The 254301-nt window shown below is 40.7% G+C and overlaps 1 protein-coding gene across 5 annotated transcripts; it reads left to right on the forward strand.

The window, feature by feature from the left end:
• Positions 1 to 6617: 6617 nt before the first annotated feature.
• On the forward strand, positions 6618 to 216366 carry osbpl3b (oxysterol binding protein-like 3b). 5 transcript variants are annotated; one of them, XM_072575110.1, is made up of 24 exons: positions 6618 to 6843; positions 22672 to 22724; positions 52593 to 52808; positions 82503 to 82619; positions 89604 to 89657; positions 90384 to 90497; positions 90587 to 90757; positions 102616 to 102748; positions 104841 to 104944; positions 105106 to 105198; positions 106348 to 106504; positions 109630 to 109763; positions 124211 to 124318; positions 156644 to 156781; positions 158539 to 158632; positions 159718 to 159965; positions 163956 to 164093; positions 165492 to 165555; positions 168621 to 168699; positions 175959 to 176103; positions 179421 to 179565; positions 192556 to 192682; positions 205809 to 205931; positions 212705 to 216366. In XM_072575110.1, exons 3-24 carry the CDS (start codon positions 52710 to 52712, stop codon positions 212808 to 212810), a joined length of 2691 nt encoding a protein of 896 aa, XP_072431211.1. In that variant the 5' UTR covers positions 6618 to 6843; positions 22672 to 22724; positions 52593 to 52709; the 3' UTR covers positions 212811 to 216366. The 5 variants fall into 5 exon arrangements, with proteins under 5 accessions (XP_072431211.1, XP_072431209.1, XP_072431210.1 ...); XM_072575108.1 differs by having other exon boundaries at positions 6618 to 6823; XM_072575109.1 differs by lacking the exon at positions 22672 to 22724.
• The last annotated feature ends 37935 nt before the right edge of the window (positions 216367 to 254301 follow it).

The following is a 254301-nucleotide window of genomic DNA, read 5'->3' on the forward strand; positions in this document are numbered from 1 at the left end:
ATAACACTAAATCCAGTATTGCCTGTTGGCTCATGGGCTACACCACAAGCTGCTCCCAAAAGCCATCTCATAGACACTCCTCAAATTCCATTTCTTGCAATCCACCACCAACCTGATTTTCCAGTCTACCTGCACATTGAAATCCCCTATGATCACTGTAACTTTGCCTTTCTCCTCACACCCTTTCTATTTCCTGGTGTATCTTGCGCCCCAGCTCCTGATTACTGTTGGAGGCCTGTACATAATGCCAACTGTGCTTTTTTTTTAACCTTTGCAATTCCTAAATTCTACCCACACAGATTCTAAACAATCTGACCCAACTTCACTTCTTATTTAATTTCATTTCTTACTAATAAGATAACCCCACCGTCTCTGCCCACCTGCCTATCTTTTCGATAGGATGGATATCCTTGGATATTCAGCTCTCAATCCTGATCCCTATGCTCACCATGTCCTACCTGCCAATTTTGATCTGTGCCACAAACTCATTTTCCTTATTTCTTATACTATCTATGTTCAGATATAACACCTTCAGTCCTGTATTAGCTGTCCCTCTTCTCATTGTCATTTGTTTGTCTGGTGTGCTTGAAGTTTGATTGTTAACCCTTTCAAACACTCTGTCCTATTTGCATCTATGCTCAAGACTTTACTAACCTCTCTTGAGTTCTCCTTCCCAGTCATTTCTTTCATATTTTTCCACTCAGTTGAATCCCTCTCTACATATGTTAACCTGCTGCTTTGTTTCCCACTGGGGTAAGTTTTACCCTTCTCTCCGCCAGTTTTCTAGTTTAAAGTCCTGCTAACCAGCCTGTTTACCCTTTTCACTAGAACATTGGTCCCAGCTCTGTTTAGGTAGCGACCGTCGCAGCAATACAGACCCCTCTGTTCCAATACTGATGCCAGTGCCCCAGGAAAGGGAACCCCTCTTTCCCACACCACTCTTTTAGCCATGTGTGTACTTCTCATGTCCCAGTGCCGATTTGCACCTGGCTTGGGCAGTAATCTGGAGATTATAACCCTTGAATACCTGTTCTTTAATTTGGTTCCTAGCTCCAGATTATCCCCGAGCAGATCCTCTTTCCTGGTCTTGCCTCCGTTGTTTGTTCCCAAATGGACCACAACAATTGAATCTCCCCATCCCTCTTCAATATCCTTTCAAGCCAGTCAGAGATATCCCTTATGCTGGCACCAGGCAGGCAACACAATGCGGGACTCTCAATCCTGCTTACAAAGGATACTATCTATCTTCCTCATGATAGAATTACCTACAACCACTACTAGTCTGTTTTGCTCCCCCTTCTTGAATGGCCTCCCACACCACGGTGCAGTGGTCAGTTGCCTCATCCTCCCTGCAGCCTTTTTCCTCATCTACAAAGGGAGCCAGTACCTTGTACCTGTTGGACAGGGTCAAGAGCTGAGTGCGCTCTGTTCCTGACTGCAGGATCCCTCTATCTGCCTTGCCCGCAGTCACATCCTGCTGTTCCCGGCCACTGATCAAACCTGAGGTTCTTAATCTACCATGTGTCACTGCCTCCTGAAACAAAGCGTCCAGGTAACTCTCCCCCTCCTGGATGTGCCGCAGTGTTTGAAGCTCAGATGCCAGATCATCAACTCTGAGCCGGAGTTCTTCCAGCAACCAACACTTGCTGCAGATGTGGTCACTGCCATTCACAATAGGATCAGCCAGCTCCCACATCATACAGCTACAGCACATCACCTGTCCAGCCATCTCTACTCAAGTTAATTTGGTACTTTTATCTGTACTTTTACATGAAAAATACAATGAAATGTTTTATACATCCACTTCCTCCCTTTGTTTGGTTTCACTCTTACCTAGCCAATCATAGACTTTACCTTAGACTGCTTGTGCATTATCAGTCAGGGGGAAAATTGCTTCCAGCTCAACATCAGGAAGATCATCAATTTTTGCTTATGCTACAAACTGCATTCCTTTGTCACTAACATTGGCCCTCTCTAAAGCTAAAGAAAATCATTCATAAACCTGAGACTCTATTTTACCCTGGGATGGAGTTTAAACCTCAGATCCTATTTTACTCAGGGACAATACCTTTCACTTTCACCTTCACAAAATTGCACACTGTTAGTCCTACCTCGGTCTTGTGCTACCACTTTTCCATTCCTCCGTGTCATCCAGATTTGTTTCTTGTCATGTTGTCAGCTTATTCACATCCAATCCTGCACTATTGGGAGCTAAAGACCAATAAATCCCCAGGACTTGACGGCATAAATCCTAGGGTTTTGAAGGAAGTAGCTATAGAGATAGTTGATGCAATAGTGATAATCTTCCAGGACTCCTTAGATTCAGGAAATCTCCCAGAGGATTAGAAAACTGCAAATGTAACATTTTATTTAAAAAGGAAAGGAGAATATAGAGGTAACTACAAGCCAGTTAACTTAAAATCTGTTTTTTCAAAAATGATAGAGTCTATTATAAAACATGTAATAGCAGGGCATTTAAAGATATATACGATTAAGTACAGTCAGCATGTCTTCTTGCCCATGATGAGATTTTCATTACTTTTTTTTTACACTTTTGGTTTGGAGCTGTGAATTGTGGGCTGAGAACTGAAAATGACATTTGGGCTGTGAACAACAGGTTGCCTTTTTTTAAAACCAACAAATAAACTGATCATTGTGCATGAGGCTGGGCTTGAAAGTTAACTATAGGTTGAACCTTGTTAAAACTGTTCAATAGGTGTTTTGACTCTGAAGAGGCATTATGCTGAGACAGATGGCAGATGTTTGAATGGTAACAGGCGTCTCATAGAGAGACAACCAGTCTAACAAAGCAAAGCCAGAGTTTGAATTGGTTTTTAAACTCTGTTTAAGTCAGAAGGATTATGACTACCACAGCTACAGAATGGAGGTTTGATTGCTCCCCAGTTGTCCTCTCAATATCAATCTTATTGTAAGTTGAGAGGGTACAATCTCAATTATAAGATTTAAATAAATATTGCTTGAAGCCTAATGGAAGCTATCTGCATGCATCAGTGTCTTCAGTAACATAGCAAGATACAATACAATGTGCCTATGATGTAGTAACTGCTTAAGTCAACTGGCCAGTGATATCTCATTTATTTTTTCACTGTTTTATCCCTTAACTGTGCCTGTTTGTCTGTCTGTCTTTGAGTGATGTTGGCTAGAATCAAAGGAGATTGAGTTTAAATCGTATACACTAATTAGATTAACTTGTGGTTTAACTTTGCTCTGCTAAAGCTACTGTATTATTAATACATTTGAGTCTTCCGTTTAAACTATAAACTGGGTGTTTGATATTGATTATTTAAATTATTCAAGCATTTTGTATTATTTAATTATTTGAGTCTGGTACTGGTTATTCAAAAGGTCTGGTTAGGAACCACTGGGGTCAATTTTGAGGGTTGTCGAATATCTTATTTTTACTGTGTTATAAATACAGAGATAAGGAGGCTGATTTGATTTAGAGATGTCTCCGTTTTATAACTTGGCAAATTTACAAGAATTCTCTGATGAGGTAACAAGCAGAACAGATAAAGGGGAACAGTGGATATAAATATATTTAAATTTTCAGAGGTGTTTGATAAGATATGATGCATTAGGCTGCTCCCTAAGTGCCCATGGCTTTGGAGGTAGTACATTAACAGGGATAGAGGATTTCTTAACTAATAGAAAATAGAATTAGGACAAGGGAGACATTTTCAGGATGGTGTGCCACAAGGGTCAGCACTGAGGCCATGATTATTTTCAATATATATATATTGTGAAGATGCTGCTCCTTTAACAAGGTTATGCTGTCCTTGGTTTTTTTCAAAAAGGGGTTGTAAAAGACAGAGGTTCTGATTTGTCTGCGATTCAGCCACTTTGGTTATGACTAACAGATACTGCCTAAGGCAATAATCAGGGAAAAGAGCTTTTAGATTTTTTTTTTAAAAACACTTGTACAATGAAAGGCAAGTGGCCAGTTCTCCCAGTTCAGGGATTTTTCTGGTTTAGTCTAGTTTTAGGTAGAGACCCAAGAAGCTGCTGAGAAAAAGAGGTTCCATGTTTCAGCCTATGATCCCTTTCTGCAATGTCTCTCTCCTGTAAGAACCTGTGTTCAAATTTACCTTTTTGCCAAGCAATGTGTTTATGGGCTGTTGCAGGAAATCGGAACAGCTCTTTATTAAGTTGCAGGGGATAAATGTGTAAGTCAGATTTTCAAATATTTGTTATTCCAAATTCTGTTTTCTTTTGCTTGTGTTTCATTTGGTAGTCTGTAAATAAAGTCTGTTTTGTTTCAACTTGAGTAGTTTGACCAGCTGCATCACTTCTGGAATATCCATCTTACACCTGCTTAAAACAACTAGAAAAGTTAGGGTCTGGGCTATCTCCTTGAAATGTTTAGAGGGGGTCTGGCCTGGTCCATAGCAATATTAATGACTTGGATCAGGAAAATGACATAAAAATAAGTGGGGAGGCAGTTGGTGAAGATGACACAATCAGTCAGCACGAGGATTTAAACAGGTTAAGCAAGTGGGCCAGATTTGGGCAGATGGAATATAATGTGGGAAACAGTGAGGTTATGCACATTGGCAGGAAGAATAAAGGAGTTCAATATTATTTAAACAGAAAATGCCGCAGAAAGCTTCAGAACAGAAGGATTTATTATCCTTTATCCATGAATCACAAATAGCTAGCATCCTAGTTCAGCGGGTATTAGGGAAGGGAAATAGAATATTGGTCTTTATTTCAAACATAAAAGTAGGAAGGTTTTGCTAAAACTATACAAGAAGCTAGTCAGATCACAGCTCAAATTCCATGAACAATTTTGAGCTCCTTATTGAAGGAAAAGAATATATTGATACTGGACACAGTCCATAGGAAGTTCACAAGGCTATTACCAAATATGGAGGTCGTATGAGAAGAGATTGAATCGCTTCGGCTTGTACTTGTTCGAATTTAGAAAAATTAGACCTTATTGAAACAAACAAGATAATAAGGAGGCTTGACGCAGTGAATGCATTTGTGGAGATATCCAGGGCCAGAGGGCAAATCTCAGAATAAAAGGTCATACATTTAAGACAGAAATGGAGAGGAATTTCGTCCTTTGGGAGGTAATGAATGTGTTGAACTCTTTATCACAGAAGGCTGTCGCTGTGGGGTCATTAAGTATATTCAAGGTTGAGACAGGCAGATAGTTAAAGGAATCAAAAGTTATGAAGAAAGTGGAGTTGAGGGTTATCAGATCAGTCATGATATCAACAGGCCGAATAGTCTACTTTTGTTCCTATGCCCTATGTCCTATTACTGTTGTTTGAACTGATCTACACTGGCTCCTGTCTCAATGTTTTAAATTCTGTTATTGTTCTATCTACAAATTCGTGTAAACGTCAGCTTTCAGGTCTTCGTCCCATTATTAATCTTCGTGAACTCCCTGCATCGCTCTCTCCACGTTTAAAAATCATCTCAACATCAATCTACTCAACCTCTTCCATTTCAATATTTATTGTGTGATTTTGTTTCGAATTTCCTTGGAATTTTTTTTACGAGAAACTACATTAGTGCAACTTGTTGTTACGCTGACAACAAACATCATTCACGCCACTTAGCGTGGCTTAGCTCCATCTCTGGTCGAGTAAACTACTTATTGTGAGTGATAAGATTAAATTCCCTAAGATTAACCAGAGGAGCACTATTTTCTGATTTGAATTGAATCAAATGATTTATTGACACGTGTATTCTATATAAAATGCAGTGAAAAGTTTATACCGTCGCCATACATCATCTGCATCCTTGCTATTATGTCCATATTTCTCTTGGTATGGTAATTCAGGCTGAACCAGATTGAGTGTTCCAACGCTCGAAGCTAAGTGCAAATTAACTATCAGCAACTTTGCTTACAACTCCCTCTCCAATAGCGCTCGACAACAATCACACCCTTATCGATGTCTTTGTTACTTACAGGTTAGATACATATTCTCATTTCTAACCCCCTAAGCCCCCTCAGCACCAATTTATCCAAATTTCTATGACCTGCCACAAAAGCCCCATTTGCCCATCACTTTACATTGCTCACAACTCCGTGAGGGAGACTCTGTTCCATTCACTGACAGTAGGAAGCGCTATTTCTAAACGTTTAAGTAAACACTTGCATTTACGTAGCACCCTTCGACTGCAGGATGTCCCAAAGTCATTGAAATACATTCTGCACATTAGCAAGAAGAAAATAGATTGGAAAACATTTGTGTCGCACTTTTAAATATATATATAAAAACTGTGAAGATTAAGTCTGCACTGTTGGCAAAGTACTAATGTCTGATTAAGTTACCTCTTGACTGATTCGGTTTTTTTTGTAATTCCGTGTTTGTTCGTTATGCAAGAAAACGGCATGAATCGAAATGTAGAGGGCAATTTCTCCAATCTAGACAGACAGCATGAACCCAAAGGCAATAAGTGGTATTCTTGCATACATGTTCCCATTGCGTAAAAAAAAATCTTCAGGGGAGCATCTCCAAGCACTCAAGTCACCAGCGCCTCCTCTACCTCTCAAGAAGCTGCCATCAATAAGCAACTTGAAAGGACCGTGTTGATTGACAAGATCGCGTCATGGAAATGCTGTGGGAGAGGGCGGGTTTGGAACTCCTGCTGCAGCCGCTTCCGTCTCATTCGTGGATGCTGGGCGTCTTTGGGTCTGGTTAAAATTTGAATGAGTTTCTGTCTCGACTCTTTGGATTTTTCTTTTTGTGTTCCCTCTCGCGTGCGTTGCAAACAGGCGGGGAGCGGAATCGACCTAATTTCTTCTCCAGAGAAACAGTGATATCTCGGGAGCTGAGCCCTTCACTGGGTAAGTTGCAGAGCTGTGAGGTGAGTGGTGAAGTCAAGGCAGAGAGAGGGAGAGAGGGTGGGGGAGCGAGTGAAGGTGGCCTCTGCAGGTGAGGGGATAGGGTTGTGATGAGCCAGCCTGTTTCTAGATTTCCTGCATCCTCTGGAGTCAGTCAGAACCTGTGTCTCCCACACGAAACCTGGTGAAGGCAGGAGAACTTTTCTTTCAAAACGTCAACGCCAGATTATGTTACACTCCGCGCACCGAGAGAGAGAATCCAACCAAAACATATATCGTCCATTAACTGCTTAATGTCAATTACTTTCAAGCCCCTATTTGAAAAAGTATTTCCTGAAGTAATTTTTTAACACGCTCAGCGGCGATGAAGTGTCCCTTTTTTTAAAAAAAAGGAATTGACTTTTATTCATATAATGGTTTTGTATAGGAAATGTGTGTTTGCGAATTGCTGAGGAAATCGCTTCGTTTATTTTCCCGCCGGAGAGACCTGAGTTTGTGTTTTTTTTCCCCCAAATTGAACACGCTGCGGGACCAGTTGGAGATTTTTTTTAAAAAAATGACGAGCTGTTTGTGAAACGAGTCATGTTTCACTTCGGGATCGTAGCGTTTAAAGTCATTCAGGGCTGCAGGAAATGGCTGTGGGCAGTAGGGATTGCAACACAATGCCACAAAGATTAAAGCCAAATATTTTTTTTTAGCGAGCAGATGTGCTTTCTGCTTCTAGGTGTGCTTTGCCCGCAAACTGTGGCTATTCCTTTCCGATCGTGATCGACAAGATCTGAGCAAGGATTTCCGTTGTTGAGTAGGAGTCTAGTTTGCACGAATCCGGCTTTGTGACCAGTGATACTGAGTTAAAAATCACACAACACCAGGTCCAAATCATTGATACTGAGCATTCCTTGAATAGTGTCATGCATGACCTCAGTATCGAGAAAACGGATGGAACACCAGCCACTATTATTTGTCATCTGAACTAATTGCGGAAAGAAACTGCTTTAACTTAATGTAACTTTCAACACAACTGTAGTTCAGTTTTAGGAGGGCTGAATCCTTGGACATGCTCATTTTCCCCGAGATTCACTGCTTGAGGCAGGTATTTGCTTCCAGCTGTGGAAGAGGATATTAAGGGAAGAAGGTTTGTCCTGGTGTGAACAGCACCTTGCTTTTTATAGTTTAAAGAAATCTCACAACAGCAAGTTGATTTGGAAGTACAAATTTGTACTTCCAGTCCAACACCAGCACCTCCACATCGTTGCTTATTACAGGAATGCCTCTCACATCCCTGAATGCTTCAGATAACAGAGTGGAAAACAGCTGTTAAGGCAGGTTTGTAGAGTTGAATAGATTACCAAGCACTTGGTCCAAGATATATCTATATGGAGGAAGAGAGTTGTGGAAAACCATGCAGGCAGGTTATTCTGGAAAGTGGAACTGAGAAAGCTGAAAGCTTTGCTGCTAATGATAAAAAATCCTTTATTTCCTTCAGTCTCCCCGGAACTTTACAAGATAGATTGCACATAAAAGTTATTCAAATATGTAATACTAAGGCTTACAAAGACGATGTATAACATACTAACAAAAACAGAAATTGCAGGAGAAACCTAGCTGTTCTGGCAGCATTGGTGGGGGGAAAACAAAATCTATGTTTTGAATCCGGTGATTCTTCAGAACGGGTTCCCTTCTTCATTCTGTTCTCTCCCACAAACACTGCCAGAACTATTGAGTTTCTCCAGCAGTTTTAGTTTTGTTTTGGGGGAGAGAGGCAATGTTCAAGTGGTATTATTGTTGGATTGTTAATGGAATTTGAATTTTTAAAAAGGCTGGCAAGGTGGCTAATTTGGTGGCTGCACAATGTATTTCAATGTGGAATGACCTCTGCCAGCTTCCTCTGAGTTGTAACTTTACATGCATGCTGTAGAGGAAAATGAACAATTATGTGCCGCCATAGCTGTGAAGAAAGATTGAATTGATGCAGGTATCTTATTACAAAGGAGGTAGTATGATTACATTGTTGGTTAGAGCAGTGTGGAATGACATGAGAGACTGATCTTGTGTAAATGTGTGAGTGGATTTGAAATGGGTGTGCAGCATAAAGAATCCTAGCTTTTTGTTTTGGAATGCAGGCAACTTATCTTGCAATTGAGAGAATTATAAGGATCTGACATCATAATTTTTTGAAAGGAAGAAAATGCACTAACAAAAGTTTGATAGGTGAGAATTGATGCAAAAATATTAACTGAAGTATGGTGTATATGAAGTTGGTTGAAGTTTAAGTGGTCAAGGTCCACAATCAGACTTCAGTAGGGATTTCTAAACTGTTGTAGGCATATTGAGTGAGGAAGGCGATGAGGGTAAAAACCTATCAACTGCTGATAAGATCTAACCCAAGCAATCCATTTCATTTCCACCATTTCTTAATCTTTGTGCATATGTGAACAAATAAGTCAATTCCAATAAATCATTTGTCAGTTTGACTAACTGTCCCAAAGACAAGGGCATACAGCTTAAACCAGGGGCAGCTGCAGAGTTTGTCCTAGGGAAACAGGCTTTAGTGCTATTTGATCACTACTTGAGTTTCCTCGAGCAAGTCAAAGGTCTCTGTGGCTTACTCTTTCAAGTACGGAGTCAGCAGGGACATTTGGCGAACAGGAGACTATCATTTGCATTACCTGATTTTTTTTCACCTTCCCCTTTTACAAGGAGAAGCAACAAGCTGGCGGTTTCCCAGAGGTATGTGGGACGTAGCATTGGACTTGGAGAAGTTGAATGCTTCAGACTGTTGAATTCAGTTTCTGTCGCAGGTTCTGGAAGACTTCTAACCTCTAGGTTTACATCCCTGGGGAAAGTGAAATATAAATGTCGGGGGCCTGGTTCCTCTAAGCACTGATCAGAGAGGCTAGAAGGAATAGGATAAGATAGATGAAGAGCACCTTGTCTTTTCACCCTGTTCTCTATAGTCCTCTGGCCACGACATTAAGTTATAGTCATTGAGTCATAGTCATAGAGATGTACAGCATGGAAACAGACCCTTCGGTCCAACCCGTCCATGCCGACCAGACCCAATCCAATCTAGTCCCACCTGCCAGCACCTGGCCCATGTCCCTCCAAACCCTTCCTATTCATATACTCATCCAAATGTCTTTTTAAATGTTGCAATTGTATCAGCCTACATGTGGAAAAAGTTGCCCCTTGGGTCTCTTCTATATCTATCCCCTCTCACCCTAAACCTATGTTCTGGACTCCCCGACCCTAGGGAAAAGACTTTGTCTATTTACCCTGTCTATGCCCCTCATGATTTTGTAAACCTCTATAAGGTCACCCCTCAACCTCCGACGCTCCAGGGAAAACAACCCCCCTGTCAAATCCTCCAACCATAGCTCAAATCGTCCAACCCTGGCAACATCCTTGTAAGGAGGAGAAAGTGAGGACTGCAGGTGCTGGAGACCAGAGCTGAAAATGTGTTGCTGAAAAAGTGCAGCAGGTCAGGCAGCATCCAAGGAGCAGGAGAATCGACGTTTCGGGCATAAGCCCTTCTTCAGGAATTGTAAATCAACTTTAGATCATAATTTTTGTCTGCTCTACCTTATGTTATTTTGTATACTTCATTGTTTCTTTTTGTTTTTCCCTTGTGTTTATAGTTTGATCTTAATTTGGTTCTTTTTTATCCCTTCATGATACATGCAAATAGTTTCCACGTAGCAGTTCACTTTAGATCCAACCTTTTGTTTCTTCACTATACCCAATACTATTGTTTTTGGCTACTGCATGATGACGTTTGTCATTTTTTAATCTCTCCTAGTTGATGTTCTATCACAGATTTTACCACAGCATCGCCTCCCCTAAAAAACACTTGCTTAACTAAACAGATTTATGATAAAGGACATTGACTTGAAGTCTTAATTCCTTTTCTCCACAGATACGGCCACACCTGCTGAGTTCTTCCAGCCTCTCTATTGTTATTTCAGATTTTCAGCAATGTTTCACTGATACGTTCACAAATGAAAGCTTGTAGACGTGTGGGCCATCGAAGAAGAGATTAGTAAGAGATGACCAAGCATGCAGGTTTGAGACAATTTAAAGGTGCATAGATTGGTGAACAGAGAGAGAGAGAGAGTGAGCCCATTATATTGAAAACTGGTTCCTGTCTCTTCAAATGTAATTTATGTAAATTCAATCAAACGAAGATGTTGTGAAACTTGGAAGGGTTCAGAAAATATTTCCAAGGATGTTGCCAGGGTTGGAGGATTTGAGCTACAGGGAGAGGCTGAACAGGCTGGGGCTGTTTTCCCTGGCGTGTCGGAGGCTGGGGGGTGACCTTATAGAGGTTTATAAAATCATGAGGGGCATGGAGAGGGTAAATAGGCAAAGTCTTTTCCCTGGGGTGGGGGAGACCAGAACTAGAGGGCATAGCTTTAGGGTGAGAGGGGAAAGATATAAAAGAGACCTAAGGGGCAACTTTTTCACGCAGAGGGTGGTATGTGTATGGAATGAGTTGCCAGAGGATGTGGTGGAGGCTGGTACATTTGCAACAATTAAGAGGCATTTGGATGGATATATGAATTGGAGGGATATGGGCCGGGTACTGGCAGGTGGGACTAGATTGGGTTGGGATATCTGGTCGGCATGGACGGGTTGGACCGAAGGGTCTGTTTCCATGCTGTACATCTCTATGACTCTATGGCCTCATCTATCACCTGAATAGTGAGTAGTGTTGTTAAGAGATTGTTATATATACATTATAATTAGTGTAGTTGGTATAAAGCTTGTGCATTGAAGGAGTAAAAATATTAAGCCAGTATGCTCATTGGGGTATGTTGGCAGGTGATAGTTCTGGAAGAGATCCACAATGCGTCAAGCTTGATATCCTCTGCACCAAGAGGTTGAGTTGCTTACATGAGTGCCAGTAAGGGATGCACAGTCTAACCTCGTGGGAAATAAGAGAAATATTAAATTGTTACTTTGGCATAGTATTTGCTAGGGAAGGTGATAAGGTTTGGACCGGACCCAGTTTATAAACTGGATTAGGTATGATAGGGAGAATAAGTTGAATCAATAAAAAAATCTGATAATTTTACATTATCTATAAGTTTTGACAGATAAGGTGAGTACTGGAAGAAATTCAATTAACAATAGAGTTAGCTTAATGTTTTTCAGCTTGGTAGTGGAATTCTTAGTCAGAAATCACACACCAGGTTATAGACTTAACAGGTTTATTGGAAATCACAAACTTTCAGAGCACTGCTCCTTCATCAGTTGAAGTGATTTCTAACTTTGTTCGCCCCAGTCCAACACATCATGGAATTCTTATTTTGAATTGTAACCAAAAATGCCTGGTAGCCAAGCACATAACTTCTGTGGCATGGTGGTAGTGTCCCTGTCTCTGACCAGAAGCTCCAGGTTCAAGTGCTATCTGTCCTAGACGTGACCTTGCTCCAAGCACCTCTGCATTCTTGTCCATACTTGAATTTGTTTTTCATGTACTTGCAATTTCCTGTGCATCTCATTTTCTTCTATTTCATTATTTAGAGCAGAGCTTCAGCTGCCTAAGTAGATCCATCTGGCATGCTGAACTCTTTTACCATTTTTGTGGTCCTTCTTTAGAAGCTTAAATCATTTTTATACAAATGTTCAATCACCCTAAATACTTTCTATTGACTTTTTATTTCCCATTACTCTAGTAACTCTCTGTAAAGCACATCAGGAAGTAATGCATGAATAAAATTTCTTGCTGCATTAGGTGGAGTTGATTATCGGTAATTTGACTGCTGTTCTGAAATTTTAATGCATTCTAAAATGTTTGATGTTGGTGATCAGTGACTCCAATTTGGATTTGCAATATTTGCGCAATCTTTGTTAAACTCAATTTGTTGCATCCCCCAAACTCAGATTTGGGCTTCAGTGTTGAGATTGCTGTGATTTGCAAAAATCTGGCAGATGGCCTATTTGGGGAAATTGGGGCTGGATAAAGTATGTGATGATTTTTCATATTCACTTTTGTATTCTGCCTCTAGCTTCTCCTGCTTTCCATTGTTGACTTGTAGAGTCATAGAGATGTACAGCACATAAACAGACCCTTTGGTCCAACACGTCCATGCTGACCAGATATCCCAACCCAATCTAGTCCCACCTGCCAGTACCCGGCCCATATCCCTCCAAACCCTTCCTATTCATATACCCATCCAAATGCCTCTTAAATGCTGCAATTGTACCAGCCTCCACCACTTCCTCTGGCAGCTCATTCCACACAAGTACCACCCTCTGTGTGAAAAAGTTGCCCCTGAGGTCTCTTTTATATCTTTCCCCTCTCACCTTAAACCTATGCCCTCTAGTTCTGGTCTCCTCGACCCCAGGGAAAAGACTTTGCCTATTTATCCTATCCATGCCCCTCATAATTTTGTAAACCTCTATAAGGTCACCCCTCAGCCTTCGATGCTCCAGGGAAAACAGCTCCAGCTTGTTCAGCCTCTCCCTATAGCTCAAATCCTCCAACCCTGGCAACATCCTTGTAAATCTTTTCTGAACCCTTCAAATTTCAAAACATCTTTCCGATAAGAAGGAGACCAGAATTGCATGCAATATTCCAACAGTGGCCTAACCAATGTCCTGTACAGCCGCAACATGACCTCCCAACTCCTGTACTCAATACTCTGACTGATAAACAAAAGCATACCAAAGGCCGCCTTCACTATTCTGTCTACTTGCGACTCCACTTTCAAGGAGCTATGAACCTGCACTACCAAGGTCTCTTTGTTCAGCCACACTCCCTGGGACCTTACCATTAAGTGTGTAAGTCCTGCTAAGACTTTTATTAAAATTATTAAGTTTAGTCAATGTAGCTAATTAAGTTGTGATTTGCTAAATTTGCTCCATGGTCCTCAACAGCAATGATTCTAATAAAAAGATGACTGTTATGGTTTTGTTTTTGCACTGTTGCCTGACGTCCGTGTCTGCAGAAGTGGTTGAACATTTTTTGATCAGTGACTGAAGGAAACATTGACGTTTGTAATCCTGTTGAGATTGGTGTTTCTTGATATTTTTGTGGGAAGGTTATTGGCACTACTATTTTCACTTTTAAGTAGTGCATCAGTAGAGTCAAAACCCCATTTGACAGTTTTAAAAATAGTGCATGTGTAGGATTTTTGATACAGTAACACCAATAATAACCTATTAGAGATTAGTGGGCTTTTGTGTAAATGCAGTGGCCTTTGATTTTGTACAGAAAATTACACTAAATAAAGATAGCTTGCTGTTGATGGGGGCGGAGGGAGGACTTAATTCCTGTAGCTATTATCAAGTTCAGTAAAGGGATGTATGTTGCCTTTCTGTTTCTTAGGATGTTTATATTCCACAGCTGTTTTCGGAAATAGTTCTGCCACACAGAGTAAGGCTCCTGGCGCTGTTACAGTTAGCACATTAATGCTACATGACTGATTGATTACTCACTGTCCACTATTCAAACAGTCTAAAAATAATTGCAAATATCCTGTTGCTTTTAAGCCTATATTCAAAAACTGTATTTGGCGAATGTGACTGAGGAAAGTTGAGCAGGTCACTGGCGTACATTTGACTTGTCGTCAGTGTACTTGCCTCTTTAGACAGACATTGTGGTTATTTCTGAGAATAACTATGGTCAGCACTGAAGTTGTCTTTGGGTCAATAAAGTGACACCAGATAAGGATCTGTGTTGGTAGTATGCATAGCTTAACGAGTTAAAATTACAAAAATCTCAGATTTATATAACGGAGTTTGATGTCATGTGACTTTTATCCAATCCCTTTTTCTTTTAAACAAATGGCCTGTTTGAAGACTCGAGCAAGAGTGTAAAACGTGAGCTGTTGTTCAAAAACTTTACATTGTAACGTTGTAGGAGATCAAGGCCATAGTGCTCACAGTGAGACATATATAATGAATGAAAATGACAGATGATGAGAAGGTTGAGGTCTGAAGGAAGGTCTTCTGAAAGTTATTACCTGCTCCACTTTTGGCCTTATCTGTGTAGCGGACACAACAGAAGTTTGTTGATAACAGTGCCCCCTGGGTATTCCTTTCCTCCGACTCCATTTTTTTCATCCCATCTCATTCGTTGCTGTATTGTCACTGTGTTTTGACTTATTGCTTTCTTTGATATGAAAGGATTAATCCTCACCAAAAATCTCAGACTCAACAAGACTACCTCCTCTTAATGAGTTTTGAGCGTGGTTTGATACTGAACCTTACTTTCATCATCACTGCCCTGTTACAGTTAGCACGTTAACACTACATGACTGATTACTCCACTGACCACTATCCAAACAATCTAAAAATAATTGCAAATCACCAGGAAGCTTCTCGTCACCCACTTCTTTCTCATCGCTACTGAATCCTCATTTCACTATGACCATTTCTCTGGCATCCTTTCAGTGAGAACTGCTGGTGTGGTATCACATCTGTGAGCTGAATCTTAGCAGAAATTGACTAAGTGTCAGTTTTAGTGAGTTTCATGGACAGTTGCTCTCTGCACACCATTGTGTGGTTTTTCCATTACCTTCCCATAGAAGCCTCATTACCTATGCAGTATACCCCTATGGCACCCTTGCATGCTATACTCACCTACTTTCCACCGGTGGAAGCTCTAGCCACTGCTTAGATCTCTTGGGACTCAAATACCAGCGCCATCTTTAAAGCCTAGCTGTGCAACTGGACAAGCACTGGCATACCACAGCTGACCTGCACCGTTCATTTTATTTGCCCCAGACATGTCAGATGGAGGTTAATTCGCACTTGGGTGGGTTAGGGGAGTGCTACATATGGTTGTTGGTTGTGGAGTGTGATTTGGGATGATGGAGATCCACAGGAACAATCGCCGAGCATGTGAAACTACGTATCAATGAGATGTGATGACATTACAATAACGATGCCAGCACATGCATATAAAGCCACTTGTTGCTCACTGGTGTGAATATAGTTGCACCGCTACAGCGCATGGTTGTACAATGGGACTGCTTGCTCTTTGAGGCCGAAACCTTCTCACTTCCTATCTCAAGCAATTCTCCCAAATTGTGACCAGTGCCCGTGACATTCAGTGACTAGCAAGAGTCCAGTTTCTCTGTTCCCCTACTTTGACAAACCCATCTGTCTTTGAATTTGCTGCACACCATCATCTCCAATACATCCCTAATATTATTGTCAAACCACCTGACAAGGGTGGTTCTCTTGTTTGGGCAGCCACTCCCTTCCTGGCTGAGATTGAATACCAACTCTTAATTCTTTATCTGCGCTGGACCACGATCACCACATCAAACCATCTTTTTCTTTCAGATGCTCCTTGACCTGCCCTCCTTTGGAGATCAATCCCTCATATACTCCAAATGTGTAGTACCACCAATTCTGAATAATTCACTTATCCTTAAATTGGACTGCTTGGTTGATTCATTGGTTCAGCCTTTTCTTCACTTCCTGCACCTGACTGATTCCTTTTCACCATAAACGTCCAATCTCTCTGCAACTCCAACCCTGCAGGGATGACGTAAGGGCTCTTTCTCCTCCTGATTGGAGTCCAACAAATTTCCAGCACCACCACCTTGTGTCTGGATGAACTAGTTCTTGCTGTAAACAGCTTCTCCTTTCCTAACACTCATGCTTCCAAATAAAAGATGTGGATTTTGCAATGCAAATTCATCCGCGTGTGCTTCCGTAGTCATAATAGTGGATATTGCAAGGACATAATAGCAGGCTTTTCCAGGTGGAAATCTGTAATGTACAAGACTTTGAAGAGATTTAGAGTTAGAATCTATTGTCATGTGCATGTTTACAAGAAAAATACAATGAAAAGTGTTATAAATCTCCCTACCATGGTGCCTATACTAATGACAGAAGTCATAAGTAAATTCATAACTGACAATACAAGCAAATTCAAGACAAAAGAGGAGAGTAGATTATGTCCATGGAAAAGTTGTAGCAAAATGTTCATAGATAGGGATGGCAGAATGGAAGGTAAGAGGAAATATTAGTCTTAGGCTTGATCTCTGTTAAGTTGAGATTAGTTTGCTAGATGACATTGTCAGCAGGTTTGAACATTTTAGGGTTGGACCTGAGGGAATGGAAGTGCTGCAGATTAGGAGATGGGTTAGAGTTAATAAGGAGAGTCGAGGAACTGAGATGACAGATGTCATCCTGGAAGTTTTTCATGCAAGCATCCAGCTAGGGTAAAAGGCCCCAGGGAAATGCAGAAACGAAAATGCAGGCCAGGAGATGGGATCAAACGTATGAGGTAGGGGAGGTGACAGAAAGATTCCTGGCTAAATAAGTGGTGGCAAAAGTAATGGACACATAGCTCAGAATTGTGCTAACCACTAGTCTTTTGAGCTATCAACTGATGGTGATTTAGTTTTTTTTTTGGTTTTACAAAATTTCACATTTCCACCATACGTAGTATTTTGCATTATTATGAAGTTTAAATGTATTTTGTGTTGTATTGCAAGACAAAAAGCTATTTAGCGTCTTTTCTGAAAAATCAGAACTGCCCCTTATTTTTTTGGCAAAATTCCCCATGTCTTAGCTGCTGTGACGCTCCATTTAACATGCTGCTGCTTTTGTTCTAAACCTTACCGTTTTGACCTTCAGGTGAGAATAGCCTGGAAGGAGACCATTTACATAGATTTGACTTGGGAGGAGAAGTAATGTACCTGGTGAAAAATGAATTCTGGGTAGAATGTCTGATAATGTATCTGAACATTCACTTTCAGACTAAAAGGCAGGGGAGGAATGTGGTCAACATTGTTCTCAATTTTGCTGCATTCCTAATGGAGGTCAGATGTCGCGTATCAGCAACTAAAGTGGAACAATTGCCTGAACAAGAATTGCCTATGCACCATTCAAGAATTGCATTTATTTCTTTGTTAGATCATACGTTTTCCCAGTTCTGACTGAGCATGAGTCCAGATCGAAAAATGTCGGGAAAGTTCAGATTGTTCATCTCTTGGCTAGAGCTGCAATTTTTCTCTCCTTATTTATTGTGATCATTTGCCTGTTTTTAGAAGCCATGGGTCAGTCCTTTGCACAAGTCGTTGAAATTTATTTCTATAACTGTGTATCTCTTCGCTTGCTCTCACTATTTGTTGGTACTGTCACTGAAATCTAAATTGTAAGTACCCTTTGTATTATAAGGGACTGTCTGTGGTTGTTACTTAAATAGTGGAATTTGAATTTAATTTTAAAAATTGACATTGTGTCTAACAATGACTGTGAAACCATTGTCAATTGTTGGAAAAACTGTTCTGGTTCATAATGTCCTTTAGGAAGAAAACAACTGTCCTTACCTGGCATGGTCTATACGTGACTCCAGACCCACAGCAACAAATTGTTTAACAATTTATTGCTTACTGATGCCTAGTTTGGATTCTGCCAGGGCCACTCGGTGCCTCACCCTATTTACAGTCTTGGTCCAAACACTGACGAATTCCAGAGGTGAGAGTGATTACGCTTGGCAGCAAGACCGCAGTTAACCGAGTGTGGGTTCAAGGAGCCCAAGCAAAACTGTAATCAATGGGAATTAGGGAAAACTCACTGCTGGTTAGAGTCATACCTGACTAGTGTCTAGGTTTCATCAATGACCTTCGCTCCATCATAAGCTGAGAAGAGAATGGTTGCTGATTGTAAATTTGCAATTCTTCACATTATTGAAGCAATCCATGTCCAAATGCAGCAATGACGTGGAGCTATTGGTTGGACTGGGATGAACAAGGTCAATAATCACCTGATAGGTTTTAGTCCAACAGGTTTATTTGAAATCACAAGCTTTTGAAGCACTGCCCCTTTATCAGGTAAAAACTTGTCAAGTCCGAAGCTAGAAATCCTGCAAAGATTAACTTGCCCTTCTTGCCTCACTTTTTGACTTTCCAAAGCCTGTCCACCACCTACAAGGCACATTTTCAGTAGTGTGATGGAATACTTCACATTTACCTGGATTGGTGAACCTCCAGTATCTATCGAGAAGCTTGACACTATCAGCAAAAGAGCTGGCTTGATTGCCCCATCTACAAACATCCACTCTCTCCACCATGAACGATCAGTAGCAGTAATGTACTAATTGTAGGATGCACTACAGAAATACACCGACCCTCCTTTAAATAGCATCTTTCAAACATGTGACCACTTCTATCTAGAAGGACAAGGGCAACCATTGCCTGCAAGTTCCCTCCATGGCAGTAACTATCTGATTTGTGTATATATTACCATTGTGTTGCTGTGGTCAAAATCCTGTAAATCCCTCCCTAACAGCATTGCATGTCTACATATAGCACGATAAACTATAGCTGTTTGAGAAACTAGCACATCCACTTTATTAAGCACACCGAGGGATAAGCAATAAACACTGGCTCATCAAGTGCCCATGTTCCATGGAATTATTTCTATACTTCTTATATAGAACAATAGAAAACTCAGTTCCTTTTATTTAATATTTCTCTATTGTTTGTTCTTTGGTTTTGGAGTGTGCTGACTTTTGCATTTGTCTCCAATCCCAAGTGAAAAAGTGTCTCCTTTGTAAGAACACACTTAATGTTTGTAGCATATGCGATTGATGAAGGTAGTCTTTGCTTAATTCAGCAAAATGTAGATTACGGAAAATGTTAAATTAGTAAGTTATCCTAAAATAACTTTGAAATAAATAGAAATATTTCAGAATGCATCATCTGTCTATACCAAGTCAACATAAACATGAGTGTCTTTTATTTTTAGAGAACCTGGAGTGAATAAAACCAGTGAAAGTTCAAAAGATCCCACCCAGATCTGAAGATAGAGTCAGGGGCTGGATTTATGACCTGTGGCAATTTGTTTGGGTTGTGTGATTTCTGATTTTGACATGGAAGAGCTGAGTTGCTGTTTGCTGGTAATGTTCTTCAAACTGTTGAAGATAGTGACACACCCCTTTCTCCTGCTCCAACCATTACATACTGCCTGGACCAAACTGAAGACCTTTTGCATCTGTTTAAACAATTCACACGATGAGATGCATGTAGCTTCAATTGCATTCTGGTGTTGTATGCGCTTGTAAAGGTTCTCAGTATGAAATGTGCAGGGAGGGCAAAGTATGCCAGTATGAATGAAGTAAAGTGATAGAAGTATACTTGTGTGGAGCAAGTTGTAAGGAAGAGACTTCCATTTGAAAAGAAGGTGCCAAATAAGGAAGAGTATGAATTGTAATTGGTGAAGGAGGAGAGTGTCTGTTTGAGTGGAAAAATTACATGTGGAACATTATCCATTGAGGAAATACTTGGGAAAGTGATATTCAAGGTGGTTCTGTAAAGAATCTAAATGCTACCTTTTTCCCCCATTTCTTTAACAAAAAAAAGTGTAAAGTTGAAAATGCTTAAAGTTAATCAGAATGCAACATTTTTAATTGAGTCTTTGCTTTTCTCACATCTCTTTCTTTTCCCCAAATTGCAGCACCAACTTTGGGTGTTTGACTTTTGTATTTCCCTCTTCAGACTTCCATGGTGAAATTTTGGAATTATGTCACACAACCTATAATATAACTTATTTTCACATGTTGTTGATTTGCAATTTGGGTTTTTCTTGAGTTCAATTTTTCAGTTTAGCATTTTTATACCTCCATTAACGCAATCTGGAGTTGACAGCTGACTTCTTTTGGCTATGTTAGAAGAAAGTAGATGTAGCATTACAGAGATCATACCAAGTCTTAATGTGCTGATCAAGTTGAGTGTCACTTTGGGCCCTCTGCTCAAAAGAGGCCATCTAAAAGCAGAGCATGGCAGACAGCAGTCTGAAGGAAATAATGAACATTGTATAAAAGATTGTTTGTTTTTTGAAATTAACATAAAATTTAAAGAAAATAGTTTCAAAAGCAGGTACGAGACATGTAAACAAAGTGGGCAGTAACATTAGTGACATTTTACAAAGATAATCAAGTTTAACTGAAAAGGATAAATCTTAGAGTCATAGCACTTAAATGAAACCTCCATCCTTCCTCATTTTTTGAATTTCCATTACATAATCTATTGTGATTTGGCATGTGGGTTACCTCCTCCTATACCATTGTGGTATTGTTATGAAAATCAATTGCCGAATGATGCATGCCAATTTCATGGTGACTTTGTGAGAGAATATTTACCTTAGAAATATTAAATAATGTATAAGAGGAAATTGCAATCCAAAGCTTAGCTTCCTGTTGCTTTAATGGTAGTGAGTTAGTAGACTTGGCACTAAATGCTCTTAATACACCTTGTGGGGCTGCAGCCATTCTCGATTTAAAATTTTCTTGAAACAGAAATCTTCACAGTAACCTTGTAATAAAATTGCTCATTTTTCTTTAACTGATGAGTAGTCCAAAATGGCGCATTAGGGCGTGTCAAAATGACACACAACTCGTGCACTATTCTTTCCTCCACAAACAAGCTCTGTTTTTAAAATGTAATTTTAAACTAAACTCAACTTTGATGTTTGTAGCAATAATTGTATACAACTATTGCACAGGGTTAATGTCATTGAAGACATTAGTGTCATAATTGTGCTTTAGTCAGCCAGTTTTTCCTGATTTTTCAAAGCAGAACCATGATCCTACAGCCATACAGCTCAGGAATGAAATGTTCCAATCAATTTGAAATCCATTTAAAGTTGGAAAGTAGGGAAATGTGTGATTTCTTAGATCTATAAAATGGATGTATTAGTTGATGCTTGAGTGTTGAGAGCCGTCGAAGACCAACCAGGCCTTAGTTGTACTAATAAGCTTGGCATTGCCCTTTGAAAGTGAAAGGTAAGTTCTGTTTAAGGTTTTGACAGTAATCCAGATTCTCATGAGCAATTAAACTATGAAAGCATTGGAGCGATTACAGTTAAATTTAAAATAAGTAACTAGTGTTTCCTTTTATGTTTGGTAATGAACTATGCTGGTTAATGTATCTAGATGAGCTGCTTTTATTATTTAGTACTGAAGGTTTACATTTTAATAAATCACTGCATGGTTTAGTTTTTGAATAGGAAGACTACAACTTTATCCACTTCTGTATTCTCTTTGAAACATTCATATTTGATGTTAATTCTATAGAAAATCAGTCATCATAAGTCACTGGGGACTCTAAGGGGAAAGGAAGGAAAAAAAACCTTTAAATGTAATAAAAGTTATGAAAGAGTGTCCCTGGACTTGAAGTTAAAGTCTGCTTTCTTCCCACAGATGCTGCCAGGCCTGCTGTATTTCTCCAGCAATTTCTGTTCTTATTCCATTAAATGCAAGATTAGATAATTAAAGGAGGGGGCGTTTCTTTCTTTGAGGTTTATGCAGAGATCTATGCATTCTAAACACTGCATGGATTTGTAATGCTAGCTATGATAGAGTCTTCAAATGATCAGTTACCATTTTAATGGCTGATGCAAAATAAAGTTTAACTTCCTTAACTGTGCTGGCAAATTCATTTTTTTTCAGTGCTGTAGATCTGAATCAATTTTTGTGTTGATTTAATTATTGTAAATTCTGATTACAGCAGTCTAATTTGGTCAAAATGTTCTATTTATAAGATCCCTAATGACTAATCATTCTGTAATATTTAGTGAAAAAATTCTTGTCTTTCATTGAATTTGACTATTTCACTGTCTTAATCCAAATTATAACAATGTCTTTATAAAATAATACTTTGAAATGCATATGATGCTATTTTTGTACTAATGAATAAATGAAACTCAAATATTAACCAGCTTCGAGGCAGAAAACGTGATCATTCTGTCGTTGGCAGTAAGCTAAGTGACATAGTTTTGTTAAGGTGAACAGTTGTTTTTAAATAGCTTCCATTCTATCCGACTGGATTAATTGTAACCAGATTCTTCTGTAACTTTTGAATTGAGTTTATTTTATCTGACAGGAGGCAGTAGGAGTCTTCACACGTGGAAGCAGATTGGCAACAGAGTTCAAAGGGTGACTTTTCTCTTCGGTTCATTCATCATCATATATACTCCAGACTACTGCACTTGAGTATCTAATTATAATATTTTCTCTTCATACTGTGAGCTGAATTTAGAATTCATGTATAGAAATTCCTGCTGATGAAAGTAATGCGAGTTTGACTAAAACTCTGTGTGCAGCAGCCATTAATGCTTTTACTGCTGAGTTGCAGCTTCACATTCTAGCAGATTAGAAGCTGACATGCAAAAACATTATTCATGGATAAATGAAGTGTACATTTAAAAAATATATGATTAACAATGCTCTGGTGGCTGTATGAAATGGAAGAATGTTTCCCCTCTGACTCACTGCACATACAGATGGTGCAGCAATGTAGTAACCATAGTACTGCATTGGTACTAGAGTTTAATGCCAACATGATGGAATGAGTTTGCATTCAATAAATCTGGTAACATCATGAACTCCCTTTAGGGAAGGCAATTTGCTATCCTGTCTTTATACTTGGATCTAGTTTACAATATGATAAATTTTTAATGCTTTTAATGACCTAGCACATCCCTTTGCAACAATGTGCAATAATATTGTCGCTAAGATTGTAGTGAATCAAGAAGTGAACATTTTGATGCAAACCAAGGACTGCAACAGTTTAAGAAGGCAGTTCACCACCACCTTCTCCAGTGCAGTTATGGATAGGTAATAGACTCTGGCCTACACAGCGTCACCCACATCCTGTGAATTGTCTTCATTTTTAAAAAAAATCTGGGCATCAAAGACACCATTGTTGGTGTTGCACATGTCCTGACAAACGTGCCTCCTTATCAAACAAAGCTGAGGTTTTAACAGAAAACCAGATCTGGAAGAATCTGTTAAGAAAGAAACAGAACTAATATTTCCAGTTGATGACCTTTATTCATAATTGGGAAATGTCAGAGGTATGTCAGAACTTGAGTTAAGTGTTGAGCAGGGGAAAATGGGGAAGTGCAGTTAGAGTAAGGTGAACAATCTGTGATTGGCAGATTGAGTTATTTTTTTTAAAAACCCAGTAAAAAGTGTGATCGAAGCTAATTCTTATTTTTCTATAATTTTGTGGTGGTCGAAATAGTTAATCGCCTCAAAACCAGCCTGTGCCTGAATGAGAGGGAATGATAAACAGAGGAATAAATTGATGGAAAAGGCAACAAGTGACCAAGATGTGAAGCATTTTGCAGAGGAGCACAGCTGGAATGTGCAAGATCCATAAACTGTTGTTAACATTCCATAAATAGAATCATCTGTCGGTGGTGGTATAAACCACTTTAGCAAAGATTTGAATTTCTGTGTTAGAGATATTGGATGTTTTAATTAATGCTGTATTACATCTGTAAGTGTTACTGTGAGTTCAGTTTATGATTGTGATACTCAATATTATCAAAGGGGGTTTTGCTTCAAAACCCATCAGCTGTGACATGGAATATCTTTTTTTGCATATCATCGAGAACATAGGCAGGTGCACTCGGCAGCTGTGAAACTGGCAAGTCAGCTGTTACAGTGCCAGTTAATCTTGCCAGCAGAAACAGTAAATCCACAATTTGTTGTCTGTTTGAAGACAGGAGATTATTTTGGATAATTTTGTGCCACTTTTGTTTTCTTGAAGCAAAATCAAAATGCCAGTCGGAAGCATTGCATCCTGTGTCAGTCCTATCTTTTGTTTGTGTATTATTAATCAGAAATGCACAACTAGAGTTGGTTTATATTCATAAGGAGAACAAACTGTGTGTACTGGTGATTGTAAATTGGCAGATTAATAATCAATACTTAATTACAGATTTAATAAAATCCCTGACTGAGTTTTAAATTATAGTTTAGTTTACCTGACAGTAGAGTTTCAATGCAATTGCAGTAGTAAAAAATTTCTGTAAATTGTTTTACATCATGTATGTGACTTTTGGAGAGGGCATTCCACACAAGTATTTCGGCTCTCTTAATATTCTAAGCATAAACCATCAATTATTCTTCTTTCACCCCACTTCTGAGCCATAGCTATACCTTTTGGTAAAATAGGCAGAATCATTAAGCAATGTGAACATTGTACAAAGCCATCTGAAAATGGATAAAGAGAATGTAAGACAATTACGCAATTGCAGTGTGATGATGTGTAAGCACATTTTAAACAAAACTAAGGGATTCTTTTCTCTCCATACTCTCCTTGCACTAGGCAACAGCTGTTTTAACATAGTTGAGCCAAAACAAATGATGGATTTAAATCAAAAGATTGGATGACTATTTGATAATGTAACAAGATGGAAAGTGTGAAGGTAGTTGCAGGCATGGATAATTGTATATCAAGAATGTAATGATGCCAGAAATGCTTCAAACATGAAACTGTCATGCCAAATAAAACACAATAATCAAAGGTATGGAGAGTTGCAGATAATGTTCGTTATATACCTAATTTGTATAGGCTTCTCTGTTCAAGCTTCCGGTTTGGCTTGTTGTGCAGCCGTAACATTGTGCATCTCTAGCATTTCCTTTTGAACAATTCCCTTCTGTCTGTGTAAGCTCTTAATTTTCCTCCTTGAACCTCTCAACCTCTGCACGTTTAGTGATTGGGAGCAGCTGAAAATAATCTCCGTGACCTGGCTTTTGGCCATCTATCCTCCTATCTCCTGGGATTATCTCTTTAAGTTTTATTTGATAATTGGTCCTGATAAATACCTCAGGGTGTTGGCACCACATAAATGCAAGTTGTTGTTAGCTACTTATTGGATTTGCTTTCATTTTAGGCATTGTGGTCAAAGAGAACCTCTTTGTGGAGTGGAACTGCAAAATACAACCAATATTTGTTGTACAGGATTTGTAGAAACATTGGGGCAGAAGCATCAAATGTCTTGCTTGTTTTATGATACTGCCAAATTGGTGTTTATTGTGATATGACAAAAAAAACAGTGTTAAGTGATTACTAAAGCATTTTTCTCCAGTCATCAAGACCAATTTACCGATATCTTTTTTTTGAAAGAGTAGAATTTCATCCCCTTATGCAGATATAAGTAAATGCTGAAATTGTGGTCAGTTCATAAACACAAAATAATGGAAATATGCATCATGTCTGGAACCGTCTGTGGAGAGAGAAACAGTGTCAGTGTTTTATATCAGAAAGATTGTCATGTCTTTGTCAGAAAAATATGCTTGCTTCATTAAATGTGGTCAATTTGACATGAACCTCTAGGTACCATTAAACTGTAAGATATAGAAGCAGAATTAGGCCATTTTGATATGGCTGATGCATTTCTCTAACCCCATTGTCCTGCCTTCCCTTCACAACCTTTGATCCTCTTACCAATTAAGAACCTATCTGTTAAATGCACTCAATGACTTGGCCTCCACAGACCTTCTGTAGCAATGAGTTCCACATATTAGCTACTCTCTGGCTGAAGAAATTCCTGCTCATATCATTTCTAAAGGGTCCTCCCTTCATTCTGAGGCTGTGCCTTTGGGTCTAAGTCTCTCCAGGCCTCTCCATTATTCTGTAAGTTTCAATCCAAACTTCTCTTATCCTTCTAAATTCCATCGAGTCCAACCTCAACTGCCCTCATATGACAAGTCTTTTGTCCTCACGATCATTCTTGTAAACCACCTCTGGATGCCTGCCAGTACCACACCCTCCTTAGATATGGGGTGCAAAACTGTGTACAATCCTCCAACTGCAGTGTGTCCAGTGCCTCATGCAGTTTAGAATACAAAGAACATATCTCTGTTCTTTGTATTCTAGCCCTCTTGAAATAAATGTTAACACTGCATTTGCCTTCCTAACTGACAACTGAACTTGCATAAAATGAAGGGAATAAACCACAGATGCTGGATATGAAAAACAAAAACAGCAATTGCTGTGAAAACTACGCTGGTCTGGCAGCAGCTGTGGCAAGAAAGCAGGCTTAACTGACTTTGTGATGATGAATTTCTCAGATCAGTTACAAACCTGTTTATTTTTAAAAGTTGACACTAGTTAAAAGTAACTTATTCTATAGAATGGCTTTTACTGCAATAAAACATCCCACTAGTGTGCCTTTTGAGGTCATATCCTCAATGATAATACTAAAACATCAGCAAGCTCCTGGTGTGCTCCAGTGCTGAGAGCATGACAGGAGTGTTGTGAAAGTTCAAGCTGATTTGGAGATGGACTAAGGTGTACAAAGTTAAAAATCACAACACCAGGTTATAGTCCAACAGGTTTATTTGGAAATACTACATTGGTTTTGCTCATGTTGGGTATTGGGTCCTTCGTTCTGGTGAGTTGTTGTCTGAGGACTAGCCACAGGACAAAGGACTAACCACACTACCATACATCAGGAGCATTTCCGAACTGACAGCCAGACTACTGCGACCACTAGGACTCATAACAGCACACAAACCAACAGCCACTCTCAGACAACAACTCACCAGAATGAAGGACCCGATACCCAACATGAGCAAAACCAATGTAGTGTACAAAATCCCATGCAAGGACTGCACAAAACACTACATAGGACAAACAGGAAGACAGCTAACGATCCGTATCCATGAACACCAACTAGCCACGAAATGACACGACCAGCTATCCTTAGTAGCCACACACACAGATGACAAGCTACATGAATTTGACTGGGACAACACTACCATTATAGGGCAAGCCAAACAGAGAACAGCCAGGGAATTCCTAGAGTCTGTGGATGAGTACCATGCCTCTATCAACAAACACATTGACCTGGACCCAATATACTGGCCACTACAGTGGACAGCTGGAACTGACAACCGGAAGCAGCAGAGACAGGCAACTATAAATGCCGGAGGAAACAGCACAGAAGCGCTTCACAGGAGGCTCCCACGCACTGAGGAGGTCACCTAGACAGGGGACGAAACGTTTGCAAGACCAATTCCCAGCTCGGCGAACAGAACCACAACAACGAGCACCCGAGCTACAAATCTTCTCCCAAACTTTGGAATACTGTTTACATTTTAGTCCCCTTATTGCGGAAGGATGCATATGCATTGGAGGTAATTCACTAAATTAATTCCTTAGACAAAAGGCTTCTCTTTTTGAAGAGAGACAAGCCAGGGAACTATAGACTGGTGAGCCTGACCTACGTGGTGGGCAAATTGTTGGAGGGAATCCTGAGGGACAGGATGTACATGTATTTGGAAAGGCAAGGACTGATTAGGAATAGTCAACATGGGTTTGTGGGTGGGAAATCATGTCTCACAAACTTGATTGAGTTTTTGAAAAAGTAACAAAGACGATTAATGAGGGCAGAGCAGTAGGTGTGATCTATATGGACTTCAGTAAGGCGTTCGACAAGGTTCCCCATGGGAGTCTGATGAGCAAGGTTAGATCTTATGGAATACAGGGAGAACTAGCCATTTGGATACAGAAGTGGCTCAAAGGTAGAAGACAGAGGGTGATGGTGGAGGGTTCTTTTTCAGACTGGAGACCTGTGACTAGTGGAGTGCCACAAAGGTCAGTGCTGGGTCCTTTACTTCTTTGTCATTTACATAAATGATTTGGATGCGAGCATAAGAGGTACAGTTAGTAAGTTTGCAGAAGACACCAAAATTGGAGGTGTAGTGGACAATGAAGAGGGTTACCTCAGATTACAACAGGATCTGGACCAGATGGGCCAATGGGCTGAGAAGTGGCAGATGGAGTTTGAGATAAATGCGAGGTGCTGCATTTTGGGAAAGCAAATCTTAGCAGGACTTACACACTTAATGGTCAGGTCCTAGGGAGTGTTGCTGAACAAAGAGACCTTGGAGTGCAGGTTCATAGCTTCTTGAAAGTGGAGTCACAGGTAGATAGGGTAGTGAAGAAGGTGTTTGGTATGCTTTCCTTTATTGGTCAGAGTATTGAGTACAGAGTTGGGAGGTCATGTTGCGGCTGTACAGGACATTGGTTAGGCCACTGTTGGAATATTGTGTGCAATTCTGGTCTCCTTCCTATCGGAAGGATGTTGTGAAACTTGAAAGGGTTCAGAAAAGATTTACAAGAATGTTGCCAGGGTTGAAGGATTTGAGCTATAGGGAGAGGCTGAACAGGCTGGGGCTGTTTTCCCTGGAGCGTCGGATGCTGAGGAGTGACGTTAGAGAGGTTTACAAAATTATGAGGGGCATGGATAGGGTAAATAGGCAAAGTCTTCTCCCTGGAGTCAGGGAGTCCAGGACTAGAGGGCATAGGTTTAAGGTGAGAGGGGAAAGATATAAAAGAGACCTATGTGGCAACTTTTTCACGCAGAGGGTGGTACATGTATGGAATGAGCTGCCAGAGGATGTGATGGAGGCTGGTACAATTGCAGTATTTAAGAGGCATTTGGATGGGTATTTGAAAAGGAAGGGTTTGGAGGGATATGGGCTGGGTGCTGGCAGGTGGGACTAGATTGGGTTGGGATATCTGGTCGGCATGGACAAGTTGGACTGAAGAGTCTGTTTCTGTGCTGTACATCTCTATGACTCTTTGAGCAGTTAAGGTCGATAATCAAGATAAAAGAATGAGAGAAGTTCTAATTGAGAGATACAAGATGCTAAAGGAAATTGACAAAATAGATGTAGAGCAGATGTTTTCCCTTTTGGGGCAATCTAGTATGAGCGATCATAGTTTCAGTCTAATGGGTGGTGGATTTAAAGCAGAAGAGAACAGTTACATCTGAGTGTCATGAATCTGTGGAATTCACTACACAAAGTGTGGCGGATGCTGAGACACTGAACAAATTTAAGGAAGAGAGAGATACTTTTAATTTATAACGGGTTCGGGGATTTTGGGGAGTGGACAGCAAGGTGGAGTTGAGGCTGAGATGAGATCAGCTGTGATCGTATTAAGTGGAGAAGTTGGTGCAAAGGGCTGAATTGCCTACTCGTAGTTTTTATGCTCCTGTGTCCACTCGGTGGCTTTTATTCCCCTCGTCATCTAAGTTATTCCTACTTTCTTGCCTTTGCAAGTGCACGGAAACAAAGTAGTTGCTGCTCATTAGTAAAATTCTAATTTCACTGTTTAAACGTTAAAATAAAACCAGAGATTTTTTTTCTCTTAGGCTGACAATCTTAATTTTGTTTTTTTTTCTTTTTGCGATATTTTCCCAATTGTGTCACCGTTGCTCACTTGTTTTAAGGGGGTGGAAAATTTCCACTTTAGGTTTTGTTTTTGCATGATTGCTGAAATGTTTCAGTACAGCCAGACTAATAAAGCGGCTTGCAATAATTTATCAGGGAAGTGATTAATCTGAATAAGTGCTGTTTTTGCAACCAATAAATAATCTTTCTCTTTAATGATTAATAGAGTATTGTTGATCAAATTCTAATCTATTCTCGACACCATCTATAAATTTGACTGGTTGATTTCAAACGAGATGTTGTAAAGGCATCTTTTAAATCAAAATGTCTTGTACGTATGCTATTCATAATTCCATTTGCATAACTTGCATTGTATTTCTCCTGAATCATGAATTAATTTAATGAAAGCAAAATACTGTGGATGCTAAAGATCTGAAGTAAAAATAAGTCAATGTGGAGGAACTCAGCAGATCTGGCAGCATCTGTGGAGGCATTCTGAAGAAGAACTGTATTGGACTTGAAGGGTTAACTGTTCCGCTCTCCACAGATGCTGCCAGACCTGCTGAGTTCTTGCATCTATTAATTTGCTTGCCAATCCATCAGTGCTGAATTATTTGTAGCTGTTAGGCTGCATCCTGATGACTCAAATCTCATCATAATGTTTCCATGTTGCTAATGGTATTTTATTTGATCAGAAATTGCAGATTGTCTGTCATTTTGGGTCAATAAGGGATTTGTACTACTTAACTCTTTTTGTACTGGATTCAAAAGTGGCTTGTTTCTGCTGCTGCTATTGTGCACCTGTATAACACTGATGCATCATCAATGATCTATGTTAAAAGAAATGAATGTAAAATTTTTATCTCGCGATCGAATACTCGACCACCCCTGGTGTAGAAACTTGGGTGTGTAATCAGTACCTGGCCTTAAATAATGCCATTTTGATCCAACTTCCAGAAGGTGCAAAGGAATGGACTGGGATCAAAAGCTAATGTTTTAATTCGTTATTGGAAACACATTCACTTCACTATTCACAATTAAATAGTTTGGTTTCATGTTTGCCTTCATTTTTGCTTTTAGGTTCATATTTCTGGCATTACATCAGGTAGCTTACTGTTCAGAATGTTCTCCTGATTCTGCAATAACATCCTGACTAGAATCACATTACATGGTCAAATTAAACATTGAAAATCTTTTTTGAGGTATTTGGTTAGATTCATAGTTAATATGGAATTAATTACATTAGTTGTAGCAGAAGTAATATTGTAAATGGTGTAGCTAAGGGAGGGGGCAATTTCTGTTGGAATTCTCATCGCCAATTATAACCTTAGGAGGGATGTGATAGCACTAGATCTGATGCAGAGCAGATTTACCAGGAGGTTGACTAGGCTGGAGACTTTCAGCTATGAAGAAAGATTGAACACTCTGTGGTTGTTTTCCTTAGAGTAGTGGCAATTGAGATGTATAAAATTGAAGGGCCTAAATAAGGTAAACAGGAAGAAGCTTTCTCCCTTGATAGATCAATATCCAGGGAGAATACATTTAAGGTAAGGAGATGAGGAAATATTGTTTTTTCACCCAGAGGGTGGCGGGAATCTGAAAATCTCTTCCTGTAATGGTTGTGTAAACTGGAATCCTCATGACATTTAAGAAATATTTAGATAGATGCTTCTGATGCCAAGGCATTCAAAACTATGGGCCATGTGCTGGAAAAATGGGATTAAAATGGTCATTTTTGCCAATCATGAATGTGATGGGCCGAAGGGCCTTATTCTGTGCTGTAGTGGACATGATGGTCCAGTAGTATTATCACTGGACCCAGATAACCACCTGGGGACCCAGACTGAAATCCCACCATGGTAAATGGTGAAATTTGAATTCAAGAAAAATCTGGGAAGCAGAGTCTAATGATGACTGTTGCTGATTGTAAGGGAAAAACTCATCTAGTTCATTAATGCCGTTTAGAGGCGGAAATCAGATATCCGTGTGTGTTCTGGCCTACATCCTCACTCCAGACCCACAGCAGTTTGGTTGACTCTCAAATGCCTTCTGAGTAATTCGGGTGGCCAGTGATTCCACATTCTGTGACTTAATTTTAAAAAAACTCTGAATCTGTTGACCAGTGCTGCAGACCATTGCTTCAAAATGCACATGGGTAAATTGATTTGAATAAGTGACCACACTTGTTTTTGTTGTAAGTGATTGTGTTGGCTACATTAAATATTTGTTATTAACAACAGTCAGTGCTGCACAGTTCGTTTCAAGGGGTTATGAAGTACTGGATGCCTGTACTTTTCGTTGATGACCTATTTCTCTCCACTGCCAAAGGAAGTTCAAACTAAAACTTGCTCCATGCTATAAACTTGAACCTAAGTGGACAACTGTATAATGTGTGAATTTTGAATATAAAATTGTGATTGTGTTTTCCAATTCTAAATTTGGACTGAGAAATGCAAGTTTATATTTGCATTTAAGGATGCTTAGTGCTTAATGTTGGAAGCTAGCCACGCTGTACTCTGCTCCAACCAAGTCCCTCAGCCTTAAAGCAGAAAAGCATCTCCGACAGTGGCCATGCTCCATTTTACCATGTGACTTTGATATGAAGATTACTCATATGGGGCAATATGTACTGTGGATCAATACTCAACAGGAACTGGAAACACTATAGAGCAAGTAATACCTATTAATGATATCTATCTTTGTTTCAAGAATTTTTGCTGTTGAAAAATGCCAAATTTTTATAGTGTTTTTAATTTCTTGGCAAAGTACCACATGGGCACATCCCATTCCTTTTGTAGTTCTAATCTGAGTGTTCTGTGCTTCCTGAGTGGTGAGGTTTCTGGCAGAATCTTTCAAGGCTCTGAGCATTAGCAGGAAAGTTTGGGAAAATAGACTGAGCTGACCAAAGAATTTCTCAAAATCAAGAGCAGAAAATCCCATTTTACAACAAACTGTTGAACAGGAAGAGGAGATTCCTACTTGTGGGTAGTTAGAGGGGTATTTGCATGTATTAGCATCTCATTATCTAATTTCATTATGAATATGCGGTTTCCCATGTTCCTGCATCATAGGTGGAAATTAGATGTCAACATTTCCCAACATGAAAGTCAGTAAATACTTGACAACTGCTGCTTGCTCCTCTGGCCCTCTATCTTAGACAAAAATCAGCACTATCTCAGGGCACTTTCCATGTATAGCAATCCCCTGCACACTCCTGCCCATGGACATCAGCATTGGATCAGCCTCACTGCACTGTCATGATAAATCATAGATCTGTTTAGGGGGAGGAGAGGAGAACCCCCAACCCACAAATGCTGGACGTCATGAGGAACCTGGTGAAACTCAATCTCCAGCTATCCGAGCCAAGGGAAACCTAATGCCACATGGTCCCAGGCAACCAGGAGCAGTGACGCTCTGCCTAAGGAGCAGAGAATGACATCCCCTTTGTTGGACTCTGAACCGGATCTTCTTGGCTTAGGGTTCCTCCGGCCTGGGTATTCTGTTACAAGGCGGTAACTTCAAGGAGATGGTGGACAGATGCCTCCTTGTAGCAGGCATTACATACCAAACCCTCTCCTGAGATTAGTGAATGTGAAAGCCCCAGTGACAAACCGTGAATGGATGGCCATTCTGGCCACAGACTTCAACTGCATCATCAATGCGGATGGACAATCCGGAGTGGCTGACAGCAAACTGGATGCCACGTCTGGATTCCAGATAGAAATGGTTAAAGTTGTCAAGCTGCACAACATCTTCACCCTTGCAGATGGAGTGCAGTGTAGATACACCTGCTCATGGCCGCATAAGGATAGATTTCCAGTTTGGGTTCCAAATGTTCTTTGTCTGATCCACCGACCTCAAACTGGTGTGGTCTCCTGTTAACAAACTCTTACCTACAGGATGACCAGTCGGCAGGCAAAGGAACATGGAAGTTAAATGTGAAACTGTTGACCTAGACCATATTGAGGATCTCAAAAGGGATTATACTGGTTGGAGAACTGTGAAGCCCCTCTTTGAATCTCCAGTGGACTGGCGGGAAATAGTCAAGGGGAACATTTAGATGTTCTTTACCCTTAAAGGTGTTCAAAAGGTGAAAGAGAGAGACAGGGCAAACTGCCCAAACTCCAGAAGAACATGCAGATCCTACTGCTACAGATAATGGGGGTCGATGTCAAGGAGGATCTCCAGGAATTAGAGCCAGCAAACCTTGCTGTTTTCCTCAGAGGCCTCCTAAGATATCTTCAGTTCTAGGGTCCACACCATAGAGCAAGATGAGATGTGCTCGTGTTTCATCTGCCAGAAGGTGCACAGGGAAAGCTCTGTGCTCAGCAGCATGATGGGAGAAGATGACTCTGTAATGTCATCTCAGTCTGACATCCTGAGGATCAGCAAATCTTTTCGTGCCTGACTGTATGACACACACAGCCTTCAGAGCGAGGTCTTGGGCAATAGCCTATGGGAGTGGCTGGACCCACGTTATCTTTGGATGAGCTAACCAAGGCCCTTGAGTCCTTAGAAAAGAATAAAACTACCAGAAGTGACTGCTTACTGGCCGAGTTGTAGTTCAGCTCTGTGGGTCTTGATTGGCCAGGACCTGCTGGAGGTGTACGATGGAATGCTGACAGGTTACGTATGTGAATCCGTGAGGAAAGATATCATCATCCACATCTACAAGCAGAAGCGGGAGAGGGTAGAAATTAGTAATCGATGACCAATTTCCCTACTGAATGCAGACTACAGAATCCTGTCAAAGGTCATCACTGTCCAGGGCAGGCCTTCTCTGGGATCGGTGATTCACCCTAATCAACCCTCTGCTCTACCGGCAGGATGATGTCCAAGAGTCTCGCGCGACAATTGCCTACATGCAGAACAGTAGGATGGATGCCTCTCTCATCAGCCTGGACTAGAAGAAGCCTGATAAACAGGGGTATTGCATACCTACATGTGGGATTTGCTCTCCAAAATGGGCTTTGGGGAGGAAATCTGAAATTGGATCCGACTGCTCCATACCAACATCATTACTGCAGTTTCAATCAATGGGTGGGAATCAGGATGTTTCCTGATCAGATCCAGAGTCAGTTAGGGCTGTGTTGTTTACTGAGTCCATCAGAAAGGATGCAATCCTGAGGGGAGGCCTCTAGGTCAAAGCCATTTGCTGCTCTAATCCATTGCCAGTGCACAGACCCATGAGCATCTGTGACCAGTTTGAACTGGTCTCAGGCCAGTAAATTAAGGCAAGAATGAGTGTGTGTTCTATGAGTACTGGGCTGACCAATCCTTTTATTGCCTTCAAAGTCAGGACAGATTACTGATGTTGCTGGGAATATGGTTCAGAGGGGCTAGGACTTGCTGAAAAACCTGGGAGGACTATATGCCAAAGTAAGGCAGAGACTAAGCTTTTGGGAGCACTACTCCCTCTCCATTTGTGGGTAAAAACCTGGACATCAGGTATGAGGCACGCTCTCCATTGTACGTGACACAAGTTTGGCTCATATTCCGAACCTGTGCTGTTGCCATCTTCCACCTCAGGTCCAAGATGGACCATGTCTGCTGGGTCTGCATGTACAAAACTCGGGATAAACAGGGTGAGGAATATCGCCAATGCCAGCCTCATTTCAGATGGCTTCCTTTTGTATGCGGCTGCATCAGGCTGTGTGTGGACCCTCGGTACACAAACACCAAGTATCATTACGTATTGAAGTTCTATTTGTCCCTGGTGTTGCGAAGGATGGGACTGGCCTCGTTGCCATGGAAAGCTTCAAGTAGTTGGACCATACTCTATCACCTGTCCTTCATAGAGAAGTTTGCAAAGAAAAACACCTTTTGACCACAAGTCCATCAGGCAGTGGTTAGCATGTAGCAGATTGTACACAGTTGAACCACTCTAGTGACTGTTCAAAAAGAAATCTGAATGGATGTAGGTTTGCTCGCCGAGTTGAAAGGTTTGTTTTCAGATATTTCATCACCATACTAGGTAATATCTTCAGTGAGCCTCTGGATGAAGCACTGGTGGTGTCGTTCGCTCATTGAAGATGTTACCTAGTATGGTGATGAGACGTGTGAAAATGAACCTTCCAGCTCAGCGAGCAAACCTCAACCTGAGCTACAAATCTTCTCAGAAATCTTGATATACATCAGGTATGTTTTTGAAATAAAATAAATCCCAGATCTGCTGACAATATGGTTCTACAGTTCAGTGTTGCACTCTGGAACCCGCTGGTGCTTTTCATTGTAGTACTGCTGCCAGGACACTTGCAGGGCAAGCACTTGTTTCATGGATTAGATTGAAATGCTTCTTAAGACTCTGTGCTCATCTTTACCTTTGCTCATAGCGTGCCTTGCCTTTTTGCACTCTGCTCCTTCAGCCAGAGCCTAAATACTGACAGTACTTTGGTTATACTTTACCTTGCAGCGCAGGCAGAGAGGCAAGAAGCTTATCATAGCTGCCAGCAGTGAGTAGTCAAGGTGTGGGGCATGTTTCTGTACAGCACACTGTCAATCTCTCCATGTGGCATGTTCCAGCAACTTTATATGAAAAACACATTGCATGTGCTTCAACCAAATTGCCAAGCCTCAAAGTCTAAGGGAGCTATCATCAATTATAGGTGCCAGCACAGGAAGACAATGGTGTTGCCTGCTGTCAGTCCAGAGGTTAGGACATAATCAATTGGCCAGTCAGGAATTCCGTATCTTTATAGTCTGAGGAGGGGGCCATCACCAGTCCTTTAGATCCAGAGCAACTAGGCGGGTTTAGTGTGCAGAGCTCAGTCAGGGATCTGATCATTCATCAGTCTGAGCTGTCCATTTATGTCAGTCAGTGATGTGGGCCACTTTGAGTTCTGGATAATGAGAGGATGTTATGCGATGTTGAGTGTTGGAGAAAGACTAGCCCTACCTTTTAGGCGTGGTGTGGGTTAAGGGCAGATAATCAATGTAGCAAGGACCACACAGCTGATAATTAGCAATACATTTGCCAAAGTGAGCGTCTATTTCCAATGGTGTCACCTGTTCCATCGATGTGGTCTCAAGCTTTTCTTTTCATTTCCTTCACTGCCTGTGTGGTTGGCAGTGTTTGACCTGGTGCGCAGCTGAACTTTAAATCTGGTGCTACCGGTGGAAATTTTGGAAGGTCCTAGCGGCAATAAATACTTAAGTGTGGCACCTTGGATGCATGGAATATACATAATAAGGTAAGAAGCAGAGAATTGTGAGAGATTACTTGCTAGAAATCACACAGAGAATCCCTCCCTGCAGCTCTCCAAAATTGCCACTTAGTTGATATTTGGTAGAATTTAGCTATTTTCTCTATTGTGCAATTGAATGCTTTGACATCTTGCATCATCTTTGTAATTCATTCAAAAAATGCAAAGCAAGTATTTTGTTACCTTGAATATTTTTAATGAGCGTAATTTTTAATGGGAAGGTTTTTTGAAATTGAATTTTGATGATAAATACTCTCCATTCAGCTTGTCTATGTTTTAAAAGTAGAATAAGATTCTGCTTAAACTAATGAACTAATTTGAAAAGTCATCTGGGGGTGAGGAAGGGAAGCTGAATGTGTAATTACAATGCAAAGCAATTAGTCTATTACTTATTAAATAAAGATTGCTCATGAAATTACTATAGTGTCATTTCAAGGCTTAATTTAAATTAAAGTACATTAATCAAAAAGATGGCAAATAAAATCTTTCTGAACTAGATTTAAACAAGAGATTTTCATTTATTTGGCACCTTTTGCGACATCAGAATGTCCCGAAGAATTCACACTCTATGTACTTTTGAAATAAATTCTAGGAAGTGCAGCAAGCTCCCACAAACAGCAGAATAATAAAGCGCAGGTAATCTGTTGTTGTAATGTTGATTGAGGAATAACCATTGTCAAGAACACTGGAGTAACTTGCCAGACCCTTTTGAAATAGTGGATACTTTCATGCCTATCTATGAAAGCATACGGGCCTTAGTTCAATATTTCTTTGGAAATTCAGCCCTCTAGCATTCCTCCTGTATTACACTGGAATGTCAGTCTACGTGTTTGTGCTCCAGTCTTTTCAAACTGATTTGAGTCCATTCTCCTTGTACAGTGCCTCTGGATTGAAGCTCACTTGCTTTCTCTTCTGTTTGGGTGTGTCAGTCACCCCAGAATCCTTGTGTGTGACCTGAAGTTTGCTGCTTGAAGGGTCATTTCGGTGTGGTGTTTGGAGGCTTGATTTTGACGTTGTGTGCTTGATTACATCTCTTGTGCGTTTGACTCTTTCATGAATGAACCTCCTTTTAGTCTGGTCACAGGCAGTGAATCCCAGGTATGTGTAACCTGTTCAGGGATGTTCAAGAACATTTCTGTAGTACTTGTACTGGATTCCTGGGAATCAAAGTTGCTTCCAACTTCTGCAGGTTTACTGGTGACATATCTCTCCTGGTTTTAAGTGACTTTTTAAAAAGAAAATCCATTCATGAGATGTGGGTGTCACTGACCAGGCCGGCATTTATTACCCATTCCTAAATTGCCCAGAGGGCAGTTGAGAGTCAATTACATTGCTATGGGCCTAGAGTCACATGTATGTCAGATCAGATAAGGATATCTGCTTTCTTATCTAAAGGACATTAGTGAACCAGGTGGGCATTTCCTGACAGTTGACAATGTTTCATGGTCGCCATTAGACTCCTGGTTACAGATATTTATTGAATTCATATCCCACTGTCTGCCGGATACTACCGGGTCTCCAGGATACTACCAGAGTCTCTGGATTCAACATCTAGAGATACTGTCACTAGGCCACTACTGGCTTGCTAAGCACCTGGGCTAAGACAAAGCAAAGATCTGTGGGTGTTGGAAATCCGAAACCAAAACAGAAATTTCTGGAGAAACTCAGTAGGTCCTATAGCATTTGTGGAGAGAAAGCAGAGACAATTTTTCAGGTCCAGTCTTCAGAACTGACAATGGCTAGGAAAAGGTGGTATATATGCGGAAGACAAGGGGTGGGAGGGAAAGAATTAGACAATAGGTGGAGATGGAGCCTGGAGAGGGAGAACAGCAGTTGGGGAGACAAAGGAGTAGATAATGGTGCACTGGGGAGAAAGAACGAAGCTGACAATAGGCACCACCAATAGGTGAGAATGGGTTGGCTGTGATTAAAGCAGCTCATGACATGGGGGTGAGTAAAGGACATGGAAGAAAGTGTGAAATGATTGAACTGGATCTTGAGTCGTGAAAGCTGGGGGGGTCCCAAGTAGAAAATGAGATGCAGTGATTCCACCAAGTTTGTTTTAATGCTGGGCAAGTTGGCTTGGGAAAGGGTCCTGTCACTGACTCCTTTCCTTGCTTCTGGCTTTGAAGAATCTTGTGCTCCATGGAGCTGGTAGTAAACATTTGAGAAATCATAATGCTTTGGAAAAGGAGTCTTACTTGAATTCTGTAGGCATGCTTTGATGAGGGAGGTTACTGAATAGCCCTCAGTGTGTAGAAATGCTCTATCTTTTTGCCCCATTCCGTAAATGTTAGAGATAATGTATTTGAGCTCACCTGACTTCACACCTGCTGCATGTGGATTGTGTAGGTTCTGCATGATTCGATCATCCACCTGATATTGTGCAGCCATTGGAGGAACAAATGGTGTATGTTACACTTAAAATTCCCAGGTTTGATGGGTACATCTGGATGAGTTAATTGTGCGCTGCAAAATCGGTGCATTTACATATAATTTTTTTTTGTCAGTTTGTGGCATGTGGGATATCTAGTGTAAGTTGGGAATCACCTCAAATTTGTGCACTTGCCTATTGGCCTTGTTTAACAAAATAAAACCTCACTGTCCATCTCTACGTGAAATTCAAAAATTGCTGCATTTATACTGTATATAAATCTTTATTGCAGGAAATGAGAGCTGGTGCTTCACTGATTAAGAACCCTGTCAATGCTGTGATTTTATGGCATTGCATTCTGCTTAATGTCTGAAACGCAGAAAGGAAAGAATTGAAGCTGGAGAGTCTTTTCTAGAAGTAGTAGAAATCTGCTCTATTTCTTTGGTCATTGCTTTGTTAGTTCCTTGTCTGTAATTTTCTTGCTTAAGGTGATGATAAACTGTTGGCCCCATTATTCAGATGTCTTCTCAGTGCCTGATCAGCACACAGTTCTGGCAATTTGTGGTTCAAATGTTTTTCAGCTGAAAGGTGAGGAAAGGAATCTGACACACTGTCATGTTATAAGATGCCCTGCTGCAACAAATTCTCGCCTGACAACCTCTAAATTTGCTGTTGCATAACTACCAATGTAGAACTTTTTTGCATCAAATTTCAAACCACAATTCGTAGAATTGGACTTAATTCCCTACGGCGTTTGACCACAGCATCGTGTTTAATTTATTTTCAGTTTTATCATTAGGAAATAGTTCGTTTGTCTCTAATTCTTTGTTAATGTATTTTATTTGCATATCAAAGCCTCAATTAATAAGTGCTGAGCTCTGGGCACGCTTGACCATAATTGGCAGTGTACATGCATGCAAGTACTGCCATAGAATGACCTCTTGCAGCAATTATGAGAAAGTCATTGTTGACACTTTGTTGTAGTATGATCTGATGGCTGGGTATCGACCACAAGGAGTTAGTGGCTAGGATAGAGTACAGCCAGCCATCCATTGGCCTCCTTGTCGCCTCTGGTAAAGACTGGACCACAACTCAGTCTGAGCAGAATATACTCATGTCTTAGCTAACTGGGTATGATTTATTACACCTCTGATGCATGTGACATATGATGTAACTTCTCCCTTGTTAATCTTCCCTGGGACAGGAAGACCGTGAGTGTGCAACACAAAGAAATGGCAGTAAACAGGGACAAAGTGGGGGGAAATGGTAATGAATGTATGTAGTACACTGGCAATCAAGCCCCACCATTCTCAGAATTACCATATATGTTGCAAGTTACTGAAATGATTGAAAATCCCAATTGCCTCTATCGCTTATCCAGGATAAAATCAAGCCACAGCAGGATTTCTTCATTTAAAATGTAAATAAATGCCTGTTTATTGTAACACTATTCTTATTAAAGTTAAGAGTAAAAGAATGGGATTTATAATTTATGGAACTTTAAATTTATTCCTTTTTAAAATTGCTCCTCATTTCATCATTCCATTCAGACAGACTAAGGAAAGCAGACAGAACACAAAAATGAGTGGAGGGAAAAGAGTTGTGTTCCTTTGACTATTCTGCATTCCCAATACAAAATCATGATACAAAATGGGTTGGCTTCGCTATACTCAATGTTTTTTTGTGATGCCTTAAGTTATATGAAGAGCATTGATCAGTCTTTAGCTTCCCATTCCTTGACTGTATCCCAGGTCATGTGATTGTCTTCTGAAACTATTTCTTTCAGCATTTCTGAATTTATTTATTTTTCCTGCTCTTGCAGCAGAAGGTAGGAGAGAGTAATTTTACAAAGAATACTCATAGAGCTCATAGAACCCCTACAGTGTGGAAACAACCACTTGGTCCAATAAGTCCCCACTGACCCATTCCCCTACCCTATTGTGGTGCATTTCTCCTGACTAATACACCTAACCAACACAACCCTGAACACTATGGGCACTTTGGCCTGGTCAGTTCACCTGACCTGCACATCTTTGGACTGTGGGAGGAAACCGGAGCACCCGGAGGAAACTCGTGCAGACACTGGGAGAATGTGCAAATTCCACACACACAGTCGCCCAAGGCTGGAATCGAACCTGGGTCCCTAGTGCGATGCAGCAGCAGTGCGAACCAATGAGCCACCGTGCTGCATTGAGAGAGAGAGGTTGTTGTCCCTAGCTTCTTGAAGTTTTCTTGTTCTCTTCCCCCTTATAGAATCTGCAATCTGACCGATCAGGTTTATTATGGTGAGCTCTCCTGAACCCACAACAATTGGAGCGATTAGAAAGCTGATCAAAAACTGTCTTTGGCCAGAATTACCATGAACACACCCACCTGGTGCCAATTTGTCTCTAGAATTAACATTGTTTTGTATGACCAGTTACCTTCACTTGTTACAAGTAACTCCTTTCATATTCTTCTATTTTCAAAAGTAACAATCATTTTTCTCATTTTATAGTAAAGAAAAATAAAAAGATGGGATTTCTTCCACCATGACATTTTGTTAATTTGGGTGCACTTTAATTGTAAAGAAGTAACCTTTTTTTTTGACCCTGTACCTTTTGGAAATACGAAGGAAACACCTCTGATAGCAGCAATTCAACAATCCCTAAGCAAGAGGTAAAACACAAAACTCAATAAAACCTTGTGTGATCACATTAAGTATGTGCCAAACCCTGGGTGTGCCTGACATAATTGAGTGTGCAGTCATGCAAGTAGTAACATGGGTTAATCTCTTTTAAGATTCCATTCTCTGACAACATGCAGCTTGTCCTCCCCAGGATAGCACTCAACCCTGTCATGTTGCTAAGTCTTCAGACTGTTTGTCTGACATCTATTGTTGAATGAACAGAAATTTCCTAAGGTTTAACATTGGGAAGTTGAAGCAATTGTTTTTGGTCCCTGCTTGAAATGGTCTTCCAGCTGCTGACTCCACCCTTGTCTGTAAGATTATCAGTGTATAGACAGTCTTGAGGTCGTATTTGATCCTGAGATAAACTGCTGACATGTCTGTGCTAACACACAGACTGCCTAATTTCTCAGTCATATCTTTGCACCTGTCATAGGCTCAGAGGAAACAGACCCCTCAGTCCAACTCATCTATGCTGACCAGATGAGTCCCATTTGCCAGTATTTGACCTATATCCCACTAAAACCTTCCTATTCATACACCCATCCAGATGCCTTTTAAATGTTATAATTGTACCAGCCTCCACCACTTCCTCTGGCAGCTCATTCCATACACGTACCACCCGCCACGTGAAAACATTGCTCCATAGATCCCTTTTTAAATTTTTTCCCCTCACCCTAAACCTATGCCCTCTCTAGTTTTGGACTCCCCTACCCTGGGGAAAGGACTGTGGCTATTTACCATATCTATGTCCCTCATGATTTCATAAACCTCTATAAGGTCACCCTCCGCCTCTGACATTCCAAGGAAAATATCTCCAGCTATTTCAGCCCCTCCCTCAAACCCCCCAAACCTGGCGACATCCTTGTAAATCTTTCCTGCACCCTCTTCAAGTTTCACAATATCTTTCCTATACCAGATAGACCAGAATTGCATGTAGTATTCCAAAAGTGGTCTAACCAGTGTCCTCAAAGTGACCTCCCAACTCCTATACTTAATGCACTGACCAAGCATACCAGACACTTTCTTCACAATCTCCCATTCCCTACCCCCCCCCCCCCCCCCCCCAACCATTCCTGACGAAGGGCTTATGCCTGAAATGTTGATTCTCCTGTTCCTTGGATGCTGCCTGACCTGCTGTGCTTTTCCAACACCACACTTACTGACTCACTATCTCATCTACCTGCGACAGCACTTTCAAGGAAATGTGAACCTGCACTCCAAGGTCTTTGTTCAACAACACTCCCCAGGACCTTACCATTAAGTGTGTAAGTCCCATCCTGACTGGCCTTCCAAAATGCAGCAGGCACCTTTTGTCTAAATTAAATTAAATTCCATCTGTCCATTGGCCCATCTGATCAAGGTTCCACTGTACTCTGAGGTAACCTTCTTTGCTGTCCACTGCACTTCTATTTTTGGTGTCATCTGCAGACTTACTAACCATGACTCCTATGTTCATATCCAAATTATTTATACAAATAACAAAAAGCAGTGGATCCAGCACATATCATTGTGGCACCCCACTAGTCACAGGTCTCCAGTCTGAAAAGTGACCCTCCACCATCCACTTTGTTTCCTACCTTCGAATCAGTTCTGTAACCAAATGGCTAGTGATTCTTGTATTCCATGTGATCTAACCTTGCTTACCAGTCTACTATGTAGCACCTTGTCAAAAGCCTTACTGAAGTCAATATAGATCACGTCCAACTGCTCTGCCTTCAATCCTCTTTGTTACTTCTTCAAAAAACTCAATTAAGTTCTCAGGACATTGGCTGAACCCCCCCTTTGATGCCTTTCACCTTTCTAGATATGGCTATGGCAGTGCACTCCTGGCTGACCTCCCACATTCTGCTTCCCTTAAACCCACAGCCAGCTGAAACTCTGCCCTAGCTCCAGTGTACAAGCTGACAAACATCAATTTCCAGTCAAGCTGAAGTCTTGATGAGTAAATTCTCAAATTTGTTTTTAAATCCTTCACAAATTCTGTAAGCACTTTCAGCCCATTGAGATATTTACACTCACCTAATTTTTGACTGGATCATTCCCAATTTGAATTGCTTCCTCATTGGTGGTTGTGTTTTCATCCTGTTTCTGCCCTCCTGTCATAGTTAAGATGCCTGTTAATATGCAAGTATCAATTTGAAACTAATACTCACTTAGTAATATGGGATTGAAGGGCCCAGGTCACTTTTAGCTACTGATCATTTTGAGGAAAATTGAGTTTTCCAACTGTTAGAAGAAATACAGCTCACTGATTAAATTTTAATGATGGAGAAATTGAGAAAGTGTATGAGCAGGTAGGGCAAGAGTTAAGTTCAGGGTTGCTTGACAAAGGCACAGCTAACATGACTTTGACTTGATAAGAACTTGCAGTAAACACTGAGGTGCTGGAGGCAAGGGTAGTGGTTTAACGAGGTAAAGAACACCCATTGTGTAATGCCAGTTAACGAGGGGAGGAACATCTATTGTGTAATACCAGGTGGCTTAATGTTTACTATTGCAGTTTGCTAATTGCAACAGGCACCCAATCAGTATAGACGTTGCCTTATTTGAATGTTGCTCCCGGTCAGTCACTAAGAATTCTTAAGAATCTGCTGATCGAGAGAAGCCCAAGAACTCATGTCTTTGTATAAGTGGGCGATCACACTCTCTCTCTCTCTGGGGCTCGGAATAAAGATGAAGAAAGTAGAGCCATATAGTGTCTCTGAGTGTTTGCTTCGACTGATGTGGAAACAGGCCAACCAAATGACAGAGCTCCAAAGTGTCCTTTTAAAATGACATTTGAAGGTTTTCTCTCAATTAGATGCAATTGTATTTCAGTTGGTATGAACTTGAAGCTTGGTATCATGACCTCCTTGAGATGACAGTGTTTCTGAATCAGGTTTAGCCCAGCCTGCACTAGGATGATGTCATTGTTTTGCATAACTAGCTCACTCTGCATGTTTGTAGTCAACAAAGAAGGACGACAGCGAACCTGTATATTACACTATTAATCTTGTAAAAAGGAAAGAATGTAATTTTGTTAAATAGAGCCTTTCAGAAATTTTTTTTTTCTGATGTTAATGCTACAATTGAAAGGTACAAACTAATCTTTCTCAACCTTGAAAAAAGGAATTTTCTTTCTTTTAATGTATAGGAATTTCTTAGCGCTTATATTCTCTGGTGTTTAGAAGAATGAAACATTGTGTCAATGAAATGCATAAAGTATTTTTAAAGGGCCTGACAGGTTAGGTATTGAGAGGAGGTATTGTTTCTCCTGACAGGAAACTGTTAAGTTCAGGGCCACAGTTTTGTGCTTAAGGGTCAGTTCTTTAATACTGACAGGGAAAGAAATTATGTCACCTGAAGAATTGTGAATCTTTTGCGCTATTCCCCAGCAGTCTGTGGACCTTGCTGAGTATATTCAAGACTCCAACTGATAATCTTTGAGTATAAGAGGTTTAAGGGCATTTGACATAGCTTATGCAAGTGCGGTTGACATAGAAGATTGTATTTCTTTGTTTTTATTCTCGTGGGGTGTGAGTGTTACTGTCTGGCTAGCATTTATTGCCTGTCCCTAGTTGCCATTGAGGAGGTGGTAGTCAGCTGCCTTCCTGCACTGTAGGTGCTGTCCATGTGCTGCAGGTAGACCCACAATGCTTTAGGCAGGGAGTTGTGAATGTATTGAATGGCACTCTAATTGCCAAGGCCCACTATGGCTTACTCCTGCTCTGATTTCTTATGTAAAAGCAAAATGCTGTGAATACAGGAAATCTGAATGAACTGATTGAAAAACAGAAAGTGGCAGCATGTGTGAAGTGTGAAGCAATTGATGCCCTTTGAGCACAAAGGCCAGCCTATGTGTTAGTGATAAGTGCATAGTTTCCGCAAACATTAAATTGATGATATTTTTCAGCCTTAGTGGCAAACAAGGAGGCTGTTGCCCATTACTTCCATACCATCTAGATCCATCCGGTTGGTTCCATTTGCTATTTCTATCGCCATAGCCATTCAAATTTTGTACATCCAATTTCCTTTTGAAATCATTGACATCCTTTGCTTCCATTGCCCTCATAGGCAGCAAATTCCATTTGTGGGAACAGCTACTCTTTCCAGTTCATCCCATGAGTCAATCTTCAATTCATCTAGAGTTTGATTTAGATAAATGCAAGGTGCTGCATTTTGGGAAAGCTAATCTTAGCAAGACATATACACTGGTAAGGTCTTCAGGAGTGTCGCTGAACAAAGAGACCTTTTGAGTGCAGGTTCATAGCTTCCTGAAAGTAGAGTCGCAGATATCAGTTGAGATAGCATGGTACATAGTCAGGCAGCATCCAAGAGCAGGAGAGTCGACTAGTATCTAGTATGTGCCTGACCTGTTTGCTTTAAAATGTTTTTGGTAAGTCTTTGGTTGCATTGTATCCTGTCCAGATCTCTCCTCATCTCATTGAAAGTTGCCCTGTTGCGGTTTAGAAGTTCTGCTCAGGATTTTCCTTGCTTTTCTCCATTACTAATCAAAATCTTATGATACCATGATCATTCTCCCCCAGATGTTGCTGAACAGATATTTGATTCCCTTGGCCTAACTGATGCCTCAGCGCTATATTTGGCAATGCCTCTTTCCAAACTCTCAGTTGCCAAGGGAAGTTCTCCTGAACTTTAAAAAATTCCACCCCTCCTTTGCACTTTTAATCTAATGCTCTTCCAGTTAACATTTGTGGAGCTAAAGCCCTCCAATATCGTCAATCTATAGTTCATGAACATTTCTTTAATTCCCTGAAAGTTTACTCTTGTTTTGTACTTACTATTTTGAACATTGAGAGCGGTAGTGGCATAGTGCTAATGAATTAGTAATCCAGAGATTAATGCTCTGAGACATGGGTTCAGATCTCACCCATTGGTTGTTCTCAGAGCTTAATAAAGTTATTCTCAGTAATGATGAGCATGAACCTATCAATGCCTGTTATAAAATGCATCACTAATGTTCTTACCAAGCCTGGTCTACATGAGACTCCAGAGACACAGCCATGTGGTTGACTCTTGCTAAACCATTTCACAGGGTAGTTAAGTTACATATTTCAAGGTCAAGTAAGATCAAGGTCAAACAACAGTTGCTATAGTTGCCAGTGGTGTCCATGCCCCACGAAAGAATAAAACAAAATTGCTATTTGAACAACTATAGAAACCTCCAGAACATGATCACCCTTTTTTTTCACTTCTCACCACTAAGCAACGGATCCTCTTGTGCTCCTTCAGGAATGTCTTTCCAATGTCTCATTTGTCTTCCCTAATCAACACTGCTACTCCAGCTTCTTTCATTCTCTATCCTCAATACTTTGCATCCTTGAATATTGAGCTTCAAGCTCTCACGATTTGTAGGCAGTGTTTCTCTTGTTGTCGCTACCTCATGTTCTCACATGGCTATACTTAGCACACCAGCCTTATTCACTGTGATTTGTGTAAGTGATACCTCGTGTACAGCTTTAAACAGGGTGCACTCTGGAGTTGCTTATAGTTGTCTTATTGGTTACTGTATACAAATGGCTTGGGAGTTGGTAAATTATCTGACCTGGAAGCACGGTGGTTTGAGGTGTTGGGAAAACTAAAACAAATCAAGTAAATACAGTATGCATTCTTTTCATATACCTATGTGTTGAAGGTATTGGATATCATACACTGAGTTTAAATTTTTTTACCATTTTAAAAGGGCCATGTTTTCATGGAAATACTTGTGTGAATGAGGGGAAAATGGTTTGCACATGATTGCAATTCACTTTTCAATGGGTTTGAGATCTAAACAAGTAAAAGCTATAAAAGGAGAGAAAATTCATGGAAATCCTACTTGAGAATAGACATAACTATTGATTTTAGGGATATCTATGCTTTTTAATGCTGAAGCATGTCATTATTACTTGTTCAAAAACATTAGAGTATGGATGTTCTGAATGTTTGGTTCTCTCTCTTGCGCGCGCTCTTTCTCTCAACCACTCTCTCGAACAATCAGTAAATCTGTGTCACGCTACTTGATAACATTTTTCAAGTCATGCTTTTAAAGGCTGCCACAAACCAAAGTGAAAGCAAATTCAGCAGAATTAGAGGTCACCTAATTACTGCAAGGTGGCCAGTACAGAATGTATAAATGCATTCCTTCCAGTGACTGAAGTTGCTTCCATTGACTTTGACTTTCTCCCCACCATTCACCCAACCCCCAATCACACCAGAGAGGAAATTGCTCAAACTAACTTTGGTTGTTTTTATCACTAACCTTATTCACATTTTACCTGAATGAGTTCATTGATGTGAAAAGATGTACTACAGCTGGAAAATAACCTGATGAAATTCAAACTGAGGATCCTTTGTCATTTACATAGCTTGAAATGTTCAGAAAATATACCGTTTTGTCAAATGTGTCACAATCTTTCATTGTTTATGACATTAAAGATTTCATATTGAGATTCAGTTCAGATATAATGGAATTTTGAAATACCGTCATCAAAAAATGGCAAAATATCCCTTTCAGTTTAGAGGAATATGGCATATCAAGTGTGCAAGTAGGTTTCTTTCAGCTTTTGTTGAGCTGACAAAAGACTTTTCCAGATGAGTTGAAGACAGATAATTTGAAAATAGAATTAATCTAACATGCTTGAACTTGAATTCTTTAAGAATAAATCTGGAATTCTAACATTGGAGAATACTGATGAAGATTTTTCTTTCAAAAGAAAGTCACTTTATTAAATTAATGGCTTATAAGGTTTCCATAAAGTAATGTTTACTCTTTGTTAATCTCAGTTCAGTGTTAGTCAACTTTACTTAAGTGTGTTCAATGGAATGTATATTTTCAGGGGTGAATTCTGTGTTTATCATCTGTATGTCCTGCTTTGTCATAGAGTCTCTACAGTATGGACACAGGTCCTTCAAGTCCATACCTACCCTCCGAACAGTAACTCACCCAGACCCATTCCCCTACCATATTATCCTTTATTTACCCCTAACCTACACATCCCTGAACACTATGGGCAATTTAGCATGGTCAGTTCACCTAACCTGCATGTCTTTGGATTATGGGAGGAAACCAGAGCACCCGGAGGAAACCCACGCAGACACGGGGAGAATGTGCAAACTCCACACAGACAGTTGCATGAGGCAGGAATCAAACCCAAGTCTCTGGCACTATGAGGCAGCAGTGCTAACCACTGAGCCACCACGTCACCGTGGATAGTGAATTGCTGTTAGGCACTTGGTCTCACTTAAGGTGTTGCTTTCAGAGCACCTCTAAGTAAAAATAACTTAGAATTTCTTCATGTTAAAAATACAAATAAAACATGAGAGAGTCATAGAATTGTACAGCACGGAAACAGACCCTTCGGTCCAACTCATTTCAGGCTGACCAGATGTCTGAACCTAATCTAGTCCCATTTGCCAGCACTCGGCCCATATCCCTCTAAACCTTTCCTATTCATAAACCCATCCAGATGCCTATTAAATGTTGTAATTGTACTAGCCTCTACCACTATCTCTGGCAGCTTGTTCCATACGTGCACCATCCTCTGCATAAAAAAGTTGCCCCTTATGTCCCTTTTAAATCTTTCCCCTCTCACCCTAAACCTATGCCCTCTAGTTTTGGATTCCCCCAACCAGGGAAAAGACCTTGTCTGTTTACCCTCTCCATGCCCCTCATGATTTTATAAATCTCTATAAGGTCACCCCATAGCCTCCGACACCCCAGGGAAAACAGCCCTAGCCTGTTCAGCCTCTCCCTATAGCTCAAATCCTCCAACCTTGGCAACATCTTTATAAATCATTTTTGAACCCTTTCAAGTTTCACAACATATTTCTGATAGGAAGGAGACCAGAATTGCACGCAATATTCCAACAGTGGCCTAACCAATGTCCTGTACAGCCGCAACATGACCTCCCAACTCCATTACCCAATACTCTGACTAATGAAGGAAAACATATCAAATGCCACCTTCACTGTCCTGTCTGCCTAGGACTCCACTTTCAAGGAGCTATGAACCTGCACTCCAAGGTGTTCAGTAACGCTCCCCAGGACCTTACCATTAAGTGTATAAGTCCTGCTCTGATTTGCTTTTCCAAAATGCAGCACCTCCCATTTATCTAAATTAAATCCATCTGCTACTCCTTGGCCCATTAGCCCATCTGATCAAGACCCCGGTGCATCTGCGGTAACCTTCACTATCCACTAGACCTCCAATTCTGATGTCATCTGCAAACTTACTATCTGTGACTCCTATGTTCACATCCCAATCATTTATATACATGATGATCGCCAGTGGATCCTGCACCGATCCTTGTGGCACAATGCTGGTCACAAACCTCCAGTCTGAAAAGCAGCTCTCCACCACCACCACCCCCCTGTCTTCTTCTTCAAGCCAATTCTGTATCCAAATGACTGGTTCTCCCTGTATTCCATGTGATCTAACCTTGCTAACCAGTCTACCATGAGAAATCTTGTTGAATGCCTTACTGAAGTCCATATAAATCACGTCCACTGTTCTGCCCTCATCAGTCCTCTTTGTTACTACTTCAAAAAGCTCAAATCATGTTAGTGTGACACAATTTCTCCCACACAAACCTATGTTGACGATCAGCAGTCTTTGCCTCTCCAAATACATATAAATCCGGTCCCTCGGGATCCCCTCCAACAAGCCACTAATGATATCAGGCTCACTGGTCTGTAGTTCCCAAGATGTTCCTTTTTGTAGCCTTTCTTAAATAATGGCACCATGTTAGCCAACTTCCAGGCTTCTGGCACCTCACCTGTGGCTATTGATGATACATATGTCTCAGCAAGAGGCTCAGCAATCACTTCCCTAGCTTCCCACAGAATTCTAGGATGCACCGTATGAGGTTCTGGGGATTTATCCATCTTTATGCATTTTAAGACTTCTTAGAGAAAGGAAAAACAGACTTCAACTTGAAGTGACGATTAGTTTGCTTCTGTTGCTGTACAACAGGATCATTTTCAATGAAATAGTTTATTGTGAGTGACATTCAGCTCTCCGTCCTCAGTAATGTCTGTGTCAATGTGTATCAATGCTCTCTTACTCTGCAGTTGTTGCTTAACTTTACCAATGTTCAGGATTCAAGTTTTCTTTGCTACTTGCATTTAGCTCCAAGATTCAATTTCATTCATACAAATTTGTGGCTGATGTATTCAAATGTATCTCCCACATAATTCAGTTCTCTGACATTAGTCCATTTTTGCTGAGTTTATTACTGCTTCTTGAATATCTGTGATCTTCCAAAAGGAAATTATATCATCATCTTAAAAGGAAAAAGTTGCAGGGCCACTGGAAAAAGTGGGTAGTGACCCTAGGTAAATTACCACTTTAAACACTGCAGGCTGAATGGCCTCCTGCTGTGCTGTAAATGTCATATCATTCTGTGACTCAGTGCTGGGAATTGAACACCGTGCATGAGGTGTAGCCTGACCTGAACACAAGATATCTTCAATATTACAACTTCATGCTTGAGCTGTGTTGCCAAAGGGTAGGTTTTTTTGCCAGTTTGTGGGAAAGTGGTCTAATGGGTTTTTGAATAAGGCAGCATCTGGTGAGCAAAGTTGATGTTTCATGTCTGTGATTATTCGGTGAGACTGGAAATATGAATGAATTTTCCTGTGGATTTTATTATTTTACTTGTTGTTTACCAGAAGTTGGGATTGGCACTGAGTACGTTTCATGACCTTGGGACATTACAAAGCTTTTTCCAACCAATGAAGCATTTCCAGAATTAGGAAATATTGCCAGCAATGTACCCAGTGCAAGGTCTGTCACATAGCTGGCAATAACTGATCAGGTGGTATACTGTGGAGGTGAAGGAGCAATAATTCAGTGTGTTTAGCTTGAGACTTTAATCAACTTTTCATGTCCACTTCAAATGAGTCTAGATAGTTAGAAAAAAGCTATTGAATATATAACTTCTTTATTTCAAATATAAGAACAATTTTGAGAACCCGTTATTCCAATAAAAATTGTTACCAGGTAAGCAAGAATGTCTGTTGACAATCTGACCAAAAGAATATTTTGTGTTCTACAGCAACATATCTTGATGATTTAACATAGAAAAAATCAATCTTAGTGCAGTATATGCACCTTTTTGGAATCTCAGGAAAGAAAATCTATTTTCAGATAAAAATTTGATGTTCATTTTGATGTTGTAAAAATGGTACTTTATCTGTTCTAGCTGATTTAAATGACTTGCAACCCCAGCATAACGTGAGGTTTTACTGTTTATGGGGATTTGGGCCTTTAGTATGTCTTCTGCAAAACACTGCAATTCCTTCATGCTCAATGTAACTGTGTGAAAGGACAGGGTTACTCATGCTCTTGGGAATGTAGATATGGGGGTGGTTTGATCTTCTATCTGAATTTGCATTACCAGTTAGCCTGATCTCATTAATTCTGTAATATCAGCTACAGCGGCTGAAAAAATTGTAAAATTTATTTGAAATATCCGTTACTGCAGTGTCTACATTCTACTGACTAGCATTTTAGAAAGGTAACTTACTAATTGTTTGTGTATTTTGACACTTTTGAAGATAATATGAATATATGTAATCTGTTCATTGTTTTTTTTAGGATAAAATGATGATAAACGTCACAAACAGAGCCCCTGTGGGATGAAAGGAACTGCGAGTATTTCAAGTTGAGCTGCTTAGACCTAAGTTGGTTCCAGAGGACATCCAAACAAATATCATGATGAACAGCACTGAGCAAAGCATTGCCACAGCGCCACAGAAGTTATTAAGTCCAAGTCGGAGTTCCAACAGCTCTCTGAGACCAGATATTCGCCAGGTACAGAACATTCTCTTTACTCATTTTTAACAGATGTTTATTTAAATGTCATATCTGCAACCCATATCCTCAAGGAAAAATAAAAGATGACGTCCGACCATTACCACACTTTTAATTCACATGGTAATGTTTGCTTATTAGTTTTTTTTTGACCCTTTTTTTTCTAAATTGCATTAAGAGCTTTACTGCCATATCGCTAACTGCAGAATATTTGCGAGTGACTGTGCAATAGAATGTAGTAGTCTGTATATTATTAACTAAAAACCTGTAAATATGCAAAATTATAACACACAATGGTGTAAATATTTAGGAAGTCTGGCAGCATTTATGGATAGAGCAACAATATTTTACAGTCATAGAGATGTACAGCACAGAAACAGGCCCTTCCGTCCAACTCGTCCATGCAGACCAGACATCCCACCTCAATCTAGTCCCACTTGCCTCTATCCCTCCAAACCCTTCCTATTCATGTACCCATCCAGATGCCTTTTAAATGTTGCAATTATCCCAGCCTCCAGTACTTCATCTGGCAGTTAATTCCATACACGCACTACTCTCTGCGTGAAAAAGTTGCCCCTTAGTTCTCTTTTATATCTTTTCCCCTCTCACCCTAAACCTATGCCCTCTACTTCTGGACACCCGCACAACAGTGAAAAGACCTTGTCTATTTATCTTATCTGCCTTCATAGGTCACCCCATAGCCTTCAATGCTCCAGGGAAAACAGTCCCAAATTCAACCTCTCCCTGCAGCTCAAATTCTCCAGCCCTGGCAACATCCTTGCAAATATTTTCTGAATGCTTTCAAGTTTTACAACATCCTTTTGATAGGAAGGAGACTAGAATTGCATACAATATTCCAAAAGTGGCCTAACCAATGTCCTGTACAGCCACAACATGACCTGCCAATTCTTTTACTAATACTCTGACCAATAAAGGAAAGCATACCAAATGCCGCCTTCACTATCCTATCTAACTGCAACTCTACTTTCAAGGAGCTATGAACCTGAAATCCAAGGTCTCTTTGTTTAGCAACACTCCCTAGGACCTTACCATTAAGTGTATAAGACCTGCTAAGACTGGCTTTCCCAAAATGCAGCACCTTGCATTTATCTGAATTAAAGTCTTTTCCCCACTTCTCAGCCCATTGGCCCATCTAAATCAAGATCCCGCTGTAATCTGAGGTAACCTATTTCACTGTGCACTACACCTCCAATTTTAGTGTCTTCTGCAAACTTACAACTATACCTCATATGCTCACATCCAAATCATTTATGTAAATGATGAAAAGTAGAGGACCCAGCACTGATCCTTGTTGCACTCCACTGGTCACAGACCTCCAGTCTGAAAAGCAACCCTCCACCACCACCCTCTGTCTTGTACCTTTGAGTCAGTTCTGTATCTAAATGGCTAGTTCTCCCTGTATTCCATGGCTGTAACCTTCCTAACCAGTCTTCCATGGGGAACCTTATTGAATGCCTTACTGCAGTCCATATAGATTACGTCCACAGCTCTGCCCTCATCAATCCTCTTTGTTACTTCTTTAAAAAAAACCTGTGTTGTGAATTTTTCTTCAGAAGTTTTCTTGTGTATTCTAATGTTCCTTACTACACTAGTCTAGATTGAATGCAGAATAACTACTGAAAAAAAATGTAATTTGTACATTCAACCAAAACAAAACATTTTGAGTAAAATGTTATTAGCTAAAAACCTGTAAATATGCAAAATTATAACACACAATGGTGTAAATATTTAGGAAGTCTGGCAGCATTTATGGATAGAGCAACAATATTTTACAGTCATAGAGATGTACAGCACAGAAACAGGCCCTTCCGTCCAACTCGACCATGCAGACCAGACATCCCAACTCAATCTAGTCCCACTTGCCCATATCCCTCCAAACCCTTCCTATTCATGTACCCATCCAGATGCCTTTTAAATGTTGCAATTATGCAGTCTGCTTTTTAATTGTTCTATGTTCTTTAAGTTTGAAAACATAGTTGTTACTTCTGTGGTCTTTGAGAGAACTAAGACACTGTACTCAATATTTTAGTCTGTTCTTTGATATAGTTTAATAAGGAATATCTTTACAAACAGACATTTCATGACTGCATTTTCCTTTTAAATTTATACCTCTAAATAACAATCATAGAACAGTAGTAGTGGTATCTGTTAGTCTCGCAAGACCATGGATCTGCACCTGGGAAGTCTTGCTTCAGTCTTTGTGGGTAGAGCAGCGTCTGTTGTGGCTGTAGAGGCCCATGTTGGAGTGGCAGTCTCAGCTGCAGCGACTGCCCTTGAAAGTGCTGTCATAGCTCAGTACACGTCAGGAACTGGTCCTTTGGCCCACCATGTCTGTGCTGACTGTGATGATATTCTGTACTAACTCAATGTAGCTCATATCCCTCTATCCTTTGTCTGTTCATGTGTCTGTCTAAATGCCTCTTAAACATTGCTATAATATTTGCTTCTACCACCTCCCCTGGCAATGCATTCCCGGCTCCTACGACCCCCTCTGATACTTGGAAGAGTATGGTAAAGAAGGGCAAAGCCAGCATGGTTTCATCAAGGGGAAGTCATGCCTGACAAATCTGCTGGAATTCTTTTGAGTAAGTAACGAGCAGGTTAGACCAAGGAGAGCCATTGGATGTTATCCATGTGGACTTCAGGAATGTCTTTGACAAGGTGCCACATAGGAGAAAGTGAGGACTGCAGATGCTGGAGATCAGAGCTTAAAAATGTATTGCTGGAAAAGCGCAGCAGGTCAGGCAGCATCCAAGGAACAGGAGAATCGATGTTTCGGGCATAAGCCCTTCTTCAGGAATGAGGAGGGTGTGCCAAGCAGGCTAAGATAAAAGGTAGGGAGGAGGGACTTAGGGGAGGGGCGTTGGGAATGCGATAGGTGGAAGGAGGTTAAGGTGAGGGTGATAGGCCGGAGAGGGGGTGGAGGCGGAGAGGTTGGGAAGAAGATTGCAGGTCAAGAAGGCGGTGCTGAGTCTGAGGGTTGGGACTAAGATAAGGTGGGGGGAGGGGAAATAAGGAAGCTGGAGAAATCCGCATTCATCCCCTGTGGCTGGAGGGTTCCTAGGCAGAAGATGAGTTTCTCTTCCTCCAGGCGTCGTGTTGCCATGGTCTGGCGATGGAGGAGGTCAAGGACCTGCATGTCCTTGGCGGAGTGGGAGGGGGAGTTAAAGTGTTCAGCCATGGGGCGGTAGGGTTGGTTGGTCCGGGTGTCCCAGAGGTGTTCTCTGAAACATTCCGCAAGTAGGCGGCCTGTCTCCCCAATGTATAGGAGGCCACATCGGGTGCAGCGGATGCAGTAAATGATGTGTGTGGAGGTGCAGGTGAATTTCTGATGGATATTGAAGGATCCCTTGGGGCCTTGGAGGGAAGTGAGGGGGGAGGTGTGGGCGCAAGTTTTGCATTTTTTTGCAGTTGCAAGGGAAGGTGCCGGGAGTGGAGGTTGGGCTGGTGGGGGGTGTGAATCTGACAAGGGAGTCGCGGAGGGAGTGGTATTTCTGGAACGCTGATAGGTGTGGGGAGGGAAATATATCCTTGGTGGTGGGGTCTGTTTGAAGGTGGCGGAAATGATGAAGGATGATCTGATGTATCTGGAGGTTGGTGGGGTGATAGGTGAGGACTAGTGGGGTTCTGTCCTGGTGGCGATTAGAGGGGCGGGGTTCAAGGGCGGAGGAACGTGAACTGGAGGAGATGCGGTGGAGAGCATCGTCAACCACATCTGAGGGGAAATTGCGGTCTTTGAAGAAGGAGGCCACTGAGTAAGAGAAGGTCCCATGGTATCAGAGGCAAGATGCTTGCATGGATACTGTCGGTCAGAAAGCAGAGAGTGGGGATAAAAAGGGTCTTTCTCCGGATGGCAGCCAGCGATACGTGGTGTTCTGTAAGGCTCAGTTTTGGGGCCACAACTTCTCACTTTATGAATTAATGCTTTAGATGAAGGAACTGAGGGCATTCTGGCTAAGTTTGCAGATGCTGCAAAGATGGGTAGAGGGACAGGTAGCATTGAGGAGGCAGGGAGGCTGCAGTCGGATTTAGACCGGTTAGGAGAGTGGGCAAAGAACTGGCAGATGGAAGACAGTGTTGAAAAGTGTGAGGTCATGTACTGTGCAAGGAAGAATAGAGGCATGGACTATATTCTAAATGGGGAGAAAATTCAGAAGCTAAGGGACTTGGGAGTTCACGTCCTGCATTCTCTCAAGGTAAACATACAGGTTGAATCCATAGTTAGGAAGGAAAATGCAATGTACTTCTGAGGCTCTATCAGGCGTTGATCAGACCACATTTGGAGTATTGTGTGCAGTTTTGCGCTCCATATCTCAGGAAGGATGTTCTGTCCCTGGAGTGTGTTCAGAGAACGTTCAGGAGAATGGTCCCAGGAATGTAAAGCTTAATGTATGAGAGGAATGTTTGAGGACTGGACAGAGTAGATGTTTGAAAGATGTTTCCGTTGGTAGGAGAGACTAGTACTCGTGGGCACAACCTTAAAGGGAAGAGGTTTTAGAACAGAGATAAGGAGAAACTTCTTCAGCCAAAGAGTGGTGAATCTGTGGAATTTACTGCTACAGCAGGCTATGGAGGCCAGGTCATTGATTGTATTTAAGATAGATCGATCGGTTCTTGAGTGTCAAAGGTTATGGGAAGAAAGCAGGAGAATGGGTTTGAGAAATCTATCAGCCATGATTCAATGGCAGTGCAGACTCAATGGGCTGAATGGCCTAATTTCTGCTCCTGTGTCTTATGGTCTAACCTGCCTCTCGCATCTCCTTTTAAAATGTTCCCGCCTCACCTTAAAGCAATGCCGCATTGTATTTGACATTTCTATCCCGGGAAACCTACTCCCAACTATCCACCCAATACGTGCCTCTCATAATTTTATATACTTCTAGCAAGTTGTCCCTCTGCCTCTGATGCTTTAGCGAAAACAGTCAAGTTTTTCCAGTCTCTCTTTAATAGCTATTTCACTCCAAGCCGCACCAAGCTCCTAATGTGGCCTAACTAAAATTTTACACAATTGCAGCATTGCTAAATTTTCTACTCAACATCACGAACGATGAAGGCAAACATGCAGTGTTTGTCCTTTAATACGTTATCCACTTGTTTTGCTACTTTCAGGGAGTTTGCGCCCCAAGGTCCCTATGCTTAAGTGTCCAGATGTTTGCAATGTACTTTGCTCTTGCATTTGACCTCCCAAGATGCATCACCTCTCATTTGTCTGGATTAAACTCCAACTGTCACTTTTCCATCCAATGTTCCAGCTGATCTGTATCCTGCTGCATCCTTTGATATCCTTTCTCACTATCCACAATTCCATCAATTTTTGTCATCAACAATTTACTAATCAACTCTCTGACATTTTCATCTAAGTTATTTATATATTACAAACATCCCAGGTCTTAACACTGATTGTTCTGGAACACCACTGGTCACAGGCCTCCAGTCAGAAGCATATCCCTCTGACATCTATGGCCAAACCAATTTTGTATCCAAGTTACTAACTCCTCATGGATTTCATGCAATTTGATCTGCTGGATCAGCCTATCATGAGGGACCTTGTCAAATGTTTTAGTAATGTCCATTTGACACCATCCACTGCCCTATCATCTTTGAACTTCTTTTGAGGAAGAGACAATAATGTTTGAGCCAAGAAACTTGAGTGCAAGTTTCTTGCACAATTTCCCTATCACTGATGTAAGACTTCCCAGCCTATAATTTCCACCAAAGGATTGTATTCAATGGTTATACCCCATGCTTTAATTTTGGGTACTGTCTTTACAGTTTTCTTCTTCATTAAAAAGGGGTGGGTTTTTTTTTATTGTTCCTCAATTGTACTGAACCATTAAGGCATGTATAACAAAAAATGTTTGTTTTTTTCCAGCTCCTCTACTTAAATTAGCTTCACTTGACAAATGTGATTTTATGTTGAGCTGGAGTAGGCTACCTGTTCTGATCAGTATTAGCAGGTGGCGTTAGGATGGAATTTTCTGAATGCAGTGCTTTTTGCTAATTTAGCAAGCTACTTGCAAATAGAAGCTTACTACAGAATATAGCTTGTGTGTTTGCAGGAAGTGTTGTTTCTTACTCCTTTCAATCTACTACTATCACCCTCTCCTCAAAAACAACGCGGACTCCATTATTTTTGAAAGCTACAATATGCTGCAATATGTCCAAACTTCTTTTCCTGTGCAGAGTCTTTGAGCATGTTGGCATATCATCTCTTCCGAAACTCTTTGTTTGAATTCCTCAAATCAGATGTTCGTGTCTGCCACAGTACAGCTTTAATCAAAGACACAAATGCTTCCAGCCTGGTTGTGACAGCAGTAAACTATTCCTCTTCATCCTCTTGACCTGCCTGAAGCCTTTGATAGAAATAAGCAAATGATTCTCCTCTACTGTCATTCAACTGAATGAGAATGCTGTCTAATCACATTCAGAATATAACTTGCAATGATTTCTCTTCCTGCTTCTGTACCATTCACTACCTGTCGTATCCCAAAAGAATCTAACCATGGCCAGCTCTAATTTCTCATCTATATTACTTCTCTTCTTCTCAGTAGCATCAGCTGAAAGCATAGAGATAAGTTTTCAAATGAGCATTTGATGGTGACCAGCTTTGCCTCACAACTGTTTCTGTTGAATTCTCCTTGTTGAAACATTTTCAGAATGCCTATCAGTGTCCATTACTGAATGATCTGAAATTTCTTCCAGTTAAACATTGGAAAGACTGAAGCTTTTGTTTTCAATCTCTGCTCCAAACTCCGCTCCTTCGCTACTGACTCAATACCTCTCAGGGTAAATAAAAATAAACTGGCTGGAGATTCTAGAAGGAGGGAGTATAGTCTGAGAATTAGGGCTAGATCCTTCAGGAGCGATGTTAGGAAGCACTTCTACACATGCAAGTTGGTAAATGTTTGGAACTTCTTTTCCACAAATGACAGTGGATCAGTAGTTAGTTTTCGGTCAGAGATAGATAATTTTTTCTTGTTAAGCACAGATATTAAGGGATATGGTCCAAAGAGATATGGAGTTCGGCCACAGATCAGCCATGTTCCCACTGAATGGTGGTATAGGCTGAGGCTGAATGGCCTGCTCCTGTTCCTATGTTTCTCTGCCAAGCAACAGTGTGAGATGAACCTAGATAATTTGTAAATTTGATGTTATATTTGAACCCAAGGAGATCTTCTGACTGTATTTGCATCATCTTTAAGACTGCATACTTCCTTCTCACATGCTGCTGAAGTTCACCCTTACCAACTCATCTGCTTGGAATCTTCTTCCAAGCCTTATGTTACCATTTGTCTCAAATATTCCAGTGTGCCTTTGGCTGGTCTCTATGCTCTGAGGTAGCCTAAAGCTGTATCTTTGTCTTTATTCATACCAGATTCTGTTCCCTTTGTCATCCACATAGTCACCGTCCTATGTTTGGCTCCAGGTTAATCAAAATCTAACTTTTAAAATTCTCATCTTTGTTTTCACACCTCCTCTGTGGTTTCCTCTCTCGACCTGTGTAATCTTCTCCAGCTGCACAACCAGTCAGATCTTTTATGACATTCTTAATATCCTTAATCTTTAATCTTATCCATTTGCAGTGAGTCAGAGGTGCCTATTACCTTTGTGGTATGCAGGAGATGATTCAACCTCTTCTTGCATACATCTGCTTGGCCAGTCTAGATTAGAGTGTCGCACCTTTTTTTTGTGGTGACATATTTGTTCAAAATCCGCTTCACTATTAGTGTGCCACTGTTTTATTTGCTTTTCCCCAGTGCACAACTTTCACTCTAGGTCTATCTATATCTTTTCTTGTAACTATACTAAATATAACTGTCACTAAAATATTTTTTTCTCCTGATAACACCTTCCATCTGACTAGTTTTATGTCCTAAAATGAAGCCCAGAGCACTGCCCCATCTTTTTTTCATATTCAATTTATTCTAGTTAACGTGAGGATAGTTGAAATTCCCTACCAATACAATCCTTTATGTTCCTTCCCTTCTCAGCAATTTGCTTACTAATTTGCTCTTCCACCTCTCTCTGACTAATTTGGGATTTGTTGTATCACATCAGTCTGATGATTGCTTATTTTTGTTACTCAGTTCAACTCGTGTAGTTTAATTTGATGCTCCTCTACTTATACCTGAGAAGGGATGATATGCTTTGTTTCTTTGACCAAGCTTGCAATCATCCCCTCTTTTTCTACTCTCACTGTCTATTCTCCCTGAAAATCCTGTAACTAATAGTGTTGAGATTTCATTGCATCCCTCTTTAAGCTACCTTTCAATAATAACTCTAACCTCCTATTTCCAAGTACAATGACACCTAGCACGACCATACTACTGCCTTTCATGACCCCTGTGCTGTCTGTACACTGTCACACTGTTTGTTTGATGTCCATTACAGAGTAAAACAAAGTTCCCTGCAAAATTGACTATTGGAAAACTGAAACCATTTATTTTGACCCTGCTGAATGCTATGTTGCTTAGCCAACAACCACAACCCCTCTCTGGTAAATATCTGATGCTGAACCAGACTATACATAACTTATGGTGTTGTATTTGATGCCAAGATAAACTTCCAATGTGACCTGCACTGGAAAATGTTGTCTGACGCTGCCTGTTCAGAGCCTTATCTGCTGTTGGAACACTGATCCTTCGCTATCTCTAGACATGACTGTTTTAACACATTGCTGATCAACTTCCCACGTTCAGTCCTCTATAAACTTGAGGTCACCTAAAACTCTATTGTTTGAATTCTAACCTGCAGCAGTCTCCGTCCACGAGTTATGCCTGCATGCACTGATTTAAATTGGCTCCTAGTTCGGCAATGTCTCCATTTTAAAATCTTCGGAGTCAGTTTTAACTCCTTATGCTCATTTTTCAATCCCTCCATTGTCATGATCCTCCCAAATTCTGCAATCTCATCCAGCTTTAGAGGCCTCCAAGATAACTGTGGTCCCCTAATTCTGGTCTTTTAAATGTCACCCATCTTAATATATCTTAATGATACTTTTGGAAAAGAATCCCTTTCCTAACCACTATCACTGTAGTTTCAGTACTCCGTTGATGTGTGTGCGTGGGTAATGTTGGTAAGATGTGGTAAATGGTGTTTCCCAGCGATTTGTACTTTATCCTTAGCTTTTCACTGATATTTAACCTTCGAATGCTTTCTCCAAGTTTTTGCTATAGGCAGATTTTACTGCGGAGCAGCATATTGTGTAAGTAGGGAGGAAGCTCAAAGGGCAGTGGCCAGATTTACTCCGTTAACAGAACCATGGCAGATGGTGTTCAGTGTGGAGAAGAGTGAGGTCACGCACTTTGAATTTGAGATAAATGAATCAGAATTTTCAAATGATGAAAAAATGGACACAGTGACTAAGTACACAAATTAGAAATAGCTGATGAGTAAGTGATTGGTACAAAATGTGGCACAGTGGTTAGCACTGCTGCCTCACAGCCCAGAGACCTGGGTTCACTTCCAGCCTCAGGCGACTGACTGACTGACTGACTGTGTGGAGTTTGCACATTCTCCCCGGGTTTGTGTGGGTTTTCTCCCACAGTCCAAAAATGTGCAGGTGAGGTGAATTGGCCATGCTAAATTGCCTGTAGTGTTAGGTGAAGGGGTAATGTAGGGGAATGGGTCTGGGTGGGTTGCGCTTCAGCGGGTCGGTGTAAACTTGTTGGGGGGAAGGGTCTGTTTTCACACTGTAAGTAATCTAAGTAAAAAGCCTACTGGAATGTTGACCCTTATCTCAAGTATTGAAATACGAAGAGAAGGTTATGCCTCAGTTGTACAGAACTTTTGGACAAATTCATCTTGTGTTCTGTTCTGGACACAGTGCCTGAGTAAAGATAGGTTTCTCTAGCTATGGAGTAGTACAGAGTAATACCAGAGATAAAAGGTGGTGAGAATGAATTTCATGAATGGTCTTATATTCCCTAGTCTTTAGATGGCTGAAGGGGTTAAAATTATAAACAGAGAAGATGCAGAGAAGAGACAGACTTGCAAGAACTTGTCAGCTTACAGCTAGGTCATTCAGGAGTAAAATTGAGCAACATGTTTTAACTTGATGCTGGAAACATTTTTACTTGCTCATTGAAGGACTTTGAATGTTGGGGGGAGATCAAGTGAAACTTTAATAGCAGACTGCTTTTTTTTATTGAGTAAGGTTATCTGTGACTAGATTGGAAGCACAAATAATATGATGGGCAGCACGGTGGCTCAGTGGTAAGCACTACTGCCTCACAGTGCCAGGGTCCCAGGTTCAATTCCAGCCTTGGGGGACTGTCTGTGTGGAGTTTGCACGTTCTCCCCGTGTCTGCGTGGGTTTCCTCCAGGTGCTCTGGTTTCCTCCCGCAGTCCAAAGGTGTGCAGGTCAGGTGAATTGGCCAGGCTAAGTTGCCGGTAGTGTTAGGTGCCTTAGTCAGGGGTGAATGTAGGGTAATGGGTCTGGGTGGGTTGCTCTCCAGAGGGTCGGTGTGGACTTATTGGGCTGAAGGGCTTGTTTCCACACTGTAGGGAATCTAATCTAATCTAAATATACAGCATAGCCAGGATACCAGGATACCACCATAGAGGTGGCGCTCAATCACTTGTCGCTGTTTGTATTCCTGTTAGGAATGTTGTTTATGGCAAGTTGAAACATTTGTTAGAGTTATTTCGGTAACAATTGTAACGACATAAAAAAAGTTATTAAGTGGTTATAAAACATCTGTACAGGTAGTTCTCAGATAACATGCGTTCCAGCAGAGTAATTTTCTTATAATGTCGCCGAGGAATTAAGGAACAGTACTTTCGACCTCGCTTACCTCTGTCCAAAATAGTGTGATTCCTGTGGTGATCGTTTCACGAGCTTTGTTCGGCATATGCTCCGATGTCCGCGCCAAAGTCTCTGCGCCATTCTACGCATATGCTGATGTCAGTGCATTCTGTACATGTGCCAGTGTCAGCTGTCGACAGTGCAGCTTTCTGTGGGAGCTCCTGTACAGAGAGCAGCTTTCTGAAAGAGATACATTAAGCAGCTTCCTGTGAAAGGTACACCAGGATTCTGGGTGATCCATGATGGAGGACAGGAAAAATGTCTGGCTGTAACAGGCTGCTCCTTTTTTTTTGAGGTGTTTTAGGTGTTGGAAGTGATTTCCTCGAATTCCAGGAGCAGCCATTACTGTTTTATGTGCTGTTGCATTGTTTTGGAACTTTGGAGAAAAAAAAAAGAGTCAAAATAACGGCACTTTTAAAAGGGAGAGGAGCAGACAAGAGCAGCACATGGTGAGGTCAGTGCAGGGGAGAGAGGGAGAGCGAGAGGTGAGAGAAAGACCCACACTGCTAACTGACACAGCAGTGAACCTACGCAGTAACTGCCTTTGCTGTTGAATTCATGTATCGCTGGACATCAGAGTACATCCAGGAATATTAACAAACAGTGAAATTCGCAACTGATCTTGGAGGAACCTGTTTGGGAGTGGTCACAGCACAGAAACAGGTAAGTGAATAGTTTTAAGCATGACCTTGCTGTAAATCTACAATAGTGAGCAGAGTTCTTCCTTGATTGTATGTTTTATTGAGATATGTCTCTTAATTAAACTTAAAAATATAAGCTATAAGTATTAAGTTAGTCTGGAGCAGTCCTTTGCAGCGGAATAAGATGATGCTATTTTCTGGGTCTGCAGATTGGAAGGAGTAAAAATGGCCCTGAGTAGAGTGATATGCTCCTCTTGTTGGATGTGGGAGTTCAGGGAGAGTTTGTGTTACTGAGGATTATATCTGCAATAAATGCCATTGGTTGCGAATGCTATCAGATTGAATGAATCAGTCAGAGCGACAGAAGCAGTAAGGAGTTTACAAGAGCAAGAGGGTGTGATGGATGGCACTTAAAGGAAGGGAGAAATGTTACGATACAGCCACATAGATGGGTTAACTCCAGGAAAGGTAAGCGGGTGAAGGCAGATAGTGCAGGAGTCTTCTGTGGCTATCCCCATTTCAAACAAGTATGTTGTTTTGGAAAATGTAGGAGATGATGGACTCTCAGGGCAATGTAGCACAAACAGCCAAGTTTCTGGTATTGAGACTGGCTCTACTGCAATGAGGGGTACGTTGGGGTCCAAGAGATCAATTGTGTTAGGGGACTCTCTAGTCCGATGTACAGACAGACATTTCTGTGGCCAACACGAAAAATCAGAATGGTGTTTTGCTTCCCTGTTTCCAGGATCAAGGATGTCTCGGAGAGGGTGCAGAATGTTCTCAAGGGCAGAGGGCCCAGCAGGAGGTCATTGTAGACACTGGAACCAACGATTTAGGAAGGGAAAAGGATGAGATTTTGAAGATAGAATATAAGAGAGTTAGGCAGGAATTTAAAAAAGGTCCTCAAGAGTAGTAATATCTGGATTACATCCGGTGTTATGAGTTAGTGAGGGCAGGAATAGGAGGATAGAGCTGATGAATGCATGGCTGAGGAGCTGGTGTATGGGTGTACAATTCACATTTTTGGATCATTGGAATATCTTCTGGGATAGAAGTGACCTATACAAGAAGAACGGATTGCACCTGAATTGAAGGGGACAAATATATTGGCAGGGAGATTTGCTAGAGCTGCTCGGGAGGCTTTAAACCAGTAAGGGAGATAATGAGGAGAGAGATCAATCTGAGACAGGGTACAGTTGAGAAAAGAAGTGAATCGAACAGTAAGGGCAGGCAGGGACAAAGCAGAGAATAAGGTAGGACTGATGAAATTAAACTGCTTTTATTTCAATGCAAGGGGGCTAACTGGGAAGGCAGATGAACTCAGGGCACGATTAGGAACATGGGACTGGGATATCATAGCAATTACAGAAACATGGCTCAAGGATGGGCAGGACTGGCAGCTTAATGTTCCAGGATACAAATGCAACAGGAAGGATAGAAAGGGAGGCACGAGAGGAGGGGGAGTGGCATTTTTGATAAGGGATAGCATTACAGCTGTACTGAGGGAGGATATTCCCAGAAATAGACCCAGGGAAGTTACTTGGATGGAACTGAGAAATGAGAAAGGGATGATCGCCTTATTGGAATTGTATTATAGACCCCTAATAGTCAGAGGGAAATTGAGAAACAAACTTGTAAGGAGATCTCAGCTATCTGTAGGAATAATAGGGTGGTTATGGTAGGGGATTTTAACTTTCCAAGCATAGGCTGGGATTGCCAGAGTGTTAAGGGTTTAGATGGAGAGGAATTTGTTAAGTGTGTGCAAGAAATTTTTCTAATTCAGAATGTGGATGTACCTACTGGAGAAGGTGTAAAACTTGACCTACTCTTCGGAAATAAGGCAGGGCAGGTGACTGATGTGTTAGTGGGGGAGCACTTTGGGGCCAGCGACCATAATTCTATTAGATTTAAAATAGTGATGGAAAAGGACAGACCAGATCTAAAAGTTGATGTTCTAAATTGGAGGAATGCTAATTTTGATGGTATTAGGCAAGAACTTTCAAAATTCTGGATTTTTGGTGCTGGAAGAGCACAGCAGTTCAGGCAGCATCCAACGAGCAGCGAAATCAACGTTTCGGGCAAAAGCCCTTCATCAGGAATAAAGGCAGTGAGCCTGAAGCGTGGAGAGATAAGCTAGAGGAGGGTGGGGGTGGGGAGAGAGTAGCATAGAGTACAATGAGTGAGTGTTTGGGGGCAGATGTTCACAGGTAAAGGGATGGCTGGAAAATGGGAAGCCTTCAGAAATGAGATAATAGCCCAGAGACTCTATATTCCTGTTAAGGTGAAAGGAAAGGCTGGTAGGTGTAGAAAATACTGGATGACTAAAGAAATTGAGGGTTTGGTTAAGAAAAAGAAGGAAGCATATGTCAGGTAGAGACAGGATAGATCGAGTGAAGCCTTAGAGTATAAAGGCAGGAGGAGTGTACTTAAGGGAGAAATCAGGAGGGCAAAAAGGGGACATGAGATAGCTTTGGCAAATAGAGTTAAGGAGAATCCAAAGGGTTTTTACAAACACATTAAGGACAAAAAGGTAACTAGGGAGCGAATAGAGCCCCTCAAAGATCAGCAAGGCAGCCTTTGTGTTGAGCAGCAAGAAATGGGGTAGAAATGTAATGAGTATTTCACATCAATGTTTACTGTGGAGAAGGACATGGAAGATATACAATGTAGGGAAATAGATGGTGAAATTTTGAAAAATGTCTATTTGCAGAGGAGGAAGTGCTGGAGATCTTGAGGAATCCTGTGGGACAGAATATACATGTCTTTGGAAAGGCAAGGGCTAGTCAACGTGGCTTTGTGCGTAGGAAATCATGTCTCAGAAACTTGATTGAGATTTTTGAAGAGTAACAGAGGATTGATGAGGGCAGAGTGGTGGACATGATCTATATGGACTTAAGTAAGGCATTCGACAAGGTTCCCCATGGGAGACTGGTGAACAAGGTTCTCATGGAATATAGTGAGAACTAGCCATTTGGGTGCAGAACTGACTTGAAGGTAGAAGAGAGAGGGTGGTGGTGGAGGGTTGTTTTTCAGACTGGAGACCAGTGACCAGTGGAGTGCAACAAGGATCGTTGCTGGGTCCACTATTTTTCATCATTTATATAAATGTTTTGGATGTGAGCATAAGAGGGACAGTTAGTAAGTTTGTAGATGACACCAAAATTGGAGGTGTAGTTAACAGTGAAGAAGGTTATCTAAGATTAGAACGGGATCTGGACCAGATTGGCCAATGGGCTGAGGAGTGGCAGATGGAGTTTAATTCAGATAAATGTGAGCCACTGCATTTTGGGAAAGCAAATCTTAGCGGGACTTATACACTTAGTTGTAAGGTCATAGGGAGTGTTGCTGAACAAAGAGACCTTGGAGTGCAGGTTCATAGCTCCTTGAAAGTGGAGTCACAGGTAAGTAGGATAGTGAAGGCAGCATTTGCTATACTTTCCTTTATTGGTCAGAATATTGAGCATGGGAGTTGGGAGGTCATGTTGTGCCTGTACAGGACATTGGTTAGGCCACTTTTGGAATATTGTGTGCAATTCTAGTCTCCTTCCTATCAGAACGATGTTGTGAAACTTGAAAGGGTTCAGAAATGATTTGCAGGATTGGAGGATTTGAGCTATAGGGAGAGGTTAATTAGGCTATGGCTGTTTTCCCTGGAGCATCGGAGGGGTGTCTTTATAGAGGTTTAAAGAATCATGAGGGGTGTAGATGGAATAGATAGACACATTTGTCACATCAAATGGCAGTTATTTCTGAAGTAAACTTGGAGGAAGTATTTATTCATGTCGAAGAAATGTATCCCATCAGTTTAATTGATATTAAGTTATGTCCATCTTCAATTTATTTGTTAATTCTTTACACAACTTCATTGTATGTTGAGTTTGGGAATATTGTTTATATATTTCACAAATGCTAGTGATGTCAGCTTGTAATTTGATTGTACGTTATGTGATTATGGAATCATGAATTTGGATATAAATTGAAAAATATGTTATGAAGTGTGTAAGTTGCATCTCTCTAATCTTTTTTGTGTATTTTCTAGTTTTGTTTAAATAGTTGGTTGTTTGGTAGGAAAATACTTGAGTATTGTGGAAAAAGACATTTTTATTTCAGTTTTTTACCTTGCACTTCATATGGACAATTTAAAAGAATGTGAAATGAAGGGGAAAGTCAATATTTATACTGATTGGTTGTCTTGTGGACTTTGTTTGTTGTGGGGAATGTATGTATCGTATGGTATTGAAAACTACTATGTTGTCTCTGCAAGAACACGGCCCGTTGTATTAATTTACATAGTTTCCATTGCACATCTAATTGCAAGCCTGATTGACAATCCTAACTTGATTGACGGTGTATTTCTTTGCATGCTGAGGATTAGCCAGTCAATGTTCTTAAATTAAAGAATCTCCTCTAATGTTGGACAGGAGCATGGGCTGGTTCAGTGTGATCACTACTTTGTTTGCTGCAAAAAGCCAAGGGATGTTCTATTTGATATGAGTCGTACAGCTTTCATACAGTCATACAGAAGTGATCTTATCATTGAAGTCATCATCATGCAGAATGGCTTCAATGCACCTTATCTCAACATCAGATTTGCACAGTGAACAAGTGGCAGGGGCCTTATTTACAAGGTTTCTGATGAAACCAATCTTGTAGCACATTGCACTGTACGAATTCCAGGATGTATAATGACCACAGAAGGGAGGTTTGCAGTACCTGAATGTCCCAACGCATGCCTGACCAACTCCCCACCTTTGGGTACTTTTTAAACCTGAGGTGCCATAAACCTCAAACCTGCCATCAGTTTCATTTCACCCATCGTGCCTGTCATCACTCGCTCACAGTGGCTCCCAGTTAAGCATGTGTTTCCACTTTTTAATCTTTCTACCATGCTGCCCATGCCTTCAACTGTCAAGGCTCCAAGCTTTGGAATTCCTTCCCTTAACCTTCCCACATCGTATTGTTTTCCTTTTTTTTTAAATTCTCTGAAAAATAATTGAACATTTGTTCTTTGTTCCTTGTTTAATTTGCATTTGGTTTTATTTGAAAATCCTCCTGTAGCAGGTTAGCTGCTGGCCAATTTCTCAACCATGTTAACTCTGTGCAATATTGCTGATTGGCCACATGTACTTGCCAGGGCCCATAATGGTAGCTTCTCAACCCCCAATTAAAGGTAGAACTTGAATTGCTTAAAGCTGGCCAACACCTATGAAAGGGCTGGTGCATTGTGGTTGAATGAGATCTTCGTAATTATGCAGGAAGTGAATCCGCGTCCTCTGCAAAACTTAAACATTTGCCTTCTGGTAATCTCGTATTTGTGCCATCTTTACACTCTGCTTTGATTGGCTTTGTAGCTTGCTAGTGTTGATCCTCCCTCTATGCTACTCTCTAAGATAATTACAGTGTATCTAAGCTGGTGGCTGCAAATACCTAGTGACAATGTGCTTTCATCACCACGGTCACCTTGGTTTTCCTCCAGCTGGAACAGTGTAGATTTTGGGGTAAAAGGCACAAGGCTATGTTGCGGCAGAGGAGGATGCAGCTGTAAGAATAAGAGATGTAGATTGGGGGTGAGGAGGATGTTGAAAAGTGAAAAGAAGAATTAAGTATGAGAATCCTGCCTGTCATCTTCAATGGATGACTTAAGACCCTTTGCTGGCACAGTCTCAACAGTGGTCAATCCAGGAATGGTCAGAACAATTTCTGCCGTGTGGATTAGGAGATGTAGCCTTGGTCCCCCTCCACGTAGCTCCTCCTGCCTCTGATTGTGGGTGACAGTGCCTCCAAGAGAGGAAACTGCGGGGAAATCTTTTTGAGTCACATGTTTGTACGAGCAGTGGTTGCAAACTCAGGAATGAGCTTGTGGAGTTGCTGAAAGTCTCACTAAGAATATGAAGGTGCAGCAGAATCTATGGATGTCAGGTATGATTCCTAATTGATCAAAACTGACAGAAAATTAGTGATGAGTGGTGTGATGAATTATAGTGTACCTGAGATTTAGGATTTATGAGACGATGTGTTTACGGACCTTTACAATTCACATGAAATTATTAAACATTCTGCAGTATGGCAACATACTGTAAAACTACTGACTATAACCCCTATAACAATTTGTCCACTGCCTTGAGCTCATGTCTGGAGAGCCTACTGACCTCTGCAGGTACAGGTCCATGGAATCCCTACCATGTGGAAGCAGGCCATTCAACCCAATGAATCCACACCGACCTTCTAAACAGCATTCCATCAGACTCATTCCACATGCCCCCACCAATCCCTGCAACACTGCATTTCCGATGGCTCACCCATCACTGTTGCACCTCTTTGGACAATATGGGCAATTTAGCACGGTCAATCCATGCACGGTGGCTCAGTGGTTAGCACTGCTGCCTCACAGCGCCAGGGACCCAGGTTCGATTCCAGTCTTGGGCAACTGTGCAAACTCCACACAGACATTCTCCCTGTGTCTGCGTGGGTTTCCTCCGGGTGCTCTGGTTTCCTCCCACAATTCAAACATTTACAGGCCAGGTGAATTGGCCATGCTTATAGTTCATAGTGTTAGGTGCATTAATCAGAGGGAAACAGGTCTGGGTGCGTTACCACCGAAGTTGCACATTTTTGCAATGTGGAAGGAAACTGGAGCACCCAGTGGAAACCTGTGCAGAGAGAGGGATATCATCCAATCTCCACATGGACTGTCACCTGAGGATAGAATCGAACCTGGATCCCTGGCGCTGTGAGGCTGCAGTGCTAATCATTGAGGCACCATGCCAACCCTGACTGAAAACTGAACCTGGGCTACAGTGGTGCAAATGCTGAATTCTAACCACTAGATGACCAGGGAAGGTTTCTCCTCTGTTCTCCATCCTCCAGCACAGCATCCATTGGCAGTTTCAAAAACCTTGAGGGCCATTTTCTCCCAAGCTGTACCATTCTTCAATGTTTCTTGAGTCAGATTCACTTCCTGCATAATTACGAAGATCTCGTTCAACCACAATGCACCAGCCCTTTCATAGGTGTTGGCCAGCTTTAAGCAATACAAGTTCTACCTTTAATTGGGGGTTGAGAAGCAATCAATATGGGCCCTGACAAATACATGTGGCCAATCAGCAATGTTGCACAGAGTTAACATGGTTGAGAAATTGGCCAGTAGCTAACCTGCTACAGGAGGATTTTCAAATAAAACCAAGCGTAAATGAAACAAGGAACAAAGAACAAATGTTCAATTATTTTTCAGAGAATTTAAAAAAAAAGGAAAACAATACGATGTGGGAAGGTTAAGGGAAGGAATGCTCAGAAGGTTGCTGATGATGCCACACGATGACATTGTGCTGTCTGCTTGGAAATGTCTGCAAGCCAGCATTGTGTCGAGGAGCATGGAGTAGATGATAACAATTTGGCATGCGTCATTACTTTTACTCATCCTCTGCAGCACAAAAATGGTACCAACTTGTGAGCATTCTTGTGGCTCCACCCCATCATGCCGCATCCGATTGATCCATCAGCTTCTATGGCAATGCAGGTAGGTTCAACCAAAAATCTGTTTGCTACAGTGGACGCTCAGACCAAAGTCCATTGAGTTAACTCCCACACCAGAAATTTCCATGCTCTGGAATGTTAAGCTGTTAGTCCTATCCCTCCTTCAACCATGTCTCAGTGATTGCAACAACAACATATTCTACATGCTGATTAATGCTATAAAGTTCATCCATCTTACCCGCTTTCTGGACCTCCTATGTGCCTTACGCTGCCCATGACTTCTCTGCCGAGTGGACTGTGCTGGCATTTAGAGTCATTAGAGATGTACAGCATGGACACAGACCCTTCAATCCAACTCATCTGTACCGATCAGATTTCCTAACCTAATATAGTCCCATCTGCCAGCACTTGGCACATATCTCTCTAAACCCTTCCTATTCATATACCCAGCCTTTTAAATGTTGTAATTGTATCAGCCTCCACCACATCCTCTGACAGCTCATTCCATACATGCACCACCTTTTGTGAAAATGTTGCCCCCTAGGTCTCTTTTAAATTTTTCCTCTCTCACCCTAAACCTATGCCCTCTAGTTCTGGACTTTGATCCCAGGGAAAAGACCTTGTTTATTTATCTTATCCATGTCCCTCATGATTTTATAAATCTCTGTAAGGTCACCCCTCCACCTGCGATGCTCCAGGGAAAACAGCCCCAGCCTATTCAGCCTCTCCCTGTAGCTCAAATCCTCTGACCCTGGCAACATCCTTTTAAATCTTTTGTAAAGCCTTTCAGGATTCACAACATTCTTCCGATAGGAGGGAGACCAGAATTGCACACAACATTCGAAAAGTGGCCTAACCAATGTCCTGTACAACCGCAACATGACCTTCCAACTTCTGTACTCAATACTCTGACCAGTAAGGCATATCAAACACCGCCTTCACTATCCTATCTACGTTCGACTCCACTTTCAATGAGCTATGACCCTGCACTCCAAGGTCTCTTTGTTCAGCAACACTCCCCAGGACCTTCCCATTAAGTGTATAAGTCCTGCTCTGATTTGTCTTTCCAAAATGCAGCATCTCGCATTTATCTAAATTAAACTCAATCTGCCAGTACTCAGCCCACCTGATCAAGATGCAGTTGTAATCTAAGTTAACATTCTTAGCTGTCTACTACACCTCCAATTTTGGTGTCATCTGTAAACTTACTTTCTTCTAGGATTTTATCTGATTGATTGAATCTTGCTTCTAACTTGATATTTACTCCGTGCCTCATCCCACTGCCAAATTAGTTTAAATCTCCCTGACAGCACAAAGAAACCTCCTAGCAAAGATAGTGGACGCATTCCAGTTCGGGTGCAACTGGTTCAGCTTGAACATGTCCCACTTCAGAAGGTGACCCAGTGATCCAAGCATCATTCAAAGTTCCTTTAAGACATTTTGTTTGAGAGAGATTTCCAGGAGTGTAATGGATGTTTTGTTTACAATGGGATAAGTTTGCAAGCAAAGTAAGCAATTGAGAATTAGGCACCAGTTTAGAGGGCCAGCGATTGATTTATTTTGTTTTCTTTTAATTGGGGGAAGCTTAGGGTAAAAGTAACTTTTTCTTTGTGTCATTTTGGTCAGTTCTGCAGGGTACTTACCCGAAACTGGATGTATAAAGTAGTTGCTCCTGAGAAAGGGAGATGATAGTTCAGAATTGTTAAAAGTAGGTTATCTCAGTGTAAGGCGTTTAGTAACATTTGCAGACTGGAAAAGTTTGATTAAAATCCTGATGTCTGTATTTAAAGCTGAGAAACTTTAAGCTCAGTTGTTTCAATGTTCTTGAGTAAGAATGTCAGATTCTGAAGCTTGGGAATTGAAGTCGCAGTTAAATTAAGTCCTGCAGTGATGACATAGAAGGGAAGTATCTCTGATGTAAGTCCTGTTAAGGGCTGTTTTTGGGATTGATGGGATCATGTGTTAACACTCTGTTTTGAAATCTTTAAATTTGTATTGAATGCAAGCTACTTTATTTTATCAATCACAAAATTTCTCCGAAGACTTTAACATCCAGGGGAATCAATAGTAATTCATCACCTTGGTTCTTAAGGTCAAAAATACAAAAGAGATGTGAGAAAGCAATGCCATGAGTCGGACAGGTACCAGGTACCTTGTGTATTGGAGCAAGGAAACTTCACAGATATTAGCAGGAACCACCAGAAAAATGCTTTATCTGTAACATAATAGGTCATTTTCAGGAATGCATCAAAGAAAGTTCGAGTCAAAAAAGGAAGAAATCAAATAATTGCCCTCAGAGATTAATGATGTAGAACAGTCTATAGTAGAAGGAAAACCTAATCTGTTCCAGTGAGATATGGGTGATTTAGATCTCTGCCTTTTGGCAAGAAGATGGTTATGTCGATATTTATCTCACTAATTTCAATCTTGATATTGGAGCTGGGTGAGCATGGCTATATTATCAGAATGTATTTTCAACCATGATTCTGCAACTGTGGACAGCTGTGTGTGTGCAGTATCAGCTCAAGGATGTATAGCACTGAAGATTGCACTAATGCTTCCAGCCATTCTCCATCAGAAGGGCAGCAGATAGTTGACACATATTTTGTAGTAAAGAATTCTCACTCTTGAATGAATGCTTGTCTTGCTCTCCATTTTTCTTTAAATGACTAAAGGGGTCAAGAATAACAGTTCCAGAAGCAACTCATCATGGATTAACAGACCAAGGAATGGCCAGTCAAGGAACAACCATTCAACCATTACGGGAGTTCATTGGTTCCCTTAGACTCATGACAGAACCCAACTGAAGAGAGCATCTATTGAGATTGGCTATGTTGGCATAGTAAATTTGTTTTGTCCTACAACAAAAGATGATGACTAGCAAGCCACAATTAGCTCAATTCGATATCACAGAGACTGGAGAGAGACCAAGAACATCTTACCATTCATTGGTATTGTCAAAGGTTGGCCAGACCAAAGGCTCAGCAGGTTGGGTTTAGAAACATACTTTGAGCACTGACAGTTGTTCACAATCCTGGACAAATTACTGGCATACTATCGGAGTTTAGTTATCCAGGTTCCCTTCAGGAAGACATTCCGCAGATGATAGGGATTCTTGGGGATCACCAGGCTCATAGCTAGAGCTTGGTCAGCCATATACTGCTCTCTGATCTCCTAAGACAATGAAGAAAGCATAACCCATTGTGAAACTATACAGAGTTGACAGAAATGTTTTCCATTGTTGGGTTAGCACTGCTGCCTCACAGCACCAGGGTCCCAAGTTCAATTCTAGCCTCTGGTAACTGTGTGGAGTTTGCACATTCTCCTCATGTCTGCGTGGGTTTCCTCCGGGTGCTCCGGTTTCCTCCCACAGTCCAAAGATGTGCAGGTCAGGTGAATTGGCCATGTTAAATTTCCCATATTGTTAGGTACATTAATCAGAGGGAAATGGGTCTGGGTGGGTTACTCTTCAGAGGGTCAGTGTGGACTGGTTGAGCCAAATGGCCTGTTTCCACACTGTAGGGAATCTAACCTAATCTAATCAATGTTTTCAAGCAAATATTAATGACTAGAAAGCGAATGAACAGAATTTCCCACTTAAACAGATTGAAACAACTTCAGCTGACGTAACTGAGTGCAATGCAGCTTGGTAAACAAACTGTAATACCAGATTCAAGTCTGATATTGGATTCCGAGATGACTATGAAGCAAAGGTTGGGACAGAGAATTTTTCATCTTCGCACGAAGAGCCCTCTGTATCAGTGTCACAGATCATAGTAAGCAAGAAGCAATCCTCAAATTGCAGAACAGAGAAAGTGAACATGTTGGTGATACCAATAAGGCAATCACTGCTGTTGCTGATGCTTCAGCTCATCATCACCTCTGTGAAGGTAATTCATGAGATTCATGGGACTTTTGGATACAGATGGTCAGGAAAGGGTCAAAGTCAACAGTCTTCAACCCAGCCACCTAACAGTGTTCCAAGTCTGAAAGGAATATGTTCTGTAGTCGCAGGTGGATAGGATAGTGAAGAAGGCATTTGGTATGCTTTCCTTTTATTGGTCAGAGTATTGAGTACAGGAGTTGGGAGGAGAAAGTGAGGACTGCAGATGCTGGAGATCAGAGCTGAAAAATGTGTTGCTGGAAAAGCGCAGCAGGTCAGGCAGCATCCAAGGAGCAGGAGAATCGACGTTTCGGGCATAAGCCCTTCTTCAGGAATGAGGGGGGTGTGCCAAGCAGGCTAAGATAAAAGGTAGGGAGGAAGCACTTGGGGGAGGGGCATTGGGAATGCGATAGGTGGAAGGAGGTTAAAGTAAGGGTGATAGCCGGAGATGGGGTGGGGGCGGAGAGGTCGGGAGAAGATTGCAGGTAAATGTTTTCAAGCAAATATTAATGACTAGAAAGCCTATCACCCTCACCTTAACCTCCTTCCACCTATCGCATTCCCAACGCCCCTCCCCCAAGTCCTTCCTCCCCACCTTTTATCTTAGCCTGCTTGGCACACCCTCCTCATTCCTGAAGAAGGGTTTATGCCCGAAACGTCGATTCTCCTGCTCCTTGGATGCTGTCTGACCTGCTGCGCTTTTCCAGCAACACATTTTTCAGTACAGGAGTTGGGAGGTCATGTTGCGGCTGTGCAGGACATTGATTAGGCCACTGTTTGAATATTGTGTGCAATTCTGATCTCCTTCCTATCAGAAAGATGTTGTGAAACTTGAAAGGGTTCAGAAAAGATTTACAAGGATGTTGCCAGGGTTGGAGGATTTGAGCTATAGGGAGAGGCTGAACAGGCTGGGGCTGTTTTCCCTGGAGCGTCGGAGGCTGAGGGGTGACCTTTATAGAGGTTTACAAAATTATGAGGGGCATGGATAGGATAAATAGACAAAGTCTTTTCCCTGGGGTCAGGGAGTCCAGAACTAGAGGGCATAAGTTTAGGGTGAGAGGGGAAAGATGTAAAAGAGATCTAAGGGGCAACTTTTTCACGCAGAGGGTGGTATGTGTATGGAATGAGTTGCCAGAGGATGTGGTGGAGGCTGATACAATTGCAACATTTAAGAGACATTTGGATGGGTATATGAATAGGAAGGGTTTGGAGGGATATGGGCTGGGTGCTGTCAGGTGGGATTAGATTGGGTTGGGATATCTGGTCGACGTGGACAGGTTGGACCGAAGGATCTGTTTCTGTGCTGAACATTTCTATGACTCTATAATAGTGAAATCTCCAGACGATGTGAATTTGTGAAATGCAAGACTGAGTGGGGAGATGAGAGAGTGCTAAGATTTATCCGAAAAACAAATCTATAATCTAAATAATTGGGAAAAGGTTGGGAAGCAGTTATATAAGCATGTCGCACTTGAAAAGGTTATTGCTGAGGAATGTTTAAGTACCCATTATGATGATAATCATATGAACTTTTGAGATTCGCTTGGTGCTAGTAAACCCGTGTCATGGTGAGTGGTAGTGCAGGTGGTCTCAGTCAACGAAGCAGTCTGTTGTGGGAATTGCAACTCATGACAGGTCCATGTGGAGCACAAATTTGGCTTGGATCACTTGGGGGAAATGGCTGCTTTTGTGCTGTAAATTTAGTTATTGAAAAAGTATTTTTCATAAATTGTGAAGTAGAATATATCCAGTTAACGTGTGACAGACAGTTAACGTGTTATTTATGATTTGGAGATGCCGGTGTTGGACTGGGCTGTACAAAGTTAAAAATCACACAACAGCAGGTATAGTCCAACAGTTTTAATTGGAAGCACTAGCTTTCGGAGCGACGCTCCTTGACAACCACCTGATGAAGGCGCAGCTCTCCGAAAGCTAGTGCTTCCAAATAAACCTGGTGTTGTGTGATTTTTAACTTAATGTTATTTATGTGCTATATCAAGTTAACAAATCACCTCTTGCTTGGACCTGTGGGATTGAAATGAGCAGAGAACAATCTATAGAATGGATAGGATTGTATCTTTTTTTTCAGTTTAAGGTAGCAAATAAGGAACTGAGCTTCTGTACTGTGTTGAAATTAAGTGTTCTTGAAATATAGTTTGAAATTGGAAAATAAGTAAAATGATCTTTGATTTAATGCTGCTGGTTTGAGCAAAAATTTATTTTAGAATATTAAATTGGAATCTGTTTTATTTTTGTCTTTTTTGTACCATTATTCTCAAACCTATTAATATTTTAGCCAATTTTGGATTATTAGCTTTACTATGAATTTGTGGATTTAATTAAGTGAAAAAAGTTAATTTAAATGCCTGATTCCTGTTGTCTTTCTCATAGTTTCAATAACAAAGCAACATTAAAATTTAAACAATCAGCAAATAATTGTGGCAGCATAACTGTCATAATTGTTTTTAACAAAATAGATCAAACTAATCTGAAATGATAATTAACAACTCTGCAATATGCTGTTAAACTATTTATCAACTAGATTGTGTTGAACACGTTTCTGAATTGCAATAACAAGTGCTAATCCCTAAGTAATAATTGGGAAGCATCTGCTATGACTTTGAAATAATTGTTTAGCAGGAGCTAAGCAGTAATAGAGAACAGTGTACTTATGGCAATAATCAGGAACGAACAGTCCCAAATTGTGATTTATTAAACTGAGTACAAATTTTAATTAATCTTTTTTGCTTAAGCATCAGCAGCTTACGTTTTTAGTATTGAATTTCAGTTTTTCTGTTTGCACATATCTATTATATTTTTGGTACATGTGCATTCGTAAGAGCCATTGATCCAGTTTTCTTTAGAAATGAGCCACCCTCCCTTCCAGTTTATTAGCAGTACATCAGGTTTTTGTGTATTGAGTCTGAGAGGCGACAGGGTTTCCTTGTCCCCTCATCAGCAGAGTGCATAGAACTAGTTGGTTTTATTGTGCAAGGAGCCTAATGATATCCTGGAGCTGATTGTGCTGTAACAACCATCCCAGATGTGTTATAGTTCTGATGTAAATGAATCAGTAAATGTAATTCTTGGCCATGGCACTGGGAGAACAACCTATTCTTGGAATGAAACAATGAGGTTTTTGTTAGTTGAAGAACAGATAGGGTCTTGATTTGTTTTATAACTTCAAAATGTGGAAAACAGCTAAACGGAATGTTTTCTGCTTATCAAGGAGGCTATAGTTGTAGAACTTTGTGCTACAGCATAACGTGGCAATAGAGCAAAGAGAGAAGAGGGTCGATTAAAGATTTTGATCAACTCCGATCTTAAGAGTGTACTGCTCTGTCCACTTTGGGCCCAAGCAGCATCTGTGGTGGCTACACTTGGACTCTGCCACTTCCCCAGTATGGTAAAGATGGGGATGACCATGATTATTAATGTCACTCTAGTCCTCAATTGCTGTTCCAGAGAATCCTTCTCAGCTGGAACCAGTGACATCGCCAAAATGTTTTAATTTGCCATTTGTTGTGTCTGGGAGGTCACCATTGATCATGAAACTATACTTCATTGTCTTCTCTCCAAGCTGGAGCACGGCCAAGTGGCTTTACCATCAGTTATGCACGTTACTCTGTGGGGCACTACAGATATGGTGCAAATAGCATGGACTGTTTTGTCCGAGATCGAAGTTTTTGAATGGTTTGAGCAGCACTCGTCCAGACGTACAACTGATTCTGTGTTGGATCTGCTTTCCAAAAGGTGATCCTTGAGATAGGTAGCTACTGGTATATTGAAAATGTTCATCAAATTCTAAAGTCTCCCAGCAAAGCGATACCTGGACATGTAGGTGTTTGAACTGAGGATGACTGGTGGATGACTTTGGTTTTGCTGATGTAAGTTACTCATAAGCAGATGAAGAAGACTGACAGAGGAAGATTATGATTGAAAATGCTAAATTGTATTTCTGCTGCTAAAGAGTGTTCGACTTCTACCTTTGTTCAAAAACTATGGATGTTTCTTTTTTTTTGACAGCAATTCTCAAGAGTGATAATGATTTGCATGTCCATTTTACACTACTTAATTTTAAATTTCCATTGAGGTCAATAGGCAGCGTTCAAAGGGCTGCCAAACAGCTATCGGCAATTATTGCCTGAGACAAATTTTGCCCTCTAACTTTCTGATAAACTTCTCCATACTCATTTTCCTTTGTTGCCATTGACTTGTTTCAAAGCTAGCTCAGTACTTCTCAGCACTGAAGCAACTGCATAAAGCCTATTTTTTTGAAGGAATAGAAAGCTTGTGCAGGCAGCATATATGTTCAATGTCTGTAAATGCAGTAACTGGGAGAGCATTGATTTTTATGTTCCTGTAAATTGAACTTTCTATGTCTGTTCATAGTGTCAGCTTCGATTAACAAAATGTCTTTTGCAGCTTAAACAAAGCTGTGATACTTGCAGTTGTCACCCTTGTTTGCGTACTCTCTATGGTCTCAACCCTATTTATCTCTTCAACCTCCTCGAGCACTTTTGATATTTCTGTGCTGTTCATCCCTGATTTGAATTGCTCCACCATTGTTGGTCGTGTCTTTGGCTATTTAGACTTTGGAATTCCTTCATTCAACTTTTCCACCTCATTTTTCTCCTTTTAAGGTAAACCTTCAAACCTATCACTTTGACCAAGTGATTGGTCATTTGACCTAATAACTCATGTGATTTTACATCAAACTTTGTAGTATTTCTGAGAAGCACCTTGTGTGGTGTTGCGTACACATTATAAATGCAAATTGCTTTAAGTGCTGGAAGTGTTTACTGTATAAAATTGGAACTAAGAACAGTGCAGCACAGGTATGAGGTCAAGATTGGAGTTGTGTTGGAAAAGTACAGCAGGGCTGACAGCATCAGAGGGGCAGGAAAAATGATGTTTCAGGCAAAAGCCCTTCATCAGGAATGTTTCCTGATGAAGGGCTTTTGTCCGAAACGTTGTATTCCTCGGATGCTTCCATGACCTGCTTTGCTTTTCCAGCAGCACACTAATCTTAACTCTGATCTCCAGCAATTGCAATACTCACTTTCACCTCACACAGGTACAGGCCCCTCGGCCCATGATGTTGTACCAAACATGGTGCCAAATTAAACTAATCCCTTCTGCCTGGTATAGATCATAGAGCTAACATTCTGTTCGTGGGAATTATGCTCCAGATTCCACATGACCAGTACCTAGATTGAGATCATAGTGAACCAGTAACATTTGTGCTGTTACACGCAGGCTAAAAGCATAGCATTGTTTATGTGTTCTGTTGCCTAATAACCAAAAGCCAGCAGGACAGTTAATTGTTCAATGTGAAGGCTTACAAAATCTCAAGTTATTCTCCTCAGTGGTTTGTTTAGCCTTTTTGCATTGCAGTTAGAAGTCAACCATTCTGTTAGACTGGAGTCACATGGCCCAAACTGGGTAAGGATGGCAATTTTTATTCCCAAAAAGTATGCGCAGACTAGTTGGCTGATCAGGACAATATCTCCGTCATTTCTACCATATTCTATAATTTATTAATCCTGCAGCTGCTGCTTGTAGCTTCTCCTGTCAGGATATATGTCACTTATGTATCTTGTACCATCCTCTCTCATCCACTGTAAGTGCGGTCAGTCATCCAACTAATCCTACATCAATCCCTGTTTCTGCTGCCTCTATTTGCTTTTTTAGAAGCAATCTCTGTAGAATTTTAGCTTAAATCAAACGGCAGAAGTACTGCTTTTCTTTTCTCGGATCACTTCATAGCATTCTCTTTGTTCTTGATACAATACCAAAGTCTTGTGTTTAATCTGACATCTTCTGTTGTAACTTCTCCTAAAACAACTTGTTCCAAGGTGACTCCATCCACTTCAGCTCTTTCTCTAGTTTATTCAAACATATTCCTTCTAACTACCATTATTTTTGTATTTCAAATGCTAATACACATCCCATATTCTGAACTTACCATTACTCAAGTCCAAATCTGTATTTTTGTATGTCCTCTTCTGTTTCTGCCAGTTGTGCTGTGTTGTCAGAGGACCATGACTTAATGTTCTGGCCTCCAGTATTTATCTCTGAAGTAATCCGATTCTGGATATTTGTTCTGTGTATAGATTGAATAACCCTAATGATAGTACACAGTGTTGTTATACTCCTTGACATTAAAAATATCTGATCCTCCTTCTAGCCTGGTGCTTATTGCTTTGGACTACAGAAAGGCTCTGGATAAATCTCACACCTGTAGTGGCAGTGTCATGATTCAGCAACAGATCAATTAGCTTTTGATGAAACACATAAACACTCTTTAATGGTCTACAAAGTGTGTTTGAGAGTTTGTGTTTACTTCTAAATATGCTTTGGTCATTTGTTCTTTGAAAATATGTATTTTCTTGTTCTGACTGTAGGTCTAAATCTATATTACAAATTTCTGATTCAAATGTGTCACTATCTCTTTGCGTTTTGACTTCCATTTTAATGAGTTGACTCTTTAAACTTATCGCTGTAAAGTGATTACACTCCATTACTTTTAAGTTTGTTCAGTAACTTCACGAAGAATGGGTATCCCAAGTCACTTGGAATGTATCCTTCAGTAAATATTTAATCATGTTATAACTTATAATTCTGTTTTCCCGTCCGTTTTTCTTTCATGTTGTGTACAACCACTGGCTCATTTTTTATCAGGTATTTTACTGTGCATGAAATAACTGCAGAGGCACTTGCAGAGCAGAATGAATTATCAGAAGTCAACTGAGTTCGCAGATTAATAAATTATTAGAAGGGACTAAAATGTGCAGCTCTCTGTAGCCTACTGTGAAATGTTCGTACTTCAAAAAATATCTTGAATGCTTTGATTTTTTTTTGAGCAGGACAGCTGGGAGATTGTGGAAGGACTTCGAGATAGTATGAGTTACATCCAAGAACCTCAGAAGCAAGAAGGCTACTTGCTGAAGAAGAGAAAGTGGCCCCTCAAAGGCTGGCATAAGGTATGCTTTGTGTATAATTGAGGCACTACTGTGGTAAGGCAATTGAACTCATAAAAATATAAGTTCTAAAAATAAGCACTGATATGTCAGTAGATTCATGAGTGTGTATTGTATTTGTGTGTTTCTGTGTATTACTTGTATATAGCAAACGTACGTCTGCATTTCTGTGTTATGAGCAATACATTGTCAGGGTTAGGTAGGAACTGACATTTGGTCCACCTAAACAAGAGACTCTCAAACCAGTTTCAATTGAAGGACCACTTCCCTTTCAGCTGCCCCATCCTAACGCAAACTTTTATAAAAAAATGTAAACTGTCCTATGTAACACTGATGAATTATAGAATCCCAACAGTGCGGTATGGGGCCATTTAGCCCAGCGAGTCTGCACCGGCACACTGAATAGCATCTCACACTATCCCCTTGACCTCTTATTTACCATGGCTAATCCATCTAAATTGCACATCTCTGGACACTACAGACAATTTAGTGTGACCAATCCACTAAACTACACAACTTTGGGCTGTGGGAAGAATCCGAAGCACCCCGTGAAAACGCATGCAGAACGAGGAGTACATGTAAACTCCACACAGTCAACCAAGGCTGGAATTGAACCCTGGTTCCTGGTGCTGTGAGGCAGCAATGCTTGCCACTGAGCCACTATGCAAGTGTGCCATGATGTACAAGTGCTTTGTGTAAAATATGCCTTTAGGGTTGCAGATATTAACTTGCACTGAATCTGTAATTAAAAGTGTAATTAAAAGATGATCATCATGCTGCTATTCAAAGTCCTCTGTGCTTTCTATCTAACTGATGGAGCTAACTTAGGCTGTGCTGCACATGTAGTGTATCTTTTTGCTCCTGCCTCATACACCATGGGGCGGCACAGTGACTCAGTGGTTAGCACTGCTGCCTCATAGTGCCAGGGACCCAGGTTCAATTCCAGCCTCTCCAGTCTGTGTGGAGTTTGCACATTCTCCCTGTGTCTGCGTGGGTTTCTTCCAGATGCTCCAGTTTCCTTCCATAGTCCAAAGATGTGCAGTTTAGGTGAATTGGCCAAGCTAAATTGCCCATAGTGTTCAGGGATGTGAGGTTAGTTGCATTAATCAGGGGTAAATGGAGAGTAATGGGGATTGGAATACTCTTTTTAGAAGGTCAGTGTGGACCTGTTAGGCTGATGGGCTTGTTTCCATGCTGTTGGGACTCTAAGAACTTAAGTCTGCCTGTTCCCCTATTCACTCGGCCACTTACAAGGCCAGCTGTCTTCAGTCAGGACTAGAGAACCACGTGGCAATTCTCTGCACATCCCTTTGGGTGTGGAGACTCCAGTGTGTAGGCTGCGATATAACTGATCCATATTATTGTTTTGGTGCACTTCTATACGTGTGAAGCACAATTGTTAACACAAACGCTGTAGTTCCTTTTTGAAACTCATCCGGATTTCTTACGACACTGCCCATATTGCTACACTTTAAGTGTAGAAGTTCCTCCTGAGTTTCCAATTTTCTTATGTAAATTTGAGGCCTGATGCCTTTTGTACATAGCATACTTGGGAGCAATTTTCTTAACTTTTGTAATTTGTATATTGAAATTCAGAATTTGATATTTTGTCCAATCTGAGATCGTCGTCTACAAATTTCTGTAATATTTGTCTCTAAATTTCTATAAGTCTTGTGTAAAGCAGTAGAGTCATCCCTGAACTTTGTGAGACTTAATTGACAGCTTCTGCCAACCAGATAGCTGTCGAGGCACTTCAGTTTATATTGTACGACTATTGCATATCTATTATTTCTCTTCTACCTACCAGTTGTGTCATCTCCTTGGAGAAATTTAATTAAATAAATCAAAAGACAAATGGCTGCAGAAACTAGGCAGATCTGGCAGCCTCTGTGGATAGAGAAATACAGAAGCTATTAGGACAGATCGTCAAAAACTTGATAAAGAAGTAGATTTTAAGGAATGTCTTTGGGTGGGGGTGGGGGAAAGATAATGAGATAGTAAGGTGGAGAGATTGGGAGGGAATTTCAGCGCACAGGGCTTGACCATATGAAAGCACTGCTGTTTGAGAGTTCAGCATTGGAGTGCAGATACTTTGGAGCATTAAAGGGCTAGAGGAGATGAATAGGGAGTAGCTGAGGCTATGAAGGTATTTGAAAACAAGGATGAGGGAATTTAAAATTGGGGAAGGGAAATTGGCTTATCTGGAAGGGAATGCAGCTTAGTGAGCACAGGTGAAGGGAAATGAAACTTGGTGTGAGTTCAGGGTTTTGGATGAGAACTTCAGGAGCCAATGAGTTGGGACAGGAGCGATAGTGAGAGAGGAGCAGCTTGTGAATGAAGCAGCGACTAGTTTAGTGGCAGCTGCAAGCAAGGTGCCAGGCTGCAGGAAGTAGAGCCGAAAGAGGGCAGGAGACTGTCAATCAGCAGACTCAGCAATGTCATGGAGCTGGAAATAGATGGTTTCTGGGATAGAGCAGCTGATACATAATTGGAAGTTAATTCCAAAGTTGCAAACAGATTGCTGAGCTGGGTTTTCCAATAGATTTGGGGATCCCAACATCACGATTAAATGGGAGTCTCAATGAAGAGTCAGACTATATTCCCTTGATGTTTTCTTGAAGGCTACCTTGTAAATTTCAGGAGCTACTTTTTCGTCCTCAAGCTCTTTTATTTGATAACAAAGGAGTGGCAGATGGAGGTTAGTTTTAGATAAATGTGAGGTGCTGCATTTTGGAAAGGTAAATCAGAGCACGACTTATACACTAACGGTAAGGTCTTGGGGAGTGTTGCTGAAACAAAGAGAGCAGGTTCATTGCTCCTTGAAAGTGGAGTCGCAGATAGGTAGGATAGCGAAGGTTGTGTTTGGTATGCTTTCCTTTGAGTCAGAGCATTAGATATCAGAGTTGGGAGGTCATGTTGCAGCTGTACAGGACATTGGTTAGGCCACTTTTGGAATATTGTGTGCAATTCTAGTCTCCTTCCTATAGGAAGGATGTTGTGAAACCTGAAAGGGTTCAGAAAAGACACACAAGGATTGTTGCCAGGGTTAGAGGGTTTGGGCGACAGGGAGAGGTTGAATAGGCTGGGGCTGTTTTCCCTGGAGCACCCCCAGGCTGAGGGGTGACCATACAGAGATTTATAAAATGATGAGCATGGATAGAGTCAATAGACATGGTCTTTTCCCTGGGGTGGGAGGAGTCCAGAACCAGGGGGAAAATGAGCTGCCAGAGGAAATGATGGAGGCTGGGACAATTACAACTTTTAAAAGGCATCTGGATGGGTATATGAAATAGGAAGGGTTTAGAATGATATGGGCCTAGTGATGGCAAATGGACTAGAGTTATTTAGCATGGATGAATTGGACCGAAGATGCTCTCCATCTCTGACTCTCTATAACTGTCCTACGTTTAAATCCATGTTGAGCAACTATTATGAGATCATACTTCTTAGAATGCTTCCTTGTATTTTGCTTGACACATCCTGTATAGTGAATGTAAGGCTGACCAATCTTTAGTTTATTTATGCACCCCTCCATTGATTTTTTTTAATACTGTTCAATACCCCACTTGACTTGTTTTCAGTCACTTCTGAAAAGATATGCATGGGCTCAATTGTTTGACATACTTCAAAACCTTGGCATAAAACCTGTCAACCCGCAGCCTTGTTTACCTTGAGCTTGAACAACCTCTTCAAATTAACTAATTTATGATTTCAGTTCACTTCACTTTACCATGTCTGGTACTTTTCCATCATTTTGTTTGTGAACAGTTTTGAAAATTAGCCGTTGAGCACTCCAGCAATGTTTCTGAAGTAATTTCTTTTATCTACAATCATCACTTCCTCATTCACTATTTTTAGCAAGCTAAGATCTGTTCGCACCCTTCAGCCACTCCAAATGATGCTTTAGTGTTCTGCTTTGTTTCCCACTATGCTTGTTTTGCAATTCTCCAACCTATCTTTCCAGATCTCAGTTACTTCTTCCGTCCATGATTATTCAACTGCTTTGGCCTGGATTCTGCAGTAATAATGACAGGAAACTGTCAGCATCTGTCAATACTTGTCTGAAACTGACAGCAATTTCTGGGGTCAGCTTGAGCGTTGTTAAATGAGAAAATCAAGTTGCTGTCAGTGATGGTGTGCTCCTCCACAGAATGTGATGTTGAACTCTATGTGGATAATAATCAATTAGAGTTCACTGATGTTACAAGAACCTCAGTCCAAACTCCGGCTCTCTCTTTCTCTCTCCCTCCGCCCCCCCCCCCCCCCTCTCTCTCTCTCTCTCTCTCTCTCTCTCACACACACTCTCACAATTGTAACTGCAACATGAATGTTATGCCTTTATTAAAGAGGACCTTTTACCAGCATGCCAATTCATAGCTACAGACAATATTTATTTCTTGATAAACCATAAAAGCATTATAAAAATGTGTATTCATATATTTCTACTGCTACTGTGCAATTCTTGAACTTCTGCTTTCTGTAAAACTTATGAAAGTTTAAAAATATTCATAACATTTATTGTCTGTGAATATACTTAAATATACAGCGTTGATTGCCCTAACTCTTTGGGGATATTTGGAGATCCTGTATACTTCACACCAATGTAATGTTGGGAATGCTGAAATTCATGCCACAGAGATTACTGACCTTTAGGGCAGCTTTGTTCAAATCAGTGTTGAGCACACCCTTCATTGGCTGACTACAAATTTCAGGCCATTTCTGTAAGTGCTTTGCTAACACCAGCAGTCTGCTGATAATTTCTGACCACTCATGCTTCCCTTTCATTTATTTCATTCTGTGCACATGCAATAAAATAGGCAGATTTTTTAAAAATTCTGGAAGAAACTTAAACACATTTGAAATATTACCATCAACACTTTTACTCAAATTTTTTAATTTTTAATTATTTGTGCTTTGAAATTCCTTTAAAACCATTCCACTTTATTTCCTGGGGATCATGTTCCTTTTTACCATTCATACGCATTCTCGACTCAAAAAATGAAGCCTTTTTCTAGCGATTATAATGGAAACCAGGACTTTGCCTTTGCGCGCACTTCTTTTTTCCTTAAATCCCCTCTTCCAGATTGCAATCATCCTGACCTATACCCCTATTTTTAAAGTCAAGAATTCTGTTTTGTTTTCTCAACTTGCCCTGCTAGTTTCAAAGAAGTCTGTTCCAACAGTCCTTCAGAATTGTATTGTTTGTTATGTTATGGCATGGGGTAAACCCTCCTGCTTCATTTAAAACCAGCAACACACAAAAGGTTTACCCCTTGCAGTAATCTGTAAAAAATCAGAATGACCAAGACCTATTTAAATTAAAAATGATTAACTTTATTTTTCAAGTATAACAGAGAATAACAAACAACTGTTTACCACTCCTTCCTCTAACCTATCTGTTACCTTCCTTTCTATCATACTAGTCGGATAAAACTCCCAGTTAAGATTTACAAAACCACACTTCCTTCTCTCAAGACCAGGCAGCTTTTGTGCTTTTATTCGGATCTTCCTGTGTCTTTTCTTCTTAGGAATTTCTGCATCACAGGTTACGAATGGAAAAGGTACTTTTAAGAGAGCTATTTTTCAAGAAGTTTATTTACAGGCTGGGCTTGGTTGTTCTCCTCTCATCTGTTCAATTTTCCCCGATCTTATACTCCAGAGCATCCGATTATGTCATTGGCTCTTAAGATTGTCAGTATACTCAATTCAAACTGGATTGGAGTTTGATATTTTTTGGGATACAATTTAGACTGATTGGCCGAATTCAAATTTGTTCTTGTCTCCAGGCAATGAGCTAACCGAGCTGTTCGACCAAGTGTTACATTGTTGCCTTATTGAGAACACTTGGTGCTGTGTCTGGTAGTTCTGCTGGTTTTAACTCTCTTAAAGTATACCTATAGCTTCATTTCAGTTAATATTGCCTCTTATTAAGTGATTCACTCATGCTCTCCTGCAATAAAGATTAACTGCAAAATGTTTGCCCATTTCAGTCAACTCCTAAGGTCCGATTATCATCTTCACTGTTTATTATATTTAGTTGGAATAGTTTTGCCACTTTTTAAAATAGATCTAATATTGCAAATTTTATGATTTAATTACCCGTCTGTAGGCATTAATCCCTCAAGTCCACTAATTTCCCTCTTCAATAGAATATTCCTATTGCATTCCTCAGTTGATATGAGAAATGGTGCATGATTCCAGTAAAACAATGTTAAACTTCTTTTTTAAAAATAAAATAACATCAGTTTGGTCAGACATGACCTCCCCTTAACAAAATAATGATGACTGCTCTTGTTTAATTCCTGACTCTCCTAAGTGCAGCTTATGGAGCAGAGGAGACTTGGGGTCCATGATTAAGATATAAAAAGTTATGAAGGACATAGGGTAGACAGGAAGGAACATTTCCCATTGATGGAAGGACCACAGACCCGGGGGCACAGATATAAAGTAGAGGGATGGAGGTTTAGAGGAAATGTGAGGAAAAGTCTTTCTCAGTGAGAGTAGTGATGACATGGCGCTCATGCCTGGAAGGGAGTTAGAGGCAGAAATTCCCTCAACACTTGCAGTTGCAAAGTATACCAGACTATAGGCCAAGTGTTAGAAAATGAGATTAGAATAAATATGTTGTTTTTGATTAGTGCAGATTTGATGGTCTGAAGGGCCTTTTTTCAATGTAAATCTCAATGACCATTGTATTCAAAATAATGGTTAGTTGTGACTCTCTATTTCCAGTACAGGTGCAAAGTTTGCTTAAGACTCCATAAATTGCATGCTGCTTTAAGAATTATGGTTAACATCAGGTATACATATGGGTTTAGATTTTATATATGGTTTGTACTGGAGTGAGAGCTAATCTAATTATCTGCAGGGTCTTTTTGTTGATACTTTGTAGGTACGAAACCAAGATTGTTATGGAGTTATTCTAGTACACAAACCATTTTCTGACTTGGATAAATCTTGAGTAAATATTCTCGTTTTTACTTCCAGCGATACTTCTCTTTAGAAAGAGGGATCATGAAGTACTCAAAATCTCGTTCTGATGTAAGTATAAAATAAAATCACATTTGAAGACTTTTTTTTGTAATGCTGTTCTAGTTGTAAACTGTATAGGAATATCAATGCATTTACTAGATTTTGTTTGAGTAACAACAATAAACTTTTATATTCCTCTTTCTGATTGTGGCTCAGAACTTGCAACTCTGGATATTCAGACTAAATTCTTAACATAAATAGAATTAACTGGTTGCCTTGTATACTTTGTTTATTTTCTGCCCTCTACAAGCTTGAGTTCAAAAGAAGTAGAAAAGTTTTTAAAACTCGCACCAACTACTCTTCATCCATAACTTGTGTGTTTTGTTGACCTGCACTGGGGCTTGAGCCACCTGACTTTGAAAAGTGTAATTCCTGTATTCAAATCTTTCCGTGCTTCAGAAATCTTGTATTGCTTTTTTTTTTTAAAGTGATGCTCAGGTTCTGTACAACTGTGTGTCCTTCACCCTTATTTTAATCTCATTGAACTCCTCTGATATCTCGGTGCATCCAACTCCATACTCTAAGCTTCTTCGCCTCAGATCACTGCGACTTAAAAACCTTCCTGAATTGACTTCAGAAATGTTCTTTGTTTCTCTATGGGTACCTTAGCATGAAAAATATGTTATATAAATTGTTAATTAATATTTGGAATCCTTCGATCACTTCAAATGGGGATCTGCTAATTCTGTACCTGCATCTCAGGGTGAGGTTTGAAATAATGCTGTTTTTATTCAGATTGAGAAAGGAAAACTTCATGGATGCATTGATGTTGGCCTGTCTGTGATGTCGATAAAGAAAAAAGCAAAATGCATTGATATAGATACAGAAGAGCATATATATCATTTGAAGGTACTCAATACTTTTTTCCTAAAGTTATACTTGCTACTCTTTTTTTTATTCTGATGGCTCACACTTTTTAATAAATTTTGCATCTTTAGGTGAAATTCCAAGAGTCCTTTGATGACTGGGTAGCAAAGTTACATCATCACAGACTGTACCGCCAAAATGAAATTGCCAAGTTCCCACATGATATGTCTAATCACTACTTCACAATCTCATCTACTGCAGACTCCCCACCCAGCACTATGGACTCCCCTTCTTTTAGAAAGGTAATCTAATAACTAAAATTTGTTTTTCTCAAATGTAAGAAGTGGAAATTTAATCTAAAGTTTCATGAGAAAATACCGTATGTGACTTTTTTTTGGATCCTATGAGTGATTTTGAAATTGTTATAATCTAATTATTTTCATTCCTTTTCACTTGGTGTTCCATTCAACGGCTTAGCTGAGAATTGACTGAACTTAACCATGCAGCTAGAATCAAAAGTTTTGTTCCTTGGTTGTAAATTTACACTTAGTTGTACAAATTCCAAAGTCCCAGGTTCAACGTTAAGCCCTTGCTGTTTTATGCTATGACACAGTTTGGCCTTGTGGATGTGTGCCAAGCTTCTAGGAATTCTCAGGCTGTCCTCTGTTTGGCTTGTCCTATTATAGTTGTGTTGTCCCAGTTGGATATGTGGTCCTTATATGCTACCTGGCCCAAAAGACCTTTGCCTAATATTTAAGTGGCTTCCTGTCACCACAGACTTAGATATTTACTGCAATGTCCCTTTCAAAGTCCCTGATAACTCCCAGAGTTTGATCCCGCACAGGAGGAATGATTTCCTCTGTGTTTGGCTTACTGAAACTGCAAATATGTTATTTTTTATAATTATTGATTTTATCATATACTGTAAACAAACCTCCATCTGATTCCGATTTACCACACTTGTTCAGTTACTGAATTAATACTCGTCTATGTTGCACACAATTGAGAAGAAACACTAAGATAGCAAGTGTGCAGAATGCACTCTGAATCCGGGCCTTAAATATAAATTGCCCTAGAGTGGCTCAGAAGCATGATCACTGATTAAGCCCTGAATGATGTATCCGCCAGATTCCAACTGCAGCAGGTATGAGTTCAGGAGTTGGGGTCAAATGTGAGTGTAGTGGAGAGGATGAAGGAGAAAGTGCAGGGGAAGCTGAAAGGTCTGAGGGTGAATAAATAACATGGAGCAGATGGGCTACACCCCAGGGTTTTGATGGTGACAGATGAGGATAGTGTGGAGGCATTGGTGGTAACTTTCAGGAAGGTAACTTTGCAGTGGGCTGGAAAATGGCTAATGTAACAGCCCGCATTTAAGAAGGGATGAGGCAGAAGATGGGAAAGTATAGTTTGGTCAGCCTGATCTTGATTGTTGGTGAGATTTTAGAGTCCATTATTAGGGATGAGTTGCAGAGTACTTGGTAAAGTGTATGGTACAATCAGGCTGAGTCAGCACAGCTTTGTCAAGGAGCCCTTCCCAGCTACTTTCCACCCCCCCCCCCCCCCCCCCACCCTCTACCCTCACATTTATCTCTCATTTCCCCTTTCCCTCTCCATATTCCTGATGAAGGGCTTATGCCCGAAACATAGACTCTCCTGCTCCTTGGATGTTGCCTAACCTGTGCTATTCCAGTGCCACCCTTTTTGACTCTGACTCTCCAATGTTTACAGTCCTCACTTTCTCCTATGCTATATGGTCTTATAGTAAGAGAACTAACAGGAGGGAAAACCCTATTTTATTTCAATTTGCATTTGCAACCATCTTCAGCCAGATGTGCCCAATAGCTTATTCATGTCTGCCTTCTCATGTGGCTCCGACCATCACTTGCCAGCCTTGAGTTAGTTTGAGTCACTCCATATGGGTATCAAACAATGGGTGAATGCAGTAGATACATAGTTTGGGAGAAGATTTGTAGCTCGGGTGCTCGTTGTTGTGGTTCTGTTCGCCGAGCTGGGAATTTGTCTTGCAAACGTTTCGTCCCCTGTCTAGGTGACATCCTCAGTGCTTGGGAGCCTCCTGTGAAGCGCTTCTGTGATGTTTCCTCCGGCATTTATAGTGGCCTGTCTCTGCCGGTTCCGGTTGTCAGTTCGAGCTGTCCGCTGTAGTGGCCAGTATATTGGGTCCAGATCGATGTCAACAAACTCTATCAACAAACACATCGACTTGGACCCAATATACCGGCCACTACAGCGGACAGCTCGAATTGACAACCGGAAGCGGCAGAGACGGGCCACTATAAATGCCGGAGGAAACAGCACAGAAGCGCTTCACAGGAGGCTCCCAAGCACTGAGGATGTCACCGAGACAGGGGACGAAACGTTTGCAAGACAAATTCCCAGCTCGGCGAACAGAACCACAACAGCAGTAGATACATCAAGATATTGGGCCGTGATGACATCCCAGCAATAGTTCTCCAGAACTAGTGGTGCCCTTTGTGAAATATCCCAGTGTGCTTATAACACTTGTATCCACCCAACAATCTGGGAATTTATCCAGATATGTCCTGTCTACAAAAATCAAGTCTGACTAGTTACGCCCAATAGTTTATTCTTGATCATCTGGAAATTTATGAAAAATGCCATTGATAGTGCTATCATATGGCACTTAGCCAGCAACATCCTGTACACTGATGCTTAGTTTGCATTCTGCTCCAGTATTTGACTCCCAACCTCTCAACACTCTAGGCTCAAACATGGAAAAAAGGATAAGTGTAAGGGAGGCTGTCTATCCTTGATATGAGGGCACAATTTGACCAAGTATAGTATTGAGGAGAAGAAAGGAAGATTGTGGGAAATCCATCAGCTCAGTTCCAGGATATAGCTGCAGGAATTTCTCTGGGTAATGTACTAGATTCTCTCCTCTTTTCAACTATTTTATCAATGATCGTCACTTCATCACTTCTTCAGAAGTGTGGATGTTCGCTGATGGTTGCAGAACGTTCAGCACTATTCAGACCATCTCAGGTCTTGAAACTATTCGTGCCCATATGTGATACACTTGGGCAACTTTCAGGCTTGCACTGGTAAATGCCGATTGGTGGATGCAGGTGGTATCACACAAATGCCAGGCAATATTAAACTCCAGGAATTGAGAATCTAACAATCTGCCCTCCAGTTCAACTGCACTATCATCCCCCACTATCAACATTGTAGGGCTTCCAATTTACTGGAAACTGAACTGGGCCAGCCATATAAATATTGTAGTTACAATAGCAAGTTAGAGGTTGAGAATTCTGATGTGAGTAACTTAACTCGTGACTCCCAAAAGCCTGTTCACTATTACAAAGCACAAATTAAGGGTGTTGTGGAATACTCTCCATTTGCCTGAATGATTACAGCTTCAACAATACTCGAGAAACTTGGCACCATCTAAAGCACAGTAGTATGCTGGACGGGGCCCATCTGCATTCATTGCTCATTTCCATCACCACTGAGGCACAGTGGCAGCATTGTGCTCCACATCTGCTTTCAGAAGCAGCTTTCAAATCTATACACAGAAATAGGAGGAGACCGAGAGCATTTGGCCTGTTGAGTCTTCTCCATCATTGTATAAGGTCAAGGCTGTTTGTGTTTTTAAAATTCCGTATTCTCATTTACCGTGGATATACATTGGTTCCTCTGCCTAACAATAATCCATCCACCTCTGTCTTAAAAATATTCAATGACCCACCTCCACCACCTTCTGAGGTAGAGTTTCAAAAACTCACAACACTAAAATATGTTCTTCTTCTCTCTGTTCATAAAGTGCTTAATTTTAAAACAGAAAATTGAAAATCGAGCAGGAGGAAGCCTTTTTAACTCTGCTTCACCATTCGGTATCATCTTGGCTGTATCCTGTGTCTACTTTCTCCCCATCCCCTTTAATCCCTTTAGCTCTAAATGTATTAGGCAAGAACTTTCAAAAGTTCATGGGGGCCAGATGTTCGCAAGTAATGGGTGGCTGGAAAATGGGAAGCCATCAAAAATATGATGAGAGTCCAAATATAGTATGACTAGAGGAATTGAAGTTTTGGTTAAGAAAAAAAAAGGAAGCGTATGTCAGGTACAGACAGCAGAATTCGAGTGAATCCCTAGAAGAGAGTAAAGGCTGTACGAGTATACTTCAGAGAGAAATCAGGAGGGCAGAAAAGAGACATGAGATAGCTTTGGCAAATGGGGTTTAGGAGAATCCAAAGGGATTCTACAAATACGTGAAGGACAAAATGGTAACCAGCGAGAAAATAGGACCCTTTAAAGATCCGCAAGGCCATCTGTGGTTGGAACCGCAGGAGATGGGGGAGATACTAAATGAGTATTTTGCATCAGTTTTTACTGTGGTGAAGGATATGGGTAAATATAGAATTAAATAGCGACGTCTTGAAACATGTCCATATCACAGAGGAGGAGGTGCTGGATGGCTTAAATTGCATAAAGGTGGATAAATCCCTGAGACCTGATCAGGTGTGCCCTAGAACTGTCAGGGAAGCTAGGGAAGCGATTCCTGGGCCTCTTGCTGAGATAGCAACAAGTAAGGTGCCGGAATACTGGAAGTTGGTTAATGTGGTGCCACTACTTAAGAAAGATGGTAAGGAAAAGCCAATGAACTATAGACTGGTGAGCAAGATGTTGGAGGGAATCCTGAGGAACAGGTCTTAATTGTTTTTGGAAAGGCAAGGACTGATTAGGGATAGTCACCATGGCTTTTGTGTGAGAAATTTGTGTCTTGATTGAGGTTTTTTTTTGAAGAAGTAATGAAAAGGATTGATGAGGGAAGAGTAGTGGACATGATCTATGTGGACTTCAGTAAGACATTCAACAAGGTCCCTCATGGTAGATTGATTGGCAAGGTTGATTCACGTGGGATACAGAGAGAACTAGTCATTTGGATACAGAAATGGCTTGAAGGCAAAAGACAAGAGTGTGGTGATGGAGGGTTATTTTTCACACTGAGGCCTGTGACCAGTGGTGTATCATAAGGATTGGTACAGGTCTGTTGCTTTTTGTTGTTTATGTAAATGATTTGAATGTGAACATAGCAGGTATGGTTACTGAATTTGCAGATGAGGTGGAGTGGACAGCAAAGAAGATTACTTCAGAGTGCAACAGGATCCAAATCAGTTGGCTCGTGGGCTGAGGAGTGGCAGATGGAGTTTAATTTAGATCAATGTGAGGTGCTGGAAAGGTGCATCAGGGCAGACCTTATACACTTAAGGGAAGGTGCTGGGGAGTGTTGCTGAACAAAGAGACCTTGGAGTAGCAGATTCATAGGATAACGAAGAAAGTATTTGGTATGCTTGCCTTTATTGGTCAATGCATTGAGTATAGGAGAAAGTGATGACTGTAGATGCTGGAGATCAGAGTCAAAAGGTGTGGTGCTGGAAAAGCTCAGCTGGTAAGGCAGCATCTGAGGAGCAGGAGAGTTGATGTCTCGAGCATAAGCTCTTCATCAGGAATGTGGGGGGGGCCCAAGGGAGGCAGGTGCTCAGGAAGGTGAGATGGCTGTAATAGTGGGTTTGCTTCAGGACGTGGCTGAAGAGTTTCAGGGCAGAGGAGATGACCTGGGGGTGCAGTGAGAGAGAGCGATTCACTGAGATCCTTGTAGAGAGGAGGAGAACTGTTTCAAAGTGGGCATCCTTGGAAGAGGCTTCCAAGAGGCCCTGGGCCCCCATCCTCATTCCTGATGAAGAGCTTATGCTCGAAACATTGACTCTCCTGCTCCTCAGATGCTGCCTGATTGGCTGTGCTGTTCCAGCACTACATTTCTTGGCATCAAGTGTAGAAATTGGGAGGTCGTGTTGCAGCTGTACAGGACATTGGTTAGGCAACTTTTGGAATGCTGCATGCAATTGTGACCTCCCTGCTTTGGAAGGATATCATGAAACTTGAAAGGGTTCGGAAAAGATTTACAAAGATGTTGCCAGGGTTAGAGAGTTTGAATTGTAGGGAGATGTTGAATAGAATCGGGCTATTTTCCCTGGAGTGTCGGAAGCTAAAGAAGGACCTTATACCAGTTTATAAAATCACGTGGAGCATGGATAGGATAAATAGACAAGATTTTCTCCCCTGGGTGAGGGAGTCCAAAACTAGAGAGCATAGGTTTAAGGTGAGATGGGAAAGATTTAAAAGGTATCAAAGGGTCAACCTTTTCATGCAGAGGTTGGTGTATCTATGGAATGAGCTGCCAGAGGAAGTGGTGGAGGCTGGTACAATTGCAACATTTAAAAGGCATCTGGATGGGTATATGGATAGGAAGGCAAATAGGACTAGATTAATTTAGAATATCTGGTCAGCTTGGACGAATTGGACAAAGGGTCTGTTGCCTTGCTGAACGTCTCTATTGACTCTGACTACTATATCCAATTCCTTCTTAAAAATATTTAATGATTTGACCTCAACTGCTTTCTATGGCAGAGAATTCCACAGCCTCTGGATGAGGAAATATTTCCCTATCTCAGTCCTAAATAGCCAACTGTGTATCATTAAATTGTGATCCCTTAGTTTGGACTGACACATTCAGGATCTTATACACTTTAATCAGGTCACTCCTCACTCCTCTAAACCTCATTGGAAACAAACCCAGCCTATTTAATCTTTGTTCAGGATGAAGGTTAACAAACTCCTCATTCCAGGCATCCATCAAGGAAAATTCCTCTGAACTATCTCCAGTGCTTTTACACCCTTGAGTAAGGAGACCAAAACTACACACAATATTTGAGATGTAGTCTTCCCAATTCCATGTCCAACTGAAGAATTACATTCTCACCTTATGTTCAATTCCTGTCTGTTAAAAAGGAATTAGCTTTCCTCATTACATTCTGCATCTGCATACTTGCATTTTGTGCATTTCTCTACTTTGGAATTCTGTAGTCATTCTCAATTTAAGTAATATTCTGCCTTTTTACTTTTCCTCCCAAAATGAAAACTTCGCATTTTTCCACATAATGCTCCATCTGTCAGATATTTTTCCCCCAATCTGAATCTTCTTATAGCTGTTTGCAACATCCTTTTGTCTTGTTCAGTATTTCAGTGTTGTCTGTGAATGTAGGTATCATGTCATCACTGCCTTCATCTAAGTTAAAAATCACACAACACCAAGTTATAGTCCAACCGGTTTAATTGGAAGCACACTAGCTTTCGGAGCGACGCTCCTTCATCAGGTGATTGTGGAGGGCTCGATTGTAACACAGAATTTATAGCAAAAATTTGCAGTGTGATGTAACTGAAATTGTACATTGAAGAATTGATTGTCTGTTAAGCCTTTCATCTGTTAGAATACAGTGATAGTTTCACTTCTTTCATGTGTAAATCACAAAACCCTTTTTTTAAAGTTGCATTCTCAGGTTAGCTGTTAACAATGGTGATAGCTAGACTATATGTTGAAGGCGTTAGCTTCCTGTGTTCTCTGTCTATGACCTGATGGTTAAATTGATTCCAATCTAAAAAGTGAGATAACCGAGTTTTACATAAATTCATGCAGTTTTTGAGCTCAGAGTTCTACATGAATGTATGCAGTTTTTGAGCCAAGTGCAATGTAACTCTGCAAGTACAAAAAAATTCACCACACAAAATATGTGTGTGTGTGTGTGTGCGTGTGTGTGTGTGTAGTGCAATGGTGATCACCTGTAATGTGACATGAACCCAAGGTCCCGGTTGAGGCTCTCCCTATGGGTACCGAACTTAGCTATCAGCCTCTGCTCGGCCACTTTCCTCTGCTGCATGTCCCGAAGTCCACCTTGGAGGATGGTCACCTGAAGGTCCGAGGCTGAATGTCCTGGACCACTGAAGTGTTCCCCAACTGGGAGGGAACCCTTCTGTCTGTTGATTGTTGATGCCCAAAGGCATGGTACATAGGGGAAACCTAGCAAAGGCTACGACAACAGATGAATGGGCACCGCACACCAATCAACAGACAGGAGGGTTCCCTCCCAGTTAGGGAACACTTCAGTAGTCCAGGACATTCAGCCTCGGACCTTCAGGTGACCATCCTCCAAGGTGGACTTCGGGACATGCAGCAGAGGAAAGTGGCCGAGCAGAGGCTGATAGCTAAGTTCGGTACCCATAGGGAGGGCCTCAACCGGGACCTTGGGTTCATGTCACATTTCAGGTGATCACCATTGCACTGCACACGCACGCGCGCGCGCGCGCACACACACACAGATATTCCTACACACGCACACACTCTCACATACACACGGACACAGGTACACACAGATGCGCACACAGACACCCACACACACCCTTATAGACACACACACTCCCACACATGCACCCCGTCACAGACTTAAGACATTGTGCACTCACTACACGCGCACACACACACACTCTCACAATCCCCACCCCAGACAGACACACAGACAGACAAAGACCCACATGCACACATATATTTTGTGTGGTGAATTTTTTTGTACTTGCAGAGTTACATTGCACTTGGCTCAAAAACTGCATACATTCATGTAGAACTCTGAGCTCAAAAACTGCCTGAATTTATGTAAAACTCGGTTATCTCACTTTTTAGATTGGAATCAATTTAAACATCAGGTCATAGACAGAGAACACAGGGAGCTAACGCCTTCAACATATAGTCTAGCTATCACCATTGTTAACAGCTAACCCGAGAATGCAACTTTAAAAAAAGGGTTTTGTGATTTACACATGAAAGAAGTGAAACTATCACTGTATTCTAACAGATGAAAGGCTTAACAGACAATCAATTCTTCAATGTATAATTTCAGTTACATCACACTGTAAATTTTTGCTATAAATTCTGTGTTACGATCGAGCCCTCCACAATCACCTGATGAAGGAGCGTCGCTCCGAAAGCTAGTGTGCTTCCAATTAAACCTGTTGGACTATAACGTGGTGTTGTGTGATTTTTAACTTTTCACCCCTGTCCAACACTGGCATCTCCAAATCATGTCTTCATCTAAGTTTGTGACCTTGTATCACCTGAAAGGGCAAAGGTTACAGATATGAGAACTCTGTATCTCCTTCAAACCACACACTGTCCTAATTGGAACAATGTTGCTGTTCCTGTATTGCTTTGACCTGAAGCTTGGAACTCGCTCTTCTACAGTGTTGTTGGTGCTCTTAAACCAGATGTGTACAATGGTTTAAGAAGGCAGTTCGCCATCATTTACACAAACACCCTAAATGAATATAAGCAAAGAAAATTAAATCCTTTGGCCTTCATTTGTGCCTTTTTTCTACATCTTATGCGAAATGTGCATTTGTTTTGTGTTGGAATTCATCTGTTGTTATAGTAATAAACAGCTCCATACAATTGCCACTGATAGCTGATCTTCGAGTAAAACAAGCCTTGGGTATTTTAATATCACTGTTTGCTAATCATTTTGATGTGATGTGTTTAGAACTTCGCAACTTTTTAAAAGTATGTATAAAATTTAAGGTGAATTACATGTAAGAAGAATAGACCTATCTCAAATATAATATCCTGAGGGGGGGGGGTTCTTGATTGGATATGGAGAGGATGTTTCCTCTTCTGTAAGAATCTAGAAATGTGGTGGCACTTTTCAAAAACAAGTGTTACATGTTCAAAACAGATATGACAAAATTGTCTCTTTGAGCAATAGGAACTCTTCCTGAAAGTTTGATTTTTTTTTAAAAGCAGATATTGTTAGAGTCTTTGACTATTTTTGAAGCAGATACTGATAGATTCTTGGTAAGCAAGAGCTGAAAGGTTATCAGAGGTAGGCAAGAAAGTGGATTTGAGATTGTAGTCAGACCTATCATAATCTTGTAAAGCAGATTGAGGGACCATGCGGTCTGTCACTGCCCCTTGTTTGTCCGTTTGTATGATTGAAGGAAATGGCAAAGATGGAAATGAAGGAGGCAAATAATTTTCTGCCTGTATTAAATTGTTGATTTGATTTCCTCATTCGTCACAATATAACGCAAGAGTAACATCCGTTATTATCTTCTGCAAGTTGAGGGTAATTTACATTGTAATTTACTAAATATTTAATAAGTGACCAAAATGTAAGTGAAGAATGGTTGGGTTTCATCTATTTCAATGTAATTGTTTCATTATAAGGGATTAAGAGTTGATACACTTGGATAATGATTAGAAAGGTTTATGATGAGATGCTTAGTTTGATCAATCATTTCAGCAGCAAGTTGGGATGTTGTGTGGAGAAATGAGTGATCTGCTGCAACAAGTCTTAGTGGGCAGGTTGATGCAGTGTGTTCCATTTCACTGCTGTTTTATGACATTTTTTTGCATCAAGCATACAGCAGTTACTAGGGATGAAACAATTTATTTATTTTCCATTGTCTGCATAGTTATCTCTAATCTACCGTAGGTTCTGTCGAATTTTTTTACCTTAACTTATGCACCATCTGTGACATCGCTGAAAAAAGCAAGTGGTAATTTTAGTTTAACACCAACTTTGGGGAACCTATGGGATCAGGGTAAACATGACTTTCTACACCAGTTTTATTTTCCATTAAATTACAAAGTTGGCTTTTACAGTTAGGCTGGCAATGTTATCCCCACTGCCTCAATTGACCCAAAGAATTGTTACTGTGCACACCAAGTACTAATCTACCACTTAAGAATTGAATGAACCGAAATTTCCTGCAGTAAATGGTGGATAACAAACCGCCATATATATTTGACATAATATATATTACACACACACACACACCCCTCTGCCATATGTGGAGCATAAAACGGAATCCACTTTTTATTATTGTGCACTTCCTCCACCAGGTTATAACAAAGAGTTATCTCAAAGATGGCTGACTTCTGTCCCTACCTTGCTTCTCTTCTGCATGTATACTAATCTACGAACCTTGAAAGTGCAGCACTCCTTGATGTACTTAGTTTCACCAGCGCACATCTTGAAGGAAGTTGCGTTCTTGCCTGTATCCAGCCATCACCCAATATCTGTGTTTGTACACTGTTTTTTATGTTGGACCACACATCCCAAGCACTTCACAGGATTTATCAAGCAAAGTTTAACACTGAGGAAATGATGAGGTATGACCTTTTTCTGTGACTGACATGACTAATATAAAATGAACATGTTTCACAAGGTCACAGGGTTGGCTGTGAATCTGGGTGGCATTGTTTGTTTGAAAGGCAAGATTCTGGGAGTGCAGAAGATGATAAACTCTCAGGATAGACAGTGTGACAAGTTGAGATGGAGGTTGAAATTACAGAGGATGTGAAATTGCTCAGTAGAATTTGAAAGACTGATGTTTGTGTCTGTTAGTGTTTGTTAGTGAACAACTTGATATGGTACTTGGGTAGAAAGGAGAGAAGGATGGTGCAAGGTGAGAAAATGCCAGAGTAATTGGAAAAGAACCAAAGTGCAGTTGTGGAGCAAAGGGCACTCCCTGATGATGATATAGTAGTTGGACTTGAGAAATAGTTGATTGAGTTTTGGGCCCAGAGTATCGAATATTTTTTCATTATATTTCGACATTGCACTGAATTGTTTCTTCCAAATGGAAAGAGTACGACAATTTTTTTAAATTGTTAGATTTGGAAAAAGTGACTCTTTTTGTCAGTTTTATAAGGAAATATGGGAAAATTAAGAATGAAAGCTGAAAAGTAAAAGTAGAAAAAAGATGCATGTTAGCAGTAGCACTTTGCATGCTAATGTAAAGATTTACATGTAATACAGTTATCCATCGAATGAGCTTCGGATTTCAGTAGTTCCACAGTAAAACATTGCGAAGGAATGTAGTGTCCCAAGAATGAGAGGTTAAAGGAGAATAATGCATGATAGCTCCTGTTCAAGCTATTGGCCAAGTCCAGGAAATGTCAGAAATACTGAAAATCAAATTGAATCAAAACCTCTGACAACTGTGCACCAAATGTGTGTTTCCAAGCTAATTTTCATTTACAAAAAGAGACAATTATGAACAATGTTGAATCTCTGCTTTATTAAGAGTACGTTTTGCTTCTGTCAAACCTGATGTGCTTTAAAAGTCTTTTTTTTTAAAGTTTGTGCTTTCATATTATGCAGTTCCCTTGAAGGCAAATGCTTTGCACAAAGTTTATCTTTTTTGAAATCCAATTGCTATACTATATTAATACAAAAGAAATCACTATCTTCATTTTCAAAGCAGTAATGAATTTTGATTATTTTTTTCCCAGTTGCAGAGAGGCAGCCTAACTAAGCAGATGTCATTCCACACCAGTCCGGGGTTTCCCCTGGCTTATCCCAACAGCCAGTCTAAGGTGGCAGCATGGTTGCAAAGTTCTGAAGATATAGATAAATGTTCAAAAGGTAAAGCCATTTTTATTTCGATGGAATAGAAAAGGTGACCAAAAACCTATGAAGAATGAATTGGTTAATGACTTTCATTTAAATTGCCCTTAATTTCTTTATCCTCACTATAAACCCCCCTCCGTCCACCTTCCCCCCCCCCCCCCCCAACCAATACCCCTTTCTCTCCCTCGTAAAATTAATGTGCGTAGCCACATATGCAAATTGTGCTGGTACCAGTGGAGTGCATTCTAACCTTGTTAAAAATTCCAAAGAACTATGGAAATCAAACAAATACAGCAATTGCTAGAAAAACTCAGGTGTGGCGGCATCTGTGGAGAGAAAGCGGAGTTAACATTTCAGGCCCAGTGAGCCGCCTTCAGAACCATTGGAGGTTATTACCTCAGGAACACTGCAGTGACTTTGAATACAGATTGAAATGTGTCCGAGCAGCTTTTGCATTGTGGGTGGAACCTTCAGATCCTGGAAGTGGGAAGGGAACCTAACTACAAGGTGAGATGGTGATTACCAGAACCGCTTCACCTTCCCATTCCCACCGAAATTTAGGTTTGTTCGAGAAGGAGCAAGCTTGACATTCCTGCCCTGTTGTCAGGTGAGATCCGGCCTTAAGTGGTCAAGTAATGGGCACATAAGGTCTCTTTCCACCTGACATTCAAGTATCTTGGCTCAAGATGGGATGAGAGTTTGCTGACTTATCTCTGCAGGCAGCTTGTTAGCTGGGGATAGGATCTCTTGATCTGTACTAATGTGCGCACAATTGGCGGTGTGGCTGCTGCAAGCCATCGTTTGGCCTTACTTTCAATACCTCCTTATAATACCTTGGTTGCCTTCCAGATAGGAATCCTGGGGATGTTGTAGCAGTAGTCGCCACAACCTCTTTTGTGGCACTGCCAAATGCTAGAACTGCCAATTTCTAATTGGGTAATAGCTCTTGTTGAATGGGACTAATGGTATGGACCAATTGGTTGTCTGATTCCCAGAATATCTGGGGTCTTTCACCTTTGAACAGGATGCAAAACTTTCTCCACAAGCATACAAACACATGAAATTGGAGCTGACCTAGACCATCTAGCCTTTCCAACCTGTTCTGCCATTCAGTAAGTTATTCGATAATCTGTTTTTCAAATTTCACATTGCCATTTACTTAGATGTGATTGGTTAATTCTTGATTACCCTTGTCTAACAAGAATCTATTCACACCTGTCTGAGTAATACTCAATGATCCTGCTGCATCACCATCTGAGGGAGTGATTCCAAATTTGCAAAACCTTGGAGAGAGAATTTCGGCTCATCTGTCCTCAGAGCGCAGCTGCTTATTTTAAAATGCAGTACCCCAGTTCAGGACTGACCCACAAGGTGAAATGTCCTTTCCAGATCTAACTTGTTAAGACCATTGAGAATCTTTAAACTTGAATCAAATCCACCCTCACTCTACTAAACTCCGAGTGAGATCAAGCCCAGCCTGTCCAATCTTTTCTTAATAGAAAAACCTGCTTATTCACTGTATTGGTCGAGTAAATCTCGTCTGATCTACCTCCAATGCATTTACATTATTCCTTAAGGACACCCAAAAGTGTGCACACAATTCAATGTGGTCACAGCATGCCTTGTGTAATTGAAATGTAGCATCCTTTGCTTTTATGTTTAGTTCCTCTTGTAACAATGGGTAGGATCCCATTGGCTTTCTTGAGTAAGTGCTGTGCCAGCATACTAACATTTTGTGGCTCATGCTTTAATATGCCTAAATCCCTCTGCACCTTGGAATTCTGTAGTTGTCCATTAAATAACACTCTGCTTTTTCATTCTGCGTGCCAGAGTGAGCAACTTCTCATTTTCACACATTAAACTCCATCTGTCAGATTTTTATTCACTCTCCCAACCTATCTGTATCTGTGTGCAGCTCCCTGTATATTCACAATGTTCTTTCCAATTTATCTTAGTGGTGTCTGTGAATTTGGATACTATGCCTTTGTGCCCCTCAAGTAAGTCATTGATGTAATTGCAAAAGGTTTAGGTCCCTGCCCAGAGAGCTCAAGAATCTGGAATGTGTAATTTTTTTAATGCTCACGTTTTGAATTTTTTTTCCTTCTAGATCTTTCTCAGTGTCATTCAAATTTAACAGAGTTAACACAGCTTTTACAAAGTATGGAAGTTATTCATAGGACATACTCAGCACCAGTTATAAATGCTATTCAGGTATGTCGGTTAGGTAATTTTGATCACCTAGTGACCCAGAAATAAATAAACACTGCTTTTGAATGCAAAGTGTGAATTAGGGTCTCAAATAAGTGCTCTTGCACTTAAGAGTTGTTTTGTGATAAAATGGCATTTTCATTTTCTTTCTCCTTTTGTAAAAGGGATATGTTTTGGAAAGTCCCAAAAAGGATAAACCTGTTCAGAGAAGGTGGCGCACCAAGAGTTTTGGGAAAGATGCTAAATCAACACTACAGGTAGTGCACCATTAAAGTGAAGATTATACTTTTAGTATTCGTTTATAATGCCAATGTCATAACTTCTTGAACAGTAGTTCTAGTCACCGTCTATCTTGCCATTATCAATCTTGGGAACAAAATTGGCAGTGATTAACTGTCAAAGCAAGTTAATTTGTCAATATGTATGTTTGTATGCCTCTGTGTTAATTACATGCACCTTTTAACTCATTAACCCCCACTTATACAATTGCCCTTTCTTATAAGTGTAGTGACCTGTTTTAAGGAATATGTTGAGACGTCCACAGTATGCTGTGATGTAACAGTGATCTCTGTGATGAGAGACTCTGCTAGAAGTTCGGGTCTAGAGTAGATTAGGACAGAGAAACCAATTGCATGATCTTCATGGATGCTGTGTGAAGAAACACCTTGTGGTCTGGCCTGTGCCTGTCTGAATAGAGAACCCCAGACTAAAACAAGGAGCATGCACATATGCTTCCACAGGTGCATGTGCACGAATACTTGTAGCAATTGACTTTCAAGATTATGACCTGGCATTTTTGCATAGAATTTAATTATTTATTACTTGTGGTCCAGGTGTCTATTTCAATGTTAAATCAATTCTAAGTGATAGCAACATTTGCTGAGGCTTAATTTGGGGGTAGAGATTTTATACTTCAGCACTCATGGTGGCTCAGTGGTTAGCACTGCTGCCTCTCGGCACCAGGGACCCAGGTTCGATTCCAGCCTCGGGCAACTGTCTGTGTGGAGTTTGCACATTCTCCCCATGTCTGCGTGGGTTTCCTCCCACAGTCCAAAGATGTGCAGGTTAGGTGGATTGGCCATGCTAAATTGCCCATAGTGTTAGGTGCATTAGTCAGAGGGAAATGGGTCTGGGTGGGTTACTCTTCGGAGGGTCGGTATGGACTTGTTGGGCCGAAGGGCCTGTTTCCACACAGTAGGGAATCTAATCTAATCTACTTGTAGATCAAGTGGTCAGTTTATCACCACTTAATTAAAAAACTTGTTATGCTTTTTGGACATTTGATTCTGTTTTTGCTAATGTACAATACTATTTATGCAATTTCATTAAGGTAACATTGCTTTGAAGAGAATTGTTTTCAGCCAAAATGTATTCTGTGAGATGTAATGTTTTTATTTTTTCTTTAGGTTCCTTCTATCTCGGCCAGTCCAATGCGATTGCATGCATCAAATCCTAACCTCTCTGAGGTATTTCAAGGAGAAATCAAACCTTTTTCAGATGGTTCAGATCTGCCTTCAGATTATTCAAAACTGCAAGAAGACTTCTGCAACATTGCCCATGAAGGTAGTAATGACTTTCTACAATTGCAGAACACTAAAATGTAGAAATCATTATTTTTGAGCATACTTTGGATCTCAGATACTAACAGGAACTCTTTGTGCTGTTTTGGTACTTCAACAATACAGTAAAAGCATTTTCTCAGGTTCATTTTATGCTGTCGAAATGAAAATTGATGCTACATTACTGATAAGCTTACACAATGGTAGTACAAATATTTATCTTTTACAGCAAGTTCAAATAATGACTGCTATAAATTGAAGAGAGAGTTGCCCATTTACAGCAATGATTTAGAACTAATCTTAGACTGAGTAGAGATGAAGATAGAGTGAACAACGTTTTGGATCAGTTTTGAGACACAGTAGAATTTTACCATGGGCTTTGAACCCTGATGTAGGGACCAGATAAAAATCCTGGGTCCACGTCTGCTGGGAACCAGATTTATTTTCCCCAGAGATGGCCTCCAAGTTGCCCACCTTCGGGCAATTAAGACATTGTGCACATGTGTATGTGTGTACTGCTGGCTCCATGAGAGGGATGACAACTGTGAAATCTTGGGCAATCCATTGATCAATGTGGGATGTCTGAAGCATGATTGGGATTGATATGGAGGAGCCCTCTGAGTTAAGTGAAAAATGAAAACTTCAGAAGGGCCAAACAAACAGGCCCCTTTTAATTTGAAGGGAAACCCTCCAGATGAGTTAGTTCCAGCTTGCACTCCCCAGTTGTGTTGTGTAATTTGATTTCAAAGACCTCCAGCCACCTTCCTTGATCCTTCTGGGAGGTCAGCTCCAAGTGGATATGGGATTCTACATGACAGGATCTGCTCTGCTATCAGCAAACTGTTAGCCAGCTGCTAATAGTGCCCGTTTTTGGGAGCTTAATGAGTTTCATTAGCTACCTGCCTCTGGGGCGTGCAGTGTCTCTGATGACTGCCATGCATGAAGAAGAGACCCCAGTGGTGAGCATACATTCGGGAGGTGCCCTGACCCAAGTTCCCACTACTTTGTTGATGCTCCTGCTTCCTAACCTGCCACTCCAGGAGCAGGAAAAACTTTCTCAGTGCGGTGTTTGGGAACAGCATTCAACTGGTCAGACTAATTTAGTTATTTCCATAGTATGCTTGTGTGTATAATGAGGTAAATAAATAGTTGTCCTCTGTTTAAATCATCTTGTGTTACCTTCTGAACACGTGTAAGTTTTTAAGTAATCCCAATAACCACAAAAAGGAGACCGTATTACCTAGGTAAAGCAATTGCTTTGAACTAATCTTTGACCAGATTGAATTAAATGCTCATTGCTGGAATACATACTGTTGATTGTATAAGTGCCGAATGTCTTTGTTGCAAGATAGTAGAGGGGAGTGAGAGGACAGAAAAAAATGGACTGAATAATTTTTTACATGCATTTCATCAGATTTTCTGTTTGTCGTAAACCTAATTTGGAGAGGGGAAAGAAAGATGTCCATGTCCACATTTTATGTTTGTCCAGCCTATGCCCTTCAGTGACATTATATTAATTCTATCGGAAAGAATTTAGCAAAAATGGTTCAGAAGGTGCTCTCTGTTTTGGTTAACTTCACAATGTTTGAGGTATCCCAGTAGCAGGTAGTTGAATTTCTGATGTGGTTATTTAAATGTCATGAGTATTTGTCGTGATCAGACCCTGATTCTTAATCCTGTTTGTTTCCTGACATTTTTCACCAGTGTGTCTCAAATAAGCGTTCTGAGGTTTTAGGAGATTTGAACTCTTAACCAGAAGGCATTCCAGGGCTAAAGGTTGCACCTCAGAATCTTTTTTGCATGTCTTCATTAATGGGCAGCCTTGAACTGGCTGCATAGTTGTTTTCTGATTATGACTGCTTTTCTTTTGAGAGGTTGTAGCACGGAATGCATGAGACAGGGAAGCAGTCTGTTGATGATTTCCATCGTCATGATAATTATCTGTGGTGTTCAGTTATATGTGCGGATTTCCTGCCCATACCTGTGTGGAATATTCAACTGCTGATAAAACTAGGGCAAAGTTGCTTTCTTCATGGTATGAGCTTCTCTCCAGATGGTCCCAGAGTATTGTGGATAAATAGATTCAAGTCTTCCTTTAATTACAAATTACCATTATTGGCTCAGAGAATTAATGTCACTTATAAAGCTCAATGGTCTCAAGACTGCACAACAGGGGAGCCTGTTGTTCAGTAATCAAGGTCTGCTAACTTGCTTAGTGCGTTGTACAGGAACTTGTGGTTGATCAGCACAGTTTTAATATGTGGTTTGCAGCCTAGTAGCCTTGAAGTTTTCAGCAGTATATGGTCCATTATTAACATGCTGTAGGTATGGCTGGAAAAGCCTTAATGCCAATAATGAGCTTTGATGTAGGTTGAGAATACATTTCCCTGAATGCACTCAAATGGCGTGAGACAACGACTTTATGTTCTGTATTAGTGAAACAAAGACCGTAGAATGCCTGTTCTTTATTACTTGATACATTACCATCACTATTACTTAAATATGTAACAGCAGTTTTATAAAATTTGATCTCAAAATTGGGGAGTGTTGCCCAAATGGAAGACACACTTGAAATTTATGTATGAACCTCAGCAGGCCTATAAGGTAACTCTGTCCTACGATAACTGTTAAGGTCTTTTCCAATATATGTACCTGGCGTGTAGGATTTAGTTCTAAACATTTTTTTAAGATTACTATAGGAAATCGCTTTTTTTTCCCTAAGCTATAGATGTATTAAGAAACACAACAACATTGTAAAGTTAACAGTCACTCAATTTAAGATCGCTAGAATTCAAGTTGTCAGCTGATTTTTAAAAAGTTATCCATGTACTGAACCTACGTTCCTCTGAAACACCAAGTTTCTTATCCACATCAAAGTACTTAAGAGAAGTCAGAAGGCTGAAATAGCCTCAGTCCATAAAGGATCCAGTGTGTGGTGTAATCCATTTGAGCTTCATTCTTGCTGGTTTGAGGAGACCTCTGGATCTACAAATGAGATTATCTCTGTGTCAATTTCTATGTACAAGTCAAAAGCCATTATTTAAAAACTGATTTAGTTTTACCTGTGAAACTTTAGTAATTCTTGAAGCCCAGTTCTGTATAAAGTTGTTTTTTTTTTCTCTTTGTTAGTTCACTCTGCTTTAAAGTCTGTGTTCAATTCCTTGGTAATTGAAAAAGAAAAGTTCAAACAGTTGATATCAGAACATGATGTTTGCCACGCACCATCTGCACAGATAATTGGTCTGAAGACTGCCTTAGCCTCGGTAAGTTGTTGAGTCTGTGCAACAGTAACAAATATGCTGTTAGGGTGGATACTTTTAGAAAAATATCAATAAGAAGCAGTTCTTAAACTAAAAAATTTTTAAAAATTTAAACTTTAACAGAATCAGACTTCTCGAGTATGAAATTTATTTTGAATAATTCCAAGTTTGTGATTTATTGATGGGAGAGGTTCTCTTCATTGTACTTTACTAATTTGAACATATTTTTTGCTAATGACTTAATGTTTCAAAGGATTTTGGTCTTGAAAATTTTCAGGTGGTGGAATTCCACCCCAATCCATTTTATTACCATAAGTCATTAATTGATTTTGTAAGTAACTTTGGGAAAAGGACAATTCTTTTACTTGCATTTATTTTTAATTGGATGTGAGCAGTGCTGGCATAGCTAGTATTTGTTGCCCAACTGTTATTACCCTTGAGCCAAATGACTTGCTCAACCTTTGATGGATTGATTAAGAGTTATTTACTTTACTGTGGATCTGAATTTACCTGCAGGCCAGACCATGTAAAGGACGTTAGTGAACCAGGTGCCCTTTATTTTTTTTTAAAAACCTACTTTCTAATCAACTTGCTAAGATCTGTGGAGCAAGTGGGACTAGAACCCAGGTCTCCTGACCCAGAGGTAAGGACACTGCCACTGCATTATAAGAGCCCAACCAGATGGATTATTATGACAATTGCTGATTGGTCTCTGTACTGATGACCATGAGACTACTTTCAATTCCAGATTTATTAATAAAAGTTAAAATTCCAGTAACTGCTGAGGAATTTAGCTGGCTTTAAACCCAGGCCTGCAGAAACCAAACCTTAACCTTTTATTAGTCCACTGAGCTGATCACTAAATCACTGTCTCCCTCATCATAAATATTTGCCTTTATTAATAGCAGCCTTGCTTTTAATTTGGAAGAGACTTGGTCTTGTTAGCTGCCTGATACTCAGTTGCAGTTATGGCAGTGTTGATTATCTGAAGTAACATCCTTTGGGTGAGATGCTGGAGCAGCCTGTTACAGTTAGATATTAAAGTTTCCATCATGTTTTTGAACAAGAGTTGGCATTCAAGCCAATATTCTTTTGGTATGCTTTTCAGTCTATTGATTTTGGTTAAAAAATGATTTTTTGACAAGTGTTTTAAGATATTTTTCTGATATATGAAGGTATTTGATAAATGCAAGTTCTTTGGCTAATCTGCCTTTATATTTTTCTACAGATTGTTAAAGTTTGTTCTAAAAAGTATTTGTTTTAAAGTGGACATTAAATTGGAGTTCCACATGTCCTACAGTATAATGCAATGTGTTTGCTTTGGTGTTGCTCAGAAGTAGAGTGACACTGAGCTGCTAATTTGGTCAGTCTCTTTTTAAAGTCACTGCTTAGGTAATTATAGCTAAGTTTTTTTGCTTTTAAAACTGAGGTAATGAGGTAACGGTTAGTAACTTATGCAGTTCAGATCAGCAATTAACCTTTTTTTAAAAATTGTTCTGTATTTATAACAAAGTGTGATATCTGGAAGGAGATTTATGCCTGTGCTAAATAAGCTTTTGCTAATTATGCATAATTGTCAACTTGTTTGTCTGAATTTGAACATGTGTCGGAGCCCCTAAAGTGTATCTTCTTTTGTACATTTTTACCTTTATGGCTATTGTTGATCCTTTTTATTAAATTTATTGCTTTGCATTCTCTATATAAAACACTTCTTTCATCTGTTTGTCTAATCTTTCATCTGACAATCAACAACCTAATATTCTAATGATATGTAGTCTCTGCAAGTTACACTCTACCCTTTTTTTAGAATTTAATAAACCCTCCCTATTTTGTCATTTTCTGCTATTTTTACCAAAGGTACTATGTATTTTTAGAATCATTCAAGTTTAAAAAGCTGCTGTACAATAATGAGTGCTGAACTGAAATAAGCAGCACAAGAGCATTAAGTTGCACTAAATTGAATTGTTTTAGCCTATTCAGTATGCTGACTTCTATTAACAAACTGTGCAGAGTTTAAAGTATTTTTCTCAAAATATATGAATGGTATCCTGCTGTGGTTCTCCTGTGTTTGATTATGCCTTTTTACATATTATTCACTCACAATTAGCTGCTGATTTGGTCAGACGCTTCATGAGAATGCTTTCACTCCCTATAAGTTGTCATAATGAATCAAAAATTAGTTTTTCAAATCTGTTCATATCTAGAACTTGGCCTTTATGTTCTTACATTGTATAAATCAGTAATGATTATTCATATAGATACAAAATTATTGAAGGGAATTTTACCTTTCCCTTTGACAGTTGCAAAACAGTCATGGAATGTTTCTTTGACAAAATCTAAAGCCCACCTCCATCTTGTCAAACAACCCTACTTTCCATTTAGCCAAGGAGGGACATGTGATCTTTCTGAAGAGGTTAGATTAATGGTTCTGAAATAAATGAGGATATTTTAATTATAATTTTTGGGAGTATTTTGAAGTCAAGCCTCCCACCTGTTGTTTAGGAAGTTTAATATTGATGTGAAAGAGACAATGAATGGCTCTTAATGGGACTGGTCAAGTTTCTCCAAGATGAATTGGGGCTCAATGCTCACTGTTTTCCCAGTTCCCACTGGAGAATGGTTTTGTGTGAGCATTTGCTGTGGGAGACTTACTTTCATCGGCAACCTGGGTCTGAATTTTCATGCTTGGATTGGGAACCCAGAATTATGACAGTTACTGATTCTGCAAACTTGACCTGAGGGAAAAATAACTGTCACTGAATTTTGAATTCTTGGGTTTTTGTGGGAGTCGGGCAAACTAACCCTGGATAGGGTTTGGAGACAGCCCCACAGGTGGCTGGGTGCTGAGGTGGGCCATTTGAAAGACTGACCTTGATGCTCTGTCACTTTTTTTCCCAGCTGTAAAAATAAAAAGCAAAAATCATTCCTTCATCCCGAATCCTTTATGTGCCCATATCATCCTAAAGTTCCCTATATATTTCTGTGCTATTTCATGCCACTACCTATGGACCCTACATGGTCTCTTGTAGACTCCATGCCAACTTAGGTCACCACAACGTATATGTCAAATTATTTCCCCATTCATCACCTTTTGCCTTGACATCTTCCATGCCAACTTATCTGGTATTTTCTATCAGCAGGCCTTGGGAGATATGTTCAGATAAAATAAAATTCTTGTGCCTATGATGAGCCTGTAATTGTTTTTGAAACATCCTTTTACTTTATTTAACTTCCTTCAAATACTTTGCGGAAAAATCACATTTGTATTTATGGACCCACTTGAAAGCACTCCACTATGATCATAGCTCATGAATGAGGTAATAAAGCACTAATTATATAATGCTAATCAAAATAATAATCCTGGCTCCTGTCAACAGACAAACTGAAGTAGAAAACACTGAACTTTTGAAAAATGTTGCAGACAGTTTGCCTACATATTTAAAGGGTAGGAGATTTAAATGCCTTGATAGCTCTCTAGAGAATTCCAATGTGCTTGACAGTTTTAATTAATTATGCACTTCTCTCACACATTCATGGGAAGTTTAAATAATATGAAAAGGCACCTGACTTCTCCCAAAGGTAACCTGGGTCCATGTCTAAATGGGTTCCTTGCCTCAACCAGTTGGAGAGACAGTTAGAGGCAATGAGGAATTTGCAACAGCAAGGGTATGTGATGGATGGCAGTTGTAGGAAGGGGGAAAAGTCACAGATATAGTCATATAGATGGGTTAACTTCAGGAAAGGTAAGAGAGGTAGGCAGGTAGTGCAGGAGTCTTCTGTGGCTATCTCCATCTCAAACAAGTATGCTGTTTAGGAAAATGTAGGGGGTAATGGATTCTCAGGGGAACGTGGCACGAAAAGCCATATTTCTGGCATTGAGACTGGCTCTAATGCAATGAGAGGTACATTGGGTTACAAGAGATCAAATGTGTGTGGGGAATCTCTAGTCTGAGGCACAGACAGACGTTTATGCGGCCAGCAGTGAAAAATCAGAATGGTGTGTTGCATCCCTGGTGCCAGGATCAAGGATGTCTCAGAGAGGTTGCAGAATGTTCTCGAGGGACAGGGGGCAGCAAGACGTCCTTGTATACATTGGAGCCAATGATATAGGGAGAGAAAAGGTTGAGATTCTGAAGGGAGATTAGGCAGGAATTTAAAAAGAAGGTCCTCGAGAGTAGTAATATCTGGATTACTCCCAGTGCTACGAGCTAGTGAGGGCAGGAATAGGAGGATAGAGCAAATGAATGCACGGCTGAGGAGCTAGTGTATGGGAGAAGGATTCACAATTTTGGATCATTGGAATCTCTTCTCGGGTAGAAGTAACCTGTACAAGAAGGATGGATGATTCGGAGATGCCAGTGTTGGACTGGGGTGTACAAAGTTAAAAATCACACAACACCAGGTTATAGTCCAACAGGTTTAATTGGAAGCACTAGCTTTCGGAGCGACACCCCTTCATCAGGAGGACAATCACCTGATGAAGGAGCGTCGCTCCAAAAGCTAGTGTGCTTCCAATTAAACTTGTTGGACTATAACCTGGTGTTGTGTGATTTTTAAAGAAGGATGGATTGCACCTAAATTGGAAGGAGACTGATATACTTGCAGGGAGATTTGCTAGAGCTGTTCAGGAGGATGTAAACTAGTAGGGTGGGGGTGGGGGGGGGGCGGGGGGTTTGGTGGGACCAGGGAGATAGTGAGGAAAGAGATCAATCTGAGATTAGTACAGTTGAGAACAGAAGTGAGTCAAACAGTCAGGACAGGCAGGGACAAGGTGGACTAATAAATGCAGTTTAATTTATTTCAATGCAAGGGGCCAAACAGGGAAGGCAGATGAATTCAGGGCATGGTTAGGAACATGGGACTGGGATATCATAGCAATTACAAAAACATGGCTCAGGGAAGGGCAGGACTGGCAGCTTAATGTTCCAGGATACAAATGCAACAGGAAGGACAGAAAGGGAGGCAAGAGAGGAGAGGGAGTGGCATTTTTGATAAGGCTTAGCATTACAGCTGTGCTGAGGGAGCATATTCCTGGAAATTACTTGGGAAGTTATTTTGGTGGAACTGAGAAATAAGAAAGGGATGATCACCTTTTTGGGATTGTATTATAGACCCCTTAATAGTCAGAGGGAAATTGAGAAAAAAATTGTAAGATTACAGCTATCTGAGGAAATAATAGGGTGGTTGTGGTAGGGGATTTTAACTTTCCAAACATAGACTAGGACTGCCATAGTTTTAAGGATTTAGATGGAGAGGAATTTGATGGTGTGTACAAGAAATCTTTCTGATGCAGTGTGTGGATGTACCTACCAGAGAAAATGAAAAACTTGATCTACTCTTGGGAAATAAGGCAGGGCAGGTGACTGAGGTGTCAGTGGGGGGAGCACTTTGGGGTTGGTGACCATAATGCTATTAGATTTAAAATAATGATGGAAAAGGATAGACCAGATCTAAAAGTTGAAGTTTTAACTTGGCGAAAGGCCAATTTTGACGCTAATAGGCAAAAACTTTCGAAAGCTGATTGGGGGCAGATGTTCGCAGATAAAGGGATGGCTGGATAATAGGAAGCCTTCAGAAATTAGATAACGAGAATCCAGAGAAAGTATATTCCTGTCAGGGTGAAAGGGAAGGGTGGTTGGAATATTGGATGACTAAAGAAATTGAGGGTTTGGTTAAGAAAAAGAAGGAAGCATATGTCAGGAATAGACAGGATAGATCGAGTGAATCCTTAGAAGAGTATAAAGGAAGTAGGAGTATACTTAAGAGGGAAATCAGGAGGGCAAAAAGGGGACATGAGATAACTTTGGCAAATCGAATTAAGGAGAATCCAAAGGGTTTTTACAAATACATTTAAGGACAAAAGGGTAACTAGGGAGAGAATAGGGCCCCTCAAAGATCAGCAAGGTAGCCTTTGTGTGGAACCGCAGAAAATGGGGGAGATACTAAATGAGTATTTTGCATCATTTATTTACTATGGAAAAGGACATGGGAGATATAGCCTGTAGGGAAATAGATGGTGACATCTTGGAAAAAAAAGTCCATATTACAGAGGAGGAAGTGCTGGATGTCTTAACGGTAAAGATGGATAAATCCCCAGGACCTGATCAGGTGTACCCTAGAACTCTGTGGGAAGCTAGGGAAGTATTGCTGGGCCTCTTGTTGAGATATTTGTATCATCAATAGTCACAGGTGAGATGCTAGAAGACTGGAGGTTGGCTAACATGGTTGCCACTGTTTAAGAAGGGTGGTAAGGACAAGCCAGGGAACTATAGACCAGTGAGCCTGACATCGGTTGTGGGCAAGTTGTTGGAGGGAATCCTGAGGGACAGGATGTATATATATTTGGAAAGCAAGGACTGATCAGGGATAATCAACATGGTTTTGTGCGTGGGAAAGTGTGTCTGAAAAACTTGATTGAGTTTTTTTGAAGAAGTAACAAAGAGGATTGATGAGGGCAGAGTGGTAGATGTGATCTATATGGACTTCAGTAAGGCTTTCGACAAAGTTCCCCATGGGAGACTGGTGAGCAAGGTTAGATCTTATGGAATACAGGGAGAACTAGCCATTTGGATACAGAACTGGCTGAAAGGTAGAAGACAGATGGTGGTGGTAGAGGGTTGTTTTTCAGACTGGAGGCCTGTGACCAGTGGAGTGCTACAAGGATCGGTGCTGGGTCCACTACTTTGTCATGTATATAAATGATTTGGATGTAAGCATAAGAGGTGTAGTTGTAAGTTTGCAGATGACACCAAAATTGGAGGTGTAGTGGACAGCGAAGAGGGTTACCTCAGGTTACAGCAGGATCTTGACCAGGTGGGCCAATTGCTGAGAAGTGGCAGATGGGATTTAATTCAGATAAATGTGTAGTGCTGCACTTTGGGAAATCAAATCTTAGCAGCACTTGTATACTTAAGGTCCGAGGAAGTGTTGCTGAACAAAGAGACCTCGGAGTGCAGGTTCATAGTTCTGTGAAAGTGAAGTCGCAGGTGGATAGGATAGTGAAGAAGGCGTTTGGTATGCTTTCCTTTATTGGTCAGAGTATTGAGTACAGGAGTTGGGAGGTCATGTTGCGGCTGTACAGAACATTGGTTAGACCACTATTGGAATATTCCATGCAATTCTGGTCTCCTTCCTATCAGAAGGATGTTGTGATACTTGAAAGGGTTCAGAAAGGATTTATAATGATGTTGCCAGGGTTGGAAGATTTGAGCTGTAGAGAGGCTGACCAAGCTGGGCCTATTTTACCTGGAGTGTCGGAGGCTGAGGGGTGACCTTATTGAGGTTTACAAATGTCCCGAAAATGGGAAACTAATGCCATCCGACAGAGTGACACCTGCACACAGCTGTACTTCCTGCATGAATGCCTAAGAAAACAGGTATTCTCAAATAACTTAAATACAAACCTCCCCTTAACACCCTACTAGCCAAAAGAATAGCAGAGCAAAACAGCCACAGAATGCTGAGAGAAATGATTCATGGTGCCCACAACAGACTCCGTAAATACAACCGGGAAATTCTGCACCAAAAATCTTTACTCACTCATGCAACAGACCATGAATGGACAGACACAGTACAACAAGCCATAGATATTAGACAGCGACAAACACTGAAAATCAAAAAAACTAGACCTGAAGAAGAAACTTGACAAACTTACACAAAGTAAAAGCACTGACAACACAGAAGCATGTGTAAAAAAATTATCTGACCGACCCTTAACAGACACTGAAAAAGCCATCTTAGTAAGAGGATTAAATTACAATTACCAGGCTGCAGACAAAGATCTCTTAGCAGCATTAGAAACAACACTGAAACACAACCAACTCACAGAAGAAACCCAGCAAGCCAACAGACAGATAGTCGCACCAACATTAAGCAGTAAAAAGGAAGGAAACACACTCAATACACAAGAAAGGAAAGCACTGGAAAGACTTTAAAAAAAAACATTGTTATCCTACCTGCAGACAAAGGATGCTTGACAGCCATTCTAAATTGAAGAGACTACATTGAAAAAGCGAACACACTACTTACAGATACCAACACTTACCAATAAGTGGCGATAGACCCAATCCCACAATTAGAGAACCAAATCACAGCCTTACTCAAAAAACTTCAGAAATCTGGAGAAATAAATAAGACCAACTTCCAAAAAATGAAACCAGACGGATCCAACACACCACGCTTCTACGGATTACCCAAAATTCACAAACCAGGCGCCCCACCTCGGACCCATAGTCTCACTACCTGGAACACCAATTTACAGATTAGCCAAGAAGCTATACCAAAAACTAAAACACTTAGTAGAAGACACATGCCACGCCATCCACTCCACCCAAGAATTCCTGAAGACCATCAAAGACACTAAGATAGAAGAAGATGAAATAATGGTCTCCTTTGATGTAACAGCCCTGTTTCCATCAATCAACATTAACCTGGCCAAGGAAACGCTGACTACACTATTAGAAGACTCAAAGACACATACACCAAACACCACTAACTTCTTCAACAAGGACAGTATCGTCAAGCTATTGGATCTATGCCTTACCACACACTTCACCTTCAACAACAAAGCCTACCGACAAACCAACGGAACACCCATGGGATCTCCGATATCAGGGTTCTTAACAGACACTGTAATGTAGAGACTCGAACAAACATCTCTGCCAACCATTCAATCCAAGCTTTGGGTCCGCTACTTGGATGACACCTTTGTCATCACTAAACGAAACAAATTAGATGAAACCTCCAAGACATCAATAATACCCTTACTGGCATAAAATTTACTAAAGAGGAGGAAAACAACAACAAACTGCCATTCCTCGATGTCACAGTAGAGCGAACAGCCAATGGGGAACTTCAAACCAGTGTCTACAGGGAAACAACACATACGGACCAAATATTGAACTACAGGAGCAATCATTCCAATATCCACAAGCAAAGCTGCATCAGAACATTATTTCAATGAGCCAACACACACTGCAGCACAGAGGAACTATGCAGAGCAGAGGAAAATCACCTATACCATGTATTTAAAAAGAATGGGTTCCTAATGAACACAGTCCGCCAATTTCCCAGCAACAAAGCCAAACAAGCAGACAAAACACGTCCAGAAACCCTAGCCACTCTCCCCTATATCAAAGACATCTCAGAAATGACTGCAAGACTACTCCGATCCCTTGGCATCATGGTAGCCCACAAACCCACCAACACACTAAAGCAGCAGCTAATGAACTTGAAAGACCCTGTACAGGCAACAAGCAAAACTAATGGCATTTACAAAATACCGTGCAAGACCTGTAACAAACACTACATTGGACAAACAGGCAGAAAACTAACCACCAGGAATCATTAACACGAACTAGCCACAAAATAACATGACTCTCTCTCACTAGTATCCTTACATACAGATAAGGAAGGACACCACTTCAACTGGGACAACACATCCATCTTAGGACAAGCCAAACAGAGACACGCACGAGAATTCCTAGAACCGTAGCATTCCAACTGGAACTCTATCAACAAACACATCAAGTTAGACACTATCTACCACCCCTGAGAAAAAGAACAGGAAATGACATCACCAACCCAAAGAATCCCAAACATATAAATAGAAAGCAGAAATCATGTAAACTGCTTTGCCTGAGGTCCACTGAAGATGTTACCTAGTAGGTTGACGAAACGTCTGGAAATGAACCTCCCAGCTCTGCGAGCAAACCTACATCCAGAAGCTCAACTTGAGCTACAAATCTTCTCAAACTTGCTAAGATTTACAAAATTGAGGGACATGGATAGGATAAATGGACAAAGTCTTTTCCCTGGGGTGGGGGAGTCCAGAACTAGAGGGCATAGGTTTAGGGTGAGAGGGGAAAGATATAAAAGAGACCCAAGGGGCTACTTTTTCACACAGAGGGAGGTACGTGTATGGAATGAGCTGCCAGAGGAAGTGGTGGAGGCTGGTACAATTGCCACATTTAAAAAGGCATTTGGATGCGTATATGAATAGGAAGGGTTTGGAGGGATGTGGCAGGTGGGACTAGATTGAGGTGGGGATATCTGGTCGGGATAGATGAGTTGGACCGAAGGGTCTGTTTCCGTGCTGTACATCTCTATGACCATGACTCTCTCAAGTACTCCAGAAATATTATAGCTTCAACAAAGTCTGAAGTACACAAATTATGTTTTGAACATTCCACTGGGAAATCTGATCTGATTGAATTTGTAGCTGCCTATTTAACATCTGAACATGACACTTGTACGCCAAGCATTTGCAAAATACAAACTGTCAGTGTCCTACCACACTCCAATTCAGGGACAAGATTTCTGGATTTATGCCTTTGACACCATTTTCTCTAAGATGCAAAGCCTCCCTGTCGATGCAAATATTTGGGCCCTCTGATGCATCATAACTACATTTTGTGATTTTTATACTCTGAGCTGCCAACCTTTTTAATATATATCGAATTTCACAGTATTGAGTAGGCTAAATTATATCTTGAATTGAGCATTGATGAAAGGAAAGATACTGCATAGGAAGACTATTTTCAGGACAACAGGCTTTAACTACTGTAGCAATTTGGGTGAGTGTGCTCAGTTTTCTGACAGAGCATACTTAGACAGGTAACTTAGCTGTGCAGCGGATGAAGAGAGGCTGCAAGGGGATTATTGACCAAACAAGTGATTGGGTGAGAAGGTAGCCGATGGAATATGGTGTGTAAAATTATCTGTCTTGTTATGAAGACTGGGAAAGCTTTTGTTTCTAAAGTGAGGAATTTGTGAATGCTGGTATTCAGAGGGATTTGCGGCTCCCTTTGCACAAGTCATCTGAAGTTAATATGCAGGTGCAGCAAACAGTGGAGAAGATATGTTCAACTTTGATGTGAGAAGGTTGGAATATTCATGTAATCAAGGCTAGCTGCAATTATGAAACACAAACAGAAACTCCTGGTGAAACTCAGCCGGTCTGGCAGCATCTGTGAGGAAGAAAGCAGAGTTGATAGACAGAGATCCTTAACTCTTCATTTGTTCTGATGAAGTGCCTTCAGATTCATAAAGTTAACTCTGCTTTCTTCCCACAGACGCTATCAGATCTGCTGAGTTTCACCAGGAATTTCTGTTTTTGTTTCTGATCTCCAGTGTCCACTGAGTTTTGTTTTATTATCTTGCTGCAGTTGTATAGGATCATGTCTTGTTTACTGTGTCCAGTTTTGATCATCTTAAGAAAGGAAGTATGCACTTGCTTTGGAAGAGCTGCAACAAAAAAAAACCTCTTGAGATTGATTCCTGGAATGAGAGAGCTGTCTGTCCAATGAGAAGAGATTGAGCAGGCTGAGGCTGCATTGTGTGGGCTTTAATAAGATTTAAGAGGTCGTCTCATAGAAACATTAATAGAGGACAGGCCATTGCTGAGAGATTCTTTTCTTGAGCTGGAAAGCGTGAATTGCGGCCTTACTCACAGGATAAGGCATATGGCCATTTAGGACTGAAGTAGGAAATTTCCATTCTCCTTTCTAATTTTCCAAGCTTTAGATGCTAAGACTGAGATGGATAGACTTGTGGGTATCAAAGAAATTAAAGATGTTTGGGATTGGGCAGGAAAGTGATTTAAAAAGTTCAGCCTTAATCAAATTAAATAACAGAGCATGCCTGAGAGGTTACACACTCTTCCTTATTTTTTCCTGTTTCAGCACTCCCCTAGCTGGCCTCACATCCTTCGTAAGTTTGAGCTTACCTAGAGCTCTGACCATATCCCAATTCCCAATTAGTTCATCTCCCTTCACAGGTGTGCCAGTTTATCAATTTTACAACTCTAATAGTCTTAATGAGCTGAGAAACTTGCAGCATAATCAAACAATATCTGCATGCTTTTATAAAAGGAACTTGTGTTTGACCAATCCAAATACTTAGATGGATATGAAAGGATATCACTTTGATATAGTGGAATTGGATTTCCAATAAAAGGTGTTCAATAATGTGTCACATTAAAAGTAAATAGGCAAGATAAGGGCTTAAGGAATTTGGGGTAATATATTAGTGTGAACTGAGGATTTTTTAATGGATAAGAAGTTGAGTATTGGGATAACCTGAGCATTTTCCATTTAACAGGTGTGCCTGGTGGAATATGTAAGGATCGGTACTGAGGCCTCAAATATTTTTAATTTACACTAATAACTTAGATGAAGACACAAATGCAATATATCCAAATTATCTGATGATAGAAAGCTAGGTGTAAGGAGGACACAAAGGCTGCAAAGAGATATAGAGAGGTTAGGTGCATGGGCAGCAAGCTAGCAGATGGCCAGGTGAGCAGTAATGAATGCAACCACTCCTCCTTCCTGTTTCCACCTCCTCAGTTGGCCAACAAAGATTTTATATTTGTGTCAGCATGCAGTTAACTTATTTCAACTTGCTTTATCACCAGGAGAGAGATCATTCTCCAGTTACAGTCCATAAATCCATCCTGTCTGCTTCTGCCAAAAGCACCTCCCTGAAATACAGCTGGTTTGTGAATTCCATGTCTGTGTTCCTTGTTTTGAAGCTAGATAATCGTAGGCAATGTTTTTAAATCTACAAGTGAGTGTTTATAAGGGTATAAGTCAAGCAAGAGGCAGAGGTCTAGTTGACTGGTTCAGTCTAGTTCGATGAAAATATTTATTTCAATTCCTCCTTATTGATGATTTCTTGAAGCTTGGCTCAAGTGTAGTGGAGGGAATGAGCACTGCGGCCATTTTAATGGCATTTTGTTTGCAACTATTTCAGTCCATATAAGTTCCAGGTCTGAAAAATCAAATGATGGAAATTGAAAAATTATCAATTGTATTATACCACTATTGTGGTAGGGCATGAAATTTGTAGATTTTGATAATCACAGTGGCTTTAATACAGAAATCTAGAATTCAGGTACAACAAACAATTTAGAAGGCAACTCGTAAATTGACTTTTATTGCAAAAGGGTTAGAGTCAAGAATGGAAATGTCTTGCTGCATTTGTATAGGACTTTGAGGAGATCACACCTGCGTACACAGCTTTGATCATTGCATCCTAAAGGTGAAAATATTTGCATGAATGTTGGTAGAGAAAAGCGTCTCTACATTGACTCCTGGGATGAGAGCTAAGGTTACTCTACGATAAGAGGCTGAACAAATTGGGCTAATGTTATTTATAGTTTAGAAGAATTAAAGTTGATCAAATTGAAACACAAGGTTAAGATGGGTGTACATGGAAACAGAGTTGTTCTGCTGACTTGAGAATCTAGAACACATGGGATACAGTCTCAGGATATGAAGCCAACCGTTTAGCACAGGAGGAATTCCATGATTCCTAAGGTTATACATCTTTTGAATTTTTTGTAACCCCAGTGTGGTGAATCTTTCATAACTGAATATTTTTAAGGCTGAGATAAACAAGACCGGCCTCTGGAGGATATGAAAGCTATGGTGGGAAAATGGGCATGCAAATGACATTTAAGGCAGAAAAATATGTACTGTTCAATAGTAGAGTAGGCTCAAGATTTACTCCTGTTCTTATTTCATATGTTCTTAAATTGCTGGCAATTACTCCTTACTCTATAATTATCTTCAGCACTTCGGTGCTCATGATCTGTGCACTCCTCCAATTATGATTGACCCCATCCCTGACTTCAATCACTTTCCCATTTATGGCTGTTACTTCAGCTGCCTAGACTATAAACCTCCTGACTTATTGTCTTAATATCTCAATTTTTCTAGCTTTCTTATCTTAACAGTGCTAATATAAATGCAGAAAATGCTGGAGAAACTCAGAAGGTCTGTTTCCAGTCTCTCAGCAGAAGCATTATCATTTGAGTTTTCTCTCAACATGACCTGCAATTTCTGGCATTTTTGTTATTATTTCAGATTTACAGTGTTTGGATTTTTTTTTCCTTTTATCTACCTCTAAATGCTATCATTTGTCATATGGCTTGATGTCACATTTTGTTTGAGGTTTCTGTGAAGTGCCCTGGCATGGTTTGCTATGTTAAAATTGCTGTATGAATGCGATATGAAAGTTGGTGATTTTTTTTTAGTACTTCAGATTGATTTTTTTTCCACACTCCCTTCTGACAAAGCAATCGAGTTGAATTTGTCTTTATGGTTGTTCTTAAGTACTGCAACAAAAGTATAAAACTAAACACAGTTTAAGAATGTAAAATATTAAAGTGCAGCATTATCAGCAAATTGTCACACTCACTTTCCATTGCATTCGATACGAATAATAATTCCAAGATTTTAAGCTTACAGTTTCAACTTTGTGCTGCAATCCTGCGTTTGTCTTTTGCAGTTGTGATTGAATTTAAGAAGACTAGAAAAAAATGTTACATTCTATTGGGATAATGTCTGCAACTCTTCAGCAATTAACACACTCAGTCTGTTTGTAGTACAGATTGTCTGCTTTTAATAATTAATACTCTGTGTTTCCTTAATGCCTTTTATTATTAGGCTTTAGCTCAGAATGCAGAGCTCAAAGGCCGGCTGTGCAGGATACATGCTGAGTCTAGACTGGTAGACCCAGCTGTCACTGTATATTCAAGTCCAGGTTCAGTTAAGGTGGGTCTGTGAAAATGATTACAATTATAACCATCATGTTCATACTGAATGTTCATGCATCACTGAAATAGTTTGAATGCCTGCAAATGGTGCAGTTAAGTGATAAATATGTTATCGTAAACCTCAACCTCATCTGTAATTCCATTGTTCCTGCTGTTTGTAGCATTCTTTTAAAAAAAAATTCAATTTCTTGCTGCATTAGATGTTGGTCACTGTTCTTAATATGAAAGGCTACTTAAAACTACTGTAGCTGAGACAATGACCAGATGTCCAATTTAAAGAATTTGATTTTTTATAAACCTTGCTGAAACATTTTTAAAAATGGTGTTTAGACTACTTTCTGCTTCAGAGACTGGATGCTTGCCAGTAAACTACTTTGAAAATGAACTTAGTACACCAAAGGTGGCTTCAAGGAATGGCATCTACTTTCCACATTTCATTTAGTTTCTCTGGCTCACTAAGAACTGAGAGATCTGGGTATAAATTGGTTTAGTTGCAGTGTGAAATCTATTCTACTTATATTTTGAAGTGCTACACTTCCGTCTCAATGAAGCATCTCTTCTGGTGTGCCATTTCCAATACTGATGCCTATCGTTTTAAATGTGCCAGCTACCACACTATTAGACTGCATTGTGAAATGCAAATGGTCTCCAGTAGTTTGTGGAAGAAATCACAATTATAGCCATCGTTGAATTGCAATGCTACAAATAGTAATGAAGCTGATCACTAACTATAAAACTGGTAACTAGAAAGACCTTTACATTTAATTCTTACTTGGGAAGTGTAGCACTGAGAGTTTGCTTTTTGGTGCTTTTGGGACGATGGTTCTTGAATCAGCCCTTGTCTGAATTTAATGTCTGACCCAGATGACATTTATATATGGACCACTGTACCTCCAAATCCTCTGATCTGCCTTTTGTACTAAACAGATGCACGGTGTGTTGAATCATCATGCAGTGCCAGGCCCCTGGACAAACACATTTCTTTGTCCTTGCTAAATTCCTAATCATTATGGTACAATGTATTGGGGCTTTCATGACAGAAAGAAAAACTGGGGGGCGTGATGTCCACTCTCAGACTCGGAAAAGCCCTACAGAGATCAATGTACAAATGGGCTGTCTGTGTACCTCCTTGGTCCACAGGCTTCAACTGCATGGGAAAACCATCTCCCGGTTCTCCAAATTGCATGTCATCAAGACTTTGATGTTGCTTGCTTTTGTTTCAATTATGCTAGATCAAAGTTCTGAAATCTTTGCTTCAAAACATGGTGGGAGTGCTTTCATAAATTCTGTAAAAGGAAAGCTTACCAGTGTCACCTCAGTGCTGTTGAGGAGAGACAATAAATAGCTGTCTGCCAGTGGCAGCCGCATTCCAAGAATCTAATTAGAAATAGTTGCTCTAAGTAAATGTTGTTAAACAAGATAGAAATCTAGTGATTAACTGATTTACCTTTTGTGTCTTTGTTTCAATTTAAGTATAAACACAGTACTGTTGACCTTGTAAGCAACTTATCAGCAATTTATGAAAAAGATGTGGGAAGAAGGCAATTGGATTTTCAGTGGCTTGTTTGGTATCTAGAATACTTGTTTGTAATATGCATAACAATTTTCATATCACAGCTCCTCAACATTGCATGGTATCCCAATGCGAGTTTTCCATACAGCAAAGAAATAACTATTTCTGACATTATTTGAAAAGATGCATTAACAATTCTCTGACCTGAATCTTACCTGAAATATTTTCTTTAGAATGATTAAAATGGAGACTTACTTTCCAGGGACAGTATGCCTGTCGTTAATATCTCTGCTATTCAAAAATCAGTCAATGCATGCAAAGTTTGTAAGTTTAAGTTATAGACTTGTGATCATTTTTTTAAAAAAAGTATTTTTATGGATTTGGCACCGATCTAATATCATTACAGAAGCTTCCAGGTATGTATTATAAACCCAGCCAATTGAAATTACAGCAGCCTTTTATTACAAGAATCTTAATGCTAGTACATTAGTAGAACAGGAAGTCAGTTGCCCATGGCCAGGTCATGAATAAGTGATGGATAACAGATGTTCAGATCAACTCAGCCTAAGCTGTTCAGGAGATATTTGGTCAAAAATCAGATGGTGCATGAAGAGGCAGGTGGGAGAATTTCTGGAGGAGTTGGGGGGGTGGTGTAGTGGGGTCAGGGGAAGGTGGAGAGTCAGAGGGTGAATTATAGGTAATGCTGCCTCACACAATATGATGCATAAATAATTAAATACAACAGAAATATTTAGAAATTGAGAGTTGTGACAGAGATGTACTTTGTGATTGAGGTGTCACCTTGAAATTATGCATTTGGAAACTGTCTCTGTTTTTTTGCAACAGGAATTCTATATAGTTACACACAGTTTAGGAAATTGGCGCGAATTCTTATTGGAAACATTGTTGAGGATAAAAGTGCAAGTCAGCAGTAATAACTACAAAATAGTTTGACTTGTGTGTGCTTATATATTAACAGTAATGAACTTATCATCAAATGTGAAGTTTGTCAAATACATTAATAGGTAAACACTTTATTTGAAATGAAGGGACGTGTATAAATATGAGAGTGAGCTTGGATGTGATTATCTGAAACCGAGCAAGAAAACAGACCTCAATTGATTAATGGGCCAAATAATGAATTATTGTTAAACACAAAGTGCTAGAAAACCTCAACAGGTCTGGCCGCATCTGTAAACAGAAACATAGAAGATAGGAGCAGGAGGAGGCCATTCGGTCCTTCAAGCCTGCTCCGCCATTCATCACGGTCATAGGTGATCATCCAACTCAATAGCCTAATCCTACTTTCTCCCTGTAACCTTTGATCTCATTTGCCCCAAATGATATATCTAGCCACCTCTTGAATACATTCAATATTTTGGCATCAACTACTTCCAGTGGTAAAGAATTCCACAGACTCACCACCCCTTGGGTGAAGAAATGTCTCTTCCTCTGCATCCTAAATGATTAGATTAGATTAGATTACTTACAGTGTGGAAACAGGCCCTTCAGCCCAACAAGTCCACACCGCCCCGCCAAAGCGCAACGCACCCATACCCCTACATCTACCCCTTACCTAACACTACGGGCAATTTGGCATGGCTAATTCACCTGACCTGCACATCTTTGGACTGTGGGAGGAAACCGGAGCACCCGGAGGAAACCCACGCAGACACAGGGCGAACGTGCAAACTCCACTCAGTCAGTCGCCTGAGGCGGGAATTGAACCCGGGTCTCTGGCGCTGTGAGGCAGCAGTGCTAACCACTGTGCCACCGTGCCGCCCACTAATGGTCCACCCTAAGTCCTCAGACTGTGACCCCTGGTCCTGGACAAACCCACCATCAGGAACTTGCACCCTGCATTAACCCCATCTAGTCCTAAAACAAGTCTAGAGTCAAGAATGTGGTGCTGGAAAAGCACAGCAGGTCAGGCTGCATCTGAGGAGCAGGAAATTCGACGTTTTGGGCATTAGCCCTTCTTCATCTTTTGCCCGAAATGCTGAGTTTCCTGCTCCTCGGATGCTGCCTGACCGGCTGTGCTTTTCCGGCACCACACTCGACTCTAATCTTCAGCATCTGAAGTCCCCACTTTTGCTGAAAACTATCATAACCTCGTCAAACTTTCCACATACATCAAAATAATTGTTGTTCCAGTTTCGGTGTTCTTTAACAATAAAATGACTACTGTTTTTCTAACAGCCTGGTAACCTTAGTAATTGGTTACTGGCAATGAAGTTGTGATAGCTAGTATGTTTTTCAGTGCAGTTAACTTCTATATATAGAACTGGGCACCTAGAGTCATAGAGGGGTACAGCACCGAAACAGACTCTTCGATCCAACTTGTCCATGCCAACCAGATATCCCAACCCAATCTAGTCCCACTGACCAGCACCCAGCCCATATCCCTCCAAACCCTACCTATTCATATACCCATCCAGGTGCCTTTTAAATGGTGCAATTGTACCAGCCTCCACCACTTCCTCTGGCAGCTCATTCCATAACGCGTACCACCCTCTGTGTGAAAAAGTTGCCCCTTAGGTCTCTTTTATATCTTTCCTCTCACCCTTAACCTATGCCCTGTAGCTCTGGACACCCCCATCCCAGGGAAAAGACTTTGCCTATTTATCCTATCCATGCTGCTCATGATTTTATAAACCTCTATAAGGTCACCCTTCAGCCTCCGACGCTCCAGGAAAAACAGCCCCAGCCTGTTCAGCCTCTCCCTATAGCTCAAATCCTCCAACCCTGGCAACATCCTTGTAAATCGTTTCTGAACGCTTTCAAGTTTCGCAACATCTTTCTGATAGGAAGGAGACCAGAATTGCACACAATATTCCAACAGTGGCCTAACCAATGTCCTGTACAGCCGCAACATGACTTCGCAAATCCTGTACTCAATACTCTGACCAATAAAGGAAAGCATACCAAATGTCGTCTTCACTATCCTATCTACCTGCGACTCTACTTTCAAGGAGCTATGAACTTGCACTCCAAGGCCTCTTTGTTCAGCAACACTCCTAGAACCTTACCATGAAGTGTATAAGTCCTGCTAAGATTTGCTTTCCCAAAATTCAGCACCTCTCATTTATCTGAATTAAACTCCATCTGCCACTCCTCAGCCAATAGGCTCATCTGATCAAGATTCCATTGTAATCCCATGTTATCTTCTTCGCTGTCCACTACACATCCAATCTTGGTGTCATCTGCAAACTTACTAACCATACCTACGACAAAAATTGAATATCAAGGGATGAGTGATAATGTAAGAAAATTAATCTTGTCCAAGTGAATAACAGAATTAAGAGTAAAATGGTTCCTGTTTTTTAGGTTATTTTAATGTTCTGTTATTACAACTCCAGTTTCTACATAGTAAAAATAAATCTTTAATTATAATCTTAGGTTGTGAAAAATATTAGTAAAACATCATAGTTGGTGGAATTCTCTGCTACAGAAAAATGTTAAGGCCAAATGTTTGCAAGGAGTCAGATATAGTTCTTCAGGATGAAGGGATAATTGAGTATGGGTAGAAAGTGAGAACGCGGTGTTGAGTTTAACGATTAGCCATATCGTATTGAATAGTAGAGCAGGGTTATAGGGCTGAATGGCCTACTCCTGCTTATGTTTTCTATTGTTTTAAAAGATTAGCGAGGCTTATTTGGACAGGTGGGATTCTATATGAATAGATGTGTCATTTGAATTTCCATAGTAGGGAAACTTCTAGAAACAAAGTTATATGGACAAATATGGGTTAATTAGAACCAGCATGGATTTCTTAAGGGAAAGTCCTGTTTAACTAAGTTGCTTAAGTTCTTTAAGGATAGTATTGCTGATGTGTACATGGACTTCCAAAAGATTTTGAATACAATGCCACACAAGTTTCTGGGAAAGTTATAGCTCATGGAATACAGTGAATTGTAGCAATGTGAAAACTGTGTTGGATACAGAGTCGTGGTTAATGGATACTCTCAAGGCTGGTGGGATGTTTGCAGTGGGATTTCCCCAGGAGTCCTTTTTCCTAATTTATATAAATTATCTAGATCTTGGAATGCTTGAGGGCACTGTGGAAGTGCAATACCTGGAAGCACTGAGGAGAACAGTGTAGACCTTCAAAAGGACCTTGACAGTTTAGTAGAGTCAGAGAATAGATGGCTGATGAAATTCTATGCAGAAAGATGCAAAATGAAACAGAACAACAGAAACTAGTTTCTTTGACCCTTTGAGTCTGCTTTGCCATTCAATATGATAATGGTTGATCCTCCATGTCTGTGCCATAGTCCTGTATTCTTTCCATAGCCCTGGATTCCTTTAATACTTAAAAATATAACGCTCTTTTTCTTGAATACACATTTTTGCATTTGGAATATTGTTTTTAGTTTTGGTTTCCCTACCTATGAAGATATATACTTGCCACAGAGGGAATGCACCAAATGTTCAGTACGTTGATACCAAGGTTTGCAGGACTATTTTATGAGGAGAGGTTGGTTCACCTGTGCCTGTGTTCACTCACATTTAGAAGGAGGAGAGGGGTTCTGATTGACATATAAAAATCTAACCAGGCTAGACAAGGTAGATGCAGGGAGAATGTTTCCACTGATTAGGAATCTGGACCAGCAATCACAGGCTAAGGGGAGAAATGATTGAAGTTTTCAAAATCATGACAGGTCTGAACAGAATAGATGAAGAAATGGTTCCTATACCTAAACAAGAGAGCGCAAATTTAAAATGATTTGCAAATAAAGTAAATTGGAGGAAGCCTTTTTCATGCAGTGAGTGCCTTCAGTCTGGGATGCACCACCAGGAACTGTGGGGATGACCATTTCAATTAAGGCATTCAGGAGGGTATTAGAAGGTTATTTAAACAGAAATAATTTGCAGGATTATGGGGAAAGGACAGGAGACTGGCACCAAGCAACGCTGCTTGTTCAGAGAGCCAGTGTAGATATAATGGACCGAATGGCCGCCACCTTCACCGATTTAATTCTGTGAAGTTTCTGCTTTTGCTTTCTCTTTTTAGATTAGATTACTTGTAGAAACAGGCCCTTCGGCCCAACAAGTCCACACCGACCCTCCAAAGAGCAACCCACCCAGACTCATTCCCCTACATTTACCCCTTCACCTAACACTACGGGCAATTTAGCATAGCCCATTCACCTAACTTGCACATTTTTGGACTGTGGGAGGAAACTGGAGGAAACCCACGCAGACACAGGGAGAATGTGCAAACTCCACACAGAGTTTGCCTCAAAGTATGGTAAATCAACCTGTACGTATTTGCAGAAAAATAGATTTGTAGAGTCACTTTGTCCCAGGTAAATGTGGATTTCAAAAGATGAAAATGTTCAGTGGAGTGTTGTGTTTCTATTAGTATCAACTTTACTGTTTGAATATGTTTCTGTTTTAATCAGCAGGCATTGAATATTCTTAATACTGAGTGTGTTGGTAAGCTGAAGCACATATGAAAATTAAAAAAATCTGACAAATAAGCATGGCAATTAAAATCTAAATGGGAATTGGATGAAACTCCACTTTTTGTGAAGAAAATCACTTAGGTTTGTTTTATTAGGTACCAACTGTTTTTGTTCTGTTTTCTGCTTGGGAACATAAGAACCTAATGACTGAAATATGGTTGTGGAAGACCTTTCAAACCATACCAATTACTCACATACACAAACTGCAGCTGTTCCCTTCTACAATCACCAACATTACAGAATCCAACAGTTTCCCTTGTTTTTGGCATTCTACCACAAAATCTCAATGCATGTTAATCATTTCTTGTCCTTCTATAAGTTTATCGTTGTGTAATATAAATGTTTAAGTTCACAAGTATTTCAAGTAATCATGTTTTAAAATCTAAATGATGTTAATTGATCTCTGATGCTTCCTTCCAATAGTAGAGGTTTTCAGAACCCATGTCATCTCCTCTTGTTCTTTCCTGTGTTGGATCTATCTTATTTGATCAAAATTGGATGTAGTAGACTAAGTTTGGTCTAATCATAGAATGATTTAGTCTTACTATTAAATTAGTTGTTCGGTGTACAGACTTGAGGAATGCTGGAAAAAAAGGCTGTCAAAGGGCAGCGCGATGACACTGCTATCTCAGAGTCAGGGACCCAGGTTTGATTCCACCCTTGGGGGACTGTCTGTGAGGAGTTTTCACATTCTCCCTATGTCTGCATGGGTTTCTCCCTCTGTCCAAAGACGTACGGATTGGCCATGCTAAATTGTCCACTGTGTCGAGGGATGTGTAGGCTAGGTAGATTAACCATGGTAAATGCAGGGTTAGAGGAGGGTAGGGTGGGTGCGATGTTCTTTGAAGGAATGATACTGACTCAAAGAGCTCAATGGCCTCTTTCCACACTGTGGACGTTCTGTGATTCTATTCATCCTGCTCACGAGGACAATTTGCAAAGAGAAAACCAGATTTATGCTGTATGAGAATTAAGTGTTGACAAGTGGCAACAGTTAGTTGTTGGTATTCTACCACACATCTCCATGCATGTTAATCATTTCTTGTCCTTCTATAATTTTATTAATGTGTAATATGGAAGTTTAACTTCAGAAATATTTCAAATAATCAGGTTTTAAAATCTAAATGACTTCAATCTATCTCTGTAATAAAGTTCACATGATGTTTCCTTCCAACAATGGAGGTTTTTCAGAATCCACATAATCCCATGGTTCTTTTCAGTGCTGACTGACCGTTAACTGCTAAGATTTGTTTAAATTTTAAACGAGGCAGGTTGACTCTGATCTGTCAAGGTATTTCCTTCAGCAATAAAGCAGCGAAAGGCTGCCAATAAAATATGGAGCTGGAAAGGCACAGCAGCTCCAGTATCATCTGAGGAGCAGGAAAGTCGACATTTCCGGTCAGGACCCTTCATCAGGACTGGGGAGGAGGGAAGGAGCTGAGATATAAGTAGAGGTGGGGGAAACTTAGGTGGGGTGGTGATAGGTGGATGCCGGTAGGGGGTTATTGTCCATGGGAAAGGTGGAGCGGTCGGTGAGTGAGGAGATGGACAGGTTAGATCTGGTCAAGGAGGCACGAAGGAGGGGGAAGGCTGGACATGGGATGAGGTTGGGGCTAGGGAGATTTTGAAACTGGTGAACTCTTTAAGTCCACTGGGCTGTAAACTCCCAAGGTGGAATATAAGGTGTTCCTCCAGTTTGCGTATGGCCTTAGTTTGGCAGTGGAGGAGGCCCAGGATGGACATGTCACCAAGGGAGTGGGAGGGGGAGTTGAAATGGCTGGCAAATGGAAGGTAGTGTTGGTTGGAGTGTATAGAGTGTAGACATTCCACAAACTGGTCCACGAATCTGCACTTTGTCCCTCCGATGTGGAGGAGACCCACATTGAGAACAGTGGATGCAGTAGACCAGGTTAGAAGTGGTGCAGGGGAATTTCTGCCAGATTTGGAATGATTGTTTGGGGCCTTGGATGGAGGTGAGGGGGTGTGGTCTAGGGGCAGGTTTGTCTAGGGGCAACTTCATGCAGTTTGCAGGGAAAGGTGCGGGGTGGGGAGAAGGAGTTGGAGGGGATTGTGGAACTGACAAGGGAGTCGCAGAGTGGGCAGGCTCGATGGAAAGCAGATAGGGGTGGGAAGGAAATATCTGTTTGGTGGAGTTCTGACTGCAGCTGGTGAAAATGGAGGAGGATGATACACTGGAAATGGAGGTTGGTGAGGTGGTATGCGAGGACCAGGGGCGCACTATCCTCATTGGGAGGAGGAGGTTTGAGGGCAGAGGTGCAGGAAATGGAGGAGATGTGATTGAGGGCATTATTAATCATGGGAGAGGGGAAATTACCGTTTTTATAGTAGGCCATGTGGGATGTCTTGCAGTGGAGTCCTTGATCCTGGGAGCAGCTGCAGTGGAGTCGGAGGATTTACATCTATGCGATCATAGTTTTGTAGGAGGGTGGGTATATATCTTTCAGTTCATGCACGTGCACCACATTGTGAATTTGACTGACGATCCTAAATTGGTTGTCAGTGTCATTCTTAGTGCATTTATGATTACTTAATAAGTGTTGTCGAATCACAGAATCAGATTAAATGTTGAATTTTGTTGTGAGCTTTATAATCGCAGGCTGATTGCGCCCACTCAGTAAATTGCTTGTTGTGAGCAACTAAAGGTACGTGTTGTTTGATATGATCTGACACTCTTTGGGATGTACTGTCTGCAAACCTAGCATCATACCAGCACTGGAATTCATATACAGAGGAACCTAGATTATCTGAATATCGGATTATTTGGCAAGATCGCAAGGTCCTGATGCTTGGCTAAACTATGTTGTCTGGCATTTCGATTATCTAGAATTTGGTTAACGGAGTGAAACACTCCCCGCCCGTGTCCTTTGGATAATCGAGGTTCCTCTGTACTACGCTATTCACTTCTGCGATAGGCAGAAAAACGCTTTGGCTTGATGGCTGCCACTGATATAGTAGCAGCATGCAATGAAGAATGCAGGAGAGCGTGCAGGAGCAGCACCAGATATACCTGAAAATGAGCCATCAACCTGGTGAAGCTACAAAATAGGACTCCTTGTGTTCCAAATACTATAAGCAGTAAATAATAGGCAGGATTAAGCAATTCCACAACCAATGGTCAAGATCTAAGCTCTGCAGTAAACATCCCGTTGTGGTGAGTGGTGGAAAAATAACACCACAAACTGGTGGAGGTAGCTCAATAAAAATCCCACCTTCAATGGTGGGAGAGCCTAGCACACATCTGCAAAAGACAAGCTGAAGCATTTGGAATCTGTCAGAAGAGTGAGTGGATGATCTGTCTTGGTCTCCTCCAGAGGTCTGTAACATCAGAGGTGCCAGTCTTCAGCCAATTTGTTTCACTGCGTATGATATCAAAAAATAGCTGGAGATGCTGGACACTGTAAAGGTTATGGGTTCTGATAACATTCCTGCAATAATACTGCAGTTGAAGATCTGTGCTCCAGAACTTGCTGGATTCCTGGCCAATCTATTCCAGTATACTCTCAACATCGGCATGACAAGTGAAATATTGCCCAAGCATGTCCTGTATGCACAGGCAGGGCAAATCAAACCCGGCCAATTCCTGTCCCATCAGTCTACTCTTAGTCATCAATAAAGTGATGCATTTATCATCAACATTGCCATCAGGTTGTACTTGTTTAGCAATATCCTGTGTATTGATATTTAGGTTTGGGTTCTGCAAGGGCCACACAGCTCATGATCTTATTACAGCCTTAGTTCAATCTTGAACAAATGGGCTGAATTCCAGAGGTGAGACGGAGTGATTGCCTTTGACATCAACACTGCATTTGACCAAGTGTGGTATCAAGTCAGTTGAGCAAAGCTAGTTAATGACAATTGGGAAAAACTCTTGTTGGTTGGAGTCATACCTGGCACATAGGACGATGGCTGTGGTTGTTGGAGGTCAGTCATGTCAACTCTAGGCCATCTCTGCAGGAGTTCCTCGGGCTAATGTCCAGGCCCAAACATCATCAGCTGCTTACCGAAGATTGCACAATGTTCAGCATTGTTTGTGACTCCTCTGATACTGAAGCAGTCCATGTCAAAATGCAGCAAAACCTGGATTTTATTCAGGCTTGAGCGAAGATGTAGCAAATTTTAAAAAAGACCGTCTTGCATTTGTGAGAATACTACAAGAGGTGTACTTTGTCTCGCTTTTTTAATGAAGAAAGGTTGAGACAGCTGATAAGTGGTCTGCTCAAAGTCAAATAAACAGCTTGTGGGCCTTTGGGTTCTTTTTTAAAAGTGGGAACAATAGAAACAGCTTAAATGGGTGAGGTCAAGCTCCTACAGAACATGGATTTTTAGTGGATAATTAGGAATCTTGAAGCTGGATGTGGAAGATTTTGTTCCCCTCTCTATTATAGCTAAAAGCAAGGGTTCTCTTCATGCTGTTAGGATTGCATGTGAGACAAATTATTTTATTGAATTTCAACAGAGTTAACGTTATGCATTCTTTTATTTTTATTTTGGCTGTATTTTAACTATAGTGTAAAAATAGTGTTTTATTTTAAATCGAGTAGTTTGACCAATTGAATTGCATTGGAGCCTTATAAAAAGTTAGTGTCTAGGCTATTTCCTTAATACACTTTGAGGGGTCTGGTCTGGTCCATAACAGTTGCTTTCTTATTAGAGATGTGACTGTTGGAGGTTTAACCCGAGAGGTGAGGGAACATGTTGCAGAGGAGAGTCCTTCACAGTAACCTCAGCCAGTGTGGGAATGGAACCCACGCTCTTCTGCATTTCAAACCAATTGTCCAGCCGACTGAGCTAACCAATCCCAACATTTGTGCCACACAAATGCTAAATAATGACCATCCCTAATGAGAGATTCTATTTATTGCCTTTTTGACATTTAATGGCATTACCATTGCTGAATTCCCACCATCAACATCCTGGGTATTACTCTTAACCAGAAACGGAACTGGACTAACCATATAAATATTGTCGCTACAAGAGAAGGTCAGAGGCCATGAATTACATCCATAAGTAATCACTCTCCCATCAGCTCTCCGTAGTAGCAGTGTGTACAAGATGCACTACATAAATTCAAAAATCACACAACACCAGGTTATAGTCCAACAGGTTTAATTGGAAGCACACTAGCTTTCGGAGCGACGCTCCTTCATCAGGTGATTGCCTGAAGGAGCGTCGCTTCGAAAGCTAGTGTGCTTCCAATTAAACCTGTTGGACTATAACCTGGTGTTGTGTGATTTTTAATTTTGTACACCCCAGTCCAACACCGGCATCTCCGAATCATACATAAATTCAGCCAGTCTCCTTACACAGCACCATCCATAACCAGGAATACGACCAAGTAAAAGAACAAGGGCGCAAGATGCAAGGGAACACCACCCACCTGCAAATTCTCCTCTCAGCTACTCAGCATCTTGGATTAGTGGTGCTGGAAGAGCACAGCAGTTCAGACAGCATCCAAGGAGCAGCGAAATCGACGTTTCGGGCAAAAGCCCTTCATCAGGAAGGGCTTTTGCCTGAAACGTCGATTTCGCTGCTCCTTGGATGCTGCCTGAACTGCTGTGCTCTTCCAGCACCACTAATCCAGTATTTGGTTTTCAGCATCTGCAGTTATTGTTTTTACCTACTCAGCATCTTGGCTTGGAAATAAATCTAGTTCCTTCAGTGTTGCTGGATCAAAGCTCTCGAACTCCCTAACAGCATTGTGGGTATACCTACAGCAAATAGACTGCAGTAGTTCAAGAATACAACTCACTTTCTCAAAGACAACTAGGGATGGGCAATAAACGCTGTCTCAGCCTTATGCTGTGAATGAAGAATAATAATAAAAAAAACAATCTTAACTATTGTGCAAAGTTTTGAGAGAGGTTACACTGGAAGGGAAAGGTAAGGTAGATTGGGCACTTTTCAAGCCCAGAGTTTGTAGTTATAGATCCATTCATGAACTTATGTGATGGGTGGAGAGAAATGCTCTGATTTGACAAATCATTCTCTCGCAAGATGGTTTGATATGGCCCATTTCAGAATCAATAATAAAACCAGCAAAATAATGAGACTAAATACGATCAAATGAAATCAGCAGAATAAGAAATAAGGAATTCAGTTGCTCTCTCTTTTAAAGAACCAGTTTCTTCTGCAGCTTGATATGTAACTGAACATTTGGCTGAAAATATTTTCCTAGTCCTTCACTATGCATTATTGTTTGATGGATGGTGTGAATTTCCAGTAACTGTGCACAGCTTGCATTTTAGACAGAAAACCAGAAATCATTACAAATGAAAACAAAATATTTCTCCAGTTATTTGTGATCCAATGGCCTCTGAAATCGGGACTATTTACTCAGCCATAAATAATAACACGAATATTGTATATCAGGCCAGTTAGCGGTTGCTGTGAAATCATCCATGTGTAACAACTGCATTCTTTTGTTGATTGATTATATTTTCATTACAATGTGTCCTGACTAAACTTCCATGGCCAACTTAAGTATGTTGGATTTGTGAAGATTTACAGTTTCTGCTTTGGTGAGACTTTTCGATTTGAAATGGAGTCATTGGACTGGCTTGTTGACTGTATTCCCCATCAAACCCCAACGCACACTCACCCACATAGCATTTTGGAAATTGCAACCCCAGATTTGTCGGCAAATGTGCCTAAGACAGTATCAGTGAGGAATAGTTTAGCCTGTTTGCATCTTGAGTCTGCCAAGTAGGATGCCAGTTGCGTTCTTGAAGTATTGCATGAGGTCAGTCAAAACAATGTGAAGCTTAAAGATCTGTGTGTCGAATACAATGCATTAGTGTTAGATGGGTTGTGTGCATTTCCAGTGTGTAGGAGTCCCAAGATTTCAAGAAAAAAAATAATTTTTGTCTCTATTTCTGAAGATACTCCCAAGGAGGTGGACATTTTTCATACATAGCATGCCCTCTTCCTTTTGGAATACTGCATGCAATTCTCGTCTCCTTCCTATTGGAAGGATGTTGTGAAACTTGAAAGGGTTCAGAAAAGATTTACAGGGATGTTGCCAGGGTTGGAGGATTTGAGCTATAGCAATGAAAGTACTACTAGGAGCCTGTCAGCTGCATGGGAATCAGAACATAGGGAAAATGGCAGTGTGCAACCTGTTTTGCTAGTTTATCAAATCCTAATTTTTGTCTCCTGGCTATCAACTTTTAATGGAAGATGGCTTTTATCTCTTATTTTTGAATTTAAAAGCTATTTATCGATGAAGATCTCTCAATTGCTATTGGAGAATGCCACACTGTTCATGCCGTATGAAGAAATGTTCCCTCCGACATTTGTACAGGCACCCAACTGATCGTGTAGAGAACTGTACTTATTTGTTTATTGTAGTGCAGCAATGACTAACACCGGATTTCATTTTAAAATTTAATCAGCGTAACTTAGTTTGTTTTTGTCCTTACTGGTGAAGTTACACAATGGCATTATTTAAGTGGGACAAGGTCTGTGTAACATTGTCTAGGTTGCTGTGTGTAGCTAAGTGATGACATTGCTGGACTTTCTCTCCTACCAGATGTCATGGCTGTTTTGACCCCCTTAACAGCATGCTTACATTGCTCATGTTACTCCATATGTCCAAATAATTAACAATTGGCTGTGTCACAATTCATTTGGTACTGCCTTACTCTCTCTCATATTTTGTGTGACTTATTTCAGCTAGGTATTATCTGTAAATTGTGTAATTTACATTGTACCTCTGCATCCAATATTAATGTAAATTAGAAACAGTAGGGACCTCCACAGGGAGCCATTCTGAACTCCAATCAGTGTTCATCGTGCGCCAGCCCCCACTCCATCTCTCTCTCAACAGATGCATTTGCCTATTTTCTCTTTCAATCAATTGCTTGCTGATTTCCAGCTTTGTGCAATGAGTTTCTCTGTTTTATGGTCATGAAGCAAGGTTTTTATGAAAAAGTTTCAAGTTTATTGAATTCTGGAGAATGCCATATTTAGACTTTCGATATTACCAGTGAATGGTGCACATAAATTTCAGACATTAAACTGGTGACTATTTTTATTGACGAAAGATTCTGTTTTTTACCAACAGGTTCGAAGTCTATACTACTTCAGATTGACAGTTTTCTGAAATGTAGTGGACGTTTACATGTGTGTATTAAATATTTGTGAGAAAGTGTGGCTGTCCGTTCAGCTCTTTTTGAAATTGACACTGCTAAGTATATCTGAAGTCAAATAATAATGTTGTGACAGTGACCTCCAGGGCATTCTGTTGGCCATTTGTGACAGACTGCTGCTGCCTGCAGTCCCTTAAGGCGATTGCCTTGCTATGGTCTTGTTACTGCAGCAAGGAACAAGATGCAAAGATTTTTAATGCCTAATCAGTGATCCATGTAATAGGAAATTGAAATTTTAACAGATTCTTAATTTTGTCAGTTTAATTACTTGGATTCCATGCAAGAATTTATTTTTAAAAACCCCTGAACTAATTTCCTATTATTACGTCATGTGGCAAATTAAAAATCCAACTTGCAAATTTCTTTGGCTCCATTCCAAACCATGTTTTGCTGAGGTGACAGTAAATCAGATACAGGTGATGCATTAATGAGTAACACCTATGATTCTATTATAGCAAGCTGCTCTTGACTCAAAAGATATGTGTGAGAAGATTAGCTGCACGCCACATTTTTTGGGCTAAGGAGACACCAAAGTCAACGAAAAGTAGGCTACGATTTGCAAGAAAAAAATGTTTTTGGTTCAGTCATATCTTAACATTTGTCAAATAAAAACCAAATGAAGTATGGAAGTTGTAAATCAGAAACCAACAGAAATTGCTGGAAAAGCTCAGATCTGGCAGCATCTGTGGAGAGAAATCAGAGTTAGCGTCTTGGGTTGACTGACCCTTCCTCAGAACTCAATTTTAGAGTTGTTGTTTCCCCTGTCTCTGAAAAGGAAGCCAGTTTCGGGTGTCTTGCTTGTCACCAATGAATCACAGCTCCTTGGCTTTCTCAGTCCATCATTGGTTCTTCGTTTCCCTAGTTGTTCTTTGTAACTCCACATTTGCTGTTTGGTGTGTTCTCCTCTTTGTCTTGATGATGATGTTGTTTTGCCAGGCATAGAGAGCTTTCTTTCTTGATGTTAATGATGTCTTGGATGATGTCATCCTCGTCGACCCAGTCTTGGTGTTTCCTGGCATTGTAGCTGATGGTTATTCACACCGTGCAGTGATGGTTATCTTCAACTCTTCCACTCCATTAAAATGGACCCATTGGAGATTCTGGTGAAGACATTATTGGAGGTTTGCTGGTCTGCTTGGCTGTTAAAGCTGGTCAGTGTTGAGCTTTTTTTTACTGAACTGTTTTGCTATCTTCAGCTGCTTTTGGTGGCATTTGATAGACATTGATCAGTCTGTCCATGAGTCATCTGCACTGGTCATCTCTTTGGTAAAGACGACATCCTTTTGATCTCAGGATGGCGCAGTGATGGAGTTGATCATGTGCCAGTGCTTTGATCTTGGATGCCTCCAAAAAGTCTTGAACCTCTCTTTTTGGTGGAATAATGTGTTGGTGGTGATCAGCTTCCATATATTTGGTGAGCAGGAGAATCCTGTTGAAGTTACAATTCCTCTTTCCTTTCTGATGGTCCCTTTCTTGAGTTGGAAGTCCTTTCCATTCCTGGTGTTGAAGTCTTCAAGAAGGATAATTTTATTTTCCTTCGGGATGTTGGTGTGTATGGTGTGCAGAGTGGAGTCGTCTTTGGATTCGTTATTGATATCAAGGGTTTGAGCACAGGCAGTTATGACCATTGCCTGATGATTCTTGGCAAGTTGTAGACAGAGAGTCATGAGGCAATTAATGATACCAGCAGGGAGCTTTGAGAGTCAGTTGACGAATTGGTTCTTAATAGTGAATCTAATTCCATGTGTCCTGGATTGATCCTTGGGCTTCCCTCTCCAGAGGAAGGTATAATCACCACCACCTTTCCTCTGCTGCCATTTTTCTTTCTTTGATATTGCTGCCCTGCAGGAGACTCGATGTTGAAATGTCTGAGTTCACACCAACAAGGACAGTTCTTTGTTCTGAATGATGGATTGATTATTTTGCTCATTGTCCATGAGGGTTTGTATTTGCCAGGTTCTGAGTTTGAGTTTCCTGCTTGTTTTCAGATCACAGGTAGATGAACCCTCCAAATCCAGGTTGTTAGCCAGGTTGGTGACAGAACAGGCTATTTTTAGGACATCTTTCTAGTCCCTTCTCCAGGCTGGGTGAGCAGCGTCGATCCTGAAGATGGCTGCTCAATTGTGAAGAAAGCTGCTGAAATACTCTCCTCTTCCTATTCCAAGAATGAAATACTGAATCAAACTCCACTGCCTAAGTGCCAATCAAAAGCTAGGGTCTTTGAGATGTCTCAATCCTGTCCCTGTCATCTTTCACTAATTGCTGCAGGGGTTGTGTTGAGAGTCAGTGGTGGGAGGTGGGTTGAATTCCTCTAGGTAAGCACCTTGTGCAGAACTTCCTTTAATGCGGGAATACTGTTGCACATCAGTAAACACAAGGTCCTCGGTAGAAAGGAGACCCATTTCCCATGGCAAGGAAACATCAACAACTAGGGATCACCCTCGGCCTACAGCCTTCATCTGCTGTCACAGCTGAATGTATCATGTGTGTGTCTTCTGTCTCGATCACCAGTTTGGATAGCACTTGGTCTGGTTCCAACAACTCTTTTCTCCCCCCCCCCACCGCCAAAAAAAAAATCTTAAATGTCATCGTTGAGAACTCTCAGGATCGATGTAACACTAAAGCCTTCCACCTTAATATAAGGAAATAATAGGGAATAACCAAGCTTAATGATTTGATTTGATTTATTATTGCATGTACTGTGACACAGTGAAAAGTATTGTTTTGCAGGTGAACCAGAAACCTAAGTACATTCAGGGTATAGTAGAACAGAATGCAGAATATAGTGGTACAGAGAAGGTGCACAGAAGGATCATCACTAACATAAGAGGTTAATTCATAAGTCTGATAACAGTGGCCAAGAACTATTCTTAAATCTGTTGGTGCATTCTTTTCAAACCTCCATATTTTCTGCCTCAGGGAAGAGTGTGTAATGGGTGGGAGGGATTTTTGACTATATTGGCATGTTTGCAGAAGCAATGGGAAATGTAGACAGAGTCAGTGGGTGGAAGGCTGGTTTTTGTGATGGGGTGGACTGTATTCATGACTCTAATTTCTTTTGGCCTTGGGGAGATCAATTGCCATACCAAGCTGTGATGGATCCAGCTAGGACGCTTTCTTTGATGCATCTGTTTAAAAAAAAATTCGGAAGCATCATTGTGGACATGCTGAATTTCCTTAGCCTTTCGAGGAAGTAGAAGTATTGATGTGCTTTCTTGATTATAGCATCAGTGTGGGTGGACCAGAATAGGTTTTGGGTGAGATTTACTCCTAAGAACCTAAAGCTGTCGACCATCTCAGTAACACTGATGCAGGTAAGGGCATGTCCACCAATCCGCTCCTAAAGTTGATGACTAGCTCTTGTTTTGCTGACATTTGAGGGAGAGATTGTTGTCCTTACCACATGCCATTAGGATGGCCATCTCTTTCCTATACCCTGTCTCATTGTTGTTTGAGATCTGACTCACTACCATGGTGTTATCAGCAAATTTGTAAATGAAGTTCAAGGTGAATTTGGCCACACAGTTGTGAATGTGTAAGGGGCTGGGTATGTTGCCTTGCGAGGCACTGGTGTTGAGGATCATTGTGGAGGAGGTATAGTCTGATCTTACTGTTTGTGGTCTGCGGGTCAAGAAGTCCAGGATCCAGTTGCAATGGTGGGAGCAGAGTCCTAAGTTTTGAAGTTTGGAGATGAGTTTGTTTGGAATTGTGGTGCTGAAGTCATTAAAAAGAAGTCTGATTTTGGTGTCCTTGTTGGCCATATGTTTCAAGGATGAGTGTAGGGTCAGGGAGATGGCATTTGCAGTGGGCCTATTGTCACCTATTGAGGCGACTTGTACTGAATCAAGGCTATTTGGGAGGCTGGATGATGTGTGCCATTACTAACCTCTCGAAGCACATCACAGTGATGGATGTCAGAGCCACCAGATGGTAGTCATTAAGGCATGTTTCATGATTTTTATTTTGGCACCATTATATCCTGTAGTGAAAATCAGAGTAATACCAAAGGATTTCATTATAATGCTAAAGTTTTTCTCTATTCTTTATTGCTGTTCTCCCACCTTTTGAGTCCTGGCCCACTACAGACGTCATAGCAAATACTGTTCCAAATGGTTAGAAAAGAAATCGGTGAAGTTGTGCTTTTAATTAATGTATTTTCATGAATGAATTCCCAGTTTTATGCCACAGTAATTACTAATTATTGATTTGACTTAATTTTCTGAGTTTAGAAGACTGAAAAAGAAACAACAGAGGTATGTTTTTATAGTACACAGAGATCAATATTATCCAAGTTTAATCAAATATTCATTAGCAGAGTAAGTTTGATCTGTATTCAAAGTATACGTGTTGCAGGATGCATACTGACCTGGTTTAGGTCTACATTTAGGTGGTGGAATTCAAATCAGCTGACTTGATATTTTCTTGCACTAGACATGTTTCTAGCCAACTACAAGGCCACCTAAATAAGGCAAATCATAGCTTATCTCCTAAATCTTCTAAAATGCCATTTTCTTCTATCATCATATTCCTCGATATCTTTTAATATCAATCTTTGTCTTGAACACACTCATTGACTGATCCTTCACAGATTCTGAGACAGGGAATTCCAAAGATTTACCATCTGAATGAAGAAATGCCTTCTCTCCTCAATCTCTGATGTCTGATCTTTCTTTCTGAGACTGACCCCTGGTTCTAGCGTCTTCTGCAGGTTGCCTACATCTAAGTCCTGTAAGATATGTGTATGCTTCAATGAGATCAATATAGGCTCGGTCTTGTCAATATCTGATGAAACAATCTGCCATCTCAGAGATCAGCCCGGTGCACTCCCTCTGTGGCAAGCATGTTCTTCCTTGGTTAAGTTAACTAAAACTGTATACCACACTCCAGACGCAATCGCACTGAGGCTCCTTACAATTGCAGTTCTACTTATTTTACTCATTTATGTAATTTCTCTGGGATAAAGGCCAATGTCCCACTTCACTTCCTAATTCCTTACTGCACCAAGTTAGCTTTCAGTGACTTATGAACAATGTTATGCAAGTCCCTTTTTCAACATAAAGCTTCCCAATTTCTCACCACGTAAGAAGTACTCTGTATTGCTGTTTTTCCTACCAAAGGAGGTAACTTCATGTTTTTCACAGTATTTCATTCGTCATGTTCTTGCTCATTCACCCAGCCTGGCTGAATTCCCTTGAAACATTTTTACATCGTCATCAGAATAAAAGGCAAGAATTCCAAATGAGGAGAACAATTTAAACCAATAAATAAATAGTTGCTGATTGGTTGGCAAGCTGGTCTTAATCTGCAAGAACTCTGAGACTTTAAGCATTCTAGACAGCCTACTTTGGACTTCGTGGCATTTATCGTCTGTTATGCAAAAGGACCAAAACGGCACATAATATTCCAGTTACACCTCAACTAAGGCTTTGTCAGGTCAACTTGTCATAGATGCTTATATCATGTCTGTATTAGTCAATGGTCATCAGGCACTGCCTGTTGGGACAAAGGGCTAAAGATTGTAGTGGCACCATGTGTGTTTTCCATGTCTTAAGAGGGCAGGAGGGTAGCATGCACAGGTGCATTGCCATCAGGTTTCAGAGTCATTTGATCCTCAAGCCATACAGCTGAACTGATGATGCAAAGTCAGGAATGGAAACTTTAATGATGAAATTTCAGCCCAGACATTCGTACATCGATTCCCCAAAGATCAACTGTACAGGTTCAAGAAGGACACTGAAGCTGAGTAAACTAAAGGGGCACTATACAAGTTGCAGGTGAGGTAGGTTTTCAGTAACCGCTCCTGACTTGGATTTTCTAGAATTCCTTTGTACTGCTTTAACATTAGGTGCAATGCATGACAGGTGACTGACGACTTGTGTCGGGTAGAGCCTTTTTATTGCTCCGATGTTTGCAACAGCACTAGAGAATAGGTTAAAGAAAGTAGCGAGGCTTAGCTCACTGAGGAGGAAGAGAAGAGAAGTCCAGAAGGAGGCATCCTGGATCTTGGGTAGCTGAAACAATTGACAGTGAATTGTGAGTCTCCAGTTCCACCTCAAACAACTTGACCAGCCCACGTTGGATTTGCCAGTCCCCACTGTGTCCCTTTCCATTTCATCCTCCATATTACAATACACCTTCTAACAATATACAGAAATAAGAAACCCGACCATCAAAATCTTGTCAGAAAATATTCATATCCAGTGACATGATTGAAGCAACACAACTTCATTCCTGTCCTGAGAGCCATTTGCAAGAATACAATTAACCTTCTGAATTCTTATTAACCTTGCGTGGTAGCTTTCAGTGACTTATTAACAAGGACACCCTTTGGACATCAACACCTTCAATCTCTCACAATTTAAGAAATATTCTGCACCTTCATGCCTCTTACCAGAGTGGTAACCATATACCTGTCTACATTACATTCCATCTGCCATGCTCTTGGTCTGTTTGCTTTCTCCTCACACCTCCTATTCCAACTAAGTTTTGCATTATCATGCAAATATGGAAATGTTCTATGTGGTGCTCCCAGTGAAATATTTTCTAATCTGTTCAGGGGTGTTATTAGACACTTCTGAATCAGATAGGACTTGAACCTAGGTCTCCTGGCTCAGGTTAGGGACACTACCGCTGCACCACAACAGCCTCCTTGGTCCCACATACGCAGTATTTTCCTGATCAGCCTGTTCAGAGAAGTTATTATACATCGGTGGAACAGGTGGGACATGAACCTGGCCCTTCTGGCTCAAAAATGGGGACACTATCGCTGCACCACAAGAGCCCATTCAGTCCCACATCCAAATCATTGATATAGATTATAAACAGCTGGAATCCAAACACTGATCCTTCTGACTACATCCCTGGTCTCAGTCTGACAACCTACTTACAGAGGAAACTCGATTATCCGGCATTCGATTACTCGAATTTCAGATTACCCGAACAAGATCGCAAGGTGCTGATGCTTGGCTAATTATGTTATCGGGCAAACGATTAACCGAATGAAATACTCCCCACCCATGTCTTTGGATAATCAAGGTTCCTCTGTATTTCTATTCTCTGCTTTCTGCCTGTTAACCAATCCTCAATCCATGTTAGTGATCGATAACATGCCAGTATGATTGTCCACCTTGGATTCTCGAAGTCCTTGTGTGGCTGATAAGACTGATCCTCAGGCTGCACCTCTGACCACACATTTTGGTATGCATTTCTGTGATGTGGAATTGGTCCTTGGCCTTAATATTGTTGGCATTCCTTTCTTCAGTTCTTTTTCAGTATTTCCTCTTGCCTGCAGGTGTTATCAAAGAATGGTATCCCTTCAAACAGTAGGTTCCTCCAATTCAGTTTCTTCTGAACAAGAGTCTCATTTGTTGACCTCTGTGTTGCATTTCGAGAGGGAAGCATTCAGAAAGTCTTTGAGTCCTCTCATTTGAGTACCTTCCTTTAGCTGGGCGGAGAAGATTTACTTTGATCATCGGAACTCAGGCATTTGAATACAAATCCGGCCTGGCAGATTTGGTTTCAGATGATCATGGCCTCGGTGCTGATGCTGCTAGATGCATTGAGAATGCTGATGTGGAGAATCTATCTCCTTGAACGATGGTCACCCCAATTATTAAAGGTGCGACCCAAATACAAGTTCTTGTTCATGCACACACAAACAAAGCTAAGTATAAAACTGATGTGAACTAATGGTGTGGGCTTCAATACCATCCTTGGTGGTGAGGACAAGGCAGCATGGTGTGGTTACAGAGAACACAAATTCCAGACCTGTGTAATTAAATGAGGAGTAGTAAGCAGAGTAGAATAATTGAGAATCTGCAGGTTGTTGCATTTGGCTTATGGCCACATTGGAACATCTAATAAATGCTCTCAGCTGCCTTTTCTGTCTCTTCTTGTTTTATATCCACTGTAAGCCCTCAAAAAAAATTGCATTGAAAACAAAAGGCCTTCATTGAACAGAACACAGATCTGCCTTAAGACTCCAATCTCTTTACAAAATAGTAGAAATATCCAATTTACGATGCATAATTCCCACGCTGACAAATCTTCACACTCCACCCTCCATCCCTTCTATTATTTTATTTGTAATATATGTCGTAGAGTCATAGAGATGTACAGCATGGAAACAGACCCTTCAGTCCAACCCGTCCATGCCGACCAGATATCCCAACCCAATCTAGTCCCACCTGCCAGCACGCGGCCCATATCCGTCTAAACTCTTCCTATTCATATACCCATCCAAATGCCTCTTAAATGTTGCAATTGTACCAGCCTCCACCACATCCTCTGGCAGCTCATTCCATACACATACCACCCTGTGTGTGAAAAAGTTGCCCCGTAGGTCTCTTTTATATCTTTCCTCTCTCACCCTAAACCTATGCCCCCCCTGGTTCTGGACTCCCCCACCCCAGGGAATAGACATTGCCTATTTATACTATCCATGCCCCTCATAATTTTGTAAACCTCTATAAGGTCACCCTTCAGCCTCCGACGCTCCAGGCAAAATAGCCCCAGCCTGTTCAGCCTCTCCGTATAGCTCAAATCCTCCAACCCTGGCAACATCCTTGTAAATCATTTCTGAACCCTTTCAAGTTTCACAACATCTTTCCGATAGGAAGGAGACCCGAATTGTGGGCGGCACGGTGGCACAGTGGTTAGCATTGCTGCCTCACAGCGCCAGAGACCCGCGTTCAATTCCCCCCTTAGGCAACTCTCTGTGTGGAGTTTGCACATTCTCCCCGTGTCTGCGTGGGTTTCCTCCGGGTGCTCCGGTTTCCTCCCACAGTCCAAAAAAAAATGTGCCGGTTAGGTGAATTGGCCATGTTAAGTTGCCCCATCGTGTTAGGGAATTAGACTGGGTGGGTTACGCTTCAGCAGGTCAGTGTGGACTTGGGCCGAAGGACCTGTTTCCACACTGTAAGTAATCTAAATAGCCTAACCAATGTCCTGTACAGCTGCAACGTGACCTCTAAACTCCTGTACTCAATACTCTGATCAATAAAGGAAAGCATATCAAAACGCCTTCTTCACTATCCTATCTACCTGTGACTCCACTTTCAAGGAGCTATGAACCTGCACTCCAAGGTCCCTTTGTTCAGCAACACTCCCTAGGACCTTACCATTAAGTGTATAAATCCTGCTAAGATTTGCTTTCCCAAAATGCAGCACCTCCTTTATCTGAATTAAACTCCATCTGCCAGTTCTCAGCGCAGATCCTGTTGTAATCTGAGGTAACCCTCTTCGCTGTCCATTATACCTCCAATTTTGGTATCACCTGCAAACTTATTAACTGTACCTCTTATGCTCGCATTCAAATCATTTATGTAAATGACAAAAGAGTAGAGGACCCAGCACCAATCCTTGTGGCACTCCACTGGTCACAGGCCTCCGGTCTGAAAAACAAACCACCACCACCACCCTCTGTCTTCTACCTTTCAGCCTGTTCTATATCCAAGTGGCTAGTTCTCCATTTATTCCATGAGATCTAACCTTGTTCACCAGTCTCCCATGGGGAACCTTGTCGAACGCCTTACTGAAGTCCATATAGATCACATCCACTGCTCTGCCCTCATCAATCCTCTTTGTTACTTCTTCAAAAAAACTCAATCGAGACATGCCACGCACAAAGCCATGTTGACTATCCCTAATCAGTCCTTGCCTTTCCAAATACATATACATCCTGTCCCTCAGGATTCCCTCCAACAACTTGCCCACCACTGAGGTCAGGCTCACCAGTCTATAGTTCCCTGGCTTGCCTTTACCACCCTTCTTAAACAGTGGCACCTCGTTAGCCAATCTCCAATCTTCCGGCACCTCACCTGTGACTATCGATGATATAAATATCTCAGCAAGAGGCCCAGCAATCACTTCTTTATCTTCCCATAGAGTTTAGTGTACACCTGATCAGGTCCTGGGGATTTATCCACCTTTACCCATTTCAAGACATCCAGCACTTCCTCCTCTGTCATCTGGACATTTTGCAAGATGTCACCATCTATTTCCCTACAGTCTACATCTTTCATATACTTTTCCACAGTAAATACTGATGCAAAATATTCATTTAGTATCTCCCCCATTTTCTGTGGCTCCACACAAAGGCCACCTTGCTGATGTTTGAGGTGCCCTATTCTCTCCCTAAGTTACCCTTTTGTCCTTAATATATTTGTAAAAACCCTTTGGATTCTCCTTAACTATTTTCCAAAGCTATCTCATGTCCCCTTTTTGCCCCCTGATTTCCCTCTTAAGTATACTCCTACTTCCTTTATACCCTCCTAAGGATTCACTCGATCTATCCTGTCTATTCCTGAATATGCTTCCTTCTTTTTCTTAATGAAAACCTCAATTTCTTTAGTCATCCAGTATTCCCAATACCTACCAGCCTTCCCTTTCACCCTAACAGGAATATACTTTCTCTGGATTCTCGTTATCTAATTTCTGAAGGCTTCCCATTTTCCAGCCGTCCCTTTTACCTGCAAACATCTGCCCCCAATCAGCTTTCAAAAGTTCTAGCCTAATACCGTCAAAATTGGTCTTTCTCCAGTTTAGAAGTTCAACTTTTAGATCTGGTCTATCCTTTTCCATAATTTTTTTTAAAACAAATAGAATTATGGTTGCTGACCCAAGTGCTCCCTGAACCGTGTTTCTGTAATTGCTATGGTATCCCAGTCCCATGTTCCTAATCGTGCACTGAGTTCAACTGCCTTCCTTGTTAGGCCCCTTGCATTGAAATAAATGCAGTTTACTTTATTAGTCCTACCCTGTCCCTGCCTGCCCTGACAGTTTGACTCTCTTCTGTTCTCAACTGTTCCAGTCTCAGATTGATCTCTTTCCTCACTATCTCCCTGGGTCCCCCCCGCCACCCCACCTTACTAGTTTAAATCCTCCCGATCAGTTCTAGCAAATTTCTCTGCCAGTATATTAGTCCCCTTCCAACTTAGGTGCAATCTGTCCTTCTTGTACAGGTGACTTCTACCCCAGAAGAGATTCCAATGATCCAAAAATGTGAATCCTTCTCCCATACACCAGCTCCTCAGCCATGCATTCATCTACTCTATCCTCCTATTCCTGCCCTCACTAGCTTGTAGCACTGGGAGTAATCCAGCTATTATTACTCTTGAGGACGTCCTTTTTAGATTTCTGCCTAACTCTCTGTAATCTCCCCTCCGAATCTCAACCTTTTCCTTTCCTATATCGTTGGGTCCAATGTGGACAATAACCTCTTGCTGGCCCCTCTACCCCGTCAGAACATTCTGCACCCTCTCTGAGACATCCTTGATCCTGGCACCAGGGAAGCAACACACCATTCTGCTTTTTCTCTGCTGGCCACAGAAACATCTGTCTGTTCCTCAGACTACAGAATTCCCCCTAACACAATTGATCTCTTGGAAGCCAACGTACCCCTCGTTGCATTAGAGCCAGTCTCAATACCAGAAATTTGGCTGTTTGTGCTACATTCCCCAAAACATCTTTTGAAAAATCAGACCTGTATTATTGGAGACAAAAACAGAAGTTGCTGGGCAAGCACAGACGGTCTGGCAACATCTATGAAGATAAATCAAAGCGAGCGTTTTGGTTTCAGTGACCCTTCCTCAGAACTGGCACCAGAACTCAGGATCATGGACCCGAAACATTGATTTTGATTTCTCTTCACAGATGCTGCCAGACCTGCTGAGCTTTTCCAGCAACTTCTGTTTTTGTTTCTGAATTACAGCAAACACAGTTCTATTGGCTTTTATTCCACATCTATTGCCAAATGAGAATGTATGCATCCAGTGAGATCATTGCGTTTCTTTGGGTCATTTCCATGAGAACACACTTTGTGCATGAACTTGCTCTGGTCTGAGCTCAGGGCTTTCACCTGAATCTTGGATTCAGTCATTCCCCTTGACTCCACGATGGAGTCTGAAGCTTCCAATATGGCACCACAAAACTGGAAAACCCTCTTCTATGCCAGCAGAGCATCCTTGAAATACTATATTAACAAATTGTTTTCTGACACACATTAGTGTAGGTTCACAGAATCTCCTTAATAGACATTGAGCCTTTAAGAGGAGCAGTCTGTCTGAATCATGTGAGGGACAATCAGTTCTATGTGCAAAGAGGCCACAGGCAATATGGATGTTAGAACACTAGCACAAGAGTAATCACTCAGCCCAACTGTAATGGTGTATCACTGCCACTTCAAACTTGGCAAGCACAGATGATTTGTAAATAATGACCTGGAAAACAGGCCTGATTAATTTAGTGCTGTCTTTACACCCTTCACTGTACTGTGTGGCATTACGTTATGGCTAAATGGGATCAATTCTGAACAGATCAGACCCAGGCATCCACGAAGCACTGTGGACCATCAGTAGCAGAATTGAATGCCCCTGGAAACCTTCTCGTCTTGCATGCTATCTCACTGTACCATTGTCGTCAACAAGGACCATTGACTCGGCTGCAATGAGGAATGAAGTCACCATGCCAGGAGTACTACCAGCAATGCTTGGACATGAGCTACCAACCTGGTGAAGCTGCTACACATGTACATTTCATGCTAACAGCATGCAGTAGCAATTCCACGGCCAGCAGATCAAATCAAAGGTGTACACGTCTGACATTATCATAGATGCCATGGTTAATGAAAATTATCTAGAAATGTCCTGTCCACTAGAAAATGACACATCCAGTTCACAGAAAATTATTGCCTTTCAGTGCTGTGCTTGGTGCTACTAACCAGCAGAAACTCTTCAGATTGTCTGCTGGTTTTTTCACAGATCACTCAGCTCCAGACCACATTTATAGCCTTAGTCCAATGATGACACAGCAACTTAGTTCCAGCGGGGTGGGTTAGAGTTATTGCTTTTGACATCAAGGCAGCATTTGACTGGGTCTGGATTTGAGGAGCTGTACTATAATTAAAATTAATGGAAATTGGAGCTTGGGTGGGGTGAGATGGCTGTCTAATGACAGGAGCCATACCTAGCAGAAAGGAACTTTGTTATGTTTGCTGGAGGCAGGACAGTGTATAAGGCCTGACCGTCTTCACCTACTTCATCAAAGGCTTGCCCATTCTCAAAGTTTGAAATAAGTATGTTAATTGATCACACACTATTTAGTTCCATTTGGATTTCTTCTGATAGCAAAGCAATCCATGTCCTTATATGGATTAAAAACCTCCACAATATCCAGGCTTGGGCTGATGTGTGGTGTAAATGATGCTTGCCCATTGGTATGAGACAATAACCAACTTGAAGGAGGGAGGGTCTAACCACCACTCTTTGACATTTAGTGACATTACTATTGTCAAATTCCCTGCTATGCCAAAACATCAAAGACCAGAAACTAAACTGGATGAGCAACATAAATATGTTGAAGGCAATTTGGGTTAATGTGGCTGGCCTTGCAAGTGATACCCTCGTCATCTGAATGAATGAATAAATGTTAAATGTTAAACACTTAAAGGATATCTGCTACAACAGATCTATCTCAAACAACCATCTATTACAAACAACTAGTCATTTCAACGTGTGTTTTACTTGTTTAGGTAAGATCCTCCCTAACTCTCTGAGGTCTTGGCATAATCACAATCTTAAGGTACATATGCCAAAGACCACCTCCTAAAACATAGGTAGTGATGAAATGCAATGATTTTAATATGAATTTGGAGTTTTTAAGCCATGACTATTACATACACACACTTTCTGTAATTAAACACTTCCATTAGATTTACCTGCTGTAAGTTAACTGTTTACTAATTTAGTCTTTGCTGACTTAACTGTAAATTCGTACATGTAAAATTTTGTACAAACCTTTGGAGAGTAGCTTGAAAGATTATGGATCTTTAAGTTAACGAACTCGCTAACAATCATTGACCAATTATGTGCCACCTAGAGTGTGAACCTGGAGCTCTTGAGCGATTTAACCTAAGTACCATCACCAGAGTGACAGCATTGTTGTAGCACTTGTCACTTTTGGGAAAAGAAAATCTAAGCCAATAAACCCATTGGCTTTTAGCTTTTTAGCTTTTAGCCTTTTAGCTTGAAACCCCATAATATAAAATACTTTCATAATTAAGTAGATAAAAGTTAGCACAATTACTTATCAAATTTGCTTGATGAATAGAGATGGATAGAATATGCTTATGTAATTATCATGCAGAAAAACCCCTGCAATTTCAAAAGATCCAACTTACAAAATCAGAACGATTCTTACTCAAACAATTCGAACTGTTTTCAGTTTGTTCAGCTACTGTAAATAAAAGTCATACTGAAGCAATTTGCACATGTTTTGACTGAATTAAAGCTGAGTCTTAAAGTTAAAATAATTAATTTTGGAACCATATAGTGTTAAACATCAGGATATTATCTGTATATATTTTAAAATGTAATAACTCCTGAAAGAAGTTCAAGGGCTGAGCTCTGATCCTTGAGTGGTTTCAAGTGAAGAGCTCTTTGTGGTTGAGGAATGAGACTGGAATAGTAGTTTGGCGCTAATGCTTCCTGCCTTGAGCACTGAGGTTATGTTGTAAACTTCAATGCAAAGTAAGCAGTGTTCTTTCTGTATTAAATCATTTTAATACATATGATGGTTTTTATGCAATAAGTATGAATTTGGAAATTAAACTTTGCTAAAAGGTCATAGAGAAAATGAGATTCTCCTGCTTCGTTACTGAGCATTTCATTCAGTGGACTTGCTCTTTAGAGAAAACGTTTCTTTTTATGAATATGCGAGGGGTCTATGTCAATCATTTGTGACCTTGTCAACTTATGTGTGCGAGTATTTTGTAATGAGCTATGTGGCATATAATTTGTTATTGATCATTAGACATTTAATTTACTTGGAAATGCAATCATTATGCTTTTGAAGGGTGGTTTTAAGCATGTATAAATCAAAGCGTATTTGATTTCAGGTAACACATTTTATCATTTGACAGAAAAAGAAAGACTCTCTAACAGGTGTCCTTTCCTTTGAAACCCAGCCATTAGTAAGCACAGTACTGGATATTCACAGGATTGGTACTCAAATTGCTGGAACATGTCTCTACATAATAGAAAAGCTGTTCATTTCTGACAGTATATTTGAATCAGGACCCCTTCAGAAATGTGACATTGTACTTCCATTTTTACAAATCCCTCCATAACATTAAAGCAGTCAGGGGAAGGCATACCACTACCCATTTTTCCACAGTAGTCAGTTGCTGTATTCTAAAATTTTAAAGATCCAGTTTCACAGAGAACCACCTTGACAGCTGCTTTGAAATGCTAAGTACTTAGGATAAGAATGAGAATAGGATGCCAGATAGGTACAGTGCCAAGGTGCAAGTTAACAAGAGTCGTTGATAAGTAATTGTATGTTTAGAGTAGGTTGGGATGGATGGGAATGGTGATGTCAGGTTTGGCTGTAGAGGAGAGGATATGTTGGGATGTCTGTTCTGAGGTAGGGTGTTTGGGTCAGCATGAGGGGTGTAAGGAAGATGTGGTTGGGTGCGCATGAGATGAGTTGGGGCCAGTTTGCTAGTTACTTGTGAGTTAGGGCAGGTATTTTGTAGTCTAACTTTTTATGTGTAATTATGTGTTAACGCAACAGAACCTTGTGAATTCTCTGATTTAAATGGTTACTTTTGGAGGGTTCCAGGCTTAGTGGAATTTCGAAGTGACATCTTCAATTTCTTGGCAATTCCTATGAGTCTGCTGTGATAGGGATTCCTCAGGGTTGCCATGGCAACTCCTACCTACACTTCAGAAATAATTTTCTAGCATTTGAAATTCTGGGTCACAATCTTCACAAGTCAGCAACCTACCACTTAAATAGATTTTTAAACTCCTCTGGAAATGACTACCTTTCAATAATACTTTGCTTTATGTTAAGATAGGGCACTTTGTCCATGTTTCTCTTACAAACTTGAATTTCTGTATCTGTTGTTTGCACCCTCTGAAATGCTGCTACTTTCAGTTTGGCTCAAAATTAAGTGTATTTTCTCAGTAGAGATTATTTCATTAATTAAATCAAAATAAATGCATATTTACACACCAATTACAAAGTTGGAATTGGGCACTCAGCATGTTTTCAATTCTTCACAGAACTTGTCTATACCTTTGAATTATTTTTAAAAATTCAACACTGGATGTCTACTTTTATATTAGTTTTGACCTTTTCAGTCCTGACAAGTTGTTGTGAAATGTTGCAAATGGAATTTTAGCTGTAAAAGGCAAAAAGTCTAATTAACGTAGTAGTGTAATGGTTTTACTAGTGATAATTGCATTTTTATTTGATTGTTTATTTGTGAATAAAGTAGATTTTGTTTTAAGTAGTGCTGCATTGTTGAAGCAAACATACTCCATAACTGTTAGGGCAAGGCTACATATTAGGGCAAAGTTAGGGCAAAGTTAGCTACTTTAGTATTTAATAATGGCATATATAACGTCGGATGTTTCTTTAGAGTTTTTCCATACTCCTCTATGGATGCACTGACTTTTGTTTAGCTTCATTTCTGGTCGTCTTTGCTCCTTACTCATTAGTTTTACATGAGCCTAGATGTCCTGTGTTTAACTAATTATTTGTTTTTTTTACCATTGATCCTTGCAGGAAGCATTTCAGGATATCAATCAGTCATATTAAACTTGGCTAACTTTTATACACCTGTCCCAGGCTATCTGTGGAAATCCTGACTATGGTGTTAGCTTAAAGGTTTAGAAGGATATGGAGCAAGCACAGCCAAATGGAATTAGTTTAGTTTGGGAAACCTGGTCGGCATGATCAAGCTGGACCAAAGAGTCATACAGCACAGAAATAGACCCTATGACCCAAATCGTGAATTAAACCTGCGACCCCTTCACTATTCAAAATGCATGGGGAGTTGCTAAATATGGGTTCCTGCCAGATTTGATTATCTGCAGCATTTTGTGTTTCTATTGCATTATTTTATAGTAAATTAATGACTGATTTACATTGTTGTCAGCAGCAAGTGCTGCAGTGGCTAGCAATATGTTGTGCATGTCATTCTTGATGCTCTAAATTCAAGTGTGATCTGTTTTTAAAAATAACTTACTCTACAAGATATTTATGAATGGTTTTTCATTTTCAGGATTTTTAATGTATGTAGACAGAAGCAGTTTTAAATTTTATTCCCAATTTCTGATGTATTTGAATCCAGTTATTATAATTTCACTCTCTCTTTCCTTCTCCTGCAGCAGCAAGATCTTGCTCAAGCAACAAATCCTCTGGTCCATCAACTCTCAAATGAAAGCAGGGTTTCTCGAGCAGACTCTCTCTGTGAGTTCTTTGATGCACAGGAAGTCTTGCTGTCAGCAAGCTCATCAGAGAATGAGGTTGGTGTGCTGCTGAGGAAGTTATTCACTTGTGACCTGTCAAGTGGTTCAGGATGTATTGTGGGCTGTAAGGTCATAGCAGCTGTCAGAGTGTGATCTGGCCTGAGCATGGCTTCCCATTCTCGACTGATATTTCAGTAGTCATTGGTGGGTTTAGTCCATGTGAGTTGAAAAAATAAAACAATAAAAAATATTCTCACTTTTGTCATGGAACCTGTGGCAGTTCTGAAGGTGCAATGCTTGTATTCTTTTTCGGTTTTCTGGTTTCAAAATAAGGATGGTATGAATTTGAGGAAACCGTAAAAGCTTTTCTTGAATGCAGTAACCGTAAGAAACAACATGTTCCAAATTTAAACAAGCCTGTGTGGTTTGCTCGGAGTGTACCTAGTTTGGATGGTATTTGAGAATACATTACATCTTGATTATGCCCAACACAATGGAAAAGCCTGATGTACAGGTGATTAGGAATGGATAATGTATTGGGATAAAAACAATTTTATGCTGTAGAAAGAGCGGAAAGCTGATTTGTTTTTCTGAGAAGGTGGATGATGACAGTATTAAACCTGTGTGAAGGGCAGTCCCTTAAGAGAGGGAACTGTTAATATGTCAACTAAAGTGTCAAAGGTGCTGAATGCATGTTTTTTTCATTGTCATAACATCGGATGCTTGATGCAGTTCAGCCACATGGAATTTAATGAGAATTGCTAAAGTTGCCAAATCTTCATTGTGCCCAACATCAGCTGCACTTGAGGCATGTACCTTCTTTGATCCTTCTCTTCCTCAATTTCTGTCCACAAGTAATCTTGCTTTATCTCCATAACCCTTGATATCCTTTCAGATTAAAAATCTATCACAACCTTGAGTACACTTAATGACCCAGCTTCAATAGCCCTCTGCAGTAAAGAATCCCAGAGATTCAATACCCTCAGAAAGAATAAAAACCCTCCTCATCTCTGCCTTACTCTAAAATTATGCCTGCTGGCCGTCGACCTCCCCACAAGAGGATTCAACCTCTCAGGATCTATCCTGTCAAGGCCCCTGACAATCTTATATTTCAATAAGGTCTCCTGACATTCTTCTAAAATCCAGTAAGTACAGGCCCAACCTGCCCAATCTACTCAACCTCCTCTCACGAGAAAATCCCTCCACAAATAGAATCCAACGAGGGAATATTGTCTGAACTGTTTCCAATGCTAGTATATCATGCATCAAAATTATTGACTGTATTCCAGGTGTGGTGTAACTAGTGTCTTGTAGTGTTTTAGTAAGAGCTCCCTAATTTTAGACTCCATTTGCTTTTAAAATAATTTGTCTTCCCTATTACCACTGAACTTGGATGCTATCTTGCAGTGATTCAGGCATGAGCAGGTTAAGGGAGGAGCCATAAATCTTAGCTTAGCCAGTCACACTTAGATTCCCTGAGAGAACTTTTTAAAAAAAAACCTCAGAAAATGAGGATGGGTAAAAAGCTCATGGGAAATTTTCTTTTTTGCATGAGATCTTTTGGACCTGTTGTCTTCTCTATAGAAGAATATGTGTGGCTTCATTTGCTGCTTCCTTTTTAGTATATGAATGAGATTTTCTGCTCATAACTATGACCGGTTATTGTAAGAAGTTTGCTAGTGCTGGATTAATGTCCTGTGTGTATATTGTCAGCATCACTCTGTCCTGTATTATTAACAATACTTGCTATCTTGGTGGATATGATTTTGGGTGCTTTGAAAAGAGTGAATAATTTGTTTTTATTTTTGTTGTAGGCCTCAGATGATGATTCATATGTCAGTGACATAAGTGACAATGTTTCAGAGGACAACTTGAGCACCGACGCAGAAACAAATGCTCAGAACACATGTAAGATCATTCAGGATATTTTCTGCTTTCGGCTTTCACTTTGTATACAAATGTGTGCCAGGAGTGTTGGTGGGTGAATTCTCATTGAAGTTGGGATTTTGTTGCTCATGGTGCATGTGGGGGTAAAGTGATTAGATGTGTTGAAAATTGAGGAAGCAGCACAGAAGGGTTAGTGTTTTGGGATGTTGAGGGGAAGAGTAAGTGAGCGAAGGTGTTGAAGGCAGCAGTGAGATGGTACAGTGAATGTCTTGGTGGGAGTTAAGTGCAAGCTGGCAGAGAGAGGAATGTGACACTTACCTTGGCAGAGCAGAGATGGTCCTTGACCCTTTTTTTTATAGCACCATTGTCCATTCCTCCACAGTTGAGTTGGCACTGACCCAGATATCAATTTCACACCAGGCTGGCAGTGTCCTCCAGGAAGGGAATGGCTTCCTTTGCACGCCCAAGTCCACCAGGACCATATCAGAAAATTGTGATGCTATCTTCTCCTCCTCTGATATCTTCTGACATTGTGACTGAGCAGGGCAGCTTCAAAATGCCAGTACTTGTGTAACTGCATTATGGTGGCATGGGTGCAAGGGATGGTTGTGTTTTAGTGGCTACCTGCTGAGTGGCAAGTTGTTCCAGAAAAAAAGCATGGTAAGATGGGGTGAAAATTGGACATGAGGATGTCATTGAGACAGGATAGGTGATTAATGAGCCAAGTTTGGAAAAGATGCGACAAGAGAACTCACTGGACATCTGGCGACAAGCCCTTCAAAAGGTACTCCATGCAACTCAGACTTAGCCAAAAAAGGTAAGGTTCAGCCCACCAGAGAAGAATGTTGGGCAGAATGTTAACCTTGCATTCTGTCTGATCCTGTTTGTTTCCTATCCATTGAATGGGATGAACATTTCCCCCAATGTATTTGTAAACTATATCAAATTTGATGGCTCAGTTAATGTTGCACTGTTTAACTGCTGTACGTCTTACTCCAGTGGTATTCTTTAGGAAAAGTGAGTGCTTAAATTATCTGTGCAAAGCAAACTGTAACAATCACTGTAATTTTATCTTAAGCAAAGTTTCTTTTACTTAAATAAAACAGGTCCTGCTCAAAATGGTACAAGTCACAATGTTAGAAGAAGATCATGCCTGCCTGCTCCCGGACCAACCAATAGTAACATAAGCTTGTGGAATATTCTAAGGAATAACATAGGGAAAGATCTTTCGAAAGTTTCCATGCCAGTTCAGTTAAATGAACCAGTGAACACGCTGCAGCGCCTCTGTGAAGAGCTGGAATACAGTGAGCTACTGGATACGGCAGCTCAAACTGATGACCCATTTGAAAGGATGGTAAATGAATATTTTATTTCATCTGCACATGTAAGCTCTGCACTAGATCCAGGATACATGTTTGAATTTCTTCATGTATATTGCTTTGTTAGTGAGAAATTAAGAGCTATTGACTTTCTGTTGCTCATGATAAATCAGTATAAATTTCCAGTGCAATTAGTTTTGCACCTGCCTGGCAATAATCTCGAACTGTAGATTGATATGGTTCATATCCTCCTCCAACAATGTTTTTCATCTCTTAGATTCTTACCTATTTCTACTCTTGATGTGCGCCTATCTTTGAGTTGATCTGCCCTTCTGTCTTACCTTTATGTTTGCAATGATTTCCATGTATAGTTTAAGCTGAAAATGCTTGAAGTGCAGAGCTGGTCAGATAGCATCCGTGAAGGGGGGAAGCAAAGACATAATTTTCACCAGGAGGCAAACAGGAGCTGGGTCTGTTTTATAACCCATATCTGGTGGGAAGCTGATTTAAGTTTAGATTCTCATAAAGAAGACAGGCTGCCTGTCCATTTGGGACCAGTGGGCACAGGAGTGGAGCTGGGTGAGGTGAAATGTGAGACTGTAAAGATATCTCCGAACAGCCATCACTGAGGCTACTAATTGTCTGATAAGAGAATCTGCAGTTCATGCCCAAGTCTCTATTACATCAAAGGAAAGCAAAATGAAACATAGAAGATTGAGACATGGTACCCAGGACAGTACAGACCCTCAGTTCATCGAATGCAGTCTGGATCTATTGCTATTGGCCTTGGAAGAAGAGCAAGGCCCTCTTCCCAAAGGGTAGCTGCTCTTCATTCAGCTTCATCCACTTTCTCCTCTTACTCCTCAACCCTAACCCTGACGCTCAGTAGCAGCAGTATGTACCATCTACAGAATGCACTGCAGAAATTCACCCAGACTCCTTAGACAGCATCTTCCAAATCATGAGCACTACCCTCAAGATGGTGTACAGCAGCAGATACAAGGGAACGCTACTACTTGCAAATTCTCCTCGAAGCCACTCATGATCCTGATTTGAAAATTATCACTGTTCCTTCAATGTCATTAGGTCAAAATCCTAGAATTCTCAGTGACCATGTGCTGAAAAAGAATAACTTACACTGCTTTTCGCTCCCATTCCTTTTCATCTACTCATTCCCTTGTTTACTAAAAGTTGCTTACAAGATGAAACTTCTTTTGTTTGTTCACGGGAATTTAAGTGGGTGTCATTGTCAAGACCGATATTGGTGGCTCATTCATGGGTAAGTAAAGTATTCCGAACTGAAAGGTTCTTGTATTCTTTGGAAACTTTGATATTGCCTGTGCCTACAGAATAAAATGGATTGTTTATCCATAAGGATGTAGGAGCATTGTCATTCAGCATAGAGTCTGATTTAATGCGAAGAGGGTTACCTCAGATTACAACAGGATCTTGATCAGATGGGTCAATGGGCTGAGGAGTGGCAGATGGAGTTTAATTCAGAAAAATGTGAGGTGCTGCATTTTGGGAAAGCAAATCTTAGCAGGACTTATACACTTCTAGAAGATCCTAGGGAGTGTTGCTGAACAAAGAGACCTTGGAGTGCAGGTTCATAGCTCCTTGAAAGTGGAGTCACAGGTAGATAGGATAGTGAAGAAGGCATTTGGTATGCTTTCCTTTATTGGTCAGAGTATTGAGTACAGGAGTTGGTAGGTCATGTTGCGGCTGTACAAGACATTGGTTAGGCCACTATTGGAATATTGCATGCAATTCTGGTCTCCTTCCTATCGGAAAGATGTTGTGAAACTTGAAAAGGTACAGAAAAGATTTCCAAGGATGTTGCCAGGGTTGGAGGATTTGAGCTATAGGGAGAGGCTGAACAGGCTGGGGCTGTTTTCCCTGGAGTGTCGGAGGTTGAGGTATGACCTTAGAGGTTTACAAAATCATGCGGGGCATGGATAGGATAAATAGACAAAGTCTTTTACCTGGGGTCGGGGAGTCCAGAACTAGAGGGCATAGGTTTTGGGTGAGAGGGGAAAGATATAAAAGAAACCTACGGGGCAACATTTTCACTCAGAGGGTGGTACATGTATGGAATGAGCTGCCAGAGGAAGTGGTGGAGGCTGGTACAATTACAACATTTTAAGAGGCATTTGGATAGGTATATGCATAGGAAGGGTTTGGAGGGATATGGGCCGGGTGCTGGCAGGTGGGACTAGATTGGGTTGGGATATCTGGTCAGCATGTACGGGTTGGACCGAAGGGTCTGTTTCCATGCTGTACATCTCTGACTCTAATGAAATCTGATAACCCTCAATTCCACTTTGTTCTCTTTTCCCCATTACCCTTAATTCCCTTACTGATTAAAATAAAACTGTCTATCTCAGCCTTGCATATACTGAATGATCTAACCTCAAGACCCCTCTGTGGTAAAGAATTCTACAAATTAACTTCCTTAAGAAATTCTTCTTTCTCTCTGCCTTAAAGGGGCAATTCTCTTATTCAGATATTATGCTGTCAGGTCATCGTCTGCCCCAGAAGCAGAAAATAAGCTTTTCGCATCCACTGTTTCAAGTCCCTAAAAGTCTGAGTGTTTTAATAAAGTCACCTTTCATTCTTCTAAAATCCAGTGAATCCAGACCCAACCTACTCAACCTCACCTCATAAAATAATCTCTCCATACCTGGGATCAACCTTGTGGAATGCCTCCAATGTCATTATATCTTTCATTCAATTAAGGGCCCAAAACTGTTCAGAATGCCACCTGTCATTTGGCTAAGCTGGTACCTTGAGTAGATTTAGCAAGACTTCCCTTTTTATATTCTCCATTCATTTTGAAATAAAAGCCCATAGTTCATTTGCCCTCTCTATTACCGACTGAACCTGTATGCCAGGTTTTTGTGATTTATGCACAAGTACTCCCAAAGCCCTCTGTCTTGTAACTTTCTGCAATCTTTCTGCATTTAACTAATATTCCCCTCATATATTCTTATTGCCAAACTGCACAACCTCACAATTTCCTCCTCATATTCAGTTTCCCAAGCTTTTGTCCATTCGCTTAACCTGCATGTATCCCTCTGTACGTTCTTTGTAATCCTCACCACTTGCCTTCCCACCTGTTTTTGTTATTACAAACTTGGCAATTTGTACATTTACTTTCCTCATCTGAGTTATTACAATATATTATAAAATATTATGACCATAGCACTGATCCCTGTGCCAATCCACTAGTTACTGGTTGCCATACTGAAATGCTCCCCCTTATTCCAATACTCTGTCTTTTGTTAGTTAGCCAGTCCATTATACATGCTAATATATTACCTCCAATAGCATGGACACTTAAGTACCCTGACATCTACTTTATCAAATGTCTTCTGAAAATCCAAATGTATTGTATCCACTGTTTTCCTTTATCTATCTTGCTTATTACCTTTCAGAAGAATTCTAATAACCCCAGCCAAGCTGGTGCTGGATTGAACAATCCATTCTGTGACAATCATTCATTTCTGCCTTTTTGTTGCCTGAGCACTGCAATTTCACTAAAATTTCCAGGAAAGATCAAGACTTCTGAGCCAATCCGTGTGATAACAAATCCATTACCTCAATGTAGCTATTACAAAATTTTGATAAAATTGTTATATTTTGGAGGAGTGTAAAATTACACACATTTAAATTTTGCTACTAAGGATGATTATAAAATTATTTTCCTTTGCCAGCTTTTATAAGCAGCAAAAAAAATCTACAGATAAGAAAATGCATATTTGAGATTTGTTTTGTTTTGTCCAAATTACTTTGAAGCAATGAATGATAATAGAATTTATAAAGTCAATCTCAGATTTAGATTTATTAAGTTTTCTTCGTTCTTTGTTTTCAATGGAGAAATGCATGTTTAATGAACATCCCTACATTTGATATGCATGTAATGGATTGGTAATGGTTCAGGTTTTATAATCTAATGGGCCCAATATTCCGTTAAGCAGTTAAAGTGATGGAATAAGAACAGTCATTCATCTCTTGTATTCCCATAGGTTTTTGTAGCAGCTTTTGCAGTTTCAGCATATGCATCTTCATATTACAGAGCTGGAAGTAAGCCATTTAACCCAGTTCTAGGGGAGACATATGAATGCATAAGAAAAGAACAAGGCTTCTGGTTTATTGCTGAACAGGTAATGGCTCTTGCTGCATAACAAGTATATACAAATATAAAGAAAGTGACTGAACAGCTGGGATTCCTGAACAGGTTCTCGTATGGAGAAACTGGGAAGAAACGTTTGTAGTTAAGCAAATTATATTTGTAATACATGCCTTATAACTCAGAAGTGTTTCTCTTCTAATTTCTAAGAGACTGGTTAATTCTATGTACATTGCAACAGATTTTATCAAAGAACACCTTAAGTGGTTTCCAGTGCGCGTTTTGTCTTATACAGTCAAGCTGTTCGATGGCAATTGGCCTGTTCCACATGTAGAAGTATTGCAGTGTGGGCCACACATCCATCCATTTAGACGCATATCATTTGAAGATGGGCCACAGTTATTCACCACATACCTGCAACTGGTGCATCAGTAATATCATGCTGCTGCAATGGCAATAAGAACTCTTGATAAGTTAGACTCTAGGTGGAGCAGAAGTACATCTTTCAAAAGTAATTGATTCCATAGACATCAGTTTATCCCGAGAGTGACGAGATTGTTAAGCTTTGGTATCTTCGCCAAAATGTCAACACCTCTTGGGTGATGTGATTTACACAAAGGTCTTTAAAGCACTTAGTGTCTAAAGCTCCGAGGGCTGCCCAGGAAATGCTAAGGCATTGCTCCTTATTGTGTTTATCCAAAGGGTGCAATTTTGGCAGAAGTTTGGTGAAACCGCATTCTGTTCAATTTTCCAGTCCTCTGAATTTGAATCTTCTACCTATTGATATTTGAGGGTTTCATTACAGAAGTAGAAACAAATTAAATTAAAAGAGCCACGAATGCAGGCTTTTAGCAAGTTGCAGGTGAGTTAACTCCATCAAAGTTAAGGGATAGATACTCTCGCCACCAAGGTGGGACTTTTCTGTGTCCCTGGCAGATGAAGGCCCTAAAAGCAACAAACACATTAAATTGACAATTAAAGACAAAAGTATATTTGTGAATTTTGGACTTTTATTTAAATTTAAGATTAAAAATAAAGGTAACTATTAAATAACAAACCTTTGGAGGAAAATGGGCGGCATGGTGGCTCAGTGGTTAGCACTGCTGCCTCACAGCACCGGGGACGCAGTTCGATTCCAGCCTCGGGCGACTGTTTGTGTGGAGTTTGTATGTTCTCCCTGTGTCTGTGTGGGTTTCCTGTAGGTGCTCCAGTTTCCTCCCACAATCCAAAGATGTCCAGGTCAGGTGGATTGGCCATGCTAAATTGCCCATATTGTTAGGTACATTAGTCAGAGGGAAATGGGTCTGGGTGGGTTACTCTTCGGAGGGTCGGTGTGGACAGGTTGGGCAGAAGGGCCTGTTTCCGTACTGTAGGGAATCTAATTTTTTTAAAATTGTAACGTACTTCACTTTCCAACAATGTTTTGTTTTAGGTCAGCCACCATCCTCCAATATCTGCATGTCACGCCGAATCAAAAAACTTTACTTTCTGGCAAGGTAGGTGTATGTTGGAATGGAGAATGTTGTCACTGCTAAGGAGCCGAAGAACTTTTATGAAATGAAGGTTTTGTAATACTCAGCAATAATAGCAATTTGGAAATTTCATTGTGGAGTAGCAGTCAGAAAGGAAGTTTTTATGCATACTAGGTTGGAAATGGGAAATGTATGAATCTCGAGGTGCAGAATAGAATGGACTGTCTGTAAAATGGAGAAGCAAATCATTTACTAAGTCTGCTCTGCCATTCAATAAAATCATGGCTGATCAGATAATCTTCAACTCCACTTTCCTGGCTTTTTCCCTATAAACCTAGGTTTCCTTGGAATTTGAAAATCTGTCCATCTCAGACTTAAATATACTTATTGATCCACCCTCAACAGCCTTCTGTCGTAAAGAATTTCATGGATTCATTACCCTCTGGGACAAGTAGTTCCTCCTCATCTTTGTCTTGAAAGAGTGACCTGTTATTTTGTGATTATGACAGCTGGTTGTAGACTCGTCCACATGGGGAAACAATCTTTCTGCACCAACCCAGTAAGGTCCCCCAAGAATCATGTATGTTTCAATAAGGTCACCTCATTATTCTAAATTCCAATGAGTCTAGACTCAACCTATTCAATCCTTCCTCATGAAGAGTCCTTTAATACTTGGTAACAGCCGAGTGAACCTTCACTGGACTGTCTCCAATGCCAGTATATCTTTACTTGGATGGGGGTCCCAAAACTGTCACTGTATTCCAGCTGTGGTCAGACTGGTGCTAGTATAGTTATAACAAAACTTCTCTATTTTGGTATTCCATTTCTAGTGAAATAAAGGCCAACTGCATTGAAATACTATTCAGTTTCTCTTTTCCTGCCAAAGTGCACAATCTCACATTTTTCTACATTATATACATCTGTCAAGTTTTTACCCACTTGCTTTACTTGTTTACAATCCTTTTTTAGATGCTTCATGTCATCGTCACCACCTGCCTTCCCTCCTATTTTGTGGCAATGACAAATTTGACTATTGTGTCTACACTTTCCTCATTCAACTCATGAATCTATATTGTAAACAAATGTGGCCCCAGCACTGATTTGCTGAGGTACTCCACTAGTTAACAGTTTGCCATTCTGAAAGTGCCCTTTTATCTCAATTTTTTTTCCTGTTAGTAAATTCTCAATCTCTACTAATATATGACCTCCAATGCAATAGGCTTTTATCTTATTTAGTAGCCTAATGTGTGGTACCTTATTAAATGTCTTCTGAAAATCCAACTACATTGCATCCCATTAATCTCTCCTACTTGTTACTACTTTAAAGAAATGTGATAAATTTGACAGGCATGATTGCCCATTTGTGAAGCCATGCTGACTCTGCTTGATTGGTTTATGTATTCCTGAATGCTCTATTATTGCATCCCTTATGACAGACTTTAACATTTTACCAATTACAGACATCAAACTAACTGGGTTATCACTACATTTTTTGTCTTTTTCCATTTCTAAATAAGATAATTACTTTGGCAGTTTTCCAATTCTTCTAGACTTTGCAAAGTCTAAGGATTTTTGGAAGGCTATGATCAGTGCCTCCACTATCCATGGATATATTTCTTTTAGTAGCCTACAATGTATCCCATCGGTTCCAGGGTATTTATCAGTCTTGGCTCCATTTGTTTCCTTAGTACTTTTTCTCTAATGTTAATTATTGCATTTATTTCCTCTAGTCCTTTTGCCCCTTGATTATTTAGGGATTTCAGAATGCTATTAATGTCTTCTGTTAAGACTGATGTAAAGTATTTATTCAATTCCTCTTTAATTTCCTTGTTCTCTATTTTTATTATTTCCTCCACCCCACCTCTTACCTCCACCGATATGGATTCAACATATTCTGATCCAAAATGATTTTTTATTATCCTGCTTATTCCATCCTATACTAGCAATGCTATGCCGCCAACCTTTTTTCTCTCTGCCTATCCTTTCAAAAAGTCATATACTTTATTTATTTAATTCACTGCTTTGATCTCCTTGTAAGCATTCTTCGTAATACCCATAGGATCCCAGCTATTTACATGTATTTGTGCTGTTAGTTCATTTATTTTGTTTCAAATGCTATGTGCATTTAAATAAAGAATCATTAATGTTGCCTTTTAACCATTTATTACTCACTTTGACCCTCTTTAGCTCTGTTTTTCTGTGTTGCACACATTGTCCAGTCTGAACTTCATTATCCAAATAGCTGCCCTGTCATTCTGTCTCAACCTCTTACTTTGTAAACCTGTGATTCATGGTTCCTAAACTGGTTCTCTGGAAGAGTTATCTACTTAGTTCCATCCCTCTACTGGTTTCCCATTCTATTAATACATTTCTTCTTTTTCAATAGTTACTGCTCTTTTTTTAGTTATTGTGATGAACTCACTCCTGTTTCTGGAAGTGAAGCCCAATTTGTGTTGGATGAGTGTAGGTGGGAGAAATCTAGGAAAGTGAGATATAAAATGAATTGGATCGATCTTTCAGAATGCCAGTTATGATGAACTGAATGATCTGCTGTGCTGTGTTCTGTGAACACAAATAATTTGTAAAATGTTTGACTTGTTCATGTCAGACTTATCAGGAATGTATTCCTATAATGCCTTACAATGCAGTAAGAAATGAATCCATCAGAAAACAGAAACGATGCTATCTGGAATATTGTTGACAGTGAATTGAAGCCTCTATTCCTGATGAAGGGCTTTTGCCCGAAATGTCGATTTTCCTGCTCCTCGGATGCTGCCTGAACTGCTGTGCTTTTCCAGCACCACTCTAATCTAGAATGAATTGAATAGGAAGAACTACAGTAAGAAATGAATTTATCAGAAAGCAGAAACAAATTAGGATTTTTTTGGGGATGTATATTCGCCAGATAAGCAGAATACTTGCAGCTATAAATATTGCATGTGAAGAGAAGTGTGGATGAGTAACTAAATTAAAACAATGAATTACTAATTAGCTTTAATTGCAATGTAGTATTCTTATGCAACTATAATTTCTGATCAGTCTGTAAGTGTCATTTTATATTTATGGAGTTTTTTAAACTCTCGCTTTAGATGTGAGATGGAAGAACAAGTTCTGGGGTAAATCAATGGAGATTGTTCCAGTTGGTACAATTCATGTAACTCTACCAGCGTAAGTACTGCTAAAGAATGAATCCTGCTACAGAAAAAAGAAATAAGAAAGTTTATATTGACTTAAGTTTCAGATTGTTAAAGCAAATATGATGTATTCCAGAAAAGCTCTTATGTTTTCTCCCAGTACTGTCTAACTATCCTGTTCAGTGCCAGGTTTTTCATTAACTTTCTGTCCAGTTGGAAGGACTAACTTCATACGTAATTATATATGATTGATCTAAATTGATCCACCAAACTTTCATATTTTATAATGAGTGTAGCCATAAAACTGACATGCATACTTTAGTTTCAAGATTGCATTAAATGTGGAAGAATAAACAGGCTTCTACAGTTCTTAGAATAGCACCCAAAAATTTAACGTATATCTTTCTTCAGCACCTTTGGAAAAAGAACTTCCATTTATTTCTTAATCCATCATGTTACCTACATGATTTACCTCTTGTGTAACTGCTTCCTGAAAAAAAAATCAAGATAGAGTCATAGAGATATACAGCATGGAAACAGACCCTTCGGTCCAACTCGTCCATGATGGCCAGATATCCCAACCCAATCTAGTCCCACTTGCCAGCACCCGGCCCATATCCCCCCAAACCCTTCCTATTCATATACCCATCCAGATGCCTTTTAAATGTTGCAATTGTACTAGCCTCCACCATTTCCTCTGGCAGCTCATTCCATACACGTACCACCCTCTGCGTGAAAAAGTTGCCTCTTTGGTCTCTTTTATATCTTCAAGATACTTTGTCTATTTATCCTATCCATGCCCCTCATGATTTTATAAACCTCTATAAAATCAGCCTCTGATGCTCCAGGGAAAACAGCCCTAACCTATTCAACTTCTCCCTATAGCTCAAATTCTCCAACCCTGGCAACATCCTTGTAAATCTTTTCTGAACCCTTTCAAGTTTCAGAACATCCTTCTAATAGGAAGGAGACCAGAATTGCAATATTTCAAAAGTGGCCTAACCAATGTCCTGTACAGCCGCAACATGACCTCCCAACTCCTGTGCTTAATACTCTGACCAACAAAGGAAAACATACCAAATGCCTTCTTCACTATCCTAGCTACCTGTGACTCCACTTTCAAGGAGCTATGAACCTGCACTCCAATGTCTCTTTGTTCAGCAACACTCCCTAGGACCTTACCATTAAGTGTATAAGTCCTGCTAAGATTTGCTTTCCCAAAATGCAGCACCTCACATTTATCTGAATTAAACTCCATTGGCCCATCTGATCAAGATCCCATTCTAATCAGAGGTAACCTTCTTCGCTGTTCACTACACCTCCCAAGTTTGGTGTCAACTGCAAACTTACTAACTATACCTCTTATGCTCACATCCAAATCATTTATATAAATGACAAAAAGTAGTGGACCCCACGCCTATTCTTGTGGCACTCCACTGGTCACAGGCCTCCAGTCTAAAACCATTCACCATCACCCTTTGTCTTCTACCTTTAAGCCAGTTCCATATCCAAATGGCTAGTTCTCCCTGTATTCCATGAGATCTAACCTTGCTAACCAGTCTCCCATGGTCCTTTGTCAAACGCCTTACTGAAGTCCATATAGATCACATCCACCGCTCTGCCCTCATCAATTCTTTTTGTTACTACTTCAAAAACCATAAATCAAGTTTGTGAGACATGATTTCCCATGTTGACTATCCCTAATCAGTCCTTGCCTTTCCAAATACATGTACATCCTGTCCCTCAGGATTCCCTCCAACAACTTGCCCACCACCGATGTCAGGCTCATCTGTAGTTCCCTGGCTTGTCCTTACCACCCTTAAATAGTGGCACCACGTTAGCCAACCTCCAATCTTCTGGCACCTCACCTGTGACTATCCATGATACAAATATCTCAGCGAGGGACCCAGTAATGACTTTCCTAGCTTCCCACAGAGTTCTCGGGCACACCTGATCAGGTGCTGGGGATTTATCCACCTTTAACTGTTTCAAGACATGTTTTGAAATATTGCAATTCTGGTCTCCTTCCTCCTCTGTAATATGGACATTTTTCAAGACGTCACTATTTATTTCTCTACATCCTATATCTTCCATGTCCTTTTCCACAGTAAACACTGATGCAAAATACTCGTTTTGTATCTTCCCCCATCTCCTGCGGCTCTACACAAAGGCTGCCTTGCTGATCTTTGAGGGGCCCTATTCTCTCCCTAGTTACCCTTAATTTATTTGTAAAAACCCTTTGGATTCTCCTTAACTCTATTTACCAAAGCTATCTCATGTCCCCGTTTTGCCCTCCTGATTTCCCTCTTAAGTGTACTCCTACTTCCTTTATACTCATCTAAGGATTCATTCAATCTATCTTGTCTATAACTGATATATGCTTCATTCTTTTTCTTAACCAAACCATCAATTTCTTTAGTTATCCAGCATTCCGTACACCTACCAGCCTTTCCTTTCACCCTGACAGGAATATCTATGTATGTTTTACTTAAAACCTGGAAAATCGAAATAATTCACAAAACACAGACTTAGTCTTTAGCATGGTGGATAAAGAAGTCATTATTAATCCTGCGTACTTCTGATGTATAATTCAATTTGTTTTGTTGGAAACATTCTATCAAACAAGTTCCATTTGTTGAATTTTTAAAGCTAACCAAGCCTTATTCTTTTGCACAGTTGGCACTATGATGAATAATAGTATTATTGGTCAAAAATTCAACATTATACAATTTAGGTTCCTTGCCAAATTGCAAACTTCACCCATGAGCATATGCAAAGTGGGTGTAGTGGGCTAATGCGTCATTTACTTTATCTCCTGATTACTCACTGTTTACCTTGTCATGTTGTACCAGTATCTTATTGATGCATTTAATGTGACTGGAACATTTTCTCCAGATACTAAGGAATAATGTCTTAGAAATAGTTTTTGTATGATTAATTGCACCTTTGTGAAACATTTTATTTTGTGCAATGATGCACAGAATGGTGGAACATTATTTCATATCTGCATCAATTCATATTCAACATATCCTTTAATCTAGAAGCATATACCAATGGTATGAGTTATTCATCTGTCCATTAATTATTGTAATCTTTCATTTAAAATCCAGTTTTGGACATTTGCGTAAGTCTCATTGAATAATGAAACATAGACCACTACAGTGCTGTACAGGCCCTTTGGCCCTCGATGTTGCACCGCTCTGTGAAACCAATCTGAAGCCCATCTAACCTACACGATTCCATTCTCGTCCATATGACTATCCAATGTCCGTTTAAATGCCCATAAAGTTGGCGAGACTACAACTGTTGCAAGCAGTGTGTTCCACGCCCCAACTACTCTGACTAAAGGAACTACCTCTGACATCTGTCCTATATCTATCACCCCTCAATTTGTAGCTATGCCCCCTTGTTGCTAGTCATCACCATCCTTGGAAAAAGGCTGTCACTGTCCAACCTATCTAACCCTCTGGTTACCTTATATGTCTCAGTAAGTCACCTCTCAACCTTCTTCTTTCTAACGAAAACAGCCTCACAACCCTCAGATTTTCCTCATAAGACCTTCTCTCCATACCAAACAACATTCTCGTAAATCTCCTCTGAACCCTTTCCAAGGCTTCCACATCCTTCCTATAATGCAGTGACCAGAACTGCACGCAGTACTCCAAGTGCGGACGCACCAGGCTTATGTACAGCAGCAGCATGACCTCATGGTTCTGAAATTCGATCTCTCTACAAATCAAAGCTAATAGACCATATGCCTTCTTAACAGCCCAATCAACCTGGGTGGCAACTTTGAGAGATCTATGTACATGGACACCAAGATCTCTCTGCTCATCTACACTACCAATCATCTTACCATTCACCCAGAACTCTGCATTCTGTTACTCCTTCCAAAGTGAATGACTTCACACTTTGCTGCATTCAACTCCATTTGCCACCTCTCAGCCTAGCTCTGAAGCTTATCTATGTCCCTCTGTAACCTGCAACATCCTTTGGCACTATCCACAACTGTAGCAACCTTAGTGTCACTCCAAATTCATCCTCCTATTACTTGGTCCATCTCAAACTTTCTTCCTTCTCCATTCTTGACGTATTCATTTCTGTTTATAGGAATTGGCTGTCTGTTAACCTTCATTACAAGCCTATCTTGGCTACACGTCTACTTGCTCTGCTTTCCGATAAGGGCTCTATTCCATTCTCTCAATTTCTCTGTCACATCTGTTCCAAAAGATGCCAGCTTCCACTGTGACGTGACCAGTTTTGTCATCCAACCGAAGAATTCCAAACACCATCAACACCACCACCACCCCTGTATCTAACACAGTCCTTAACCATGTCCAACCTATTTCCCACACTTCTGCCTTTACCCCTTCCCCTCCATCCCAGAACAATATCATGGTTCCCTTTTCCATCCACACTTTCCATTCCATTAGTCTTCATATTCAAAAGTTCATCCTCTTCCATTTCTTCCACCTCCAGCAGGATGCCACCATCACACACCTCTTCCCGACTCTCCACTGTCAGTATTGTGCAGCGACTGGTTCCTCTGTGACAACTATGCCCACTGCTCCATCATTCCTAATTCTTCCTCACGCCACCATGGCACCTTCCCATGCAGTTGCAGAAGATGTAACAATTGGTGATTCCCCTCCTCCCACTTCACTATCCAAGGCTCCAAACACATCTTCCAAGTGAAGCAGAGTTTTACGACTTCGACTTTAAATTGGATGTGTTGTACTTGCTGCTAACAATGCGGTGGTCTTTACATTGGTGAGACCAAATGCAGACAGGGTGACCATTTTGCAGACCACCATCACTTTGTCTGAAGGAATGACCCAATTGCTTGTCATTTCAAAAGGTCACCATGCTTCCAGGCTGATACTTCCACCTGGGCCGACTGCAGAGTTTCAACAAAACACAGTAAAAGCTGGAGGACCAACACCTCATTTTCTACTTTGCACTTAACAGCCTCTTGAACTCAGTGTTGAATTTCACAAGTACAAAGCATGAGATAGACAGACACACACAGCAGAGTGGACATTTTCACATCTTCACTTATGTCTCTATCCCTCTTTCAGCATTAGTAGCACTTTTTCTTTTGCAGTGAGTACCCTCACAATCTATTCCAATCATTTCTCCTTCTTCCTCTAACAATACCATAAAAGACACCAATTGCACTAGCAGTATACAATGTCAGCAATGTATGTCACCCAGCAGCTGAACTGCTGTGATTCTCTAAAGCCACTTTGATAGCACATTCCAGACAGAAAAGAGTGCTATAATATAATTTAAATCTGATTTTCAAAAAAATTCATTCTCCAGTTGTATGAGTTATTAGTAAGACTACTATTTATCCTTATGGTTGTGCACGAATGAAGGTTGCTAAGTGAGCCAACTTTTTGACAACTGTAGCTGTATGATGAATGTATTTCCATAGTACACCAGTGATTGCTAAAACTGAGGGGTTTGCTTGGCTACATGAAAAGGCAATTGCATGCCATGTGCATTGGTATTGAACTAGAATCTCACACAGGTTTGCTTCTCAAGTTGAAGCAGTAATGTTTGCAATAGTAAGACAACTTTCCAATCAAACTACTGGTAATTTCAAGATCTTTTAAACCTGTGTTCAAACTGTAATTTGTAATTATTGGTCCAGGGCTTTGAATGAAAGTTTCAGTAACAACTACTGTGTTAGAATAACTTAGTTTAGCGCAGACACAAGCACCAAAGCAAAGGGAGCACGATTAGCAGCCAGCGTGTCTCTGGTGCAAGACTGCTGGTTTTGTTTGCTTTTTTACCTAGCAGCAGGCTTGAGAGTCTGTGGCAACATTAACTGGCATTTTGCTAAGCGTGGCTGGGACTGGCAGTTTCTGGCTATCAGCTTTTGGTTAGTTTTGTGGCTGTTGGCTACCAGCCAGCATTAGGATGAGAATGGTGCAAGAGAATTTGGGGAGTGAGGGTTCTCATGGCATCAAGTGCGGGGAGTGGTCCTAGCCTGGTCTGATTTCTTGTGGGGGGGGTCTCGCAGATTCCTGATCAGTGATGTCATGAGCTCTAGTCAGCATACTGAATAAGGATTCGATAGGCTGTTTCCTTTCAATTTGTTTTGGTTATGAAAATAACTCTCACCAACAAAAAATGAACACTTAGAAATCTGTAAAAGTAATTAATATAAAGAAACTTACTTGGAAATATAAATAAGCCCAGAATTGAAGAATTAATAACATGGAACACTTGAAATTGGATAGAAATGCACTGGTCTTTAATGCCCATCTGATAATCAAGACTGCTATTTAAGTGAAATTCTATTTGTTTTGCAATCTTATTTTGGGATTATCCTGGTGCTTTTGTGACCAAATCTTGCCATTCCATCAGTGTTTGTGTGAAAATTATTGGCCTTGTTCAGAATTCTTGATACATGTTATAACTGGTACTATAAGTTTTGTTATTTCTCCAACATGGCTACGTTTAAAAATCCCTTTAAGTTTAAATCAATAACTATTCTTTGAACCCACTTTGATCTTTTTTCCTCTTCAGGTTCTGTCAATGTACTTGGATTTTCTGACTGGGAAATTTCATTTGCAGTTGCAGGGAAATTTGACAATTCCAGTCCAGACAGTGGTCTTTTGGTCTATCATACCCGTGCTGATGCTATGTATTCATTAACAAAATCTGTACTGAATTCATTGTGAGCTACTGCATATTTGTATCAATTTTGACACATTTGTTTACTTTCTTTCCTTGTCCATAGAGCCTAGAGCCACTCTTGTCTTTGTCCTTCTATCCCTTTCATGTATGCACTTCTCTTCCTTCAACATACAGTTTATGAAGTTTGTATTGTGAATTTAACCCTTTCTGTCACTATTGTCCTCTATCTGCTGATAACCAATGGTCATGATATTTAATGGGTGGAAATTCATGATACCCCATAACTGCTTTCACATCAAGAATTCCAGTAGCAAATAACAACGTTGTCCCTTGGAGTTAAGAGTCAGCATCAGATAGAAGCTCGAAAGGCTGGAATTTAGATGATTTTCATGGAGGACCAAGAGTCCTTTGGATTAGTATACGTTCTGTGCTCTTAAAACATGGCCTTGATTTTTGCAATGGAATTCTCAAATTTATGTTAAATAACTTGGAGCTATTTTAGCGCTCTTCTCAACTCTCAAAGTGCAATAGGACGTACTATAAAATGGATTCATTACTTTTAAGTTAGCAAGCTGATATGGAATAAATCAGCTATTTATTTCTGTATGTCTGTACAAAAAAATAAACAAATTGTTTGCTTCTCAGGTATGGAGATCACTATGAATGGAGTAAAGTAACCTCTTGTGTACACAACATTTTGAGTGGACAGAGGTGGATTGAGCATTATGGAGATATTCTCATTAAAAATACAAATAACAGCATTTGCCAGTGCAAGTTGACATTTGTGAAGGTATGAAAGATTGTTTTCCTTAAAGAATTGAATGGAGGAAAGTTGATGTTTTATGTAAACAGTTTCAAATTTCTATAGATCATTTTCTATGTTTTAAAAATCATGCTACATCACATCTAACTAAAATGTGAAGTATCAGCCCAGAGCGTTTACTGGGTCAAATCTATATTTAGTTGTTACTCACCACATAGCTGACATTGGCCTACTTTTTCAAGCAACTACCTTGTTAGCTGAAGGAGAACTTTAAAATTGTGCAGCATTTTTGTGAGGGAACTGTGTGCTGATATGAAAATCATTCCTCATTGAATAATCTTGAAGCAAGTTAGAAATTCTGGAGGAGAAGAATCATTTGGCTGATTTGAAATTAACACTGTGTAGTGGTTTTAATCATGTGACCTTCCTTCTAGCCCACTGTCAAGGACTTTTAAGACCAGGTTAAGTTTTAGCATTTTGTCAGCAGTGTTTTGTTTATTTCCACAGATTTTTTTTTTAAAAAGCAGCCAGTCTAATCTCATTTGTGCACAAGCAATGCATCTGAAATGGACAATACCTGCCCAAACATCATTGTACCTATGTTTCCTGAGGATATAAAGAAAATGTCACCATATCAAGAACATTTAGGTTTTCTGCTGCCTCATTCTCAAACCACTGTGACCTTATAGAGGTTTACAAAATTATGAGGGGCATGGATGGGGTAAACAGGCAAAGTCTTTTCCCTGGGGCTGGGGAAGTCCAGAACTAGAGGACATAGGTTTAGGGTGAGAGGGGAAAGATATAAAAGAGACCTAAGGGGCAACCTTTTCACAGAGGGTGATACGTGTATAGAATGAGCTGCCAGAGGAAGTGGTGGAGGCTGGTACAATTGCAACATTTAAGAGGCACTTGGATGGGTATATGAATAGGAGGGGTTTAGAGGGATATGGGCTGGGTGCTGGCAGGTGGGACTAGATTGGGTTGGGATATTTGGTCGGCATGGACGGGTTGGACCAAAGGGTCTGTTTCCATGCTGTACACCTCTATGACATTGGTGATTCCAGATTTCAGAATATTGAACTACCATTTTGCTTGAAAGAAAATGCTCAGGATAAAGGGCGGCAGAGTGCTTAGCACCGCTGCCTTACAACACTAGGGACCTGGATTAAATTTCAGCCTTGGGTGACTGTGTTTGTCTGAAGTTTGCACATTCGCCCTGTGTCTTCATTGGTTTTCCACCGGGTGCTCCAGTTCCTCTCATAATCCAAAGATTTGCAGGTTAGGTGGATTGGCCACGCTAAATTGTCCCATCATGTCTGGGGATGTGTAGGCTAAGTGGATTAGTTGTGGTAAATGCAAGATTACAGGGATAGGGTGGGAGGGGAGGGGTTCTGAGTGGGATGGTGTTTGGAAGGTTGGTGCAGACTTGATTGGCCAAATAGCCTCTATGTACAGTAAAGTGCAGATCATCCAGGTGTTCTAGCTATTAAGTAGAAAAAATGATCAAGTTAGTTTTAAATTTAATAAAAAATATATTAAAACAACATTCAAAGATCTCCACAATAACCACACGATTCTGCTATTTTGTGTTAACCTAGTATGACCAGAACAGATCCACAAGAAGATTGAAGACTAGATCTCTAAAATAATTCCCTTAAAGTAATTGGAATGATCAAGATTTAGGCCTGAAGTTTGCCTGACTCTGCAAGGCTGATTTAGGAATAATTGCCCCAGATAATCAGATGTTTTGGGAGATGACGAGATGGTGGTATGATTGGTAACTGGAGTTGGGGCTTATTGCCCAGGGGTGATATTAAAAGCAGTCTCCAGATTACCAGTTATGGAAGTGGACTGTCGGAAATGACTAGCCAAAAGTGAGGACTGCAGATTAGAGAATGTGGTGGTGGAAAAGCATCTGAGGAGCAGAAGAATCGACATTTCGAGCAAAAGCCCTTCATCAGGAGTGAGGCTGTGAGCCGTAGGGGTGGGGGCTTGGGGAAGGGAGCTGAGAGACTTCAGGGCAGAGGAGACGACCTGGGGGGTTGCAGTGAGATGTCATGGCACTCCGTCACTTTATCCCAGCTTTACAAAAAAACAATAAATTAAAAATCCCACCAACACTCTCCATTCATATCCTGTCATTCCAACAACTTACTCTCCTTGTGTTTGATTCCTGCCAACCAAAGTTTTCAGGCCTTATAGCTACTATACCATCCTACACTCCTGAACCACTCCCTTGCCTTTTTATAACCCCTTTGCCAACCCATGCTACCCGACCATAAGCCTTTATAATTGCATCCTCCAGGCTAACACCAGGTGTCTTGTATAACCAGAAATCAGGACCAGTGCTGAGATGAAATGAAATTAAGTTCTTAGTTTAAAAATAACATTCTAATTGTGAAGGAAAAAACCCATTCAATTGATTCAATTTTCTTTAACTAAAGTCCTTGCAAAAATAAGCACTTGGACTCAAAATCCCATGTTAAAGATTCTTTTATAAATATTCAAAACTGTCAACCAAACATGAAACTGCTGGGCACCCCACTGTGATAGGTGTGACATCAGCTAAGCAGTACAAATCCTATAATAACCCTCCGATTTGTATCAGCAGACAGCATGAAATTGAAAAACTGATTTTATTTTTGCATTGTTTTCAAAAACTTAAATGGCAAAAAAAACCTTAAATACATTGACAGCTTGATGTTCAACTGTGTTGTCACTCTTTTTAAATGGACATTCATGTCTGCTTTTCACAGTTCCAAAGGGTACTTGACCTGTCTCAATCGTAACCCTGGATCTCCCCATTAGGGTACACTCTAAAGAACCCTGCCAGCTTTAGATCATTTTCTCATGGCTCTGACCATCTGAAAGGTCATCGAAGGTTTGAATGCAATCTGTATCCTCCCTGAACCATAAATGTGCAAAGTACATCTTACCCACACTCCCACCTTGTTGGAAATGCTGCATGGTGAGACAGAGGGCAAGACTTTCAGATTCAGGGCTCTCTTGCTGTTTTGCTAAGGCAGAGATCAATATCCATGCCTGGAAAATTTAGGCCTAAATTTTGTAAGGCAAATATCAGGTTGTCAGTCACAAAACGGTGAATTGTGACCTTATTGTACCTGCTTTGACATGTCTGCAATAAATTGAAGTTGATGTAATCTTAAGTTTGGGATTAATATAATAACTTGTAAAGTGTTTTTGAATGTAAATTTGCCACATCTTGAAAGATCCACTTTTAGTAATCACTGCTATTCTTAGTATACGAATGCTTATTGGTGGATGTTCAGAGTTCTGTGTCGAAGGGCTTTCTTGCAGTTAACAAGTTATCATTGATATTTTAGGCAAGATATTGGAATTCAAATGTTAATGAGGTTGAGGGGACAATAATGGACGACAGTGGAAAGGTAGTAAATCGACTGTTCGGGAGATGGCATGAAGGTTTATACTGTGGGAAACCCCCATCGGCAACCTGCATCTGGAGACCAAGTAAGGGACTTAGTGTCAAACATAATTTAACACTGAACATTTTAACATTAAGACCACTGTAATTTATGAAGCTTTATGAAGTTTGATTCTGTGTGGCATTATTTTTGAAATACAGTAACTTTACTCTGTGCCTTTCAGAGGAAGGACTCTACTCTTTCGGTAATGAATTTTAAATGCTGGCAATGCTCAGCAAGTCAGACATCATTGTGAAGAAAAACAGTGTTAAAGTTTCAAGTTTAGTCAATCAGAACACACATTTGATGAAATGCTGTATCACTTGAAACATTGAACAGTATCTTGTGGGGATGATAGATGTCTCACCTGCCAGATGAAATCATCTGTCTGTGTCCATGTTGAGTCCCTCAAATGAACAGCATGTCTTTGGTATGTCAGTAATTATCCAGTTAAGGGCTTCAATTGGCAGTGGGGTGACAAGGTCAACTATGAGTCTTTCCGACAGCAGTCTAATTGGTATGGAGGGTGGAAAATGTGGGAACCTCACTCTTCCACCAACTCAGTGCCCTCCCCACCTCCAAGCATGCTGTTAAACAAGGATAGGCACGTCAACCATTAACTCTTTGTGTCCAGAACCATTACTTGCTCATTTACTGACATTTGCAGCAGCATTTTTATTTACAGATTTCCAGCATCTGCATTTTGCTTTTGTCAGGATTATACAGTTTGGCCAGAAATAAGAAAGATGAAATTTAATGCAAAGTGCAAAGTGGTAGGGTTTTGTACAAAGAAAGAGGAAGAGACAACGTTTAAAAAAAATCCATTTCATAGGGAATGTAAAAACAGAACTGTGCTGTACAAATGGACAAATCTTTGAGGGTAAGAGGGCAAGTTGAGAAGGATGTTTGTTCAAAATAAAACATGAGATCCACTGACCCCTGCAGTTCGTCAGTAAAATTTCAACTGAGGCAATGTGCTTATGGCTGTGATGGCAGCTTAGAGCATTATGTTTTGATAGAACTGTATGTACTGCCAGCTGAGCTCTCCCTTCTCTGCAATTAAAAAAAACACCAGGGAATAACTTGGACATTGATCTAAACCTCTGAAGATCTGAAGAATTCATGATTAGTATCTTATTTGGCAGTGTTTTTGCCACTTGTACATAGTGGGAGTGATGTATGGATCTTGAAATGCTGCCCTTTGACATAGCTTGGAAGGATTCAAAGTTGATACTTAATAGTTTCCATCAGTTAGTTTTATCGCTATAATTGTGGATATTTGATAGGTATTTAAATCTACTGTAAATTAACTATTTCCTGAATGTTTCTACTATTTATAGGTGCACATTGATATATTTAACTGAAATAGCTTCATAAAGATTGTTTATAATTGCGAGAAATGTAGCAGGTGGCCAGGTTGTTTTTACAGCTACCTTGTGCCTCAAGGGCTTCTTTCCTGAGCTGCTATGGGAACTGAGTCTGTTTAGACTTGCTTATACATGACGGTCTGTGCTTTGCCAACAACTGATGTGAATGGAACAGAGGATTTCGCATTGCAAATGCCTGCAACTTACTTGGAGATCCATTTACTTCAGAAAATCTGAGTAACTTTTATTATATCAATTGATGGGCCTGAAGTGATCTTCAACCCTTTATTACTTTAAAGCAGAATCGTTGCCCTTTGATGAGAGAGGGAGAAAGGAGGACTGCAGATGCTGGAGCTCAGAGTCGAGAGTGTGGTGCTGTAAAAGCACAGCCGGTCAGGCAACATCCGAGGAGCAGGAGAATTGACGTTTCGGGCTCTCAACTGCTTGTCATTGGCCACTTGGGTGTTTCCTTTCTTCCTGGTGGCGGAATATAAACAAAGATTTACACACTTGTTGTTCTTTACTGTGTCTGACTCCTGCACACACACACGTGACTTGGTGCTGGAGAAAATTAAGCATTACCGCTGTTAGGCAGTAGTGTGGGGAAATTTTTTTAAAAACAGGGGAGTCAGTCATCCTGATCACTCAGAGCTGGTTCTGAGGAAGCTGGATCAGTGTGTGAAGGACTCTCCATTTTTTTGTGTTAGGGAGAGGAAGAGACGGTCCTCTGAACTGACAGGACCACACAGTTAGTGTGTCTTATAGAAGAAAAAAAGGGAAAAAAAGCAGAATTGTGTACTATTTTACTCAGTAATGCTTTGAGAGCGTCAAATAAGCAAATTTTTGACTTTAGACTTGCATCATCATTGTGCCTGAAGGTTGGTTTGTACTGAAATGGATTTTTGGTTGCTTCCCCCAAGTAACTTGCACAAAGATCTGATAAGAAACTTGGGGGTGTGCTATAAGAAATTCTCTGGTTTATTGGAGCCATGAAGTCTGCTAAAACAAAATTGATACTGAATCCAAATTGAATTGTAAGAATGCAAAAATGTATCATTTAGGTTCATTCCCTCAGGTGTCTGGCTCGGCGATGGTTCATGTGGGAGTATGCTATCGATCCAGGACACACTCCATGATGCTTAAATTGGACACAACTCCCAGGTTCCTCAAATGTTCACTTCCCTTATTGTCACTAGAACTGCCTTCTTAGTACCCTTGAAGACACTGCTAATAACCCCAGTGTGAAACCCTTAGATTGATACTGAGCTGCAGTATAATGCTGCCCAAGCATCCTCTAGAGCAGGGGTGGGCAATTAATTCTTCCAAGGGGCCACATGAGAAACCTGAGTTGTGTTGGAGGGCCGAACCAACAATACGTTGAACATAATTCTGCTCAGTATTAATTTTCTCCCATTGTAAAAAGTACTAAATGATATAGTTTTGAACTGAAACTTATAATCAAAAGAATAAGAATATTCTGTTACAATAAAAATATGAAATTGTGGAGTAGGTCAAATATAGAAGAAATAAACAGTAAAAACAATAATTTCAGTATTTCATTTTATTTTTAACATGTTAATCTCACAAACCAATAATGAAAAGTTGTTTCATTATTGTTCATTATTACAAACTATAAACAATTCTATACAAAAAGCAATAAGTCCTTTTGATGTTTTTCAGTTAATTTTATTTGTTTAGTGAGAAAAATCCAGTCTGTTTTGGGCTTGAACAAGTACACTGAGATCTGGTTGAATGTCTGAGGTGGATTTGCGAAGGACAACTGAGAGGTGATCATCAGTGATAGAGGATCTGAATTTGGATTTGTTGAGCTTCATCACTGAGAATGCCTGTTCGCATATTTAGGTAGATCCAAAGAGGACGAGAATCTTCTGAGCATGCCTCCTCATGTGGGGGAAGTTCTCCTCTTTGAGGGAAGAGTAAAAATCAAGCAGTGAGACTGACCTAAAGTACTCTGCCAGAAGTATGTCAGACTGCAGGTCAATGAGTTCAAGCTGAACATCACTAGGTGCATTCTCCACATTGCGTGTAAATGGGGAAAAAAAATCATGTGCATTTCATTCTCAACCGTTTTAAAGTCTTGAAATCGCCTTGAAAATTCACCATGCAGTGCTTCTAACATGGATGAGTACCTGTGGGGGTGATCAGCTGAAGGTGCGGCTTCCTTCAGTGTTGGCAAGTGGGAGAATGTTGTCCTCCATTTGGCTTGAGAGAAGCTGCAACTTTCTCATAAAAGCCTTCCCCAAGTTGTACGTTTCACGCACAAAAAGGCCCTTGCACTGCAGTTTCATATTTAGTTCATTCATAAGTGCAGTCACATCAACAGCAAAACCAAGGTCTGCAATCCAGTCTGCATCCTAAAGCTGTGGAATGCCATTCCCTTTCTTCACACAGAAATGTTGAATCTCTTCTCTCAGCTCCCATACACTTTTCAGCATTTTGCCCAGGCTGGGCCACCTGACAGCTGTATGGTAGCCTATGTCACGATATTCAGTCTCATTTTCCTGCAAAAGCGCAATAAACTGCCTGTGATTCAAAGCCCTTGCCCTGATGAAATTAACTATTTTAGTTACAACATCAACCACATGGTTAGTTTTTAACAACACTTCCTGATGTATAATACAATGCAAAAATACCAATTTCTGTTCAGGGTCAATTTCTGTCACTTTATCCTGCATTTTCTTTAAGAGTCCAACATTTTTTCCCGTTAGATTTGGACAACCATCCGTTGTCACACCCGCCAGCTTGTCCCATTTTAGTCCCAATGTGTCCAAACATGCATTTACCTCCATGAACAAACCATTACCAGTTGTTGTTCCTTTCATTGACTGCATGGCTGCCAGCCCCTCCGTGATTTTAAAGTCCGTAGTTATCCCATGTACGAAGATGAGTAGCTGGGCTGTGTCACGTATGTCGCAGCTCTCATCTAAAGCCAAGGGAAACAAGCCAAAGTTGACCGCTCTGTGCTGCAGTTGAAGCTCCAGATTTCTTACGATGTCCCCAGTCCTTCTCGTTACAGTGTGTCGGGAGAGGGGCACATTCTCAAATGCCTCCTTTTGCTCCAGGCAGTCCAACAAGCACTCCTTAATCAACTCTTCAAGAGAAAACAGTTTACTGTTTCTGGCGATTTTGTGGGATATGACATAACTTGTCTTGGCGTGAGTTGACATTTTGAGGGCTAGCCAGCAAGCATCACTTTTAGCTGTTCACACACGCACATACACGCGTATGTGAGTCCATACGTAAATAAAAAAAGCAACCTTTTCAAAACAAAAGCAACACAGTTGTATTGCGTGCATGGCGTATATACTTTTTCATTTATGTTCTAATTTAAGATTGACCTCATGCAGGCCAGACAAGAATGACCAAAGGGCCTGATATGGCCCACAGGCCGTAAAATGCCCAGGTCTGCTCTAGAGCCGTCAGTAAATTGTCTGCGGAGCGTGTCCAGGCAATAGAAGGAGCACTCACCTGACACGATCTGAGTGATTGTTTTCAGAAACCTACACAGCACAGCTCTGCAATGGAGTAAGAACCTAGAAGAAGGGCAGTTTGGTTAAGATGTTGAGGGAACCAGTGATGATGAAAATACTGAGATGGCCAAGGCAGTATATCAATGAAGCAGACAGGCCTGAGAAACCCTGATCGTGTCTAAATTTGAGGATGAATAACCTTTTGCATTAGCATCTACACATCAGTGATGGGTGTAGAGGTATTCCTCCGTTAAAGGAATGCTTGTTTTTTACCTTTAAAATGTTAAAATACTTTGTTGTCGTTAATTGTAAACTGATCTGTTCCCTTGGCACAAATAATGCTCTAATCAGTTTGCAGGCCAGAGTATCGTGTGGAGTTCGATAGAATTACATGGGAGCTGCATTTATGTGATTCACACATCATTTTGCAAGAGACATTCATCTGTTACAGAAATAGAGGGCCTGAGCTATATCAATTTAACTCTCAGAACCCAAATATCGGTATTAAGTTCCTGTTTTCCAGCGGTTATTTTCCTTCTAGAGGCAGTAGTTAATTCTTAGTCCTCTTTGCACTGCTCCAGAGGATATGTGTGAGAGCATGTGCATGAATAATCAAAGTAGTCTGCAAGGAAAATGTAGATCGTTAGAAGCCTTAACTGATTGAAAGAGACCACCGGACTGTTGTACCAAGTGCTATATTTGTGTCAAGTTTGACAGAAGGATACCTTTGTGTCCAAAGTGACTTCTGCATTTTAATCTTTTCCGACTAGTAATCCTGATACCACCTTGATGACAGGGGTAGTAGCAGTGCTTGAGGAAACCTGCTTCCTTAGGTGACTTTGGTGAGCAACTTCTGGGAGTCTGGCATCCAGATGATTCTGTGCTGGACTGTGAGAGTAACCTGTTACTTGCAATGTGGTAAGGGAAAGTTGAATGTTAAAGGGTCCTGAATGAAGGTGTTGGCAAAAACAGTGAAGCATTTTATGATGTCTGTACTTGAGCTGCCTGAGGTGCTCATATTAAAGCCATCTTTTCTAGTTGTGTTTTGTTTCCATACAAATGTTTCATGAAAAGTTACCAGATATGAACATTCTCCTACATGGAGAAAGAAATCAGTGAGCTGGTGTGTGAGCTGCTGAGTGTTGGAGCTCCTTTTTATTGCTTAATGTGTAAACTTTGGCAGATGTATGATAAGTAATATCATTGTGGTGCAAGTAGGTTGGTAGCTGCAATGAAATTTGCACGAGAAACATCTGATAGTGATGCCTGCCATGTTTACAGTCCTCTGCAGTAGCAACTTGACAATGCTAATGTGCACTTACAGGGGCATGAAGCATGGAGTAGATAGTAGTACATACCTTAACAGAGTGGAGCAGATCATTCTTCCTCTTGTGGCACAGGAGTCAGGTTTTTGAGCCATGAGTAATTGCTGACCTCTGTTGCCACCTTTGACATGGCTTCTTTCATCAGTTTCATTGGCCTCCTGTTACAATCCCAAGAAAAAAAAATTCCCGTTACTTCTGGGCAGATTTTAGGAGAATCTCTCGAGCTGTATTGTTAAAAGGTGGCTCCACTTTTTGCCTGGTCTCTGATATCTCGAGGGAGGGTGGGGATGATGAGCAGAGGTTAAGGATGCTATTGGATTGCAGAGAGTGCAGCACAGCCTGGAAGTCTTTTAAATATAGTGCCCAGAAAGTCCTGTTTGGGAACAGAATTCCTGAATCCCTGCCATATAATTTGGCAGTTTATCAATGCATATATAATGAGCTGAGAAGAACATATTTGCATAAGAAAAGCCAACTGGACCCTGAGTGGAAATATCTGCCACTTTTATTCTCTCCTCCACACTTAATCTTGAACAAACAAAATTCTACCTTTTTGGAACTGAGTTTGTAAAGTTAAATTTGTACTTGATACTTACAATTTACTCTTCATTTAATGTCATTTGTTTTAAAATCATCTGATTAAATATTTTTAAAACACTGATTTTACATTTTTCCTCTGGCACATTACTCAATTGGAATTGCTGAATATTTCACGTTCTTCGTTAAAATGTGTGAAAGTGGTCATGTTTGGATTATCGATAACCTCTACATTGCTACAAAACCAGTGAGTGGATGGAATGAGATGAGAATCTTTAGCTATCGATGAACATTATTTTCATGAAAATAATTTAATGGTGCACAAATTGCATTGAATTGCCTAGATGAGAAGTCATCTCAAAATAAATTGAATGATTGATTGACCATTTGTTACTCAGTAAGTTTATGCAGTGTAATATTGCTATTTCACCAGGCCAGCTGTCTTCTTACAACAAGAGCCTGCAGTGAACTTCAGTTACAGTGCTTTTTTGTTCAATCATGGGTTGTGGATGTCTCTGACTGGCTATCATTGATTGCCTGTTCCTAGTTGCCTTTAGAAGATGGGGGTGAGTTACTTTCTTGAACTGCAGCAGTTCGTGTGCTGTAGGTAGGCCCACAATGCAGTAACAGAGGGAATTCTGGAATTTTGACCCAGCGAATGGTGATATACTTCTAAGTCAGGATGATGAGTACCTTGATGGTGAACTTGCCAGTGGTGGTCTTACTATATATTTGGTGCCCTTGGGCTTCTAGATGGAAGTGGCTATGGGTTTGGAAAGTGCTGTTTAAGAATATTTGGAAAGTTTCGGCAGTGCATCATGTAAATGGTGCACACTGCTGCTTCCGAATATCGGTGGTGGAGAAAGTGGATGTGGTGCAATCAAATATGTTACTTTGTCCTGGATAGCCATGACGTGGAGGTGCCAGCGTTGGACCGGAGTGGACAAAGTTAAAAATCACACAACACCAGGTTATAGTCCAATAGTTTATTTAGAAGTACTAGCTTTCGGAGTGCTGCTCCTTCATCAGGTCATTCACCTGAGCTGCACCTATCCAGGCAAGTAGGGAGTATTCCATCACGCTTCTGACTTATGTCTTGTAGATGCTGGACAAGCTTTGGGGAGTCAGGAGGTGAATTTCTCACTGCAGGATTCCGAGCCTCTGACCTGCTCTGTAACCACTGTTTTTATGGCAAATGCAGTTGGGTTTCTTAGGATAGTAATCCTCAGGATGTTGGTGGTTGGGGATTCAGTGTTGGTAGAGCCATTGCATGTCAAAGGGTGGTGGTTAGGTTGTCTCTTATTGGACGTGACGATTGCCTGGCATTTGTGTGGTGCTAATGATACCAGTCACTTTTCAGCCAAAGCCTGGATATTGTCCAGATCTTGTTGCATTTGAACGTGGACTACCTTAGTATCTGAGGAGTCATGAGCGAGGCTGAACATTTGTGCAATCATCGATGATCATTCCCACTCCTGACTTTATGATAGAGGGGAAAGTCATTGATAAAGCGGGTGAAGGTGTTTGGGCCTAGCACGCTGCCCTGTGGAACTTCTACAGAGATTGCCTGGAGTTGAGATAACTAACCTCCAACAATCCCAACCACCTTCCCCTCCTGTTAGTGGATGCAAGAAGTCTTGTGAGAGCAGGTGAAGGAGAGTGACCATTAATAGACAATAGGTGCGGGAGTAGGCTATTCTGCCCTTCGAGCCTGCACCACCATTCAATATGATCATGGCTGATCATCCTTAATCAGTATCCTCTTCCTGCCTTATCTCCATAACCGTTGATTCCACAATCCTTGAGAGCTCTATCCAACTCTCTCTTAAATGAATCCAGAGACTGGGCCTCCACTGCCATCTTGGGCAGAGCATTCCACACAGCCACCTCTCTCTGGGTGAAGAAGTTTCTCCTCATCTCTGTCCTAAATGGTCTACCACGTATTTTTCAGCTGGGTCCTCTGGTTCGGCACTCACCCATCAGCGGAAACATTAAGATAAGGTTCCACATGGTAGGCTGCTCTGAAAGCTTAGATTGCATGGAATCCAGGGCAAGCTGGCAAATTGGATCCAAAATTCCCTTAATGGTAGGTAGCAGAAAGTAATAGTGGAAGGATGCTGGAGGCCTGTGACTATTGGAGTGCCTCAGAGTTGCTGGACCCATTGCTGTTTGTTATCTATATCACTGATTTGGATGAGAATATGCAAGGAGAAAGTGAAGACTGCATAAGCTGGAGATCAGAGCTGAAAATGTGAAAGCACGGCAGGTCAGGCAGCATCCAAGGAGCAGGAGAATCGACGTTTCGGGCATGAGCCCTTCTTCAGGAATGAGGAAAGTGTGCCAAGCAGGCTAAGATAAAAGGTATGGAGGAGGGACTTGGGGGAGGGGCGTTGGGAATGCGATAGGTGGAAGGAGGTTAAGGTGAGGGTGATAGGCCGGAGTGGGGGTGGGGGCAGAGAGGTCAGGAAGAAGATTGCAGGTTAGGAAGGTGGTGCTGAGTTCGAGGGTTGGGACTGAGACAAGGTGGGGGGAGGGGAAATGAGGAAACTGGAGAAATCTGAGTTCATCCCTTGTGGTTGGAAGGTTCCCAGGCGGAAGATGAGGTGCTCTTCCTCCAACTGTCGTGTTGCTATGGAGATGGAGGAATCCAAGGACCTGCATGTCCTTGGTGGAGTGGGAGGGGGAGTTGAAGTGTTGAGCCACGGGGTGGTTGGGTTGGTTGGTCCGGGTGTCCCAGAGGTGTTCTCTGAAACATTCCGCAAGTAGGCGGCCGGTCTCCCCAATATAGAGGAGGCCACATTGGGTGCAGCGGATGCAGTAAATGATGTGTATGGAGGTGCAGGTGAATTTGTGGCAGATATGGAAGGATCCCTTGGGGCCTTGGAGGGAAGTAAGGGGGGAGGTGTGGGTGCAAGTTTTGCATTTCTTGCGGTTGCAGGGGAAGGTGCCAGGAGTGGAGGTTGGGTTGGTGGGGGGTGTGGACCTGACGAGGGAGTCACGGAGGGAGTGGTCTTTTTGGAACGCTGATAGGGGAGGGGAAGAAAATATATCCCTGGTGGTGGGGTCCATTTGGAGGTGGCGGAAATGACAACGGATGATACGATGTATATGGAGGTTGGTGGGGTGGTCGGTGAGGACCAGTGGGGTTCTGTCCTGGTGGCGATTGGAGGGGCGGGGCTCAAGGGTGGAGGGGCGGGAAGTGGAGGAGATGTGGTGGAGGGCATCGTTGATCACGTCTGGGGGGAAATTGCGGTCTTTAAAGAAGGAGGCCATCTGGATTGTACGGTATTGGAACTGGTCCTCCTAGGAGCAGATGCGGCGGAGGTGAAGGAATTGGGAATATGGGATGGCATTTTTACAGGGGGCAGGGTGGGAGGAGGTGTAGTCTAGGTAGCTGTGGGAGTCGGTCGGTTTATAGTAAAGAATGTGCAAGGCTGATGACACTAAAATATGCGCTATCATGGAGAGTGAGGAAGGTTATCAGAAATTGCAGCAGGACATTTATCAGCTGGGGAAGTGGGCCAAGAAATGGCAAATGGAGTTTAATATAGAAAAGTATGAGGTCTTGCATTTTGGAAAATCATTTCAAGAAAGGAGTTTCATGATGAATGGTAGGGCTTTAAGGAGTGTAGTGGAACAGAGGGATTTTGGAGTTCAGGTTCACAGATCTCTGAAAGTGGAGTCACAGGTAGACAGGGCAGTGAAGAAGACTTCGGGCACATTGGCCTTCGTCAGTCAGGGCATTGAGTATAGAAGTTGGGAAGTTATGTTCCAGTTATACAGGACGTTGGTGAGGCTCCACTTGGAGTATTGTGCTCAGTATTGGTCACCTTGTTATAGGAAGGATGTTATTAAATTGGAAAGAATGAAGAAGAAATTTACAAGGATGTTGCCTGGACTTAATGGTCTGAGTTATCGGGAGAGCTTGGACAAGCTAAGACTTTTCTCTTTGGAACTTAGGAGACTATGGGGGGATTTTATAGAGGTGTTTAAAATGGTGAGAGACACGGATAGGGTGAATGCACTCAGTCTATTTCCCAGGATTTGTGAATCGAGGACTAGAGGACATTAATTTTAGGTTAGAGGGGAAAGAATAAAAGGGAAGCTGTGAGGTAACTTTTTTTTACTCAGAGAGTGGTAAGCATATGAAATGAGCTGCTAGTGGAAGTGGTTAAGGCACATACATTAAACAACATTTAAAAGGCACTTGGACAAATACATGGATAGGAAAAATTTAGAAAAAATGTAGGCCAAGTATAGGGAAATGGAGTTAGCATGGATGGATATTTTGTTCGGCATGGACCAATTTGGGTCAAGGGACCTGTCTCCTTGCTGCAGGACTCTTTTTCTGCCTTGAGGATAATAATCACAAAATGTCAGCTCCTAATCCCTCTTGTTGTCTCAACAACCCTTTTAGGAAGCTATGTTTTACAACATTATTCTTCTGCCGAAGGTGATTCTGCATGGAAAGCTTCCTCTGTCTTTAATGATGTTGGAGCTAAACTCCTAGCAAGGATTTTCAACACATTCTGTTGAAACAGAGAAACCTGGAAAAAACCAGGGCATCTGATTTTTCTATAAAGTGTTTTGTATTTTTGTGCTAAATTTGGCAAGTTGTCATCTCTGCTCCACATATCGCACATGTGTTCAGGACTCTGGGGGGTTTGATTTCACAGTTTCTGAATCTGAAGCTAAGAGATCCATTTTTTTTTTTAAAAGCACCATTTTCTGAAGGATTGGCCTGTAAGAAAATTGATGCACATGATGCGTCATTATGGGACCACTTGCTGAGTTGTGGGAAGATGCTGCAGTGTTTAAAATCCTTCTTCTCTTTTCATTTTTAATCTTTTAAATTGCAGTATGAAAGGATAGCTAGCATTGTTTAGTATCAAATTATATTTGGCTTATTACTTGTATAATCTGTGGTTTTATCTAAACTTTTGAAACTTGCTTCTGATGTCAACAAAGTGCAGGCTCAGTACTGCAGGAGTAATGGAACAGCAAAACTCTAGTATCCAGGGCACCTGGGGTGCAAAGACATTGGTCGATAGTGACTGTACATCGTGACAATTTATATATATTTTTAATAGTCTACTCATGACTAATTGAAGGAATAAATTAGCTTATTGATTGGTAAGTAAGCAGAACATCTAGCAAAGTTCTTTTAAATTATTGAGATTCGGGCTTGAGGTTTATCAAGGTCTTTCGTCCTTTGCATTTGAATATCCATATTCTCATACTTATGAAGAAAATTTGTACTGGCACTTGAAACTGCAAATTTATGGTGTAATTAAGCGTATTTTTGGAAACTGAGCTTTGAGAGCCCATTCCCTGCATTTCCACTGAAGATTTCATCAGCAGGATTGCTCTTTCCAGATAAGACGATTACGTAAACTATAATCACTTGCACAGTGTTTACATAGATATCAAAATTCAAAGCTTACTCAGATTGCTGTCTAGTTTTTCTGACAAAATGCTAAATTTGTTGAGTGAATGCCCACAATTTCTTTTAATTAGAATCAAACATTTGTTGAATCATAATGTTTTCAGGCATATTTTGGATAAATTTAATGGCAAGTGTAAAAGATTTATACAAATAAGAATTGCACTGTTTACAGGGTGTATCAGTAATGTCACTGGACTAGTAAATAAGAGGCTCATTAATACTATAGGGACATGGGTTCAAATCCTGCCATAGTAGTTGGTAGTACTTGAAGTCGGTTAACAAATCTGGAGTTGAAAGCTTGTTTCAGTGCTTGTGACATTGCAGTTTTCTTCATATGGCTAATATCCTTTTGGGAAGGAAATCTGCCATCCCTTGCTTATCAGGTCTATGTGTGACTCCAGACTCTCAGCAAAGCTGTTGACCCTTAATTGCCCTCTGAAGTACCTGAGCAAGCCACTCAGTCAAGGACAATAAGGGATAGGCAGCAAATGCTGATCCTGTCAGTGATACCCACACCCTTTGAAAGATTAATGAAAATTCAACTAAACCTGTATTGAGTAAACTATTTGGCTAGGGTAATGGATGCAGGGGAGAAGAGATGTCAATTTTTTAGGAATCAATAACTTCAATAAGCAAAGTTTCTATTCATACTTCTTTAAGATTGGAAAATACTCACATTTACCATTTAAAATGTAATTGCACAGACTTCTCTATCTAGTTCAAAATGATTTTCTGAGCATTTTCCTTTTAATTTTCTGCAAATGATTGATTTGATTATTATAACTTGGGCAGCTGATGTGATACTCCATTTTGGTTTGACATTTGTGTGTGGCATGTCCTGAAGATTTATGTATTGATTCGTCTTTGTAGATGCCATGCCAAAAGATTTTGAGCAGTACTACGGTCTCACCAAATATGCACTAGGATTGAATGAAATGGAAGCTGATGAAAAGTTATACCTGCCACGCACTGATACAAGATTCAGACCTGATCAAAGGTATGTTGTTTAATGAATGCAACACCTCAGTCAGTTTTGTAACTTTTCCAGCACGGGACTCCCAATTGCAAGAAGTTATGGTCAAAGTAGACCATTCAGCCCATATTTGTTAATGAATCCAGAGAGTTTCACAGGTCCATCATTTTTGTAACCAGTTCTCCAAACTACTGTATTTGCAAATTCATTCAATGTGCTGTCAGTGCTGTTTTGCAATAGGTTTCTATAATATGATGTTCAATTCTGGGCACCATGCTTTAGGAAAGATGAGATGGCCTTAGTTGAGCATGAGAAAAATGACAATGGTGTCAGGGATTTCAGTTAGTTAGACAGATTTGTGAGTTTGAGGTTGTTCTTTGTTGAGTTGAGAAGGTTAAGAGGAGATTTGATGAAGGTATTCAAAATCTTGAGCGATCCAACCAGAGAGAAACTGAAACTTATCCCTCCAAACCTTTCCTATTCATGTACTTATCCAAATGTCTTTTAACTGTTGTAACTGTACCTGCATCCACCCTTACTCTCGGAATTAGGATCATCCATAAAACTGGATGTACAACTCTGTTCTTTCTTTAGCCATTAATTTGTGAAAAATTGAGACTAGATAACAGACCTGTAGGATCACTTGGCCCACCCATCAATTGAACTCCATGCATATCCTCTATTCCTATGATGTGGCCCTTACTTTTCATCTAAATTCCAATCGTACTGTAAAGGCTACCTCCACTTCAGAGCATTTTACTTTCAATCTGTATCAACCTTATTAAATGCCTTCTGGAAGTTTGTATGGATAACACTCATAAACACTCCCTTTTACCTTAGTCATAATCTTTAAAAAACACAGATTAGACATAATACAGGCCCATTCTGGCTTTCTAAATAATGCATATTTGCTCAAGTGCTGAATCACTACGTGATCAATTCAAAACTGTAGAAACTTGCATGTTTGAACATCCCTTTGTGCATGTGTTGTCTACAACATAACATTGGTCGAAAATAGTTACTTCAGTAACTACATAAAACAGTTCCACCAAAAAAAAATACATTTTGTTTATGCCCTAGGAATTGGTAATACACACACCCAAATACACATTCCTCTGTAATTAATCATTACAAATCCATTTTATTTGCACTTGGGTGTGTGCCTTGCCTCATCCCATAATTACCTGAATTCCTACACAATGAAATATTACACGTAACAGCAACCATTCTGTTTGTGAAAGACAAGTAGCATGATTGTGTCCAAGTAGATTTCTTACATTGAATTTAAAGAATTTGTTCTTCTCAGACAAATTATTGTGATAGGCTGTGTTAGTAGATGTTATAATGATAGGTTCTAGCAGATAAAGTGCCTCCGTAGTAGTAATCTACAATAGACTGGGTTTATTCACAGATTTTACAATTTTGAAAATCTGGTACCTTTTGAATAAAAGATTTCTTTTTGTTTGATAATGTTAGTGTTTGTGTATCACTTTTCACTTGATTTTCTGCCCACTGTTGTATCTAATACATCAGGAAATTGTTACCAATACCATAATGTTCCCTATATTTTGTTTACATTTGTATTTTACGTCAAACGTGTATGATAGTCTTCATTGTAATTCTTCTGTACATTTGCTGAGTCTATCAATTAAGTCTCAAGTTTCAGAATTTAATTTAAGAATGTGTTGGCATTCTGACAAGTCAATTTTTCATTGGGCAATTAAGTTTGGACAACAAAGGTGGTTCTATGTTACTTGAAACACTACTACGTTTTGACACAACAGAAGCACGAGATGCTTTCTCCTCCTCCCCCACCACCTGTCCCGAGCTCTAATACTGCACCATTGGAATCAATTAGGTGTTTGGTTACAGCCAGGCAAGTGATTGAGGAACTCGTTCTTGAGACAAAATATGACCTTCAGTCTTCCAATGGAACCTGTGGCATGGATTTACTTGATGACAAAGACTAGGAAAGTGTCAGAAACAACAAGAGGAATCCAAATCATTGACTGTCTGTCTGCTTGCAGCCAGACGGGGACTGAAAAAAATGCCTCAAAGCCCAATGTGTTAAAGTAGGTGCTGATTTTATACTTTTAGTTACCTCTTCACCTTGTAATAGAAACTCTGATGGTAAAGTAAAACTAGCTCCCTAGCTGTTGGCTAAATCATCTTCCAATTGGATTGATTCACAGCACCTGAAATATCTGACATTGTTGCAAGACTGAAATCTGAGTTGGTTGAATTACCTCAGTGTAATAGTCTGGGATTCTAAGTTGGTTGCTGTTTGACCTTCAGAGGGAGTGTGTGATTTCATGTTGAGTTGGCAGCCTGCTTCAGACCCTGTGTCATTGCCTCCAAGTTCCTGGCTGGAAAGAAGCCCACACTTTGCCTGTAAGACGGAAAACCACTTACCAAGGAAACTATTATTGGACACTGACCTCCAAGACGTTATAGTTTGCATGAAATGATTTAAACCTGTGGGTTTACCAAAACTTGTAACTTATAACTTCTCTTCTATCCTGTCTTTCTTAATTTCTTGAGTTCTTATGTGTGCGGATGGAGTAGGAAAACAATTTTCCTATGTTTCGTTAATAAGCCCAATCTTAAAGATGCTTGCTGTGGGTTTATTTTAATAATTCCAATTTGAAAACTAGGGGGACACTGTTCAGCCTACCTCAGAAAGCGATGGGAGTAAAAAGAGAAATGAATAAATCAAACAATACTTCCATGTCTTGGACTTGAGGGGAAAAGTTATCATAATTTAAATTCATTCCATTCCCCCTTTGTACCCGACAATTTAGGATGATATGACTACAACTACTGTGAGTGGGAGATCTGAATCTAGACCAGGGTCAAGCAAGGCAGTGAGATTGAAATCATTCATCTCATCATCCAAGATCAACTGGCCTTTGATGTTAATGTTAAATATTGTATATTCAGAAATCACTTTAACCTCCATCTATGCCAAAATTAAACTGACCACCTTAAGTGTATGTGATCCATAGTTTGGGGATAATGCAGAGTTATGGCTCAGATTGCACCAGTTTATCAGTCGTTCATGACTTCTTCAATTCTGTATACAGAAACTGTTTTGAAAGCTGTCAAAACAAAACTTGTGCAGTACCATACACCCAGTGAGCCAAGTATTCCACCTATATATGTTGTAAGAATACGTTGAGTACTTTTTATACTTTCGCAGCCATCTCTCTCTCTCAAAAGACAGTTGTTAATGAGGTAATCCAACATAGCTGCATCAGATCAGCCTTCCACAATCTACAAGAGCACGTGTTTGACAACAAAAATCTTAAGTCACCAAAAGTCATAATGTATATAGCAAATGTCATCACCACATTCCTGTACTGAAGTGAAACACAGACTGTGCATCAATGATGCATAAGATTGCCAAAGCACTGAATTTCCACACCAATGCCTCTGCCACTTTCCCTGGCTTCAATGGAAATCCAAAATGTGCTATTGTCCATCTTGAAGCCAGATCCACAAACATTTGGACAAATCTGCAAAATCACCTCCAGTGCACTGGCCACTGAGTGGATGCTTGAACACTGTTGTCTTCTTCAGGTCCTGATTACTAAATGTTCCAGGAGAAGATAAGGAACAGACATATTTAGATGAATTAGGAGTAGGAGTCGGTTCATCAGGCCATCAAGTCTTCTCTACCACGTAGTATGAACATGGCGGATCTAACCGTATCCTTAACTCCATGATCTGACAGATCCCAGTTGATATTTGACTCCCCTGTTAGTCAAGAAATTGTCCCCTTCCTTAAATAATGCTGCCGATAACTCTGTGGCAAAAAGTTCCAAAGACTGTCTTAGAGAAAATAATTTTCCTCCTCTCTGTCTCAAATGGGTTACCTCCGGTTCCTCACACAAGGAAATATCCTTTCAGCACCCACCCTGTCAGTTCCGATCAGGATTCCTTAAATGTTTCAATAAGATCGCCCCTCTTTCATCTAAATTCCAGTAGCTACACGTCTAACCTAACAAAGACTTTTTCTTAATCTCCCCAATCTCAGGAATCAGTTGAATAAACTTTCATGATCTGCTTGAAAAACATTTCCTTTCTTTGTTGACTAGGGAGACCAAATCTGTATATATCCTTCAGATCATTCTCCCTGTATCACTGCAGCAAAGCATCCCTTCTTAAATATTCTATTCCCCTTACAATAAACAACATTTCATTTATCCCCAATCATTTCCTGTACCTTCATTCTAATTTTGGTGATTCATGTTCCATGGCATCCAGTTCCCTCTATACCTCAGTGGCCTGCAATCTTTCTCCATTTAGCTAATCTGCTGCTCACCTATTCCTACTGAAATAGACAAGTTCACATTTTCCTCCATTCCATCTGCCAAATTCTTGCCCACTCACTTAACCTATCTATATCCCTTTGCAGACCATAGTGCACTCTTCACAACTTACTTCCCTATCTATCTTTTGACATCTGCAAATTTAACAACCATGCATTTGGTCCCTTCATCCAAGTCATTGAGAGAAATTGTAAACAGTTGACGACCTAGCACTGATCCCTGTGGCATATCACTTGTTACATCCTGCCAGCTTGAAAATGATTCATTTATTCCAACTGTTTCCTGTTACCTAACAATCCTTTATCTGTGCTAATATGTTACTCCTCGTGATGTGAATTCTTACTTTGTGTAGTAACTTTTGATATGGAACTTTGTCAGATAGAGTCATACGGATCTACAGCAAACAGATCCTTTGATCAAACTCATCCACACAGACCAACTATCCTAAATTAATCTAGTCCCATTTGCCAGCACTTGGCCCATATCCCTCTAAACACTTCCTATCCATATACCCATCCAGATGCCTTTTAAATGTTATAATTGTACCAGTCTCTACCACTTACTCTGGCAGCTCATTCCATACATGCACCACCCTCTGCGTGAAAAAATTGCCCCTATTAAAGCTTTCCCCTCTCACCCTAAATCTATGCCTCTAGTTCTGGACTCCCCCATCCTAAGGAAAAGACCTGTGTATTTATTCAGAAATGCTTTCAAGAAAGCTAAGTACAGCACATCCACAGGTGGACCTTTATTCATCTCGTCATTTTGGCAAAGAACTCCAGTAAATTAGTCAATCACAAATTTGCTGTCACACTGTCTGATTATATTAAAATGTTCTTTTACATCCTGATCTAGTCTCCTTAATAACATTTCTCTAGCATTGCCAGATGGTGAGGTCACTCATCTAGTTTCCTGCTTTCTGTGTCCCTCATTATTTGAATAAAGGAATCTCCAGAATTTTTAATTAAAACCAATGTACCTACTATTTCAGCTTGTATTTCATTTAAGATTTGGCAATGACCTCCTGGGTCTTGTCAGGTTTTAGGTGTTAGGTGTATCCTTGGTATTTTTTTCTCGTGATTGTAATTGATTTATTTCGTCATTTGCAATAAGATTTTAAAGGGACTTGAAGGGCAACATTTTCTCACACAGGGTAGTGAATATATGGAACAAGCTGCCAGAAGAGGTGCTAGAGGCAGGTACAATTATAACATTTAAAAGGAATCTGGATGGGTACATAATTTGGAAGAGTTATGAGGGATACAGACCAAATGTGGTCAAATGAGACTAGGTCAGATTGGGATATATTGTCGGTGTGGACAAGTTGGACTGAAGGGTCTGTTTCTGTGCTGTATAACTCTGACTCTATTCATTCCTCTGTCTCACTCTCTAGAGGACCACTAGTCATTTCGTGTTTTTTTTTCCATTACAAATACCTTTAGAAACTCGTACTTTGTGTCTATATTTCTAGCTAGCTGTCTGTGCACTAATTTCTCCCTCCTTATTCATATTTTATCAATATCCTTTATATCCTGTTTCTTAGATTCTGTCAAATCTTCAGACCTGTCACTTATCTGGCACTTCATTGCATGTTTTTTTCCAATTTCATACTGTCTTCAACTTCCTTTATTAGCCACAGAGGATGCATTCTTCCCTCAAACTTTTCTTTCTCACTGAAATGTAACTTTTCGAAGTACACTGAAATATCTCATTAGATGCCTGCAATTGAACCTCTACTGAGCTCTCTCTAAATCTAATTTACCAGTTCACATTTGGCAGCTTTGTTTGCATGTTGTCATATTTGCCCATAGTTCAGATTAAACTGCTCAACCTAGGTTTACAACAGGAGACTAGAAGAACACAGCAAGTCAGGCAGCATTAGGAGGTGGCAAAGTCAACGTTGATTTCACCTCCTGATGCTGCTTGGCTTGCTGTGTTGTTCCAGCCTCCTGCCTATCTAAATTGGACTCCAGCATCGGCAGTTTTTTTTTGTCTCAACCGAGGTCTCGTTTTCTCTCCCTAAAATTGAATGTGATACTCAATTATATTATGATCACTGCTACCTAAGGGCACCTTCATTATGAGGCCATGAGTAAATTCTGTATCATTGCCCATTGAGATCTAGCATAGCCTGTTTTCTACGTGACTCCGGAATATGCTGCTTTAAGAAACTGTCTCAGAAAACTCCATGAACTAATCATCTAAACTACATTTTCCAATCCAATTTATCCAGTGCCAATCTCCATGAAGATTCCAATCACCCAAGAGTTTCTTATCACATCCGACAGTCTGTTTATTGTTCAGGTCCTATAAATGATTCCCATGGGTGAATTCTGGCATTTACAACTCCTCGTCTCTACGCAAACTGATTATATATCTTGAGCTTCTGAAATAGTCACCTCTCTGTGTTGTGTCAGTATCATCCTGAATTAACAGAGCTATCCTTCCAACTTTAAGTAGTAGCTGTCCTTCATTAATGTCATTTACCACTGAATTTTCAGGTCCCAATCTTTCGTGTTATTGCAACCAGGTCTTTGTAATGGCTATCAGATCAAACGTGTTTATTTCTATTTACACTTTTTATTCATCTGTTTAGTTATGAATATTATGTATATTCAGATAAAAAGCCTCGAGTTTTGTCTTTTTATTATTTGAACCTATATCCTTGTCTGCTGGTGCACTCTTAGGTTTGTTCACTGTGTCCCTTCCTGCAGCTCCTTGATCATTATTTCCCTTATTAATAACTTTACTCTCTCTTTTCTTCTGTTATTTTATCACATCTTCCAAAATTTAATCCTTTACCCATCCTTTACTTAGTTTACAGAATTCTGTATCACTCTAGTTCTATAATTCACCAGAATAGTGGTCTTAGTGTGGCCCAGATGAAGACCATCCCAATGATCCAGCTCCCAAATTCCCCATTACTGGTGTTGTGCCCGATGAATTAAAACCCTGTTTTTCCACACTCATTTCTGAATGACACTCGTAGGTGTATAGTCTTGGTTACCTGTGCCAATCTGTTTGTGGCTTAGATTTTTTTAAAAAAGTTTTGCCTTTTAATTTAAATTTTAGCTGCTCATGCTCCTTCAGCAGAACCGCTCTTCTAGTTCTACCTATGTCATTAGTACTAGCATGGACCACAATCATTGGATCACCCACCTCCCACTGCAGGTTAATCTCCAGCACAGTGCAGATGTCCATGGCACTTAGCTGGGAACACAGGCATCTAGCATTTCATGAACAAAGTAAGGACCGCCAATGTTGGAACAGAGTTCGAAAAGTATGGCGCTGGAAAAGTGCAGCAGGTCAGGCAGCATCCGAAGAACAGAAGAGTTGATGTTTCAGGTATAAGCCCTTCATCAGGAAGGAATCTCATTCTTGACTACACAGAATGATGCTTGTTCCCTTGACTATGCTGTCCTGTACTACCACTACATTCCTATTAACTCGCCCATGATTGAGTGGCTTGCTGTCATGTAGTGCCATGGTCAGTTAGTTTACCCACTCTACAACCATTGTTTTCATCAATGCAGGCTACAAGAGCCTCAAACCTTTTGGAAATTTGCAAGGACTGAAGTTCCTCCATTTATACCTTCTGGGTGTGTGTACTGCCTCCCTCTCAGTCATAGCCTCCTGTCTCAGATCTCTTATTAAACCTGAAGGACCTATCTTAAGAGACTGCCTCGTGGAACAAAGCAGGCAGGTAACTTTCTCCCTTGCTGCTATGTCTGTCTGCAATATGACATCCAGGTCAATGATTGAGCTCCTCAAGCCAGAGACTTTGCTGATGTGGCCGTCCTGGATCATACTGGCATTCAGAAGCGCCCACATCCTGCAGTTGCAATACATCACCTGCCTTGACATCCTTATTTCGATTTTAATTAAGTAATTTCTCTTCTTAATTTATACTTAAACACTTTCATAAAATTTGTCACTGCCAGAAAAAATTACCAGTAATAAAATTGTACAATCATTCATAAATTACACAAGTTTCAAAATTCTGACCAAGAAATCACTTAACTGCTTTGCTGTGATGGCACTCTTGATTCTTGTTCATTCATGCTCATTTCTCTAGATTGAATTGAATATCCCCTCATTGCTCACTGTGCTGTTTTTGAACCTGCTGCCTCTTCTCTTACAAAACACTTTAAAGACATTGTGATGGTCTTTGTGAAGTATGGCACTATTGTCAGTAAGATCTGGGGAAGACATTGCAACCAGTCATTTAAAATTTATCCTGCAAAGTATGTCACACTGAATTTAATGCCTTAATGATAAGGCAGAGTTGTGGCAGAGATAAAAAAATAAATATATAAAGCAAATCCTGCAGTCCTGATCCCATTGCCTCATGAAGCATCCTACTGAAAGAATTGTGGTAAAAAATTGTCTGATTCAGGGACATGAAAGCCTTCAACAGAAACACATTACTCCCAGAAGGACAAACAATGAACAGGAGAGTTGGATGAAGAACATTAGGTGGAATGCCTGCATTTGTTGACTCTTTTAAATGTTCTCAAACTCAACTTAGATTGTACAAGATGAATGAATGAAGAGAAATCTTTCAGCATTTTAGTTGGATATTTATCAGAGTGAATCATTTTTAGAAAGTCGTTCCATACAATATCTGGCAATAAGGTCAGTGGAATCTATGAAAAGTAGAGCCCAGGTGACCTTAGTATGGGGCTAACAAAGTTTTATTGTTGTATTTGTGTAGTTTAGCTCCACCTTCAGAAACCTCCAAGAAGCATTTTGAACAAAGTTGTGTGACCAGGTTACGATCACAGGTAGCAATTACACCAAACTATCTTAAAAATTGAAAGGAGAAGAACAGAACTAATCAAAATCTCCTATGTGAATGAATGGATGTCTTTAGTATCTGGCACAAATGGAGTTGTCTTAATTTGAATTTATACTTGATTTGGATTATAAGGCTCCATTTTCTCTCAGAACAGCAGGATGATGATTATAACAATCTGAGGAATTTTTGGGCATATACATACTCGTATGAGAATTTAGTGGCTGAGCTAGTTTATGGTACAATTAGTGGAAAGGTCCCTTGAAACTGAAAGAGGAGAGATATGGACATACCATAAAATTAGGGTGTAGATTTGGCTTTTAGGCCTTTATTAATTTCTCCTATAGTAACAATATCCAGTTTCAAATTGAAACAACTGATTTTGATCTCCAGGTCAGATAGTTCACTTATGTAGTAATTGCCAAAGATACTTATTCTATTAATTCAACATTCTTCCAAAGCTCAGTGCTGTAAGGACTGTTGGAAATCAAATTGTGGCTCTGTGCCCCAGGGATGGGCTGATGCATGATTTGAATGTCTAGGAAAGGACATTGATGTACAGTTAAGAAGCAGCAGCAAGATAGAGAACCAGGAAGGCAGCAGGTACACGGTGTGGTTAGAGTCATCTTCATTTCCACCAGTTTATGGTTTGTCATGTAAATATGGCCGCTGCCCTCCCTTTTCTAGTCAAGGGTAAAACTCATAAATTCCTCCCATGGTTATTGTGCAACTCAGCTGATATGCCACATACAGGAAAGATGCTCTCCCCATCTTACAACATCTGGACAGTATGCTTCCCTAGAGACAAAAAAACTGCAGATGCTGGAATCCAGACTAAACAGGCAGGAGGCTGGAAGAACACAGCAAACCAAGCGAGATTTATCATATTTGTTCATATTGGTATTTTTGGGTCCAAGGATGTAGATGTATTGCTCATTAGTGAGAATGTTAAAATTCTCTTTGTACTAAGCCTCCCTCTTTGTATTGCACTCTTTATAATTTTCTCAAGTACAATAATCATTTTGTTCTTGGTAAGTCTTTATTGTCCTTTGTGGGATCAAGTTCAAATAACAACTGAATTTGGTAAAGGGCAAAAATAGCCTCTTATTCAGTAGCACAGCAAGTTTGAGGCAGCAGTATAATCCCAAAATACAGTGCTTACAAGAGCCATTTTATACGTAGTTCTTACATATATTAAAGTTCCATTATTATGGTGTTACGTTGCTTTTTCTATAGTACACAAAGATCAGAGCGGCTTCTGTCCTGGGAGAAAGGAGATGGGTTAAAACGTTTTAAATGCTGGCTGCTACTTCTGATGAGATTAAGAGTGTCTGTCTATCCAGTCAGCTTGCATTATTAAGACGTATTAGTCCTTTTGTTTTTTTAAGTTAGTAAATGTTAGTAAAATACTGGGCCTATATGCTGTATGTAAGCTAGACACATAATAGAAGAATAAAGGATATTAAACTGATTACCACAGCTGGGTTGTGAGATTTGTTTACTATTTGTCGGTGTGAGTTTCATTCATTCATGCAAATTCACTTAAACGCTGTTTTGTCAGTTAGTTTCTTCAAAGGATAATGGCCCAGTTAAAAAGTATTTAACAAGTACATGCTGATTGGGGAAACTGTTTTGTGTTCTGTAATGTATTCAGTCCAGGAGATGGTTGGTAAGGGCTGATTAATATGACTATGTTTTGTGTAGACGTGATGGTGGGAATGGTATTGTTCTGTATGCTACACTTATTCACAAGTAGCAAGGGCTGATAAGGTGTGAAAATGCAGTAATCGGGTTGAAAGGGTTGTTTTAAATCTGGTCTACCTTATGTAAAATAGTAAAATATACTGCAGAACCACAGTTTTGAATGAAACCTTAGTATAGTAGGGAGTTACGAGTGAATGAAACGGGAATGTGGTATTCACTTGTGAGTGGGTTAGTGAAGGAGTTATGAATGAATGAACAGGAACTCCGTATTAATGAATATAGCTGGTGAGTGAGTTAATAAAGATAACCTTAAAACACAATATCTTCCACTTTGCTAGAATTTATTATTTTGCTACTTTTCGTCCTTTTGAATTGATGGAAACACAACTAAGGAATAATATCATAATGTACAAGTACTTTCCTGAGAGAGTCTTATTATAAAGTGACCCAAAAGATTTAGATCGGACTGACTGGGAACATTCTATGTATGATCTGAACTGTGACGATAAAATTGGGATATTCGATTGAGAGGTCTATCACGTTCAATTTCAATGTCTGATGTCTAAACCAAAAAGCTTAATTTTCCAACCAACCAAATCCAAGATGTTGCAATGAAATTCTCATTGTGAGTGAAAAGGGCCTATTCGCATGGACTATTGATCATTATCATCCTCGTTAGTACTTAATCTTGCCTCAATAATACCCTGGCCAGATAGAAACTAGATGCCAAGGATTCCCGCTATCCACTTGCTCTTTTAGATATCCGTCTTGAATACCAGTCACCAGTATCTGTGGGCACACTTCATGGGGAGTTACCAATGCAGCCATGTCCATCAATGTAGGCATCTGACACCAGCATCTCTCTCAGCAATGCTGCCAGGATGCTTTGCAACCAGAGGCATGCATCCATTTCATGGCTTCAACCAGACTGCTCTCCAAGGTCCTCACCAGGTTGCATTGTCAGTGCTCACTTATTTGCACCTACAAGGATGCTCACAGCATTACTACCTTGCCTTTCCTTCCCTTCTTGCGCTGATCCCTTTCAGCCATTGGTAACAGTCTCACAGGACTTAGACCTTGACTTGACCATTAGTGAGTCATAAAATCAGGCAGCTTGTCAGTGGTTGTCAGCAGTTCTCAGTCAACATATTGCTGTAGCACTCCACTTAAGGTACTGCATGTGCTTCAAACAAGTAGTCACGTCTCAAAGTCTAAGGGGAGTAGTTCTCAGTCAAGTCCAGAGAGACCACCTGGTCACAGCAAGTTAAGGGCATCATCTGATATCCATCCAGGAGTTTAGCTATCTGATCATATATGGTCACCATCAGTATCCTTTTAAAGGGAACAAAGAGCTGAATGTCAGACACAGCATATCTATCTTGGCATTTTTGTTTTAACCTGGAATAAGACAAAGGGAGGGATTGAATGTAATAAAAATGGCTGCTGCAGCTGTTATTGCTAGTACAAGTGGGGGAAAGGTGATGTGTCCTGGAGGAGTGGTATGCAGCACACAGGGCATACAGGGTCAGATGCCTTGGGGAATTGGGAAGGTGAGACCAAATGAGAGATGTTGCATGTGACAGTGGGAGTGATAGACTATGAGCATTGGTGGGTTCAGTGGCAGAGATGGTAAGTGTGAGGTAGCAGAGAGATGGTGGTACTTACCTTGGCTAACAGAAGAAGGTCATTGACCACCTTGTGACATTGCTCAGCATTCCTTCAGATGGTCAAGACCACACTACAGTAGGTGGCAACCTTGAACCAGACTGGCCATCTAGTCTCAAGGTGCCTATGGCAAATGGACGATTTAGGCTAGCCTTGGATGAGGGGACAGCCTAGGACCCTGGTATCTAGTTAATGAGGTGAGTGAGAGATGTTGGTATGAGAAAATTGTGCTCAGCTTTGCAGAGAGAAGCTCTCCAGGAAACACATTGAAAAATGGCATGTAGGTGATTTCTGGTAAGATGCAGCCCATCATCTCTGTATGCAACAATGGTTCTATGAGTTTGGAATTTGTTCAGGCTGAATTTGTTATGTTATGAGAATTAATTCCTGTTCTTTATGGGGGATCAAATTAGCTCTGTTTGAAAAAAAAAGATTCTTAAACATCTTGGAGAGAATTGGTCACTACCTAAAGATAGCCATGATTGTTGAAGTGCTTGAAGATTGTTATGAATGAATTGAATTATTACAACAATGTAACCCTGCTGACAAATCCACAAAATAATCAATTAACTTGCTTTCCTTTTTACTTTACATTGTGTTGTAATTTTCTCAATACACTTTTATAAACTTCTTCTGGTTTGAAATGTTACCCTAGATGCTTGGAAGAAGGTAACATAGAGGCTGCAGAAGCTCAGAAAGAAAGAATTGAACAGCTTCAAAGAGAAAGGAGGAGAATTCTTGGAGAAAACAACATGACACATCAACCTCATTTTTTTAGGTATGTTAGCTAGTTTGGGTGTGCGTATGTAAATTACATTTGTATCATTTGTTAATTTATCCTTAGCACTAACAACAAAACATATTATCATAGGATCTCCTCGAAATAATTGTTAAAGTGAGGTAATTTAATAATCATGGAAGAATATAGTAGTTTGCTTTTTCATTGATAACTAAAATTATGCTGTGCATGAACCAACAGGAATTTGTGAAATTTTAATCATAACCAAATGTCAATGGGTAGAAATCTCAACAAATTAACTTGTTCAAGAGAGTTTCAGTCTACTGATTTTATGAAGGTATTTCATTCATTTTGAAGAGGATGGTTAAAGACTTGGTCAGAACATTGGGTAAAGTTAATTCATGTGCACATGAGTAATGCCAAAGTTCATACAGTTTGAACCCAGTTGAGCTGGCCTGAGCTGCACTTCTATATCAAATTATGTCCAAGTTAAAAACTTCAGTTGTAAGAGGAGTAATTTGATGTGACCTTATTAATACTATAATCAAAAACCAAGTGTCACCCTTATGTTCAAATTACTTATTTACACAAAAATTTGCTATTTTGGATTATATAGTTAAGAAGTTGGCTCAGCATTTCTATTCTGCACATAAATGATACAATCATTGTAAGGTGTTTGAATATAGAAACATTTACACTGTCTGTTCAAAAACAGTAGTTTGGGTTATTGGGGTGAAGAAAATATGTGAAATTTTATGTGGTTCTTTGATCAAATTTATTAAAGTATTTCTCATATGCTTAGCTTTTAAAAAGATCTTTATTCTCTGGATCTAGGCTTTACAGGCCAGGCCAGTTAACTAATCTGAAAGTGTGGCATTGGTAGGCTTTGAACTATGATTGACTTCCTTTACCTGCATGCATCCTCAGAGCTTTCACAGTGTTTTATTTCATAATGCTACCAGGATATTTTTTCAAGCGCACACATGCACACACACACACACCAATAGTACACAACTGTCCCTATAATCAGAATGGTGTTTGACTTGGTGTATTTCCATGGCATTGCCACTTTTATCCTTCTTGATGGCAGAGAGGCATGAGGTGTTGCTTTCATGGTGAATCCAGGAGATAGTAGTATATTTTCAAAGCTAAAGTGGATCAGTACTGTGCTTGTGTAAATTCAGTTCAGTAGCGTAAAAAGGATCAGTGTGTGCTACTTGGCTCACTGAGTCTGCCCCACTGTTGAATAAGGTCATGGATTAACTTCCACTTTGACTGGACTCCTGCCTTCTCCCCATAATCCTTATCAATCAAATATCTGTCCAACTGTTGTCTTGAATTTATTCAGTGGCCCAGGCTCCACTGCGTGGCAGAATAGAGAACTCCAAAAATTAATAACTCCTTGGAAAAAGAAATTCCTGCTCACCTCCATCTTAGTCAGGGCACCTCATATTTTGAAACAGAGCTTCTACTTCTAGTTTCACATCCTCCGTGTCTATCCTGTCAAACTTCCTGAAAATCTTGTGATTCCCCAAGACCATTTCTGATTTGTCTAAACTCCGGTGAGTGTATAGGATTAACTTGCTCAGCCTTTCTTAGGAAACTGTTTCAACCTATGAATCAGCATTGTGCGCCTTTCCAGAACAACCTCCAAGTGTTGGAGGCATGTATTTTAATCCATAATGAAGGAGCCAAAAAACATTCTCTTAGTGTGGTCTCAGCAATGCTCTGTGTGATTTGAACAAAACTCTCTATTCCTCGACAGTAAAGGTCAACATTCCATTCACTGCTTCTCCATTGTGATGTATGAGGGCAACCAGAATACTCTGTGTGGAAGCATTTTGCAGTGTCTCTCCGTTACAATAATATTTCAATTTTTTTGTTCTCTGCAAACTGGATAGCATCCTGTTTTTTCCATTGCAATATATTGCCAAACTTTTACCAATTCATTTAACATAACTATATAGCCCTTTACAGACACTTGCTCATAACTTGCTTGCCTTTCTGTCTTTGTATCATCAGCAAGCTTAGAGCATAGAACATTACAGCGCAGTACAGGCCCTTCGGCCCTCAATGTTGCGCCGACCGTTAGCTGCAATACAAACTGTTCCTCCTTCCATGTCATTAATGTAGTTTGAAAATAGTTCAGTGCCAGCACTAATCTTGATGGCATGCTATTAGCTGGTCTGCCACCTTGAAAATGATAATTACCTTGATTCTCTGTTGCCTGGGATTTAGTCAGTCCTCTGTCTACGCTAATATTTAGTATTAATTTTATCACAATGAGCTGCTGTTACCTTAGCTAGTAGCTTTTCATGTAACACCTTATTGCCTGTCTTTTGGAAATCCAGATACACTGCTTCTACTGTTTTCCCTTTACCCACCCTGCTTGTTACAGCATTGAAGAATTGTACTAAGTTTATCAAATATGATTTCACTTCATTAAAATCATGTTGATTCCGCATGATGGTTTTATGATTTTCTAAATGTGCTGCCACTACTGACTCATAGAGATGTACAGCATGGAAACAGACCCTTCGGTCCAACCTGTCCATGCCGACCAGATATCCCACCCAATCTAGTCCCACCTGCCAGCACCCGGCCCATATCCCTCCAAACCCTTCCTATTCATATACCCATCCAAATGCTCTTAAATGTTGCAATTGTACCAGCCTCCACCACATCCTCTGGCTGCTCATTCCATACACGTACCACCCTCTGTGTGAAAAAGTTCTCTTTTATATCTTTCCCCTCTCACCCTAAATCTATGCCCTCTAGTTCTGGACTCCCCGACCCCAGGGAAAAGACTTTGCCTATTTACTCTATCCATGCCCCTCATAATTTTGTAAACCTCTATAAGGTCATCGCTCAGCCTCCGACGCTCCAGGGAAAACAGCCCCAGCCTGTTCAGCCTCTCCCTATAGCTCAAATCTTCCAACCCTGGCAACATCCTTGTAAATCTTTTCTGAATCCTTTCAAGTTTCACAACATCTTTCCGATAGGAAGGAGACCAGAATTGTGGGCGGCACGGTGGCACAGTGGTTAGCACTGCTGCCTCATTGCGCCAGAGACCCGGGTTCAATTCCCGCCTCAGGCAACTGACTGTATGGAGTTTGCACATTCTCCCTGTGTCTGTGTGGGTTTCCTCCGGGTGCTCCAGTTTCCTCCCACAATCCAAAAAAAAATGTGCCAGTTAGATGAATTGGCCATGCTAAATTGCCCCGTCGTGTTAGGGGAATTAGTCTGGGTGGGTTACGCTTCAGCAGGTCATTATGGACTTGTTGGGCCGAAGGGCCTGTTTCCACACTGTAAGTAATCTAAATAACCTGCACGCAATATTCCAACAGTGGCCTAACCAATGTCCTGTACAGCCGCAACATGACCTCCCAACTCCTGTACTCAATACTCTGACCAATAAAGAAAAGCATACCAAATGCCTTCTTCACTATCCTATCTACCTGTGACTCCACTTTCAAGGAGCTATGAACCTGCACTCCAAGGTCCCTTTGTTCAGCAACACTCCCTAGGACCTTACCATTAAGTGTATAAGTCCTGGTAAGATTTGTTTTCCCAAAATGCAGCACCTCTCATTTATCTGAATTAAACTCCATCTGCCAGTTCTCAGTGCATTGGCCCACCTGGTCCAGATCCTGTTGTAATCTGAGGTAACCCTCTTCTCTGTCCACTCCACCTCCAATTTTGGTGTCATCTGCAAACTTACTAACTGTACCTCTTATGCTCACATCCAAATCATTTATGTAAATGACAAAAAGTAGAGGACCCAGCACCGATCCTTGTGGCACTCCACTGGTCACAGGCCTCCAGTCTGATAAAGAACCCTCCACCACCACCCTCTGTCTTCTACCTTTGAGCCAGTTCTGTATCCAAATGGCTAGTTCTCCCTTTATTCCATGAGATCTAACCTTGCTAATCAGTCTCCCATGGGGAACCTTGTCAAATGGCTTACTGAAGTCCATATAGATCACATCTACTGCTCTGCCCTCATCAATCATCTTTGTTACTTCTTCAAAAAACTCAATCAAGTTTGAAAGACATGATTTCCCATGCACAAAGCCATGTTGACTATCCCTAATCAGTCCTTGCGTTTGCAAATACATGTACATCCTGTCCCTCAGGATTCTCTCCAACAACTTGCCCACCACCAAGGTCAGGCTCACTGGTCTATAGTTCTCTGGCTTGTCTTTACCGCCCTTCTTAAACAGTGGCACCACGTTTGCCAACCTCCAGTCTTCCGGCACCTCACCTGTAACTATCGATGATACAAATATCTCGGCAAAAGCCCCAGCAATCACTTCTCTAGTTTCCCACAGAGTTCTCGGGTACACCTGATCAGGTCCTGGGGATTTATCCACCTTTAGCTGTTTCAAGACATCCAACATTTCCTCCTCTGTAATATGGACATTTTGCAAGATGTCACCATCTATTTCCCTACATTTCTATTACTTCCTTAGTAATGGTTTGCACCATCTTCCTAATGACACATGACAGGCTAACTGACATTTGGCTTTTTGCTTCTGGTCCCCTTCTTTCTGAAACATAGGTTTAATATTTGCAGTTCTCCAATCATCTGGGACCATTCCAGAATCTAGGGAATTTCAGAAAAACCCAGCCATTACGAATCCAGCGTTTCTGCAGCCTCTTCTTTCAGACTTTGGTATGCTAGCCATTAGATCCAGGGGACTCATCAGCCTTTAGTCCCATTTATAATCTTAGTGCTACATCCTCCAGTGGTGGTGACTGCTCTCCATTTTGCCCCCTGATATTTCTTTACTGTGCTCACGGTTCTTTGAGTGTCGTGTACTATAAAGCGAAATGCAAAATACTTTACATATCTAGATGAATAGTGAATGCTCTACTATGTTCTTGTCCTGTAAGAGACATTCATAGGTCAAGGGGAAACTACTACTCACAGAATACTGTGTACCTACAAAAGCAGGACAGATACTGTATTGATATTGATGGTCCAGTAAAATGTCTGGTCATAGAGTCATAGAGATGTACAGCATGGAGACAGACCCTTCGGTCCAACCCATCCATGCCAACCAGATATCCCAACCCAATCTAATCCCATCTGCCAGCACCCAGCCCATATCCCTCCAAACCCTTCCTATTCATATACCCGTCCAGATGCCTTTTAAATGTTGCAATTGTACTAGCCTCCAACACTTCCTCTGACAGCTCATTCCATACATGTACCAGCCTCTGCATGAAAAAGTTGCCACTTAGGTCCCTTTTATATCTTTCCCCCCTCACCCTAAATCTATACCCTATAGTTCTGGACTCCCCAACCCCAGGGAAAAGACTTTGTCTATTTACCCTATCCATGCCCCTCATGATTTTATACACTTATATAAGGTCACCCCTCAGCCTCCGATGCTCCACAGTAAACAGCTGTAGCCTGTTCAGCCTCTCCCTTGAGCTCAAATCCTCCAACCCTGGCAACATCCTTGTAAATCTTTTCTGATCCCTTTCAAGTTTCGCAACATCTTTCGGATAGGATGGAGACTAGAATTGCTTACAATATTCCAACAGTGGCCTAACCAATGTCCTGTACAGCCGCAACATGACCTCCCAACTCCTGTACTCAATACTGTGACCAGTAAAGGAAAGCATACCAAAAACCACCTTCATTTAGCGAGTTTTGAGAAGATTTATAGCTCAGATTGAGGTTTTGGATGTAGGTATGCTCGCTGAGCTGGAAGGTTCATTTTCAGACATTTCGTCACCGTACGAGGTAACATCTTCAATTAGCCCCCGGACAAAGCACTGCTTTCTATTTAAATGTTTGTGTTTCTTTGGGTTGGTGGTGTCATTTCCTGTTCAGAACAGGAAATGATACCACCAAAGGAAACTACACCACCAACCTAAAGAAACCCAAACATATAAACAGAAAGCAGGAATCGTTAGCAGTGCTTCATCTGAAGGCTCACTGAAGATGTTACCTAGTATGGTGATGAAACGTCTGAAAATGAACCTTCCAGCTCAACGAGCAAACCTACATCCAGCCGCCTTCACTATCCTATCTACGTGCAACTCCACTTTCAACGAGCTATGAACCTGCACTCCAAGATCTCTTTGTTCTGCAACACTCGCTAGGACCTTCCCTTTAAGTGTATAAGTCCTGCTAAGATTTGCTTTCCCAAAATAGACACTGGTGAACCCCAGGATTCTGGTAGATGAAGATAGAATGGTGTGATTGAAAATTTGGAGGGTGGATGCAGGGCTCTTTCTTATTGGTCATGATTATTACCTGGCAGGTATTGTGGCATGGATATTATTTGCCATGTATCAGTCTAAGCAAAGTCTTTGTGGAGGCTGCTTTGTTACCTACTTGTTGTATATGGATCTAAACACTAAAATAATTTGTGAAGAACTTTATCTTATGACAAACAAGGTACTTGATAATGCAACTGAAGATGTTTAGTAGTATGCGAGTATCTGTGTGTGATATATGTATATATGATGGATAATGAAAAAGGATTGGAAATTGTGATCTGTACCTTTTCGGTTGCTGATCACCTGGATCATCTCATGATGCAGTTTTCTGTTCCAAATCTATTCTAATTCTGTTCCACTTTTATGTGGGTAATGTTACAATGAATGACCTCTCATTTCATTTTCTTGATGGTTACCCATCATTACCAGATTTATTGAAGTCTGCTTTTGTACCTTAATAGGATTTGAAGGTGTGGTTATTAGTTTAAGTCCATTTCAGGCCACTATTACCCAATAATGTATTTCTGTGCACTGTTCACTTGCAATATTTCAGAAGGCAATTCAATATTTTACAGACTATCTTGCAAAGGTGAAAAGGAAATGTGGGTGAGCACAGGAACCTACTGGGAACTTCGGAAGGATCCAGGCTTCGACAAGCTTGACAGCCCGATACTTTGGTGACATTGTAACACTTGGTTTCATTCTATGTTTCATGGGTATTGTCATTTATTTATTACTAATATATCTGTACCATCTTCATTTGATAATCTTCAAATATGTGGTCATTTCTCTATTTATTCATTCTACATTGGAAAGGTATTAAAACTTAGCTCTGACTGATTTGATGCCTTAACAAACTGCAGAATCTAAAACTTGTGCAATCTTTGCTTCAAATATAACTTTAAGCAGTGCAGAATTTGATTATTTACAAGATACATGGCACAAACAGTAGGTGCATAATATATAAATATTTATTGCTTGCGAAGAGAATGAACAAATGTCCCTCTAAAAACTAGTATCTCAACATGTTATTGTGGTGTTCCTTTTACTAAGGCACATAGCATACTTCCAATGCTGAATTTATTCCAAGCAAAGTACAGAATCATTGAATGGCAATGGCATGCATCCAAGGTACATTAATAGTCAGATGTATTTATATAATGTACCTGCTTTGAAAATAGAACACTCTAAGATCCATCAAATAAAACATTCCTATGATGAAAAATTGTCATGAAGACCATGAACCTTCTGCTACATTCAGACCAATGCTGACATCAGCACAAAACTACATTTAAAACATTTTTTGTCCTGGTCTTTCTGCTTGTTTCCTTCCCTGTCCTCACCAATTCGGGAAAAAATGTGCCTGAGCTTGTGGGAGAATGTTGAAAAACCAAAAGAGAGCTTGATGCAAGTGATTTTAACCCTTGCCTAGTAACTGGAAACAGATTCAAAATTTGCACCAATGTCTATTTTTAATCCTAGCAGAAACATGAATCTTACCCCAACAAAATCTTGTCAATGCGTGGAAATACATTTTTAAAACCTATCTAAGTAAGATTTGCTGAATGCACACCCAGTTTAAGGAAGGTCAATGGTCCATGAATGGTGTAAATGTTGGATTTTATTTTTTCACAATTTTTCCTGTGCCCTCATCTCTGAGCCGCATGATTCTATGTTAAGGTTCATGCCTTGAATGCACAACACCAAAGGCTGACACTCCATAGTGTTGCTGAGGGAGTACTACATTGTCATTCAGATTAAATATTATAATAAGGCTCCATGTGCCCGTACAAGTGGATGTAAAAGGTCCCATGGCACTATTTTGCAGAAGAGCAGGATTGTTACTTCTTCTGTCCAGGCCAATATCTGCAGCTCAATCAACATTCCTAAAACATTATTATTACATTGTTAGCCACATGCACATTTTTAAAAATGTTGGTGGAGTTTGGTTATTAGTCTACGAGACAACCTAAGAAGAAGCACTTAAATTTGTAGATATTTCTGCTTGATCACAGTTGCTAATATATTGATGTACAACTGATCCTTTATCAAATATAAACTTGTCTGTTACAGCACATAAAATAGGCCCTGGAAAGCTGTTGATGGGTTTTACTATTCTGAAAATGTGCAGGATTTCTTTTTGTACACATTCTACCTCTTTCAAGAAAGCAAATAATTTTATCTTGTCAGGCTCTTAATGCTGCATGTGAATCCCCTTTTGCCTTAAACTAAATCACTCCTCGAGAAAACGGTGGCCTTTTTGATATGATGACAGTACAATCCTCAAACCACAAGCTTATCAGAAGGGGAAACTGTTTCCTTCTGTTTCAATTTCCTGTCTTGTCAGCTGTGAATTGACCTGCAATTTATCATCAGCAAGATAGTAGCAATGGTAATGCTGGCAAGATTTGTACTCTACTTGGGGCTAATCTGTTTTACCTTACTTCACTGAGCCTGCTTTAGTTTCTCTTTCCCACATCTCAAAGACAGAATGATAGTTATGTGGTAACTTTGTGTAAAATGCCATCTAGTGGAAGATCAGTTTAAGTTTATTGTGTCTCCAGCTCTCTCATGTAAGATGAGCTAGTGATAAAATGCAACATTTAAGTCAAAAACTACAATATTGGATTTAAAGTAATGGAATGCAAGTTTTCTTTGCGGTATAATTGAGTTATAGTGCCATTAAAATGTAACATCTTTTCAAAAATATAGCAGTTTACAATGTGTTGAATGAGTTGAAATGTACAATTGAAGTGATACTTTGAGTGCATTCATGCAAACAACTTGTGTAGTTTTTTATGTTTACATATGATGCTACTTTTCTCCATTTTATGTTGTTGAATCATTTATAAGATAGGAAATAATTTTCTAACTGATCAATATTGCTTCACAACGCTGTACAGCACAATAACTTTGATAAAACCACAATTTGGCAGTTTCCACTATTCTCTGATTGCCTGTCAAAGGATTGTTATAAAGCTTCATTACAGGAGAATTCAGAATGTTAATGTAAGTGCCTAAAATTAACTGTTCCAGGTAGCTAGTTTTACAGTGTTTTTGATGAGTCCATTTGTTGTCATTAGTAACCCTGCAATTTGTCATAACAAATAATCACCTGGAAGGGCACAAATTAATGTGAGTATTCAGTTAGGGGATCACCCTCCTCATTCCACCTCACTACTTAAATAGATGAATTCTTTAAATAGGATTAGTACTTCTAAACACATTGTCATTTTCTAAGCAACATTAGTTGTCAGTTTGTATAGCCTGAAATCAGTGCATAAATTTGAATTATGATGGCCAGCCAAGACATTGGATGACCACCTCCAAATATTGTACTTTTTATGGTTTTAAATTGTTTCTTGCACTATACTGCATTTCCAAAATTTGAAGATTAGTTACTTGTTCCCAATCTTGCACTACTTGCTAAACACCACCTGTTGGTTCCTTGCTTTTTATTTTGTTCATCCTCCCCTCCTCAATTCTGCCTTGTACTTCCCTGTCAGGAACATGCAAATTAGGACTCAAACTAATTTTTCATATTTTCAGTACTGATTTTGGATGAGAATTGTTTTTGTTCTAAACTTAATTCCATCTAAAAAGGAACACATTCAGTTTCTCTCAGCAATGCAGAGTTTAATGGCCCTCTTGCATTCAGATTTCAGAAAGTTGAAATTTTACTGCGCTGCAGTTTAATTTACAGATGGAGGATATCAGCAGCTTATTGCCAGACTGCACTTTTTAGTAGGTTTTTAAACTGACTCTTATTTATTAGTTATTCTTGCTGCTCACTCAAGTGATCTCAAGATTGTGTTACAGAACTTATCCTCTGAAAGGTAACAAAGGCTTAGGTCCGAACTGCTTATAACTCCCATTTTAAATTCTGCAAACCATCAATATAAAATATTGCTCACCTTAAGGAGATATTTACATTTTTTGTTTACAATTTGTATGTCAACATTTGTTATTCAGATGTTCTAAGCACCAAAAAAAGTCTGAAGCTTGTAGGAGGTGGGAGTGGAGTTGTGTACACTGATTCCATTTGAAGGAACTAAAATGCAGAAACTGATTTGTAGATTTAATTCATTATGCTTTTGTAAGGGGAAGATGGCTACAACTCAGTATATATTCTGTATCTAAGTTATTAAAAAATAAACTGGTTTTACTGGAATATGATCTAATCTACTGGAATGTGTTCTGTATGAATGAGACTTTTGTGTATCATGCTCTTTAATGGGGTGTAACTTGTTAACTTGATACATTAAAATGCAAAAGCTTTAAATGCTCCAACATGAGCATTATTTGTATGCTATATCCCCCGGAATAGCCTGTAGTGATGACCTATGCATATATTACCAAGTTAACAGAGACAAGCCAATTGTTTTACAAACATTATATCACTGTAGTTTTGAACTGGTATTTCTACAATTCAGCCATCCTGATTGATTAGTGGGAAAAGCCAGCAAGAACAAGAGGTCAAAAGAAATGACAGTGGGAGTTAGCCATTTGGCCCATCTTATCTGTGATAAAAACAATGACTGCAGATGCTGGAAACCAGATTCTGGATTAGTGGTGCTGGAAGAGCACAGCAGTTCAGGCAACATCCGAGGGGCAGTAAAATTGACGTTTCGGGCAAAAGCCCATCTTATCTGTCTCTTACGGCCTTAGCTTCACTTTCCTGACTGGACCGCACAATACTTTGAAGTGGTTTACTGCCATCTTTAGAGCTAAACTGGACCAGAGTATTTTCTTGATAAATTCTGTCCGCTAAGTTCAAATTGAATAATTCTACAAATATTTGTGTTTGTAAGATGTGGATTAACATTGTACAGGAGAAGAAACTGCCTGAGAATGCCTGAGAGATCTGTTTCATGTGAAGAGGGCTTAACTATGTCATAATGTCCAGATATTTTAAGGATCTGAGATTCTTTCTTCAGAAAATACATGTCTCCACATCAGGAAGAGTACAAGAGTTTATTTCAGTTGTAACAGAAAAACTTAAGATGATTTGCTCAATTTATTAACAGGAATTAATAAGCAATACACTTTAAGTGCATAAGACAGTGGCTGTGCTAACAACTGTCAAAGTGTATAATACAGACTCTAATAGAATCCAGTTTGGCATTATTTTAGAACCACTACAAAATATATAAAGACACCTAAGCATATTTAAGAATAATATATCTAATAGAATATTCATCAATATTTAAAGCAAGTTTTACCATAAAGCCCTGAGCAAGTAAGGTATCGACTCCCTGTGGGAGGAACCATTACCTGAAAATTTGTCATACTTCTGAAATTTTAGGAAAAGGCCTTGTACTTTTTGATATTATTTTAACTTGTCACATTTTGCAAATGTTGGTGTAACCCTGTGAATAGGTTCCTCCCACTTGCATGCAATACTGCATCATTTAAAATCATTCCTGAATTATTTGCCGAGACTTTCTTTATGAAATGGTGAGCTTTCATCTCGTCAATTGATTGATGGTGTTTTACACCCCTTTCATCTCTCTCTTAATTCTTTCAGTCTTTAAAAACCCTTTGTTAAAGGTTTGTCAGTGAAGATGTTTCATTTTTTTTAATCTTATTTTTTTACTCTCATTTTTTCAATTATTTGTTAAAAGCCCAAATAAAAATGTTTCATTTCTTTGTGGTTGTTGTCTAATCCTTGTTCTTTACGGTACTAATGTGATACGGATCGTTGCCATTCTTATCAGTTGTATTGTTCCAGTGTTTCTCCTGTAATTAACATTTTACTATCATTCCCACTTGTGACGTTGCTGTGCATCTTTGCAGGCCTCCTTTTTGGTCTACATCTTTTTGTTGTCTGTGCTGAGCACTAATTTAGTTATTTAGTTTTTTTTAATTTTGCCTCCATATCCATTTTTAGGTATATTTTCTTGAGCTACAATGGGACTTCCACAGTTAAGTCCTAAATTAGATTAGATTCCCTACAGTGTTGAAACAGGCCCTTCGGCCCAACCAGTCCACACTGACCCTCCGAAGAGTAAGCCACCCAGACCCATTTCCCCTCTGACTAATGCACCTAGCACTATGGACAATTTTGCATGGCCAATTCACCTGACCTGCACATCTTTGGACTGTGGGAGGAAACCAGAGCACCCGGAGGAAACCCACGCAGACATAGGGAGAATGTGCAAACTCCACACAGGCATTCGCCAGAGGCTGGAATCAAACCTGGGACACTGGTCCTGTGAGGCAGCAGTGCTAACTACTGAGCCACCATGCCGCCCTAAATTAATCTTTTAAAAATGTTTTTAAATTCCTATTTGTGTTTGACCTAATTCATTAGACTTATCAGTCAAGCCTCGATTTCTAACCAGATTTTGTTAGAACTTTACATCCTTGTGTATCAAAATACTGTTTAACTCAGGCTTGAACATATTCAATGACCTAGTCTCCACTGCAACTGGGGTAGACTAACAAATGTCGAGTCATTGAGATGTGCAGCACAGAAACAGACCCTTCAGTATAACTCGTACACCCTGACCAGATATCCTAAATACATCTAATTCCATTTGCCAGCAGTTGGCCCATATCCCTCTATACGCTTTCTATTCATATACCCATCCAGATGCCTTTTAAATGGTGCAATTGTACCACTCTCTGCTACCTCATCTGGTAGCTCATTCCATACATGCACCACCCTCTGTGTGGAAAAAGTTGCCCCTTAGATCCCTTTTATATCTTTCCCCTCTCGTCCTAAACCTATGCCCTCTAGTTCTGGACTCCCCTACACCAGGAAAGGACCTTGTCTATTTATCCTATCCAGCCCCTCATGATTTTATAAACCTCTATAAGGTCACCCCTCAGCCTCTGATGCTCCAGAGAAATAATTTTTAACTTCCAAAATAAGAGATAAAAGCCATATTCCATTAAAAGTTGGTAGCCAGGAGACGAAAGTTAGGATTTGATAAACTAGCAAAACAGGTTGCACACTGCCATTTTCCCTATGTTCTGATTCCCATGCAGCTGATAGGCTCCTAGTTGTACTTTTATTGCTACTTGTTCATATACCCCAAACTAGAGTCATAGAGATGTACAGCTTGGAAACAGACTCTTCTGTCTAACTTGTCCATACCGACCAGATATCCTAACCTAATCTAGTCCCACTTGCCAGCACTTGGCCCATATCCCTCTAAACCCTTCCTATTTATATACCGATCTAGATGCCTTTTAAATTGTAATTGTACCAGCCTCCACTGGCAGCCTATTCCATAAAGACATCACCCTTTATGTGAAAAAGGTACTCCTTAGGTCTCTTTTATATCTTTCCCCTCTCACAGTGAATCTATGCCCTCTAATTCTGGACTCCCCCACCCCAGGGAAAAGGCCTTGTCTAATTATCCTATCCATGCTCCTCATAATTTTATATAACTCTATAAGGTCACCCCTCAGCCTCCGAAGCTCCAGGGAAAATAGCCCCAGCCTATTCAGCCTCTCCCTATAGCTCAAACCCTCCAGCCATGGCAACATCCTTGTTAATATTTTTTGAACCCTCTTCAAGTTTCACAACATCCTTCCTATAGCAGAGGGACAAGAATTGCATGCAGTATTCCAAAAGTGGCCTAACCAATGTCCTGCAGAGTCACAACATGACCATCCAATTCCTATGCTCAATGCACTGATCATTAAAGGCAAGCATATCAAACACCATCACTATCCTATCTACCTGCGACTCTACTTTCAACCTGGGAGAGGACTTTTAAATGGGATGTTCCTTATTTTGAAACTGTGCTCCCTATTTCTAGATTTTCTATGAAATGAACCATCTCTTCATAATCTTGTATATTTTAATAATATCTCTCATATTTTTCTGAACTTCAATGGACTTTCGCTTCACCTTTCTTCATAAGACAACCTCTTTATCCCAGGAATAAGCCTAGTGAACCTTCTCTGAACATCCAATACACATATCTCTCCTTAAGGAGGCCAAAAGTGTATGCAGCGGTCTAGATGTAGTCTCACTAAAGCCCTGCACAGTTTAGCAAGGCCTCCCTATGTTTATATCTTACAAAAAGACCAATATTTCATTGGGCCATATCTACTTCTGTACTTGCATGCTAACATTTTTTGATGAAAAGAGTTGTACTGGGGATGAGCAGAAAGATTCATGGAAGGCAGAACATTGGCAATAGGGTCAACAACAAGCAAAAGGAACTGGAAAATTAACACGTGAACAGAAAGATTGCTAAGCACAAAAATAATTATTATTCTGGAAAAACTATTATTTAATGGGAACCTGAGAGCAAAGAAATAGCATCTAAGAAGAGTATTTACATGGTTATAAATAAATCAATTTTTAAAATTTGTAGCAGCCTGCAACTATTCAAATAAAATAAAAACCATTAAGAAGGAAAGCCAGAAATACAAGCACAGCAACTGAGCTTTCCTTCAACCAGAGAGAGAGACAGAGACTAAAAACTTTGATAATCAGGAGTATCTAGGAAGTATTCAAGTTTCGAAAGAATCATGTAGTTATGGCAAGGTTGTTAAAATGAAAATTGTAAAAGTTTAACTCTTACCTTTGTTGTCCTGCTTCACCTACTGCTGGCTCATCTTTTCCCTAATATCTGCAAAGGTACCTGGGTAAATTAACTTCATGTATGCTGTCAAAGAATCCACAAGGTCATAGAGGCATCCTGTTCCAGACATCATGCGTTCAGGTTTCGGATGAGCACCAAGATTAATAAAGCTTTAATTAACAATTTTGTAAACTTGCTAGGTTCTGAGAGGTTCCTGAGGAGTGGAAAGAAGCTCACTTCACTTGTTTAAAAAATGATAAGGCACAACTGGAATTTATAAGTCCAATTTAACTCCCTAGCAGTTAGCTCACTTGAGTATTTGTCAGAGCTCTGGTAGCTGTGAACCGCTGGCCCACATTTAAATGCTGCCAGCCAGCTGCTTGCCAGTTTTGGACAGGAGGCTACGTCTGGCTGACAGAGTGGGAAAAGAGGATCCGACTGACATTGCTTTACATGGTACTTGCTAGCAGCAACAGATAATTTCCAGGTTAACAGATTTACTCAGTGCCATCAAAATTCAATGTATGCCAGAGTGCAGTTATTTTTAATCAACCTACTGTGATTTGTTATGACACTGAGTGGAAGGTGGATTTTAACCCATATCTTCTAGTTCAGAGGGAGAAACACCACAACAGCACCACCACAGCTTCTCCATAGTACATGTATTCCCAGGCTGGCTCACGTCAGAGTACAGGACTGAGTCTACTTAGTTTCTATGAGAGAGTGTTTTCAGACTAATGTGGCCACAATCTCTCTTGTATTTGTGGTGGTATGCATTCAGACATCCAGCTAAACACAGCCAGTAATCTTGGGCATAGCTGTATATGATTTTCCCATTTCTTAGGAGCCAGGTATGAGCTCTCTCATTTCCAATTTACACCCTGGAAGTTCTCAGTCAACAAATCACCTTTTCTGAGCATATTATTCTAATAGAATTATTTTCTTGATTTTTATTTTTCCAGGACTGGTATAAGCAGTTGAATTTTGTGTTCATGGTGGACTAACACTTCATAGCTGTGCCAACACAGGAAGCCAACATATTACCTCCAATTTTCCAACGAACAGTTATGATTGGCATGAATTCCCTGATCAGAAAATTTAGTCACAAGGTGAACATTTTATTTCTTGCAGCACAGAGGCCACAGTTTTTCACCTGCATAAAAATGATTGACTTTATTACTGCTTCTCCAACTGAGCACATCGTCCATGTCTCGTCAACTGTGGACTCAGTTCTTCGTATGTTCACCGCTTCACTTCTGATTCCCCCATTCTCTAAACCTTGGTTTATCCAAACTCCTTGTGCCCAATCCTGCACCAGTTCTCTCTTGTCTGTCACAATCATTCATGCTGATTGGCGATTTTAGCTTCTTGGATGGTGATTGGTTTCAGATTTGCGTGAAGCTGCCACATGCTTCAGTGAGGCCAGCATTGACAGAAAAGGCTGAGATTGCCTTACGTGAGAACTGTAGATTCTGTTTTTCAAGATGATCATTGCTGTTCATGCTTGGAGATCAATCTCAGAGCTTACGTACAAATATGATGCTGCTCAATCATCTTACCTTTTGATTGGGTACCCACAAGATCTGGGTTTCACAATGCTCAGCCTGAACAGCTCCCACCTGCCAGGTTCTCTATGAATTAGTACATGCCACAAGCTCAGTAACATCAGGCCAGAGTTTGACTGGCAAAAAGAACAGCATGGGTAGAATTTATTGTGTGCTTCCACCAGTAAAGCTCGTACAGCCTTTAGTATTGCCTTTAGTAGTCGGACAGTTAGTGCTGTGGGAGTTTGCTAAATAGCATCTTGTCTTTTGTCTTTCAACCAGGTTGCTGCAATTGGCCTTTATTTGCCATTAACTTTACACCTAAAAGTAAAATTTACAAATGTACCTCCTTTTAATTGCTAATGACATTTTAATGGCTGCCAGCCGTCTCTGTAACACAAGGTGAACACTTACAACTATGGTCTTACGTTTCATTTGGAAGTAAGTTAAGATTTTTAAAATTTTTTTCATGTCTTTCTCATAATCCCTTCTTTTCCTCTTTTTTTTCTGCATATGATTTAACACTGAATTTACTCATAATTGTTCCCCCCCCCCCATTATTTCTCCATCCCCAAATCATGTTGGTTAACGATGTACACTGTCATTCAGCAGATTCCAATTTCCTGTTGTCTTTGCTCTGCCATTAACAGCTCAAGCTTCCAGCAATCTACAGGGCAAAATGTTTGGGCTAGAGGCGTACAGAACACAGTCTGACCACATTTGTTTAAACTCTTTGGAAATGGTGAAGAACTGGAGTATTGCAATGTTACATACCCATTCAAGAACTAGAGAACATAGACCTGTTATCTCCAGGCCTGTCAGTCATTAGTGGTAGGAAAACTGCTCTCAGAGTAATGTCAATGACAAAATTAGTTCTCACTTACAGAAGCTTAGTTTGATAAAGAAGCCATGTTTGTGTGGAACTGCAGATGCATATAGCCTGAATCTAGGTGGGAGCAGTTTCTCGCTGGAGGAGCAGACAGGAAATGAAGCCCCATTATTTCCAGAGTTGTCACACAAGTTAAAGTACACAGACATCAATTTACCTGTCTTTGTAAATCCAAGTTAACAGAAAATATAGGACAGATCACTGTAATTAACAAGAATCATTATTTATTACAAATGAACAGATTCTAGTTCCAGGGAAATAATTACGAACTGTGTACTATAACTATTTAAAATCTAATCCCCTTAGAACTCCCCATATATACACAGACAAAAAAAAACACTGGGGTTCTAGGTGGAGGGGAAAACTCCTGGGAAGTTAGTTCTGTGGCTTCTGTCCAAGGTTCACTGATATTATCAATTTTGTTTGTTGGGACATGGTCTTAAATCTCTCTTCTCCAGGCATGTTTTATTTACCTGCAGGAGGCACATAGCAAAGTGCACAAATAAGCACCAACCTCAAACAACTGGTGGGTGAAAATAACTAGCTTTCTTCAAACTTAGGGTTTTCTTTTTTAGCTGCAGGAAGAGCCATATACTCCAAAGACTTCTGTCCACATTGTTCACACCCACTAGCTGTTCAGCTACCTAGGAGCCAATCACATAATTATTGGCAGGCTATTGGCTTTTGTAATCGAGACATGTTTAGCTATTTGTTGCCAGCCAAATCTCACTTTGTACACAACCCATAATGTAACCAGCCTCCCATCGTGGTTGAACAAAGCATCCATATGCACATCACTTACAATGAGTTTCAGTAGCTTGCGATGGTGAGCAGCAGTGAGTAATCATGCAGGGAGGGTAGATATGTCATTGTACAGCACTATGCTGCATTAACATCAAAGCTATTGCAGGTGTCAGCAGCGTATATAGTAGGCACTCTATGCATTTCAAGCAAATAAACCTGTGTGAAAGTCAAAGGGGGAACAGTCCTTACTAGGGTAAAAGTGAACTCCAATCGGTCAAGGGGGCTCTGCCATGTTAGTTGAGGAGTTTGTATTATTCCAGTCCAGAAGGTTGGCCACGGTCACAGACATAGAGCTTATGCAAGTAATGTTGCTTGCTGTCATTCACTGGGTGGCCCAGTTTTTCCTGCAGTGTGATAAGGGGAAGGATTGAAGCTGATGGAGGTGGATGGAAGAACAGTTAGTGGTGATGCATGAACATGCAAAGTGATGGAGTGTCCCCAGTATGTGAGTAGGAAACACAGAGGGGCAGGAGAGATTAGTAGTTTAAGAGGATGCCCTGGGTGTGAGCCATTCAATGGCCATGATGCATGTAATAGTGAGAGTGATAGTCCTCGTTGTGAGCCTTGGTGAGATGTATTGCTGTGTTAGACTTCGAGTGAGATTAGCTCTTGAGGGCGAAACAGATCATTAGCCTATTGTGGTATTACTATGCATCTGCTTTCACTCGGGATTCAGCATTGACCTGTGCTTCAACATCTGTCCTAAATTAGGTCTATTGGCATGGCCTCCTTTAGATGGTCAGTTAGAAAAAGATTGCCCCACCTTGTCCACCAGCATCTCCAGATCTCTGTCCTGGAAGTGAGGAACTAGATTGCTTTTCCTCTGGTGTTTCCAGTATTGAGCATTGCAAATTGAGGGGTCATAGAGTGTGGAAGCAGGCCACTCGACCCATCAAGTCCATACGAACCCTCCAACTGCATCCCACCAAGACCCAACCCCTGCCCTATTCCTATAACCCTTCATTTCCCATGGCTAATCCATGCACATGTTCAGACTGTGGGAGGAAACTGCAGCAATTGGAGGAACCCCCACCCCCACAGACAAGGGGAGATTGTGTAACCTCCACACAGTTGCTCATCTAAGCTGGAGTCAAACCTGGGTCCTTAGCGTTGTGATGCAGCAGAACAAGCCATTGAGTCACCTTGTCAGTACCATCCAGGGTTGTTCCTGATTTGCGGGAGTGGAAAGCAGCTAGTTTTAACATATGGTGCGAGAGGCCTGCAAACTGGGAGGGCCAGTAGTGGCAAGCATCTGCAACTCCCTCACCATGTGACTCCCTGAGTATACCTACCCAGCATCTTAATTGAGTAATTTTCTTGTTAATTAGCTGGTAGGATAACGGCATTGCTGATTGTGCCAGCACTTCTTGCCCATCCCTAATTGCCCTTGCCTTGAAGATGCTTATGAGGCCTTTGCAGAGTTAGAAAGTGGAAGACCAGTCAGAAAAATCACTCTGGGCCATGGCTCCATGAAACTCACTCACTACACTCTTACTATAAATGGGAAAACAGCCCTCACTTTCTCTTACACCTCACTGTCTATGAGATTTATCTTCCAAGGAACTGTGGCTTTTTTGGCCTATCTTTCCCCTGGTGAGAAAGTACTATCCCTGTACCCCAACTGTTTTCTGTTTAAAATTAACCATTTTTCCATTACAATTGCATTAATCTTTGATTTCAGCTCTTATTGAGAGTGAAATTAGCCTCTTCCAATTAAATAGTTTTGCTCTGGATAGCACCTTGACTTTTTCCGTAGTTAATGTAACCTTATGATACCAGCATCACATCTGCTATGAGTTCCCAACTTGACCATGTTCATTGCCCAGATCTAGCGATGCCTCTTTTCTCTTTGGGCTGGAAAAGTACAGATCAATAAAATTCTTATGAGCACACTTCAGAAACTCTCCTCCCTCTCTTTGCCTTTAGAACTATTACTATCCCATGATGCTAACTGAAATCTCCATTATCAGCACTCTGTAAGACTTGCATCTTCCTTTCATCCGAATGAACATTTGTTGCTCTATACTACTATCTAGTGGTGACATGTAGAATACATTCAGTAGTGCAATGACACCTTTAGTATTTCTCAACTTCAACCAATCCACCACCGACCTCTCCAACCCTTGACCTATCCAGAACAGTCTATCTATCTCTCTCCAGAACTCCAATGATCTCCATAACGGACTGCAGCGGTTCCAGAGGGTGGCTCACTAACACCTTCTCAAGATCAATTAAAGATGAGCTGTAAATAGAGTCCTAGAGATGTACTGAAATAGACCCTTCGGTCCAACCCGTCCACCCTGACCAGATATCCCAACTCAATCTAGTCCCAACCCAATCTAGTCCCACCCGCCAACACCCGGCCCATATCCCTCCAAACCCTTCCTATTCATATACCCGTCCAGGTGCCTTTTAAATGTTGCAATTGTACCAGCCTCCACCACCTCCTTTGGCAGCACATATCACCCTCTGCATGAAAAAGCTGCCCCTTCTGTCTCTTTTATACCTTTCCTCTCTCACTCTAAACCTATGCCCTCTAGTTCTAGGCTCCCCCACCCCAGGGAAGAGACTTTGTCTATTTATCTTATCCATGTCCCTCACAATTTTATAAACCTCTATAAGGTCACCCCTCGACCTCCCTTCAGGGAAAATAGCCCCAGCCTGTTCAGCTTCTCCCTATAGCTCAAATCCTCTAATCCTGGCAACATCCTTGTAAATCTTTTTTGAACCCTTTCAAATTTCACAACATCTTTCTGACAGGAAAGAGACCAGAATTATATGCAATATTCCAATAGTGGTCTAACCAATGTCCTGTACAGCTGCAATATGACCTCCCAACTTCTATACTCAATACTCTGACTAATAAAGGAAAGCATACCAAACACCTCCTTCACTATCCTATCTACCTGTCACTCTGCTTTCAAGGTCTCTTTGTTCAGCGACACTCCCTAGGACCTTACCATTAAGTGTATAAGTTCTGCTAAGATTTGCTTTCCCAAAATGCAGCACCTCATATTTATCTGAATTAAACTCCATCTGCCACTTCTCAGCCCATTGACCCATCTGATAAGATCCTGTTGTAATCTGAGATAATCTTCTTCGCTGCCCACTACACCTCCAATTTTGGTGTCATCTGCAAACTTACTAACTATACCTCTTATGCTCACACCAAACCATTTATATAAATGATGAAAGGTAGTGGACCCAGCACCGATCCTTGTGACACTCCACTGGTCACAGGCCTCCAGTCTTAAAAACAACCCTCTACCAACCACCCTCTGTCTTCTACCTTTGAGCCAGCTCTGTATCCAAATGGCTAGCTCTCCCTGTATTCCATGAAATCTAACCTTGCTAATGAGTCACTAATGGGGAACCTTATCGAATGCCTTGCTGAAGTCTATATAGATCACGTCCAACGCTCTGTCCTCATCAATCCTCTTGGTTGAGCTTTTTGAAGAAGTAATAAAGTTGTGGCCCAAATGGTGCCACATACATCCTGGGAAAGATTCTTATCCCTCTGCTTTTCATTATTTACCTATATTTTCTGGACACTTCAGGCTGACAAAAAACAAAATACTGCAGGGGCTGGAAATCTGAAACAAATATGGAAAATGCTGGAGGAAAAGGCAGAGCACAGTTCTTCAGTTCTGAAGAAGAGTCATATCTAACTAGAAACATTAACTCCTGTTTCTGTCTGCACAGATGCTGAACAAGCAGTGGAGTTTTACTAGCATTCTAGTGTTTACCTCTGGCTGACTTTGTTTGTGGGTCCTGATCCTGCAGTTGGGACAAATTGAGAGTTGAGAAGCCACGCAAATACCCCAATACATTTTGAGGATGTTCGCTGTGAAGATCCTCCAGCACACTCACTGAGCAGCCCCATCAACAGAAGTGGGGGTTCAGGACTGGCAGTTAAACATCCAAGGATTTACAACCTATCAAAAAGACAGGGAGATGGACAGATGGGGTGGGGGTTGCCTTGTTAGTTAAGAATGAAATTAAGTCTATGGCACTGAATGACATAGGATCAGATGATGTGGAGTCTGTGTGGGTGGAGTTGAGGAACCACAAAGGTTAAAAAAAAACATAATGGGAGTTATGTACAGACCTCCCAGCAGTGGTCAGGACCAAGGGTACAAGGTGTACCAGGAAATAGATAGGGCATGTCAGAAAGGTAAGATCACAGTGATCATGGGGGACCTCAATATGCAGATGGACTGAGTGAATAATGTTGCCGGTGGGTTCAAAGAAAGGGAATTCATGGAATGCTTACAGGATGGCTTTTTGGAACAGCTTGTGATGGAGCCCACAAAGGAGCAGGCTATTCTGGACTTAGTGCTATGTAATGAGCCAGACATTACAAAAGATCTTAAAGTCAGGGAACACCTAGGAGGCAGCAATCATAATATTATGGAGTTCAATCTGCAGTTTGAAAGAAAGAAGGCAAAATCGGATGTAATGGTGTTATGGTTAAATAAAGGTAATTACAGGGGCATGAGAGAGGAATTGTTGAAAATCAACTGGAAGCAGAGCCTGGTGGGGAAGAAAGTAGAGCAACAATGGCAGGAGTTTCTGGGTGTAATTGAGGATACAGTACAAAGGTTCATCCCAAAGAAAAGAAAGATTACCCGGGGAGGGGTTAGACAGCCATGGCTGACAAAGGAAGTCAGGAAATTAGATTAGATTAGATTACTTACAGTGTGGAAACAGGCCCTTCGGCCCAACAAGTCCACACCACCCTGCCGAAGCGTAACCCACCCATACCCCTACATCTACATCTAGATCTACATCTACCCCTTACCTAACACTACGGGCAATTTAGCATGGCCAATTCACCTGACCTGCACATCTTTGGAGTGTGGGAGGAAACCCACGCAGACACGGGGAGAACGTGCAAACTCCACACAGTCAGTCGCCTGAGGCGGGAATTGAACCCGGGTCTCTGGCGCTGTGAGGCAGCAGTGCTAACCACTGTGCCACCGTGCCGCCTCAAATGTATCATAGAAAAAGAGAGAGCCTATAAAGTGGCCAAGAGCACTGGGAAATCAGAAGATTGCAAAGACTACAAAAACAAACAGAGGATAACAAAGAGAGAAATAAGGAAGGAGAGGATCAAATATGAAGGCAAGCTAGCCAGTAATATTAGAAATTATAGTAAAGTTTCTCTCAATACCTATGAAACAAACGAGAAGCAAAAGTAGAGATTGGGCCGCTTCAAATTGATGCAGGAAGGCTAGTGATGGGAGATGAGGAAATAGCTGGAGAACTTAATAAATATTGTGTCAGTGTTGACAGTGGAAGACATGAGTAACATTCCAACAATTAAGGAGAGTCAAGGGGCAGAGTTAAGTATGGTAGCCATTACAAAAGATAAAGGACTTGAAAAGCTAAAAGCTCTAAAAATTGATAATCTCCTGGCCCAAATGAGCTACACCCGAGAGTTCTAAGGGAGGTGGCTGAGGAAATAGTGGAGGCACTTACTGTGATCTTTCAAAAATCACTGGAGTCAGAGATAGTCCCGGATGATTGGAAAATCGCTGTTGTAACCCCCTTGTTCAAGGAAGGATCAAGACAAAAGATGGAAAATGATACGCCAATTAGCCTAACCTCAGTTGTAGGTAAAATTCTAGAATCCATCTTTAAGGATGAGGTTTCTAAATTCTTGGAAGTGCAGGGTCAGATTAGAACAAGTCAGCATGGATTTAGTAAGGGGAGGTCGTGCCTGACAAACCTGTTAGAATTAGAAGAGGTAACAAGTAGGTTAGACCAGGGAAACCCAGTGGATGTTATCTACCTAGACTTCAAAAAGGCATTTGATAAGGTGCCTTACGGGAGGCTGCTGAATAAAGTGAGGGCCCATGGTGCTTGAGGTGAGCTAATGGCATAGATTGAGGATTGGCTGTCTGATTTACCTTATCCATGCCCTTCATGATGTTAGAAACCTCAATAAGGTCACCCCTCAGCCTCCAACACACCAGGGAAAACAGCCCCAGCCTATTCAGCCTCTTCCTTTAACTCAAATCCTACAACCCATGGCAACATCCTTATGTTTCTTATAATTTCATACATCTCCATCATGTCCTCTCTGAATCTCCTGCTCCAAGGAACACAATCTCTTCATAACTAAAACTCTCCAACTCAGTTGACATTCCGGTAAATCTCCTCTGCACTCTCTCCTGTTTAGTCACATCCCTCCTATAATGTGGATTCCAGAGCTACACGCAATTCTGTAGTTATGGCCCAGCCAGTTGTTTCCAGTTCCAATAAAAACCACCCTGCTCTTAATCTCTATGCCTTGACTAGTAAAGACAAGAATACTATTTGCCTTCTTCGCCACTTTATGCAGCGATCCTGATACTTAAAGGAACTGGTCGACTTGTACACCAAGGTCCTTCTGATCTTCATTGCTTCCCAGGGTCACATCACTCATCATGTATTCACTAGTCTTATTTGTCCTGCTTAAGTGCAGCACTTCACATTTCAAAGAGTCATAGAAATCACCTATCCAGAATAATTTATCCAGATTGAATTCCATTTGCTATTCATCAATTCTCCTGGAATATAAAGCTATCCCCCTCACTAGGAGAAAGTGAGGACTGCAGATGCTGGAGATCAGAGCTGAAAAATGTGTTGCTGGAAAAGCGCAGCAGGTCAGGCAGCATCCAAGGAGCAGGAGGATCGATGTTTCGGGCATGAGCCCTTCTTCAGGATTCCTCACTGTTGATGATGCCATAAGATTTCATATCATCCGCAAACTTACTGATCAACCCTCCTACATTCCAGTCTAAATTATTTATATGTACCACCAACACTGATCCCTGTGGAAACTCATTGGACACAGTTTTCCAGTTACAAAAACACCCCTCAAACATTACCCTCTGCTTCCTGCAACTCAACCATTGTGGATCCAATGACAAATGCTCTTGGATCCCATGAGCTCTTAATTTTGCTATCAGTCTTCCACTTGGATTTCGGCAAGGGTCTTGATAGGATCCCAACTAGACTACACAAAAAGCATTGCCCGCATCAACGGGTCTGGTCACCTCTTCGCAAGTTGGTCAGACATGATCTCCTCTTAACAAACCACATTGACTGTTCCTGATTGATTCCTGTCTCTCCAAGTGCCAATTAATTCTATCCCTCAGAATTCCTGCTGTATAATACTTTATATTACTAATTATCTGTGCATACTTGCTCCATCCAATTCCAGCCCATTATCTAATTGACCTACGCTTAATTGAAAAAGTGCCAGAGCCACTGTGGTGATAGTGCCAATCTAGAAATGTAGAATATGAGATCTTGACAAAAGAGGGGTATCTTTTATGATCTTGTATGAAACTTGACCTTGAATTCCCCACTCATATTTTCATCATCATCCTCATCTTTAGCATGATGCAAGACACCCCATTTCTTGCTCTTCCTCATTCTGTCATCACAGTAGTGCATCTGGAGATTTGAATGGATGTGCACCAATTCTTTGGGATTTAGGAGACTCAGAAAGACACGCTGCTTCACAGAGATCTTACAATGAGGGCATAATGTGTTCATTCACCAACTCAATAATTACTGTATGTCCTTGGTCTCAACATCTCCCATGACACCGGACACAAACTTGGCTGATCTTATTTCAATTACTACATCCCTCCCCCTCTAAGTCCTGCAATGTAGGCCTGTTCTTTTTGCTGCAGCTTCTCCTGAGCTGTTATCATATCAGGGAGGAGAAAGTGAGGACTGCAGATGCTGGGGATCAGAGCTTAAAAATGTGTTGCTGGAAAAGCGCAGCAGGTCACGCAGCATCAAAGGAGAATCGACGTTTCGGGCATAAGCCCGAAGAAAGGCTTATGCCCGAAATGTCGATTCTCCTTCTCCTTTGGTGCTGCCTGACCTGCTGCGCTTTTCCAGCAACACATTTTTAAGCTGTTATCGCATCAGGTCTGGTTTGTCGACTCTGCCTCAGATACTGAGGCATGTACTAGACTGTAGCCAGCCTCTTATACTTAGAGCATCTTGTCCAAAATTCATCTTCGTCAGGCGGTAATTGGGTCAAGACTGCAACACCAGCCATGTCCGTCTCATCCTCAAAGGTTTCTTCAATGCTATGGGGAGAATGCTAATGGGTTCTGACAGCGTTGCTGAACATTCTGAAGGGTCCAGGTATGATTTGCTGGTTGCTGCTTTAATGTGATCCACATGTTTGTTCAGGTCCACCTCTCCTACCAGAGCTTTGTACATCATGGGACCTGACCTCGTGTTAACTATGGCTTTTAACTCATGCAGGGCCATTCCCTTGGTTTTAGCACCAAACTTCATCTCCTAAAATAAACTGTTTCTCTCCCTTAGAGGAGTCTTCTGTCCGGCAATGGCATTCCTGATGCCATTTCACCATCAGAGGTCTGGGAAGATCAGACTTAACATGGTATGGAATTTGCACCCCCCACCCACCATTAACAACTATGCTAAAGCTATTCCTGTCGTTGCATGAGAGATGGTCCTATAATCAAACAGGACCAGGACAGTTTGGTATTGAGTGAAGCTGTAGGCTGTTTCTTTAAGCCACCTTCAAAGTTTGGACTGCTTTTACCACCAGACCATTGGATGTGTCCTTTTACGTGCTGAATGCCATTCAACTTTAGGAAATACTCAAATCCCTGCTGGTAAATGATGACCTGTTGGCTGTGACCAACACCTCCAAGTGTCCATGTATTGCAAAAGATGCTCACAATGACTAAGAACATAGAGGCCATGAAAGGACAGGCAAGGTCGACATGTAACCAAGTTTGGTGTTTGCCCAGCCAATCCCATGAATGTTGGGGAGCTGCTGGAGGTAACCTGGATGGTGTTCCAACTTGTAATTGCACACACTCAGAATAAGGGCCCACCACTGAAATTGACCTGAAGCTAAGGGTGGTACGGTCCTTTCCTTTTTTAAGTAGCAGGAGATTGTCAACAATTACTATTACAAATGTACGTCCATAAAGGTATTGGTGGAACTTTCTCACACCAACGATGACCACCAAACCTTCCTTCTCTATCTGGGCATATCTCCATTTACCGTGAGCCAAACTCTGGGAAGCTATGCTATCAGGTGTCCCACTCTACTGGACCACAGGTGAGTCAATGCTGCCTTGATACCATACAAGGTGGCATCACATGTCAGCACCACCTCTCACTCGTGATTATAGTATGCCAACAAAGATGACAGTTGCTGCTTCTTCACTTCCCTAAAGGCTACACCTTGGCAACAAGACCATTTTCAAGGATGACCCTTTCTCAATAGAAAATGTAAGGGTGCCAGGACAGAGGCCAAGTTATGTATGGATTTTCTGTAATAATTCATCAACCCAAAGAAAGACCTAAGCTCCGGTATAGGCATGGGAGCCAGGGCACCTTTCATCACCCTCACTTTATCTTCTAACAGGTGTAACCCGGTCTCTGTGGCTCAAGTTGTTCACTTGGGGTACATGGAAAACACATTGTTCCGACCTTGGAGAGATGTTTAAGCACTATGTCTAAGTTCTCTAAATGCTTCTTATTGGTCTTCCCAGTTACTATCACATCATCCAGATAAATGATGACCTTGGGGGTAGACCTTGTAAAATTTTCTCCATCAACCACTGGAACATGGCACAGGCTGATGATACCTCAAAATGGTATCATATATTTATACAAACCCAATGGGTATTAATTGTGGCACATCTCTGGGAATCTCATCGAATTGCAATTGCAAGTATGCTTGGTTCATCTCCAGCTTCGTGAAGGACAGACCCCCACCAGTTGTGTGTACAAATCCTCTATGCGAGAGATTGGGTATTGATCCAGCTGCAAAAAGCTGGATAAAATCCAGAGAAAGGTGAACCAACCTGTCGGACATCACAATCGCTACAATCTTTGCTGCCCACTCGGCACACTGAACTAGTTTGATGATTCCTTCACTTTCCAGCCTTCAGATTTCTTCCTGTACTTACATACATAAGGCAAATGGCACTGGGCAGGCCTTGTTGAACCATGGGATTGCTTCCTGATCAACATGCATGGTGATTTGGCCACTTTGATCATCCTGAGACCCTCCTGATAAACTCCCAGGTATTTAATTAGGACTTTAATTGGGCAACCATTTTCTGATTGAAAAATGTTGAATCTTTCTGAACCAATTCTGCCCCATCAAGCTTCAGCGTCAGCCTTTTAGTACAATCAGTGGTAACTCAGCCAGCTGCTTCTCATTCGAGACCAGAACCAAAGTTGTACCTTTAATCTGTGCCAGTTCCCTAATATAGGTTCTCAGTGGACGTCCTATGCAACCCTAAAGGTTGGAGACCAGAGCAAATTTTGGTAAAGACTGGTTCCACAATCACTGAAATGGTTGTGTTGGTATCAATCTCCATTAGAACGGGGTGAACATTTAACCAGATGTTTATTTTGATTGCTTCTGATTTTGATGTTGCTAAGCAATGTAACTGTTCCAAGCCAACCCAAGCATTCTCTTACTTAATTCCGGTCTGGTGGGACTCTTCTGATGTCTTAAATCAGCATACCAGCAACAATTACAATGGCCTATCGGTTTTGATCCTCGGGAAAATTTTAACCGTTTGGACTTTGTTTTGGGGTTTTGCCGTGGGCTGACCGAGAGTGCCTCTATTCAGGATATGTCCTGAGAGAGACTGCGCAATTGCCTTCAGTCAAGTGGTGTCCCTCAAGCTCAGTCGGCCTGAAGAGGGTGTCAACTTCCATCGGCATGCCTGGTAACTCATAAGCTCCACTTGCTACATTTTCTAATGACAAAGCCAGTTGTAGTACCTGTTTGAAGTCCAGTTGGGCATTAGCTAGCAGGCACTTTTGCATGGTCACATTGTTAATCCCACATACCAAATAGTTAAGCCAAAGTCACGTGCCTCTGCTCGTTGTCGTAATCTCATCAAAAATCCCAATTCAGATTCCCTTGGTCCTCAAATTGCCGAGTAAAACCAAAAGCGTCTTAGAATTAGAGCAAACGGGGATTGTATTCCTTAGCTAGGTCCATCAACTTTTGAAAGTTTTCAGGATCTGGTGCCTCAGGAAATGTTAGGATCCTAATAACTGAAAAAGCTGCTGGTCCACAAGCTTTCAGGAGGATTACTCATTGCTTTTCATCTGTCCCAAAGGCATTTGCCCAGAAAAAACAATGCATTCTTTCCACATAGTGGGTCCAGTCTTCAATGGCAGGATTGAACGGGTCAGGCTTCCCAAATAATGGCATGATGCCTGAAATGCTTACCCCAACTCAAAGACAACCGCTGCAAGTGAACCTCTTCAGGGGTGTCTTTTTCTCTTGTTGCCACTGAAATAGCTCCATGTAGGCTGGTGTTCAATCACCAAGGCCCCCTTTATTTACATGAGCATAGTACATGAAACTGACCTGGCTAGTACAGAGCTAGTTCATATCTGCCAGGACTCCCTGGTTGGACTAAGTTAACAACCCCAATCAGGGAGCTCATATTCTATGAGGTCAACCAAGCTGACTTCATTCCAATCACTAGAGTCATACAGCACAGAAATAGGCCCTTCAGTCCAACCCGTCCATGCCAAACATAATCCTAAACTAAACTAGTCCCGCCTACCTGCTCCTGGCCCATATCCCTCCAAACTTTTTATATTCATGTATCCATTCAAATGTCTTCTTAAACTTTAAAATTGTACTCACATCCACAACTTCTTCTGGAAGCTCATTCCACACGTGAACCATCCTCTGTGTAAAAAGAAAATTATCCCTCATGTCTTTTTTAAAACATCTCTTCTCTCACCTTAAAAATGTGGCCCCTAGTCATGAAATCCCCCATTCTAGAGAAAAGACAACCACCATTAACTCTAATTATACCCCTCATTATTTTATATACTTCTATAAGATCACCTCTCAACCTCCTACGCTCCAGTGAAATAAATCCACCCTATCCAGCCTTTCTTTCCAGTTCAATCCTTCCATTCCTGGCAACATCCTAGTAAATCTCTTCTGAACCCTCTCGAGAATGATAATATCCTTCTTATAACTGGCCAACCTGATGTGGACACAGTACTCTAGAAGAGGTCTCACCAATGTCCAGCACAACCTCAACATGACTTCCCAATTCCTATACTCAAAGCAATGAAGGCAAGTGTGCCAAATGCCTTTTTAACCACCCAGTCTATATGTGATACAAACTTCAAAGAATTATGTACCGTCACCCCTAGGTCCCTCTGTTCTACAATGCTACCCAAGGTCCTACCATTAATTGTATAAGCCCTACCCTTGTTTGTTGTACCAAAATGCAATACCTCGCATTTATCCAGATTGAACTCATCTGCCATTTTACAGCTCATTAACCCATTTGATCAAGATCCTTTTGTAATCTTAGAAAACCTTCCTCACTGTCTACTATGTCACTTATTTTGGTGTCCAAAATTAAAAATCACACACCAGGTTATAGTCCAACAGGTTTAATTGGAAGCACTAGCTTTCGGAGCACTGCTCCTTCAACAAGTGGTTTTTTGGTGTCATCTGCAAACTTACTAACCAGTGACAGTTAGACAATGATGTAAAGTAGCAATACATTTACGAATATGAGCTTCAATTTACAATGAAATGAGACCCATGCTACCAATGTGTCTTTGGAAGCTTTTCTTTTTCACTTCCCTCCAGCTACATAGATTGCAAAGGGCAATTTGTGGCTGACAACATTTGACCTGGTCATTGCAGTCCCTTTAAATACGGCACTGGAGGCAAAAGTCTAGCCAATAATAAGTGCTTCTGCTATTAGTGAGCAAATGATAGTGCAAGTGCAGCACAACAGAGTGGTGGCAACATACATAATGGGGTAAGCAGTATAAAATTGAATGACAGTAAGCCTTACCTTTGTGGATTCACTCACTGAGCTGGTGTGGTGGTTTTGCAAAAAAAAACCTAATTAGCTCAGTGAGCGAATCCACTTCATCCACAAGCTGAGCTACAAATCTTCTCAAGAACTCTTAACAGCCTCGTATTTAGATCTGGTCACTGGAATTACTGGGAGGCTGCAGTAGAGAGTTCCCCAACAAGAAATGAGGATATTTTACCTGAAAGCAGGATATTGAGGATATGCTGGAAATCTGAAAGAAACACTGGACCCAATCCATTAGGTCAGAAAGCATCCATTGAGAGAAAAAGCAACTTCATGTTTTAGCTTCTGATGCAAGGTCTTTTAGCTAAAAAGTTTACTCTGTTAACATTTCTCCTGCTCAGAACTTTGAGCATATTTTATATTTGAGCCAATTTTCTTCAGATCTGGTCAAATGCCTGTGTCCAAGCTAGAATGAAATCTGTCTTTGATGCTTACAGTGCATCATCGAATAGTTACTGTACAGAAAGAGGCCGTTCATCCCCTAAGCCTAACGTTGGTTCTTTGCAAAAGCGGTCTGGTTAGTTCCACTGAACTGGCCTTCCCCTGGAGCCTTGCAAAACGTTGATCTTCAGCTGTTCACCCAGATCCACCTGAAATGGACCTTGCCACTCTTTCCAGCAGTACATTCAGTAGCTGATCCTTTCCTGCTGAGAAAAGGATTCCCTCAGGCATTGGTTTCCTTTGGTCAATCACGTTAAGTCTTCATCCCATGGTTCCTGACCCTAGCACCAATAGGAATAGCTCCTCTTTTTTTCTACACTGTTCAGGCTTTGCCTGATTCTGAACACTTCGATCGAATCAGAAAATGTTGTCAAATATCAACAGCTCTGTCAGCCCCTGCGGAGAGAGAAACCCCAGTTAACACTTTGAGTCTAGTACAACTCTCCACCAGAACCACAGATGGTGCCAGACTGCTGAGCAGTTTCTGTTTTTGTTTCAGATCTCTGACATCCGCGTTCTTCATTTTATTCTAATGCTAACGGCCACCATCTGTTGTACTTTACTTTCACCTAAATCTCCTCTCCACAAGGAGGTGGCTTGGGATGTTCCACTTTGACTGACAGTTCTAGCTAAAATCTCCTTAAAATAGGGTTGCATGATTATCTGCAAGGTACATGAGTCCTTTCTACCCATATGCATCCAAATGGAATTGAAGGTGTGGATCAATCCATCGCCCCCTCACCTGTACCTGGACTGTAGAGCCATTACAGAATCAACCAGAAATAGGGTTTATTGAAGCATATTGCCTTGCACCCTGTCCTGCCTTAGCTACATCCTGAAACACTGTAGTTCAACTTTTAGGAAATCATAAATCACTACAGTGGTCTTGCAGGAAAACAACTTGCCAACTGTACCAGTCGCTACCACTGATCATTATTGATGTTGACAGGCAGCTGCAGATTCAAAACAACAAAATGCTGGAGATTACAGTAGGTTTGACAGCATCCGTGGAGAGAGAGCACGCTAATGCTTTGAGTCTAGATGACTCTTAAGAGTCTTTGTCTTAAGAGTCATCTTCACTCCAGCACTTGAGAATGAGGCACATTCAGTCACGATCTGCTTGGGAATAGTGCTGTCATTCTGATGTATGGATCCTGGTCAATTTACAGATCTGATGCAGTGTGTCTTCGAAGAAACACACAGGATTTATCCTGATGAACACCACCTTCTCTCAAGCAACATTGCCAAATGCCATTGAGTCCTCTCAATTGGTGTTGGTGGGACCTTGTGCTCAATTGGCTGTTATATCTGTCTATAAAACACTGACAGCAATTTGGAGGGTTGGTGCAGACTTTTTCTGATGGGCCAACTGGCCTCTTTCTGCACTGTAGGCACTCTATGATTCTATTATTCCGAGACTACAACAGTTTAGGAAGGCAACTCGCCATGAGCTTCTCAAGGACAACTAGAGATGGACAATAAATACTGGACCAGCCAACGATGCCCATAGGCTATAATTGAATATAAAAATGACACTCTTTGTTGTCAATCTTCTGGGGTCATCAGCATTGATCTGCGCTGCCTTCTGTACGCAGTCTGGATAGATATGATTTGATGCTCTCTTGATTGTATTCACAGTGAAGAGGGTGTCCTGTCTTTCTGTGAGCCCATCTAGCAACACCTGCAGGCCATGTTCTGTAAGTTGGGAGCTAACACAGGCCTTGTTGCTATAAGGGATCTTCTGTTGTAAGGGCAACTACAGACGAGAGGAAGCTCCTGGTTCACAACATGAGAAGTGGTGTCCAGCTGATCTTTAGATATGGTGTTAGACCCTTCAAAAGCAGAAGGTCTCAACAATTTTTCAGTATGCTCATCACATGTTTTGTCAAGTAACTTGTGCAACACCTTGCCTGTGCTGATAATGAGCCAAGAACCTGAAATCATGTGCAATAACTCAGTACAAGCATTGACAAATGTGACAGCATCCAACACATCCACCGCTAACTCGTTAACTTCAAAAGTGAAAACTCTGCCCTGATGAAACAAGGGCCAACATTGCCAGTGAAGAGTGAAGTACTTGGTATCCTTATGCGATTATAGCTGGTAGTGTCCAAACGCAAATTAAATGGTGGTACTACAAATGATAGTGGCCTAGCCTGATCCAGATGTGTATAGTTGTCAATGTTGGGGTCAGACCTTTAATACCCACGTTCAGCAAAGGAACAAGGTTTCAGCAGGCCTCCTTTCCACTTTCTTCCACACCCTACTCTCTCTGGAGTCTACGTGTATGTGAGGGTGCAACTGCTTTGTGTAAATGAGGGCTGATAGAAAATGTTTCAGAGCCTGATCATGAGAGAAGTTGAATTTGGCTGATTAATATGCAGGATTTGTCATGTCTGACTGAGCAAGCACTATTACTACAAGTTATCAGTACACCTTCAATGTTATTATTAGCCAGTTGTGGAATCAAACCCACTCCCAGCTCTGGTTTCTACTCTGCAAATGGTTTTCACCTTACAGTTCCTGTCTTCACCTGTTTGTTCACTGGCTTGTGCGACCTCCTCCATAACAGCTGCAAGCACTAAGGGCATTGATACTGAACTGCAGCCCTGTCAACCATTATAAGATCAATGCAATAAAATCCTATGATCACATCTGATTAGCCATGGCTAATATCATGTACATCATGAAATGTAGTCTCCAGGAATGCCTCCAATCAGAGTAGGTAACCCTCCATAGAGGGTTAAATCCACAGAATACACTTAGCAGCAGTTTGAACTCTGTCAAGAATTTCCAGTGTGCCTATAGTTGCTTGGATTCCTCCAGATCTGTGCTCTGTCTGAGCGCTTCATGTTCAATCAGAACTGTACCAACTTCTGGTTGGGAAAACTCAAAGGCTGTTTATATTCACTGACTGGAGATTATTGGTTTCATCCCATCCCAACTTTAGAGTGTGAGCAACAGCAATAAATAGAGTAGGAGATAATGTCCTGGACACCCAGAAGGAGGGCTGGGTGGTGGCAGAGTCCATTTAGTAAGTAGGAGGAGTGATGCACAGGGCCACAGGTAGATGATTGATTTGGGAATCTTTAAAAGGCTAAGTCAGGCCAGTGGGTTAAACACAGAAATGTTTATTTTTAATGTTTGGCAAGTTTTATAATTTGTATATTTAAGAGGCATAAGTCCAAATAAGCCTTATATTTTATATAAATTAAGTTCATTAGTTAAAGTAACTTAAGCACAAGGGAAGTGTCTAAGCGCTCAGTATCTGTCAAGTGTTTATTTATGTTTAAACTGTATTTCTAATAGTTTTAGAAAGCACTTGAATACCGCTACAAAAAACTCAATTTTGTCAAAGCTTTTCATCTTGCACTCATCTTGACAATATACAGAGAAATCAACATTTATACTATATGAGAGAAGTGTGCTGTTGGTTGGTATATGACAGTTAACTGCCAAGCATTGCTTAAATTTTAAACTAGTTAGAGACAGAAAAAAACTGCAGATGCTGGAATCCAAAGTAGACAAGTAGGAGGCTGGAGGAACCCAGCAGGCCAGGCAGCATCAGGAGGTGGAGAAGTCGACATTTCGAGTATTCGTCTTCTTTCCTGAAGAAGGGTTATACCTGAAACATTCATTTCTCCACCAACTAATACTGCCTGGTCTGCTGGGTTCCTTCTGCCTCCTGCTTTTCTAAATTTTAAACCAAACAGGTTGACTCTGGTCAAGAGTCGAAAAGTGTGGCACTAGAAAAGCATAGCAGGTCAGGCAGCATCCAAGGAGCAGGCGAGTTGACATTTGGACACACGTTTTGACTCTGACTCTCCAGCATCTGCAATCCTCACTTTCTCCCTGACTCTCGTCAAGGCATTGCCCTGAATACCTGTCACCTTTATCACTGAACTCAAATGTTAACTCTCTTTGTCTCTCCACAGATGATGCCACACCCCCCGAAATTGTCCAACATTTAGTGTGTTTCATTCAGATTTGAAACATCTGCAGTTTTTGTTTTATTTTGTAATAGCTGTCACCAATTTTGTTGTGTTCAAACAGGCGCAGTGCGTGTTACTTGTTGTTTCTGTCTCTAAATAAGAGCACTATATATTCATCTATGTAGCTTTCAGTATAGACAGTACACCCGTGCTGTGAACTTTAATTGACAATTGTAAATTAGTTGTCAGTGTAAATTCTTAACACATTTGGGATTATTTAGCCATGTTAGTAATCATGGAATCACGTCTAATGTTGAACACAGTATTTTGAATTTTGCAAGCATAGATCAGCTGGACACATTCAGTGTCTTGTTTGCTGCATAACAAACTCCATATACCACGTGACTCATTTATGTGACAGCCAGAATGTCTTATTGGTTTGATGACAGCATGCTATAAGGGGTAAGCACCAATTGTATCGTTATCACATTGTTGCTTCTCATGTTGCTCAAACCTTTGAAATACTTTATCTTTACAAGATCATTTGTAGTAGTCTAGGCACTTTTCAGGACCAAACATGATGGCCTCAGATATACAACAAGAAATGATCTGATCAGGGAAGCCATTATCCCATAGAATGGTTTTGATGTGTCCTATTTCAGCATCAAACTTACACAATCAACAATGGCTTAGGCCTTGTTTACAACATTGGGTCTAGATTAGAGTGGTGCTGGAAAAGCACAGCAGGTCAGACAGCATCCGAGGAGCAGGAAAATCGACGTTTCAGACAAAAGCACTTCATTCATGGTGAAGGGCTTTTGTCTGAAATATTGATTTCCCTGCTCCTCGGATGCTGCCTAACCTGCTGTGCACTTCCAGCACTACTGTAATCTAGACTCTGGTTTCCAGTATCTGCAGTCCTTTTATTTAACCTTGTTTACAACATTGTTAAGTCCGATCTTACATTGCCTGGAAGTGCAGGAATCCCAATGTATTTCTTGGACATTGAAAATGAGTTAGTGGTGGAGAGTCATCTGGCTAATTTCTAAAATAGGAATTCAAGGAAAAAGCACAATTGACTGTTCCATTTCAAATAGAACTCAGGATGGAAGTCATCAAGATGTGTAAGGAAATTCTTATATATAGCTGTGAATTCAAATAAAATATCTGTATTGACTACACATCAGATAATTGTGAGACTTTGGAGGTGAGGTGTAATTCCATGGAAGACACATTTCTCATGGAGTCCAAAAAAAAAGTTTATGAGATCCCATGGCAACACTATCACTTTATGCACATATGGTCGTCATGATTTGGAGATGCTGGTGTTGGTCTGGGGTGGACAAAGTTAAAAATCACACAACACCAGGTTATAGTCCCACTGGTTTAATTGGAAGCACTAGCTTTCGGAGCGACGCTCCTTCATCAGGTGATTGTGGAGGACACAATTGTAAGACACAGAATTTATAGCAAAAGTTTACAGTGTGATGTAACTGAAATTATACATTGAAAAATATCTTGATTGTTTGTTAAGTCTCTCATCTGTTAGAATACCATGATAGTGTCACTTCTTTCATATGTGAATCACAAAACTCTTTTATAAAAGTTACATTCTCAGGTTAACTGTAACAATTGGTGTCAGCCAGATAATATGTTGAAGGTGTTGGCCCCCTGTGTTCTCTGTCTGTGCCATAATGTTTAGACTGATTCTAATCTAAAAAATTAGTTAACAGAGTCTTCCATGAATTCACGCAGTTTTTTAGCAAAGTACAATGTTACTCTGCAAGTACAAATTCACCCCACAAACGTTTATGTGCATATGTGCATGTGGGTTTGTGTGTGTGTGTCTGGGGTGGGAGTTGTGAGTATCTGTGAGAGAGCATGTATATGTGTGTGAGTGTAAATGGTCTAAATCTGTGAGAGGGTGCATATGTGAGTGTGGGAGTGTGTGTGACTGTAGGAGTATGTGTCTGTGTGTGTGTATGTGTATCTGGGGTCGGCGTTTGTGAGTGTGAGTGAGTGTAAAGGGGTCTAAGTCTGTGAGAGGGTGCATGCGTGAGTGTGGGAGAGTGCGTGTTTGTAGGAGTGTGTGTGAGTGTCTGTGTGTGTGTACGTCTAGGAGTGCCTGTTTGTGTGTATGTGTGTGTTGTGTGTGTGTATACTGCAATGGTGGTCACCTGTAATGTGACATGAACCCAAGGTCCCTGTTGAGGCTCTCCCTAAAGGTACCGAACTTAGCTATCAGCCTCTGCTCGGCCACTTTCCTCTGCTGCCTGTCCCGAAGCCCACCTTGGAGGATGGTCACCTGAAGGTCCGAGGCTGAATGTCCTGGACCACTGAAGTGTTCCCCAACTGGGAGGGAACCCTCCTGTCTGTTGATTGTTGTGCGGTGCTCATTCGTCTGTTGCCTTAGTCTCTGCTTGGTCTCACCAATGTACTATGCCTCAGGGCATCCTTGCCTGCAACGTATGAGATAGACAATGTTGACTGAGTCGCATGAATACCTGCCACGTACATGGTGGGAGGTGTCCCCACACATATCCATGTCAGTACCCAAGTCTGCAAGTACATCTTGCTCTCCAACTGGTATTCTATTCTGGATAGGGGCGAGTGGTTGTTAATCTGGGGAGTGCAGCTGGAGCTAAGGTCACAGTAGTATGCCTAGCTCAGCTACAGGGGCAGGAGAGACAGCAGCAGGAAAATTGGGAATCCAAGTTAATTAGAGAATAAGTAGGGAATTGACAGGTTTACTTCTGTGGCTGCAAATATGAATCCAGGCTAGTATGTGGCCTTTCTGGGGCCAAGATCAAGCATATCATTGGTCAGCTGTAAAGCAATCTGAAAGCATGGATGAAGAGTTCATTGAGAAAGTGAGGACTGCAGATGCTGGAGATCAGAGCTGAAAATGTGTTGCTGGAAAAGCGCAGCAGGTCAGGCAGCATCCAAGGAGCAGGAGAATCGACGTTTCAGGCATAAGCCCTTCTTCAGGAATGAGGAAAGTGTGTCCAGCAGGCTAAGATAAAAGGTAGGGAGGAGGGACTTGGGGGAGGGGCATTGGAAATGCGATAGGTGGAAGGAGGTTAAGGTGAGGGTGATAGGCTGGAGTGGGGTGGGGGTGGAGAGGTCAGGAAGAAGATTGCAGGTTAGGAAGGCGGTGCTGAGTTCGAGGGATTTGACTGAGACAAGGTGGGGGGAGGGGAAATGAGGAAACTGGAGAAATCTGTATTCATCCCCTGTGGTTGGAGGGTTCCCAGGCGGAAGATGAGGCGCTCTTCCTCCAACCGTCGCCAGACCATAGCAACACGACGGCTGGAGGAAGAGCGCCTCATCTTCCGCCTACGAACCCTCCAACCACAAGGGATGAACTCAGATTTCTCCAGTTTCCTCATTTCCCCTCCCCCCACCTTGTCTCAGTCAAATCCCTCGAACTCAGCACCGCCTTCCTAACCTGCAATCTTCTTCCTGACCTCTCCACCCCCACCCCCACTCTGGCCTATTACCCTCACCTTGACCTCCTTCCACCTATCGCATTCCCAACGCCCCTCCTCCAAGTCCCTCCTCCCTACCTTTTATCTTAGCCTGCTGGACACAGTTTCCTCATTCCTGAAGAAGGAGTTATGCCCAAAATGTCGATTCTCCTGCTCCTTGGATGCTGCCTGACCTGCTGCGCTTTTCCAGCAACACATCTTCAGCTCTGAATAGTTCATAGTCATGGCCTATATTGGTAACAATGATATAGGACAAAGAAGGATGAGGTCCAATGGGAAAACTTTAAGGAGCTAAAAAGAAACTGCCAAGCAGGACCTCTTAATGTTTGGATTACTCACGATTTGGAAATGCCGGTGTTGTTTCGAATCAATCTAAACATCAGGTCATAGACAGAGAACACAGGGGGCTAACACCTTCAACATATTGTCTAGCTATCACCATTGTTAACAGCTAACCCGAGAATGCAACTTTTAAGAAAAAGGGTTTTGTGATTTACACATGAAGGAAGTGAAACTATCACTGTATTCTAACAGATGAAAGACTTAACAGACAATCAATTTTTCAATGTATAATTTCAGTTACATCACACTGCAAATTTTTGCTATAAATTCTGTGTTACGATTGAGCTCTTCACAATCACCTGATGAAGGAGCGTCGCTCCAAAAGCTAGTGTGCTTCTAATTAAACCTGTTGGACTATAACCTGGTGTTGTGTGATTTTTAACTTTGGATTACTCACAGTACCCTGAGCAGGTGAGCATAGATATAGGAGTATAAAGCAGATGAATGTGCATTCAGAGAGCTGGGGAACTCTTTGTAACCTTGCTGTGTTTTCATTATTTTTACTTTTATTCTTCTATCAATTTTGAATTGCGAGCTGGTATTGACTTGTGGACTTTAGGGCAGATTATTAATGGGAGAGAGCAAACAAGCTTTGTTGGTTTGTGAGGCCAGTTCTGGAGGCTAATTGATTTTAAAATATACTAACAGACACTGTGACCCCAAGAAGAGCACTATGTTTAAACAGCAGAGGCTGGCTAGTAACAAGGTCAGTATCTGGGAAATTGGTCTCGACAAGTCTGGAGACTCTATGTTCAAGCAGATGACAGTTGTTGAATGATAATTGAGGCTTCAGGAAGAATTATCAGTCTGTTAGTGTGGAACCAGAATTAAAGTTGTTTTTTGAACTTTGTTTTCCGAGGGATGGTTTTTGCTGAGACAATGAAGGCTTGACAGCTTCCTCCTGAATCTGATACACCAGCTTCAGGAATCCCAGAGAGTAGAAAGCTAATTTGGAGATATTGCTGCCTTTGCCTGGGTGAACTGAGAAAGGAACCCTGATCAACATTTCAAATAAGAAACTAAGGTGTCCACATTTATGCCTGTGAAAGAAATAATGCATTTTGAAGGCCATTAAATAATCCAGGCAGTTTTGTTATTTTCTTTTTATTTATCCCTTAACTGTGTTTGTTTGTTTGTTTGTCGATTGTTTGTGTAAATGGGGTTGTGGGATATAGGTAAAGCAGTGTTACTTCTGCAATCATAGTTACTTATGCAAGGTAAATGAATTCACACCAGTGTATAATTGTTTCAGCCAAGAGCTGAGACAACAAGAATGAAAACTATGTGAAGGAAATACATAATTGCTTTTGTATTAGCTAAAATGTACATGCAAGAATGAAATGTGCCTGCAAACAATGGTAGATGTTACAAACAAACAGATAAGGTGCTGTGAGGGGAGGGGGTTAAGCTAGATATCCCTGTACAAACAGTAGTTTTAAGCATCTGTTTCCCACTTCTGCAAAACCAAGAACAAACCACAGTCAAGAAGTCATGAGGTCATAAGATCATGACAAGTGAGGGAAATATAGATGGTAGTGAAGAAGGACATACCTAACAATGGCCTACAGCAGGATGTGGTCAAATGGCCTTGTGAGGCCTGAAATAAGCATTTTGTCACAGACAACGCCGGATAAGGCAAGAGATAAACAAGAGTAATGGGCGCCGGTCTTAGACAAGTGGCAGATGTAAACAGGGGAGAAGCAATGGGATGAAAGAATAGGAATCAAATTACATAAATGTTGTGTACTAGTCGAATTCAGTGTGTGTGTGTTCCTGCCTTGTGGACAGTGGACACCACATCCTCTTGCAAGAGTAAAATAAATGACACGACTGATTCAGATCTTGTCTCGGACTGAAATTATTGAAGTGAGTGAGCTTCGTTTCTCACAGGGTTGAAAACAAATGTTTTGGGGATTTAAAGCCTATCCCTTAGCTTATCTTATTGTTTAATTGCTCCTCTACTAAAATTATTGCATATTTAATAAATGGTTAGGTCTTTTGTTTGCGATACAAAATCGGTGTCTGGAATTAATTATTCATGATTCCAGGATCTATTATTCGAAAGTCTGGTTCGGAACCATGCATTACATAATTATTTCACTGTGTTGTGAATATAGAGGTTGAAAGACTAATTTGGCTGTCTATCTCCATGTTGTAACAGTAGGAAGGAATGTTTAAACTATATTGGCAGATGGATGGGAACCAGAATGTACCAGAAAGGAAGAACAAGATGCACAAAGTAAAAAAAAGAGAGCACTAATGTGAAAAGCAGTGAAGTAGTGGGGTGGGCGGTTCAGATTAAAAGGAAATGCAGTAAGTTCTAAATGAAGTTTAAAATTGCATATATGTGAACACATAGTGTGTGGTAAATAAGGTTGCTGAGCTACAGATGCACATAGCCAAACAGTGTTCTGATAATGGAGTCCAGAGTCAGGAAAACAAAACAGACAGGACTGGTAAACATACCTGGCTACAAGGTGTTCAGGAAAGATCAAAACTATAAGAAAGGAGGAAAGGTAGGTTTAGGAGAATATTATGGGGTGCCTTGGAGGGATCAAGGACAGAAGCTATTTGTTTGGTGCTAAGTAAAATTCAATATTAACATTGTTTTTTTTTCCTGATTCTGAACTCTATAGACCACTGAGAGAAAAAGACATAGAGGAACAAATGAACAGGAACACTTCGGAGAGGTCAAAACTATGGAGTAGTTATAACAGGGGACATTAATACTATTTCAGTCTGTATCAGGATGATTGATGTAAAGGGAAGAGAGGGGGATAACATTTCTTAAAGGTATTCTGGCAAATATTTTCAACCAAAATACTTCTGTCATAATATGGAAGGAGACATTGCTGTATCTGGTTCTGGGGAATGATGTGGAGGAATGATATTAAGTGTCAACAGGTAACATTTAAGGTCACTGGCCATTGTATCATAAGGTTGAAATTAGCTATGAAAAAGGAAGAAGCACTCTTCAGAGTGAAAATCATTAACAGGAGGAGGGCCAACTTCAATAAGGTGATTGAGAACGGATTTGGTCTAGGTAAATGGAAACAAAGAGTGTCAGACAAAACTGTCAAAGGTCAATGAGCTATCTTTAAAAAGGACGTGCTACATTTAAACTGGTTCAGACAAGTTAGGAGCAAGAGTAGGCCATTTGGCCCTCAAGCTGCTTCACGATTTGATGTGATGTGATTGTGGCCTCAAATCTAATTTCTGCCTTAGCTCTCAACAACTTGCAATGCTTTTGATATTCAAGAATGTATCACAAGTGCCTTAAAAATATTCAACAACCCTGCCTGTACTGCTTTCTAGGGAAGAGACTTCCAAAATTATGAAAAATGCTGTTTTCATGCACCTCTGTATAAATTTCACCTGCCACCTTTTGTTTTTGTTGTGCGATTTCTTTGACGATCTTGCTCACAGTTCACAATACTTTCAAGTTTTGTGGTATCTGTAAATATTGAAACTGTGCCCTGTACATCCACAAGTGACTGGTTAACTCACTTGATTAGATGGATAGTATGTGGTTCAGAATATTGTCAATGGTGCAGATTCAATTTCCACTCCAGCTGAGCTAGGCATGGAACCTAGCTCCTCCCTGAGAATGAAAGGAAATGACAAATCACCACTGACAAAAAAAACTGCCAAGAAGTATATTTTAGGAGGAAGCAACAGCAGTGAGCCAGGGAACTGCCTTCAGACATGGCACACAGAAATTAACAAACTCCCAAATCTAGGGAGTTAGTTGATATCAAGAAAACAGATATTCCTCATACTGATCTCTGGAGTATCTGAACCAATCTGGTCTGAGAAAAAAAACTATTCATCACTAATCTCTGCTTGCCGTCACCCATCTAAATTTGTATCAATGTTAGCACTGTCTCTCTTGTTCTATGGGCTCCAGGTTTTCTGACAAGCCCACAGTAAATTCCCCATTATCTGGCCCATTTGGCGGGTAGGGGCTGCTGCCAGTTACATGAATCTGCCCATTACATGAGAAATACTCTTATAGAAACCCAACACAGAACACTTTAGTAATCATTTGAATGGAAAATCTTAAATCTACATGTCAAAAGGGCAGTGCAATTTACTTTCTGGGTTTTGGAAACTCTGAACGTATTTTAGTTAGGATCATCAACAGAACTAGCACTTACATCTTGAGCAGTAGCTAATGAAACTTTATAAAAATGGCCAATTTCCTATGAAAGTTTTGCTGGTTGCATGAGAATTCCGGATGGTTGGGCACCAAAAAGGGAAAGTTTATTGTATTATATTTTTGGAGGTCCACATATACCGCATTAATCATTTTACCAACTGTTAACTCAGCAAAAACTCAGTCAAGATAGTTAAACAGAAATTACCTTCACAGATCTATGCTGACATTCCTTTATACGTCTATTCCAATTCAGATGAATGCTAAAAGCTTTCCCGATATCTTTGCAAAAACGACTGGCTTGTGGTTTAATTCCTATGCATTTTTAGATTTGTTGGTGTCTGTTTGAGTTTGTCATTTGCCAGCTGCAGCTGCTGGCGTGCACAGAGAGAACAGTCAATTACCCTGACTTCACAAGTAATGTTACTAATAATGTGGAGGAACCAGTGTTGGACTGGGGTGGACAAAGTTAAAACTGACACAACACCAGGTTATAGTCCAACAGGTTTATTTAGAAGCACGAGCTTCTGAAGCACTGAGTGATGAAGAGCTTATGCTCAAAACGTCGATCCTCCTGCTCCTCGGATGCTGCCTGACCTGCTGCGCTTTTCCAGTGCCACACTTTTTGACTCTGATCTCCAGCATCTGCAGTCCTCACTTTCTCCTGACAGACTAAAGGTGTTCATTTGCAATTATTTCATTTTCTGGTGCATCTAAGGCAGATTACAGCCAGTATCTCTGCAAATTTCAATTTTATTTTTCTCAACATCCTCATTCAGGTATATTTGAGATGCAAATCCCACAATGGGTAGAACATGTAAAGTCAAAGCATATCTCTGATGTCAGTTTGAAATCACAACCAGCTCAAAGTTCAGAGGAAAAACAACAAAAAAAGAAATGCGAGAGACAAAGAGAAAGTTGGAGAAAAGCCTAATAGTTAGCATAAAAGGGAATGGAAAATTCTTAGATAAGCATAAAAACAGCAAAAGAAGGAGTGAAGACAAATAGGGATCAAAAAGGGAATTTGTGCCTGGACACAGAGAACATGGCTGCTTCCAAAAATTTACTTTGCATCCATCCTTATTAAGGAAGGTATTACAAAAGACATAGCAAAAGATGAATTAGATGAGACACTGATTGACCTAAAAATAAACAAAGATGACCTATTAGAGTCGAAAAGTGTGATGCTGGAAAAAGCCCAGTATGTCAGGCAGCACCAGAGGAGCAGGAGAGTCGATGTTTCAGGCATTAGACCTTCATCAGAAATGTGGAGAGGGAAGGGGGTTGAGAGATAAATAGGGGGAGGTGAGGGTGTGGCTGGGGGGAAGGTAAGGGAAGGCATTAGGTGGATGTGGGCAGGAGATGATTGTCATAGGTCGGTGAGGAGGATGGGGTGGATAAAGGGTGGAGCTCCAGGGTGGAGGTGTGGGATGTGGAGGAGATGCGATGGAGGGCATTGTTGATCACATGGGAAGGGATATTGTGGTCTTTGAAATAAGAGGCCTGGATCTCCTCCACTTCCCGCAATTTCCATCCTCAAACCCCACTCCCCCAACCACAACAAGGATATAACTCTTGGGTCCTCATATTCCACTCCATTAATGTCTAGATACAGCACCTTATCCTCCACCATTTTCGCCCCCTACAGTCAGACCCCACCAAAAATGTCTTTCCCATTTCATTTCTATCTGCATTCCACAGAGACCATTCCCTCTGTGAGTCCATCATTAGGTCCACACTCCCCACCAACCCACCCTCTACATCCAGTACCTTCCTCTGCCACCGCATGAGGTGCAAAACCAGTGCCCACACCTCCCCCTTCACCTCAATCCAAAGCCCTAAATGAGCATTTCAAATCTGGCAGCGATTTCCCTGCACATCCTCCCATCTCATTTACTGCACCCATTGCTCTCGATGTGGTCTCCTTTACATTGGAAAGACAGAGCGCCAAATCGCACAGCGTTTCATAGACACATGCACCAAATAACCCTGTGGCTGACCACTTCAACCCTCCTTCCCACCTCCCCAAGGACAAGCAAGTCCTGGGCCTTCTCCACCGCCAAATCAAAGCCACCTACTAACTGTAGGAAGAATGCCTCATGTTCTGCCTTGGGACCCTACAACCACACAGCATCAACATTGACTTCACCAGTTTCCAAATCTCCCCTCCCTCCACCTCATCCCAGATCCAACCCACCAACTCAGCACCACCTTTTTGATCTGTCATAACTGTCCATCTTCCTTCCCACCCTTACGCCCCACTTCCCCACTGACTTATCACAGTCACCTCCTACCTGCATCCACCTATCACCATCCCATCTATCTTCCCTACTGCTCCACCCCTACCCCCATATTTATCTCTCAGTTCCCCTTCCCCCTCCATGTTCATCATGAAGGGCTTATGCTCGAATCGTCGATTCTCCTGCTCCTCGGATGCTGCCTGACCTGCTGTGCTTTTCCAGTGTCACCCTTTTCAACTCTGACTCTCCAGCATTTGCAGTGCTCACTTTTTCAAAGATGACCAATGGGTAAGGCTAGCTAAACAGAAAGTTAATAATTCACCAGGACTGGATCATGTGCATTCAAAGATACTGGGGGAAGTATGAGTCGAAATTGTGAGGCTCTGGCCATAATTTTTCAACATTCCTTAAAAATCAGGACTGGTGCTAGAGGATTGGAGAATTGTAAATTATGGTTCAAAAGAATATGTAAGGACGAGCCCAGCATCGATATGGAAATCAGTTTAATCTTGGTGTTGGGAGAGCTTTTAGATACAATAATCAAGATCCAAATCAACGCAGTCTCATGAACAAAAATTAATTAATTAAGGAAAATTGGCATTGATAAGTCTGTATGGAAAATTGGGTGCAGTTGTCAAAAATGAGTTCTATTTGCATCCATTTGTATGCATCAACATGTCATTCTCACCTAATCTTGCCTCATTGATCTGCAGATTCCCATTCTCCCACCCAGCTGACAGAAATTAGACTGTGAAAATTCCTGACATGGAATTCAGACCAGATAGCTGGTGATTCCTGCTTCCAACTTGCTTGGGCATCAGTTCCTAACCTCTCAGGATAGATTCTGTAGGCAGTGACTGCCCATACACCCACTCCCCACCCTGGCCACTAATGGGCATTGGATATGTGCCCTAATGGGACATCTCCAATATGCTTCTGCACTTTGATGCTACACTTTGAAATGCACTGTCAACCTTCAGTGGATTGCTGCACCCAGGCCTCCTTGCATACAGTGAAAGGCAGCCAACTCATGGAGTCCTCACTTACTCTCCTTATGTCCAATCTCCTTGTGCCTACTTGGACACACACAGCATCTTTGTCTTACTTTGCCTATTTTCACTTTGCCACCTCAGCCAGAGCTTAAAGTATCACAGAACATTGTTCTTGCCTTATTGTTTAGTGCAGGCACAAAGCCAGGCAGCTTAACATAGTTGACAGTAGTGACCACTCAAGGGGGTGGACAACACTATATGCTACCAATTATGTGGCAAACATACTGTGTGCACTTCAATCATATAGTTATGCCTCAAAGTCGAAAGAAAGTAGTCCTTGATCAAGCCAAGGGAGCCTAACTTCAATTTGGACATCCAATATCAGTCCAGGGACTTGGACATGATCAGTCAGTCACCTGATGCATCCAAGAATAGATGTAATGTATCACTACAGTCCAGGTAGTGGGCTATGGTCTGTCCTCCAGGTCCAGTGGAACCAGTCTGGGAGACACAGTAAGTCAGGAGGGAATTACACATGGATCTGAAATGTGGTCAGTCAACAATCAGAGCTATCTGTATATGGTCAGGGATGTGCAGGAGGCCCAGAGCCCATTATCCTGCCATTTCCTCAAGATGAATGAGGTATTGGGGCTAGGTTCTTGCAAACTGTGTAACTAGTAATGTAGAGAGGGTTTTAAACTAAATGGTGGTAGCAAGAGATCAAATGTGGAAAGAGGTGGTACAGTATATTAAAAGTATATAGACAAGGTAAGAGAGGAAAATTCTAATGTAGGAAATGAGGGTTAGAGAATGTTAGAAAGAAACATGGAGCCAAAATATCTAGGAAGGTGTCAACAATCAAGACTAAATGTTACAAAGGTAACCAAAATTCAAAACTAAAAGCCATGTATCTAATGCATGTCACATTCATAACAAGATACATTCATTTATAATTCATATCAAAATAATTAAATGCAAACTGATTGCCATTGTGGAGACATGGTTTCAGGATGACAAGGATTGGGTCCTGCATATAGAGGATGTATGTGATTTTGAAGATGTTAGTAAAGATGAAAAGGGAGCACTTTTAATCAAGGCTGGCATTTGTGTAATAGTCAGAGAAGACCTTGCTTCAGGAGATCTCAATGTGGAATTGGTTTGTGTGGCGATGAAGAAACTAGAGGAAAGAAGTCACAAACGGGAGTGGTCCACAGGCCTTTTAACAGGGACTATAGTATGGGATAAAGTATACAAGAAGAAATATAGGGTCCTTGTGATAAAAAGACACCCATAATCACAAATGACGTTAATTCAAATGCAAACGTGAAAGATCAGATTGGCAATAGCAACCTGGATAAAGAACTCACAGAATGCTTTTGAAATTGTTAATTAAAATGAATGAATTACCTTAGGGTTAAGCTATTCCGAGATAGCATTATCCACAATATAATTGAATTTTACATCCAGTTTGAAAGGGAGAAAATTAGATTTAAAACTAATATTCTAAACATAAACCTAAATAAGGGCAAACAGGTGGGCCTAAAACCTGAATTATCTGAAATGAACTGTCATAGTCAGCTAGGAGGTGGAGGTCCTGGTGTTGGACAAAGTTAAAAATCACACAGTACCAGCTAGAACTTCCAAATAAACCTAGTGTTGTGTGATTTTTAACTTTGTATGTAATCAGTTAGGGCAAAGATTAGCAGAAACTCAGTGGCAGACATTTAACGGGAAATACCTAACAGAAGGAGAAATTCGAAAGGGAGGATATATCACACACCAAAAGGAAGAAACTAAAGTGTGAAAGGAAGCTAGATAGCAATGTAAAATCAGATAGCAAGAATTTCTCCAGGTACTTAGAAAGCAAAACTAAGAAAAGTGGGTGTTGGATACCTAGAGAGTGAAAGTAGG

Source organism: Chiloscyllium punctatum, chromosome 8 (assembly GCF_047496795.1).
Source record: "Chiloscyllium punctatum isolate Juve2018m chromosome 8, sChiPun1.3, whole genome shotgun sequence".
NCBI lineage: Eukaryota > Metazoa > Chordata > Chondrichthyes > Orectolobiformes > Hemiscylliidae > Chiloscyllium > Chiloscyllium punctatum.

What these genes read in the sequence shown, in the direction of transcription:
- osbpl3b (XM_072575110.1), top strand. Translation starts at nt 52,710, where the DNA reads ATGATGAACAGCACTGAGCAAAGCATTGCCACAGCGCCACAGAAGTTA. An exon ending in TCTGGTTTATTGCTGAACAG is followed by an intron (nt 164,094 to 165,491) that starts GTAATGGCTCTT and finishes GTTTTGTTTTAG; the next exon opens with GTCAGCCACCATCCTCCAAT. An exon ending in AGATTCAGACCTGATCAAAG is followed by an intron (nt 192,683 to 205,808) that starts GTATGTTGTTTA and finishes ATGTTACCCTAG; the next exon opens with ATGCTTGGAAGAAGGTAACA.